At 46.0% G+C, this 281588-nt stretch overlaps 12 protein-coding genes, 2 non-coding genes and 1 pseudogene across 38 annotated transcripts in view; 9 read left to right on the top strand and 6 right to left on the bottom strand.

Moving 5' to 3' along the window:
* Positions 1–2839: 2839 nt before the first annotated feature.
* Positions 2840–5148, bottom strand: LOC122708554 (annotated as a pseudogene).
* Positions 5149–7420: 2272 nt separating this feature from the next.
* On the top strand, positions 7421–7527 carry LOC122709702. Its single transcript, XR_006345676.1, has one exon. It is a non-coding gene; the product is annotated as a U6 spliceosomal RNA (small nuclear RNA).
* A 1229-nt stretch (positions 7528–8756) lies between these two features.
* Positions 8757–11880, top strand: ELOVL3 (ELOVL fatty acid elongase 3). Its single transcript, XM_043926981.1, has 4 exons — positions 8757–9075; positions 9959–10090; positions 10743–10894; positions 11151–11880. The coding sequence occupies exons 1-4, from the start codon at positions 8975–8977 to the stop codon at positions 11576–11578; spliced, it is 813 nt and encodes a 270-aa protein (XP_043782916.1). The 5' UTR covers positions 8757–8974; the 3' UTR covers positions 11579–11880.
* A 720-nt stretch (positions 11881–12600) lies between these two features.
* On the bottom strand, positions 12601–23880 carry PITX3 (paired like homeodomain 3). Of its 2 annotated transcripts, XM_043926980.1 has the most exons (5): positions 23621–23880; positions 21978–22097; positions 14406–14539; positions 14028–14230; positions 12601–13521 (listed from the first exon to the last, which is right to left on the bottom strand). In XM_043926980.1, the coding sequence occupies exons 3-5, from the start codon at positions 14521–14523 to the stop codon at positions 12934–12936; spliced, it is 909 nt and encodes a 302-aa protein (XP_043782915.1). In that variant the 5' UTR covers positions 14524–14539; positions 21978–22097; positions 23621–23880; the 3' UTR covers positions 12601–12933. The 2 variants fall into 2 exon arrangements, with proteins under 2 accessions (XP_043782915.1, XP_043782914.1); XM_043926979.1 differs by lacking the exon at positions 21978–22097.
* Positions 23881–27553: 3673 nt separating this feature from the next.
* GBF1 (golgi brefeldin A resistant guanine nucleotide exchange factor 1) lies at positions 27554–147178 on the top strand. 9 transcript variants are annotated; one of them, XM_043926978.1, is made up of 42 exons: positions 27554–27806; positions 37338–37405; positions 38886–38994; positions 40429–40495; positions 116205–116336; positions 120794–120912; positions 121451–121559; positions 122068–122128; positions 123327–123381; positions 124110–124208; positions 127057–127204; positions 127528–127751; positions 128280–128445; positions 128876–129087; positions 129436–129534; positions 130146–130340; positions 130579–130768; positions 131391–131531; positions 131852–131940; positions 132895–133097; positions 134361–134484; positions 134772–134897; positions 135168–135250; positions 135854–136090; positions 136373–136466; positions 136837–137013; positions 137341–137405; positions 137491–137614; positions 137807–137878; positions 138012–138106; positions 138340–138493; positions 141740–141965; positions 142472–142632; positions 142763–143009; positions 143132–143325; positions 144192–144342; positions 144440–144570; positions 144771–144872; positions 145130–145243; positions 145392–145572; positions 145724–145852; positions 146325–147178. In XM_043926978.1, the coding sequence occupies exons 2-42, from the start codon at positions 37392–37394 to the stop codon at positions 146603–146605; spliced, it is 5700 nt and encodes a 1899-aa protein (XP_043782913.1). In that variant the 5' UTR covers positions 27554–27806; positions 37338–37391; the 3' UTR covers positions 146606–147178. The 9 variants fall into 9 exon arrangements, with proteins under 9 accessions (XP_043782913.1, XP_043782905.1, XP_043782908.1 ...); XM_043926970.1 differs by lacking the exon at positions 124110–124208 and having other exon boundaries at positions 128277–128445; positions 143132–143337; XM_043926973.1 differs by lacking the exon at positions 124110–124208 and having other exon boundaries at positions 128277–128445.
* On the top strand, positions 111401–111839 carry LOC122709777. Its single transcript, XR_006345737.1, has one exon.
* Positions 147179–152202: 5024 nt separating the features above from the next.
* Positions 152203–159981, top strand: NFKB2 (nuclear factor kappa B subunit 2). Of its 4 annotated transcripts, XM_043925777.1 has the most exons (24): positions 152234–152336; positions 153277–153390; positions 153609–153701; positions 153984–154065; positions 154202–154242; positions 154503–154601; positions 154681–154832; positions 155096–155202; positions 155291–155449; positions 155730–155834; positions 155936–156021; positions 156100–156238; positions 156475–156603; positions 156721–156930; positions 157010–157151; positions 157517–157631; positions 157723–157936; positions 158090–158259; positions 158386–158488; positions 158616–158767; positions 158898–158967; positions 159202–159374; positions 159488–159599; positions 159698–159981. In XM_043925777.1, the coding sequence occupies exons 3-24, from the start codon at positions 153681–153683 to the stop codon at positions 159820–159822; spliced, it is 2706 nt and encodes a 901-aa protein (XP_043781712.1). In that variant the 5' UTR covers positions 152234–152336; positions 153277–153390; positions 153609–153680; the 3' UTR covers positions 159823–159981. The 4 variants fall into 4 exon arrangements, with proteins under 4 accessions (XP_043781711.1, XP_043781712.1, XP_043781710.1 ...); XM_043925776.1 differs by lacking the exon at positions 153277–153390 and having other exon boundaries at positions 152203–152336; XM_043925775.1 differs by lacking the exons at positions 152234–152336; positions 153277–153390 and having other exon boundaries at positions 153402–153701.
* An 89-nt stretch (positions 159982–160070) lies between these two features.
* Positions 160071–176755, bottom strand: PSD (pleckstrin and Sec7 domain containing). Of its 2 annotated transcripts, XM_043925780.1 has the most exons (18): positions 175344–176755; positions 174248–174295; positions 173368–174105; positions 172994–173096; positions 172149–172509; positions 170968–171408; positions 169586–169780; positions 169339–169419; positions 169020–169132; positions 168328–168386; positions 168110–168199; positions 164130–164173; positions 162508–162698; positions 162335–162405; positions 162071–162228; positions 161758–161902; positions 161343–161486; positions 160071–160879 (listed from the first exon to the last, which is right to left on the bottom strand). In XM_043925780.1, exons 3-18 carry the CDS (start codon positions 174019–174021, stop codon positions 160649–160651), a joined length of 3081 nt encoding a protein of 1026 aa, XP_043781715.1. In that variant the 5' UTR covers positions 174022–174105; positions 174248–174295; positions 175344–176755; the 3' UTR covers positions 160071–160648. The 2 variants fall into 2 exon arrangements, with proteins under 2 accessions (XP_043781715.1, XP_043781714.1); XM_043925779.1 differs by lacking the exon at positions 174248–174295.
* Positions 176756–177526: 771 nt separating this feature from the next.
* Positions 177527–179797, top strand: FBXL15 (F-box and leucine rich repeat protein 15). The gene is made up of 4 exons (XM_043925782.1): positions 177527–177871; positions 178045–178198; positions 178512–179017; positions 179463–179797. The coding sequence occupies exons 1-4, from the start codon at positions 177819–177821 to the stop codon at positions 179650–179652; spliced, it is 903 nt and encodes a 300-aa protein (XP_043781717.1). The 5' UTR covers positions 177527–177818; the 3' UTR covers positions 179653–179797.
* A 104-nt stretch (positions 179798–179901) lies between these two features.
* CUEDC2 (CUE domain containing 2) lies at positions 179902–187427 on the bottom strand. Of its 3 annotated transcripts, none has more exons than XM_043925784.1 (9): positions 187272–187427; positions 181749–181835; positions 181276–181419; positions 181120–181181; positions 180912–181033; positions 180646–180825; positions 180445–180506; positions 180303–180363; positions 179902–180227 (listed from the first exon to the last, which is right to left on the bottom strand). In XM_043925784.1, the coding sequence occupies exons 2-9, from the start codon at positions 181820–181822 to the stop codon at positions 180081–180083; spliced, it is 852 nt and encodes a 283-aa protein (XP_043781719.1). In that variant the 5' UTR covers positions 181823–181835; positions 187272–187427; the 3' UTR covers positions 179902–180080. The 3 variants fall into 3 exon arrangements, with proteins under 3 accessions (XP_043781719.1, XP_043781718.1, XP_043781720.1); XM_043925783.1 differs by having other exon boundaries at positions 181749–181832; positions 187272–187426; XM_043925785.1 differs by having other exon boundaries at positions 187211–187286.
* A 9576-nt stretch (positions 187428–197003) lies between these two features.
* On the bottom strand, positions 197004–198409 carry C15H10orf95 (chromosome 15 C10orf95 homolog). The gene is made up of 2 exons (XM_043925654.1): positions 198063–198409; positions 197004–197801 (listed from the first exon to the last, which is right to left on the bottom strand). Exon 2 carries the CDS (start codon positions 197741–197743, stop codon positions 197090–197092), a length of 654 nt encoding a protein of 217 aa, XP_043781589.1. The 5' UTR covers positions 197744–197801; positions 198063–198409; the 3' UTR covers positions 197004–197089.
* Positions 197120–221320, top strand: MFSD13A (major facilitator superfamily domain containing 13A). Of its 8 annotated transcripts, none has more exons than XM_043925647.1 (10): positions 197132–197251; positions 209828–209994; positions 215563–215805; positions 216219–216301; positions 216512–216964; positions 217091–217214; positions 218221–218317; positions 218888–219059; positions 219144–219337; positions 220527–221320. In XM_043925647.1, the coding sequence occupies exons 3-10, from the start codon at positions 215638–215640 to the stop codon at positions 220787–220789; spliced, it is 1554 nt and encodes a 517-aa protein (XP_043781582.1). In that variant the 5' UTR covers positions 197132–197251; positions 209828–209994; positions 215563–215637; the 3' UTR covers positions 220790–221320. The 8 variants fall into 8 exon arrangements, with proteins under 8 accessions (XP_043781584.1, XP_043781582.1, XP_043781579.1 ...); XM_043925644.1 differs by lacking the exon at positions 197132–197251 and adding an exon at positions 206633–207029; XM_043925645.1 differs by lacking the exon at positions 197132–197251 and adding an exon at positions 206633–207029 and having other exon boundaries at positions 209828–209974.
* A 1129-nt stretch (positions 221321–222449) lies between these two features.
* Positions 222450–239351, bottom strand: ACTR1A (actin related protein 1A). The gene is made up of 11 exons (XM_043925653.1): positions 239200–239351; positions 231586–231650; positions 230670–230745; positions 229862–229987; positions 228313–228437; positions 226803–227019; positions 226017–226109; positions 225293–225467; positions 225136–225197; positions 224434–224474; positions 222450–224252 (listed from the first exon to the last, which is right to left on the bottom strand). Exons 1-11 carry the CDS (start codon positions 239245–239247, stop codon positions 224150–224152), a joined length of 1131 nt encoding a protein of 376 aa, XP_043781588.1. The 5' UTR covers positions 239248–239351; the 3' UTR covers positions 222450–224149.
* A 1843-nt stretch (positions 239352–241194) lies between these two features.
* The window catches only part of SUFU (SUFU negative regulator of hedgehog signaling), a 106189-nt gene continuing 65795 nt past the window's right edge, over positions 241195–281588 (top strand). For 2 of the 3 annotated variants that reach the window (XR_006345234.1, XM_043924899.1), the window contains exons 1-3: positions 241195–241568; positions 246239–246373; positions 273653–273789. Coding sequence is in view for 2 of the 3 variants with exons in the window: in XM_043924899.1 (XP_043780834.1) it covers positions 241387–241568; positions 246239–246373; positions 273653–273789 (454 nt within the window). In the remaining variant the exon portion in view is untranslated. The remainder of the gene's footprint in view (positions 241569–246238; positions 246374–273652; positions 273790–281588) is intronic. The other variant, XM_043924900.1, reaches the window with a different exon arrangement.
* Positions 268939–269498, top strand: LOC122708620 (cytochrome c). Its single transcript, XM_043924901.1, has one exon. It carries the CDS (start codon positions 269014–269016, stop codon positions 269329–269331), a length of 318 nt encoding a protein of 105 aa, XP_043780836.1. The 5' UTR covers positions 268939–269013; the 3' UTR covers positions 269332–269498.

Consider the following 281588-nt stretch of genomic DNA (forward strand, 5'->3'; position numbering starts at 1 on the left):
GAAGGGAAGAGGGTTCCCTGGGTTACGCAGCCGGCTTTCACGCTCCAGGGAATCAGCCAGAAATAGAGAGATAGAGATAGAGAGACTGAGAGAGAGAGAGAGAGAGAGAGAGAGAAAGCAAGAGAGAGAGAGAGAAAGAAAGAAAGACAGACAGACACGGGGACCAAAGCTCTGATGGAGCAAAGGTGTTTTAATCAACATGGAGTGGGCATATATACTGTCTTACAAGATAGTTATTCTCAGCAAAGATAAAGATTAAAATTCCAGACTTACAAAACACAAGGCGATCCCTGTTAAAGACAGGAGAGGGTACTTATCACCATAATGAGAAACTAACAAGGGAAATGCCTGGATTCCCCAGCCCTGGGAAAGGCATGCCTCTCCTCTTAATTCCTGAATATTCAGGAATTAATAAGGGCCAGAGGTTTCCTGACAGATCAGTAACAGCACACGGGAAGCCTCCTGTTAAATGCTTCCTGACAATAAAGCAAATTTTCCTTTCCACCAATCTTGCCCCCTCATTGGTTTCGAACAGTAAGCAGCTGAACCCCACTTTCACTTACACAAACATACATTTTTATACATAGATGATATATGAAAAGATCCACAAGAAACTAGTAATTGTGGTTGCCTCAGATACAACTGAGTGACTGAGAACGCACTGGGAAAGAGAACTAAGGATAGGAATGGGAGAGAGAGAGTTGATTTTCTCAGTTTACTTTTTATTCCTTTTCACTTTTTTACAACTTACTTTAATTTCGTGTGTGTGTATATTTGTAATGGAAAAAAATGTCATTGTGTCCTCTATTCTGATTGATTTCAGAACACTTTCTGGACATGGAAAGAAGAACTGTAAAACTTGGTGTTAGCTGTGGGAATAGTGGCTCATGTTCCCAGTGTGATTTGCCAGTAGTCAAAATTACAGAGACAGAAAGTAAAACGGTGTTTGTTAGAGTCTGGAGGTGGGGGAGGGAATGAGGAGTTACCGCTTAATGGGTATTGAGTTTCAGTTTTGTGAAATGAATTCTGGAGATGGGTGATGTTGATGGCTGTGCAACAACATAAATGAAATTCTTACCATTGAACTGTGCACTTAAAAATGGTTGAGCTGGTAAATTTTATGTGTATTTTACCACAGTAAAAAAAAATGGAAAAAACCCACAAGACAGTTATTAACATTTTAAAGTACAAATATATAGAACTTTATAATAACAGAAAAAGAACTATTAATGACAGTGAAGGATAAGTTAAGGTTTTCCCAGATTTTAAAAGAGCCTAAAGAACTTATTGCTGTAATAGACACGCCCTACAAGAAATGCTAAACAGTTGTTCCAACTGAAACGAAAGGAGAGTAACTAAAAACTGTACAAAGAAATAAAGAACACCAGTAATTGTACCTACATAGTTAGGTATAAAATCCAGTACTGTTGTATTTTTGGTTTGTAGCTTCTCTTTTTTCCCTATATGATTAAAAGACAAATGCAAAAACAATTATCTATGTTAATGGGCACACAATGCATGCATATGTAATTTGTGACAATAACAACATAAGGAAGGGAGAATGAAGCTATGTAAGAGCAGAGTTTTGTATACTATTGAAGCTAAGTTGGTTTAATTCAAACTAGATTATTATTAACCGAAGCTGTTACCTCTAACACCCGGCCACTAAGAAAATAACTAAAAGCAAAATCAGAAAAAGAAATGAGAAGAGAATCAAAATAGTGCACTAGAAAAAAATTAAACACAAAATAAGGCAGCAGTAGGAACTTCCCTGGTGGTGCAATGGTTAAGACTCTGAGTTTCCAATGCAGGAATTGATGTTCAATCCCTGGTTGGGGAACTAGATCCCACATGCCACAACTAAAGAACCTGCATGCCACAACTAAGACCCAGTGCAGCCAAATAAATAAATAATTTTTTTTAAAAAGATAAAGCACAATAGAGTCACCCCAGAGATGTTCCTGTGTGTTCAGATTGCTGAATTTCAGTGTACCATCCTTGAATAAACAAAATACAGTGTGAATAGAAAGACTCATCACTGCCACCCCCACCTTTTTCTAAAAATAATTCATAAGAAAAAATCGTTAATATTTTACATAATTAGTTTCACCCAAAGTTCACACATGGAAGAAATAGCTAAGACATAACATAAACTCTCACTATGAAATCACAATAGAATCTGATATATTCTGAGTATTTGCAAGTTGGGAGAGAGCCTCAGAGATTATATTACTCATCCCCTCACTGTAGAGATGAGGTAGGTCACTGAGGCCCAAGAAGGTCAAGTGTGGGACCTTGGGGTCTAACCCCAGGGGCAGAGCCTGGGTAGAATGCAGGTCTCCTGAAGCCTAACTCAGGGTGCCCTCTACTCCTTCCTCTTTATCAAAAGTAAAACATAAAATTCACCAAATGATAAAGTGCACATGCTAATGTGGGTAAGTTAGGAGCTTCAGTCGTATCTGACTCTTTGTGACCCCACGGACTATAACCTGTCAGACTCCTCTATCCATGGGATTTTCCAGGCAAGGATACTCAAGTGAGTTGCTTTCCATGCCTTCCTCCAGGGGATCTTCCCCACCCAGGGGTTGAACCTGCATCTCTTACATCTCCTGCATTGGCAGGTGGGTTCTTTACCATTAACTGCCACCTGAGACACCCCACACAAGGTGCTGCAGATTAGCAATTTGGTCCTGCAATGTGATTCCTTTAGCCATCAGGCAGGTATGTAACCCACCTTGGAGTGGGAATTTTTCACACGAGATTGTTCAGCATTCTGAGGGAAGACTCGTACAGGTTAAACACGGCTTCTTCATGGATTCAGGAAGATTCTTCATGGCTCTTAGCCTGTGGTGGGAAGGCGGTCAGCTGCATAGCAGAATTCCAGTTTCCAAGCAGCACTGTCAACTGTGTCCTGGCTTCGAGTAGCACAGCGATATCTGTATGGTGCATGCAGGATAACCTTTCTTCATCCTGTCTTTCCCCAAAGGAGGGCCTGTTGGATTAATCATTCCTTCAACAAAATGGTGAATGGTCCACACCAGTCTGAAGTTCACTCCTAGGTGTCCCTACTATATTGATATAAACCATAACCATTGTGAAGAAAGGCATTAGCAGACTAGGCCTCTGCGGTCTCTGGTGTTGGTCACGGGAAACTCGGCCTGTCAAAAGTTGGTATAATGTTGGCCTTTTGGCTACAGTTTCTTGCCCCAGGGGAAATGTCTATTTTGCAAGCCTCCTCGACAGCAGTATTCCCACTCAGCTTTCATGGGTAACCACTTCCCTCCCCAGGTGTAGTAGGCAACGGTGTTGTTCCAGGAGCCTGGGTGATCTGGCCTGGGTCACACAGAAGAGTCAGGCCCTTCTGGGTGTCTCCAGGTAGTGCCTTTAACAGGTAACCACCAGGGAGCATCTGTTACTGCCTGTTGACTATCAGACTTCCTGTGCTCAGTCAAAGCCAAAGGAGTCAGCAAACTTCTCGTGCTCTGTCAAATAGCTGGTTGAGTTTACAGCTTCTCAAATTTAGCCTTACTGACTTCATAGGCGTCCCTGTAAAAAGCATCAATAGCAACTCTCTTCACAGACGCTTCTCCATCCTACTTTATCTGAGGATCATCAGTGCCCATTGTAAATACTCTGGCAGGGATGGGGCCATCTTGGTGGGTAAAAACAGCGGCTCTCCGGGCCTCTTGTGAGTATAGGTGTGCAACCCCATCTGCTACCGACCCCGGGGCACTGGGGAGTGCCCAAACTGCCTGAGCCTGTGAGAAATACCACGCCCAGGCCTCTTTGCCTCCCACCAGCCAGCCTGGGCCCCTCATCAAAAGCAGAGGCAACAAGAGGATGAGCTAGATACAGTTTTTGGTTTTTTGTTTTGTTTGTTTTTAAAAAACCTTAGATTTTCTTTATTCATTGGCCCATTTCTACAACAAATACATCCGAAACATTACATAATAAAATTATTTACAACATTTCCAAATGAGAAGATTCTTTCTGCCCTCCTACTGCTGTTCACACACAGTACTTCCACAGCACATCATGAGATTACCCTGTACTCTAAACTGCTTAAGAAATGTGAAAACTAATAATGTAATCTCATTAGCTCTGCTCAACATGTGGCAACATTTTAGAAACCTTGAACTTCATCTTGCAACATCAAAAGAGTTCAACAACTGCTTTCCCCATTGTACTTTACAAAATAGGTTGCAGGGACTAGAAGGACCACATTGTCAAAATAACTAACTGTACAGAAATGGATTTAAAAAGTCACAACAAAACCACTTTTTATAAATTTCACACACATTTACAAATATCATGTTGTCATCCAACTTGTTTACTTGGATTTTCTTTGCTTGGATTGCACCACATTGGTTTTGTCTTTAGCAGAGCTAGAGGCTAAAGCAGACAGGATGGCTCAGTATGTCCATTTTTCATATTCTCAGAAGCCACAAGCCAGCTCTTCAGTTTGGGCATTTCTTTGGCTTGAGTTTTGGACTTTTCAATTACCTCTTTGGGCTCACTGTTTTGTCCAGAGACTATGGCAGCATTTGCCTTGAGTTCTAACCTGGGAACAGACCCCTGTAGTGCTGTGGCTGGAGTTTCCTTTGGGACCAAACTCTGTGAAGGGCCTGGTGGTCGACTTGAAAATTCTGGCTGTTTAGGGCCTGAGTTTTCCAAGCAAATTCCTTGTTTTCCAGGTAATGGCTGCTTATCAGCCTCCTCCAGACCAGCTGGGTGAGTATCTGGAGTGTTTGGATTCTGCTAACTATTTTTCTTCTACCAACGGGTTTTCTTCTTCAGTTTATTTGCATTGATATTATTTTGCTTATTGTTTACTCCAAAATTTCCTGCAGAGATATCACTCTGCAATAAGTTGACTAACAATGGGTTTGTTAGTGTGACATCCTTATTGACTGGGAAGCCTAGATTCTGACCACAGAACATCTGATTTCCACTGGGTGCACCAATGAAAGGTGCATTGAAAGGCATCCCATGACCTGAGAAGTGGTTTCTGGAGGCACTGTTTCCCTGCATGGCCTGCACATGGGGGTCAGGGAAGATGATGCTTTGTTGCATGCTAACATCAGGCATCATCTGAGACGAGCTATCATTATTTGCTATAGTAGCAGGATCACCATGCTGCTGGGCCATACAGGTATGCGTGTGTGTGTGTGTGTGTGTGTGTGTGTGTGTGTATAAATTTATTGGCTGTGCTGGGTCTCATTGCTTCACGGGCTTTTCCCTAGTTGTGGTGAGTGACGGCTACTTTCTAGTTGCAGTGCACAGGCTTCTCATTGCGGAGACTTCTCTTATTTTGAAGCATAGGCTCAAGGGTGCACGGGCTTCAGTAGTTGTGGCACATGTGCTCAGCAGTTGCAGCTCCTGGGCTCTAGAGCACAGGCTCAATAGTTGTTGGGCCATATAGTTTTAAATATTGTTTTTCTTTCACATTACTTTGTAAACAAGGTTTTGTGTTTCTCCATGTTCTGGCAGTGGCAAGCTGTTTTATAATATTAGTATTTAATAATTTAAGCTTTCATTAGGGGGTTGTTTGCAGTTTTTTTGAGTCCCAATGATGTAAGTGTTTTAGTATATATAATTTTTTTTTCTTTTATTCTATTTCACTGGGTTTTAAATTCCTAGATGAGAGATTGGGTCAAAGAAAGCCAGTTGGCTCTTGCCAAATGTTACCAAAGTGTGCCTCTAGAAGGATTATTACCTGGCCCCTAGACAGGTGTGAATGTATCTGTTTCCCAAAGCTTGGACCAGCGTTGGGTATCTAATTTTTACTTGGTTTAATGGTTGTTAATTGGAACCATACTATACTTATAGTCTTTAATTTGTATTTCCCTAATTACTAAGGAAGTTGAGTCTTTTAAAAAATAAATATATTGTTTATTACTTGTTTATCCTGTTAGGTGCCTACTCGATTCAAATCAACAGACATTCTGAAGGCCCACTCTGTTCTAGGAGCTGTGTACAACCCTCAAAGGGGCAGTGACCTAATAAAAATGATCCTTTGGAATAGGGTGGGGGAACCAGGGTAGTATAGGAAATATACCACTGGACTATGAGAGAACTCCCCACAGTATCCTTCCACTGATGTTATCTGACTTGTATACTGACCCCAACCTTGTGAGGCAGGCAGGCAAGTATGACTCTCAACATTTTTTTGATGAAGAATGTGAGTCTCAGGTTAGGTAACTTGCCTAAAATCACAGGACTGGTTAATAATGGACAGGCATTTGAATCCAGGTCTTGTAACACCTGCGTGGAATTCTTTTCTTTTTTAAGAAGTGTTTTTTTTTTTTTTTTTTTAATTAGTAAAGATCTCAACAGGTGGTCACACCTATGTTCCTTTTATTTTTTTTAATTTATTTTTTTTTGGCTGCATGTGCGGCATGTGGAATCTTAGTTCCTAACCAGCCTGCTCTCCCTGCATTGGGAGTGCAGAGTCTTAACCACTGGCTTGTCATGGAAGTCTGTAGGTGGAATTATTCTTGCAATGAGCATTCTTCTGTTTGTTCATTAATCCATCAAATATGCACTGATCACCTTCTGAGTATCAGGCTATGTGTGAAGTAATCCAGAACCACAAAAGGTTTTAAGCAGGAAAGTAGCATGATCCAATTTAGGTTTTAGAACCTTCTTTTGGATGAGAGGACAGAAGGAAGTGGTTTTCAAAGTATGGTTTGAGACCACACTGGGTCAGAGGGGTCTTCCAGGTGGTGCTAGTGGTAAATAACTCACCTACCAATGCAGGAGATCTAAGAGATTAGGGTTTGATCCCTGGGTTGTGAAGATCCCCTGGAGGAGGGCATGGCAACTTACCACTATTCTTGCCTGGAGAATCCCATGGACAGAGGAGCCTGGCAGGCTGTAGACCACGGGGCTGCACAGAGTCAGACATGATTGAAGTGACTTAGCATACATGCATGCACTGGGTCAGTGGCTCTGGGGTTGGTGATAAGCCAGGTTTGGGTACTTTTTTTTTTTTTTCTCTAATGCAATAGAAAGTGCTATATTAGAGAAGGAAGTGTCAACTAATTATGAAGAGGTGCTGGCTGTAGTAACCAGGAGAGAGATGACACAAAACAGAGACAAAGGGAAGGACTTGGAAGTCATTGAGCTAGTATGGCAGCCCTTGGCTCAGACAGTAGCTGAGAAGTGAAACTGGAATTCCTACCTAGGTCCTCTGGCTACAGAGCCTGTGGGCTTACGGCACATAACCATTTATAGCCGCTTCGTGATTTTTAATATTTTGTATTTATTTCTCTTAGCATTTGTTTTGCATATCTCCATCATGTCTCAAACTGCCTTCAAGTCCCTTATTTTCATAAATTCTAGGACAGAAATAAGGGACAGATGAGTAAAGTCTTAAAATTTTTAAAATGTTTATTTATTTGGGGCTGGGCATACAGGCGTGCTCACTTCGGCAGCACATATACTAAAATCGGAACAATACAGAGAAGATTGGCACGGCCCCTGCACAAGGATGACACGCAAATTCGTGAAGTGTTCCATATTATTAGGGCATCAGAGGGCAGACACACTGAAACCATAATCACAGAAAACTAGCCAATCTGATCACACGGACCACAGCCTTGTCTAACTCAATGAAACTAAGCCATGCCGTGTGGGGCCACCCAAGATGGACGGGTCATGGTGGAGAGGTCTGACAGAATGTGGTCCACTGGAGAAGGGAATGGCAAACCACTTCAGTATTCTTGCCTTGAGAACCCTATGAACAGTATGAAAAGGCAAAATGATAGGATAGTGAAAGAGGAACTCCCCAGGTTGGTAGATGCCCAATATGAGATGTTTGGATGGCATCACCGACTCGATGGACTTGAGTCTGAGTAAACTTCGGGAGTTAGTGATGGACAGGGAGGCCTGGCGTGCTGCGATTCATGGGGTCACAAAGAGTCGGACACGACTGAGCGACTGAACTGAACTGAACTGGGTACACAGGCAAGGAAAAAGTAGATTTGATTAGATAAGCACAGACTAGGGAAGAATTGCAGGATACTGAGAGATGCGCAGCACCTCCTCTTCTATAAACCCCTGGCAGTCTCCAGGAAGTCTGAAGACAATAATCCCAGAAGCCCAGAGGGTGATCCCACTTCCTTCCCAGGGTTATTACTGAGTATCAGGCTGGAACCGTCAGGAATTCAGGAAACTGTAAAGAAACAACAGCCTCAACAACCAACTCTCCAAACATCAACACCAACTACCTCAACAATAAAACTTGTTACAATTCATCTCCCTCCCACTTACAACTGCAGACCAGAAGGAAGCAGAAGGGACTACGGGAAGGGCTCTTTGTTGCTCCTTCCCCTACCGGACCCATCCTTATCCCCAGCCTGGTTTTCCCAGGGTCTCCGGGAGGCGGGAAACAGACACCCTATCTCTGAATGGGGGCACCAGAGAAACGGAGGACACCTTCATTCTCTCTTCATAGCCAGATAGATCAGAACTGAAACCAACAGAGGCAAAGGTTATAGTTGGCAGTGCCAGAAGCCTGTCACATCCCAGTAACTCCAAAACCACGGCGGCTAAACTAAGCAGGTCAGAGATGAGGTGTTGCGCGAGAAAAAGATGGGAAGGTGGGCGTGGCGAAGGTGTAAGCTAGTGGGAGGCTTCTGGGGCGTTGCCCTAAAGAATGACCAATCAGAGAGCGGATTGCCGCCCAGGGGCGGGACAGGGGCGTATCTTTGTCGCGATTGGATGAAGGCCGGGAGCAGGGAGGGGGCCGCGGCGCGCCTAGAACAGCTGCTTTGCAATTTCGCGTTATAAACTGCAGTGGCCGCGGCTGTGGAAGTCGGCTGCACTGCAGCGCACGTGCCTGCGTCTGAGGCTCTGGCTTGCCGGGGAGTTCCTTGGGTTCTGGGTCTAGTTAGTCCTGTCCCCAAGGTTCTCTCCATCCTCCGTCCCCTAACTCTCGTCCAGCTCCCGACCTCAGCGTCTGCAAAACGAAATGGTCACAACCATGAATACCTCAGATGAAATAGAGCAGATGTTCCAGCCCTACAACTTCGAGCTGTTCCTGGACATGAGGCCCTATTTGGAGGAGTACTGGTGAGACCTGTAGAAGGGAAAGGGCCATGTTAGGGGCCCAACTCTGATGACCGCTATTTGGAGGGCTTGGTGGAATGGGGGAGGGCGAGACAGAAAGCCCACAGAGATTTTGCTAAGGAGCAAAGATATTGGATTCCCCAGTACTGGCTTCACGTTCCTGTTGTCCAAGGTACAGGTAGTGTGGCACCTCAAAGAGGTTAGGTCTGGAAGAAAGGCAGAAATAAGAGGACAGGATGGAGAATTTGGGAGGAGACAGAAACCAAGGGGGAAAAGGTGTAGTGAGAACTGGTCTCTGAAGAATGGGGTTGATCTGAACTCCTACTCCCACCCACCTTAGAGACGACTCTCCATCCTTTGTGGCTGCATGTGTGCGCAGGCATGCATGTGCTGATGCCTGAGGACTGCCCTTCACAGTTATCATCTTGTTCCTCAAGTATTCCATCATCCCTGCTGTGGAGGAGGCAAAATCTGGGTACCCTTCCAAAATTTCCTCAGACTTTGCCCTAGAGCCCCTCAGAGCTCCAGCCAATTTGCCATGACCAACCAGGCAGAAGTTGTTGCCACATTCTTTGTACATCACAGCCTTGGGTTGCTTCTAGAAATGGACCAGCAGCTGTCATCCACTCCCAACCCCAGGAACCTTGGTTATAGTCCTGTGTAAAGTACTTTACATATATTAACACTGTCAGGAGAGGAGTGTTATTCCCGCCTTACAAATAAGGAAACTGATGCTCAGAGAAGGAAGTAGGTTTTCCAATGTCACACAGCTAGTAAGTGGCAGAAGTAGGATTCCAATCCAGAGCACTGACCTGGAGATAAGAGTGGACATTCCTCTAACCAATTCCCACCCATAAGCCCATCTGCTCTGCCTTCTGCCTGCCAGGACAACCTCATTCGCCATAGCTCTGATCTACCTGCTGGTCATCTTCGTGGGGCAAAACTACATGAAGGCACGGAAGGGCTTCAACCTGCAGGGACCTCTCATCCTTTGGTCCTTCTGCCTTGCAGTCTTCAGGTAAGACTCTCCCCACTCCAACCTATCTTATAGACCCCAGACCCTCATTCTATCCCTAAAAGCTTTCTAAAAACCTCAATTGCATCAACTGCCCAATTTGCCCCCTAACTCTCTCCCTGTTCTGTTCTCTCAGCTCTGACTCCTCTCCCCAGGTTCCACCCTCCTGTTTTCCTTCTTCTCCAGTTCCTAGACTAGTAGTCTCTGCTCTCTCTCATGAGACCTTTTGTGCTCATTGAGTTTGGATACTTCCAACAATTTCCCCAGCCTCTAATACTCTCTGCATCTAACACTCTCTCCCAAGACCTTCCAATAACTTCCCCAGCCCCTTCGTCCCATATTCCCCCCAAACTCCTCTGATCACCCCCATCCTGCCACCTGTCTCCTTCCAGGCTCCTACCCATCTTATGAACCCTATCCCCTAGCTCAGTTTTCAATCTCAGCCTCTAGCACTCCCTGGTCCCTCCCCAGCCCTCATGTCTTCTATCTTCTAGATTACTGGTTGGCTCTACCAGGTTGGCCTTGGGGAGCTCAGAAGCTGTAACCCCTTTGGAAGGGTGGGGAGGTGGTGGAACTTGGATCAGTGACTTGACCAGGCCAAGGGTGAAGGTGCCTGGGAATGACCCTTACACCCTTTTCCTTTGTTCCATTTCAGTATCCTCGGGACACTGAGGATGTGGGGCTACATGGGGACCCTGATAATTAGGAGGAGCCCAAAGCAAACTGTATGCTTCTCCTCCTTCACCAGCAGTCCCATAATCCAATTCTGGTCCTTCCTGTTTGTTCTCAGCAAGGTCGTTGAACTTGGTGAGTGGCAAGGCTTTGTCTCTCTGGTGTCCAGTCAATTGCATCCATCTTCAGGCCCTCCCCTTGACCCATCACATGGAGAGTTCCTTCCCCGCCCCTGAGTCCTAAAAACACTTCTCACCCAAGCCCCTCTTCAGATTCTCTGCCATAAAGACCCCTCTCCCTGTCCTGAAAATTCCCCATGTGCCCCCACATCAAGTTCAGAGGGTGGTCCCAACACTAGGTGATGTGTCAGCTATGACTCCTCATCTCCCAGGAGACACGGCCTTCATCATCCTGCGGAAGCGGCCACTCATCTTTGTGCACTGGTACCACCACAGCACGGTGCTGGTGTATTCCAGCTTCGGATACAAGAACAAGGTGGCTGCAGGCGGCTGGTTCATGACCATGAACTTTGGTGTACATGCCGTCATGTACACCTACTACACTCTGAAGGCTGCCAAAGTGAAGTGCCCCAGATGGTTTCCCATGCTCGTCACCAGCCTGCAGATCCTGCAGATGTTTATAGGAGCCATTGTCGGTATCCTGGCTTACATCTGGAGACAGGAAAAGGGATGCCATACCACAAAGGAACACCTCTTCTGGTCCTTCATCTTGTATGCAACCTATTTTGTCCTCTTTGCCAAGTTCTTCCACCAAAACTACATAATGCCCAAGATCAAAGCCAAGACCAAGAGCCAGTGAATGGTTGGAGAGGAAGAAACCCTAAGCCCTCTCTCCTCCCCAGGGGACTGAGGGACTGAGCTTAGGTTTGAGGGAATGATTAGGAAGCCTTTCCTGTATGGTTTCCCCATGGGATGTAAACTCCAAGGTGGCAGGAGGTGATGACAGTCAAGTAGTATCACCCCTGGGGTGGGGATGTGATCTAGTACTTTGATGTTTCTGTTGTTAATGTGAAGACCAAGCAGGCCCTGTAATGGGGTGGGACTAAGGAGGCTCCCCCAAACTGAGTTATTTATGTTTCCAGAAATCTTTCTCCTTCTTGCTCTGTTTGTTTGTTTGTTTGTTTGTTTTTTCCCCAGCACCGCCCGGCTCCGAGAGGACGAGGGCGGGAGGAGGGGCCTGCAGACAGACATTCCTCCCAGCGGCGCGGAGCCCAGCCCAATTCGACCCTCTTGCCGCTCTGTTTTTTAATTAAAGATTCCAACAGGGTTTTTCAGAGTTTGGGGATTTACGGGAAGGAGGGGACTGCTGTGATGGAGGAGGGCTGCTGGCAGTGGGATGATCAGTGGGTGAGAAGCTTACAACAGTGTATGGAAGGCTGAGAGTCACACACAGAGACACTCAAAAGAATCCTAGGCCTGGTAGGCACTTAATAAATGTCTGTTACAGACCAGAATTTTATTGCTGTTAGAGGCAAAAGCCCCTCGTAGGAACAGTGAGAAACAGATGCGCAAAGGTGGAGTAAGTTTCTAAAGTCGTAGGCTTCCTAAGTTGCAGCATTGACACTTGACTTCAAAAGCTGACCTTCCAGTTATCCTCCATGAGACCACGAGGCGGCGCGGCAGTACCAGCTTTGTCCAAGCCATACACATCTACACAGACACACACGCTTCGTGCGCCGCTTGGCTCCGGGAATCCCCAGGCTTCTCCATCCTGGGGTTGAAGCTCTAGAAGCCTGGACCCGCACATCTTTCCTGTAAACCCAGCTCTCCTTTAAAAATGGGGAAGGATGAGGGGAGGGAGCTCAACCGCAATTCTGAATCACCAGGCCTCTGACAGTCCGCGCACGTTTATTTCATTTATCTTTGAAAACCAGGGAGAGGGATTCTGGAGAAGGCGAGGTGGGCCAAAGGTGAATTGGCCCCTGGGGAACTGGTCCCTGTTCCTGGCCTTAGTCCCAGGGTCTCGGACTAAGGGCCCAGTCCACCCCTCAAGCCTGGGAGTGGGGGCAGGCTCTCTCCTGAGCCGGCCGCCTCCCCAACCCCAGCTCTCCTCTCAGACCCCGAGGGTGGGGGCAAGCCAGTCAAAACGACCCCAGTCCGTCAAGGCCGTGCATTACCGCCCCACCCTCAGGGATGATCGACCGGCAGCGCCCTTCAGACGGGCCGTTCCACAGCGTACTGGCACGGACTGAGGTTGGCGGCCGGCGGCGGCCCCGGCACGGTGGGATAGCTGAAAGAGGCGTGCTGTTTGGCCTTGAGCCTCAGGCTGGCCAAACTCGAGTTACACGGGTCCCGATATACGTAGGGGGAGGAGGCGGCGGCGGCGGCTGCGGCTGCGGCCGAGGCGTAAGGGCAGGACACGGCCCCCGAGGACACCGCGGCCGGAGCCAGCCCGGGGGGCCCCCCGCCTAGGCCCTGCAAAGCCCCGGGCCCAGGCACGGTGCCCGGGGCGGTCGCGGCCGAGGGCACCATGGAGGCGGAAATGGAGCTGGGTGGCGAGAAGACGGGCTGCGAAGCCAGAGGCCCCACGTTGACCGAGTTGAAGGCGAACGGGAAGGTCTTGGCGGCGAGCGGCGGGCCGAGGGCCTTGGGTGGCCAGTTGCCGTACGAGTAGCCGGGGTACACCTCCTCGTAGGGCGGCACCAGCCCCCCGAGCGGCGCCGCGAAGCCGCCCTTGCACAACTCCGCCTGCTGGCTGCGCTCGCGCTTTCTCCACTTGGCGCGCCGGTTCTTGAACCATACCTGCGGGCGTGGGAGGAAGGTCGTCAGGGCCCGGACCCCCAAGGCGGCTGGTGGACCGGTCGCCCAGGTGGGGGTCCAAGCGGGGTCCGGGGCCGGGCGGAATATAAAGAAGATGAGGTGGCCGGAGACGAGAATGGGTGGTGGAGCAACGGCACGGGCTGGGGGAGGAGCGCATGCGGGAGTCGGGGGTGACAGCATTGGGGAGGTGGAGAGGGCAGCAGGAGGGGGTCTAGGAGAGGTGAAGAGAAGGACCAGAGATAGTGCCAGGGGAGAAGAAGCGCTCCGTCTAGGGTGAGAGGGTGGAGGAAGAGAAGAGATTGGAGGTTGATGGAAAGAAGGCCGTGGGGGCAGCGGGCCTGGGCGAGGGACGTCGGGTTTTGGGTCGGAGGAAGGGGCAGGCAGGGCACAGGCTGCCGTTTCCGAAGCTGCTTGCTGAGCGGCCCGCGAGAGGGAGGCCCGAAGTGGAGGGGAGGGTGGTGGTGGAGGGCACCTGCGGGGTTGCGTACCCGCACGCGGGCCTCGGTGAGGTTGGTCCACACGGCGATCTCTTCGCGCGTACTCATGTCGGGGTAGCGGTTCCTCTGAAAGGTCGCCTCCAGCTCCTGCAGCTGCTGGCTGGTGAAGTGCGTGCGCTGCCGCCGCTGCTTCTTCTTCAGCGAGCCGTCTTCGGGGGAGCCGCCGGGCAGCGAAACCGAGGCCTTCTCCGAATCTGGGAGTCGGGGTTGGGGCTGTCACAGCACATCCTTGCCTGCGCGGATTCCCTGGCTGCGGGGACTTCCTCCGTGGGGCCCTCCCTCACTCGCACCCGGGCTCCCACTCCCGGGTCCCACCCGGTTAGGGATGGAGCTTTTATTTCCCCCACCCCCAGAAGGGGGCGCGCTCACCGCTGTGCTCTTGGCCCTTGCAGCCGTGTTCGGGGAGTGGGGGGTGGGGGGTGCCAGCATCTGACAGCGAGAGGGCCGGGCTCCGGGCCTCTGCCTCGCTCAGCAGGCCGAACTCCATCAGGGGCTCGAGAACTCTGAAGGTAAGAGAAGACCCAGACCAGGTTAATGGGAATAAAATCTCCAGGTTATCTGGTTCCCAGTACAGAAGTGTTTCCTCATCTTCCCCTTTCTCGGCCACCGACATAAAGCTACCTCTTTAATCTGAGATGCCCTAGGTTAGAATGGGGAAACAGCAGCCTAAGTGGAGAAAGGTGCATACTCAGAGGTTTCATACGCAGTTATACACACTAGACTTTGATTTGTTCCATGCTGGGCACCTAGAACCCTGCCTGGTGCACAGTTGGTGTTCAATAGATAATCATTGAATTAATGAAAACCACACTATTGCACATTGCATACCACATACCACATACTTAAAAAATTAAATTCCCTCTCACACGAATGCCCAATATCCCCATAAACTCAAACGTACTTCTCAACCAGCCTGAACCTGTGTTATTCACTCTCCCGTGGGACGGATTTGATTTTGAACCAGGCCTGATACTTTCCCTGTAAGGAGAATCGCTGCTATCATTTCTGAGTACTGACTATGTGCCTTCACCTCATTATCTCTCCTTACAAGAATGGATCAATGTTAGGTAGGATCACCCTTTTTTAGGCATGGAAACTGAGACATGAAGTAATGATGAAGATCACAAAGTTTGTAAGTAGAGGAGGTATGATTTAAATCAGGTCTGTGAGATTCCTAAGATAAGATTTTGCTTGCTTTTTCAAACTGTGTTCTTTGGGGTCCCCCCTGCCCAGCAAACTCCCTCAGGGACTGGAACTCAGGGCTAACCTCAGGGATAGAAATCTAGCCTGATCTTACTCAGGTCAGCTTCAACTAGGGCAGCCCTGCTTTTCTCTGTTTTATTTATGCTTGCTGGAGAGACTTCATTTGAAGAAAGGGTTCTAGGTTCAAAAACAAGTTTAAGAGTCTTGTCTGCTTCTGAACATTGCATCCTACGAGTCACCACTCTCTCCCATGCCTTCCTGCAGTCCCACCTCAGGCTGTGGGTGTAGGTTTCTTAAAAGCCGCTTCTGACTATTACTCCCCATGCCAAATCTCACCTGACATTGCCCAGGAGCCTGCCTGGGTCCTCCTCCAAGTCTCCCCCTGCAGGGTCCCCTTTCCTGTTAGCTCTCCCAGGCCCCCTCTGGTGGGAGGAAGGGGAAGGGGCACTAGTGGGGCTCAAGACTCCAGATGCCTCTTGGTCAGAGGAGAACCAATGGAAGCTAAGGACCAAGGAGCAGGGGTGAAGAGCTATGTAGGAGGAGCCCATCTGCCTCCCCATTAAGAGGGACTTAATGCAGGGTGTGCAAGGTGGCATTAATGTGGCGGATTAGCCTAGATAGAGACGTGTGTCACTTGGCTGCTCTGAATTGATTAGGAGCCTTTCTCAGAGAGGCGCAGATGGGCAGTGGCCTGTATTTGTACATGGTAATGCCCCCTTCAACCAGCTCAGACATGACAGCTGCCCCCCCCCCCCACGCTAGTTTGAGTGGGACAGAGGTCAAGGCCGGAGGCTGAGAAACAGTCCCTGTTCTTTCCACAGGCAGAGAGGACTAGACCTTGGACCCTTTCCGAGGGTTGGAGAAGCAGGGCTGAAGGGAACCCCAGGAAGGAAGGAGAGAAATCAGGCCAGGGATGGGAGTGCTCAGCTTCCCTCCCCTTCCAGGTCAGAGGACAGAGTCAGAGGCATAGGACTGGGCTGATGATGCTCCGATAGAAGGGAGAGGCCCTTGGGAGGGACCTGGAACAGCCTAGACTAGTAACTCTTCCCAAGTAGCTGTGGAGGCTTAGGTGGAAAAAGGGGTGCTGCGAAATCTCTTCATACCCTAAGATGCCCTCAAAATTGCAAACCACACCCCTGATTTCTCCAGAGGGCCACAGGAGCAATGCAGAGCTGGGAAAAGAAGGACAGTTGGGTTTGCCTGTAGGAAAAGCTGAATTCCACCATTGCCATTCATCCTTCCAGTCTGCTTTGGCTCCAGACTTCCCATTTTCCAAACCCCCCCTTCCCCCAGCATTCCATACCTGTGTCTTGGTTTCACCCTTTATTTCAGCAGAGGGAGGCAGGGTGAGGAAAGATAAGGGCCAGAATAAAAGACGAGACTGAGAAAGCAGAGTTCAGGCTGTGTGTTCCCAAAGACAGACAGACACACATGCAGACAAATACAGGCCCCCACTCAGACAAAATAAGCACTTGGACTTGGAGCTAGAGGCATACACACACACACTCTCTCCCACACATGTGCCCCCACATTCAGGCAGACAGACACACACCGTCACACAGTCTCCTCTCTCTGTGACAGGGACAGCTGCCTCGGCTGTTTTGGAGCTAGCCATTATCCCCCCCTCCCCCTTCCTGGCCCCTTTGAACCTCAGCTCTTAGTCCCAGGAACTAAGGACTCTGTGGGGGAGGAGGAAGCCCGAGGAGCCAGTGAAGTGGTCTCGCTCAGTGGCTGCTGGGGACAGCCTATTTGGCTGAGTGGGGGGAAAGTATGAGAATGCTGGAAAAATAGGATGGGTTAGTGGTGGGGGCAGAAAGTGATGAGCTCCACCATCCCGCCCCGACCCGGGAAAGTAATCTGGTATACCCCAAAGAAACTAAGTTTAGATTCAAAAGATCTGAGTTCATGTCCTGGATCCTCAATTTACTAGCTGTGTGTCCTTGGCAAATTACCTCTCTGGGCATGTTTTTTTCATCTGTAAAAGTAAGATTATAATTCCTTCTCTACCTCTCTTCACTATTGTGAAGAGGTTAAAATAAAACATAACATTTAAAAACGAGTAGGGGTCAAACTCTATCCAAGTTTTTTTCTCACTTATTGAAATGATGTTTGCACATCATTCTATTCATTCACCTTCTATGAGCTGGGCATTGAGTAAGGTGCTCAGGATAGAGTCAGAAATAAGGTATAGTTTTTGTCTTTGCCTTTGCTTGCTTCCCTAGATTGTCTCCCAGTGAAAAATTGCTCCGTGAATAAAGGTGAGTATGCTGCATTTTAGAGAGGGATGCATGTATGTGTTGTGAGCACTCTGTTTGAAACATAAAAGAGGGCCCGGTCAATAAGGAAACAGCCACATGGGTGGAGTAGCCCAAACTAGGAGCTAATTTGGGGACCCGGAATGGGTAGGAGAGGAAAGAATGAAGGCTTCAGACTCTTGACTGCGTTAGTAATAGCAGCAAGAGGAAAGGCGGCTGAGAAGGGCTCTGCCTCTGAAGCTGAGAAAGCAGGAACACTAATGCCAGGCAGGCAACAGAGAAAGAGAGGGTGGGGGCAGAGGCCTCTAGCAGATTGTGTCCGGTGGGCTGGTCAGGCAGAGGCTGGGGGCGCCAAGCTGTTGTCTGAGCTGGAGACAGGCTGGCTGAGGATTAAGCTCCCCCAAACTGCTGGAGGTTGGGAAGCTGGGGAGTTGGGACTGCAGCCAGGGACTTCCCCTCACTCAATGGACAGGGATAAGCAGTAGGTCTAGAAGCCACAGGTTTGGTTGATGCTGGTAGGATATACCAGGAAAGACCAGAGACAGTCAAGAGATAACAGTGGCCCTGAGTCCAGCTTTTGGGGTGGGCCTCCTGGCCCACCCCAGCCTTTCTGACACGCCCTGCAGGGGATACATGGCCCAGCCCCGCTGGTTTCAAGGTGGCAATCCCAGCCCTAGGGAGAATAGAGGGCTTGCAGGTGACCTTTGACTCTGAAATACAGCATGGAATTATAGGAAGCTGACATGGACCGCAGTAAGAACAAAATATCCAAGATAATTAAAGCGGAGAACAGAGACTGCCCCAGAGCAGAGAGGCTACAGTGGGGAGGCCATGGTTTCTAAGGGACACAACTTATGGCAAGAAGGTAACTTCCATGTGCACCCACTTTTGTCCTGAAGACAAACGGCAGACCAGGGCCACAGCCAGAGAGCCCCCAAGTAGTTGTAAGTCCAATGTCCAAGGCACAAGGTACACCCTGGAACTGAAATGGGAGAAAATCTTTTTCTTGCAGAGACTGAATGAAAAGGAAGATAAGAGGGGATGGAGTTGTAAAGCTGTAGCTCAGCTCAGCCAGCAGTAAGTTAGTGAGTAGGTATAAACTAGAGCCCTAAACAGGATGGAACCTGAAACTAAAACTGAGGCCCTTAAGTGGACACAGCCTCATGTACATTAGGGATGCTGAGCATCCACACTGTCTGGTCTCCTGAGTTGCTGTGAGCAAATGAAAGCAAAGGAAGACAGCCGTGGACAAGGTTCACAGCCCCAAGAGGAAACCCTAAGACTCAGGTGGAGGCATCAATGATTTGATGCACTTACTTTATCAAGGGGTAAATCAGGGATCGGGCTTCCCAGGTGGCTCAGTGGTAAAGAATCTGCCTGCCAAGCAGGAGATGCAGGTTTGGTCCCTGGGTCAGGAAGATTCCTTGCAGAAGGAAATGGCAACCCACCCCAGTATTCTGGCCCTGGAAATCCCATGGACAGAGGAGATACCCAAGAACGATAAGGGTACAAGACCCTAACTTCTAAGAGCCTACGGTCTGGGGAGGCAAACAGGGCACAGGATAAAATGATGGACTGCATGGGCCTGATTCTCAGATGGTGGAAGCTCAGAGACATAGAAGCCCATGTAAGGTGGCATCAAGTTTTGGGGCTCAGAGAATGTAGCACCTGGCTGCTCTGGAAATTAGAGAGGCAGAGAAGGTGGCAGAAGCTTCTAAATAAAAGAACAGTAGGTTCAGAGGGTAGCAGGGAGCCTAGCTTGGCCAGGGTCTCAGTGGGGGCAATGCGAGATCATCAGAAGAAAATGGTCAGGCTGAGGAGGCATCCAATGAGGGGCAATGGGTGGGGGTTCAGATTTGATACCATGTAGGCTAGAGAATTCTCAGCTTTTCTATGAAAAAATCCCCTAAGACTAGTAAGAGAGAATATAGTCTGGAAAACTAGGGGCACAACCTGAAACAGCTGCCACCAGTATGAAATTTCTTTGACATCTTCAGCCTTATGTTAAAATTGGAAGCAAATTTTGCATTCTATCCCACATTCATGTTTTTTAATTATTTATTTTAATTGGAGGCTAATTACTTTACAATATTTTAGTGATTTTTGCCACACATTGACATGAATCAGCTACAGGTGTACATGTGTCCCCCATCCTGAACCCCCTTCCCACTTCCCGCCCCATCCCATCCCTCAGGGTCATCCCAGTGCACCAGCCCTGAGCACCCTGTCTCATGCATCGAACCTGGACTGGCGATCTATTTCACACATGATAATATACATGTTTCAATGCTATTCTCTCAAATCATCCCACCCTCGCCTTCTCCCACAGAGCCCAAAAGTCTGTTCTTTACATCTATGTCTCTTTTGCTGTCTTGCATATAGGGTCATTGTTACCATCTTTCTAAATTCCATATATATGCGCTAATATACTGTATTGGTGTTTTTCTTTCTGACTTACTTCACTCTGTATAATTAATACAAAAATAATATTTTCTCTCCAAATCTCCAAGAGACATCTTCAAGTGACATCACCACACCAGGAAGATAGACCCGGGGTAGCCTGCAGCATCATGCTACTCCCACTCCTATACTGCCCCCCCAACCCAATACTGAGAAGCAGTGCTCCAAGCAGTGGGAGTCACTGGAGGCATGTAGGTGAGGGAGTGACATAAAGGCAATATCTTTGGGATCTTTTTTTGGCAATGATGAGCAGAATGGATTGGGCAGGGGAGAAATAGGAAAGGGGAAACTATTAACTGACAGATGAAAAGTAAAGAAGGCCTCAGGGGAGGAAAAGTAGTGGAGAGAGTTCTAAAAGTGGCTTTCTCACCCCACTGTCTTTTCTTCTGTATCCTTGTCACTCAAAATGGGTCCCCGTCAGTGACCAGAGACTAGACACTCTAGATATTCCCAAAGCTCAGGACCTAGTTGCCATCTTCAGGTTAGTTGCCTCCCCTACATGCTAGGAAGCATCACTTAGATTGAATGGAGAAGAAAAGATTTGGGTGGTGTGTTTCTCTTATGCTCATCCCCAACTTAGCTCCAGCTTGCCTCCCCTGCCCTCCATTCCTAGACCTGGGTTCTGGGCCCACATTCACATCCTTGAGCTGGAGGCAGGCAGGGATCAGATAAGGATATTTGGTCTGAGAGAGTAGGCATTTGGGGAGTTCCCTAGAACTCTTCTCAGGGAGGGACGGGGATAGTGGCTGGCATCTGAAGCCTAGTATAGGGTGTCCCATCTGTCACTGAGAATCTTCCTGTGGCTGGACCACAGATGCTAGCAGGCTGATCTAAGGTTTGAGATGCACCCTTCCAAATGAAGATTCTGTACTTACAGTGGACCTACAGTTGGGCATAATAATACCAATAATGTTTCTTATTTCTGTGTTGCCTCTCCATTTGCAAGGGGGCTTCCAAGTACATGATTTCATTGAACTCTTAGGACCACCTTAAATGCCAGGAATGACCATTCCATTTCACCTCTAAGAAGATAAATTTGTCCATGGTTATAGAGATTGAAGAGGTTCTAATCCAGTTCTCCTAAGACCAGGCACTGAGCTCTTGCCACTCCTCGCCCCCTCCACCCCAGCAACCGTTTGTGGCTCCGACATGCATTGATCCTTCCAAGCCCTGAAGGGATTCCATTTCTACTTCCTGCCTTTACCACCTCCCTGGAAATGAGCTCGGGAAGTTTGCTGCCCACTGTGTGCCAAGGAACATTTTCCCATTCATCCTGTGCTTGCATCATTCCAGTTCTAAGAGGCCCCCTCATCTCTGGTTTCAGGATCTGGGAAGCAAACAAATCTGCTTATCTAGGTCTTTCCTTATTTTGTGGATTTCCATCCTATCTCACTTTTCAGACACCTAAACTTTCAAGTTTGCTCTCTCCAGCAGCCCCTGGCTCCTCCTTCTGCCACCATTCTCTGACCCTTCACTAGGTCCATGACATTCTTCCTAAGAGCCAGTGGCCAGGCATGCAATCAGCTAAACAGCTTTATGCAGGGACAAGAGAAGGTTCTGCCTTTTGTTTCCAGTCATCTTTATTATAATGCCATTGCCTTTTTGGCAAAAGCAGAACCTAGGGTTATGGTCTTCAGAGAACCACCTGTAATGCCTTCCCTATTCCGTTCTGACTCAGATCCCTTCATTTCACCCATAATTTCAGTGTTTTCCAAAGACAATAGGAGCACAAGCCCCTTGAAAAGGGTATCAAAATGTGATGGGGGGGGGTAACTGGGATGTGACTCTATATTTATCAAAAAGGGATGAGGGACAAAAGAGTTTGGAAAACAATGTCCTAGCCAGTGATAAGTGAACTTTAAAATTAAGGAGTGGAGGTGGGAGTGTGGGGAAGACGTATGGGGAGGGTGGTGAGGGTGAGAAAGGTTGGAACCCACTTGTTTAGATTACTCATTGCTGAACATATTACCCTGCACTTGTCCCCATGAAACTCGGTCGCCAAATGAGCTGTTTGCTTACTTACATAGATCAGGAGAGTTCCCTCTACTTTGTTCCCTTCAGCTTAACTGGGTTCTGGTTAAAGAGTTGGAGTCAGAGTGGGCGGTCATTGTATGGATCCAAAGAAATCAGGGCCCTCTCCCAGCTGTAGGAAAAGCAAATAGGGTAGTTGGGTAGGGCTGAGACATCCTTCCCAACCAGAGATGGAAGGCAATCTGGGTCCCATGTTGGATCCCAGTGTCTGGATCCCATGTGTCTCCCTCCCATCTCCTCTCAGCCACCAGGGTGGTGGGGAGATTGGTGGGACTGAGGAAGCAAAAAGGGAAACAAGACCCCAGCATTTGCTTTGCTAAAGGGCTGCAGTTTTCTCTTTGGGCCTGGGCTCCTGCCCACTGCGAGAAAGGAGACTCTAGCCTGCTGAAATCCAGGCAGAGTCGGGGGTGGGGTGTCTGGTCAGCTGTACTGGAATTAGGGGTGACTGAGTTTGTGAGGGAACTGAAGCTGTCAGGGGCTTGTGCTAGGCTCCTCCTTGCCCCCCCCCCCCCCCTTGCCCTTTGTGAGTCATTCCTTCCTTTCCTTTCCTACCCTTGGTTCCCACTAGCAGTCCCAACCATTGGCACCCTCTCCACAAATCTGGATTCTGGAAGTCCGGGGTGATGCTCGGAACATATCTAATCTGGGTTGGAGAGGGAATGTCTCCGGGGGCCACTCCAACCCAAGGCCAAGTATCAGCCTTCACTCTCCATCCCTGCTCCCTGCCCCGCAGCCCCCAGCAGAGAGACAAGTTTGCAAAGTGTGAGCTGGGATTCTAGGCAACCCATCACAGCGAACCCCACCGTACACGCAGCAGCTGGGCAGGCTCTGCGGGGTAAGTGAACATGCCACTCGGCCAGGGACATTCTGTACACCGCTGCCCGACACAGCGCCTGCTCTAGAGAGACCAACCTAGCTTCCCCGGACATTCTGTCCGCTCTGAGAACCGCGCGCGGTGGACATTCCGTCCATTTCCCTGGCTTTCCCAGGTCGGAACCCATCGGGGCCCTGACACCCCAAGCGGACCCGCCGGACCCGCCGTCTGGTCACTTGGACTACCCAACCTCGGCCTTGCAGCCCGCACAGCGGCCATCTGACACGGTCGCTGTCGGGTTCTCACAACACGGCTCCTATCCCAACTGCAAAGCAGCTACGAAGAAAAGCGTGTGCGACTAACGCACCCCTGCTCCCAGGCCCGGAGTCTGAGACCCAGCCCGGGGGCGTCTGGCACTGCCAACTGCCCCTTTGCTGGCGGCCGCCGCCAGCTCCCCCCGCTGGCCACAACCCCTTTAGCTCCCGGGCTGTCGGCCCCGTGCCCGGGGATCCCAGGGCGCTTCCTGATAATTGGTTTCCCAACGCTACGCCGCTTCGCAGAGCTCCTGTCCTGACCTCATGTCTCCGACTTCTCTTCGGATCCCTCGAGTCTTCCCATTCTAGGTCCCCCGAGTCCTGGCTCTAAGTTTCCCCTTTTCTAAGTCCTGGCCCCAGGTCTACAGTCCGTTCTCCCAGTCTCGACCTGTTCCCCAGGCACCGTTCCACAGTTCAGCCGCCCTAGGTCCCGTTTTAGGGGTCCCTAAGTCCGGCCATGGCCCCTCTGCCCGGCGAGCCCCTGGCCCCGCATGGTCAAGCACTCACAGTGAGTCCCGCAGCAGGCAGACTCCCGGCAGCGGCGGCGGCGGCCGCAGTCTGGAGGGCAAGCAGGGGCCAGAGGCCGGGCACCCGGCCGGGGTGGGGGCCGCCCCCCTGCGCCCGGGGCCGCCGCTCCGCTCCGGCGCTCCCGGACTCGCTGGGAGAGAGTAAGCCTCGCCGCGGACTGCCACCCCCCGCCGGCGCCCATTCACTTTATGGCAGCCCAGGGCGCCCCCAGCCCGCAGCGGCTAGCCTCGCGCATCGGGCCCCGCCCCCTTCCAGATGCACTGTCGGGGCTCCACCCTTTCCAGCTGTGAATGTTCTGGCCCCGCCTTCAGGGGAGGGGTCCGGCCGGCGCGGCGCCGACAGCCACGCCCCCTGGCCAATCGGAGGCGCTCCTCAGCAACTGGGCCACGCCCCTTCCCACGTGGCTGAAACCGCGCTCGCGAAGAAGTGCGTGAACTGGGTATCCCCACAGAGCTCGGGCGGGTCGGCTGCGAGATGGGGCCAGGCAACCACCCTGAGCGAAGTGGAACGGTGCTGGGGGATAGAGCCAGGTGGGGGTGGGGGGCAGCGCACGGCCCGGGAGAGGCCGCGGGGTTTCAGCACTCAGACTTCGTTGCCGCTCAAGTTTCGGTGATTTTCTCCACTTGTCGCTGTCTGTCTCTCTGACCTTTTGTCTCAGCTCCAATCCTCCCACTTCTCGCCTTTCTTTTTTTTTTTTTTTCTTTCTTCGCCACCACTTTGCTTCTTCTGTTTATCTCACTCCTCCGTCCCCTGCCACTTCGAAAGACTAATTTCTGTCTCTGATGCTCATTTTCTTTTTTCCCTTGCATCTTTCTCTCCTCCTCCTCTCGGCTGCCACTCCTCCCCAAGCCCTTTTTCCCTCTCCTCCAAGAGAGTAGCTCCGTGGAGAGAGAGTTTGGAGTGAGATAAATTAAAACAGGATTCTAACCCTGCCATCAGTTGCAACATTGCCAAGTGACCTTGCACAAGTAACTTAACTATGATTCCCTTATTCTCCACCCACCCTGTAAAATTAAAGGAGATTCTAGCTGAATCTCAGCGTTTGGCCTGGGCACTCTTCAGAGACCTGGGCAAGTTCCCTGTCAGTCTGCTCTCTTATCTCACATAGTCTATGTTCTCCCAGACTTATCAAGGCTACCTTCTTCTTGGTGATACCAAGTTCACTTCTGTGGGCAAGGTGTGGCCTTGGTGCTTGCAGGTTAGGGAGTTTCAAGGGATAGGACAGATTTCCTAAGGAATATGTGGAGTCAGGTTGAGTTGCTAGGGTGTCCCTGAGGACAGATTTCCTAAGGAATACGTGGAGTCAGGTTGAGTTGCTAGGGTGTCCCTGAGGGCCCTATTACATAACATACTCCTAAGGTGAATCTGATGGTCATGCCTTTGCCTAAAACCCTTCAATGGCTCCTGTTTGCTGTCAGGATAAAGGCTAAGCTCCCTTGCATGGCATAGAAGAGTTTCAGGACCTGATTCTGTCTTAATCTTCAATCTCCTTGGGGTTTCCTGTATATCTTCAACAGTAAGATATTTCTAACCATTCTTCATTTTGCCAACTCCTACTCACCCCGCTAAGCTCCACTGAGGCCTCATTCTCTCTGGGAAACCTTTCCTGAATTCCGAGGTTAGCCAGAAGTCTAGCCTCTTGCTCCCACAACCCTCCTTTGTGTAGATCTTTTACCCTACCCATCATATTGAAGAGATCAGTTTATGTATTGTTCCCTATGATGCTAAGATTTAGGGGGGAAAGGACCGTATCTTCCTCATTTTTCTATTCCTAGGCATTATGTAGACACTCAATACTAAAATCTAAGAGGGAGGTGTTTTGCTTGGTAAAATGATGGAGGTTAGAAGGGGCTGGGGCATTGTCATTTCTCTTCTCCTCATCTCTAACACACAATTCCATTCATGCTTTTAGGTTGATTAATTTCTGGAGGTATATAGGAGTGGGGATAGGATAGTAGGGAGTTTTGGCCTACTTAGAGGATTTTTCAGTTGGTTATCTAGGACCTCTCAATCTGAGATAGGGTCAGAAGACCAAATCCAACTTTTCAAATTAAGGTGGAAAATGGCTCAGAGGTAAGCTGGAAGAGATGCTATAGTGGTTGTATCCTCAGCCTCTGACTCTGTTTGGGTGAAAGAGGCAAGATCTTCAGCTGGACCCAGAGATCAGGAGCCCCATATGTAGGTACACAGACCTACTGAGGAGTTCTTCGGGTCTGATGGGTTTCTTCAAATTAGAGGATTCTAGCACAAGGCTTTGGATGTCTGGTTTTGAGACCACATTCCTATGGGGTTAGGAATGTAGCTTCCTTAGACTTGAGTCATCCATAAATGAGAGGAAATGGGGGAGAGAGCTGGATCTTTTTTCATTGTTTTCTAGCAGTCTCTTCAGGTCTGTAGGGACACCTAGGCTTTATTCCAGCAGACAGCCTAGGAACTCCAACATTTAATCTGCAAGGAGAAAACTCATCCTTCTGTCCCCTTTCTACACACACTAACTACTGCTGCTGCTGCTGCTGCTAAGTCACTTCAGTCGTGTCCGACTCTGTGCGACCCCATAGACGGCAGCCCACCAGGCTCCGCCGTCCCTGGGATTCTCTAGGCAAGAACACTAGGTCACTCTAAATATCCTAGCAACTTCTATCATCTCTTGCCAGGGGAGAGGCAACGAGGGGCAGGAGAGTGAAGACTACAGTGGGCATCTTGCTCTCAGATGTTTTATTATTTCTAAGGCTTCAGGAAAGCCTTCAGTTTCCTGTCACTGGTGATATGGACTAACCCGTGTGATTAGCTTTTTTTCCAGATAGGTAAAGAGTATCCAAGGGCTTCCTAGGTGGTGCAATGGAAAGAATCCGCCTGCCAATGCAGGGGATGCAGGAGAGGCAGGCTTGATCCCTGGGTTGGGAAGATCTCCTGGGGAAGGAAATGGGAACCCAGTATTCTTGCCTGTGAAATCCCATGGACAGGGGAGCCTGGCAGGCTGCAGTCCATGGGGTCGCAAAGAGTCGATACGACCTAGAGACTGAGCGAAAGAAATCAAGGCTTAGGATGAGGGTCAGATCTGGGTCACAGTCTGATAAACTAAAGTATAAGAGGTATCGAGGGGCAGTGAAAAAAAGAACTGGATTAGAGGTGAGGACACTTAGGTTTGTCTCTGCTCTGTCATTAACTAGGTATACAAACATGGGGGCCATCTTTCCGTTCTGGGACTCAAGTTTCCTGATCCATAAAATGAAAGGACTTGAATTTGATATCCAAGCCTTCTGTCACTTCCCATTGTCTATTTCAGGATGATAGGCATGAGGCACAAGACACAGAAACAAAGTTGAGATGGGACAGATTCATTTATGAGAAGTCAAGCAAACAGAAGGAACGGTGGGGGACGGGAGGTTGGAATAGATTGCTCCCTTGAGCTGCCTTGAAAGGAAACGATTCCTCAAGTTTACGGTATTGGCCCGGGTGACTTTATTTTATTTTATTTTGGCCCAGGTGACTTTAATAGGGAGAAGCGGCCGGTTTCGGTGTAGGGAGAATCGCGTCGGCAACTCAAGGCTCTCAAAACGGACTCCGCCCCCTTTCCAACAAATCATAGCTTTCTTCCCCATAATGCCCAGCAGCCACTACCAAGCTGTGCACTGCAACCTAACTCTACCTAACTCCACCTCTCCAACTGCCAGCACAATTTCTGCCTTTTTATTGGTTCTAGGAACTGTCATTCAGAGAGTCCTCGTATCCGTTGGTTGTCCCCTGCCTGTCTTTTTCTTTGCCTTGTAATCTCGTCTCTTTAGGCACTACCCGTCTCCCGACGCCAGTTTCCTTCCTTCGATTGGGTAACTGAAATGCCATTTTTCACGATGCGAAGCTATGATTGGCTATGAGCGGCAGGGCTCGTGCAGTTACCAGGCAGCGGGCTAGACTGAGGCTAGTTACCACGTCAGTGAGCTGACAGGGAAGGTAGCCGGCTCCACTGCCCGTTCTGGCCGACTCTTCCTGGCTAACTGTGTGGGCTTTGATTTCGGCCTCAACTTCTAGAAAGGGCTCCTTTCCTGCTCCTATCTGCCGCCAGAGCCGGGAGAGCCGCTCGGAGACGCCTTCGAGGCCCGGGCTGGACATGAGCAGCGGCCGCCGGTCCTGGGACTAGGCCCCGCCATTTTGGATCCGCTGACAGGTCAGCGAAGTCTCTTATTAGAGTTCCAGTGTCGTGAAGGCCGCCCTGACATGACGAGAGGGAATAAGGAGAGGAGGGCCCTCAAACCGAATGATCCTGGTTGGGTTAGGGACTCAGGGGCAAGAAAGAGATAAGGAGAGATTGCTGTAGGAGGGCACTGGGAGAGGTGCAGGGGGCAAAGGTCAGGCCCCTGCCCCCGGAGGGACGACTTCAACTCTGCCTTTTGATCTCTTGAAAGTACCCGAATCCTTCTCCCTGTGTTCCCAGGCTTAGCCTAGTTCCTCTCTCTTAGAGCTTTCTGCATCCTAAAGAGCCCAGTTTTCAGAAGCTGAAAGCAAACCTGAAGAGTATCGTATCTACTTTTCAGGGTTGATTTTTAGACCTTGGATGAGAGCCTCTCTGGATTTTGTGCAGCGCCCACTTCTGTGTGACTGCCTTTTTAACACAGCTGAGCTGCTTCATTAATGATGATGAACTAATCATCACTACTACTAGACCAGGTAGTGAGAAAGCTTGTGGAAGGACTGAGGCCAGCCTCCCGAGGACCTGAGTTAAGAGAAGGCTTTCCTTTTGTGGGGTTGCTCACCTGCCAGTCTGGGTCTGTGTGTAAACACTGGACTTAATCTTCTGAGCCTCTTTCGTCTTTTCCACAATGTTTTACAAATATTTTCTTCAGGTGTATATTTTTGGTTGCCGTCTCTTCCCCAGGTCTTCTCTTCACTTGGCCTGAGGAGATGAAGTTCAATCTCAAGGAAGCCATTCTATTACAACATATTTGGAGGAGAGCAGAGAGGGATTTGAAAACTTGTGAAGTTGGTACTATTGGCTTATTATTTTTAGTGGTAGGAAGAGTCATGAGAGATATTCAGTCAGTTTAAAGTGGTAGGGTCAGGACAGCAGAATGAATGATGGAACATAACCCCAAAGAGTGTAGTTTGTGGTGCTGTGATGACTTTGACAAACTGCTGTATTGTAAAGCTATAAGAGTCCTTCAGTGGTAAAGAATGCCTTTAAAAATGAGAAATAGGTATAGTGTCTTTAAATGCAAGACATAGAACTTGGTATGCTTTTAAATCAGGTACACAAGGCACGCCTCTGGACCTTGTGGAGGATACAAATGGAAAGGTCTGATTGGAGATTGCTTTGCTGTGCTCAGTTTATGTGCTTCTAAAAAGCAGTAGCAATATATGTGCCCTGGCCTATACTGTGCATGTCAACCTAAGTGCCTTTTAGCATGTAATGTACACTCAGTGAGTGTTATCTGTACCTAGGATTAGATTTAGTGTGTGACCCTGTGGCCTGGTTCTAACCCTGGCAGTCAGGCCTTTTGCATGGTGAGGTAGTAACAAGGAGAATCTAAACCTCATTGTGTTAGAAGGGAAAACAATCTAGGTTCTAGAGTGACTAAACTCTGCCCTCCTGAAATTGTGTGTGTATGTATTTGTTGGTTTAAAATAAATGGGGTGGAAACTACAGGAAGCTATTTGCATTTTAACTTGAACTTATCTAACCTGAAGTATCCAGGGTCTGCCTTTCTCATCTGGGTTGATAGGCCCTGTTGATCCCTGTTGAGTTGATAATGCTTTGCATAATAGGCAGTCTAGTCTTTGGATAGATAGTATGACCAGTTCAGCATCTTTTCAGTTGGGCTTGGAGGTAAGTCAGGCATCAAAGATTTTACCTTTTCTTATTTGAAAAGTCATTTTCTGGATAGGAATAGTTCTTTACTTCCAGCCCCCATCCCAAATCAGAAAATTTGTTCTTCCTTCAAGATTTGTATTTGAGCTTCTTTTTATAAGTGCCTGTAGACAGTACGTTCTAATCTTGACAGTGATGCTCACTGGCACAGTGAGAACTCAGGTTGTAGACATATCTCCTCATGAGTAGCTGGGCACTAATCCCAGTTGAACTCAAGTTCTCAGTAGTTACACTACTACTTCCTTCTCCGTGTTCCAGAAGGCAGGATGACTGCCACTTTTAGATAATAACTTCACTGATCGGGTACTTAAACTGGCTAGCAGTTAGAGAGGAAAAAGACACAGCTCCTGTTTTTGAGGAGACCCATTGTCTTTATACAGTGCTCACTGGAAGGATCAGCCTTGTCTTTGTACAGCACTTCTATTGATTGATCAGTCTGTCCTTGTGATTCAAGGTGACTAATTAGAATGATTCTGTTGTGGGGTAATTGTGGAATTGAGTTGAAGGGAGTAAGGGAGGTTAATTTTACCTCTGGCTAGAAGACCTGTGTAAATGTAATTGGCAGCTCTTTAGCTTTTATTCTTCCTCTTTTTCTGTATTTCATTATGTTCAATGGCAGTTACTTATTTAAATGAAAATGTACTGGAACTTTGTGGTGATTTGGAGCCCACTTGTAGTGGATGTGATCACGAAATAATGATTTATTGCCATCATATAAATAAATTAGGGATTGCAAGCTCAAATGCCTGAGTATCAGGCAGGTATTGTAAGTGAGTGAAGTGAGCCAGGAGGGAATGTATTAGGATATAGTAGTGACTGTAGTGTACTGAAATGTGGGCACAGTATAACCATTCTTCCTATTTTTCAGGAGAAACTGGGAATTCAGATCATTGTGTTTTAAACTGTTGGCAACTAGTTAAATTATTTAAAAGCCTTTTACAGGTGGAAAATAAGTCTGCAGACTGGATTCTGTGCCATGACAGTGGAGGATGACTCCTGATATTCCAGATGAGCAGACCTTATGAAACTTAATCACTGCAGTTCTCTATGTATAATCATACAGACTCACTTTTTAATATTTGTCCTACTCTGCTAACTTTTACGCTTAGTTGTCATGTTGGATGCTCTGAGTGGTTAAAAGATAAGAAGCCTTGTTTCATTTTTCATCTCCAAGGTGACAGAAAGGACATCTTTGGACAGCTTTGGGCTTATCTCAGTAACATACTGCATATAGTTATTGGGATAACCTCAGACTCTCCATAGAGGGAGGAGCTGGAATGGCAGAGCTGAGATACACCTGCTTATTGGGTTGGGAGGATTTTCTAGTTGTATCCTGTCAGGGAATCAGCTTATTTCTTGGTTTGATTTTCTCTTACCTCCACACTTTAAGTAAATTTCTTGAGTCCAGTAAGTTGTTTATTAGTTCAGTAATTTTTGTTCACTTTCAACAAAGCACAGAATTATGGCATGTTCTTTGGCTTGCTATAGAAACCTTAAAAGCTCTGCATCTTTGGTGGTCCTCTGGGATGTTAGAGAGATGAGTGAAGATAAACCTTGGAAGGGTCAGTTGATGGTTGTTCAGCTCCCTGGTACCTTCTACCCTCTCAGTATGCCCATCAGAGTTTTCTTGGTTTACATAGCTCTGTATTAGACATCAGAGCACCATGAAAAAGAAAAAACCCTGAGTTTTTGCCTTTGAATAATCTAATTTCTAGTTGGATAAGAACAACTTTTAAGCAATGAGGAAGAAAAATAATGGTCTACTAATAATCTCTGTGTGTGTGTGTGTTCAGTTGCTTAGTTGTGTCCGACTCTTTGGGATCCCATAGACTATAAACCCGCCAGGCTCCTCTGTCCATGGAATTCTGCAGGCAAGAATGCTGGAGTGGGTTGCCATGCCCTTCCCCAGGGGATCTTCTGAACCAAGGGATCGAACCCTGGTCTCCTATATTGCAGGCAGATTCTTTACTGTCTGAGCTACCAAGGAAGCCCCAACTAATCTATTTAGTACCAAAGAAAATAAGACACATATACATGAATATGAAGAATTGACAATTGCATAAAGAATTGTAGTTATTTACAATATTTCATAGAAGAAATGTGAACATGCACATAGCATAGGAGGAGACTTCAGGAAGATAGATGTAAAACAGAAGCATTGTGCTTTGACTGGTGGATAAATGTGGGTTCTTTTTGTCCGTAGAATGGCTAATATGGAAGGTTTGTAACTTCTTTTAATAGTGGAGGAACAAACATGGGTTACAGAAAGTTTTGCCTGCCTAGCTTAGAGTCCTTGTCTTCTGTGAAGCAGTTGTTCTCACAAGAGGTGGATGTGCATCGATATTGAAGAGTCAGTCTTGATATTCTTTCATTTATTCATTCAGTATTTATCACTTTTCTTACTATGTATTTATCATTTTTCTTGCTATGTAAAAGATGATAAATTATGGTCTCTTCCTGAAATGCTCATAGACTCATGGGAGAGACAGACTAAATAAATAATTATAAATTAGCATAAGATATACTTAAATAGAGGTAGGTGCAGTGCTATGGGGTGACAGAAAAAAAAAACACACTCTTGGAAAGTGGGTTAGCTAGGGAAGACTTACACCTTAGGTATTATCATAAAAACAGCCAGCCTTTGGGGGGTTTTAATATTCCTAATAGCATGCTTGGCCTTAAGAACAAGTGGATGAGGATGTACTAGCTCAGTTTTGCAACGAGAACTGTAAACTGGGGCTCAGAGAGCCTAAGAAACTTGTTTAAGATCGTATAGTTACTTCCTTTTCCAGTAAGCGGCCTGAGCTGACCCATAAAAATGGTGTGCTATTCACTCAACCCAGAAAACCCCACAAAATCATGCAAATCAAGAGGTTCAAATCTTCGTGTTCACTTTAAGAACACTTGTGAAACTGCCCAGGCCATAAAGGGTATGCATATCCGAAAAGCCACCAAGTATGTCGCTCTAAAGAAGCAATGTGTGCCATTCCGTCGTTACAATGGTGGAGTTGGTAGGTGTGCACAGGCCAAACAGTGGGGCTGGACGCAGGGTTGGTGGCCCAAAAAGAGTGCTGAATTTTTACTGCACAAGCTCAAAAATGCAGAGAGTAATGCTGAACTTAAGGGCTTAGATGTAGATTCTCTGGTCATTGAGCACATCCAAGTGAACAAAGCCCCCAAGATGCAGTGCAGGACTTAGAGAGCTCACGGTCGGATCAACTCCTACATGAGCTCTCCCTGCCACATTGAGATGATCTTTACTGAAAAAGAACAGATTGTTCCTAAACCAGAGGAGGAGGTTGCACAGAAGAAAAAGATATCCCAGAAGAAACTGAAGAAACAAAAACTTATGGCCTGGGAATAAATGCTGCAGAAAATAAATGCAAATAAAAGTAAAAAAAAAAAAAAAGATCATATAGTTAATAATAGTCAAGAATACCACTGTGGTATTCTAACTCTCTCATTAACTTTTGGATGTAGTGAGTAAGGATTTACCAGGTGGATAAGAGTGGGAAAAAATGTTCAAAACAGAAAAGGAACAGCATGCACAAAGGCAGACAGCAAAGATCATGACTTGAACAAGAAAGAACTTTTGATGTTCTATTTAAAAAATATTTTTGGCCACACTGCAAGGCATGGATCCTAGTTCCCCAATCGGGGATCAAACCCACTCACCCAGCATTGGGAGGGCAGAGTCTTAACCACTGGACCACCAGGGAAGTCCCTTGATGGCCTCTTATACAAAGAGTATATACAGCATACGTGGGGCATCAGTGTCCCCAGCCAAGCTTAAAAAACAGCATTATCAAAGCTATGCCCTTCCCTTTTAGTCACATCTTCCTCCCCTTAGCCCCTGCTGTAAATTTTTTGTGCTTCCCTGGGGTGTAGTCTAGAGGGAGTTGCTAGTTCATATAGTGACTCCTTCTCTTTGGATCCTCTTGGGGTGAGTAACTGGGATGCTGCAAAATACTAGAGGAATCCTATTAGACCCGGGTTCAAACAGATAGTGGTTTCAGATAGAGGACAAATTTTCTTTGGGAGATTCTTGGGTGAGGAGATGTTCTTCAAGGCTTGGAGGGAGATTAGGCAACTCTACATAGTCCTTGAAAGTAATTCCTCTTTATTCCCTAGATGTTTCTTCTTTTTTTTTTTTCTACTAAGTAACTTATGGCAATGATTTTTTTGTTAGACCTTTGCTATCTTAGAAATTTGTTAGCTTTTGATGCCTAGTGAATTTTGATCTAGTGTAGGTTGATTACTTCAGGTGGTATCCCAATTAAAAATTTATTTATTCTAGAAAGCCTTCCAAATAGCATGTAGATCCTATGAAGATCTCAGTTAAGTCTTGACACTTTTGTTTGCAATTTGTAGTATAGTTGTTGTTTCTTGTTGCTGTATTGTTCTCAGTATGGGTGTTTTCTCTCTTGCTCTTAGTTCTTTATGTAAAAAAATTTTTTATTTACTTTTGGTCATACTGGGTCTTCGTAGCTTCACGGGCTTTTCTCTAGTTGTGGTACAAGGGTTTCTCTTTGCTGTGGCTTCTCTTGTTGCCGAGCATGGGTTCTAGGGTGGCTGGGCTTCAGTAGGTGCAGTTCCTGGGCTCTGGAGCACAGGCTCAATAGTTGTGGCCCAGGGGCTTAGTTGTTCTGTGGCATGTTGGATCTTCCTGGATCAGGGATCCAACCCATGTCTCCTACATTGGCAACTGATTCTTACCACTGAACCATCAGGGAAGTCCTCTTAGTTCTTCAAAAGAGAAATTAAAAGTACTTCCCTGGCAGTCCAGTGGTTAAGACCCTGAGCTTCCCCTACAGGGGAATCACGGGCAGGGGACCTGTGTTCAATCCTGGATTGGGGAGCTAAGATCCCACATGCCTTGGAGCACAACCAAAAAAAAGAGAAATTAAATATTCTTACTTTATAGTGGTCCTCTCCAGGCCCCCCCAAATATTTTTTACAACGATTGTAGTCAGCATATATGCTACATATATTGAAAGCCCTCCAGGCCCCCCACTTGCTTTTGTAGCTTTACCTGCTATTATTCTCCTAGGAATAATGTTCCAGCAAGTCTGGAATAATCCTGATCCTCTAGATACATACTGAATTTTCCCACCAGTAAGCTTTTACTCTTGCCATTCTCTTGTATTTTTAGCTGTTTGAATCCTGTTTTTCGTTTGCTTTTCCAGTGTTCTCTGAAGGAATATTTTCTCTACTTCACTGCTGTGACACTGTGTACCACTCATGTATTGGGATATGTATGGGTTGTGTATAGATATATGTGTTTAATCTATTAGATTATAAATTCATTGTGGGTGGATAGGGATAATTCGGTATGACTCTGTCTGGCATTTTGCTTAGCATGTGCCAAGTAATATCTGGTTGACTGAGGTGAATGTTTATTAGTTAATTAACTTTGATTGCTATTCTTAATCATTTACACACAAAATAATACAAGTATTTTTCTAAAGAGCCTTCTCATTTTTAAAAATCCATTAATTAAAATTTAAAAATAGGTAATATATGTATGTGACACAAAATTCAAAAAGTATAAAAGAATATACAAAGAAAAGTAAGTCTTCCTTTTTCCACTGTGAAAGGAAGGAACTGGGAGTTCCGTTCTCAGTGGCAACCTCTGTTGTGTGCTGTTTCAAGTCGCCTCAGTCATGTTTGATTCTCTGCGATCCTTTGAACTGTAGCCCGCCAGGCTCCTCTGTTCATGAGATTCTCCAGGCAAGATTACTAGAGTGGGTTGCCATGCCCTCTTCCAGGGGATTTTCCTTATCCAGGAATTGAACCTGTGTCTCTTATGTCTCCTGCTTTGGCAGAGGGGTTCTTTACTTCTAGTGCCGCCTGGGAAATCCAGTGTTTAACACTCCTCCCCGCTGGGCAATCAAACCCTGGTCTCCCAAATGACAGGTGGGGATACTCACCACTATGCTAAGGGTGTCTTAAAAATCTTTCCAGAGATCTAGAACATATTCATCTTGCCTAAATAATTTAAGGAAGAAGAGATACTAGAGATTTTATCTTTTCTGATACTTTAAATTATTTTTAAATTTATTTTTCTTCTACTTCTTGATTCTCTTCCTCTTCATCATTATGTGTTCTCATCATTGAATCTTCTCCATCCATTGAAGATAATATTATTTTGTGCCTAGAGCATTTAGTCTTCTGAGACTAACCTAGTTGTTTCTTTAAATTGTTATTAAAATAAATGCTGGGACTTCCCTGATGGTCCAGTGGTTAAAATTCTGTGCTCCCAATGCAGGGGGCATCATTTCTATCCCTGGTTGGGGAAGATCCCACATGCTACATGGTGAGGCCAAAAAAAAACAAACTTTAAACAATAGATACTATCTTTTGTTGGAATCCCCTGTGGATTGAGAGAGGCTTTATGGGCCTGAACCAAATATGTACTCTTTTCCTTTGTCATGGTAGTTTTCATGCTTCTCACTTTCTTCATGCAAAGTATGCGAACAGAGCTACTTGCAGCGTGCTTTCCCCCACCCCGTGTCTCTGGCTCAGTTTTCTTTTAGATCCTGCTGAACTCTATAAATGCCTCAAGGGCAGAAATTATATCTCATTTCTTTCATAATTATTAATTTTAAATTATACTGATAGTATAGTAATATGTTCTTGTAAAAAATTAGAACATAGATAAGGCTATAAGTATCCTCTGATCACAACCTAATTTCATAATACCTTCTCTAGAGATAACTGTGGTTATTGAGTTTCGGTGCATCTACTCAAACCTTTTATTCATTGTTTACATATCTCTCTATATACCTGTAAGTATACTTAACAACATTAGATGACTCACAAATAGAGTATTTAAAGGGAAAAAGACAAATTGCAGAAGAATACATACAATCTGATATTATACGAAATATAAAAATAGGCAGAATGATACTGTCTAAAGATGCATATCAATGAAGTAAAGTACAAAGCAACATAAAATTTTAATAAACATCAGATTTAAAATAGTGGGAACTATGGATGAAAGAGAGAAGGACGTAATTAGGAAGGACACACAGAGACATCAGTTGTACTGTTCTTAATCTGGATACTGGCTTGTTATATCACTCTTTATATCTTGAAAGTGAAAGAAAGTGCTAGTCACTCAGTCATGTCCGGCTGTTTGCAACCCCATTAACTGTGGCCCGTCAGACTCCTATGTCCATGGAATTCTCCAGGCAAGATTACTGGAGTGGGTTGCCATTCCCTTCTCCAGGAGGATCTTCCCATCCCAGGGATCTAACCTAGGTCTCCTGAAATGAAGGCAGATTCTTTACCAACTAAGCCACCAGGGAAGCCCCTTTATATCTTTGTTGCTGTTGTTCAGTTGCTCAATCATGCCTGACTCTTTGCGACCCCATGGACTGCAGCATGCCAGACTTTCCAGTCCTTCACCATCTCCCAGAGCTTGCTCAAACTCATATCCATTGAGTTTGTGATACCATCCAACCATCTCATCCTCTGTCATTCCCTTCTCCAGCCTTCAGTCTTTTCCAGCAGGAGTCTTTTCTAAGAGTCCTGAAAAGGAGTCTTTTCAGGGTCTTTTCTAATGAGTAAGCTCGTCACATTAGGTGGCCAAAATGTTGGAGCTTCAGCTTCAGCATCAGTCCTTCCAGTGAATAGTCAGGGTTGATTTCCTTTAGGATTGACTGGTTTGATCTCCTTGCAATCCAACAGCTTTATATCTTACTTTATGTTAAATATTGCATATTTTAAAAAACAAAAATCTAGTATTTTATGTAGGGTTGGTTAGTTTTTACGTAACTGGTAACATATAACCATATACTACAGTTTGTTTGTTTTTTTTTCATTTCACAGTATGTCTGAAGCTCTTTCCATGTCTTTTGCCCTATATCCTTAGCACTCCGAAAGATGCCTTATGCATGGTAGGTGCTCATTAGGTAAATATTTCTGAAATTGCTTCACTTACTCTGTTAACCTCACTGTTTTTTATTTTATTTTTAATTGGAGGATAATTACTTTACAGTATTGTGATGGTTTCTGCCATACATCAACGTGAATCAGCCACAGGCATACACATGTCCCCCATGTCCCCTCCCTCTTAAACCTCCCTCCCCATCCCATGCCTCTAGGTTGTCACAGAGCACCAGCTTTGGGTTTCTTGTGTCATGCAGCAAATTCCCACTATCTATTTTACACATGGTAATGTATATGTTTCAATACTACTCTCTCAAGTCATCCCACCCTCTCCCTCTCCTACAGTGATCATATGTCTGCATCTTCTTTAAATGCACTGTGAGTAGGATCATCAGTACCATCTTTCTAGATTCCATATATATTGTTAATATACAATATTTGTCTTTATTTTTCTGACTTACTTCACTCTGTATAATAGACTCTAGGTTTATCCACCTCATTAGAATTGACTCAAATGCATCCTTTTTTTATTGCTGAGTAAGATTCCATTGTATATATGTACCACTACTTCTTTATCCATTCATCTATTGAGGGACATACTGGTTGCTTCCGTGTCCTAGCTATTGTAAAAAGTGTTGCAATGAATAGTGCTACATTGGGGTACATGTGTAGCCTTAGTGTTTTAATTTTCCTTGAGCCTGATCTAAATGTCTGTATAACTGTTTGTCTCCCCTTCCCTTCTTTTTATCCCTTTTGCTTTTAAAAATTTTATCTATTTTTAGGAGGGTTTCCCTCTAAATAATGGGAAGTGATTAGGTTGATTTTATAAGCTCCTATTAAGGTTTTCTCTATGCCAAGAAGAGTCTACCTTTTAGTTTACTTATTAGAGATTTGCTGCTATAAGCAAGTGAACTTGACTTTTCAGAACTTTTCTAAGCTTATATCACTGCCACTGTCCAATTTTCTGGAGCTGACTTGGCAGAATAAATGCAGTCTAAAAATTGATATTGTAACTGTGGTTCCAAATGAAGGCTATTTTTCTAACAGCCTTCATTCTTTTCTTTTAACTTAAACCTTCATTATTGATTGGGTTGATAAAGTAAAAGAACAATAGGAATATCTGAAATATTTCTTTAACAAGCTAGGCACACCAGTGTATCTTTTTGTCTTCATGCTTTGTAGGTTAGATTTGGGGGACAGTTGACTTTGAAGAATTTGAATGTTTGTTAGAGATTGTTGAGGTGCCTTTGAGAAATTTTCTGGTGTGATGTTTTTTGAGTTGTATCTTGAACTTTCAGAGACCTCTGGAAGAGCCAGGTAATTGCATTCATAACATAAGAAGGACATTATCACATTTTAGTATTATAGGTGGGGAATCTTGGTACTGAAAAGCTAAATCATAGTTCTAACCTTATCAGGTACTGATTCAAGCATGGGGATGCTCTTGGATAACCAAATATTAACTAACTTTTCTCTTAACTGTTTCAGTAGGTTTGCCAGGATGGTGGATAAAAATATTTACATCATTCAAGGGGAAATTAACATTGTGGTTGGGGCCATCAAACGGAATGCCCGATGGAGCACCCATACACCGCTGGTAAGTGGGGGATGGGCAGAACACTTGGTTACTGAGTTGTTGTAGGGGATCTGATACGTGCTGGGTTTCCTGGTAATAATGATAATAGGAGCAATTCAGAGTTTTTCAGAAGGGTATCAAGGACCCTTTTGTTTTATTTCAATAAGAGTCAAATTTATAAACTGTCTTTTTTCCTCTGGAACCCAGATGATGATACCATTTTTCTTCTAGCTGTTTTTATAAGCAGCTTAAGCTAGTACTTGGGACCTCTTTAATATGCCTAAACATGTCAGAAAGATTTCTTATCTTCTTTTTTGTTTGTTTACTTTTTGAACCAGAAATTTTACTTCTAAGAATTTATTCTAATATTCAAATATTGGAAAAAAATTGCAATATAGATTCCTTATTTTCTGATTCCTGAGAACTATAATTAGCTATCAAATTCATTTCAGTTAGTATAGTTATTGGCACATGGAATATGGTGGTACTCGTTGGAAATTCAGTAAGCTTTCAAATATAGAGGAGACCATATCTTGCTAATCAGATGAGTAAGCTTAACTGTTGTAAAGCTGACTTTCTTTGTTGCATATGTATGTTCAGTGATGTTTTTGTTACAGTTGTATAAAACAGTTTTGAGTACAATTGTAAAATTAAAGTTTAGACATTTCTAGCTTGGTGAATATGTATATGTTTGTTTAGAAATTTCTCACTTTCATTAATAAAAATGAACTGTTTTATAAGTATGAATGGAGTCAGGAATGAATGTGTATGACTATGATAAGAGAAGAGACAGAGTAATACATGTCTCAGTCTGTATGTTTCAGTCTGTTTGGGATGCTCTAACACAATACCATGGGCTGGGTAGCCTATAAAGAACAGATTTTTTTTTTTTTTTAAACAATGTATTAATTTCTAGAGGCTGAAAGTTCAAAATCAGAGCATTAGCATGCTTGGGTGAGGTACTTCTGGGTCTCAAACTTCTCATTGTATCCTCACATGGTAGAAGGGGCAAGGAAACACTCTTGGCATGTGGGATCTTAGTTCTCTGATGGGGAATCAAACCTGTGTCCCCTTGCAGTGGAAGCATGGAGTTTTAACCACTGGACCACCAGGAAGTCCCAGCACAGAAGTTTTGAGGCATCATGATCATTCAGACCATAGCACATATAGAAGACCTAGCAGTCTATGGTAACTTGAATGCCATGGTCTTGGTGTAGATTAAGATTAGTACTTCAGGATGTACTATTTTAGGTAAGCACAGAGTACTTCTATGAGATAAGAGATTAGGGAACTGGAAAAATGAACCATGGCTAACTTTCTTTTCCTCAGAAGGAAAACTGACTGAATTTTCTGGTTGGATTCAGAGAAAGAGCTCTTGATCTATCTTTTATTTCCTTTTTACTCTTGGTCTGATAATTCTTTTTTTTTTTTTTTTTTTTAATCTGTGTGTTATAGGATGAAGAACGGGATCCTCTGCTGCATAGTTTCAGTCATCTAAAGGAGATTTTAAACAACGTAACAGGTAAGTATGTTTGATTTATTGCAAGAATGGACAAACTTTTTCTTTATAGTATAAGACTACATGATATTTTAAGCTTTGCAGGCTGTAGCAACTGCAACTACTCAACTCTTGTCATTGTAACCCAAATGCAGACTCAGATAATACTTAAATGAATAATAAATAAAATTTTCTTTTAAAAAAACAGGCTGCAAGCCAGTTTTGGCCCACAGGTGTAGTTTGCTCTGGTTTATTTTACTGCTGATCCTTCCTGGAGCTCTTAGAGTGTCCTACTTTAATGGGGAATCAGCATTCATACAATTATAAGCTTCCTTCTTTGCTTGAGTTATAAGTGTTATTTTTGGCTAATGTTCTGTTTTGTTTTGGCTATTTTTCTTTCTCTAACTCACATATACCATCAGATAGGAAATTGATGGCACAAGTGAAGTGTTTAATACTTGCAGTGTAACCTTTCTCTTACAGAAAGTCCTTACTGGTTTTTAGGACCTGAGCTTTCTGTAATGCAGCTCTTTTAGTCTTCACTTGTTCCCAGAATCTTTTGTGTCACACACTCTGCCTTTGTTTTCCTAATCATAATTATCTTATGTAATAATTATATGTTTAGAATTTTCAAAGCCACTTTCACATTTATTACCTTATTGAATTTTTTTCACTTTTATTTATATTTCAGATCAGGAACTTCATTCTTTCTTCTTTTAGTTTAATTGAGATATAATTGACATATAGCACTGTATAAGTTTAAGATGTACATAGTACTTTGAATTACATACATTATGAAATGATTACCACAGTAAGTTTAGTGAACATCTGTCATCTCACAGATACAAAATTAAAGAAATAGAAAAAAAATTTTTTTCCTGGTGAGAAGTCTTAGGATTTAGTCTCTTAACAACTTCCATGTGTAACATACAGCAGTGTTAATTACATTTATCATGTTGTATATGTGTACATGCATGCTCAGTCTCTCAGTTACGTCTGACTCTGTGACCCCATAGACTGTGGCTTGCCTTGCTCCTCTGTCCATGGGATTTTTCAAGCAAGAATATTGGAATGAAGAATACTGGTTGCCATTTCCTCCTCGAGGGGATCTTCCTGACCCAGGGATTAGACCCATGTCTCCTGCATCTCCTGCATTGGCAGGTGGATTCTTTACCACTGGGTCACCTGGGAAGCCCATTGTGTTGTACATTATAGCCCTAATACTTATTTATCTTATAACTAGAAGATTGTGTCTTTTGGCTGCTTTCATCCAGTTCCTCCTTCCCCCATCCCCTGCCTCTGGTAACCACAAATCTGATCTTTTTTTCTGTGAGTTCATTTGTTTGCTTTTGAAATAGAATGGACCTGTAGTACTATGTTCTTGCTATACAACATTGTGATTTGATGTTTCTGTACATTTCAAAATGTTCACCATGGTAAGCCTAGTTACCATACCTTCTTGAAACTTTTAACACAACCTGTGAGGGAGGCATGGCAGATTTGTCCCCCTTTTATGAATGAAGCTGAAGCCCAGAGATATTTTAAGTGATTTAGCTGAGATCACACTGATCCTAAGAAGTGGAGTCAGAACTCAAAACTAGAATTCAGGCCCCTAACACCAGATTTAGTGCCCTGTTCTGTGTTGCTTCTGTTCATACAGTTAGAGGGGAATGTACACAGGAAATGCTTTATATTATGTTTAAAAACATGTCAAGGGAGGAGGTAAAGGCTCAACACTTCATATTTTTCAAGCCTGGAGGGAAGATATAGACATAAAGGGAAAGCCTCAGAGCTGTGCTCCTCTGTTGACTATAAAGGGCTTTTGCAGTTGTATGTCCCTGGAATGTTTTTAGCTAGTAACATATCTAACACCATGATTGAAATAGCTTTTAGGCTTCTGCAGATTAAATAAATAAATAAGTAAGTGTTCTCCTTTTATGAGAAATGTAGGAGAATATCTGGAGAAAAATTCCTTTTACTTTCCTAACCCTAATCCTAGGGAATCTAAGGATTTTCTACATGTTTCTTTAAAGGAACAAATTTGACTCAATGTGAAAAGTGTTCGCAATGTTAGCCAATGATCAGATATAGGGGAAGAGGTGTCTGATAGCTAGTTAGCAGGGCTAATGCTGCAACTAGGCATGTTCTCATTTTATGGCCTGTACTGAAAGTGATTTGGCTGCTTTAGAAAGTTGGTGGCTTGTGCAGATTTTTTTTTTAATTGAAGTATAGTTGATTTACAGTGTTGTGTTAATTTCTGCTGTACAGCAAAGTGATTTAGTTATACATATATGCATTCTTTTCCATTATGGTTTATCCTGGGATACTGAATATAGTTTCCTGTGCTATATAGTAGGACCTTGTTGTCCGTCCATCCTATACGTAGTAGTTCGCATTTTCCCAGGTGGCGCTAGTGGTAAAGAACCCACCTGCCAATGCAGGAGATGCAAGAGATGAGGATTCAATCCCTGGGTGGGAAAGATCCCTTGGTGGAGGGCGTGGCAACCCACTCTAGTATTCTTACCTGCCTGGAGAATCCCATGGGCAGAGGAGCCTGGTGGACTATAGTCCATAGAGTTGCAAAGAGTCGGACACGACTGAAGTTACTTCGCATGCACGCAGCACGCACTAACCCCAAACTTCCAGTCCATCCTCCCCTCCCCTGTAGCCACAAGTCTGTTCTCTCTGTGAGTGTTTCTGCTTCGTAGGTAGGTTCATTTGTGTCATGTTTTATACTCTACATACAAGTGATATCATATGGTGTTTGTCTTTCTGACTTACTTCACTTAGTATGATAATCTCTAGTTGCATCCATATTGCTGACAGATTTTTTTTTTTTAACTTTTCATGTAAAACTTACATATCCCAATTACAAAGAAAAATAGTCAGTAGATATTTACAATTCTTTTTCATGGGTCAGAGTTTGGAGTGTTATCTTTCTCAGAGAATACATTTGGAAAATGTTTGGCAAGCATTTTATATACAGCTGAGAATTGTTGTCATAAGTGGCTGGGTATACCCTAAAATGGCTGAGGTCAGACTGGAGTTGCCTTGTAGACCTTTTGGGCACTTTGCAGACCCTGAGGAGCTGAGGTGGTGCTGCTCTCCTGATAAAGCCACGTTTCCTACTTGCCATCCAATCTATATCCCACACTTGTTTTCTCCATTCTGACATATCCCAAGACTTCAGTTCAGAGATTGTATCTGTGGTGAGTAGTACAGTCCAGGATTTGGTTTCTAGTTCATCTGAGAGTTACCAAACTTGAGTCTGCTGCCTAATTTTCTTACATCTTTGGGTTAGGAATCCAGATTATCTTCTACTTGAAACTATTAAAACCAGAATGTGCCGAGGAACCAGTTCTGTCAGTGGTACTAGGAACATAGCTGGGTGTTGTCCAAGTTTTCCCTCAAAGTGAGGAAGAAGGTGATGATGTTTTCCAGGGGCCAGTAGCTGTGGCAGGTATTGAAACTGCCTGTCTAAGTTGCCCCACTGTTCTTGGGTTTTAGCGTATTACCTACCTGATAAATGACAGAGTGGATCCAAAATAGAGCATTTCATGGTCTTCTGGTTGGTTCTGACCCCCCACATAGTGCTGGCTTCCAGGAGCAGGTTTATGGGTCAGCTGCTCCTGTGGTCCTGGACTTTGTAATCCATGACCAATTTCTTGTTTCTTTTACTGAAACAAACAGATTTTTTCTGATTGGCAGTGTCAGGAGGATTGCTTTCTTGGAAGCCTGTTAATGGTTGGAGGCTGGGAAAGGGTTTTGAACTTGGAGAGAGAAACTGAAGGGACTGCCATTGCTATGTGACTGGGAATGGTGTACCACTTAGGTTGGAAGAACTATGATAGGAATTCCAAGACTCCATTTAGTTTAACTCATGAAACTGACTTGGGCTTGGTCTCTTTTTGCAAAGGCTCTTTATTTGCACTTTTCTAGACTATCTGCTGGCTGGGTTGGTTAAGAATATTGTTAATGGAAATAGGTGATTCATTGGACATTATCAGTCAACCAAAGCAATTTTTCCTCTTTTCTTTTTTTTTTTTTTTCACTCAGTCCGACTCTGCGATCCTATGGACTGTAGCCTACCAGGCTCCTCAGTCCATGGAATTTTCCAGGCAAGAGTACTGGAGTGGGTTGCCATTTCCTTCTCCATTCCTCTTTTCTTGTAAGCAGTCAGAAGATCTTTTAAGGGCATAAGTGCTCCCTACTCCTTCAGGAACATTGTCTGAGCATTGTAAAGGAAGTAAGTCTACTGTCTCTAGTAAGGGTTGGCTAAGTCCATGTCAGTTATTCTCACAGGTGTGTCTCTGGACCACATTTGCAGTCAGTATTTGCCCAAAATGCATGATAACTGAATGCTCTGTAATATCTAGAGTAATAGAATGTTTTAATACCAAATCTAAAGAGAGGGTTGCACTTGGAATGTATGGAAGTGCCTAAGAGCAAAGTTGGCATATTGGTACTTTGGATAAAGCCATAGCTTACCACCAGTGAGACTTGACTGCTGCCCCTTATTTAGTCTTTCAGTTCTCTTAAGAATCCTTTAAGAGGTTATTCTGAAGGAGTTAAAACGGATGTGTGGTTGCTAGGAGCTGGAAGTGGGCATGGGAAGTAACTGCTAATGGTAATAGGGTTTCTTTTAGGGGTGATGAAAATGTTCTGGAATTAGATCGTGGTGATGGTTGTACATCTTTGTGAATATACTAAAAACTGTAGAAGTGTATACTTTAGAAGGATGAATTTTATGGCATATGAAATCTATCTTAATTTTTCAAAATAGCAAGTGTAGACTAGAAAAGCAATGGGATTCACCAGCTCTTTCTCAGGGCTCAGAGCCATGAAGGGATGCCTCTGACTATAGTTGCTGCTGTGCATTGAACCCATTGCCCAGCAAAGGCAGCGTAAGGCTCTGTTCAGCTCCTGGCCCAGTTTGTCCTTTTATGTCTCTCTCATTAACTCAAGAAGCACATGGCTTTTATATTTAAATTTATTCAAGCTGTAATCTTTGACATTTGAGTTAGCTTTTAGTACAGTTTTGCATTTATAGTAATATATATTATGTATTTTCTCTATCCCCAAAGAATCCATTTTAATCTTTTCCGGATGCAAATTTCAGGCTGTCTTGCCCCATCTCTCCTTTCTTTCTGTCTTTCCCCTCCCCCAACGGAGTGTGTTTGATCAGGTGTGGCAGGAATATCCACTGTCAAGCTGCGCCCTTTATATTAGTCAATATTATCCTTCTCCCCCCCTCCCTGTCTGTCTGCCCCTTTGGGCTTTCCCAGTTGATTTATAATTTTGGAATTCTCATCGGAGTCTGTAATACAGTTTGTTCATTATTTAACCAAAACCTGTTTAATGAGCAGAGAGAGGCAATGTAAATGTTAGGCATGTTGCAGTGATGTACCTTTGTGCTTCTCAAAGCGGGTGGGTAGTTAACTCTGTGCTGCCTGCAGGGCTGGGGCTTCCTGGCCTTAGGGGCAGAAGGACCAGTGTCTCTTCCTTCCATCTGCTCAAGCCATACGGTGGGCTTAGATTCCAAAGGCACATTTCCTTTTATCTTTTTAGAGATCTTGTTGGGGCTCTTGCGTATTGGAGTTATCTACAATCTCACAGATTGGGCGGTAAGATTTGTGGCATGGGACTGGGGGATGAAAGGGAAAGTGAAATATTAGAATACTTGATACTGCTCTTGGTTTTAGGTCTGTAGAGAGTTGTTGTTCAGTCACTCAGTCATGTCCTACTCTTTGTGACCCCATGGACTGCAGCATGCCAGGCTTCCTTGTCCTTCACCATCTCCTGGAGCTTGCTCAAACTCATGTCCGTTGAGTCAGTGATGCCATCCAACCATCTCATCCTCTGTCATCCCCTTCTCCTCCTGCCTTCAATCTTTCCCAGCATCAGGGTTTTTTTCTAATGAGTCACCTCTTCACATCAGGTGGCCAAAGTATTGGAGCTTCAGTATCAGTCCTTCCAATGAATATTCAGGATTGATTTCCTTTAGGATCAACTGGTTTGATCTCCTTGCAGTCCAAGCTGTAGAGAGTAGACAGTTTACTTTTGGTTTTATAGCTGTTCTGTGCCACATGTTGGATCTTACTTCCCTGATCCCTAATCAGGGATCAGACTCGTGCCCACTGCAGTGGAAGCACAAAATCTTTACCACTGGACTGCCAGGGAAGTTCCCCAAGTGTAGACATTTAGAGTAATCCTTCTAGCCAGCATGGTCTCTGGTTTTTGATCTTTTTGTTCCCAGATTAGACAAGTGCTTGCAAGCCTTAGTACCCTTCATTCAATATAGCTTCACAGATAGGGCTCCAGTCAGTCGTGATTTGTGGTTTTTGGCTATGATCATTTACCTCCAGATTTTAGGCTGCCTTTGTCCTTGGTGTTTAAACTTAGATCATTACAAAGAGATTCTTTTCCAGAATCCAAAATTTTTAAACCAGAAATTTTGATTTAAAGCACAGAGGGAAGAACAATCTAAAAGTATCACACCAGAGTCTTCTCTTAAGGAATCACCTCTTAATGACTTTAAGGGCTTGAGGAAGACCTCTTAGTGATATGTGTGTGTGTCAGGGGTGGTGGTGGGGAGGGTAGTAAGTTTGCCTGTGGAGACAAAACTTCTTGCTGGTCTTTTTAATTTTGAGGACCTATGAGGCTCGGGGTATTTAGCATAAGACTAAGGTGGTCTTGAAGCTCAGTATAAGCACTTGTGTTAACTATGGAACTGTTGTAGCTGCTTGGACCTTTTCTTTCTGAGATTCACTAAGATTTGGATTTCTTCTAAGTCTGGCTTATTAAATTGCTTCTGACCAATATTTATTGAATACCTGCTGTGTGCTAGGCATTTTGCTTAGGCACTTAGCCATTGGATCTATAATGGTAAACAAATTTCCTGCCCTCATAGCCACTGGTTTTTAAGACTAGTAACTCTGGCTGACCATTCTGAGACTAACTTACATACTTATATACTATACTCTAGGCCATATGGTTCCCTATCAGATATGGAATAGATGATAGTAAATGAGAGCAGTCTGTTGCCATCTTTTCTTATTCCTCCTTTTCCCCTTGTTCACATAAACCATAGAAATGAGGAGAAATTTAGCTCATGTTTTTGCTTATTTGGCTTTCTCATGTAAAGCTGTTCTGGGCAGAGTTTAGGTATTCCCAAAGATATTGATGGGTTTGCATATTGTAACTCTGAGGGATAAGACATTTGAGGGATAGTATATTTCTTCACTGTGCTTACTTATACAGCAAGATATGATGTGCCTGAGTTTAAGAGGAAGAAGCAGGTGTCTGGAGAGAGTGGATGTATCAGGAGTTTATTTAAATATAATTTATCCTAGACAAACACACCTGTAGGGTACTGTCTCAAGCTTTTTGAATTCAGAGTTTGAGCTAGGAGGTTTGAATCCATGTAACCTCCAGAGCTTTACAGAGAACATTTAAACAGAGTCTGAAAGCCAACTTGGGAGGAACTATAACTTAACACCTGTCTGACTTAGGCCTCTTGGAAATAGCCTTCTAAGTTGAAGCAAAACTGTTCCAGGATGCCTCAGACCTCAAGTTTAATCTGTTTCAATTGGAACATAGGGACATATAGGGAAGACATTCAGTAGTCACTGTCAGGAAGAAGAGTGAGTAAGGGCACACATTCGAAAGAGAAATATCAATAACCTCAGATATGCAGATAACACCACCTTTATAGCAGAAAGTGAAGAGGAACTAAAGAACCTCTTGATGAAGGTGAAAGAGGAGAGTGAAAAAGCTGGCTTCTTTTTTTTTTTTTTAATTTTATATTTATCGGTTGTGCCAGGTCTTAGTTGTGGCATGTAAACTCTTTATTTCCAGCATGTGGGGTCTAGTTCCCTCACCAGGAATTGAACCCATGCCCCCCTGCATTTGGAGCATGGAGTCTTAGCCACTGGACCACCAGGGAAGTCCCAAAAGCTGGCTTCTTAACACTCAACATTCAGAACACCAAGATCATGGCATCTGGTCCCATCGCTTCACAGCAAATAGATGGGGAAACAATGGAAACAGAGACAGACTTTATTTTCTTGGGCTTCAAAATCACTGAAGATAGTGACTGCAGCCATGAAATTAAAAGCCACTTGCTCCTTGAAAGAAAAGCTATGAGAAACCTAGACAGCATATTAAAAAGCAGAGACATTTCTTTGCTGCCAAAGATCCGTCTAGTCAAAGGTATGGTTTTTCCAGTAGTCATGTATGGATGTGAGAGTTGGACCATAAAGAAAGCTGAGCACCAAAGAATTGATGCTTTTGAACTGTGGTGTTGGAGAAGACTCTTGAGAGTCCCTTGGACTGCAAGGAGATCAAACCTGTTATTCCTAAAGGAAATCATTCTTAGATATTCGTTGGAAGGACTAATGCTGAAGCTGAAGCTCCAATACTTTGGCCACTTGATGTGAAGAGCTGACTCATTAGAAAAGACCCTGATGCTGGGAAAGATTGAAGGCGGGAGGAGAAGGGGATGACAGAGGATGAGATGGTTGGATGGCGTCACTGACTCAATGAATATGAGTTTGGTTAAACTTCTTGAGATGGTGAAGGACAGGGAAGCCTGGCTTCTTGTGGTCTCTTTTTGTTTGTTTGTTTGTTTGTTTGTTTTGTGTTCTCTTAATTCCTGACCAGAGTTTGAACCCAGGGCACCCAGCAGTGGAAGCTCAGAGTCCCTGGACTGCCAGGGAATTTCAAGAGTTATTAGCTTTGGTCCACTTGGAAATGAGCTCGTAAATTGTTTAAGACCTAACTGGAGACTGAAAGAAAAAAAAAAGATAAAATGATAAAATTTGGCCAACAAATTTATGTAATGTGCTAAGTGTTGGAACAGACAAGGTTGGGCACACTTATGTAAGTATCTCTTTCCTGTGCCTTTTTTTTTTCTTTTGGTTGTGCCACATGGCATGCAGGGTCTTAGTTCCTTGACTAGGGATCAAACCTGTGTTCCCTGTAGTGGAAATGTGGAGTCTTAACCACTGGACCACCAGGGAACTTCCTCCTGTGCTCTTTTTTTCTTTCTTGTTCTGTAATAAAATATATGAATATATTAGTTTGGAGATTGTTGAGCAACACATTAGAGTGTGACTTGAATTTGAGTCAGGCTGACTTTGGCATCTTGGTAGCTTGAGTGGCCTCAGATTTATGGGCATTTGAGCATAGTTAGGGCAAATAAAGGTACTGTGTTTTTTTTTCCCTTGAGATTATTTATATCAATAAGATGGCTCCCAGAGGCCTATATTTTGATGACTTTACGTTGTCATTTCTTTTTTTTTTTTTTTTAATTAATTGGAGGCTAATTACTTCACAACATTTCAGTGGGTTTTGTCCCACATTGATACGTTGTCATTTCTTTTTACTGGTGTGTTGCTCGCTCAGTTGTGTCCAACTCTTTGCAGCCCCATGGGCTGCAGCCCTCTAGGCTCCTCTGTTCATGGAATTCTCTAGGCAAAAATACTGGAGTAGGTTGCCATTCCCTTCTCCAGGGTATCTTCCTGACCCAGGGATCGAACCTGGGACTCCCAAATTGCAGGCAGATTCTTTACCAGCTGAGCCACCAGGGAAGCCCCATGATCTGAACCTTCATTTGACAATTCTAAACCAACAAGTTCTTCTAAACCTTCATTTGTCCTCAGGATTAGAAAATGAAGACTTTCTTGAGAAGAAGCATTTCTACATAGTCTTTTTATTAATCAGACTCTCCATTTTTCTCATCCTAGTACTCAAACACACCATCAGAACCAGTCTCCTGGTACATTTTCCACTACTCATATCTGAAAGGAAGCTGTGAAGAAAAGGACTTTTTTTGGGGGGTCACACTGCATGCCTTACAGGACCCTTAATTCTCCATCCAGGGATTGAACCTGCACTCTGGGCAGTGAAAGTGTAGAGTCCTAACCATTGGACCATCAGGGAATTCCCATAAAGGACATTCTTAGTATCTTGGCTCTCAACAGCAGAAGCAAAGAAACCTAATTTCTTTCTAGTAGAGTTTAGTGGACAAGGTGACAGTGTGGCCTGTGGTGGGTGTCACTGTTGCTAGTATTGCTGTCATTGACATTGTCCTTTTTAACACAGCCACCTCTTGAGGCCTGAAATTTCTCTCTGGATATGTGTTCCAGTTTGCCATGACAGCAGTCAGATGAGTAAAAAGAGGGAAAGCCAGATACAGCCTTGTTTTTAACAGGGAGTCAGGCAGAGTCCCTTTCTTCTCTTCTACCCATTCAAACCTAGGGTAAGTGCCAAGAGGGTTTCAGAAGGAGCCAGGTGTTTGAAATTCACTGTGCAGTTTTTGTTAGGAGAGATGGTGAAGAGTTTTGTCCTAGCCTTACCTTCTTTAACCACCTCTCTATGCTCACAGATATTCAGTTGGTCACCCCAATTTCTAAAATGATATTGGGTATGTTTATGGAAAGGGTGAGTACATTTGTCTTTTCTCTTCTGCACCCATTAGAAGAGTGGGATATAGAGCAAAATGAAGATCAGGTTATTTTATCTCAGAGATCATGTTAAACAAGAGTTGTAGATGGAGAGCAGTGACTACCTTAAGCTATCAGTTTTGCTTCTGGAAACGAGGAGATAAGATGCTCCTTTCTAGTTTTGAGACCTTTGTTTCTTTGGAAGTCTGAAGGACTTAGATGGACAAGCACTCCTGGCTGCTTGTTGGCTGGCTTCTCTTTTCATGCCTCTTCAGTAACACCAGCCTTCTGTTACCACTGTATGTTGAGTTGTGAAGGGCTGCCACATGTGCACATATCACAACTGACCTTTCCTTGTTCCACGCTTGTTGAGCGATTATTTGCCCGTTTGTAGAACTCACATTATTGCTTTGGGTTTCTGGCCCATTGTGAAGTGGAGCCATCCAGGAAGTGGACTGATACACTGTACATCAGAGGGGAATAAATTGGCATTTGATTTGGTGGAAAGGCAGGGCCAGATGTAGTGTGGGAGCAAGGGTTTTTCTGCAGTCAACCATGTAGCTTGCTTCCAGGTGTCCTGGAAAGCAGCTTGGGAACTGGAGGCTAAGGGTAGTTGGGGACATTAATTGGTGAGCAAGAGGATCAAAAGGACTTCAGTGTTATCTGTGATGGGCCCTTAATTGGAAAAAATCCTCGGAAAGTATAGGGACAAATGAAATTTTTCTGACACTGGTAGGAATTTTTCAACGGATTATTTTTCCTTTTCAAGTAAAGTGAGTTATTAATTGGCAGAAAAATATAAAACTTGAATAAGAAAGCTTCATTTCATGTGAGCTTTTCATGAAGGTTCATTCTTCTCTTTGGGCAACAACAGGTTTAAGAAAACTGCCTTAGTACTGGTGATAAAGGGAGAGCTAAGATAATAATATGACTACCCTACTATGGGCTAGATTGGTATCTTCAGACTGTAGTTGCATTTTGTTAATGGATTGTGATATCATTTTAAAGGGTTACACAGCAATTTTTCCTCAAATTTTTAGTGTGAAAAATTTCAAACATACCAAAATTGAAATATAGTGAGCACCTGCATCTCATACTTGAGTCAAAATTATTAACAATTTAGCCATATTTGCTTTATCGATGTATTTGTGTATTTTTTTTTATACACCATTTGAAAATAAGTTGCAGATGTGTTGATATTTCAGGCTGAATCCTAAATAAGGACATTCTCCTACATAATCATAGTATCATTATTGTACCTAAGAAACTGAGCAGTAATTTACCAATATTAGTGAATATCCAGTCCATTTATTAAAATTTCCTATTTGTTCCCAAACTACCTTTTATATCTATAGCTGGTTTTACCAACCAAAATCCATATAGACTTGTCATTTCATTATGTAGTTATATCTCTTTAGACTTTAAAAATCTAGTATAGTTTTCTCCACCCTATTTATTATTTTTTCTTGACATTGACTTTTTGAAGAGACTAGGCCTTTTATCTTTAGAATGTTTTACATTCTGGGTATGTCTGTGTCCTTGTGGTGTCATTTAACCTGTTGCTGTACTTCAAATATTTCCATTCTAGAAGTTAAGAGTTAAAAGCTTAACTCAATTCAGGTTAAACATTTTGGGCCCAGATGATACTGTGTACTTCATATTATATCACCATAGGAGGCACATACTGTCAAGTTGTCCTGCTGTTGATGGTGTTAAATTTGGTTATTGCTTCTGGTGGTGACTGCCATATCTCTTCATTGTAAAATAAATTTATTTTTCTCTTTGTGATTAGTAGATAATCTATGAAGTAATAGTTTGGCATCTTGCAAATATTCTGTTTCTAATATCCTTTTACCTAAGGATCATCCACTGATGAATTTTTGCCAGAATCACTTATTTTACTAGGGGAGAGGATTTGCAGAATGATGATTTTCTAATTCTGTCTTTCTTTCTACATTATTAGTAGTGTTCTCTAGAATAGTTCTCCTCTGTAAATTGGAGGATGAAACACAGTTAGTTTCTCCTGAAAAGGCAGGGAAAATGCCTAATTCTTTCCCTTAAATTGCCAGCTTTCAGATCAAGGAGTTTGTGTAGTAATGAGCGCTAATGGGGGCAAGTGAGGAGTTTTCCACTTTGGAGGAGCTTATGAATTTTTATTTATTCAGTGTTTACAGTTAATTATATTTATGATCATTTTTGGTGCAAAAGTAATTCCAAGTTTGGTCAGTGAGAGCCCCTTCAAACTAATTCCTTTGTTCCTTTGATATGACCCCTTTGAGCACTTCCTTGTTTTCTGGTACCAGCTGTGGGCCTTAAAAAGAATAGAATAGAAAACATCAGTGCATCACACATAATAAAGAGAATATCTGACTTATTCAATTAGCATAATGTCCCCAAGGTTCATTTATGTTGTTACAAATGGCAGATTTCCTTTTTTTGTTGTTTATGGCTAAAGAAGTTCTATTTATATGGTTGTTTCTCTCTGGGTGAATCAGCTTTTGCAAGGCAGAAATTAATTTGAGACCATTTGAATCATAACAGTCCTGGAGAATGTTAGAATAAGTATTCTTTCCCAAGGAAATAAACATTGTGGGTGTAATCATAATTAACTAGTCACTTTGTACCTTGTATGTTATCTGTTTTACATGATGTTAAACTAATTGTTCCAGAAAGAGTGAATAGCACATCGTGTTAGATACGGCCTGGCCATCGTTTTGAGTTCTTTTGGTAGATCAAGCAGGGAGTAAGTTATGCTAGAAAGATTTGAAACAGCATCTTTTATAGGAACTTTGATCTTGGCAGAAATTCATTTATATGTTAAGTCAACAGGTATTTCTTGAGCACTTCATTGTGTGCCAGACACTGAATTATGTATTAAGGACCTAGTTTTCAAGGAGGCCAACCCAGTTCCTGTCCTCATAAAGTTTATGGTCTAGTGGGTGGGTGATATGAGAGACTCTGGAATTTGAGTGGACAGCTGGGTGGTGGTTTGAAGTCTTCCCAGCTTCCACATATGACCTTAGGAAATTGTGTGCCCTGGTGTACTGAAAGAGGTTCTAGGGTCTTCAGAAGAACAGCCTTGGTGTTTGTCAGCTTTGTCTCTCCCACTCTCTGCCCTCGCCCTGGCTGCCTGGCAATAACTGTGTGCATGGCAGCTTCATTAGCTGCTTTAGGGCTTTGGATGTCTTAGGGCTCAATTACTCCATTTATATTCATCTTTGATTAGTCAGTCTGTGCATCTCAGAGCTGAACTGACTAAAATTGTACTACAGGGATAAGATATCAATGACTGATGTCTTTTCTAATAAAAGTCAACTTCTAATAGAATTTTGCTTTCAGGCTTGGACGTGTAAAGTAGTTGTTAGGATTCTGCAGTCTAGGGGCACAAAACAAAAATTTTAATAGCTACTTAGTTAAGGTGCTAAAAGAATGAGGGGAATTCCATGGTGATCCAGTGGTTAGAACTCTGAGCTTCCACTGCTGAGGGGCCAGGTTTGATCCCTGGTTGGGGAGCTGAGATCCCGCAAGCCATGAGCTGTGACCAAAAAAATAAAATAAAAATTCACAACTTAATCAGGCCAACAGTATAAAAAAATAAAAGAGTGAGGAAAGTCCTTTTCTATAGCTCAAATTTAATAATTCCAGTTTAAAAGTAATATGAGCAGCCCATTGTCTTTAGCCCAGCAGCCTCACCTGAGGAAAAAAGTATCAAAACTCAGTGACTTTGAATAGGATTTGACTTCAGATTAGCAGAACGTCCCATTGTATGTTTATCTTTTGAATCCCAGAGAAAGCTCCCTTAGCTTCCCTCATAGCTCAGTTGGTAAAGAATCTGTCTGCAATGCAGGAGAGCTGGGTTTGGTTTCTGGGTCAGGAAGATCCCCTGGAGAAGGAAATGGCAACCCACTCCAGTCTTCTTGCCTGGAGAGTCCCATGGACAGAGGAGCCTGACAGGCTACAGTCCATGGGGTAGCAAGAGTCCGACACGACTTAGTGACTAAAGAGAGAGAGAGAGAGAGAACCCTTGAGTTCTCAGAAAGAATGCCATTTAGAAATGTCCTTTTTCCTTAGGAAAAAGGACTATTCCTAGGATTTTCAAGGGTGGAGAAAGGTAATAAGGCAGTGAAACAATTAAACAGTGGTTAAGATCTTTCTAAAAGAGGAAGTTGGAGTGAATGTTGGAGTATAAATGTTACTCAAACAAATGTCCACAAAAAGACCTCATCATTTGCTTGATAGCTTATTGTGTTTAAAGTGCAGTTTTATCTTCTTGGCCTTTTTTCTGGGATGAGTGTACATCCAGGGTGCATCCCTAATACCTGTTATAGCCAGATACTTTTGGTGACCAATCCCAGTGACTCTGGCAGAGGGTCCTGTTCCCTCTGGCCCAGGAAGAGGAGTTCTCTTTCAGCTCCCCCACCTGGAAAGAAGCATTGTGGGATAAATAGTCAAGGGAAAGTGGATTTCTGTTGAAATCCAGAATCCAAATATGGCTCATTAATCCTCCCAAGTGAGCCCAAGATTAGCATCTTAATCAGTCTCATTTCAGAGGTTTTAAAGACTTACTCTGTTCTCTAGGTTCTTTATAAGGAAGGAAATGAGCAGTGGCTGCAGTTGATAGAGCTCTTTGGTATTTAGAGAATGGGAGCTGTTGCTAGGGTCCTAAGTGGTCCTAGGTAGGCTGCAGCCTTAAGAATCAGCAAAACTGGGTTGTGTGTATGCAGTAACTGAAGGCAGAGAGCAGGAAATATTTATGTTGCTAATAGTCTTCCTCTAAAAGCTCAGAAGGGAAAGAATTGGCTTGCTTCCCTACCATTTAGTGTTTTAGTGTTATCTAGAATGTAAGTCCATCTCTACTTCCTCTTTAATTTACTGGTGTCAGGATGTTTAATCATCAACTGATAGTGGATTCTTTCAAATTTTCATTTTGAAATAATTTCAAACTTAAAGAAATGTTGTAAGAATAATACAGAGGTCTCCTATATACTTTTGTTTTTATTACTCTCTTTCTATACACACACAAACATATGTATATACATTTTTTTCTAAATCATTTGAGAGTAGATTATATATATATTACAGTCTTATCACTTAATACTTCAAATGTGTATTTGCTAAAACAAGGATAACCTTTTACATAATCTTTAATACAGTATCAAGTTCAAGAAATTTAGAATTGATACAATACTATTCATATTCCAATTCTGTCAGTTGTCCCAATAGTAAATTTTTTAGTTTTTTCCTTTTCAGTCAAGGATCACATATTGCATTTAGCTGTCATATTTCTTTAGTCTCCTTTAATCTGAAACAGTTCTACAGCGTTTTTTGCTCTTTCATGACATTGAATTTTTTAAATGAATACCAGCCATTTTTTTCTTCTTTCTTTCAAGAGTGTTCTTCATTTGGGTTAGTCTGGTATTTCCTCATGATGATTCAGGTAGTATGTATTTGGCATGAATCTACACACCACTGGGCTTTCCTGGTGGCTCAGACCATAAAGAATCCACCTGCAGTGTGGGAGACCTGGGTTCAATCCCTGTTCTGGGAAGATCTAGAGAAGGAAATGACAACCCACTCCAGTATTGTTGCTTGGAGAATTCTATGGATGGAGGAGCATGGTGGGCTATAGTCCATGGGGTCGCAAGGAGTTGGACACAACTGCAGCAACTTAGCACATACCCACTGCTACTGATAATAGTGTCCTTCTTAGGACACCCCTCACCCCTCATTGGTGATATTAATTTTGATCACTTCATCAAAGTTTTAACTTTGTTTCTCCACTGAATAGATACTGTGATTCCCTTGGAACTCACAAGCAGTTTGTGGGGCGACATATTAAGACCTTGTTTTGCTCCTCATTAAACTTTTGGTGGCTCAATGGTAAAGAACCAGCCTGCCAATGCAGGAGACATGGGTTCGATAGCTAGGTTGGAAGATTCCCTTGGAGAAGGATATGGCAACCCACTCCAATATTCTTGCCTGTGAAATTTCAAGGACAGAGGACCCTGGAGGGCTACAGTCCATAGGGTTGCAAAAGAATAGGACATAACTGAGCGACTAAATAACAACGACAAACTTTTCTCCCCATAATTTATCGTATGTTGATGATTCTTGCCTGAACCATTTTCAGGTTGCAGTGATGGAAAATTTGAATGGTTGCTTAAAACATCTGTTCTTAAAGGACTTGTTCTTAAGTATGAGAAGAAAATGTGAATTTTCTTCTTAGCTTGCTTATGTTTGTTTCTTTCTAAGAAATATAATCACATGCTCTGAAGATCTGTATTTCTTTATGGCTTTGGTGGTGCTGCTGCTGTTCTTATTGTGTTTTTTTTTAATTTATTTATGTATTTTATTTTTTGGCTGTGCTAGGTTTTTGTTGCTGTTCTGGCTTTTCTCTAGTTGTGGAGAGCGGGGGCTACACTCTAATTGTGGTTCATGGGCTTCTCCTTGCGGTGATTTCTCTTCTTGTAGAGCACAGGCTCTAGGACACACAGGCTTCAGTTGTTGCGGCCCTCACGATGAGGGCACAGGTTCAGTAGTTAAGACACACAGGCTTAGTTCTCTGCGGCATGTGGAATCTTCCTGGATTGGGGATCCAACCCATGTCTCCTGCATTCTTTACCACTGAGCCACCAGGGAAGCTTGTGATGCTGTTTTTTAAAAATATCCAGTAGCTTGGGGAATTCCTTGGGAGTCCAGTGATTAGGACTTGGAGCTCTCACTACCAAGGGCCAGGGTTTGATCCCTGGTCAGGTAACTAAAATCCCATAAGTCACACGGCATGGCCAAAAAAATTTTAAAAAGCCAGTAACTTAAAAACTCTTCTAGTTGTTGTTTTTAATAATTTTATTTATTTTTGGTTGTGCTTGGTCTTCGTTGCTGCACAATCTTTTCTCTAGTTGTGGCGAGCGAGGCCTGCTCTTCATTGCAATGCACAGGCTTCTCATTTTGGTAGCTTTTCCTGTTGTGCAGCATGGGCTCTAGGGTGAGCGGGTTTCAGTAGTTGCGGCTCATGGGCTCTAGAGCACAGGCTCAATAGTCGTGGTGCACAGGCTTAGTTGCTCCATGACACATAGGATTTTCCTGGATCAGGGATCCAACTCATGTCTCCTGCATTGGCAGGCGGATTCTTACCACTGAACCACCAAGGCAGCCAAAACACTTTTTAGTTTTGAAAATTGGGAAAAGGTTTATCTCAGTGAGGCTTGACCGAGGGTTTAGTGATTTCCTAGAATATGGCACCATCATCAGTAGAATGAATTTGTTTTCTGCTCAACCAGCAGCATAAATGCTTTTCCCCTAAGCCATACTGGTAACAGCCTTGTGAAGCTGACGCCCTTCGGTTTTTTTCTTTTCTCCTTCTAATAAGTGGGATAGCAACATGAATGCATCATATATCGGCATTTCTCAAATATATTTTAGAAGCCTGGTTGAGCTCATTAAGAACTTTTACTTCAGCTTTTTAAAACATACAAAGTTTTGAAATGGCCATCATTCAGGAATTTTAAGAGAAAAAATTGGTTTTAGAAAATCACTCCCCATTCTTATTTACTATCACCCTTTTCTCTCCTTCACTCTTTTTTCTCTACATTTTCCCTTTGCTTCTACTTTCTTTTTATTCCTTTGAAGGATCTGATCAATATGCATGAATGAGCCTCCCTAAGAAAAGAAAAGGTAGAGAAAAAGGTATTACTCTTGAGTCTTATTCTTTGCTGTTACTATGGTGAAGAGTAGGCTGATGATATGATATTACTAATGAAAACCTTACTAGTTATCAGTTATGTATTGTGGAGGAAACCTTGCCCGTGAAAAATTAAGAGAGAGAGAAATAGGGAAAGAAAATAAATGAAACTAGAGAGGCAGAAAATAAGGAGGAGAGAACAGAAAGGAGCAGAAGAAAAGGACTTGGAGGGAAGGACCAAGATTACAGAGTTGCTAAATAGGAAAGTGGGAATCAACTCTAACATTTACCTTTACCCAGTCTACTGTTTCGGCTTTCCCCTTTCAGTAGAGTGTGCTGCAAAGTAGGATGAGGTCGGGATGAATAAAATGGTCCCAGCTTTGATTCCTTGCATCCATCCGTTGAGAACTGAAAGGTTTACCCTGTGATAAGGTGACTTGATAGCCTGATCCTAGTAGGTTATGGTGGAAGAGTCTATTAAGAGATGCCTTTTGGGCAGCTAGCATTAACAGTTATTTTTAACTGTTAATGAAACTCCCATTTCAATCCCTTCATTCTTTAGGCTCCTCCACTGGCTACTATGAGAAGCAGTCAAAATTAGCAGCTATACAAAATGAAGTACCTCTTGTCTCCCCAGTCACTTCCAAAATAAACAGGGAGTAATACTGTCCGTATTTTGTCTCACTTTACTCTGAAGGCTACCGATAGAGGAAGCATGGATTAGTGTGTAGTGATTTCTAGGCTCTGCCCTCTGGACAGATTCCCCTGAGTGTTGTGGCTGAGTGACAGGACCATGTGGCAGGAGTGCAGCTGGAAGTATATCATCGGCAGATTTGGGTTGGGTAAATATAGCAGGAGCAGGATGTCAGTGTGGGAGATGGATTGTTCTGGGAAAGGAAGTGTTGTCTTTCGTCTGAGAAACAATTTCCTGCACTTCTGGGACTCTTGCTTTCTTCTTCTGCTTTTTTTTTTTTCCAGGGCAGAACAGGAGTTGGCAGGAGTTGGGTACACTTGGTGTATTCTATCTCTGGGTGTCTGTCTGTTCCTACATTTGAAGATGGGAGTAGAAATCAGATCTGTTTGGTCAGTTAGCAATAAATAGGCATACCCTTTTGCCTTATAGTTCACTTTTTGCAGTCTTAAAATTATAGCACATACCTGTATAGAGTCTCTTTTTAAAAGTAATTTTTTTTTTTTTTTTTTTTAGTAAAACAGACAAGTTGAAAGACAAATATAATTATACAAAGAAAATCAACTCTATTGACAGTCAGACATGAGGCACCAGCTGGCAGGAAACAGCTGGGATGTTTCTGGGGGCTAGACTCTTCACACCAGAAGTTAACTCTTTAAGGTATCTCTGTTATCTGAACTACTTAAGGTGGCTGCCTACTTATCAACAATCTATATAAAAGACTAAATCTACGAAATTATGTGACCTTTTACAAATGACTAGAACTTTGTCATTTTAAAACTTTTTAAAAAGTGTCTTTATTCTAGAATAGATTTAGATATATGGAGAAATTGTAAAGAAGTTCCCATATACCCTATACCAAGCTTCTCCTATTATTAACATCTCACATTAGTGTGGTACATTTGTCACAGTTAACGAACCCACCTGATACATTATATTAACTGAAGTCCATTCAGATTTCCTTGGTTTTCATCTAATAGATCCAGGATCCCATCCAGGATGCCATATTATGTTTAGTTGTCATGTTTCCTTAGGCTCCTCTTCACTGTGATAGTTTGCATATTTTTTTTTCTTTAATGTTTCATAACAACCCACAAAATAGACTGAGCCTTTATTAGTATCCTCCTTTTACAGATAAAATTCAGGCTCTGGAAAGACTAAGTAACATGTTCAAGGTAATAGAAACTTTAGTAAAAGTTTCTATTAAAATGTGATTATGATTTGGAAAAAGACAATAAAGTAGCTATTTGCTTTTAATGTGGATGAGGGCAGAAATGTAGCCAACTTTCCAGTGGGCCATTTGTAGAAGAGGAATAAGAGACCAATTTGAATAAATATTACTTGTTTTGGATCTTTCTGTCTTACCTGGATATAAATTAACATTATTATTTTAGTAACAGTCCCATGGGAAATGCCCATTCTCTTTTGTAATTCTGCTGTTTATCAAAGGAGCTGATTCCAGAGAATTCTGGACTGCCTGATAAGTTGACCTTGTTTTCTGGCAGCAGGCTTGCTGCTCCCTGGTGCTTGTTGTTAGACATCCAAGTTCAGTAGGAAAGTCCACTGAAAGCCTAGCATACGCACTAACACAACCAAACTGTTTCTGGCATTACGTAGAAGTGACTGGGACTAAAGCACATGAATTTTTTGTAAAGTTCTAGAATCTAATTGAGCATGCTGAAGTTCTGGCTTGAGGTTAGGAGATTCACAGAGTTGTAGTGCTGAGAGGTGGTAGAAAAATGAAAAAATCCACCGGGACATGTCAGTTACAGGCTCTGAATGTTTTATTCAGTGGGGTAAGGTGGAGGAGGGGAGAGGAGGTAAAGTGTAGTATGTTGCTGATGATGCTAGATACTATTAAAAGATAATTTCAGGGTGATGGAAACTATAGGGGTATAAATCATCAGATCTTGAGGGAATAGCATCTCTTGCCTAGAGAAGTATCCATGGGATTGTACCTGTGTCTTAAAGGGCAACTTTTAAAGTTCTCCAAATTAAGCTGATAGGGTAAGAGTTTATTGATGGCATTAACAACCACTTTTATTAACACAGTTTTTATTTTAATTAATGGGAAATGGGATACTTCTCAGTTTATGCTTTTATGATATATAGCTGTGAATCTAGAGGCTGGCTTAGCACCTTTTTGTAGTGACTGTTGCTCTCTCTGGTTATTAGCTCTGATTTTTTTGTCTAAAGGCAGCTATGGAAATAGCAGTGAATAAAAAAATGAGGGAAAACTTGAGGAAGTTTGTGTATATTGTTTGTCTTCATGGCATCATGGAGTAGGGTGGGGATGATGTAGATGTTATAAACTACCAGCTTAGGAGTCTTAACGGGCATGGATGACTAAGGCCTTGTGCCAGGAGAGTGGGAGGTTATCGATGGGAGCAAAGATGACAGCAGATATTAAACATTCCATGGACTACATACATGAACTACAGTCCTTGGAATTCTCCAGGCCTGAATACTGAAGTGGGTAGCCTTTCCCTTCTTCAGGGGATCTTCCCAACCTAGGGATCAAACCCAGGTCTCCTGCATTGTGGGCGGATTCTTTACCAGCTGAGCCACAAGGGAAGCCCAAGAATACTGGAGTGGGTAGCCTATCCCTTCTCCAGAGGATCTTCCTGACCCAGGAATCAAACTGGGGTCTCCTGCATTGCAGGCAGATTCTTTACCAACTGAGCTATCAGGGAAGCCATTAAACATTCCAGGATGGACCTAATACTCTGAAAATGCTTTTGCTTTACCAATTTGAAAGAGAAAATATGAAAGACAAAGTGACAATAGAGATGGCTCACTAACATCTCTGCTTCAGAGCAACCAGTTTCGGTGAGTGGAAAGCTACCAGGTATACTTCACTTTTGCAAGAATCCAAAATAGTTCCTGTGAACTATGGCCTGAGGTGACTGCTTGTCTCTACAAAAGCTACAAAGAAGACACTACAGGAACTTACAGTTTCCCAGAAGGAAAGCTCATATCCTGTTAAAGCACTGTAGAAAAATTAAGTAGAACTAGTGATAAGAGAATCTTTACTTTCATTTTCAAGAGCCTTGTAAAAAAAAAATTGAGGTAAATTTTATCTAACTTAAAATTGACCATTTTGAAGTGAATAGTGAAACAGTCAAACTGTTTTTCATAGCAGCTGAATCAGTTTACAGTCCTAGCAGCACTGTTTGAGGGTTCCAGTTTCTCCACATCCTTACCGGCACCAGATAAAACTCCTTCAGGTCTTTATGGATCTCTTGGCATGCTTCTGGGTCAAATAAAGTATTGAGGTTCTACCTTTTGTGCTAAAGAATTACTTTCTTCTAAAATCTGTAGGACATTAAAAAGAATTCATTTGAATCAGTTCTAATGAGGTGGATGAAACTGGAGCCCATTATACAGAGTGAAGTAAGCCAGAAAGAAAAACACCAATACAGTATACTAATGCATATATATGGAATTTAGAAAGATGGTAACAATAACCCTATATGCAAGACAGAAAAAGAGACACAGATGTATAGAACAGACTTTTGGACTCTATGAGAGAAGGTGAGGGTGGGATGATCTGAGAGAACAGCATTGAAACATGTATATTATCAAGTGTGAAACAGATCGCCAGTCCAGGTTGGATGCATGAGACAAGTGCTCGGGGCTGGTGCACTGGGATGACCCAGAGGGATGGGATGGGGTGGGAGGTTGGAGGGGGGTTCAGGATGGGGAACACATGTAAATCCATGGCTGATTCATGTCAGTGTATGGCAAAAACCACTACAATATTATAAAGTAATTAGCCTCCAACTAATAAAAATAATTGGGGAAAAAAAAAATCTGTAGGACATAGTGGTCACAGCTGATATGGTTTGCTTAGATAGGGTTGAAATCTGACTTGCCAAAAAGAGTGTCAGTTACACTTTGGGTCTTGACATAGATGGTAGTATTTCTGGTGTCATATGCCATCAGAATCCTGCACCAGGCAATAGACTGGGTCTTGCTGACTATTCAGGAAGTTCAGTTTGCTTGCTGAGTTGCCTTCTGGAGAGGGAGTTAATGCTAATCCTGATAAGTGACTGGTTCTTTTTAAGGTGCTACATAAATTGATTTCTGTTGTTATTCTTTTACTACTTGTTAGTTGGTCGCTCAGTCATGTCCAACTCTTTGCAACCCCATGGACTGTAGCCTACCAATCTCCTCTGTCTATGGGATTCTTCAGGCAAGAATACTGGAATGAGTTGCCATTTCTTTTTTCAGGTGATCTTCCTGACCCAGGGATCAAACCCAGGTCTCCTGCACTGGCAGGCAGATTCTGTACTGTCTGAGCCACCAGGGGAGCCCTTACTACTTACATGGACCTTAATACTCTAACAATCCCATTTCTTTGCTATTTGGCAAGATGATTTCTTATCTTGATGTCTTCTACATCAAATTATTGAGTTCCTAAATGCCTTTTTCATACCTTCTCTTTTTTAGGCCATCAATTTCTACTTTTTATGTCTACATATTTTGTGATGTGTATAATAGTAGTCACTGTGGTTAATGTTTTAGTGTGTCTTATCTAAATTTTTCTTTTGTAGAAATTACTTTCTTCTTGTGGAAGGCCGTAATTGTTGCTGGGATCTAGGAAGCTTGACCTTGTAGTTCTCTCTCTCTCCTCTATAAGTCTAGTTTTCATTTTTTTTTGGTAACACTGCTTTTTCCAGTTTATGAGTTGGGTGGTAGATTTTTCTAACTTTCAGAAAAATTATTTTTTGCTAGTGTAATGTGTTTGCTGTGTTTTAAATCAGAATAAATCAGAATACATTTCAGTGTTTATTGCTTCCATTGGTTGCTTAAAAAAATTTTTTTTAATGAGTCTGTTCCAGTTCTCAAAGCAAACAGAAAATTGTAGTCTCTACCCTACCTCTCTCCCCCTCTCCCTCTCCCCTGCTCCAGGTTAGGTTTATAAATGCATCCTAACCATTTGATCAAAGTCAGGCTTTGAATAAGGCTTTATAGTCAGGTGTGGTTGAATGACAGGTATGTCTGGATTTGGTCTTGAGAGATTTGGGGATGGGTTTTTTCCCCTCCCTCTTCTAATAATGTGCTGTGTTCTATAATAGGTTGAGTTGTAACATTCATTAAACCACTCCTCACATTCCCTGTTTTCAAAGCTTATCAGGATGACTTTGATTTAGTTATTTGGAACCAAAAAGGCATTTGTGGAGCCTGGTCTGGAGTTGTGGAACAGTAATATATCAGAGATCAGACTTAGGTCCCAGTGGGATTATTCCTCAGGATTTACTTGCCTGGAAGTACACACAGGAGTCAAATGGTATGTATGGAAAGCTTTGCTGGAATGCAAATTGGACACATTTTGTTGGGACCTGTAGGGGATTTTCACTGCTTCATAATTTTTCAAAGGTTTGTTATACATCAGACAGTCACTGCCTCTTCTTTAAATCTTTAAATCCCCCCTCTTTTTCCTGTTGTAAAGGTCAGATTTTTTTTGACAACTGTGTGCAGGAACAAGATTTGCTAAATCCCTTCATTTTTATTCATACAAATATCGGCATTCAGTGAGCATCAGTTATCCCAGCATTTAGAGGTAAGGAAAACTCAGGGAGAGTCTTATGAATCTCAACTTAGTACCAGGCATGTATCTCTGGGGATAAGTTTGCTGCCTCAACTTTAACCCTGACTGCTCTGATATGGGGTGAGACCCTCACAGTGACTTGTACAGGAAACTTACCCTTCATTCATTCCATGTCTGTTTTTGTAAAATAGATAATATGACTAGTGGGAGGAAACTGTATTGGGCTCTTCTGATGGGGCCTCTTTGTGACAATCCTCAGATTAGTGTTGAAAATAAAGGACAATTCATTCTCTCCAATGGAGCCCCTTTTTTAGCTTTATTCAGCTTTTAGTGGTATCTTGGGCAGCACACCACTTTTAACTTGAATATGATTCTTTTTCTCACTCAGTAGATGGAATCATGGTATTATTACCATATGATACAGTTCCCCATCAAACTTGTTTAGTTTGATGTTATCATGTTATCTATTGCTATGTAGCAAATTACCCTAATATTTAGAAGCTTAAACTTTTTATTATGCAACAGTTTCTAAGGGTCAGGACTCTGAGAGCCACTTAGTGGTTTCAGCTTAGGGTCCCTCAAGATGATCAGTCAGAGCTGCAGTCATTTGAAAGCTTGGCTGGGCTGGAGGACCCATATCTAAGCTTACTCATATGGCTTTTGTTAAGGTACCCCAGTTTCTTGCAGGCTGTCGTCCAGAGGCCTCAGTTTCTCACAGTGCAGACCTTTCCATAGGATAGCTAACAACTTGACAGTTGGCTTACCCCTAAGTGGGTGATCTGAGAGAGAGCAGAAGCTGCACTAATTTTTCTTACCTAGTCTCAGAACTTTTATCGTATAACATTGATCAGCAGACCAGTCCTGACATGACCTGGGAGAGAACTGCACACACATATGTAATCATTGTCATTGGGGGTCATCTTGGAAGCTGGCTACACAAGAAATTAATGGAAAAATTTCAGAAGTTTACTTGGGCTTAAATACTGATTTTTTTTCCCCCTAAAAAATTGTGTTCTCCCTACTAGCCCTCTTTCTGTCTTTTCTCTCTCTTTTTTTTTCTTTCTTTCTGTCTTTTCTCGAACTGTTCTGTCTCTAAATTATCCAGGGTGTATATGGCAAATATATATGTTAAATATATATTCTTCAACATGTGAATCTTTCTCACCCATTGTCATCTCTGCCTTAAGCATTAGTAAAACCCCTCTCTTTCTAAAACGAACCAGTAAGCACGATCAATCCATTTGCTGCTTCCTTCCTGTCTTCCCTGTCTTCTCTCTCTTTCTTCTAAGGGAAACACCTGTGGCAATTGGTCCCAGGCGCCCTCTCCTCATGAGAGCCCTTCAGTTGAATTCTGATAATCCTTTGTGCTTTCTCAATCCATTTACCACCAATCCTATAAAATTTGGTGCAAATAGACTGGAGTGACCAGAGTCATAGGACCACTGTGGATCTTCCAGATTGAGATATGTAATGATGTGAACAATTCTTAGATTCTATCCAGGAGCTCTGAGATGGAGATAAAGTCCTTGCACAGGGGATATATTCAAAAACTAAGTTTAATCTGTTACTTGATGGGTTCATTTGGTCCTTTATATACTAATCAGGAAAGAGTCTAAAGAGTGATTTGCTTTTCTTTACCTTTCTAGGACAAGCAGGTCTATAGTCACAGTAATGAAGAATGTACAGGTTGATCTTGAAACTAACTGGAGACACTGTCCTCCCTGTTTGGTGACCATGCAAGCTATGCTGTTACACTGACATCTTTCGCCACCTTGGTAGTTTCCTCCACCAAACTCTATACCTGATAGCCTATGATGTGAAATTGAACTTGTTCAGCTCTTGTGGGTGTTAAAAAGGAGAATTAGCTTACTTTCTCAAAAATCCTAGAGCATCTTTGGCTTCCTAGGAACAGCCTGAAGCTATGAATGAATCTGCCCTCATATTCCTGTTGCTGTTGACTGGCCTACTAGAAAATTCATACCTGGAAAAAGGTACACGATACTTTTTTTTGACTCAGGATATACAGAACCTGGAAAATTCCACAGACAGAGGAGCCTGACGGACTACAGTCCATGGGGTTGCAAAGAGTCGGACATGACTGAGCATACACGCACAACGTAGCAGAGTATAGAACCAGTGAGTGAAGTCGCTCAGTCGTGTCCAGCTCTTTGCGACCCCATGGACTGTAGCCTACCAGGCTCCTCTATCCATGGGATTTTTCCAGGCAAGAGTGGGTTGCCATTTCCTTCTCCAGAGGATCTTCTTGACCCAGGGATAGAACCCAGGTCTCCCGCATTGTAGGCAGACGCTCTTACCATCTGAGCCACCAGGGAAGTTGTATAGAACCAGAGAGGATCCAAAATTGTGTTTACCTCTATAGAAGTCCATAGATAAAAGTAATAAAGCAGGTAAACAAGAACAAAAAACCTTTCATCATAAAATCACTCTTTACCTAACTCTGACCTTCTCTAATCCTTAGCATTATATACACAGAATTTAAATAGTTTAATCAATTTGCCATATTATTTTTGTTCCTTTTATTCATTTAGCATAACTTAATACAGAATTTTATTTAGCATTTTTATTGTCATTATAAAAATACATTGAATTAGAATGTCATAGGTTAACTATTCTTTTAAAAATTTTAATTTGTTGTATATAGTGCGACTTTAATCATCTTTATGCTGATAAAATTGGGTTTTTTCCTAATTATCTTTGTGAAATAATAGACCCATTAGTAGACCCGACTGAGTTTTATGGTTGTGCTGTCCTTTATTATTTTTTACCTTCTTTTTATTTTGCTAATTTAGTTGACAAGACGATACCTTTATAATTTGTTTTACAGTTCTTTAATTACTAGCATTTTCTCAAGTGTTTTACTGTTAGAAGTTTTTCTCATGTGAATTATTTGTACTTAAGTCTTGGCCACTTATTTGACAGAAATTGGATAGTGTCCATTTCAATTTGTATCAGCACCTTTTATATCTGGATAATGCTTTTTAATCTTTTCATATTTATTCCTCATGTCTTTTTCCCCCTATTAATGTGGGCTGTTTGAAACCTGGTTAGGTTAGTGGTATTTTTGATCCTTACAGTGAGGTTCTTCAGCATCAACTAGTGTATTTGCATTTGAAGTATAGAAATGAGAGTTCCTCTGAGAGCCTTTAACTCAGAGTGTGCATAGGAGCCTCCCTGTTTGGAGAGCAGGCAATCCAAGGTGTAAAGAGGGGAGATGAGGACAAGGCTGACTGATACCAGACCTATAAATAACCTAAGGTTTAGCTTTGTGCTCTTAAATAGGAATTAGGTCACTTTTATTGTCTTCCCCAAGTTATTTACTGGTTGGCCATGAAGAGGAGGCATTAGGATTTTTTTTTAAAGAAAATGTTACTGTTTTCTGCTCTTAGAAAAATGAGAAGTGCTGATATTGGTCAGCTCTGTCTTGTTTTGTTTTTTCTCATAGAGTGAGATGATTGAATGAAAAGTGTGGGTTTGGGGATTTAACTAGACATGATATCCAGCTTCCTAAGAAAGTGGAATTCTAAATAGTGAAAGGCCCTGTATTTCTTTGCCATGGCACCATGCCTAGGACAGATTGACCATGTGAAAGGGAAGCTGGTAACCCAGCATGTGTCAGTCTTCTCCCCATTGAGCAAGGTCCATTTTTACCTCGTAGACTCATGTGCCTTATCATTCTCACTGGTCTATGCAGAGAGTTAAAGGTCCAGACTCTTAGAACTTTTTCTCTGGGCCCTCAATTTTCTTCTCTAACCTGAGAAAAGTGGACCAAATGATCTCTGAAGTCAAAGCCCTTAGCTTCTTTGAGTTCACTCTCCTCTTGCACAAGTTTGGAAATACTTTCAGAGAGATTCTATTCTACATGAGTGTCATCACCCTTTATTTGTAATGAAGCTTTTGATGTTGAAATATTACAGAATGTAATTTTTTTTTTTCAGAATGTAATTTTAAAGAGAAAATGCACATAATCTTTGCTTCTATGTGTTTTGAGGTAGTCTCACTTTACAGTTTCCCTTTGTCTTTCCGTTGTCGACTTAGGTTGCTTTTCAGGTGAACTGAGCTTCAAACTTGTTATATAATTTCACAAGGGCCTTTTAGTTCCAAGTAAGTGATTCTAAGATCTTTGTTATCTCTTAAAATTTTCAATGTTCTTGAAAATGAATTAATATTACATGAGTTCTATTTTTGATTTTGAACTTTTACTCTACATTTATATATTAACATATATGAAGATATATAAGTATGTCTCAGTTAAGACTCAAAACAATCCTGTGAGGTAGGCATGAGGATGTGGAATAGTAATCCCCAATACCTACTCTTCATCATGTGCCACTCCCAGGAGGCAACTCCTTTAATCTTTTTTAGCAGATTCTTTCAGAATTTACTTAAGCATTTCTAAGTAACAAGCTTATATTGCTACTTCTTGGTTTTTTCAGTTTTAAGCATGAAGTTCCCCTCATTTGTTTTATGTCTCTGCTAACGTTTATAAGAATCAAGTTACCTTAGATCGAGAAGAGACTTCAGATCTTCCAGAGACCCATTCTCAAAACTTTTAAGGGCCTAGCAGGTAACTTATAAATTGGGAACTACAGCAAATTGAAAGGCTACCCCAGCTAAGGAAATTCAATTCCGTTTTTAACTGCACATAACAAACAGTTGCAGTATATGGGTCTTATCTGGGTCCCGATTTATTCAAAGAAGTGTTACAAAAATTTATGAGGATTATAGAAATTGAATAATTGCAAACTGAACACTAACGCTTTGATACGAGGGCAGTATTGCTGTTTCAGATGTGATGATGATGTGATTATATCAAGATGAATGAAAATATTTGATGTAAAGGATTTGCTTCAAAATAATAGGGGAATGGTGGTAGTTTTAGTCGCTAAGTTGTGTCTTACTCTTGCGACCCCATGGACTATAGCCTGCTCCTCTGTCCATGGGAGTCTCCAGGAAAAGAATACTGAAGTGGATTGCCATTTTGGGAGGGGATAATAAAAAAAGATTAGCCCTGAGTTGTTAATTATTAAGGGTGGATTTGGAGTACATGGGAGTTCACTACACTAGTCTGTCTACTTTTACATAATTTTGAAATTTTTCGTAATGTTAAAATTTCAGAGTTCAGAATCAGGTCCTCATAGCAGAGGAGTAATAGAATAAGGAGGAAAAGAATCTAGAATAGACTAGAACAAAGGTAGTTCTTTTAGCTATACTGTCACCAGACCCTTAACAGTATATTCAGATAATCATTTGTTATTACAAATGTTCATTTGTCTAGTCTGTTCTTTTAAATTTTTATTTTTTTCCTTAAGTAGTAGATGGTAACATGTCATTTCAAAATGTGGTTTCAGTTATTCTTACTAAATTCATTCATTGCTCTAAACAAAAAATAAAACTTGCAGCTTACACCAAACAAAACATAGCTGTGGACTAGCCCTGATTTTTCAAATGGGTTTAGGTTTGTGATTTCTCAGTTTGTTCCAGAAGAAACTAAAGCACAGAGTGGTTGTCATTTGACCAAGGTCACACAGCTTATTAGTGTAGAAAGCTAGAACTCAGGTCTGATACTATTTTCATTGTTTCTAATGAGAAAATTGCCCCATTAACTTATATAAGAAAAGGGGGTTATGGTTTTGCCTGGCAGTTTTCTTTTTTTAAACCTTAGCTATTTGTTTTTAAAACATTGACTAGAGTTTTGGCTTCTCTTTCTTTGTAAGGTGATAAGAATAAGAGAAGAGATTCAGTCTTAAAGTCTGGTGGAAATCCAGGCCTAAGTTATAAGCATGAAACTTCAACTGAGGAAGGACTGGAAAAATGAGCCCTTTGGTTCTATTTGATCCTTAAGTGAGATTTCACTCACTTTCACTCCTCCTTTCACTCCCACTACTCTGTTTACTTAAAAAAATATTTTTTAACTATCTTAACTATTTTTCCCAAGTCCAAAGCACTAAGCCAACAGAATAGACGTACAGACTTGCCAGCTGTGGGGAATGTGTTGCTAAGTAGCTGTGACAGAGCCTTGGTAAGACACTGTCCTATAGAGCTGATACTAGGTTTTTGCTCCCAGAATAAATTGGGAAATAAGGATTTGGGAAGTCTTCTTTTATATATGTTTTAGTTTCATGCTTAATTTAAAAGCCTAATAAACCTGAGCTGACTTTCAAACAGTTATTGCTATACTAGCAAAGAGTCACATTGTAAATATCGGTTGAGGGAAGATTTATAGAAAGCACCAGAAGAAAGTAGAATGACTCTTGTAGATAGATTCTAATAAGTCTTTCCACCATTATAGTTTATTCACCTCTTTTTGACTATCCTTCCCTATGCCTGTTTGTTTATATATTTTCCCACCAAGACCAAACAGAAGCAAGATGGAAGGAAATGATATTGCAAAATTCCTTTAGGCAGAGAATTTGAATTTTTTTCAGACTTTAGTTAAATAACCTTTTTGAAGTATACCCTGTTCTCCTGAAGAATCCCCAAATTTTATTAAGTAGTCTCTTACCAGTGTCATAGAACTCGTGCTTTTATGTATTTTTCCTCCTCTCAGGTGTCAAAAGTTATTAGGACAAATATTTATCATTTTGAAATTGATGCAGATACCTGGAATGAGAGAGTTGGAACCTGTAGTTTTTAGAATCCATACTATATGTTGACTAGTAAAGACTTTGCCCTTACCAATGCCTAGGGAATGTTCTAGACTGGAAGGCAGATAGATTCCGTACCTGAGTATTGATTCTGTACTTTTTTTTTAGTAGAAAATTAAAGCTATTGGCTAAAATTAAATTGAATTTACCTCAGTATTTTATTTGTAGGTCCAGCCACACAATTTAGCATCATATTACATAATAGCATCTATTCTATATTTAGGAAAATGTTTCTCTCTTTAGCAAAAACATGTGTACCTTGTAGACAGGGGCTGTGCCTTCTACATCTTTCAAAGTTTAATAAATACTACTCTCTATATTTATTTATTTTTATATATATATTTGTTTGTTTGTTCTTTTTTACCCTGTGTATTTAGTAGGTATTTTGTTTGGCAGGGCTTTATTGGCTGTATTCAGTACAAGTGGCAATAATATTAGTGTGTGTCATACATCATTTCATTTAATCTTTCCAAGAATATTTCAACATAATATTATCCTCATTTTATGGAAGAGGAAACTTAGGTTCTAAAAAGTGAAGAACTTGTAGAAGTTCACATACTTAGTAAGTGGCAGAACTTGAATTTTAAACCTAGGCCTATTTCCTTAATGATAGCTCCTGCTCTTTACTCCATATCATGTTCCTTAAGAGCTTTGGAATCATTGCTAGAAGTCTTGACAAACTGTTCTCTGCTTCCGTTTTGGTTCAGTATGAAACTCATTTATTCTTTTGTACCAGAAGAGCCCTTCATGTTTAAATCAGAATTATGGCATGCTCCTCTGAGAGTCTAAGCTAATAGGGGGCAGTATAGCATAGTGGTTAATAGTATGAGTTCTAGAACCACACAGACCTGGGTTTGAATATTGGCCTCACATTGGTGACCTTCAGCAGGTTACTTAAGTTTCTTGAGCCCCAGCTGCCTTACCTATAAAATGAGGCAGCATGGAATGATACTTAGCAATTAGAAGGAATTAACTATTGATACACACAAGAACTTGGATGGATCTCAAAGCCATTATGCTGAATAAATGATTCCAGTCATATGATATTCTGGAAAAGGCAAAACTACAGAGACGGGGAACAGGTTATGATTGTCAAGGTTAGAAGTGGGGAGATGGTGCGACTATTAATATAAGGAAGGATGGTAGAGGGAATATTTGAGGTGGTGAAAGTGTTCTGTGTCCTCATTGTCATGTTGATTACATGACTCTGTGTATATATTAAGACATACAGGACAGTACACGAAAAAAAATGTATTTACTGAGTGTTAATTTTAAAAAATAAATGTAAAAACTGGGGATAGTCAAACTTTTCTCATGCAGTTATTGTGAAAATTAAAAATAAGATAATATAACAAGTGTTTATCACTGTATGTGATATGTAGTAAGCAATGAATAAATGGTGGTTGTTTTATCGTTAAAATATAATATTAAATGTAGTGACATTCATTGAAAGGAAAATGGAATAAACTGTCACCTCATCTGCATGGGTACAGTCAGTCATTAAACAATGAGAAAAATTAGCGAGAGGGATTATGTGAGTCACATGTGAGTCAGATGGATTATGTGTTTTCACGTGATTTGAGATCTTCTGAAGGTAGGGGAAGGTTAGGCATCTCTTCCGGCTGCATGAACAAGATAGCTTTGAAATACTCTTCAACAAGATAGCTTTGGTCTCAGAGGCCACAGCTCCTTTAACTGGCTTCAGATTAGATCTGAAATTTTGATTTGAGAAAACTGGATCAAAGAAGCTGAAAGCGGAAAAAAAAAAAAAAGAAGCTGAAAGCGATTCTCACACTTGGAAGATGGTAACTGGTCTGTATAACATCTGTGGCTTCCAGAACAATTTACTCCTGCCAGCCAGTCTCTGATTAGACAGTGACAGCAGCAGGGCAAACATTATTCAAGAGCTAAAAAAAGTTAAGGTCAAAGTGGCATTGTGGTTGTACTAAGCAGTGAAACAGGGTCTAAAGTGAAACCTTGACCTTTCTGTCATGTAGGTTAATTGTCTTGTACACGAGTTCAAAACCTGAATCAAAACAAGTTGAAGTGATAGTGAAAAGGAATCCAGTCTTAAAAATACCTGCTGTACTATTAATAGTTACTTTACAGTCTTAATAGCACTTCCTGCTCTGTGAATTATATTTCTCTTAGCTAATACTGGAATTTAGGAAGCAGGGGGGAAAAAGGAATGTTTGGGGTTGTTGGTACAGCGCTTTGGGTTCGGAGTGGCTTGTTTTTTCCTAATTTCTTTATAGCAGTGACAAATTTCAAGCAAAGCTCTGTCATTCAGCTTGCTTCTTTCATAGTTTATTTTACTGTATGTTGTTATTGTTGTTCAGTCACTTGTTGTTCGTGTCCAACTCTTTGTGACCCCATGGACTACAGCATGTCAGGCTTCCTTGTCCTTCTCTATCACTCGGAGTTTGTTCAAACTCATGTCCATTGTGTCGATGATGTCATCCAACCTTCTCATCCTGTCAACGCACTTCTGCCGTCAGGATCTTCTCAGTATCAGGATCTTTTCCAGTGAGTCACTTTTTCACATCAGGTTGCCAGAGTATTGGAGCTTCAGCTTCATCAGTCCTTCCAATGAATATTCAGGGTTGATTTCCTTTAAGATTAACTGCTTTGATCTCCTTGCAGTCCAAAGGACTCTCAAGAGTCTTCTCCAACACCACAGTTCGAAAGCATTAATTCTTTGGTGCTTGGCCTTCTTTATGGTCCAACTCTAACATCTGTACATGGCTACTGGAAAAACTGTAGCTTTGACTATATGGATCTTTGTTGGCAAAGTGATGTTTCTGCTTTTTAATATGCTGTCTAGGTTTGTCATAGCTTTCCTTCCAGTGAGCAAGTGTCTTTTAATTTCACAGCTGCAGTCACCATCAGCAGTGATTTTGGAGCTCAAGAAAATCTGTCACTGTTTCCACTTTTTCCCGACTTGTCATGAAGTGATGGGTCTGGATGCCATGGTCTTAGTTTTTGAATATTGAGTTTTAAGCCAGCTTTTTCACTCCCTTCTTTCACTGTCATCAAGAGGCTCTTTAATTCCTCTTTGCTTTGTGCCTTTAGAGTAGTATCATCTGGATATCTGAGGTTGTTGCTATTTCACCTGGCAATCTTGATTCCAGCTTCTGATTCATCCAGCCCGGCATTTCATATGATGTACTCTGCATATAAGTTAAATAAGCAGGGTAGCAATAAACAGCCTTGACGAACTCCTTTCCCAGTTTTGAACCAGTCCATTGTTCCACATCTGGTTTTAATTGTTGCTTCTTATCGCACTTACAGGAGTCTCAAGAGACAGGTAAGGTAGTCTAGTATTTCCATCTCTTTAAGAATTTTCCACAGTTCGTTATGATCCATGCAGACAAAGGTTTTAGCATACTCAATGAAGGAGAAGTAAATGTTTTTCTGAAATTCCCTTGCCTCCTCTATGATTGAGTTCAGTTCAGTCGCTCAGTCGTGTCTGACTCTTTGTGACCCCATGAACTGCAGCACACCAGGCCTCCCTGTCCATTACCAACTCCCAGAGTCCACCCAAACCCATGTCCATTGAGTTGCTGATGCCATCCAACCATCTCATCCTCTGTCGTCCCCTTCTCCTCCTGCCCTCAATCTTTCCCAGCATCAGGGTCTTTTCAAATGAGTCAGCTCTTGGTATCAGGTGGCCAAAGTATTGGAGTTTCAGCTTTAACATCAGTCCTTCCAGTGAACACCCAGGACTGATCTCCTTTAGGATGGACTGGTTGGATCTCCTTGCAGTCCAAGGGACTCTCAAGAGTCTTCTCCAACACCATAGTTCAAGAGCATCAATTCTTCTGCGCTCAGCTTTCTTTATAGTCCCAACTCTCACATCCATACATGACCACTGGAAAAACCATAGCCTTGAAGAGATGGACCTTTGTTGGCAAAATAATGTCTCTGCTTTTTAATATGCTGTCTAGGTTGGTCATAACTTTCCTTCCAAGGAGTAAGCGTCTTTTAATTTCATGGCTGCAGTCACCATCTGCAGTGATTTTGGAGCCCCCAAAAATAAAGTCAGCCACTGTTTCCCCATCTATTTGCCATGAAGTGATGGGACCAGATGCCATGATCTTAGTTTTCTGAATGTTGAGCTTTAAGCCAGCTTTTTCACTCTCCTCTTTCACTTTCATCAAGAGGCTTTTTAGTTCCTCTTCACTTTCTGCCATAAGGGTGGTGTCATCTGCATATCTGAGGTTATTGATATTTCTCCCGGCAATCTTGATTCTAGCTTGTGCTTCCTTCAGCCCAGTGTTTCTCATGATGTACTCTGCATATAAGTTAAATAAGTAGGGTGACGATATACAGCCTTGACGTACTCCTTTTCCTATTTGGAACCAGTCTGTTGTTCCGTGTCCAGTTCTAACTGTTGCTTCCTGAACTGCATACAGATTTCGCAGGAGGTGGTCCAGTAGATGCTGGCAATTTGATCTCTGGCTCCTCTGCCTTTTGGAAATCCAGGTTGTATATCTGGAAGTTCTGTGTGGCTAAGTCATTGATTGGGTTTCCCAGGTGGCTAAGTGGTAAAGAATATGCTTGCCAAGCAGGAGACACAAGTTCTATCCCTGGGCCAGGAACATTACTTGGAGGAGGAAGCAGCAACCCACTCCAATATTCTTGCCTGGGAAATCCCATAGACAGAGGAGACTGGCAAGCTACAGTCCATGAGATTGCACAAGAGTTGTATGTGACTTAGCGACTAAACAACAAGTCATTGATTACTGTGCGAAACATTACTCTCTTCTGTGCTGTGAGGAGACAATGTCAAGGTGAATAGCCTTTTGTTTTGCTTTGGTTTTGGTTTTTAGTTCTCTGGTAGATATGCTGAGTAGGTGGTTGGGACAAAGGTTTATAAAATATAAAAGGATCATTTTTTCAAAAATCATACTTTATTACACAACTCAGAATATATTAAAAAAAACATTGAATTGTACATGTTAAAGGTGTGAATTTATATGGCCTGTGAATTATATCTCAATAAAGCTTTTACCTAAAAAATGCCATTTCCGAAAAAAATCATCATATGATATGTGAATATCCATTTCTTTTAATGGAAAGAGCTTGACTAAGAACTTTTCAAAATGGAGCTCTTGGCACTTAGGGAGGATCCCAAGATCCTTTCAAAATGATGGATTATGGAATATTAAATGGCTTTTCCAGAGAGTTCTTAGAGTTCATCTACTAAGCAAATAACCATTCAGATAGTCATGACATAAACATTGGTAATTTTGGAAAGGAAAAGGTTTTGGAACATCATTTATTCTAAAATAGTGATTCTCAACCAGGCAGTTTTGCCTTCCAGGGGAAATGGGGCAGTATCTTGAGGCATTTTGTGTTGTCAGTGCTAAAGACGGAGGAGTACTACTGATGGATAGATACTACCAAACATCCTACAATGCACAGAATAGCCTTCTACAACAAAGAATCATCTAGCTCAAACTATTATTAGTATTGAGGTTGAGAAATCCTGGTGTAAAGATTACATGCCTATGTTTTCTTAGAGTTTTTTAGTTTTAGCTTTTACATTTAGGTCTTTGATCCATTCTTTGTATGTGGTGTGAGGTATGGGTCCAACTTCATTCTTTTATATATGGATATCTAGTTGTCCCAGCATCATTTATTAAGAAGACTATTCTTTACCCACTGAATAGTCTTGGCATCCTTGTCAAAATCAATTGACCATATAAATCTATGGAGATAGTGAAAAGATCAGGGGTTGCCAAGAGTTAGGGAGGAGGGAACACAGGTGGAACACAGACCATTTTTAGGGCAGTGAAAACTGCTCTGTATGATACTATAATGGTGGATACATGTCATTATACATTTTTCATAACCCGTTGAAGGTACAACACCAAGCGTGAACCCTAATGAGAATATATACATGTATATGTATGACCGAGTTCCTTTGCTGTTCACCTGGAACTAGCACAGCATTGTTAATTGGCTATACCCCAGTACAAAATAGTTTAAAAAAATAAAATTTAAAAAATGCTTTCTAGTACAGAAAAAAAAAAGTGAAGCCTAATGTAAAATATGGACTTTGGGTGATAATGATGTGTCATTGCAGTTTCATTGTAACAAATGTACCACTCTGGTGGGGGATGTTGATTGTTGGGGAGACTGTGAATAAGTGGGGCAGAGGATATATGGAAACTCTCGACTTCTTTCTCAGTTTTGCTGCAAACCTAAAACTGCCTCCCCAAAATAAAGTCTAACTTTAAAAAAGTCAATTGACAATAAATGACCCTGGTAAAAATGAATGATATCTGTACAGATTTCTCCTAAAAAAGGCTTACATAGCTTCCCTGAGATCTTAGATAATTTTGATGACTATATTGCTTCAGAATAACTTAGGGTGTTTCAATATGGACACTACTACACCTGAGTGAGGACAAACACCATTCTTATGGTGTCTCTAAGCCTCCTCCTGTCATATATTAAGGCAGCTCATATTATGCAGCCTCAGGGTTTTCCCCAGGCTAAGCTGTGGCATTAACATTGTAGAGGACCCTAATGATCATTTAGTCCAACACTCTACTAAGATCTCTGAATTCTGTCAGTAATGTATTATTATTGTTTATGATACATCTTAGTATGCGGGGTGAGTACCCTTTCAGGACCTAGCTTTTTCCAAAATTATCTTAGCTGTTCTTATCTGAGTACTTTATATACATTTTTTTTTCATTTTTTGTTTTTGTATTTTTTTCATTTATTTTTATTAGTTGGGGGCTAATTACTTTACCATATTGTAGTGGTTTTTGCCATACATTGACATGAATCAGCTATGGATTTACATGTGTTCCCCATCCCGATCCCCCCTCCCTCTTCCCTCCCCATCCCATCCCTCTGGGTCTTCCCGGTGCACCAGCCCTGACAACTTGTCTCATGCATCCAGCCTGGGCTGGCAATCTGTTTCACACTTGGTAGTATACTTGTCTCAATGCTATTCTTGTATTTATTCAGTCGCTCAGTCGTGTCTGACTCTGCAACCCCATGGACTGCAGCACACCAGGCTTCCCTGTCCTTCACCATCTCCCGGAGCTTACTCAAACTCATGTTCATTGAGTCAGTGATGCCATCCAACCGTCTCATTCTCTGTCATCCCCTTCTCCTGCCTTCAGCCTTTCCCAGCATCAGGGTCTTTTCTGAGTCAGTTCTTCGTATCAGGTGGCCAAAGTATTGGAGCTTCAGCTTCAGCATCAGTCCCTCCAATGAATATCCAGGACTGACTTCCTTTAGGATTGACTGGTTGGATCTCCTTGCAGTCCAAGGGACTCTCAAGAGTCTTCTCCAATACCACAGTTCAAAAGCATCAATTCTTCGGCACTCAGCCTTCTTTATGGTCCAACTCTCACATCCATACATGACCACTGGAAAAACCGTAGCTTTGACTGGATGGACCTTTGTCAGCAAAGTGATGTCTCTGCTTTTTCTCATAGCTTTTCTTCCAAGGAGCACGCGTCTTTTAATTTCATGGCTGCAGTCACCATCTGCAGTGATTTTGGAGCCCAAGAAAATAAAAGTCTGTTACTGTTTCCATTGTTTCCATCTATTTGCCATGAAATGATGGGACTGGATGCCATGATCTTAGTTTTCTGAATGTTGAGTTTAAGCCAGCTTTTTCACTCTCCTCTTTCACCTTCATCAAGAGGCTCTTTAGTTCCTTTTTGCTTTCTGCCATGAGGGTGGTGTCATCAGCATAGCTGAGGTTATTTATATTTATATACATTATTTCATTTAATTCTCAAGCTGAGCCTATGTGGTAAGGTTTTTCAAATCTCCATTTTACAGTTATGGAAACTGAGGCTTAGAGAAGTTTGCTATGGTTACACCAGAATTGAAACTTGATTCTTGGTCCTTTTTATTCCAAAGCTACTATCTTTAGGTGTAATGAGGTCTCCATCTTCACATAAAATTGAGTTCTAATAGGAATAATAACTATAAAAATGTATTCAAACAGAAAAATGGTACATGAGACTTAAGTTTAAGCCAGTATATACTTATGGGGAAATCTAAACTATATTTAAGATTCATTGACCTTTTGTAGTCTATCTTCTGACCCAGAAAGGGAATGTAGACTGCTCTCTGAATACACTGGCTTCTTGTTTGCTCTATAGCCAAAAAGGTCCTTACAATGGTGGGCCTCATCCTGGAGGATTTTAAAGACAAAAATATAGCATGCCAATACCTTAGATACCATTTGTGATTCTGTTTTCATATATATATGAAAAAAATTTAGAGAAAGTAAAATGAAGAAGGGACTTCTAAGTTTTGGAATATTAGAATTCAGGAACATAATCTTCAGATTAGAATGAAGTATAAGAAAAAGTTCTACCGTGTGTGGCTGTTAGTAAATTTATAAGTTTTATATAAGAAATTGATTCAAGAAGGATTGAGATCAGACATTATGATCTGGGGTCTTGGTACGGAATTTAGGAGATTAATAGAACTCCTGAAAATATATGCAGACTTGTATATATGCACGCACGTGCATGCAGACACACACACACTTTTCTGGGGAGAAGGTTCATATCTCATCAGAATCTCAGAGGGAGTTATTACATTCTAAACCTCCATAAACTTGGGCATCGTAACTTTAACTTTTTGTGCTTCATTTTCTTTCACCAGTAAAATGATGGAATGCTCCTCTGATCCCTTAACTCTGACTCTGGTGTTAAGACTCTCTATAAGTTTGCATTCTTGGTTCCACGTGCCTGAGGAAGTGTCACCTTGGTCACCTTGGTGAAATAGTATTAAGAGGTACCACTTTACTTCTAATTCTGGACAATATTTCTCTCTTAGCTGTAGAAGTTGAAATCCTTTCAACTGTGTTTCTCTCCTGAAGAGTCATTTCAGTATATTTTTACTGAAAGTCTTCTGTATACCAGACACTTTAGGGTGCTTTGTGGAATACAAAAATAACCAAGTTTTATGAGTATCACGTAGTGTCCTTGACAGTGAAAGTGTTACTTGTGTCCAATTCTTTGTGACCCCATGGACTGTAGCCCACCAGGCTCCTCTGTCCGTGGAATTCTCCAGTCAAGAATACTAGAGTGAGTAGCTGTTCCCTTCTCCAGAGGATCTTCCCGACCTAGGGATCGAACCCAGGTCTCCTGCATTGCAAGCAGATTCTTTCTATCCTGAGCCATCAGGGAAGCCCAGGTAAAGAGTAATAGAGCTTTCCTGCCAGAAGGATGGAGGTAGGACAGTCCAAGGTTTGGAGAAAAGCAAGGAATCCATTGGGAGAGAAGGATGTTAGGTAGGTTGGATTCATGTTATGGAGGGCTTTAACTGCCAACAGAGGAAGGCCATTAGGTGGTGAAAAGAACTTAACTGGCAATCTGAATACTTGAAATATAGACTGGGCTTTGTCATAATTATGTGTGTGATCTTGGGTGAGTTAATCTCCATTGACTTCACTTTCATTACACATGTATACACACACATAATGGGATAGAATATGGAGTGGATGACTGCTTGTTTCCTTATAGCTCTAAAATCCTATGCTTCTTAGTTCAGTTACAAGTGGGAAATTATCGAAGGTTTCTGAGTACAGGAGTTTTTTCATCAGAATTACTGCTGTTCTGTTGCTTGGATACTCCTATTTATTAATGCTGCCTGTTCACCCTAATGTGATTGCTCTAGTGGGACTGTCACTTTAGATAGTTCTTGATGTAGTCAAGGAGTTGGCCATCATTGTCATTATTAAGTTATGTTATCAAGAACATAGAAACTACCAGGTGTCTGTTTTTGAATCAGATCTAAAGCTAGTCTTATTTCCTCATGTTATCAGTCACTGACTTGAGAGTTGGATCATGTGTCCCGAGGGTGGGCAGCAGGTAAGTGCTGACATTTTGATGGCCACATCATATTTCAGGGATCTATGAGAAGGCCTGTAATGACCATGGAAAGCCAGCCAACAATCTCCTTGCCATGGGCAAATGGGAGAAGTTACTAAGTTTAGCTGACATTAAGCTGTAAATTATTTGAAAGCTGGAAAATGATTCTATTCAGAGGCTATCTAGAATTTCCATTTACTAATCAGGTCTGTGTGCTGTAGGGGCTTCCATCCCAGGAAAAATATTGCTTTCTGGTTCCTCTTTCCCCACACTTTATCCCTGTTATATTGGGAAGATGATTTGCAGCTCTTATTGGGACCGGGCACTTGAGTGCTTCCTGCTATGCTTAGATTCCAGAGGCCTCAGGATGATAAAATCAGAGGTTGGAACTGCTGGCTAAAAATTGGAATATGAGTTTCATTGGAGTTGAGTTTTCTCCAGAGAATGAGAGACCTGTATGAAAAACAGTAAATTGATTTTTGAAAGGAATATTTCTAGCAATATTTACAAATCACCAAACCTGGCAAATAAAAGTCTCTATAAGAACTTGTATAAATCAATAAGAAAAAGGCAGATTTTGCAACAGAAAAATGGGCTAAAGACTTGAACAGACACGTCATAAAAGAGGATATCCAAATAGTCAGTAAACATAATAGATGTTCAACTTCATTATTCATTAGAGAAATTCAGAGGCACTGTGGACAACTACTACTACACATAGAGCAGAACAACTGAAATGAGTTGATATGCCCATACTCTGTTGAGCCAGCAATTTCATTTCTAGAAGTGTATGCTGTGCTGTGATTAAGTCGCTTCTGTCGTGTCAGACTCTTTGCAACCCCATGGATTGTAGTCTACCAGGTTCCTCGGTCCATGGGAATCTCCAGGCAAGAATACTGGAGTGGGTTGCCATTTCCTCCTTCAGGGGATCTTCCCAACCCAGGGATTGAACCCATGTCTCTTATATCTCCTGCATTGGCAGCAGATTCTTTACCACTAGTGCCACCTGGGAATCCCCATTTCTAGAGGTTTCAGTTCAGTCACTTAGTTGTGTCTGACTCTTTGCAACCCCATGGACTGCAGCACACCAGGCTTCCCTGTCCATCACCAACTCCGGGAGCTTGCTCAAACTTGTGTCCATTGAGTCAATGATGCCATTCAGCCATCCCATCCTCTGTTGTCCCCTTCTCCTCCTGCTTTCTAGAGCTATAACCAATAGAAATTCATACATACGTTCACCAAAAGATGTGTACAGGAATACTTATAGCAGCACTATTTATAGAAGGCAAAAAAGAGGGGAAAGCTACCCAGATGTCCATAATAAACAAAATGGATGAGTGGTATATGTGGTATATGTGTGGTATAGTCTTACAATGAAATATTATACAGCAAGGAGAATTAGTGAACTACAACATATGGCAACACAGACGAATTTTTCCAATGTAATATTGAACAAAAGAAGCCAAACACAAAGGAGTTCATACTACACAATACCATTTATGTATTAAAAGCTTTTACTTTGGTTGTACAGAGCAATCAGTGGTATTAGAAGTCAAGATAATGGCTACCTTTGGAGTCATTGTGAATGGAAGAAGTCATGATAGTGGCTTCTGGGTCCTGGTTATGTTCATCTGGGTGCTGGTTACCTAGGTGATTAAATTTGTGAAAATTCATTGAGCTGTATACTTAATGATGTTATGCACTTTAATTGAAAAGTTTTCTTAAACAGGGAGGGAGGGCTTAAGTTTGTAGATGCTGGGATGTCAGCCAGTCTCACTCACTAGCTAAATAATTAACTGTTAGAAATTACTTGAAGCAGAATTCAAACTTTTGTCTCAGAAAAGTTAATTATGATTAATCTTGGATCTTTAGAGCCATTTTAAAATAGTTGAGATAGCAAGTGTTAAATTTATGGATGCTATTTTGGTCATCAATACTAATAAGAACGTCTTTGGGGAAATATGACTAAAATGAAATTGCAAGAAGAGGCCTACTCCTATTATACTGATTTTTGGTCAGTATTGTATGGAACACTCCTTGGAAGAAAAGCTGTGACAAACTGAGACAGTGTATTGAAAAGCAGGGACATTCCTTTGCCAACAAGGATCTGTATAATCAAAGCTATGGTTTTTCCAGTAGTCATATATGGATGTGAGAGTTGGCCCATAAAAAAGACTGAGTGCTGAAAAATTGATGTCCAAACTGCAGTGCTGGAGAAGACACTTGAGAGTCCCTTGGACAGCAAGGAGATCAAACCAGTCAATCATAAAGGAAATCAACCCTAAATATTTGTTGGAAGGACTGATGCTGAAGCTGAAGCGCCAAAACTTTGGCCAGCTGATGTGAAGAACTGACTCATTAGAAAAGACCCTGATGCTGGGAAAGATTGAAGGCAGGAGGAGAAGGGGATGACAGAGCACGAGATGGTTGGATAGCATCACCAACTCAATGGACATGAGTTTGAGCAATCTCCGGCAGATGGTGAAGAACAGGGAAGCCTAGCATGCTGCAGTCCATGGGCTTGCAGAGTCAGACACAACTGAGCAACTGAACAGCAAGAACAATTATATGGAACACAGAGTATCTTGTGAAGTTCTGTTGACCCTTATAATACTAATTTTTTCCCTCTGTCAGAGTCAGGCTCCAGAAGTTGTTTTGTGTGAAGCTTGCTTTTTCTCTCTGGGCAGCTCAGTTTGTGACTTTTCTTACTTTTGCCTCAATATCTTTGTTTGTAAATAAGATACTTGCTTATTCATCTTCCAAGAGTGATAAGATATCTTGTCTGCTATATTTGTTCAGATTAGGCTGCTTTTTTTTTTTCCCCCCACCCCGCCCCCGCCCCGCCTTTTTTTTTTTTTTTTTTTTGAGAATTTTTGGTCTTTCTAGTTATGATTTGTGTGTGTGTGTATCTGGAACTTGATTCATTATTAGTTGTGGAATGAAAGGCAAGGTATATTTTGTTCTCCTGAATTTTCTCCCTATTCTAGATCTGCTGTCATCAGGCTTTAGTCAGAAACTAATTTAGTGATGCTGAATTAGTCCTAGAAATTGCCTTCAATTCTAGTTTCAATTTATTCTGAGTTTCTGTGTTTTAAAAAACCTCATTTTATGATTCTTGGTTTACATTTGTATAATTTAAGAAAATATGGCCACCTGTATTTTAAATATATATAGCTTCATCTTTTCTATTGGGCTTAAAGAACTGTGTTGGATATTGTGAAACTGGATGTTGGTTGTGTGGATAGTTGTGGGATTTAAGTGGATTAGTAGTTGGTAGAAGTGATGAATTGGAAAAGTGGTAGGGTACATGTGTTTCTCACTCAGGTCTAGTCTGTTCTTACTGTTTGTTGTCAGAGTAAAAAGTGTCAATAGCTCAAAAAGGGAGAAGCATCTTGACAGAGTTGAAAAAGTTATACTGATATTCCATTGACCAAGAGGAAGTTATATTTTCAAACTTGCACCCTGAGATGAAATCGTATATCTGCCCTGCTTATTCTTCTTAGCCTTGATTTGGTTTTCAGATCTTTTCTATTAAATATGATATATGTTATATTAGCATTGAATCTGCTATGCCTGTATTGGTTGAGATTTCTATTAATCAGTATTAGATTTCTGGTCTCTGTTAGGTATCTATTTTTACTATTGGCATTCTCTAGAATAGAGGCATGCCTACATGCTTGTGTTCTTATGATTATAAGCACTAGAGTTTTTTTTTGTTTTTTGTTTTTTCTGGGACTGTTAGATAATATTGCAACGATATTATTAACATAGAAGAGATTTGGGGATTTTCAGATTTTCAGGTAAGTATGAGGGTCAGCCTGTGGCTTCTACACCAAGACTATTCTTTATCAGCCCCAAGCCACAGGGGTTTGTGTGGGGTTGAGGAAGGGATTGATTTTCTATTTATTAGAGGTGACAAGAGCAGTGGGGCAGTGGCAAAGAGGCCATGTTGCTCTTGCTAAATATACATCCCTGACAGTTGGATAATAGGTTCCAGGAAGTTCAGTGGAAAATTAAAACAAAGCAACATTTATAGCTGATTGAACTTGAAAAGCCATTTTGGTGTTGAATGGCAAATATGTAGACTTCAGCATTCCTGGAGCCTGATGCATCCCGCTGGATGGCCCTGTTCCTGTGTACATGATGGCCTGGGGACTCAGCATTGTGCAGGGCATTCTCCTTTAGAGAGTGTTTTGAGGAAAGAAAGCTTCCTGGTGCTTACAGAAGTCCCCTTCCCATAGACTTAGGTAACACAGATTACTTATGTCTTGGAACATCTTTCCTCTGATGATTTGAGGACTTATTTATTAGAAGGACAGGAATGTCTGGCAAGAGACAGAGCAGCTCTTAAGTGCTATAAATACTCCTAATCATTCTGTACTGGGGCTGAAGCTCTAAGCAGATTGCTGTGGTATATACACACGATCTTAGCATGGTACTACTTTTGATTAATGTCCCTAGTTGTCCTGAGGCCACTGACTTGAGCCTTAATTTGAGCTGACTTGGCTATGAAGAAAAGGTTTTGGACTCCATGTTCTGGGTGGTTAATTTTTTTAGAACCAGGAGAGGGACTTCAATCAAGGGATTGGAAGGTGAAGAAATGGTACAGGGAATATAGGTGGAGAGAGAATTGAGCCTTTTGCAACTATCAAGAAAAGTTGCTGTACCCATCTTTTTCTCCAAGATTGTCTCATGCTTCCCTTCCTTTGTGTCTGTCTTGTGGAGAACAAAGTTTGAATGTCTGATGAAAGCTTTTGAGCTTTGGTTTAGTGAGAGTGATGAGAAAGTCCCTGTCACTTAACTTGATCAGTCCCTTCAGAACTTCATGCTAATGAAGCTGTCAGGAAAACATGAATTGTGGATATGGGCATAACTTTCTTTGGTTCCCACTCAGGTGAACTGCCCTTGTTAGCTGTAGAACCAGTCATTCCTGCACCCTGTGTATTTCCCCAAAGTTGAACTACTCTAGTGGAATGGAGAATTTATAGGTTCCCTAGCTTATCAGGGCATTTTCCCAACAAATAAAGAGTTTTCTTCCTTTCCACCTTAACTAGAAAACAGAGACCTACCTTAACAGTTCTCTAAGCACCTCTTTTACTGAATGAAGCTTGAGTGGGCCCCATTTTAGACATATCTCCTATAAGAATGGTGAAATGTTAACAAATTTATGTTAAATCTCTCTCTGCCCCCACTCTACTGTGGGTTTGAGGCATAGTGCACTTAGTGGGTCTTTTCCCTTCCCAATTGCAACCATGTCAGCTCTATGCTAATGTTGCTTAGCAAACATTTATAAACTTTAGATAACCTGGCACCAGGCCTTCAGTTCACTTTTATTTTAATGCCTTTGAAGTTTCGCTTTTAGTTCAGTAACCTTTGTTGGTGCCTAACTATCATAGTTAGCAATCTCATCCATTGCAGGGGAATCTTGGCAGCTGATCCCCTGTTGTCTATTCAGTTTCAAGGGTCTTTGGTTGCAATAAACCCATACTTTTGGTGTTCCCAAACTGTGAAACTGTGATGCTACAAGGTGGGAACAGCTGTTTCAGTTTGCTTTCTCCTACAGAAAGAATTCTGCTCATGAAATTTGGCTCCAGGTGTTTTCCTCAAGTGCCTGTAGAGTCACTGAAGAAGAATTGGTTTCCAGTGAATTGAGTTTAATTTTGCCCTGTTGCTTTCTCTGTCTGCGTCTCACATTGGCACCATTAGTTTGCTTTCTAAGCCACTGAAAGCAAGGATTTGCCTGTCCTGTAGACATCTGAGACTTGGCTAGGCTTATCTTTCTGGTCTCCTGGTGGTGAAATTAGGGCCAAGGCACAAGGAAATGCTGGTTCCTATAGTGTCTTGTGGACAGTGAGTGTTCACTTTGACAGGACAAGGAAAAGTAGTTCTGAATATGTGCTGCAGAGTCCCGTGCAAGGGTAGCAATACTGTGAATGCTAATGAAGAAGAATTGCGCTGCTGGGCAAACGAAACATTTCATGACTTGAAAGCAGGCTCCTTGTATTGTGGAGGCCAGGTTATGTTCCCAGCTTCAGGGAGGTGACACTACAACAAGAAGCTTAATGTTCTTCTGAGTACACCCAAGTCCAGACTGCAGTTAGTACTATTCCTTTCCTGAAATAAGAATGTGATTTATGAGGTGTGGGCCGTTACGTGAAAGAAAACAAAACTGGCTGCTGTGTGGGCCTGTAAAATTCTTGTGCCATCTCGATGGTGTAGGTTACAGGAGGAGAAGATGGAGAGGGCTAGCTGGCTCTCCCTTGCTGGGGCTCAGCTGCCCCAAATACTTGTGATATTTGGGTTATTTATGAGCTCGTCTGGGCTGGGATTCACTACCCCACACCCTGGTAGGTGAAGATTTGCAGGCAGAATGTAGAAGCCTTCATTAATCTTCCTGGTCTTGTTGGGAATTTCTTGCCGGCCAGAGCTCCTGTTGGACAACGGACTGGCCTTCCCACTGAATTGCAATGACTCAGATTAATATTAATCCCTTTAATGCTGCAGTTCATGATATAGTCATTAGGTGACTTGGAACTAATCCTGTCCACCTAACTACTGTGATTTATTAAATACACATGGAGATCGAGCCTGAATACAGACAGGCAGAATCAGCAGCAAATAAATACCTCTGTGTATCTGTATTAATGCTGGTTGATTGGGACACAATTGCAGGCTGGGCTGGGGAGGAACGGGAGTAAAAGAAGGCTGAGCTCTCTAATCAACAGCACTTGCCCACCCCTAGCCTTTAATTTAAGTAACAGAAATTCTGAAAACTCTAGATACAGGCCCAAACTAAGGAGGAAAAAGTCCCTTGAACATATCATTTATTTTATTGACTTTCCTCCTGTACTTTTTCTCCTTTAAGTTTTAAGAGTAATTATTCAGATAAAACTTAACTGTGCCTTAACTTCCTTAGATTCTTTGAGTTCTTCATTATTAGAAACCCTGGGCAGGGCATGGGGCACAGTGATCTATCTTCTCTCCTGGCCTCAGGGCTTACATTTTTCTTTTTGAAAGGGGCAAGGACGTGGAGCAGCAATACCTGCCAGATAACAGTTCTTCTTTTATATCCTTGCCCAACTTAGAAGCATAATTTCTTCTGTAAATAATTTTAAGTTTATCATTTTCCTTTCTTAAACCTCCTTTTCTTTCCCCTTTTGCTCTTTTAGCAAAGATGGCATTAATATGAAAAACATCTACCTAGCTGGCTTCGTTTAATCAGGCAAGTCTGACATTTGTGAAACCTCTCATTAACATTTTCCCCAAAGAGCACAAAATGGCCTCTCTCCCATCTCCCTTCCCAATACAGCCACCTCAGAGTTTAACTGCTTTCCATCTCCATTGGCAGGCTGTTCTCAGAAACGTTACTTCTCTGAACTCTCACTCTTGGCCAACAGCCACTGGTCACATATATGGAGGGACCTTCTGTTCAGGTGCTGTCCTATCCCTTATGAACCTTACTTTTCACCAGTTTTTCCTGGAAATGACAAGAAATTCTTGATAGGAAAATTGGGATATGGATTTCGTTAGTATGTCCCTGTGACCTTTTTCAACTGAAAAGCATTGATTGAGCACTACTATCTTCATGAACCTCTCTGCCTTCCAGGTGCTTACAGACTGCAATTAGCTATTCCATAATGGTACTTCACATGGTAAAGAATCTGCCTGCAATTCAGGAGACCTGGATTCGTTCCCTGAGTCCAAGTCCGAGATCCCCTGGAAAAGGGAATGGCTACCCACTCCAGTATTCTTGCCTGGAGAATTCCACGGACAGAGGAGCCTAGCAGGCTATGGTCCATAGTGTCTCAAAGAATCAGACACAACTGAAGCTACTAACACATTTCATTCACCTTTTTTTTTCCCCCACAAGCCAGAATATGCTATACATACTAAAGCAACAGCATTCTAGAAGTACCAAGAAGGAATAGATTAATTCTGGTAGCAAGAAATTAAAGGTAGCTATTTTTGCTGAAATCGAGAAAGTGAGTAAAGAGAGAGCCAGGCCTAAATTCTTGGAAAGATCTTGGTTTTGTTACTGCCATCAAAGTGGAGACCTATGTGTGTGTATCTCTGTGTTAGTCACTCAGTCATGTGAGAAGCCCCAAAGATCTGTGTACCCTGAACCAATGGATGAGAACTGACCCAGAATGGGAATCTTAACACATCATGGTAGTAATGGTGCTTCCTACTTATATTGGAAGGTGAGCAGTGGTAATTCTCTTTATTGCTTGTACTCGGTTTTCTTTGCTGTTCCTTTTATTCACTTGATTTCAGTGTTACATACTAATTCATATCCAAATGAGGACAATAGTCTCTTGTCAGTTACCTCTGTGTTTAGATCATACTGTTGAGAGGCTCTTTGTTCTTTGACTGAGTATAGTTTAAGTTAGGACATGACCTGCTTAGAGAAAGCAAGAGAATCCAGAAAAAGAGAAAGCAAGGGAATTCCAGAAAACATCTAATTATCCTTCATTGATTATGCTAAAGCCTTTGACTGTGTGTATCACAACAAACTGTGGAAAATTCTTAAAGAGATGGGAATACCTGACCACCTTATCTGTCTGAGAAACCTGTATGTGGATCTAGAAATAACAGTTAGAACCTTACATAGAACAACAACTGGTTCAAAATTGGGAAAGGAGTATGACAAGGCTGTATATTGTCACCCTGTTTATTTAAATTATATGCAGAGTACATCATGCGAAATGCTAGGCTGAATGAATCACAAGCTGGAATCAAGATTGCTGGGAGACTTATCAGCAACTTCAGATATGCAGATGATGCCACTCTAATGGCAGAAAGTGAAGCGGAACTAAAGAGCCCCTTGATGAGGGTGAAAGAGAAGAGTGAGAAAACCAGCTTACAGCTCCAAGCCAGCTTTACAACATTCAAAAAACTAAGATCATGGCATCTGGTCCCATTGCTTCATGGCAAATAGAAGGGAAAAAAATGGAAGCAGTAACAGATTTTATTTTCTTGGGCTCCAAAATCACTGTGGATGGTGACTGCAGCTGTAAAATTAAGACACTTGCTCCTTGAAAGGAAAGCTGTTGACAAACCTAGACAACACAAAAGTGAAAGTGAAAGTTGTTCAGTTGTGTCCAACTCTTTGCGACCCTGGAGTGGGTAGCCTATCCCTCCACCAGCAGATCTTCCCGACCCAGGAATTGAACTGGGGTCTTCTGCATTGCAGGCAGATTCTTTACCAACTGAGCTATCCTAGACAACATATTGAAAAGCAGAGGCATTATTTTGCCATCAAAGGTCCATATAGTCAAAGCTGTGGTTTTTCCAGTATTCTTGTATGGATGTGAGAATTGGACCATAAAGAAGGCCGAGCACCAAAGAATTGATGCTTTCAAACTTTAGTGCTAGAGAAGATTCTTGAGAGTCCCTTGGACTGCAAGGAGATCAAACCAGTCAATACTAAATGAAGTCAGCCCTGGATATCCATTGGAGGGTCTGATGCTGAAGCTCCAGTACTCTGGCCACCTGATGCAAAGAGCTGAGTCATTAGAAGGGTCCTGATGCTGAGAAAGATTGAAGGGGAAAGGAAAAGAGGGCAGCAGAGGATAAGATGGTTAGGTAGCATCACCAACTCAATGGACATGAATTTGAGAAAACTCAAAGATAGGGAGATAGTGAAGGACAGGGAAGCCTGGTGTGCTGCAGTCCCTGGGGTCGGAAAGAGTCAGACATGACTGAACAACACAACTTTTTAAAAATCAATTGATTTTAAACATTTGAACACCTATCTGTTGACTTCCTACTCCTAGATGTAGAAATAGCACTTCTCCAGTGCTACTTGATACCTATTTTCCTTCCCTCCATCCTCCCAATATGTAATAGTTCTCTCTCCAGTTGGCTAAATCAACATTCAGTCTTTACCTTATTAAGATCTTAAGTATTATTTACTACAAGTCAGATATTACTCCCTTTTGAAAAATATACTTAATTTTCTATGTTAGTATTACTATTTCTTCTCAAGCTCTGCAATACAGTTTTAAACTCTGAATATTGTTTTCCCACATGATCAAACACTCCATTCTTGTCTCTTCCATTTTTATCTTCTCCATTTTTCTCTCTTCTTGAAGAATCTTTATCAGTGCCTGCTAACCTCTTCTTCCATTCTGCATCGGTTGCTCTCTAGGCATGACGTACAGCTGTCACCCTGAAACTTACCTTCACTTTTCTTGGGACTCCTTTTCCTGGATTCCATGTCCATTTCCTTTTTGTTTTACTCTCTCAATTTGGGTTAAAAATCCTCCAAAGTCTCCTAGAAAAAGTCACTTGGTATATAAATTCTTTTAGACTGTATATATGAAACTATTTGTATTCTGCACTGCTCTTGAGTGAAGATTTGACAGGATATAGAATCCTACTTTGGAAATTATTTTCTTTCAGAATGTGGTGGCTTTGCTTCTTTGTCTCTTCATTTCCAGTGTTGCTCTTGAGTAGTCTGATACCATTGATTCTCAGTTGTTTGTGTTTGAACTGGAAGTTTTTTGGCAATCTCTTTGTTTCAGTATTCTAAAACATTTGATTTAAACACTTGATGTCTCTTTCTAGTCATTGTGCTACGTTCTTAGTGAGGGTCCTTTTGAGCTAGGAAAATCATTATCATTTGATTGGGAGATGATCTTATGTTAGTTCTTCAATGATTTCCACTTCTTCCATTTTATTTTCTTCTTCCTCACCCTCCACCTGATGCTTCCATTTTAGAGCTTGTTTCTCACTGGTGCTTCCCTCTGAAGACCCCTGGTATTCAGCCTTTTCAGCTCTACTTCTGTTTCATTTTCTTCTGCTAAGAATATGTTGATGAATCTTATAACTACTTTTCCTTCATCTCAGGTCACTTCATTTCACCTGTTAATATGTTTCAATTTTTATATTTAACTCTTGAACACTTTTAGCACCTGGTACTTGTCCTTCACTTATGTGAGCCCTAATGTCTTTCTCTTCTACTACATAGGAAAGGATTGCATTGCGTTGTTCACCACTATATTTCTATTATCCAGCCCAGTGACTGCTACACAGTTGGTGCTCATAAATATTTGTTGAGTGAATTAATTATTATCTTCTATTAATCACATAGAATTTATTTTGTCATGTGAAATGAAGCAGGAATGTAACTTTTAAACCCTAATAATTAACCATGTGTTACAGGAATTTATTGAATTTTTATTTATTTTTGTTTATTAAAATTTATTATATTTTCTTTTATCATACATCATATATTGCATATTATTCTACCTGTTCTTCTGCTAGTATTATACGTGCTTATTTGTTATAGTTTTGTAACTCATTTTAAAATGATACTACAAACTTTCATTAGTTATTTTTAAAAATATTCTGGCTATTCTTTCACATGAAGTACAGGGTCACTTACTCAAGTTCTTTTAAAAATTCCAATTGGGATTTTGATTTCAAAATGTCAATTAATATGGAGAGACTTTACATCTTTATAATAGACATTTGCCTCCCTGTCCAGAAACATGTTTTTGCTTCCACATTTATTCAAGACTTCTTTTGTAACTCTAGTAGAATTTATAGGTTCTTCTTCCCCCATTTATGTACCGTAAATTTCTTAAGTTTATTCTTAGATTTTTTTTTTATCTTCAATTGCTAATGGAATGAGATTTCCCCCCAATATAAATTCTTTTTAACTAAAATTGGGTAGATTTTCCTTGTTTATGCAATAAAGTTTATATAATATGCCCAGGACAAAAGAATACTAGCTTCATTTTTAACAAAAGCTAGCTGTTTCAGTTATCTGTTGCTACCTAACAAACTACCCTAAAAGTTTGTGACTTAAAGCACAACCATTTTAATTATATCTCACAATTCCATGGGTTGACTAGGGCTCAGCTGAGCAGTTCTTCTAATGCTCTCACTTAGGGTCTTTCTTGAGTTTGCAGTCAGCTGTGACTGTGGCTTGGATGTCTGGTGCCATGTGGCTTCTTTTGATATGATGCTTCAGTCTCCAGGGCTTTCCCTCATGACCTCTAATAGAGTAGCTTAGACTTTGTACATGGCAGTTCAGATTGACAAAATGAAAGAACTAGAAGTTTCAAAGCCTTTTTAGTGCCTGGGCACCGAAGTCCCAGATTGTCCCTTCCCCTGCATTATATCTGTCAAAGCAGTCACAGACCAGATTCAAGGGGAACCTCTTGATGGGAGGAAGCCATGTGAGGGGTGGCGTTGTATGGGACTGTTTTTGGAGATTATCATAATGGCATTTGTTCACCTGTCCTTACCTTTCTTTTCTTCCTTCTTTTATACCAAGTAGCTACTAGCTACCCTAGGCTCTTAAATTCCCACAAGCTTCTTTCATCCAGTCAGCTTCCAGTACCAAATAACTATACTCATTGTTATTTGGGACTGGAAATTAGAATCTGTTTGAAGAGGGTAGCAGAGAGAAAAAAATTGTTTCCACCTTCCCATTTGCTCTCCTGGGTGAGGCATAAGTCTCATGGACAGAAATTCAGTGTTCACTTGAGCATGAAATTCCAGACAAGGGGACAGGTGTACACTGGCCTTGTTCTTCTGAATTCTGCCTACTCTCCAGGAAGAACAGCCTCCCCTCTCCTCCTCCCCAGCAGAAGTCTAACCACTTTCTTCATTGTAGCTTATCATAAGATCTCCCTCCTATGCTGGTCCAAGTAGAAATGAGAAAGTGTCATTCCTTTTCTCTTTTCACATGTACTTCTTCCTATCCTGGGTGTACTAACCTCTAGCTTAAATATGCACTAAGCAAAGATGTATAGTCTTCCTCCCTTCCTCCCTCTCAGCTTAGTCTGAAGGAAGGCAGCAGGTGATAGAATGAATAAAGAATGGGACTGGGGTGATGGGGAAGGAATCTTTTCTCACACAGTATGGATGTTGCTCAACAGACGGGTGTGAAATTTAGTCAGAGCCACAGCATGTGTTTCAATTTTCCAGGGAATTTCCTCTTCCTAACAGTAGGTTTAACCCTTTCTTCTGTATAGTGCCAAGAGCTACATGACATGTGTGAAATGAGTTATTTACAAGAAGGAAAAACTGCTAGGGCCCCTTGGAGATGTAGGATCTCCAACTTATTTCCTGCCAAATGGTTGTGGAGAAAAGTGTAACTTTTAGAGCTGAATAGACCTGGGTTCAAATCCCATCTCTACCATTGGGTTGTCTTGGAAGTTTGTTGTTGTTGTTCATGTCCAGTCATGTCCAACTCTTTGTGATCCCATGAACTGCAGCACGCCAGGCTTCCCTGTCCTCCACCATCTTCCAGAGCTTGCTCAAACTCATGTCCGTTGAGTCAGTGATGCCATCCAACCATCTCGTCCTCTGTCATTCCCTTCTCCTCCTGCCTTCAGTCTTTGCCAGCATCAGGGTCTTGACAGTTACTTGACCTATTTGAACCTCCATTTTTCATCTGTAAAATGGGGATTAAAAACTTGTTTTACCAGGGTTCTCATGAGGATTAAATGAAATGATACATGCAAGGAGTCTAGTACAATGCATACCTAGCACATAATAGGCACTCAATACATGTTTGTTTTCTTCTCCAGTCTTCCCACTGGATTTTTGAGGATACCTACTCTTCTTTCATGGACTTCCCTGGTGGCTCAGACAGTAAAGAATCCGCCTGAAAGGCGGGAGACCTGGGTTGGGAAGATTCCTGAGGAGGGCATGGCCACCTACTCCAGTATTCTTGCCTGGAGAATCCCCATGGACAGAGGAGCCTGGCGGGCCACAGCCCATGGGGTTGCAAAGAGTTGGACATGACTGAGCGACTCAGCACAACACTCTTCTTTTATGCTGCATCACCTTGGGTTTGCCATGTAAGCAGCTTCTTATATTCCTAAGCTGTAAGCTATTTTCTTTGAATCTAACTCTGTAAGTGTGTTAGAGGGGTGAAATCATTTCACATGAAAATGCAGAATTCCTCTGGTTGGGGAGGGGGGTGGCTCTCATTGAACTAAAGGATGAATCTATAACAATGCTGAGAAGGATTACAAGGCTTGCCTTCCCCATCTGATCCCGGAGGTCATATGAACTTATAAGAGTATTAAAATAATACAGTGGTAGAGCTAAGGTGAAGCATAGATGTTATCCAGGCCCATTTTATTGAGAAGGAACTGTGGCTTAGAGGTCATGTTTTATATAAGGTCTCGTGACAGAGTGGTGATGGCTCTGGAACTAGAGCTCTGACTTGCTTGTCTGTTACTATGATTATAATATGTTTTTTAAGACTGACTATGATTTTTTTTTTTTTTTTTGCCACACCACTCAGCCTGTGGAATGTTAGTTTCTCAACCAGGAATTAAACCTGTGCCCTCTACAGTGGAAGTGCACAGTCTTAACCACTAGACCACCGAAGTCCCTAAATTTTAAGTAGTGAGGGCCTAACTTTTTCTTTGTGAACTTCTAAATTGAACCCTGATTATACTTTTATCAATGGAGAAGTAAACACTGGAAGACATTTCAGTGACACTCCTTTGGGGAACCATAGGGGCTCACTAAGGGTATGCCAGTTACAACTTGAAAATCTCTTCTTTCCCTGAAGGTTGCCCAAGGGGCACTGAGGTGGCAGCTCAGCTCGCTGTTGAGCCTCTGCTCCCAGAATGGTGAGCTGAGAAGCAAATTTGCTTCTTCTCTTCTACATCTTTGTTCTCCTATATAACCCCAAAAGGAGAGGCTGATCCCAAGCATCCCTAGTTCTCTCTTTTTTTTAGTTGAAACACAATTAGCATACAGTGAAGAACACTGACCTTAGGTGTTCAGTTATAATTTTTTGAGAATTGTAGACATTCATTAACCATCTTAAAAAAAAGATATATAACATTTTCATCACCCCAGACAGTTTCCTCATGCCCCCTTTAAGTTAACCCACACACGCATACACAAAACCACTTTTTATATTCTGTTACCATGCCTTAGTTTTGACTTTGGATTTCCTGTAAATGGAATCACATAAGATATTCTCTTTTGTATCTAGCTTCTTTTCACTTAGCATGTTTTTGGAATTCATCTATGTTGTTGCATATATCACTAGTTTTTTGTTTGTTTTGATTCATTCTGTTTTACTGAGTAGTATGCAGTTGTATGGGTAAACCATAAGAGAATTTACTCATTTTCTTATTGAAGGATATTTGGAGTGTTTCTAGTGTTTGTCTTTCATGAATAGGTTGCTATGAACGTTCCTATACAAGTCTATTTATGAACATATATTTTAGTTTCTCTTAGATAAATACTTAAGGATGAAATTGCTGGGTCATAAGGGAGATATGTATTTGAAAGAAACATTTCTTCAAGGTGGCTGTAACCCCCAGTCTATCTTTTCGTCCCCTGGGGGGCTAGGCTCTTTAAATTGAGGATTTGGCAGGAGAAGAGAACCCGTATCATCAGGGTCCTTGCTGCCAGAGCACAGTGGCCTGAATTGGACACTTAAAAAGCTGAAACAGGTGTTTGAAACCCTACTCCAGCCTCCCTATTTTATGCCAGCCCCCTGAGAGGCTGGGGCTTGGCCAGCAGAATTCAGATCTAATCTAATGGATGCTGGATTAGAGATTTTTCAGGACATGGCTAGGTAATAATGTATATGCTGTGACTTTTTGATACATTTGATGCAGGTAAATGAGCATCATCATGTAGGAGAGGGGCCTTTGGTGGCCCAAATGCTTCTTGATCATGGGGTAGTTAGTCTGTGTGGCAGATGAAAGCCCCTTCCCATTCTTGCTTTTTACCCCTGCCTTTTCTCCTTGAAGATGAATACAGTAGAAATAATCACTTCCCTTATTAACGTTAATATTGCCAAGGGCCTTTAGCCAGTTAGGATTTGGTATCCTATGTGTCAAATATTATGGAAAATAAATTATGCCCTGGTAAAATTCTTTCTCTCTATTTTTAATGCCTCTATCTTACCTAGGCCTCTGGGAACAAATTATTGGGAGCCAAAGGTTAAAGCAAGAAACAAAAGGTTAGGGTGTGGGCTCCCAAAGCCAAATGATTTAATGTACCAAAGAGTACTCTCTACTGTTTTCAGTAGGCTTGACATTGATGGAAGTGTGATTCTCTGCAGGGCTGCTTCAACTGAAGGTTTTGAAAGAACAAGTTCCAGCAACAAATTTTTTTCTAATATTGGTTAGAAGAGCCCAGGGAGAGAAGAAATAGGCTTCCCCCATGCCAGTCTAGCCTTTCCACAGAGGAAAGGGCTTTTCTGAATTCAGGTCCACGTTCATAGGTGGCCATTCCCTTAAACCTAATCTCAGTGTCTTCAGCCCTCAGTCTTAGAAGGCAGGGCCTGATATTCGGCTGCATCATGTGGATGCCATTCTTGGTGTGAACTAGGCTGAGATTTGTATATTAAGATTCTTTTGGTACTTAAAAAAATGTTTTTTAATTTTAATTATCATATAGTAAAATTGACTTTTTTAGTATACAGATCTATGAGTTTTTACATACACATAGATCCCTGTAAGCACTGTGTCAGTTGGAATACAGAACAGTCTCATCACCCCAGAAAACTCCCTCTGTTATTCCTGTGTGATCACACCCTCCCCCTACCCCAACTCCCGTGAACCACTGATCTATTCTCTCACCACAGTTTTACCAAAGAGGTCATATAAATGGAATCCTACAGTATGTAACCTTTTCAGGTTGATTTGTCTAAACTGCTGCCTAACTCAATGGTCTGTTCCCTTTTTACTGCCAAGTGGTATTCCATTGCATGTTTCTACCACAATTTGCTTATCCATTCACTAGCTGAACAACATTGGGCTTCTCCATTTTGGGACAATTATGCATAGAGCTGCTATAAACATTTGGGTACAGGTTTTTGTGCAAAGAACATTGGTTTTCATCTGTCTGGGATAAATATCCAGGAGTAGGATTTCTGGGTGAGAGAATAAGTGTATGTTTGGTTTTATTAAGAAACTGCCAAACTGTTTTTCCAGAGTCCCGTACCATTTTGCATTCCCACTAGCAATGAGGATTGTGATTTCTCCACAGCCTCTCTAGTGCTTGGTATTTTCAGTACTTTTATTAAGTCATTCTAGTAAGTAAGCAGTGGTATCTCAATGTGGGTTAAATTTGCCTTGCCCTAATGGCCAGTGACATCAAACACCATTTGGTGATCTGTCTGTCCAAGTCTTTTGCCCTTTTTTGATGGGAGTTGTTTTCTTATTGTTGAGTTTAAAGACTTAAGTCTATTCTGGATTCAGGTCCTTTATTGCAATAATTATAATTTATACAGTTATTTATAAATATTTTCTCCCAATCTGTATGTAGCTTGTTTTCTCATTCTCTTAACAGTATCTCTCATAGAATAGATGTTTTGTTTTTATTGAAGTCCTGTGTATCAATTTTTTTCTTTTGTGCATTTTGCTTTTGGTGTCCTATCGAAGTACTCTTTCTAAAAAGTATGCAGACTTATGCTTTTCATTTACCCCTATGATCTATTTTGAGTTAATTTTTGTGTAACATGAGGTTTAGGTGAAAAAAATTTTTTATTTTTTTTGCATATGGGCATTCAGTGTTTCAACAGTATTTGTTGAAATTCATACCTTTTTTGATACCCAATTCTCCTTAGGACTGTGTATTCTTTAGGAATGAAGAAATTATAGAGCATTCTCTTGAGTTCTTCCTGTCTTTCCAGCAATCATTTTTGTTCCTGTTCCTTGTTTCTTTCTGAATCTTTCTGATTTGAGGTTTGTTTTTAATGCCATGTAATGGAAGACTCATTATTTATAAATTGATTGAGCATAAAGTTTTTCATTATAAAGTGGCCATCCATCACAAAGAGCATGTGGGCTATAAAAAACATTAACTCTGCACTCTGGGCTGGAATGCAACTTTACCAGAATAATACAGCTTTTGTATTGTGTGAGGTTGGAATAAAATGAGAGAGACAGATATTGTTGGGGAAACAGGTGTTGGCTGAACCCGGGTTCTGTCCCATGTTTTCTAAAAGGTTGTTTCCCAGCCCTTTCAGGATTGTTCCTCTAGATTCAGCTGTCTTGAAAGTTTTCTGGGTACCTTTCAGAGCAAGTAACGTGTGACTTCTCAGAGTACTGCTGCTCCCGTAAACTTTATTTGTTCATTCTCCAGCTCACAGTCATATCTTTAGAGGCAGCAATGGCAGGTGGTTAGAGTACTTGTCCTGGCCCTTGTTGATTATATTTTCAATGTCTTTGCTTTCCCATCAGTAAAATGGAAATGTCCCTTGTCATAAAGTTCTTGAGCCCATTAACACAAAAGGTGGCTGAGGCAGAATAAGATTCCTCAGACTTATTGTCACTAAGAATTTGTGATATGCTGCTATTAAAAAAAAAAGAAAAAAACAACCTTTCCAGCTGCTGGGGAAAGGTGAAGAAGTAGGATTCTGTACACTTAGGGAACAGGGAGAGTTGCTTACCAGTCCTGTAATTGATACTCTTTAGGGATTCTCTTACTCTTCTCCAAAAGCTTTGGCTATTGACCCTTCAATCTTTTCTATCATCTACAGACTTTGCTAATGTCAATTCAGAATTTAGTTCTTTAGTATTTTCTTTTACTTCCCTTCAGGGCCCCTGGAGGAGACCTGACAGGGTGGTAGTTGCTGATAAACCTGTAATTGTTTTCTCTTCTTGCCGCCATTGAACAATGAAATATTTTACTAGACTATGAGGGGAATTTGGATTGAAAAATTTGCTCCAAGTGTAACGACTGCATAAAGCTGGGGTGAATGTCCTGTTTTAAAGTATAACAACAGAAATTTTTAATTTCTCCTGGGCTTTCAAATTGCCTGCTTAAGTTTGGTCTTGGTCTTATACAATGAATGCAGAAAATGGCAAGGCAGAATAAAGGGCCACAGCAGCTCTGGTTTGCCTGTATGTTACAACCTAATTGCTTTCCTTTCAATATGTGCCAATTTCCTCTAGAAGGAAGAGAACTAGTGTTTAGAGTTGATACGCATCAAACTTGTGCTCTCAGTAAGACAGATGGATCAGTCTGTCCTCAGGCCTCTGCGATATGTTTGAGGCTGGTCCCAGTGGGCCTCATTTAGCCCTGCCAGCCTTGTTAAAGGGGTCTCGCTCTTCCCTCTTGGATTAGGAATGAATGTGGGCAAACCTGAAGGTTCATTTGTATGGCAGCCATAAAATCAGTAACTGTGTTAGTCATTGGTTAGGAAGAAGAAAGGTACAGAAGAAACTTCAATTCTAGGATAGTTAAGTTTTACATTTTTATTTGCCATCCATGTTATGCAGTTAATATATCTAATAGTAAACCCATAGCAATAGCATAGTATAATATTTAAGAACATAGTCCAGAACAGACCTGGATTTAAATTCTACCTCTTCCACTTATTGTGTGACTTTGGGCAAGTCACTTAACCTCATAGAGCCTTGGTTTTCTTATCTGTAAAATGGGAACAGTAATATTATTCCTCAGGGCTACTCAATTCAGATCAGTTCAGTTGCTCAGTCATGTCCAACTCTTTGCAACCCCATGGACTGGAGCATGCCAGGCTTCCCTGTCCATCACCGATTCCTGGAGCTTGCTCAAACTCATGTCCATTGAGTTGGTGATGCCATCCAACCATCTCATCCTCTGTCATTCTCTTCTCCTGCTTTCAATCTTTCCCATCATCAGGGTCTTTGCTAATGAGTCAATTCTTCACATCAGGTGGCCAAAGTATTGGAGCTTCAGCATCAGTCCTTCCAATGAACATTCAGGAGTGATTTCCTTTAGAATTGACTGGTTTGATCTCCTTGCAGTCCAAGGGACTCTTCAAGAGTCTTCTCCAACACCACAGTTCAAAATGGGAGGATAAAAATCATCTACATATGATAATTAGTTTAGTATGTAGCTGTTGCTGATGTCTGAGGCCAGTTAAAGTTGTTGTCCTGAGCAATGGAATTGGATTCTTCTTGTAGGTGGTAAGCAGCTCCTAGCAGCAAGCTAAACTGGTTATTTAACAGTTTAAATAACTGTTTAACTGTAAATAATATTTAACTGGTTATTAATGTCCAAAGTGGGAAGCTTATGTATCATATTAAAGAAAGTCATGCAGTAAATTAAAAGTGTTTTCCCATGTGTGCGCTGCCTTTTAAGTTGCTATCTTACCTTCTGAAAGTAAAGGCTAAATCTGACATCAGGCAGACCAGGGTGGTCCTACTTAACAAGGAGGAGATTGTAAAGGTGAGGATTTCAGGAGCAGAGATTTTTGGAAAGTAGCCTGCTTTGGCTCTATATACTGTCAAGAGATTTCAATCTGAAAAAAAATACATCTTCTTTTCTATACTCTCCCTAAGGAGAGAGGGACCTGCTGTAGAGACAGAGGTGACCCAGGTCCTGACAAGGTGTTTGAGCCAGAGAACATATGTAAATGCCAAAAACCCTTTTCTTTTTGATCGTCTCGAACATTTGGAGGCCAAATGTCTACGGAAGAAGGAGAGTAGTTTTTATGTCATCTCTGACTTATGTTGGTACTTCATGAACATGACCTACAAATTACTTACCGAAGACAGCTTGGGAAAAATATAAATTTATGATTTCTAATTCTTGGGATCATCAGACTTTTAGTAAAACCTCAAGATGCGTAAGTTCAGGAATTACTTATGTTTAATTAGAGTAAAAGTTAAGATTTGGTTTTTTGATTCATAAAAAGAGGTTGAGTTGGTCTTTGAGGGAGATACTAGCCTGAAAAATGAATGCTTCTCAAAGGGTTTTTCAAGGGCGAAGTGTTAAACATAATTTGCCTTTCTTAGTGTAAGGTGGTTTGTACTGTTATCTTCTACTATAGGCTCTAGGTAGACCCATAGATTCACCTTGTACCTGGATGTAGTAGTGATTACACTATCACTGTACTTTAAAAAAAAAAGAAAAAACTTTTAAAATTTATTTTTGGCTGTGCTGGGTCTTCATTGCTAATTTCGGAGAGCAGGGGCTACTCTCTAGTTGTACTTGGGCTCCTCACCAGGATGGCTTCTCTTGTTGCAGAGCACAGGCTCAGAAGTGGTGCACACGCTTAGTTGCTCCATGGCATGTGGGATCCTTCCAGATCAGGGATGAAACCTGTGTCTCCTGGGTTGGCAGGTGGTTACTTTAGCACTAAGCCACCAGGGAAGCTTCGTACTTTGTTTCTTAAAGGGTCATAATATCAGAGATAATCCACCTCCCCACCCCTGCTGCAGTCTGAAGGCACTTTGAGAAGCTAAGCATTTGTTTGGAAATAGGAAACAGATCTGAGAAACTACTGGATGATATCTAGAAAAAGAGGATCCACTGTTAGGAGCTTAGACAAACAAACCAGGCTTGCTTTTCCCCCAGGCTACCTTTGTAACAGACTGTCTGCATTCATGTTTATTTATTCCCAAACTGTACTTTGTGTTTAAAATAAGCTTGGAGAGTCTAAAGGGAGCCTTAAAGAATTTCATTAAACTGTGTACTCCCACCACCATAATTCCCCAGGAAAACCCTGTGGATGAAGAAACTGTGGCCCAAAGAAGTGAAGTGTTTGCGCAAGGTCACATATAGTGACAGACCAAAATTGGGCATAGCATTTTTTTTTTTTTTTCGTTTCTCTTGTTGTATGGGGCAGGGTTGCAAACGGTTATCAGGGTTTAAGCCTTAAGCCCAGACTAGGTAATTTTCTTAGAGCTGCTCTTTGGCAGTCTTTTCTCAAGTCAGATCGTGAAATCAAGCCTAAATCCCCACCTAACCTTTCAAGGCTGGAAATAAAGGTATGGCAGATATTTCAGAGGCTTCTGGCTCCACCAAAGTTTAGTTTGGCTTATCCTTTGGACCACTACTCCTGATGTCCCCTAGTGACCAAAAAATACAGCTCTTTCCTACTGAACTTACAGTTTCTCAAAAATTCCATTTGTAGCTCATTCTCAATCTTACTTTGACTTTTACAAGAAATATTCCTAGGTATAGCTTAGTCAGGGAAGTAGAATATGAGGACCTGGACTTCCCTGGTGGTCCAGTGATTAAGACTCTGTGGTTCCACTGCAGGGGACACCAGTTTAATCTCTGGTAGGGAAACTAAGATCCTGCACGGCACACCAAAAAAAAAAAAAAAAAAAATAGGAGGATCTAACACTTTCTCCTAAAATGGAATGTGCAGGCATAGACATAAAAGCCCAGAACCAGAGAGCTTTTTATGCTCAAATAATTCTGTCCTGTGTCTCTGGATACAGAAATGTCAAGTGGGGTAAACGAACTAGACTTCTGTTTTTATCATGCTCTGATTCATTAGTCTGTTATACGTGATCTATCTTGTGAATGATGATATTCTGTCTCCAGGAACATGAGCCAATATTTGCAGGATGAAGAGTTAGGATGGGAGCAGGCTGGTGACCCTCTAGAAAGCAAGAAGGGAGAAGTAGGCTCTGAGGGCAAAAGGGGTCGAGACAAGCATTTCTGAAGTCAAATGGTGTTGAAATAATATACTGCAGGAGTTTTTCCTTGTCAGCGTAATCCAATTGAGAATGCCCAACCGTCCCTGATAAGAGTCACTCAGGAGTAAAGAGCTTCGCTACCAGGGAAAGCAGCTTATGTGTGCATTTTGGCTCAGGAATGTGCCAGCCCAATGCTGGCCAAATGAGAAAAGGCTGCTGCAGGCTGGAGAACACATGCCTCCTGGGAGGATGGTGACTGCTCCCCTGTATGCTGAGAAGAGATTGTTCCCTTTTGTCTAAGGGCAGTGCATAGCACCACATGTTGAGGCCTTTGACATAGATTATCAGGAAAGGTACCAGCTCTGATATGGGAAGATAAAACAGTGTCACTATTCATCTCCTTTTGGACAGGCCACTGCATCATCTGAGAAGACAGAAGACTTAGGGGTCATCTACAGATTCTCAACCTGACTTTAGGCCAAACTGAGACTTACCTGTTAATGCTATAATATAGGGAGGTGAGAGCCCTGTTCACTGATGTTGAGAGAGTAAGAGCAGAACACTGTCAAGAAACCTCTGGAGATTCAGTTTGCTTTGTGTTGAAGTGGCCTACAGCTTCTCCAGAAATAGTTTAATAAGTCTTGTTTGATTATTCTTATTGGGCACTGACTGACTAGAAGTTGGACCTGGACTTGATATGAGAAGCAGGTGGCCTAGTCCTTAAAGGATCCCAAGTGTTCTTTCTCCAAGGGGAGTTAAATTCCCCCTCTTCCTTGTTCATTTCAGTTCAGTCGCTCAGTCACGTCCGTCTCTTTGCGACCCCATGGACTGCAGCATGCCAGGCCTCACTGTCCATCGCCAACTCCCACAGTTTACTCAAACTCATGCCTATTGAGTCGATGATGCCATCCAACTATCTCATCCTCTGTCATCCCCTTCTCCTCCCACCTTTGATCTTTCCCAGCATCAGGGTCTTTTCAAAAGAGTCAGTTCTTCGAATCAGGTGGTTAGAGTATTGGAGTTTCAGCTTCAGCATCAGTCCTTCCAGTGAATATTCAGGACTGACTTCCTTTAGGGTTGACTGGCTGATCTCCTTGCAGTCCAAGGGACTCTCAAGAGTCTTCTCCAACACCACAGTTCAAAAGCATCAATTCTTTGGTGCTCAGCTTTCTTTATAGTCCAACTCTCACATCCCTACATGACTACTGGAAAAACCATAGCTTTGACTAGACGGACATTTGTTGGCAAAGTAACATCTCTGCTTTTGAATATGCTGTTTAGGTTGGTCATAGCTTTTCTTCCAAGGAGCAAGCATCTTTTAATTGCATGGCTGCAGTCACCTCTTTCTTGTACCCATTCCTTTTTTATCTTCCCATCTTAGAACGTGAATTAGTCACTTTCAGAGCACCCCTCTACCTGATCTGCACTCTGTTTACTGAACTGTTTGTGCCTTGAGGTTGACAGCCTCCCAGGGTGGGAATTTTAGCTACTTGGCCAGGGGTGTCAGATGTCTCCTTGGTTGTGAAATTACTCAGCCTGCTTACTGTGAGCAGCATCATAGCACTTTTTCCCTGAAGGACTCAGGCAGCTCTTCCTACTCTTCCAAAGAAGATCTAGACAATTGAATCTCAATTCCTGGGCAGAATGAACCAGAAGATAGAACACCAGAAATTTTTCTTTTCTGGATTCATAGGAAGCAGTAGAGCATCCTATGAATCAGCAGTTCAAACTAGAGGTCAAAACTCCAGTTCTGCCTAGACCAGATTTTCTTGGGCAAGTGATTTCAATGTACCATCATTCTCTTTTTTTGGAAGGGTAGGGGAATGAGGGTGATAGTGAAGGTTCCTGGTGGGTGGGTTCTTTTAAAAGTCCAACCCTTTTAGTTTTCCGTCACTAAATTTCCATAAAGCATTGACTCACAGAATGGAAGTGCTGGAATGGATGTATCGTAGCAGTCAGATTGCAACTATCTAATTTGACAGATGAGCTTAGGTATCAAATGCCTGGTTACTAGTAGGAGTGAGACTAATGATTCCTTGTCTGTTGACTGGATTGTATATTTTGTGAGGGTCACATCCAGAGAGTTTTTCGTGGGACATTGTCTAAGCCTCTGTATGGTGTCACCCCTGCCCCCTCAAAGTCTCTCAATGCCACATTGAGCTCTTTCCTCTTAAGAAGCATAAGGTTTGCAAGTCAGATCTAACAGTATATAAAAATAATTATATACTAAGACTGATGAGGTTAATCCTGGGAATACAAGGCTGACTCAGTATCTGAAAATCAATTTATCTACCATATTAACTATCTAGAGAAAAAAAAAATCACTTGATCATATCAATTGTTGAAGAAAAGGCATTTGACAATAAAACATCCATTTTTGATCATGAACATCTACAAAAACTTATGGCTAACATCATACTTCACAATGAAACACTGAATGCATTTACTCTAAAATTGGGAACAAAACAGTATATCTACTTTTGTAGTACTGAAGTCCTAACCAATAGTGAGACAAGAAGAGGAAATAAAAGGCAAGTAAATTGAAAAGAAAGAAACAGGGACCTCCCTGGTGGTCCAGTGGCTAAGACTCCATGCTCTCAGTGCAGGGGGCCTGGGTTTGATTCCTACTCAGAGAGCTAGGTCCCACGTGCCACAACTAACACCCAGCACAGCCAAATAAGTAAATAAATATTTTAAAAAAGAAAGAACCAAAACTGTCACTATTTGCAGAAAACATAATTGTCTATGTAGGAAACCCCAAGGAAGCTACCCCTCCCCACAAGAAAAATCCTAGAATGAATAACTGAATTTAGTAAGGTCACAGGATGCAAGGTCAACAGAGAGAGATCAATCACATTTCTATATTCTAACAATGGACATCTGGAAACTGAAAATTAAAGCACATACCATTTACAAATATGCCAAATAAAATTAAATACTTATGTATAAATCTAACAAAACATGCATAGAACCTGTATGCTGAAAATTACAGTACACCGATGAAAAATACTAAGAAGTAAATACACAGACATACCATGTGCATGGATTAGTAGGCACAACATAATAAAGGGGTCATTTCATCTCCAAGTTGAACTATAGACTCAGTGCAATTCCTGTAAAACTTTCAAGATTCTTTTTGCAAAAATAGACAAGTTTACCATGTTAAAATGAAAAGATAGAAGAACTAGAATACTGGAAATACTGGAAACAGTACTAAAAAAAAAAAAAAAGAAGTAAATTGGAAGAATCATACCACCTGATTTTAAGGTTTAGAATATAGCTGTAGTAATCAAGAGAGTGTGATATTGTCAGAGAGTTTGACATACAGATGAATAGAACAGAACAGAGAACCCAGAATAGACTCACACAAATAAGGCTAACTGATTTTTTTTTAATTGTATTGAAATATAGTCAATTTATAATGTGTTAATTTCTGCTATACAGCTAATGATTCAGTTATACACACACACATATATATATATATATTCTCTTCATATTATTTTCCGTTATGGCTTATCACAGGATATTGAATATAGTTCCCTGTGTTATACAGTAGGAGCTTGTTATTTATCCATCCTGTATATAAGAGTTTGCATCTGCTAATCCCAAACTCTCAGTCCCTACCTCCCCCACCCACTCCCTGTTGGCAACCACAAGTCTGTTCTCTGTGTATCTGTAAGTCCAGTTTTGTTTCTTAGATCTGTTAATTCCATATATAAGTGATATATTATGGTATCTGTCTTTTTCTTTTTGACTTATTTAGTATGATAATTTCTAGATCCATCCATCCATAATGCCTTATATTTTTACACCACAACTTCTTTTTATTTTTAACTATTTATTTTGTATTGGAGTAGCGATGATTAACATGCTAGACAGCATGTTAAAAAGCAGAGACATTACTTTGCCAACAAAGGTCCATCTAGTCAAAGCTGTGGTTTTTCCAGTAGTCATGTAGGGATGTGAGAGTTGGGCTATAAAGAAAGCTGGGCACCGAAGAATTGATGCTTTTGAACTGTGGTGTTGGAGAAGACTCTTGAGAGTCCCTTGGACTGCAAGGAGATCCAGCCAGTCAATCCTAAAGGAAATCAATCCTGAATATTCACTGGAAGGACTGATGCTGAAGTTGAAACTCCAATACTTTGGCCACCTGATGCAAAGAACTGACTCGTTTGAAAAGACCCTGATGCTGGGAAAGATTGAAGGCGGGAGGAGAAAGGGACCACAGGGGATGAGATGGTTGGATGGCATCACCGACTCAATGGACTTGACTTTAAGTAAACTCTGGGAGTTGGTGATGGACAGTGAGGCCTGGCATGCTGCAGTCCATGGGGTTGCAAAGAGTTGGACACAACTCAGTGACTGAATTGAACTGAACTGATAGATGATTAACAATGTTGTGATAGTTTCAGGTGGACAGCAAAGCGACTCAGCCATACATATACATGTATACAGTCTCTCCCAAACTCCCCTCCCATCCAAGCTGCCACATAACATTGAGCAGAGTTTGATGTGCTATACTGTAGGTCCTTGTTAGTTATCCATTTAAAATATAACAGTGTGTCCATGTCTATCCCAGACTCCCTAACTATCTCTGCCCCCCATCCTTCTTCCCTGGCAACCATAAGTTCATTCTCTTAAGTCTCTTTCTGTTTTGTAAGTAAGTTCATTTGTGTCGTGTCATTTTAGAGTCCACATATAAGGGATGTTATACAATATTTTTTCTTCTCTGTCTGACTTACTTCACTTAGTATGACAATCTCTAGGTTCATCTATGTTGCTGCAAATGGCATTATTTCATTCTTTTTAATGGCTGAGTGATATTCCAGTGCATATATGTACCACATCTTCTTTATCCATTCCTCTGTGGATGGACATTTAGGTTGTGTCTTGTCTTGGCTTTTGTAAATAGTGCTTCTGTGAACATAGGGGTGCATGTATCTTTTTAAGTTATAGTTTTATCAGGGTATATGAGGAATGGGATTGCTGGATCATAGTCTACTCTACTCATAGTTTTTTGAGGGACTTCCGTACTGTTCTCCATAATGGCTGCACCAGTTTACATTCCCACAAACAGTGTAGGAGGGTTCCCTTTTCTTCACAACCTCTCTAGTATTTATTATTTGTAGACTTTTAAAAGATGGCCATTCTGACTGGTATGAGGTGGTACCTCGTTGTATTTTTGATTCGCATTTCTGTAAGTAGCAGTGATGACCATCTTTTCATGCCTATTGGCCATCTGTATGTCTTTTTTTAAAGTATCTGTTTAGGTCTCCTGCCCATTTTTCAATGGGATTCTTTGATTTTTTGTTATTTAATTATAGGACTTGTTTGTATATTTTGGAAATTAAGTCCTTGTCAGGTGCATCATTTGTAAATATTTCCTCCCAGTCTGTAGATTGTCTTTTCCTTCCATTTATGGTTTCTTTTGCTGTGTGAAAGCTTGTATGTTTAATTAGGACCCATTTGTTTATTTTTTCTTTTGTTTCTATTGCTTTGGGAGATGGATCTAGGAAAATATTGGTATGATTTTTGTCAGAGAATGTTTTGCCTGTGTTATCTTCTAGGAGGTTTATAGTGTTTTAAGTCTTTTTTGTTGTTGTTTTAAGTCTTTAAGCTATTTTTTAGTTTATTTTTGTGTATGGTATGAGGCTGTGTTCTAGCTTCATTGATTTACATGTGGCTGTCCAACTTCTCCAACTGTTTGCTAAAGAAACTATCTTTTCCCCATTGTATATTCTTTTTCCTTGTCAAAGATTTACTGTCCATAGTGTATGAGTATATTTCTGGGCTTTCTATGCTGTTACATTGATTCATATATCTGTATTTCTGCCAATACCAAGCTATTTTGAGTACTGTTAGCACTGTAGTATTCTGTGAAGTCTTGGAAGGTTATGTCTCCTGCTTTGTGCTTTTCCCCCAGGTCTTCTTTCACAATTCTGGATCTTTTATAATTCCATATAAATTTTAGTTCTGTGAAAAATATCATGGGTATTTTGATAGGTATTGCATTTAATCTATAGATTGCTGAGGCCAGTTGAATTTTGACAAAGGTGCAAAGACAACTCAATGAAGAAAGGATTTTTTTTTTTCAACAAATGCTGTTGGGACAATAGAACATCATATGCACAAAAAAAAGAACCACTTTCATCTGAAGCTCATCAGTCAGTTCAGTTGCTCAGTCATATCTGACTCTTTGCGACCCCATGAACTGCAGCACACCAGGCCTCCCTGTCCATCACCAACTCCTGCAGTTTGCCCAAACCCATGTCCATTGAGTCTGTGATACCATCCAACCATCTCATCCTCTGTCATCCCCTTCTCCTCCCGCCCTCAATCTTTCCCAGCATCAGGATCTTTTCAAATGAGTCAGCTGTTCGCATCAGGTGGCCAAAGTATTGGAGTTTCAGCTTCAGCATCAATCCTTCCAATGCACACCCAGGACTGATCTTCTTTAGGATGGACTGGTTGGATCTCCTTGCAGTCCAAGGGACTCTCAAGAGTCTTCTCTGAAACCACAGGGCAAAGCATCAATTCTTCAGTGCTCAACTTTCTTTGTAGTCCAATTCTCACATCCATACATGACTACTGGAAAAACCATAGCCTTGACTAGATGGACCTTTGTTGACAAAGTAATGTCTCTGCTTTTTAATATGCTGTCTAGGTTGGTCATAACTTTCCTTCCAAGGAGTGAGTTTCTTAATTTCATGGCTGCAATCACCATCTGCAGTAATTTTGGAGCCCAGAAAACTAAAGTCAGCCACTGTTTCCCCATCTATTTGCCATGAAGTGATAGGACTGGATGCCATGATCTTTGTTTTCTGAATGTTGAGCTTTAAGCCAACTTTTTCACTCTCCTCTTTCACGACTAAGCGACTTTACTTTCACTTTTCACTTTCATGCTTTGGAGAAGGAAACGGCAACCCACTCCAGTGTTCTTGCCTGGAGAATCCCAGGGACAGAGGAGCCTGGTGGGCTGCCATCTGTGGAGTCACACAGAGTCGGACACGACTGAAGCGACTTAGCAGCAGCAGCAGCTTTCACTTTCCTCAAGAGGCTCTTTCGTTCTTCTTCACTTTCTGCCATAAGGGTGGTGTCATCTACATATCTGAAGTTATTGATATTTCTCCCGGCAATCTTGATTCCAGCTTGTGCTTCATCCAGCCCAGCGTTTCTCATGATGTACTCTGCATATAAGTTAAAAAAGCAGGGTGACAATATACAGCCTTGACGTATTCCTTTTCGTATTTGGAACCAGTCTGTTGTCCCATGTCCAGTTCTAACTGTTGCTTCCTGACCTGCATACAGATTTCTCAAGAGGCAGGTCAGGTGGTCTGGTATTCCCATCTCTTTCAGAATTTTCCACCATTTATTGTGATCCACACAGTCGAAGGCTTTGACATAGTCAATAAAGCAGAAATAGATGTTTTTCTGGAACTCTCCTGCTTTTTCAGTGATCCAGCGAATGTTGGCAATTTGATCTCTGGTTTCTCTGCCTTTTCTAAAACCAGCTTGAACATCTGGCAGTTCGTGGTTCACGTATTGTTGAAGCCTGGCCTGGAGAATTTTGAGCATTACTTTACTAGCGTGTGAGATGAGTGCAATTGTGGGGTAATTTGAGCATTCTTTGGCATTGCCTTTCTTTGGGATTGGAATGAAAACTGACCTTTACCGGAGGGAGAGCGGGCTGGAAGTTAGGTTACTGTGAATTGTTGTGTGGTGTTGTGTGTGGTGTGTGTGGGGGGTGGGGGGCGGCGCGTGTAGGCCGAGTGTGTGAGTGGACGCGTGAATGTGTGAGTGGATGAGTTAATGTGTGAGTGCGTGTGCCTGCCCCTGCGCCCCCTCCCCCGGCCTACACGTTGATCTTATTTGATCGGGTTGTGACTCCAGCCCCGCCGGGCCGACCCGAAATGAAAAGCTTCCCTCCTGCGAAGCCCTTCCTCGGGGCGCTGTGCAGTGAGGCCCCTTGGGCGGTGGCAACGCCATGGCCCCGGAGGTTCCGGAGCCGGTCCTATGGTGCCCGGCGCTCAGAAGTGATGAATTGATCAGATAGACGAGGCCGGTCTTGTCCTGCGCCATTGATTATCGAGGCGATTCTGATCTGAAGAAAAAAAAAAAAGAAAACTGACCTTTTCCAGTCCCGTGGCCACTGCTGAGTTTTCCAAATTTGCTGGCATATTGAGTACAACACTTTCACAGCATCATCTTTTAGGATTTGAAATAGCTCAACTGGAATTCTGTCACCTCCACTAGCTTTGTTCATAGTGATGCTTCCTAAGGCCCACTTGACTTCACATTCCAGGATATCTGGCTCTAGGTGAGTGATCACACCATCATGATTATCTGGGTCGTGAAGATGTTTTTTGTACAGTTCTTCTGTGTATTCTTGCCACCTCTTCTTAATAGCTTCTGCTTCTGTTAGGTCCATACCATTTTTGTCCTTTATTGAGCCCATCTTTGCATGAAATGTTCCCTTGTTACCTCTAATTTTCTTGAAGAGATCTCTAGTCTTTCCCATTCTATTGTTTTCCTCTATTTCTTAGCACTGATCACTGAGGAGGGCTTTCTTATCTCTCCTTGCTATTCTTTGGAACTCTGCTTTCAAATGGGTATATCTTTCCTTTTCTCCTTTGTTTTTCGCTTCTCTTCTTTTCACAGCTATTTGTAAGGCCTCCTCAGACAGCCATTTTGCTTTTTTGAATTTCTTTTTCTTGAGGATGGTCTTTCTCCCTGTCTCCTGTACAGTGTCACGAACGTCCATCCATAATTCATCAGGCACTCTGTCTATCAGATCTAGTCCCTTAAATATATTTCTCACTTCCACTGTATAATCATTAGGGATTTGATTTAAATCATACCTGAATGGCCTAGTGGTTTTCCCTACTTTCTTCAATTTAAGTCTGAATTTGAATCCAGAGTAGGCACTTGTTTAAGTCTCTAAACTCAACAGTAAGAAAACAACTCCATCAAAAAATGGGCAAAAACTTGGACAGACAGATCACCAAATGGTGTTTGATGTCACTGGCCATTAGGGCAAGGCAAATTTAACCCACATTGAGATACCACTGCTTACTTACTAGAATGACTTAATAAAAGTACTGAAAATACCAAGCACTAGAGAGGCTGTGGAGAAATCACAATCCTCATTGCTAGTGGGAATGCAAAATGGTACAGGACTCTGGAAAAACAGTTTGGCAGTTTCTTTTTTTTTTTTTTGGCAGTTTCTTAATAAAACCAAACATACACTTATTCTCTCACCCAGAAATCCTACTCCTGGATATTTATCCCAGACAGATGAAAACCAATGTTCTTTGCACAAAAACCTGTACCCAAATGTTTATAGCAGCTCTATGCATAATTGTCCCAAAATGGAGAAGCCCAATGTTGTTCAGCTAGTGAATGGATAAGCAAATTGTGGTAGAAACATGCAATGGAATACCACTTGGCAGTAAAAAGGGAACAGACTATTGAGTTAGGCAGCAGTTTAGACAAATCAACCTGAAAAGGTTACATACTGTAGGATTCCATTTATATGACCTCTTTGGTAAAACTGTGGTGAGAGAATAGATCAGTGGTTCACGGGAGTTGGGGTAGGGGGAGGGTGTGATCACACAGGAATAACAGAGGGAGTTTTCTGGGGTGATGAGACTGTTCTGTATTCCAACTGACACAGTGCTTACAGGGATCTATGTGTATGTAAAAACTCATAGATCTGTATACTAAAAAAGTCAATTTTACTATATGATAATTAAAATTAAAAAACATTTTTTTAAGTACCAAAAGAATCTTAATATACAAATCTCAGCCTAGTTCACACCAAGAATGGCATCCACATGATGCAGCCGAATATCAGGCCCTGCCTTCTAAGACTGAGGGCTGAAGACACTGAGATTAGGTTTAAGGGAATGGCCACCTATGAACGTGGACCTGAATTCAGAAAAGCCCTTTCCTCTGTGGAAAGGCTAGACTGGCATGGGGGAAGCCTATTTCTTCTCTCCCTGGGCTCTTCTAACCAATATTAGAAAAAATTTGTTGCTGGAACTTGTTCTTTCAAAACCTTCAGTTGAAGCAGCCCTGCAGAGACAGATCACACTTCCATCAATTTCAAGCCTACTGAGAACAGGAGAGAAACTCCTCTTTGGTACATTAAATCATTTGGCTTTGGGAGCCCACACCCTATGTGTGTGTTAAAATTTATAGGACTCAAAGAGTCAGTTTTAACGAATTAAAAAAATTAAAAAACAAACAAAAAGAAGCAGAATGTACTTAGCCCTGAAAGTGTCAAATGCTGGTTGTAAAATTGCGCACATCTTTGACTACAAAGCAAATATAGGTATAGCAACTGGGTGAATGTTCAGAAAAATCTGTTCCCTATCCTACGTCTCAAAAAATTTTTTTCCGTTTAACAGTTTCATATCTCAGATATTCCCAACCTATATTTTTTTAATGACAAACCAAATTGTATGTAATAGAGTTGTGTTCCTAAAGCAGCAGGACTAGATGACTTTAATTTTCTCAGTCTGCTTTTTAAAGGTATTTTATATATTTCAGTTTTCCCAAATATTTCTATTCCTTACATCTCAACCCTTTACCATCTTACATACACACACACAAAGGTTTTTCTCTAGGCTTTTTCTGCAGATTGTACATCTCTTGGTGGGGGTAGCGGGGGATGAGAAGCAGGTTTTATACAGCTGATGTGATCACTGTACAGACAAGCTTGGAAAATGCTACCCAGTCTGCCAATTAATTAAAGCATTAATCTGAGGAGCAGCCGGGCCAGAGATTGTTTACCCAGAGAGGGGCGTGGTAGGAATTGAGTGGGAAGCTCCCTATATTTGCATGAAAATGGAGGTGCTTAGGAAACCCAGCTTCCTTTTGTCTCTAAAGGTGGGGCAGCCCTTATCCAGTCCTTAAGTCTTTCTAGCCTGTTTAGGAATCCTTTTAGGAAGCTAGTGTCTGACATATGATAGCACCGTAGAAAGACAAAAATTAAACCCCAGGCATAATAGGGGTTTATATACTGAGCAAGTCCAGTATAGAGTAGCTTCTTAGACCTGGAATGAAGCCTAAATTCAGGAGTTTGTGCTGATAATTAAATAGAATAGATGTAATGTTTTTGTAGGTTTTAGAACCATATGTATGGGTTCAAATTCCAGCTCTGCTTCTTACTATCTGTGTGATTTGAGGTCAGTCTTGTCTGGTCTGAGCCTTATTTTTTTCATCTGTGAAATAAAGATCATGAATCACCTCATCATCTCAAGGTAGTTAGCCCTCTGCTTACTGTAGACTGAAAGAAGGCTGGAGAGTGATTAGGACCTTTTGGTCCAGTTCAGTAACTCAGTGGTGTCTGACTCTTTGTGACCCCGTGGACTGCCGCACTCCAGACTTCCTTGTCCATTACCAACTCCCGGAACTTGCTCAAACTCATATCCATCAAATTGGTGATGCCATCCAACCATCTCATCCTCTGTTGTCCCTTCTCCTCCTGCCTTCAGTCTTTTCCAGCATCAGGGTCTTTTCCAATGAGTCAATTCTTAGTATCAGGCGGCCAAAGTATTGACGTTTCAGCCTCAGCATCACTCCTTCCAATGAATATTCAAGACTGATTTCCTTTAAGATTGACTGGTTTGATCTCCTTGCAGTCTAAGGGACTCTCAAGAGTCTTCTCCAACACTACAGTTCAAAAGCATCAATTTTTTGGTGCTCAGCTTTCTTTATGGTCCAACTCTAATATCTGTACATGACTATTGGAAAAACCATAGCTTAGTCTAGACAGACCTTTGTCCGCAAAGTAATGTCCTGCTTTTTAATATGCTGTCTAGGTTGTCCTTAGATATAAACTGCCTCCAACACAGCCTTTTGTTCTTTTTAAAATTATTTTTCAGCAAGGGACTATAAACCACAAGTTTCCCCCTCAACTTCCTGGGATGTGCTGCATTCTTTATCTCTGAGAGAAGTGACCTTGATTATAACTACAAAAGACCTGAAGACAGCAGCTCGTCCTGAGATCTCTTTGGCCATGTTGGCTGTACTCAAAATGAGGTTTACCTATGTATCCCTAGGGAGGGTGGTGAAATGGACATGGAAAATTGACCCAGCTGTATTGATGATATTAAAGAATACTGTTAATTTTTAAGCTGTGGTTTAAAATATGTGTGTGTGTGTATATGTATATTAAAAACATAAAATTTACTGTCTTAACCATTTTATTGTTAATTTTTAAATATGGTGATGATACTGTGGGGGTTTGGGGCTTTTTTTAAGCTTTTTAATCTTTTAGAGCTACAAACTAAAAATTTTACAGATAAAACAACGTAGCATCTGGAGTTTGATTCAAGATAATCCAGAAGGAGGATGATGGTCCCAGCAACTAAGAACTTTGCCTCACAGCACAGACAAAATGGCCTTTTTCTACATTTAGTTTCTTGCAAGATGGCACCTCTTCATGCTCATTTCTTTTCTTACAGAACTCTCAGAAATTGAGCCCAATGTGTTCCTTCGTCCATTTCTGGAAGTAATTCGCTCTGAAGATACCACTGGCCCTATAACTGGACTTGCACTCACCTCTGTCAACAAGTTCCTATCCTATGCGCTCATAGGTAAGCACTCAGGCTTTTTTGAGTGACCACACTCTTTCAGTTCTTTGCCTTTCCCAGGGTGGTCAGGCTTTAGGCAATGAGCTGGTGATGCTGGAAAGTTTTCCCCAGCTATCTGTTTCCTTGTAGGAAAGAAATAGGATTGTTTTTTAGTTACTCATCACACTAATTGATTGAGGTTGTACAGAGTGGGGAGTGAGAGGAGGTTTCCTTGGGACTACTGATTTCTTTGTGCTTTGAAGGCAGTTAAGGATATGATGCCCTTGGAGGTTTGATTTTAGTTTATTTTTCAAATATAATGTATGATTATTTTAAGAAGATAAATAATAAAGAGGTGACTACAAGAAAAGTTAATGGTCTCTGTCAATGTTCCTCATCCTTCTTTAGGTAAATGATGTTAACAGGAAGGTTTGAATCTTTCTATACCTTTCCATACATGTATATAAATATATATAAAGTTCTACTTCTTTTTAAAAAGAAATAAAAAAAGAATTATTTGCTAAATTTTTTTCTCATCTAATAGTATACATAATAACAGTGTACATAATATAATTATCTATCTGATGTATTCTTTTCCCTCTGATTTTATTGATATAATTGACGTATAACATTGTATTAGTTTAAGATGGACAGTATAATGATTTGATATATGCATATGTTGCAAAATGATTACCATACTTTGTTAAGTCCATCACCTCACATAGCAACATTTTTTTGTGTGTGATGAGAACTTTTAAGTTCTGTTGTCTCAGCAGCTTTCAAACATACAATACAGCATTGTTAACTACAGTCATCATGCTGTACACTACATCCCCAGAACTTATTAATCTTAAAACTGGAAGTTTGTACGTTCTTATTTTATTGTAATAAAATATACATAATACAAAATTTGCCTTTTTTTTTTTTTTTAAATTTGCCATTTTAAAGTACATAATTCGGTGGCGTTAACTACATTCACAGTGTTGTACAGCCATCCCCACCATCTGTTTCTCAAACTTTTTCATCATACCAGACAAGAAATTTTAACCATTAAGCAATAATACACCATTTCCCCTGCCTCTTAGTCCCTGGTAAGATTTTTTTCTTTTTGTTAGCTGTATAATTTGTATAGTATAGATATAACACAGTTCACTCAATCATTCTCTTATTGGACGATATTTAATATTTAGGTTGTTTCTGGTTTTTTTTTTTAGAAAAGATTTATTTATTTTTGGCTGTGCTGGGTCTTCCTTGCTGCACATGGGCTTTCTCTAGTTGTGGTGAGCCCAGGCTACTCTCCGTTGTGGTGCACCAGCTTCTCATTGTGATGGCTTCTCTTGTTGGGGAGCAGAAGCTCTAGACACATGGGCATGCTGGCTCAGTAGTTGTGGCACACAGGCTTAGTTGCTTAGGGGCATGTGGAATCTTTCCAGACCAGGGATCAAATTCATTTCCCCTGCATTGACAGGCAATTCTTAACCACTCGCCCACCAGAGAAGCTCAAATTGTTTCTTATTTTGAGCCATTATCAATAATGCTGAAATAAGCTTCCTTGTTTACATAGCTTTATTATAAAATTTCCTTTTGTATGACAGATTCCTGTACTTGAAATTTGAATGTCTTCTCCTTTATTGAATTATCTTTGTTTTTCTTATCAGTTTGTAGGAGTTCTTTGTATAGTGAGGATATTAACCCATTGTCTATCATAATGTTACAAATTTCTTTCAATCTAGTCCAAATATTTTATCCAGTCTATTGTTTATCTCTGAATTTGTTTATGGTGTATTTTTTTAATTTCTTTTTAGTTGACTTTGTCACTCAAAATCCTGAATTCTTTTTCTCATATTGTCTGCCCATGTGTAGTGGTGAGGAACATAGAACACAGGCAGCTGTCCTTGTTTCTAAGTAGGGAGACAGGAAAAGTGGAAGCTCAGGTAGCTAGCAAGAAAGGAAAATGACCTTCAATTCAAGGCAAGAAAACCCTTTATCTTTCCTAGAAAATTGGATTTGTTTAGTTGAAGCATTCAGGATTGGGAGCAAATATGCTGGTGCCAGCTAGGTTCTGAATAGGGGCATCAGCTTCTCCAGGCACCCTGGTCCTAGCTTCATACTTATCCTAAGCAAAAAGCAGGCCTAGCTACCTAGAGCCTTGCCCTGAGCACCACCTGCAGGTCATCTCTCTTCATGGCCTCCAGGAGCTGCCCTCTGCCTTTTTTCTCTGCTCTTTTGTCAGCGTTACTCTCTCGCCTTTCTTGGCTTGGCAGACAAGCTGGTCATTGGAGACCTCAGGCCAGCTGGTCGCTGGAGTTTCCTGTGGTGGGAAAAGAGAATGCTGGAGGTGGTGATTGCAGTGGGCATGAGAAAAGGAACAGGAAGCAGTGTCTGAAAGCCAGAAGGCAAAGGAGATGAGACTGGCAGATTTCCCTGCGGTCTTCTCCAGGGTGGCCAGGAAAGGAGGGGGTTCTAGAGAAGGGGTCCTGGGGAAGATAAGGTCTGTTAAGTGAGCCAGTCTTTTGTTTAGGTTGCTCTTCTTGAAGGAACTGCCCTCCATCTCTCAATCCTGTGATGAAGGCTTCTAGGATTATTTTAGATCCTACTCCAAAGACCAGCCTTTTATTTGGTCCCACACAGCTGCCAGATCAGGATTTGTGCTTCTGATTGCCTGACTTGTGAGGCTCTGCCTGTGGTTCATAGGACCTGTCACTTGTACTTGCCTTTTTATTTATTTTTTTAAAATTTTTAATTTTTTTTTGTTCTAGCCTTTTTAGAAAATTAAGTTTGCTACTTCATTCAAGCTCAGAGGATAAGAGCTACAAAAAGATCAATAGAGCTTAAATCACTTTAACTAGGGAGGTTACCGAAAGAGGGGAAGAAATAAACCCCCAGAAGTTTGTGAGGTGAGAGCAAGGCTGCCATTCACTAGGAGCTCTGAAACACCCACACAGCAACACGAAGGCCCTGGATTTTCTGTGCAAGGAAAGGTCCTTCTGTGGACTCTGCCCAGCAGGGCTGTGCAAGAGGACTCAGGCAACTGCCTTGAAAGTATAGGATTTTCTGTATTGATTGGGAGAAACATGGAGGGTTGGGTAATAGAAGGAGCTGGGTCACTTCCTCTACTATATAGCATCATGAAATTGGCTTCCTTCTGCATGACCTCTAAAGTAGCCATTCATGATGCTGAGTAGAGGCATGAAGTAAATAGGACAATGAGAGTCTTTGACCAGGTATCAAAGACTAACCAGGACAGAAGAGAAAAATGAAAACCACTCACAATTGATGAAAGTGTTCTGGCTCATTGTTGCAAGAGAAATGTTCTTGTTTCTCAGCCATCCCCTGAGCTTCAAATTCAGGAACTCCATTATTTTCAGGTACAAGGAAAGAGAATAGTGAGAATTTCTTCTAATTCCTACACTTAAAAACTAGGAGGTTTTCTTACCTTACACCATGCCACCTCTAGAGCATTTTTATCTGTCACTCACAAAGTTTTTGTCATATTCCCACCTTTTTTTTTTCCTACTTGTGCCCCCCAAGAACAATCCAGGCTGTTCTGGAGGACCCTTGTAAGCCTTGATGGAGGTCACTTCTTTGTCTACTCCTTATGGGTATTTAAATCATGAACGGGAGCAGTTTCCTCCTTGGCAACATTTGTGTTAGCTTCTACCCCAGTGCTGGTTGTCAGAGCTGGCATCTCCCCTCTTATTCACAGTTTAAGGTCTTCCTCCCTCCTATTTCCCAGTTAGCTAGCCTCCAGTCCTCTTCAGTTTGTCCCCTATCACTCCTTAATCTTTAGTTAAGGATTCTTGTCCATGACATACTGTTTTTAATAAGCAGGAAGTGCTCTCTGGTTTGCTCTAATGGGCACCCAGATCTGCATATTGGCAGCAGTGACTGTCCATTTTTTACTTCTACTCCCCTACCTCAGTTGCACCTGAATACTGCATTCCAAAAGCAGTCAGATAGAGAGATATGTTGAAAGAGAACATAAAAAGAGAAAGGCTATAACCTTGGTATTCAAAGCTCTGGCCCTCCCAGGCACTTGCTCTGGGCCAAAACCTCAAATTTCGAGGTCCTTCCTCTGTCAAGTGAGTAGCATTACAGCAGTGATTCCCAAGTGTGGTCCCCTGACCAGCAGCATTAACTTTACCTGGAACCTTGTTAGAAATGCAGATTCTCAGGCCCCATACTAGACCTACTAAATCAAAAATTTGGGGTGTGGGCCAGCAATTTTTATTTTTTACAAGCCCTCCAGATGATTCTATATATGATTGAGAACCACTTTTACACAGTAGCATTTGTGCTGAGATGGGCACAACATATATCAGCCAATTATGGGCAAAAACTCTCAGGTAATTCAAGGAGCCATGGGTTAGAGAATTGAAGAGGAGAAAACTAAAGTCTTTCAAAATAGACCCTACACAGGACGTCTTGACTTTTTGTCTCTCCTCTTCATATCCTTTCTTTTTTTTTCTTTGCTGGAGCAGATCCCACCCATGAGGGCACAGCAGAGGGCATGGAGAACATGGCAGATGCTGTCACCCATGCCCGTTTTGTGGGCACAGATCCTGCCAGCGATGAGGTTGTCCTGATGAAAATCCTTCAGGTAAATGGAGGGGGACAGCAATTAGGCTAATGGCCAGGAGCTGGTGTCTCCGACTCTGCTTACTGGAGCCTGCCAGCAATGTGAAGCTGTGTTTTGACTCCATTGAGGCTTAGAGAGCTACTTTGTTTCCAAACAAGCTGCTCCATACCCAAAGTAAAAGCTTTTTCTAAGGAAAATAATAAAAAGCTTTAAATTTGATATTGATATCAAATAACCGGAACCCTGAATACACTTGGACCTCTGGCAGACTATATCTGTGCCATCCATCCGTTGGGTTTGTGGGCTAGGGCAGAAATGAGTGCTGCACTATGTCGGGGTCAAATAACATAAAGACACAGCTCCTAAGATAAGCTCCTGAGAGACTTGACCACCAGCACCAAGCCGAAGCAAGGTCAGCTTTCTTGCTAACCTCTTTCTCACCCCTGAGTGCTTCCATAGGAGACTAGAGAAACAGGAGGCACTTTCTCCCCCTTCATATACACCCTTCTTCACCCAGCCTGCCTTGTTTATCATAGTGTCTGCTTTTTCTTTCTGGTAGGTACTGCGGACTCTGTTGCTGACCCCAGTAGGTGCCCACCTAACCAATGAATCTGTGTGTGAGATTATGCAGTCTTGCTTCCGGATCTGCTTTGAAATGAGGCTCAGTGGTAGGTGCTTGAATACTGGGCCCTTCATCATTCCTAGGGGCAGTATCTGTGAGTATGAATACAGGATGCTGTCTCTGAACCCCAGAGAGATAGAAAACTCATGACTTCTCCATCACCTACCTTGTGGAGCCATAGGGATCTTGAAGTCTCTGTACTTGACAATTTGTTGTGTGGCTAGAAGAGACCTTAACTCTTTGTGCCAGGGCAGGAATTGGGCTAGATCGCAGACTTACTGAGCCCAGAACCAGATCTCCTTCCCTTGAGGTTTCTGGGATTGACACCAGCCTGCAACCCCTGAGAACATGTCCTTGTGCCTTTTTTTCCTGACTCAGTAGTGCCATCTAGTGGATAGGTGAAGTTATGGCTGCCAAGCTAAGCTGGAGCTGGTTTTAATAAGTTTGGTATAATCCTTAGTAAACAAGGTTTGGAGGGGAGTCTGCTCTGAGAAGCCTCCTGATAATAGCACGGCAAGTAATGACACCTGTGTTATTTGTTTTTGCCTGTGCAGAGTTATTGAGAAAATCCGCAGAGCACACTCTCGTAGACATGGTGCAGCTGCTCTTCACAAGGTAAACCTGCTGCTGTTTGCTTCAGCCTGGCTGCCCAGGCCTCTTGAGCCTGCCTGCTTCCACACAGCCACTTCAGGGACCTGGCCAACCCCACAGCCACATCAGAGGCTACTGAGATTGTGGATGGGAGTAGTTCTCTGGGCCCAGGGTTACCATGCAAGGGAGAAGGAGGAGGGAGCTGGCTTGGTCTCAGAGGGAATCAGAGGGAATCAGAGGGTTATTTGATCTAGGCTGACAGAACTTCTTCCCAAACTTGTCAGCTTCTGTGCAGGTAGCAGCTGGGAAAGGAAACCCAGAGAGGAAGCTAAACTCAAGGGAGCCTGGGGCAGGTTGCTGAGCTCCCAGAACTCAGTCCAGTTTCTGTGAGGAAGGACCAAGGCTAGGGTAACCAACAATCCTGGTTTGCCTGACTGGCCCCATTTGAACACTGGAAGTCCTGCATCCCTGCAATCCAAAACCGTTGGTTACCCTCATCGAGGCCCTCAACTTAGCCCTGAGGCGAGCGCGTTACAGCTTCCCCTAAGGGATATTGATGATGGAGGAGGTTATGCTTCTAGGGGAGTAAGGGTTATATGGGAAATCAGTGTACTGTGAAACTAAGATTGCTTTTTTAAATAGTCTGTTAAAACACACACACACACACACACACTTCCCCCTGGGATTTATTTTTGCTCTCAAATCTATAAATAATAATCCTTATTACCCACAGACTAGATTTGCCTCTGGACCCTGCTGCTAATTGTTTCCTACTTCCCAGGTTCGAATTTACTGGTTTCAAAACTTCATCTGCCTTACACTTCTGACCTTATGCCCAGTCTCCTGGGGTTTTAATAGACTACTCTCTCCCCATATCATGACTTTCAGCAATATCTTCCAGGTGAATACAAGCAGGAAAGTATCAGTTTAAAGATGAAAAGAGCCTCTGCACTCCAGGGGTACTTAGTCACCTTTCCCTCATGACAACTACCTTCTTTTTTAGAATGTGTCTGTGTTCCACTTCCCTCAGTTTCTGTGGCCCTTCGATGAAGCTCTGAAAAGGGTGAAATTAGCCTGTTTCTTTTTCTAGCTTTTCCTAAGAGACTCTGACACTGGGCTGTGTGGGCTGTGGCTGGCATGAAGGGGAGTATTTGTTATTATCCCTAATTACAGTCCAATTACTGTTATCCCCAATTACTGTTGGGATTTTCTTATCTTACAGGTTACCTCAGTTTAAAGAAGAACCCAAGAACTATATGGGGACCAACATGAAAAAGGTATGACCTGCTATCCTTCACCCACACTTCAATCTCCCAGCTTCTGTGCTATCGGGATTTTCCTGGATACCCTTGCTTAGCAAAAGTATGCTTTTGCCTAGACAGGTTTGCTTGGAATCTAGAAATAGTTATCACTCCTCTACCAAGAAATTTTCCAGGTACCTCTTTCCCAAGTACCTCTCCTTCCCCAGCCTTTCCTTTCTAGCCTATCTTTGTTGACCCACCATGTAAGCTAGTGAGCCAGTCCTTCATGGAAACTGGGTGAGGCCCATCAAGCTGGGCAAGAAATGTATGCTGATAAAGGTGAAAGTCCAGCCATCCCCTCAGGGCCCAGTCTTGTCAGCTGGTAGGAAGCCTAGAGAGGCTATACCTAAAATCCCCTGATACTGGATTAGACTGGGCTCATGCTTGGGCTAGCCTCTGACAAGATAAATCAAGTCTGACTCCAGATCAGAAGGTTCTCAAACTGCTAGGAGAAGAATGGTGTTCAGAAGAATGGCCTCTTTCTATCTTAAACTGAAGCCCTGGACTTCACAGGTCTCTGATGAGGATTCTCCTTGCAGTCCTAAGAGGTTCTGCCCTTGAAGATGACCCTTGGCTGTTTGGTGCATGAACCTGACCTTCCCATTTCCCCTGCCATCCATCCCCATTCCTGCCCTGTATCCTGTTGGCTTGTGTCTGAGTTTATTTCACTCTGTTTAAATCGTTCGTTTGCCTGTCTTTCACAGATTTCTCCATGTCTCCTCAACAAACTGGAGCTAAGTAGTGGGGAGCAGACCAAAGCCCTGAACCAGTTAGAGAGGGTACTACTCTTTAAGAACCTCAAGGTCTCTCTCCCTCTCCCTCTCCTTACCCCCTTTTAATTTATTTATTTAAATGTTTATTTTTTATATGTAACATCTGGGTCCCATGTTCTCTGTGTAGAGCACAATATACCCCTCCCTAGTAATACAGCATGGCTTTGGAAGAGCTGCTTGTGTTTGTAACTTTGCAGTGTTGGGAATTTTCATGGGGCATCTGGCTGCCTGGAGGCAGAAGGAAGCCTTGAACTGGTAACACATTGTGTAGTGAGCCTAGATAGAGAGCCTGGGTCCTGCTGACATCTTGTGAGGAGGCTTAATATCTATCATTTCTAGGGGAACTATGAGGGACCGTCAAACAAGACCCTTCACTTTTCTACCCTCTCTCTGTCTCAGAGCTGGCATTAGAAAGCTTAAGCACAGTCCTTGATTCTAGCTGGATAATTGAACTTGGTTTTGAGGGAAAGGGTAGTGTGTCTGGTTGAGGTCTTTTTTTTCTTGGTTACCATTAAAGGAGTCATTCTAAGATTTAGGACTCTAGATGGATGAAAAGGAACCAGGTCCCAGGTTAGCCCAGGACACTGGAAATACTTTGTGATCTGCCAGGGGCCCTCTGTCCTTGAGAAGTAGGGGAACTTAGAAGAGGTGCAAGCTAAAGATTACTCTAATCCCCATATCCCTGCTTTAGGAAGGAGAAGGAGAAAAGGCAGTGTGGGCTATCTAAGCTATCACAAGAGTGTGCATGCTAGAGGTGTAGTTGTGGACATTCAGGTCATTGAAGATGAAAAGAACTGTGTGTGTGTGCACTTGACAGTCCACAGGCCTGTGTTCTCTCTGCATGCCTTGTCTCAAAGTTTCATTTGTGTGCTTGCCTAGTCTCAAGTTGCAGCTCTCTTCAGTGGCTGCCCTTTTTTTTTTTTTTAATAAAGCTTATATTGTCCGTTGGAAGTAGAATTATACGGAAAAGGTGATGAAGAGTTTCACCCCACCTTAGAACAGGGAGCACAGCTATACTTTTAAAGGACTGAGACACTTGTAAGAACTGGCAGCCTTTCAACTCTTACTCCAGCCAAGAGGCAGAGAACACCCATTGAAATAATCAGGTTAAAGCTGCATTTGCAGAGGATGGAGAAGGGATATGATCCTAGTGTGGGAAGGAATCTCAGTGACTGGCTTCTCAGTGAAAGTGGGACTACCTGGAATTCCTGAAATTGGGGAGCCACCTGGAGAGAAAAGATATCTCACACAAGTCAAGCCAGATGTGAGTGTTTTTTGGAGCTCAGTGACAGTTTCCAGTTTAAGCCAGGAGGTTCCTATTTTCCCTCATTGATCTCTCGGACTTCTGGCCTATCTGCATGTTTGACTGACTCTTACCTCCAGAACTTTCTTTTGCCATGAACTTGACGCAGATGAGCTTCAGTGGTTCCCAGAGGGTGCATCCTGGTTCCTGCTTACCACTGGAATCCCAGTACTCAGAGCACTTGAAGCTCTATTCTAGGCATATGACTGCTGGCATTTTGGAGATGCAGGGACAAAAAGTGTAAATCCAATGCTAGACTGTTGCTATGTTACTAAGAGCTGGAGGTGGGGCTCATCTGTTGGGGTTCTCTCCTTTGTCGGTGGAGATATGGGTAGGGAAGAAAAAATTATGTGGTTTCTAAGCAAAGCATCAAAGGTTAGCCAGATTCTGGAGGGCTTGGGGGAAGAAGGGGGGCCTATCCCTCAGATAGCAGAAGGAATTGAATAGGCAAAGGGTAACATGGGTATATTCAGCCTTTAGAAACAGGCAGAGAGAAAAATTGTTTCTACTCTCTTTAGAGTCATGCTAATAGTTCCTAGAAGAGAATTTCTATTGCCCATCCCAGGAATGGTCCATCAGTCTAGGAATAGTTTGATATAACTGAAGGGGGATTGGATTAAACCATAACTGAGAAGGCATCGGGATAAAGAAAATGAAATGGGCCTAAACAAAGTAGCTGTGAACTTAGAGTGGAAAAAAATGCATGAAAATTTATAACCTAAAGTAGTCAACAGATGATAAAGGTTTTCTTTTGTGACTGAAAGGAAGCTATAAGAGGGATAGAAATACAGCAAGAGGGAGGGAAATGGAATAGAGCAAGAGTCTAAGAAATCAGTAGTCTTAGCATCTGAAAGCATAAAGTTGCTTCTAGAAAGACCAGCAGTGAGAACGACAGAAGAGCTCATTTATATACTGAAATTGGGAGTACCAGAGCAGCAGCATGACATGACTTTTCATCCTTAACTCCACAAGTCAGCTGGGATACCACTCCTTCCATAATTCCAAGGAATGAAGCTTTGACCCATTTGATGTGGACAATCAAGAGTGAGGGATGTGGTTAGGATCTAGGCCCAATTCATGAAGTAATAGGAAAGCTAAGCATTTGGCTGGGAAGAAGTAGGCTCTCATACCTGGGTAAAAACTTGGAGTCAAAGGCTTCTATGTAAGTAGTTGAGGAAAGCCCAGGGATCCAGGGCCTGTAGATCTGAAGCTTCTGGCAAAGGACCCCCTGCCCTTACCCTTTCTGCACAAGGGTTGGGTACCATCTACAGGGCTCAAGATGGCCACCTGGGATTCAAGGAAGCAGAGTGATGTGTGAGGATTGACCTTAACAATGACCAACCTAAAAACAGAATGTCACTTTCCACTTGGAGGCTCCCAGGCTGACCTTTAAAGTGGCAAATGTAGAAGGCCAGCTAGAGGACTAGGACTGTGCTCTGATGGTCTCGATTGTTACTTTGATACAGATGTGATGTATAGGCTATTTTCTAGGGACCAGTAGGACTAAAGAAGGGAGATTTCTAGGGATAGAATCTTAATTTGAATATCAGTGCTAATGAGGTATGATATTTCCAGCTGAAAATGAGAGCAGGAGGCATGAGTGATTCATCTAAGTGGAAGAAACAGAAGAGATCTCCCCGGGCCCCACGTCATATGACCAAAGTCTTACCAGGTTCAGAGCAGCCCACCTCCAGTGGAACCACCTTATCCTCTAACCTCAGTGGTGAGTAACTTGAGCTGCTTTTTCTGATTAGAATAGATAGAAGAAAAGCTCCTGCCTTTCTCAGGAATTGTGTCAGTGAAGACCAACTAACTAAGGCACTTTGGTCCTTCAGCAGAGAGCAAAAAGGAAAAACTCCAGGTCAGGTCAAACTGTGACCATTTAGCAATTCTGCAGTGACTTAAGGTTGTTCTCCTTCTAGTGGAACTCTTACTACTTTAGAGACCAGCATATGCAGTCTAGGGAAAAACAAGCAAAGGGTGCCATGGAGGGTAAGTGTTTCCCAGAGTCTCTTTTCTTTAAGCTTTACTTACTTTATTTGGCAGGTGGCATGCCCTTCATTGATGTACCCACTCCCATCTCCTCTGCAAGTTCAGAAACTGCCTCAGCAGTGGTCAGCCCCTCTACTGACAGTGGTCTGGAGTTCTCCTCCCAGACCACTTCCAAAGAGGACCTCACTGACCTGGAGCAGCCTGGCTCTCCAGGGTACAGCACAGTTGCAGAGCCTGGCAGCAGTGAGCTGGGGGTTCCTGAGCAACCTGAGCCACAGGTATGGCTTTGATTTCTAAAGATCCTTGTGCAGTCTTCTGCTGTGGGAATTGGCTTGATTCCTTGGCTCCTTTATCCAGGCCTTGGTTGAAAATAAGGTGGGGCAGTGGGGGTTCTTCCCTGTTTCCTAGAATTAGCTGTGCTGCCTAGGAAAAACACAGCATGATTCAGTGTGGTGGGTAGCTCCCAGGATTTTCAAGTTGTGCATACAGGCAGTACTTGGCAAAGGTGAGGATGCTGGCCATGGCTTTTTCTGGATGTTAAAGATCTAAATCCCAAGCCCCTGGGGTCCTCTGTTGGTATGGGGTTCTAGTTACCATAGGTCAGTGTTTCCTCAGGTGATGTCTTCTGAGTCCTTCATCTTCATCTTCACCTAAACGATCTTGCAGTGATTCATAGCCCACTGAGCTGGCCCTGTACCCACAGTCCATTAGAGACACTTGAAGGACAGAGACTTAAGGGAAATAAGTTCCAAGTTGCTCTTGCCTCATCGTTTTTCCTATATCCTCCCCACGACTGGTCATAGCAGGAAGGGGCCCATGTGGAAAAGGCCCAGTCAACATCTGTGGAATCCATCCCTGAAGTGTTAGAGGAATGCACATCCCCTGCTGACCACTCTGACTCTGCCTCTGTCCACGACATGGATTACGTCAACCCCCGGGGCGTACGTTTTACACAGTCCTCTCAGAAAGAAGGTGAGTACTCCCAGACAGGCTCTTGCCCTATCCGATCCACTAAGTTGTCTGACCCTAAACCATCCTAGATCCAGGGTGTCTTCTGGCAATGTTCTAGGCCATTTTCTAGTGAGGAAATGGAATCAAGCCAGAGGACTGTTGGATGGCGCTCTTCCCTAGCTTACACAGAGAGGGAGTTTGGTTAACAATAGGAAGTGAAAGGGAAGAATAGAAGCTTGAGACTTCTAACAGAAAGGTGGACTCATCAATTCTGATTCCCTTCAGTAAGTGAGACTAGTCTCCCTACTGCCCTAGAAAAAAACTTGTTTGTTTGTTATTTTTTGGAAGAGAATCACTTATCTGAAATTGCCTGTATAATACAGGGCAGGTTAGTCCTGTGATTGAGCCAGTTGTTTCTTAGCAGCCCCACTTCCCTCCTGGCCTTTCCCAGGCACAGCTTTGGTCCCCTATGGTCTTCCCTGCATCCGTGAGCTCTTCCGCTTTCTCATCTCCCTCACCAACCCACATGACCGCCACAACTCAGAGGTTATGATCCACATGGGACTGCATCTGCTCACAGTGGCTCTTGAGTCTGCCCCCATAGCCCAGTGCCAAACCCTTTTGGGCCTCATCAAGGATGAGATGTGCCGCCACTTATTCCAGGTAAGATTGGATTTCTAGAGGGGCACCAAGCCCCTGGGTTTTTTTCAGGGTCTCTTAAGGGCCAGGGACACAGGGAGGTTTGGCTGATTCGTATGAAGAGTATAGGACCCAGGAAAGAACCTACCTCCTCTACTGACCACTAGTCATAGTCAAGAGGCCTCCATTAATTCCCCGGGGATGCTGGCAACCAAGGGGAAACATAGGAATGGCTGGATACAGAGTTCCCTCAGAGCACAGATATAGAGTTCCCTTGGTGGCAACTTCCCACAGTTTGCTCTCCTGCTTTTCCCTTGGTTGAGCCAAAGTCAGGTTCAGAAACCTAATGGCCCATCCTACTGTGATCTCCAGCTACTCAGCGTAGAGCGACTGAACCTTTATGCTGCTTCCCTCCGGGTATGCTTCCTACTCTTTGAGAGCATGAGGGAGCATCTCAAGTTCCAATTAGAGGTGAGTTTCTTGAACTTGGAAAAGGAAGGGGGAAAATAAATAGGAAGATACACGGCATCTTCATTTGGATCAGCTTTGTCATGCTGCAGGGGTGGGATTTAGTGGCATCTGAGGAGAGTGCTTTTAACCTCCATAGTTTGGTTCACTGGCTAACCTCTCTCATGGACAAATTGAAAGGAGCCCAGAGAAATCTGCCTGGCTTTAAAATGGGAGAACCCAAATGTGAGAATTGGCAAGTAACCTCACTGTGAGTGGGTACAACTCTTTTGCCTGTAGTTCTTTCGCAACACAAGCAGACAGGTCAAGCTGAATTCACCAGAAAATTGCAAAAAGGAACCCTGAATAGGACCAGATCAGGCTCACAGAGAGAGCACAAAAAGGGCAATAGGCAACTTGTTTTGGATCAGGCACAAAGTAAGACTAAGTAAGACTAAGTAAGATTTAGAGAACCAGCCCGCCCCTGTCATGAAGGGCAAAGAGGGGAATGTCTTTACGTATGGAATACCATTGTCTCTTAATGCATGCTTCCTGGCTAGCATTTGCTTCCTGTCTAATTTGCCTCTTCTTGAACCCTTTCTCCATCCAAATGGCAATTACTGGATTATTGTCAGATGTACATCAAAAAGCTCATGGAGATCATCACTGTGGAGAACCCCAAGATGCCTTATGAGATGAAGGAGATGGCCCTGGAAGCTATTGTGCAGCTCTGGCACATCCCCAGCTTTGTCACTGAGCTCTATATCAACTATGATTGTGACTACTACTGTTCCAACCTCTTTGAAGATCTCACCAAGCTGCTGTCCAAGGTGCTGAGCATTGTTCCTGGTGTCTAGAAAGAAAACTTAAGGAAATCTCCTTGGTGGTAGTGAGGATACTACATATAGGGAATGAAACACTTGAGAGTTGGGGAACAATAGGAAGGGCATTTTCTCAAAGTTATGTAAAATTTATGGGCATGTAAAATTTTGTAAAAGTTATGGGCAGTTTTAGGATTTTTGGAGAAATATTCTAACCTCAAGTCTACTGGATCTGTTTACTTTCCAGAATGCCTTCCCTGTGTCTGGTCAACTCTATACAACACACCTGCTGTCTCTCGATGCCCTATTGACAGTGATTGACAGCACTGAGGCCCACTGCCAGGCCAAAGTCCTCAACAACCTTCTCCAGCAAGAAAGGAAAGAGGCCGCCAGACCTGGCTATGAGGCAGTAGATGGCACTCGAGAAGCCAACAATAGTGAGAGGAATTTCTTTCTTTGAGGATCCCAGGAGTCTATGTTTATCCCTTCTCTACTCGCTGAATCCTTTCTCCTACACTTTCATTACTTCCTCTGAAGTACTCCTAATTCTGTGTTTCTAAGATTTGGTGATGTGAATCATAGACCAGCCTGGCACATTAACAGTACTCATGGACTTCTCCCTTTCTCCCCTTCCATACTTTGTCTATTTTACTGAATTGTTATTTCTTTATGGGGAGAAAAGAGAATTTAGATTAAAGGATATAGGACTTATGTTCCTTAAAGTTCCAGGCTTTAAGGAAGCTTTTCCTACTTCTCCTCCTTTCCTTTTCCTACTACCAGTAACTGCCTCAACGCTAATTGATCTTCTCTAACTTTTCCTTGAGATTGAGGTGCAGAAGGTCAAGGAAAGTGACTCAGTAATCTCTTTATTAAACTATAGAATCTAATGCTTGACTAATGTGGGATAGTGAATACTTATTTGGGCTTGGGCTTATCCTGTCAGGACTGGTGACCTATGTGGGAACATGTAGATCTCCTTTGCCTGAGACTCGATTCTCCTGAAGCTCTTCTTGGCTTCCTACAGCACCAGTCTTCATTTAGCTTCTTCTCTCTTATCAGCTGAGAGAGCAGCCAGTGATGGGAAGGCTACAGGCATGGCCCCAGACATCGCAGGCCTGAATCTGCCAGGTGGAGGGCGGCTGCCAGCAGAACATGGGAAACCAGGATGCAGTGATCTGGAGGAAGCTGGTGACTCTGGGGGTGTGTACTGGGTGTCCATCTTCCTCAGCCCCCTCAGCTGGAAAGCCTGTTGGAGAACAGAGTGGATGGTAGCAGAAACCCCTGAGGGCAGTACCCAAATGAACTTGGCCACTCACCTTGGCTCCAAACCCAGAGAGAGGAAGGAGAACATTGGGAACCCTAGAAAATAGGACTTCTAGGGATGTAAAAGACTGATGAGCACAAGAAACTTTCTGAGACATCCTTCTTTTCACTAGAGGGTATATCAGCATCCTTCTAAAAGTCATTATCCTGGTAAAAGAGGTCTTACTGGTGTTTCCCTCTTTCCCTCCCATTCCTAGCTGACAAAAAGTTTACCCGGAAGCCACCTCGATTTTCCTGTCTCCTGCCAGATCCACGGGAGTTGACTGAAATTAAAAACAAAAAGAAGGTACATATAGATATCCCCAGAGCTCAACCTCTACCCGCTCTGACTGGGTGGTCTCTGTGGGGTTCTGTCTCAGAGAACAAGGGAGAGTTTCAGATCACTGACCAGTTTCCTGTGGCTAATTTTTGTGCTTGTTGGGACTTCAGCAGCCCCCCGCCCCCCCAGTCTCCTTTGTAGCCCTTTCCTTACTCCTAAGCCATGTAATCAAGACCTCCTATTGTGTGCTCCTGGGCAAATGCTGCCCTCACTGAGAGTCAAATGTTACTTGTGACAGGAGTCCTGGGAACTGGTATCCTGTGGGTCACTGAAGGTTATTGGTCATCTGGGGCTCTGGGGTGATCACTGGCAATAAAAGGGAATTGACATTTATTCTGGTGCTTTTAGTAAAGTTCAAATAACTGTGCTTTGTGGTTTTTTTAACACAAAGAAAACCTTTTTAACCCTTCTTCATCTTAAGGCCAGCCTATATGACTTTGGTTTATGTGTGCCCTTGATTGCAGAACTGTGAATAGACAGTCAAAAAGTTATCATCACAGGTAGTTTGCCTTATCTTTCAAACTCCAGGACTTAAGAGCTAGGAACCCAAAGGAAGGGGAATCTGTAAAGAAAGACTAGAATCAGTTAGTCTGTAAACAGACACTAGAGATGGCTGTAAAACTGAAAAGAAAACCCTCTCTAGTCTCTTTCTTCTACTTTTTTCCCCTGATTCTCAGGTTGGAGGAGAGTGCTCTGCATTTTTAGCACTCAGAAAAGGAGTAAGAAGGAGTTCCTCAGCCAGTTCTACATAAACAATGGAGATTGGGGAAATCTAAGGGCCAATATGATTCAGCCTTAGTTCTGGAGTGAGCCGTGTCCTAAGAATCCATTAGGTGACCAGCTGTGGACCCTGATGGAGGCCTGGTCTTGTCTGGTTTAGGGGCAGAGCAGCTTTTGACACCTCCTGTATTTCTCCTGCAGCTGCTGATCACTGGCACAGAGCAGTTCAACCAGAAACCAAAGAAGGGGATCCAGTTTTTGCAGGAGAAAGGTCTCCTTACCATCCCAATGGATAACACAGAGGTAGCCCAGTGGCTGCGAGAGAACCCTCGACTGGACAAGAAAATGATTGGAGAGTTTGTGAGTGACCGCAAAAACATTGACTTGCTGGAGAGCTTTGTGAGGTGAGGAAACTGTAAGAAACGTGTAGTTGGGGGACAGACAGTTCAAAACAGTACCAGTCAGTTCCTCCTGGTAACCCAGGTCACACACTCTTCCTCTTCCCAAGATTTATATCTGTTGAGTTTAAAAGAGTCTCCAGCAAGAAAGTTGAAGGGGCCAATCCATTCTACACAGAGAACATTGCAAAGGGGTGGAGCAGGGTTCCTGAGCACAGGGAAGGTTCTGGGTTCCAGAATAAAATTTCTAGGCAGGAGCACACTGATATGAAAAGTACTAAGGTTCAGTTCAGTTCAGTTCAGTCACTCAGTCGTGTCCGACGCTTTGTGACCCCATGAACCACAGCACGCCAGGCCTCCCTGTCCATTACCGACTCCTGGAGTCTACCCAAACCCATGTCCATCGAGTTGTTGATGCCATCCAACCATCTCATCTTCTGTCGTCCCCTTTTCCTCCTGCCCTCAATCTTTCCTAGCATCAAGGTCTTTTCAAATGAGTCAGCTCTTCACATCAGGTGGCCAAAGTATTGGAGTTTCAGCTTCAACATCAGTCCCTCCAATGAACACCCAGGACTGATCTCCTTTAGGATGGACTGGTTGGTTCTCCTTGCAGCCCAAGGGACTCTCAAGAGTCTTCTCCAACACCACAGTTCAAAAGCATCAATTCTTCGGTGCTCAGCTTTCTTTATAGTCCAACTCTCACATCCATACATGACCACTGGAAAAACCATAGCCTTGACTAGACGGACCTTTGTTGCAAAGTAATGTCTCTGCTTTTTAATATGCTGTCTAGATTGGCCATAACTTTCCTTCCAAGGAGTAAGTGTCTTTTAAATTTCATGGCTGCAGTCACCATCTGCAATGATTTTGGAGCCCAGAAAAATAAAGTCAGCCATTGTTTCCACTGTTACTCCATCTATTTGCCATGAAGTGACGGGACCAGATGCCATGATCTTAGTTTTCTGAATGTTGAGCTTTAAGCCAACTTTTTCACTCTCCTCTTTCACTTTCATCAAGAGACTCTTTCGTTGTTCTTCACTTTCTGCCATAAGGGTTGGTGTCATCTGCATATCTGAGGTTACTGATATTTCTCCCAGCAGTGGTTGTCAAATTCTGATTCAGTGTTAAAGATGTCCAGGATATACCTCCCCTTTGCCAACAGTCTCTTCTGTTCCAATAGGAGAAGCTTAGGGGGACTATAGCTATAGGTCACCCAACATTTGCAACTTATATATCTTAAGTCTTTCATCCTTCTTTCTTTCCCTGTAGCACCTTCAGCTTTCAGGGTCTGCGACTGGATGAAGCTCTCCGGCTCTACCTGGAAGCCTTCCGCTTGCCTGGGGAAGCACCGGTCATCCAGAGGTTGCTAGAGGCATTCACAGAACATTGGAGGGTGAGTTTGAGTGGCAGGGGCTGAGTCCAGCATCCCAAATTAATTTGACTAAGGGTTTCTGTGGCTTCAACTGAAAGACCCAGTTTCTGTCTCCTAAGAAGGCTGAGAACAGCATCAGTGAACTTTCCCATAGAGGGGATGCCAACTTCCATCAAGGAGTTGGCAAGAGATGGGTCAGTTTCTAGCTGGTACCTTCCATCTGTCTCAGCATTGAGCAGTAGGTTGGCAGTAAGCGTTTGATTGGCCAGAGAAGAGCATTGACATAGGCGGGGTCTTTGCTTTTTCAGAATTGTAATGGCTCCCCATTTGCCAATAGCGATGCCTGCTTTGCCCTGGCCTATGCTGTCATCATGCTTAATACCGACCAGCACAACCACAATGTTCGCAAACAGAATGCGCCCATGACCCTAGAGGTAAGATTGAATCCCAGCCGCGGCAGAGCAGTTCCAGCACAGCTTTGGAGGTAGCAGGGAGGATGTGGGATTTCCAGTGGGCACAGTGGACACGGTTTTGTCCAAGGGAGTCAGGGAGGGCTGGCCAGTACAGAAGAGGAACTGGGGAAAGGGAAGTGGATTCTTTGACTTACTGTTTCTTAAGTCCTATTTACCACAGACCCAGGAGTTCTTTGAGTGGGGCTTCAGTATTGACACGTGGTAGGGTAAATCTTACTGCCCTGTCTCTAGGAGTTTCGCAAAAATCTAAAAGGTGTGAATGGAGGCAAGGACTTTGAGCAAGACATCCTGGAGGACATGTACCATGCCATCAAGTGAGTATGTGTAGAGAATGGTGTCACATCAGTCTGCAGTGACTCACATGCCCTGGATTTAGCTTCGTACTTTAGCTGGGCAGCCCCGTCTCCCCCAGCTCATTTATTTCTTAAAGAAGCTGAACAGTGCTGCAACTGAAGAACCCTGAGCCAGGATTCAAACTGCCCCTGCTGAGTGGAGGGGGCATCATCGCCCTGTTTTCTGAATCCACAGCAGTTAGATTTTCCTGTCTAGCTCACAAGATGCGTTAGGATGGGGGTAGTAGAGAACCCAAAATGAGTGCTAGAGGGTGAGGTTTGGGACACTTAGATTTTTACTGTAAACCAGAAAAAGTAGAATTGTTCATTCTGTCATACCCAGAAAGAATATGAGATCTTACTGTAGAACTAAAGGCCCACTTAGACACAGGGCTTGGAGATTATGGGATGCTTCCTTTCTTTCTCCCTGACAGGGAGGCAGGTGGACAGGGAAGCAGACCACTAAGCTGCAGTTTTGATGATGTCTCATGGGTGGAAGTGCTAGTTATGGGCAAAGCCCCTCGTCCTAGGTATAACCAGTCAGTTCAGAGCAGTGCACTTACTCCTTTTGTTATCTCCTGACAGGAATGAGGAAATTGTGATGCCTGAAGAGCAGACAGGCTTGGTCCGGGAGAATTATGTGTGGAATGTGCTGCTTCATCGAGGTGCCACCCCAGAGGGCATATTCCTGCGTGTGCCTGCTGGCAGCTATGATCTTGACCTCTTCACCATGACCTGGGGCCCCACTATTGCTGCTCTCTCTTATGTTTTTGACAAAAGCCTTGAGGAGACAATCATCCAAAAAGCCATCTCAGGCTTCAGGTAGCCAGGATTTGACTTTGATCTTAACCTTCTTCCACCTTTCTGAGTTAACATGATTGCCTCCATGCCTCTCTGACTCCTACTCTTATTTTCCTTAGAATGGGGTTCCTCCTGAATTTCTGGAGGGAGACTGAAGCTTGGGAGAGCTCAGTCTTAAACAGACTCAAGAGTAAAAGGTTTCTTCCTGAGATTGATTAGGGAAGAATCCCAAGCAAGCCTCCTTGAGGACTTGGAAGGGCTGCCTGGCCTTTCAGTGACTGTATCTGGTATGTGACATTACAGGAAGTGCGCCATGATCTCCGCCCACTATGGCCTCAGTGATGTGTTTGACAATCTCATCATCTCTCTATGCAAATTCACAGCTCTCAGCAGTGAGGTGAGCAGTAACAGGAACTGTGTTCTTGGCATTCCAAAGGAAGACCTCTCCCTTTGCCATAGATCTACCCTTATCTATGGAGCTGATTCCCTTCAGCATATTCTCTCACTCAGCCAGACTACAGAAGAGCTTAGGCCATTTCTGTCTGACATACCCTGCGATGAGAATAGCATTACTTCGTATAATGGGGATGAGAGAGGAGACACAGTAGTGGAGAAGGCCTTAGCCAGGTTAGCCCTTCTCACCAACATTATGGGGGATTGAAGCAGAAATAGCAGAAGGACCCTTAGGAACCATAGGTACAGGCCAAAGAGAATCTCCTTTCAATTCATTTGCCAGGCTCTAAGCCTCTTCTCATCTTCTTTTCCAGTCTATTGAGAACCTGCCCACTGTGTTTGGAAGCAACCCTAAGGCCCACATTGCAGCCAAGACGGTGTTCCATTTGGCCCACCGTCATGGTGACATCCTGCGAGAGGGCTGGAAGAATATCATGGAGGCCATGTTGCAACTCTTCCGAGCCCAACTGCTACCCAAGGCTATGGTAGAGGTAATTCTTGGTAGGAGACGAATCGATAATTACGAGGCAAGAGCTCCAAGATTATGTACTGTTTTTAGAAATGGTTGAGAATAGCACTGGTCCTGATGCATGTTGAAACTTACCAGGAACGCCTCAAATGCAAGACCACAGATCTTCAGCCAAGGGGATAGCTGTGAAGGAAGGCTGGTAGAAGTCATTGCCAGTCACCAATTGGAGGGGACCCTGTCAGTTGTGGAGGGCAGAAGGCAACAGGAAGAAAGCCAGAAAACTTTACTCAGAGGACTAGGAAATGCAAAAGGCATGTGGAAAGAAATTATTCTTGACCTGATTTTCCAGGTAGAAGACTTTGTGGATCCCAATGGCAAGATCTCTTTACAGCGGGAAGAGACACCATCGAACCGGTGAGGGCAAATCAGAGGCTAGAGACTTACGGGAGGGAGGATTAGAACTTTAGAGCTCACTAGAGCTTGTACCCTCTTTCTCCAGAGGAGAGTCAACAGTGCTGAGCTTTGTGAGCTGGCTAACACTAAGTGGTACTGAGCAGTCTAGTGTGCGGGGCCCATCCACTGAGAACCAAGAGGCCAAGAGAATGGCTTTGGACTGTATCAAGGTAACTGACCCTGCTCACCCCTGGTGAACAAGCCTAGACCCTTCTCTACAAGATAAAACACTGCTATATGAACTGAAGACTAGGATCACTAGAGTTTGTGACCAGAGCTGACTCCTTCTGCCTTCTCTTCCTAGCTTCTTGGGAACATTCTCTTCCCTCTAGTCCTTATCATTAACCCTTGTGCCCCTCTAGCAATGTGACCCAGAAAAGATGATCACAGAAAGCAAATTCCTCCAGCTGGAGTCACTGCAGGAGCTCATGAAGGTACAGAGTGAAGAGGAAAGGGCTGGCTGGGTCTGGGAGGGGAGACAGAGTTGTATGCCTCAGTCACTGTCAGGGCTGGGCTAGTGGCTGGCTTCTTCTCCATGCCTACTTTCCTACAATTATTCTCCTCCAGGCTCTGGTCTCAGTGACACCAGATGAAGAGACCTATGATGAAGAGGATGCTGCTTTCTGCCTGGAAATGCTGCTGAGGATTGTGCTAGAGAACAGGTAGCAGGCAGTCTTTAGGCAGGCCTCATACTGGACTTGTCCCAAAGGGATGGAAGCCTGGAGTCATCTTGCAGGGTGGACTCTAGGGACAAGAAGCACAGGAAGCTGCAGGCAGTGGAGGAGAAGCTTGCTCATTAGACCTGCCTTGAAGGGCCTAGCTTCAATCAGAAAAGAAGGCTTATTGCCTACTGGCCTCTTCGGCTGAGACTGTCCTCATCCCTTATGTTTCTCAGGGACCGTGTTGGCTGTGTGTGGCAGACTGTTCGAGACCATCTATACCACCTATGTGTCCAGGCCCAGGACTTCTGCTTCCTTGTGGAGCGGGCAGTGGTGGGGCTGCTGCGCCTAGCTATTCGGTTACTCCGGAGAGAAGAGATCAGTGGCCAGGTAAGCAGAGTGCAGCTGGAAGGGCAGGAAGGTATATAACGGGTAGAACCACAGTATTAGGTATGGATATGGCCTGAAACAGAGAGCTCATTTAATGCCCTATAGCGTGAGCCCATTGATCTACACAGGGCTGGGGGGAGTCTTTAACAGGTGGCATTGGAAGTGAGTCTGGAATGGCCTCAGGCATGAAGCCTGATACTCAGCGTCTGTGCTCAGTAGGGTTGGACGGCTACTGCCTTGTGGCGGTGCCAACCCTGTACCTGATTTCCTAGTTCTCATGCTTAGGACCTTTGCCCAATTTATAAAAAGAGACCAGCATAGAAATAATAAGTGAGTTCTGCAAGATCAGGAGATATAAGATCAATACACAAAAATTAATCACATTTTTTTAATACTAACAATGATCATGTAGAAAGTGAAACTATTTCAAATGTTCCAAATGAAATCAAATACTTAGCTATAGACCTAATAAAACATGTATATTCTCTGTATGCTGAAAATTACAAAATGCTGATGAAAGATATTAAAGAAGACCCATATAAATGAGACATAGCATATTCATGGATTGAAAGAGTCAATGTAGTGAGGACATCATTTCTCCCTTAATTGATCTATTAGTTTAATGAAACTCCTATGAAAATCCCAGCAGGGTTTTTTTTGTAGACATAAACAAGCTTATTCTAAGATTTACATGGAAAAGCACAGGCCCTAGAATAGCCAAAAAACGTTTTGAGAAAAAAGGTGGGAAGGGTCACTCCATCTGATATTAAGGCTTATTATACAGCTACAGTAATCAACACTGTGGTATTTTTGGAGGGACAGACACATGGATCATTGTAACAAGAGAAGCCAGAAATAGACCCACACAAAGAAACCTAACTAATTTTTTGACAAAGGTGCAAAAACAATTCAGTATAGAAAGGATAGCCTTTTTAATTGCTGGAGCAATTGAAATCCATGGTTTGGGGTGAACCTAGACCTAAGCCTCATACCTTATAGAAAAGTTAACTCAAAATGAATCATAGATTTAAATGTAAAATGTAAAACTCTGAAACCTTTAGAAAGAAATACATGAGGATATCTTTGGGAGCTAGGCCAAGAGTTCTTAGACTTGACACCAAAAATACAATCCATAAAAGGAAAAACTGATAAATTAGACTCATCAATATGAAAAATTCTGCTCTATGAGAGCCCAATGTGGAAAGGATATAAAGACAAGGAGTGTTTGTTTTCAAATCAAATACCTGAAAAAAGACTAATACCTAAAATGTAAAAGAACTCAAAACATAATAATAAAAAAAAATTAGAAAATGAGTGAAAGATATGAAAAAGATACACAGATGGAAGATAAGCACATGAAAAAGATTTAAGTGATGTTCAAATCATTAGCCAACAGGGAAACACAAAACCACAGTGAAATGCCACTGCACACCTGTCAGAATGGCTAAAGTGAAAAATAGTGATAATACCAAATGCAGACAAGGATGTGGGTCTCTCATAAATTGCTGGTGGGAAGGTAAAACAATAGAGTCGTTTCTTATCAAACTAAACATGCAGTTACAACACAGTCCAGCAATTGTGCTCTTGGGTGCTTATCCTAGAGAAATGAAAGCTTACTTTTATAAAAACCTGTGCATGAATGTTCACAGAAGCTTTATTTGTAGTAGCCAAAACTAGAATCAGTCCAGATGGTTTTCAACATAAAATGTAGTATATGCATACCATGGAATACTATTCAGCAACTAAAAGCAACAAACTATTGATACATAATTCCTTGGATGATTCTCCAAAGAATTATGCTAAATGAAAAAAGCCAATCCCAAAAGGTTATATACTGTATAATTCCATTTATATGACATTTTTGATTGACAGAGTTTTAAAAGTTGTGGACAGATGACCAGGGGCTAGGGATCGGGGCAAGAAAGAGCTCATGGAATTCTCAAGGCCAGAATACTGGAGTGGGTAGCCTTTCCCTTCTCCAGGGGATCTTCCCAACCCAGGGATCGAACCCAGGTCTCCCGCATTGCAAGTGGATTCTTTATCAGCTGAGCCACAAGGGAAGCCCAACAATAATGGAGTGGGTAACCTATCCCTTCTCCAGGGGATCTTCCCAACCCAGGAATTGAACTGGGGTCTCCTGCATTTGCAGACGGATTCTTTACCAGCTGAGCTATCAGGGAAGCCCAAGAAAGAGGCAAGTGTGGTTATAAAATAACAACACGAGGGATCCTGTGGTGCTGAAGCTATTCAGCATCTTGGCTAGTGGTGGAAACACAAACCTCCACAAGTTAAATTTAATTAAATTGTGTAGAACTTAATATACATATAAGTAAAACTGGGGAAATCTGAATAAGATTAGAGAATTCTATCAATGTCAGTATCCTGGTTAGGATAATACTGTAGTTTTGCATAATGTTACTAATCTTTTCTTTTTTTCAGTTTTTTAAAACTTTTAATATTGAGTTAACAGTTATATATATATATCTATATAACTATATATCAATATAGTTATATTGATAACTATAGATTCATATGTAGTCTTTTATAATAAAGTGTTGGATATCAGGTAATTTATTAGATGCTGTACTGAAAGCAGCAAACAAAATGGTTGTAAGTGCATCAGTTGTTCACCTTTATGATGGCATGTCTGACTGTGAGCTGTGGCACCCTGACACTGCCCAGCATTGCAAGAGAGTATTGTACTACATGCACATCAGTAGCCCTGGAAAAAATTAAAACTCTTAAGTATGGTTTCTACTGAATGTGTATTGCTTTTGTACCACTGTAAAGTCCAAAAAAATCTATGCCAAATCATCATAAGTTGGGGGTGTCTGTACACATTCCCCATTTTACCCCAATGGTAGCATTATGTAAAACGATAGTATAGTATCCTAACAGGATACTGACATTGATATAGTTTACTAATCTTACCAGATTTCCCCAGTTTTGGTTGTACTCATATGTGTATTAAGTTCTACGCAATTTAATCACTTGTGTAGATTTGTGTTTCCACCACTAGCGAGGATGCTAAATAGTTCCACCACCACAGGATCCCTTGTGTTGCCCTTTTATAACTTGCCTCTTTCTTGCCCCCATCCCTAGCCCCTGGGCCATCTGTCTACAGAGTACCCTAAGTTGGGTCTTAGCTGAACCATCCTCACTGGCCTAAGGAGACTGCTGGGGAAAGAGGCTAGACAAGATACTGTGTGCCTACTTTCTACTTCCTGCTCCCTACTCCTGCCCCAGGTACTGCTCTCCCTGCGCATTTTGTTACTAATGAAGCCCAGCGTGTTATCCCGAGTCAGTCACCAGGTAGCCTATGGGCTCCATGAACTCCTTAAGACCAACGCAGCCAATATCCACTCAGGCGATGACTGGGCCACCCTCTTCACACTGCTGGAGTGCATTGGCTCGGGTGTAAAGCCTCCAGCTGCCCTGCAGGCCACAGCCAGTGCCGACGCACCTGATGCTGGTAAGCCCTTTTCCAGGGAGATCCGCAGCGGCAGATAAACAGTCATGGCCCCAGTGGCTGAGACAGGAAAACAAAATGCAGGTTGTTGTGTTCATCAGATTAAATACCCTTGGCTCTGCCATCTGCTTCAGGGCTTCCTGTGCCCACTGGCCTCTCACCAGTACTCACAGACTAACAGCATAAAGGCAGGCAGGCAGTGGAAAAGGCTGTGAGCCAGCTTCCTACTGTCCTGAGGACTGTTTCCTGAGAAACTGTCCTCACGGCCATCTCCTCCCCAACAGCTGCTACTAGATGCCATCCAGAGCCCAAATCAGCCTGCTGCCCCATTTGGTCAAGAGAGCAGCTCTCCAGGCCATCCTTCAGCCCTGTGGTGACAGAGCTGAAACTAATCTAGACCCAGAGAAAAGAGAGACCAGGCTTCAGCACCTTTCTTCTGATAACTGAAATTATCCCTCATCTCAACATCCATCACCACCCTGACTCTGCCCCTTTCCCTGCTGTCTCAGGGGCCCAGTCAGATAGTGAACTCCCATCCTACCATCAAAATGATGTGAGCCTGGACCGGGGGTACACTTCCGACTCAGAGGTCTACACTGACCATGGCAGACCTGGCAAGATTCATCGATCAGCCACAGATGCTGATGTGGTCAACAGCGGTTGGTTAGTGGTGAGTGAGCATATGCGCAGCGGATGAGTCTTCCCTGCTTGGCCTGTGGAAAAGATTCCTGGTCTTTGAGAGGGCATCTAGGGGATGATTGTGGTGAATCCTGCATTCTGAGCTCTTCTGTACTCAACAGGTGGGGAAAGATGACATCGATAACTCCAAGCCAGGGCCTGGGCCCAGCCAGCCAGGTCCTTCACCCCTGGTCAATCAGTACAGCCTAACAGTGGGGCTGGACCTCGGGCCACATGATACCAAGTCCCTGCTCAAGTGTGTGGAGTCACTGTCCTTCATCGTGCGTGACGCTGCCCACATCACACCTGACAACTTTGAGCTCTGTGTCAAGACTCTCCGCATCTTTGTGGAGGCCAGTCTAAATGGCGGTGGGTCACCTGATGAAGGGGCAGTTGGGGAGTAGCCATGTGAATTACAGGGCAAAGGTGGGAAAGGGCAGGCCATCTCTGCCCATAGATGTGAAATGTGACCTGGGTCTGGCCCTGCTCAGGGTGCAAGTCCCAGGAGAAACGTGGCAAGAGTCACAAATATGACAGCAAAGGGAACCGCTTCAAGAAAAAATCCAAGGAAGGCTCAATGCTTCGGCGGCCTCGAACCTCCAGCCAACATGCCACTCGGGGTGGGCACAGTGACGACGATGAGGATGAAGGTGTGCCGGCCAGCTACCATACGGTGTCTTTACAGGTCAGTCAGGACGTAAGTATGGCACCCTTTACTTCCTCTCCTCTCCCTGCACCTGACATCGGGAGTCTTGGTGGGTCCAGCCAGGGCTAAGAGGAAGGGCCTATTTTCCAGCCCAAGTCCTCGGCTAGCACCCCCAGTGTTTCCCTATCCAGGACTACTTGTAAGTCTTCATTTGCTTAATTTTTAAATTATAGTTTATTTTTTAAATAAATAATTCTAATGCACATAGTATAAAGTTCAAAAGGTACAAAAGGGTAAACAGATAAAAGTCGCATTCCATTCCTGTCCCTAGCTGCTAAGCTCTCCTTACCAGAGGGAACCACTGCCACAAGTTTTTGTTTATCTTTCGGGTTATTCTGTTGTCTATTCAAAACGTACAAAGTTTATTTTATGAGCAGACTTTATATCACTAAATAAATGGAAAACTAATTGCTTTAAATAGAATCACCTTAGAAAAACGATGAAAACAAAAGTACTACATCTGTCCAAACACTACTGCCTGTCAAAGCCTCTGAGCCTGAGATTTACCATTTTTAAAATGAGATTAACGAATATGAGGCTTTATCTGTCATCAGAAAGGGTAAAAGAGAAGTGAAAAGAAAGTGCCTTTCTCACTGTGTAATTGTGTTATTAAATTCTTAGTGCACACAACCTGAAGTTGCTGCTACTGGGAATAATACCTATCTTTGGAAAACACTGGTCAGGACACCCAGCTCACAAAGTTGAAGAGTGGTGAGAGGAGTGTGGTGCAATCAGTACTAGGGGCTCCCTTGAGGACCCAAGTCAGGGACAGTGGGAGTGGGCTGTTGGGGAGGGGGTCCAGCAGACCTAACCCCATTTGTGTCCTGCCCCTCCTGTGATCCCAGTTGCTAGATCTGATGCACACCCTGCACACAAGGGCAGCCTCTATCTACAGCTCATGGGCGGAGGAGCAGCGCCACCTGGAGACAGGCAGCCGGAAGATTGAAGCTGATTCACGTACCCTCTGGGCTCACTGCTGGTGCCCTTTACTGCAGGGTAAACCTCAGGGGGAGCAGGGGCAGAGGTGGAGCTAGTGCTTAGGAAGTACCGAGATCTGGATACCTGAAGGATCCGAGCCTGTTCTTGTTCTCAGGCATTGCCTGCCTATGCTGTGATGCCCGGCGGCAGGTGAGGATGCAGGCACTGACCTATCTGCAGCGAGCACTGCTGGTACATGATCTGCAGAAGTTAGATGCTCTGGAATGGGAGTCCTGTTTTAACAAGGTAGGCCTTCCCTCTGGTCTTAAGGTAAAGGGAAAATCCTAAAGACAGGGATCCCCTGGCAGCCTGAAGAGCTGCTAATGTCAATCCTCAGCCGATTATACCTTCTCTCCTGCTCTGTTCCCACCCTCCCCAACCCACGGTCAGGTGGACAAGACTTCCAGCTGACCCCCCTGGAGAGATGTTGACTCTTTACCCTCCAGGTGCTGTTTCCTCTACTGACCAAGCTCTTGGAGAACATCAGCCCTGCAGATGTGGGTGGGATGGAGGAGACCCGGATGAGGGCTTCTACTCTGCTCTCTAAGGTACTGTCACCACCCTACTCCCACCCACTGTCTCCACACCTGCCACTTCAGCAGCCTGGGAGGACCAAGAGATGTAGTGTAGGTGCTTATGACCCCCAGCTGTAGAGACTCAGCAGGACCCAGGAGGATTTTGGAATTCAGAGGAGTCTCTGATCCAGGATTCCCATGAAAGATAGAGAAGTCTTGCCTCCTACCCATGGAGAGTGGTGCAGAAGGCTCCTACCCTCCTCTCAGCTGAAAGGGGCTGGGGGCCATAGGTCTTTTTGCAGCACCTGTCTCCACTGCTGTCGCTGTCCACCTTTGCGGCCCTCTGGCTGACCATCCTGGACTTCATGGACAAGTACATGCATGCAGGCTCCAGTGACTTACTGGTACGTTCTGCCTCAGGCCAGCGCCGCTGCCTATGTCCTCTCCTAACTTCTGGGAAGACTTGCTGTTTCCCCCTTGGTGGCTATCTCCTCTTTACCATATTCCCCCATATCCCTTTTCCCATTCTTATGGTTCCACTGCCATCTGCAGTCAGAAGCCATTCCAGAGTCTCTAAAGAACATGCTCCTGGTGATGGACACAGCAGAGATTTTCCACAGTGCAGATGCCCGAGGAGGCAGCCCCTCAGCCCTCTGGGAGATCACCTGGGAGCGCATAGACTGTTTCCTGCCCCACCTGCGAGATGAGCTCTTCAAGCAGACTGTCATCCAGGGTAGGGGGCTCCAACCAACTTCATCAGAGAGGGCCTGGAGCTAATAACTAGTTCTCTGTGCCCTGGGTTAGGTGGGAAGTCTAGTAGGTAACCAAGATCTACTTGAGAGGAAGCACTGAGAGCTGCCATCTGGACTCTCTACCCTCCCCAGACCCTGTGCCCATGGAGCCTCATGCCCCAAAACCGCTGGCCTCAGCACACCTGACTCCTGCTGCTGGTGACACTAGGACACCTGGCCATCCACCTCCCCCAGAAATGCCCTCTGAGCTGGGGACCTGTGGTGAGTCCCTCTGAGTGAGCTTGCTGGATGTCGAGGCCTAAGAGGAGGCCCAGAGTACCTTATGACTGCTGCTGAGCATGGGCAGTGAGCCAGGGGAAGGAAGGAACCACAGGATCCTGCTCACTTGCTCTTCCCGTGGGAGATTGCAGGGCCAGGTCTGATGAGCTAGCTGCCTGGGATTTCTAGGCTTCAGAGAAGAAGGCTGGATTGGGAACTTGGGATGAAAAGGCAGAGGTGCCCTTCAGGGATGCTAGTAAAAAGCAGACCAAAATTAATCTGACTGGAGGTACAACAGTCGGGGGAGTGGGTAGGTATGAGAGAACTGGACACTGGAATAAGTTTCAAGCAGAGAATCTCAACTATGTAGACTGGGAGGAGTCATTTTCTCACAGGAATGGGGAGGAGCAGAAGTGTGGTAAACCAGCTGCGGACTGTAAGGGAGTTTGACTGCAGCCACCTTGTTTTCCTCTAGACTTTGAGAAGCCTGAGGGCCCCCGACCTCCTAACAGCAGTTCTTCTGGATCACCAGTGGCGTCCAGCCCCAGCAGGCTGAGCCCTACCCCAGATGGGCCTCCACCGCTGGCTCAGTCCCCACTGATCCTGCAGCCCTTGGCCTCCCCACTGCAGGTGGGCGTGCCCCCGATGACTCTGCCCATCATCCTCAATCCCGCTCTCATTGAGGCCACCTCACCTGTGCCCCTCCTGGCCACACCTCGCCCCACAGACCCCATGCCCACCTCCGAGGTCAACTAAGGCAGGCCCCTCAGCTATCAGGACCAGTACTTCCTAGCAGGCTGTCCCTGGCCCCCCTCTCAGCTGTCCCAAGGGCCACAGACTCTTCAGTCCCACGCCAAGTGGCTGTCACTGCTTTTTGGATGGGGACGGGAAATAGAACTTTTATGGCCCCTCCTAGGACCCACAGTTAGTCTGTGGGACCTTCCTCCTCCACTCTCCATTCCTGGGAGTCCAACCTGAGAGCACACTCAGGTATCACCTGCAGCCTGGCAGCTCCGGGGAGGGAGGCATCACTGTACCAGCCCTGCAGTGCCTGCCCTTGTGCCCCTCCTGCCTGTGTCAGGCATCGAGAGCCAAGTCAACCACTCTGCACTTTGTTTCCCTCTCCCAGCCCCAATCCCACTAGCCCTGGACCACCACCTCTAGTTTTTCCTCTTTTATTAATTAGTTGGTCAGTTTGGAGAGTTGATTTGTGCCATAGAGGTGGGCAGGTGGGACTGGAGAGAAGGACTGCCCACAGGAGCATGTACATATGGAAAAACAGGAAAACAATGGACTTTTTATGATGTAATAAATGTCTTAGTACCAACATCATGGCCTTTTCCTCTGATTTCCTTCTTGAGCTTGTGGGTACCATGTTTTGGGATGTGTAGGCCGTCACATGAACAGAAATGAGGCTACCAACCATGGTCATGCTGCTGCCACCCCACCACCACTACCACCACCATCAGAGCAGTGCTCCCTTGTCACCAGGGATGTGCCAGGGTTGACAGTTCTCTTCCGTAACTGCTCCAGTGGAGATAACTGTGATAGCCCAGGCTGGAGTCAAAGGGCAGGTGAGCCAGGGCTGAGCTGTCATCACGCAGAAGGCTTCCCTCAGGTGTGCCTCATAGTCCAGCCACACAAGGAGTCCATGGGTCTTGGGGGTGGGAGGCTGCCTTGCCCACAGCTGTGAGCTTGTGTTTCTGGACACGGCATTCACTCTGGCCCATAACTGAGCAGGGGAATTTTTTTCCCTTTGCATCAGGATAAGACAAGAGGGAGTGTGCATGGGGCAGGCAGCATGGCTTCTGCAGGGCTGAGCTACTGTGGGTGGGATGCAGAATGCTATTAAGCCTTCCCTAGTGAAGCATCTCCCATCATCTTGACTTCCTCCTCCACCATAGTCCCTTCCACCAAAGGGCGGAGAGTAGTACCAGTGGGGCTCCCTCCTGGACACTTAAGGGTGCTCACCTCTTCATTGGGCCCAGCTGTCTCTGTGATCATTCAGCCTCTCAGGCTTCCCTTTGCTCAGCACAACCATGTGGATGGGTCTGGATGTCTGTCAGTGTCTCCCTTGGGTGCACCGCTGTGGAAATAGAAACAACCAGATGTGGAACAATACTAACAGGAGTCCAGCAGCTCCTACACTAGTTTCTCCCACTTCCCTTCCTTCTGCAAATAATCCAGACCATGCCTGCTTTCCACACTAACCTGAAACCTTGCCCCTGGAAAAATTATGAGTAAGACTGAACACCTCACCTGCTTTTTTCCGATGGGTGCAGAAAAGCCTGGATCTACAATCAGGTAGACACTTGGGCCATTGGCTTTGACTCTAACATCTCTGTTCTCCCTTGTGAGCCCCACAGCTCTGCTGTGGAGAAAACATGTGAGGGAAACAACATAGACTAACATATATAAATCTAAATTCTATCCTGTGAACAAAAGAATATGAAAAGTCTGTAGCCCTTGGTCTGAAATATTAGGAAAGAAGCTGGGGTGATTGCAAACTGAACCCCACCCCACTGGCAAGCAAAGGAAAACTTGTCAAAAGTCTCATTCTGGTATAGAAAAACCAGCTGATATATAACCTGACTTGTATTGTTAACAGTGTTGTCAGGTAAAGGAAACTACAAGAAGATCTAATACTTAGGCCTTAATTCTGACCAAGAAAGAATGGCTAATGATATGGAAGTGACAAAACTTGTGGGAAAATAGTATAATCTGGAAGGAAATGCTGGTCTTAACAGTGTTTCCTATAAGAACTCTAGGATAGCAGGTTTCAAAAAGCCCAGAGGCCTGAGATCCTAACAAGGAGAAGTGACATTGTTGCAACACCAGTGTATGTCAATATTAAGTGCACTGCTTACCCAACCTTGTAGAAATATTAACTCCTCTCCTAGATGAAGCAGCAGGTTCAGAGAGGCCACATTCCTGGGAAGTTAGGGAGCTGAGATTCAAACCCAGGTCTGTTTCACTCTAAACTGAATGGTCTTTCCTATGACACTTTCCCAGTTCAAAAGTAGTGATGGTGGTGTAGAAACTCATTTTTCTGTAGTTTCTCATGCGGAAATAAAAGGTCGAGTACCGAAGTAATAATTACATGGTGAGCTAAGACTTCACTAGAAAACTGGGAAAGGGGGGCAAGGATAAATGAGTTTGGATTAATAGATACACACTGTGTATGTGCATGCATGCTCAGTTGTGTCCAACTCTTTGCCACCCTGTGGACTATATAGCCCACCAGGCTCCTCTGTCCATGGGATTTTTCAGGCAAGAATATTGAAGTGGGTTGCCATTTCTTCCTCCAGGGGATTTTCCCAACACTGGGATCGAACTGGTGTCTCATATCTCCCGCATTGGCCAGGCAGATTCTTTACCACTGAGCCACCTGGGAAGCCCATAACAGATACACATTACTACATATAAAATAGATCAACTATATTCAATACCTTGTAATAAACTATAAGGGAAAATAATATGAAAAAAATATATGTGTGTGTGTGTATGTTGTTCAGTCATTCAGTCGTGTCCGACTCTGTAACCCCAGGGACTGCAGCCCACCAGGCTTCTCTGTCCATGGGATTTCCCAAGCAAGGATACTGGAGTGGGTTGCTGTTTACTTCTGTGTGTGTGTGTGTGAATCACTTTGCTGCATACTTGAAACTAACACAACATTGTAAATCAACTATACATCAATAAAAGGGGACTTCCCTGGTGGCCCAGTGGCTGAGACTCTGCACTCCCAATGCAAGGGACCCCAGTTTGATCCCTGGTCAGGGAACTAGATCCCATATGCTGCAATTAGGAATTTGCATGCCATAACTAAAGATCCTGCATGCCACAACTAAGACCCAGCATAACCAAATAATATTTTTTAGAAACTATAATTAATAAAAGAAAAACAGGAAAAAACAAACATAACCAAGAATAAATGTGAATTTTCTGAGCACATAAGAATGATATCAGAACTTCCCTGGAGATCCAGTGGTTAGGACTCCACACTTCTACTGCAGGGGGCATGGGTTCCATCTCTGCTTGGGGAACTAAGATCCCACAAGCCCCATGGAGCAGCCAAAAAAAAAAAAAGAATGACATCAGAGGGGACGAATTACAGAGTTAGTAATAATGGGCACACACTTCCCCATTACCCCGTCCCCCCCCCACACAATAAATGCTAGGAACAATAAAGTATGTGGCTTTTCAAGCCCTTGGGTATTCACCTGTGTTCAGGGCTCACTGGGAAACTGTGGTTGTGAGAAAACAAGAACCCTAGGCTTCAGCTGAGAAGGAGCTTTAATTCAACTAAATAGTTCACCACCCACTCCGTGAAATGCTCTTCACCTCGCTGAGACACAGGTTTTTCTTGGTTCTCCTCTGCCTCACCGACCATGTCTTTTCAATTTCCTCTTTTGGTTCCTCATCTCCACAACTTCTCAACATCAGAATGTCCCAGGGTGTAGTGCTTGTCAACTCCTTTTCTCTACATTCAATCGTGGGGTGATGGTGACCACTGTCAAAACTTCAAATACCATCCATTACACTGACTTAATGTACAATTACCCCTCATCTTCTCCAGTTTCTTATATCAACACCCCTCCCCAACATCCCACACCCAATTCCTCAGCAAGTTTTATTGCCCCTGACTTTCAAATCTATCTAGAATATGACCATTTCTCCCACTCTTACCCACTCCCACCCAAGTCTAACGTCTCACAATGGGGTGGGAAGACCTGCTTTGCTTTAGACAAATTTAGGGTAAAGAGCTTTATGCTAGAGTTAAGAGACTGGGTTTGGTTCTCACTTTGTCCCTTTCAAGCCATGTATTTGGTTGTGTTACTTCACCTCTCTGAGTCTTAACTTTATCAGTTTACCCTATGGCTCAGTGGTAAAGAATACATCTGCCAATGCAGGAGATGCAAGAGACTCGGTTTCAATCCCTGGGTTGAGAAGATCCTCTGAAGAAGGAAATGGCAATCCACTCCAGCATTCTTGCCTGGAAAATTTCATGGGCAGAGGTACAGTCCTGTCAGGCTATAGTCCATGGGGTTGCAAAGAGTCGGAGATGACTGTGCAACTGAGCACACATACATCTTCACATAGTATCTGGCACATTGAATTTGCAGGCAAGATGAAGAGGGGGAAGGGGCAGGAAATTACCCAAATCAAGGGCCACAATGGTCTCCCTTTACGCAGAGCTACTGCAGGCCTGTCATTCCATTATTAAGGTCAGGGGCAAGTTGCAGGCAAGATTTGAAACAACAGCCTGTGTTCTACCATGGTGAGCCTAAGGGAGGACGCCTCCAAAAATGGAGATTACTCATGGCACCTCCTAAAAAGAAATTCTACCAACCAGGAATGTCCAGCCCCAGAGGTCAGTACTTTGTGAAAATCTGTACTGACCTTGCTGTCACCAGAAGTGTCTAAGCAGGGACTTCCCTGTGGTCCAGTGGCTAAGACTTCACACTCCCAATGCAGGGGGCCCAGGTTCCATCCCTGGTCAGGGAACTAGACACAATGAAGACAGCAGATCTCAACAAAGATCTCAACTAAGACCCAGTGCAGCCAAACATACGTACATATATATATATCGTTAAAGTAAGCGGACATTGGAAACTATATAAAAAGGCGATTTCTTACATCAAAGGCATTTGAGCTAATAATTTTGGATTACTTTTCAACTCTAATATTCCAAACTTCCGTGATCGATGAGCAAGGCCTGAGTCTCCCAGATAAATACCTCCTTTCCCTTATCCTCGGAAAACCTCCTGAGCTCAGGTCTGAAAGTCTGGCCAGCTGTTAACCTGCCATTTACGGAACAAGTTTCAGGTCCAGACACTTTCTTCCCGGGAAGACTGAGAGGATTATGGAGTCTCCTTGAGGCTCCAGAGGGGCCACCAGATGGCACCCTAGAACCTACTGCAAGATCAACTTCCTTCCTCTTCCTCCAAGTCTTCCCGGCAACCGGGCCCCGCTCCGGGCGGGGGACCAGAGGGCTGAGACATATCAGCTTCCCCCTGGGGTTCCCCGCCTTCAGAGGTGGCCAAGCATTAGGCGCAGCATAAAACTGAGTAGCAGCAGGGGCTGCGAGCCGTCTTGGAGAAGCCTGGGTGTGAGGAGACCGGAGCCAGGTCCCTCGGCTGGGGAATGGCGCTCGGTCAGCGGATCCCGCAGCGGGTTGGTCCCCAGATCAGAGCTAGTGACAGTCTGAGGGTCATTTCTCACTCTGGCTTCCAGAGCAGCACAAACATTTCTCCTCCAAGGGGCGCCCCTGAGTCACTCCCGATTGGTTGTGTAAGTCCAGGAGTTAAACTTTCAGCCAATGAAAAAGGGCATGGCGAGTGACGCACGGAAACGTCACGGGAATTCCCCCCTCCCGGGGGCGGAAAAGGGGCTTTCCCGGCTGGAGTCCTGGTGGTGGGAGAGGTGTTGCGACCCGTCCGAGGTGGGTCCGGCCGGGAGAGAATCCTGAACCGGAGCCACCGCCGCGGTGAGTGGCCGGGTTCAGACCCCTGGGTGGTGGGACACAGGCAAGGGCGGGAGGAGGGTCCTTAGCTGACCGAGCCCTAGAGCTGAAGAGCGGCATCTGCGCATTCAGAGAGCGCGCATATGAACATGACACGCGGATACACATCGATATCCTTGTACAAAGACACGGGCCGTACGTCCATCGACACGTATGCCCGCAGGTGCACAGGATCGTCCATGCACTCAGACTCGCACACACATGCATACGCAAAACACACTCACCCGTGCACAAGTGCCTGGACACACACCCTTCACGCAGAAACTCAAAGACAGGTTCACCTGTGCTCTCAGATACATGCTGACATGTGTCCACACTAAGTTTAAGGACTCTCACCTGTACACGCATGTTCACGCCATGCACACAACTCGCAAGCATATGGGCTGAAACATACTACTTAGACACCTGTGATGTACATGTGTTACATATGGCCATGGGACAGGGGCCGGGGGGGAGGGGGGGGACGTGGGCACCCAAAGCAGGTGCGGTGTGGGAATCAAAGACTGTTGAGATTTTCAGGAAGAGGGAATGGAGGTGCCCATCCCAACACCCCCTCCGGCCCCTTGGCCTCAGAGACTGCTTCTCGGGACAGAACCCCGGGGCCCTCTACTCGGAAGAGCCCCCACCTACAGGCCTTCGGGGAGGAGGCCTTCCTACAGCAGGAATGTCCCCCCAAAACCCCCCGGGGTGAATCAGCCGTGGCCTCCCTGAGGGTAGAAAATCCCAAGTTTGCTCCAGGACGGGGGAGGGGAAGGGGGCGGGAGGCGGGCCGGGCCCCGAACTAAGAGCTTCCTCCGGCCTTGAAAGACCCTCCAGTCCCCGGCGCCGGCCCTGAAGAGAGGGGGAGGACCCCTCCCCAACCCCGCGGGGCCTTCCCTCGGTCTGACTGCCCCTCTGCTTGCAGAGACGCTGCAGGCGCCCTCGGGCCAGCGAAGAGAAGACCTCGCGCCCCTCCCGCCAGGGGGCGTGGTCAGCTGCGTCATTTCCAGGCCCGCCCCTCTGGCCCCGCCTCCCCCTGGTATTTTCGGGACTTTCCTAAGCTGTTCTAACTTTCCTGCCCCTTCCCCGGCCTGGCCCAGCCCAGCTCCGGATCTCGCCCTCCACCGGATCCTGCCCGCCACACCCGGACGGGTAGTTGGAGGAGATCGGACCCTCCCCTAAATTTGGGCCCCTCTCTCCCCCCAACTCCCGTCCTGATCTGTCTCTCCCTACCCCCGCCACTCCTCCCCACCTAAGGCGGGCGCCTGAAACTCTGGGAAACAGAACCCGGCCGAAGCCACCGGACAGAGCCGGGCCTAGCCCAGAGTCATGGACAGTTGCTACGACCCAGTGAGTCACGCCACCTGGCCCCAAAGCCAGCCGGCCGCCCCCCTGTGCCTGTCTGCTTGTCTGCCTGCCTGTCCTAGTCCCTTCTACTCCCTTACACCTCTAATGTCCTCAGATTATTTCACCCTGCCTGTCAGTCAGTCTCTGCAAACTGCTTTCAGTAGGAGCTATTTTATGGGCCTGCCTAGGAGAGGGAGTGATTGCTAATGGTTTAGAGAGCTGAGAGGTGGAGGGTTCTGGGGGTGGCTCAGAATCAGCTGCCATCCCAGTCTGTCTCCATACCAGGGTCTGGATGGCATCATTGAATATGATGATTTCAAATTCAACCCGTCCATTGTGGAGCCCAAGGAGCCAGCCCCAGAGACAGGTTAATAAGTCCCCTGACCTGCCCTTGTGTTGGAGGGAGGGGGAGGAAGGAGCATGTGGTATGTGCCCTCTGTCTTGGGAATGGGCTCAGAGGTCCCATTGCAGAGCCTGGCTCAGCAAGGCTCCTCTGTCCCCAGCTGATGGTCCCTACCTGGTGATCGTGGAACAGCCTAAGCAGGTGAGCAAGTAGAAGGGATGGTGTGGGATGGCTTCAGCTTTGGGGGCAAGTGGGATAGTTGTAGCTGGGTGGCCACTGGGAGGGTAACTGATCACAGACCCACTTCGGGTTGGGATGGTTAGCAGCTGCTGATCACAGTGGCATGGTGGTGATTCAGGATACACACGTCCAGTCATTATGGTCACTGCTGGCTGGGGATGTGGCTGGTGAGGGGGGATGTTTCTCCTGGTCACAATGTCACTCTGCCCTGGCACCTTCAGCGAGGCTTCCGATTTCGATATGGCTGTGAAGGCCCTTCCCATGGAGGACTGCCAGGTGCCTCTAGCGAGAAGGGCCGGAAGACTTATCCCACAGTCAAGGTGAGCCAGGGTGGTGCTGGAGGGTGGGCTGGTGGACAGTGTGTCCATGGGCATTACTGACAGCCCTCACCCCTCACAGATCTGTAACTACGAGGGACCTGCCAAGATTGAGGTGGACCTGGTAACACACAGTGACCCACCTCGTGCTCACGCCCACAGTCTGGTGGGCAAACAGTGCTCGGAGCTGGGGGTCTGCGCAGTGTCTGTGGGGCCCAAGGACATGACTGCCCAGTAGGTGCCCAGTGTCCCCTATCCCTGGTCCCCACTGGTGTGCCCCCTCATTGCCTGCCAGTTCTCGGTCCCAGCCCACCTTTGTGAGCTTAGCATCTGACCAAGGGAAGACTCTGGTTGGCCCCAGAACCTAGGGCCCCAAGTAAAAACTAGAAAAGCTTCCTAGAGGAAGTAGAGCTGAGCCGAGCCTTGGCTGTGGGGAGGGTTCCTCAGGAGGAAAGAACTTCCCGCAAGGCCTCTGACTTCTCCCTGCCCCCACACAGATTTAACAACCTGGGTGTCCTGCATGTGACCAAAAAGAACATGATGGAGATTATGATACAAAAACTTCAGAGGCAGCGTCTTCGCTCCAGGCCCCAGGGCCTTACGGGTATGGGGGATATGGAGGGAGTCATGGGAGGTGGTCATGGAAGGAACAGAGGAGGAGTCCAGGGGTCGCATGTATGCCCACTGCCCAGAGGCTGAGCGTCGAGAGCTGGAGCAGGAGGCCAAGGAACTGAAGAAGGTGATGGATCTGAGCATTGTGCGACTGCGCTTTTCTGCCTTCCTTCGAGCCAGCGATGGCTCCTTCTCTCTGCCCCTGAAGCCAGTTATCTCCCAGCCCATACATGACAGCAGTGAGTATCCTGACCACCTGGGGTGCTGGGCCTGGGTGCCAGAGGGAGTGTGGAGGGCAGCCCCGAACTGTGGAGTCAGACATGCCCGGGTTTGAACTTGGCCCCACCATGTATGAGCTGAGTGATCTTGAGCAAGTCATGTCCCCTCTCTGAGTAAATGAAGATACTGGCAGTTCCTGTGTCTCTTGGGGTTGTTAAAATACAAAGCACCTGGCTCCCTAGTTGGGACCATGGCTATTGTATCATCTCATCTCAAGTAACTGATATGCCATCTCCATAGAGTCTCCTGGAGCCTCAAACCTGAAGATTTCTCGAATGGACAAGACAGCTGGCTCTGTGCGGGGTGGAGATGAGGTTTATCTGCTCTGTGACAAGGTGCAGAAAGGTGAGGCTGGAGTCCAGGCTGGGAGCTAGCAATGGGTATCAAGCTTGGGGAGCAACACAGCTTCAGGACAAATGGCCCTATGGATTCAATTTTCCCTGTAGATGACATTGAGGTTCGGTTCTACGAGGATGATGAGAATGGATGGCAGGCCTTTGGGGACTTCTCTCCCACAGATGTTCACAAACAGGTACCCTAGGACCAGGGCTGGGTCTGGGCTCAAATTAAGTCAAGACCTTAGTGACACCTATGTCCTCCTTCCCCCTAGTATGCCATTGTGTTCCGAACACCTCCCTATCACAAGATGAAGATTGAGCGTCCTGTTACCGTGTTCCTGCAACTGAAACGCAAGCGTGGGGGGGATGTCTCTGATTCCAAACAGTTCACCTATTATCCTCTGGTAGAAGGTGGAGCTGGGCTGAAGATCCCAGGGGGGCTGGAGGCGGGGGCTTGACTGGAGGGTCCCAAGAACTAGGCCAGGGGACCCATGAGTGAAATCAGGAGTAGGGAATGTCCCAGAAAGAGGTGGCCCTGGGAGCCAGCCTGAGGGCTTTTGGGGGAAAGGCCATTACCAGGTGTGGGACAGGGCTCTTGAGGCCGGTGCGAGTTGGGGTTTTAACATCTCATTTCCCTCTACCCCTAGACAAGGAGGAGGTGCAGCGGAAGCGGAGGAAAGCCTTGCCCACCTTCTCCCAGCCCTTTGGGGGTGGCTCCCACATGGGTGGAGGCTCTGGGGGCTCGGCTGGGGGTTATGGAGGAGCTGGAGGAGGAGGTGAGGTGGTGCTGGTGGCAGGAAGGGCAATGGGATAAAGGGGAGAAAAGCTGTGGGGAAGAAATCTGGGAGAGTCCTCCTGGTGCTCTCTCCCCACAGTCCTGCCTGTATCCACAGGTGGCAGCCTCGGCTTTTTCCCCTCCTCCTTGGCCTACAGCCCCTACCAGTCGGGCGCGGCCCCAATGGGCTGCTACCCGGGAGGCGGGGGCGGGGCGCAGATGGCCGCTGAGACGCCTAGTGTGGATGCTGGGGAGGAAGCCGCAGAGCCGAGCGCGCCCCCCGGGACGCCCCAGCGCGAACAGCAAGCCCCAGAGCTGCTGCATCGAGGTATGACCTCGGGAATCCCAGCGGTCGGGACGCTGCGGGTGGGGACCTAGCCCACACCCACGCCCCCTGTCGCCCCCAGCCCGGGAGTACAACGCGCGCCTGTTCGGCCTGGCGCAGCGCAGCGCTCGAGCCTTGCTGGACTACGGCGTCACGGCGGACGCACGCTCGCTGCTGGCGGGACAGCGCCACCTGCTGACGGCGCAGGATGAGAATGGAGACACGTAGGTGGGCGGGAGAGCGGGCGGGGACCACGGCTCAGCGCGCCGGTGGAAGGTCGTGGGCTGTGGGGCAGGGAAGGGACCTATAGAGCCAGGGTTCCGGAGTTAGGCAGACCCAGTTTCAAGTTCGGCCTCGCTACGCTCTAGTTCTGTTTAAGATACTTAAATCTCTACAGACTTCAGTTTTGTCGACTGTTTAAGAGGCACAGTAATAGTACGCACTTAGCACAAAAGGTGCGCGGAAGGATTTACTCTCGTGGGCTGGAGAGGCCCCAGCGAGGGAGATTATGGAGGTGGTGGCGTTATGAGAGTAAAGCATAACAAGTTGCTGAGCTTCCTAGGCCAGAGTCTCAACCCCCAATCCCTAGGCCGCTGCACTTGGCCATCATCCACGGGCAGACCAGCGTCATTGAGCAGATAGCCCACGTTATCTACCATGCCCCGCACCTCGGCGTGGTTAATATCACCAATCACTTGCACCAGGTGAGGGGCCTCTATTGGTGAGGGGGAGGGGTTGGAAGTCAGGTGGGTGAGGCAAGGTGTAAGCCTGGCTCACCCTGTCTGCCTCCCCCAGACGCCCCTGCACCTGGCAGTGATCACAGGGCAGACGAAGGTGGTGAGCTTCCTGCTGCAGGTGGGCGCAGACCCAGCACTGCTGGATCGGCACGGAGACTCAGCAGTGCACCTGGCACTCCGGGCAGGTGCCAGCGCCCCCGACCTGCTGTGCGCCCTGCTGCGAAGTGGGGTTCCTGCCATGCCCCAACTGCTGCATGTGCCTGACTTCCAAGGTGAGTTCATCACCTCATCTGAACCAGCGGGTTAGGGTGGGCACCAGGGAGAGTATCTGGGGAGTGCCTACAGTGGACGTGAGGCATGGAGGTCAGCTGGTCAAGGGCTCACATTAGGGGCACAGCTGCAGGCTGAATACCCTGTGTCACTAGGGCTATACCCAGTCCACCTGGCAGTCCGTGCCCGAAGCCCCGAGTGCCTCGATCTGCTGGTGGAGAGTGGGGCTGAAGTGGAGGCTGCAGAGCGGCAGGGGGGCCGGACAGCCCTGCATCTAGCCACAGAGATGGAGGAGCTGGGGTTGGTCACCCATCTCGTCACCAAGGTGGGACTGAGGACTGTGGGAAAAGTGGAGCCAAGGGCTGTGGAGGGCCTGGGGACGGAGAAAGTGTGGGGGGAGGCCCAGCGGGTCAGTCAGTGCTGTGATCAGCCACTCCCTCACACCCCACAGCTCCGGGCCAACGTGAATGCCCGCACCTTTGCGGGAAACACACCCCTGCACCTGGCAGCTGGGCTGGGATCCCCAACGCTCACCCGCCTCCTTCTGAAGGCTGGTCAGTCTCACCTCTGGGGCTCGTGAACAGGGGTGCGGGAGGGAAGGGGGTGCCGCCCAATCCCCCACTCTGCAGTCCTTAATGTGGGCTCCGAGGGAGCCTCCCCGTGACTATCTCCCTGCCCCAGGTGCTGACATCCATGCAGAGAACGAGGAGCCCCTGTGCCCACTGCCTTCGCCTCCCACCTCTGGTAGTGACTCAGATTCTGAGAGCCCTGAGAGGGACACCCGAGGCAGCTTCCGGGGCCACACACCTCTTGACCTCACTCGAAGCAGCAAGGTGAGGCCAGCCCGGGACTAGCAGTACCAGGAGATGGGGCATCTGGGCTTATAGATGGGGTCCTGAGTAGCTGCTACCTGGGGTCAGGGACTGTGATGGGAGGTAGTCAAGGCTGAGGCTGTCTCCCCAGGTGAAGACCTTGCTGCTAAATGCTGCTCAGGACACCATGGCGCCACCGCTGACCCCGCCCAGCCCTGCAGGTGAGGAGCTCCCCCCACCCACTGCCAGATCCCTGACCCCTGCTCACAGCGGTCTCTTGTCCTTCGGGTCCACTGAAGGCGGTCTCCCTTTCTCCATCCCCGTCCTCCATCCATTGCCCCAGTGGCCCTGCCTGCCCTATCTATCAGGTTGCCTTGAGAGAAAGGTGGCATTTGGGTGTCTGTCTTTGCCATCTCTGGGGGTAACTAACATGTTTATGTGTGTGTCCCCTTCAGGGCCAGAGATACCCCTTGAAGATACAGTCCTACAGAACCTGGAGCATCTGCTTGACGGGCCAGGAGCCCAGGGCAGCTGGGCGGAGCTGGCAGAACGGCTAGGGCTGCGCAGTCTGGTGGACACGTATCGAAGGACAGCTTCGCCCAGTGGCAGCCTCCTGCGCAGCTACCAGGTCAGTCAGGCCCCGACCCATGCTCCATGTCCCAGTCTCAGAGCTCTGGTGCTTCCTCGGGGATCCCATACCCTAACCACAACTCCTGGTTCATGCCTCTTCCTCCTCCTCAGCTGGCTGGTGGCGACTTGGCGGGCCTGCTGAATGCCCTGTCTGACATGGGCCTGGAGGAGGGGGTGAGGCTGCTGAAGGGTCCAGAGACCCAGGAAAAGCTGCCCAGCACAGGTAAAGGGGCCGTAACTGAGAGGTGGCTCTGGGCTTGGAGGGTGGGAGGCCTGAGGCCTGACTCTTCCCTGCGCCCTTTCCCGTGTCCGCGCCCCCAGCAGAGGTGAAGGAGGACAGTGCCTATGGGAGCCAGTCGGTGGAACAGGAAACAGAGAAGCTGGGCCCACCTCCTGAGCCACCAGGAGGGCTCTGCCATGGGCACCCCCAGCCTCAGGTGCACTGAACTGCTCCCCACCCACCAGCCCCTTCCGGGCCCCCTCTGTACAGTGACCCTGCCTGTTCCAGTTCTTATTTAACACCCCGTGCCCACCCTTCAGTTGGGGCAAATAAAAGATTCTCATGAGAAAGGGAGGGGGCCTGGCCTCCTCTCCAACTTACAGCAGCCCCTGATATGTGTGATGCTTGTCCCCGGGAAGCAAATGCCTACCCTGGCCTCAGGCCAGGCACTGGAGAGAGGAGGAGGCCCAGCCAGCAAGTCGAGAGCAGTTTTAATGGAGGTGGAGGCGATACAAAGGGCAGGGCCCACTGGAGGAGGGAAGCAAGGCTGCACTGCCCGGCCTGCGCTTGGGGCCTCAGCTTGGACATCCATCCTCCACCTCTGGCAAGGGAGAGGGTGAGCCCTCAGGGCAGAGGGAGGGAAACCAGCTCAACCCCAACTCCTGGCTTGTGTCTGAGCCAGGCCCCAGGTTGGAGGGGGACTGCTGGTGTCAGGGGTGGGGGTGGTCTCAGCAGAAAGCAGAAACGTCAGGTCTCCCCCACAAAAAAAAAAAGGAGCATCAAGAGTCCAGGGGCCCTGGCCCCTCCCACCCCCATCCCCTGTACGAAAAAGTGCAAAACATTATCACAAAAAGGGGGTCTCGGAGGGGCCCTTAGCCTAAGGCTCCTGAGGCCCATGCCCTAGCCCTGCCCTGCCCCGGACACCGCGTCCGGCGCGGTCAGGCCCTGGACCGAGAGGCCCTCACAGGTGGCCCGAGGCCGGCCCGGGCTTAGGCAGGGCCGTGTCATGCAGGTGCCCGGTGGGCACCGCCCCCCCAACTCCCACCCCCAGCTCAGGGCTTCCACCGCCCACTGCCTGCCCCTGCCCGAGCCTCTGAGTCAGGACACTGAGCCCGGGGCTGGCTGGAGGTGTTGGGCGGCAGGGAGGGACTGGAGTGAGGAGGAGGGAGTCCATCCTCCGTGCCGCCAGCCTGGGCCACTGCTGCCTCCACTGCATCCAGCTCCTCGCTGCCGGCCTTCAGCTTGACCCGAAGCAGCGCTGCATATGTTCCGTAGCGGGATTTCTGAGGCAGAAGGGCAGCGGTGAACCCGCTGATCCCCCTCTGCCCAGCCCACCCCATCTGGAGCAGGGAGCCAAAGAAGGCTAGGAGACGCCAGGTTCTTGCCAACCTCTAAGGCCCCTGAAGCCCCCAAGGACTGACTGACCACTCACACCCCTGGGTGTTCTGGTGCCATTTCTGGACTCTGTAGCCTGCCAGCTGTAGCACCTCATGTCCCTGGAGCCTTTACCAGAGTCAGTGAAATGGAGCCCTTGGCAGAAGTTGGCTCCCTTCATCACCCTAGTGGGGACAGACTACTGTCCTCCCTGTCCCACTCGAGAGGAAACTGAGGCTCATGGCGAGAAAGCTGCCTGCCCAGGGTCACCCAGATAGTCCCACTCTGAGCCATGCCCTTAACCAGATGTCTGAGCCTGTGCATGGGACACAGGCCCTGATGGAGCAAGAGGTGCCTGGGCTGGGAGCTTACCTCAAACTCCAGATACGCCTCCTTCTGCCGCTGCTCTTCAGCCTCCTTGCCGCGGGCCTTCTTGGCCAGTTGCGTGGCCCGATGCTCCCGCAACTCACTTGCCATGGCCTTCAGCTTGGCCTCGTGGGTCCGCACCTGCTCCTCCTAGGGGCCAAGGGAGCACGATTAGGGTTACTCTGGCAGAGACAGTGCCTTTGTGCAAGGTTTCTGAAAAGGTGCCCCTTCCTCTGGATGAACAAAGCACCCTGTGTCTGGGTTAACTGACTGGATTTCAGCCTCCATGGCCCCCTGTCCCCTGTGCGGTGGACAGCCACATCATAGGCAGCAGCCTCAAGTATGGTCAGCCTAGGCCGGCCCCACTCCAGCGCCCCACTTGCCCCGAGGCACCAGGTGGACAGGAGGTACGGGAGGGTACCTGGGAGAGGCGGGTGGCAGCGCTGGGTAACAGAGGGCGGCTGAACTTCTTCTGGGAGCTGACGGCAGCTGGGAAGGGGGGTGCGGAGAACATGGCAGCCACCACATTGATGCGAGTGATCCAGGACTGCATCTGCTCCAGGCTCCTGGGGAAACAGCACGGCCACCTGGGACTGGGGCCAGGGATCCGTCCCGCGATGGCAGTGCCGGCTCAGGGTGTGGCCCGAGAAGGAACGAGGCAGTCTGGGGACAGGGGAGGGGAGTCTGCTGGGGATGGGGGAGGGGTCTGGGATGGGCCAGAGGAGGGCACTCACGGGGCCTGAAAGAGGAAGACCCGCCAGTCAGCAGTGCGCAGGTAGAAGACGTGCGGCCTCTTGCTATAGTCACTGGCCCGCGTGGCCAGCGCGTGGTGGATGCTGATGGCGTTCTTAAGCTCAGCTTCCGACAGGGCTTTCCCAGGCTGGTACTCCTCCTGTGGGGCGCCCATCTTGTCCTGGCCACAGTCCCGGCCAAGCCCAGCCCAACCCCCCGCATCCCCTGAGCCACCCCAGCCCCACCCCTTTGGGCTGGCCTCACACCTTCTGCAGATAGAGGATCATGCCCTTGAGGATCCCATGGAAGTTCTTCCAGCCACGCTTGCCCCGAGGTGCTGGTGGGTGGGCAGAGGTGGGGGGTGAGGAAGATGAGTCGGGGGGGCCTGAAACAGGCCCACTCCCATCCCCCTCCCAGGCCTCCCCACCTGGCCACGTACTCTTCCTGCAGTCAGGGTCTGCATGCACCTTTCGCACCAGGGCGCCGTGCTTGTAGACTGCAGCCCCGGGCTCGGGAGTCAGGTCCAGGAAAGGGCTGGAGCCGCTGCCACTGCCCCCGCTGACCCTCTTGATGACCTTGGGGTTGGGGTCGGCCAACTCAGACAGAGAGCGTCTCAGCTCCTCCTCGTCTCTGCAGGTGTGATCACCTCAGAGGGGGCTGGTCGTGGAGCCACAACCCTGCCCCCACATCCAGTCCTGACCTCTGGCACCCAGGAAAGCTCTCCAGTGTCTGTGGAGAAGGGGGTGGGAGGGCTGCCCCTCTTCTCCACAGAAGCAGCCACAGAGGGTGTGGTTCTCCTCAGCCTGAGGCTCCTGGAGCCACATCTCTGGCCTCAGACCCAGTGGCCCAAGGTGCCGCTTACCTCCCCACTCAGATCAGGGCTCCTCGAGCCAGCATGTCTCTGCCCCCATATTAGAGCTCCCACGGGTAGGGCCGTGTCTGTCCCTTCCTCTCTTCACAGGGACCCAGCCCCGTCCTCTCCATTTCTGCACACACACCCCTCACTCCCTTCTGCACTAGGGCAGAAACGTCTGACTCAGCTTCTCAACCACACCCAGCACCAAGCTTTACTCACAGCTTGTTGGCTAAATGGTGGCAAGAGGAGCTTCCTAGTGGTTCCCTTGTACATCCTGGTCTGCAGGCTCTGTCAGATATCATCTAAAGGATCTGATTCTATCTTGTTACTCCCTCCTCAAAAACCTGCAGTAGCTCCCTGCTGCCTCCCACATGAAGCCTACACCACATCCCCACCAGCACTGTCTTTCCTTCCACTCCCCATTCCAGTTAGGCCTACCTCCTCTTGGTCACCCCACCCCACACTCCTTTCAGCCACCATGCATTTGCCTCCCAAATATCAACTTCCCTCTTTCTCTCCCCAAACAATTCTTCCTCTCCTTCAAGGCTTGCCGCAAGACCAGTCCTCACAGTTTTCCCTGATCCCCACCCTGTACCCAAGTCCTGAGCTTTGCCTCCTCTGATGAGCAGAGGGAGCTCCCAACTAAACTGAGCAGTGACTGGACTCTGAGGAGATACCAGCAAGTATGAGTGACCAGCAAGTATGACTGTTTACATGAGGGCTGTACTCTCAGACTGGGGGATTCAACACTAGACCTCCTCCCTCAGACTAGACTTTTCCAAGACAACTCTTAAGGCTTTCTGTTTCACTGGGGCTGCCAAGAGTAGACAACTCTGGACTCCCTAGGACCCAAGAAGGGGCTCTCCCTCTATTGGTGAGAGACTTCTACTTTCCCACCTGGGTTGCCAAAAGACCTCCCCATTTTGTTTCAGCACCCCTCCTCCCAGGCCAGTTGATACTGGCCACCTACCCAACCCAGCTTGTCAAAACAACCAGCTAGAGACAAGACACAGGCCCCACATCCAGGCGGGATCTCCAAAAAAGGAAGTGAGGCAGCCTCATAGCCTCTCACAGTCTCACCCACCTCCCCTGTCTCACAGCCCCAGGGTTCACTCAGCCCACCTCAGTGCTCTCAACCCCTCCAGGCAGCCCCTTCCTGACATCTCATCCCCCCCACCCCGCCTCCAGACATCCCCAGGACTCACATGGCCCATTGCAACTTTTCATTCTTGATGGAGCTGTACAAGGCCTGGGGAGGAAGGAACAAATCAGGGGGGTGGGGGTCGGTCCTGGGGGAGGTGCACCAATACCAGCGCTCAGAGCCCTCCCTCCCAGTCAGGGGGAGGAGATAGAACTGGGGGTAAGGATGGGCATGGGTGTAATGACCAATGACCCAGGCTGTAGAGCGAAGGGCAGAACCCAGGCCCAGATCTCCCACTTGAGCTGCAGGACAAGTGTCTATGGGAAGAACAAAGGATTACTATGTGTTATTTTTTGGTGGGGCTGAGCTGTGGGGCATGCAGGATCTTAGTTCGTTGACAAAGGATCAAACCCACAGCCACCGTATCATATCAGGAACTTGGAGTCTTAACCACTGGACCGCCAGGGAAGTCCCAGTACCACGTGTTTAACATAGGGCAAGCAATTAACACAGACATCCTGGCACATGGTTGATGTACAATATATAGTAACTGCTATTATTATCTTTGGGCTTCCCGGGTGGCACTAGTGGTAAAGAACCCATCTGCCAATGCAGGAGATAAATGTGGGTTCAACCCATGGGTCAGGAAGCTCCCCTAGAGGAGGGCATGGCAACCCACTCCAGTATTGTTGCCGGGAGAATCCCCTGGACAGAGGAGCCTGGCCTATAGTCCACGGACTTGAAGAGTTGGACACGACTGAAGCAACTTAGCATGCATCTTTACTGTCGTTATTGTTAAGGGTCATCCTATTCAGATCCCGGGTGGGGGAAGCACGGCTCTAGAGGGAATAGAAAGAGCAGCCTAAGAAGCTCTCCTTTCCCCAACCACATGTTTTGGCCTATTTCCACAGAATAAACCCACACAGAGCATATGGAGAAACTGAGGCCCAGGAACAGGACTTTCCCTGTCACCTCCCTCCTTGGCTAACAGAGAACATGCTCTCATGGCTCCCAACCCCAGGGCAAGCTGAGCACTTCCCCCAACCCAGACAGCCCCACCAAGCCAAATGCCAGGGTGCTCCAACCCCCTGCCCATGCCCATACTTCATGTTACTGGGGAATGGACATTAGTCTAAAGGGCAATAGTTTTAGCTTCCAAACCCTGTCCACTACAAACTCCCTGTGAACTCCTGAACTAGTCCCTTCTCTCTGTGGAGTTGGCCTGGGGGGCCTGCAGGGGCCTTAGGGTGGTTGGAGGAGAGGATGAGTTCCAGGAGTGGCACAGGGGACCCCTCTTCTTGGGAGCAGCCTGCGACATGGGCTCACACCAGTGCCTCCCACTGTGGGGGTGCTTCCACCAGCCTGTCTGTGAGTGGGTGTGTCCCCAGCATGTGCGGCTAAGTGTGTGGCGTGTGGTGGCGTGTGCTGCTGCCTGCCTGCGAGAAACTGGGTGCAGTGGTGACGTCGGCACCTTCTCCAAGATGGGACACAGCCCCCCCGCCCTGGGCTCCGCTCCCCACGCAACATGGTCTCTGATTCTTTGACTGTCCACCCGCTATGCCCAGCCCCAAGTGCCAAGCATCTCACCTGTGCACACCCTGTCTGGGGTAGGTACACCCCACCACCTCCACCCCACAGCACTACCCAGACAGGTGCACACACAGCCCAAGCACAAGCCCAGCCCACACTCAGCATAGCTCAGAGCCCAAGCCCTCACTCTCCAACTCTCTGACCACTTCAGGACGCTGAAGTGGTCACTGAGATCCGGCCTGCAATCCTGTCTCCAGCCTCCCAGTTCATCCCCTGCCCCCTCTCGGCACTTCCGTTAGTCCACAACCACGTCTTCCTTCCAAAAGTCCTAAACCCCATGGGTGAGGTCCATATCGTGCTCTCACCTAGAAGGACCCTTTGGTCTGAGATCCCCAACTTGATCTCAGGGCCTCTGCCCTGCCCTCTCCATCCATGCCCACCCCTGGCTACCCATGGGCTCTGTCCCTGTCGGGCTCCCCCCTCGGCCCCAGCGAGGCCCCCCTCGGCTCGTGCCGCCTTCGGCGCCTCCCTCAAGCCGCCCCCTCAGTGGCGCGCCGCCCTCAGCAACCCCCTCGGTCGCCCCCCAGCCTGGCGTGAGCTGCGGCCCCACAGCCCTCACCGCCTTTTTCTTCTTGCGGCTCTGCAGGCGGCTGACCACCAGGTCGGTGTAGAGCACGGGCTTGAGACTGCGCGAGCGCTGCGGCCAGCCGTAGCACAGGGTCTCCGCGCCGCGGTGGGTGCGCCCGTAGCGCACGGAGCACAGCGAGCGCGAGCGCAGCCGCCCGGCGCTGCTGTGGATGCTGTTGACACCGATCATGCTGGCCTGGCCGGCGCGCCGCGGCCCCCGGCCATGCCCCCGTCCGTCCTCGGCCCCGGACAGCCCGGACGGCCCGCGGACGGCTCCCCCGACAGCCGGCGCGAGCGGCCCGGCCCGGCCCGAGCCCGGCCCGGCTCGGCTCCCACCGACGCACAGAGCGCGCGGCGGCGGCGGCGGCGGCGGCGCGGTCGGCTCTGCAGCTTGGCGAGAGCGGGAGGGGGGCGCCGACGGGGAGGGGAGGGCAAGGGCTGGGGGCGGGGACGGCGCAACCTGGAGGCGTCCGACCGAGAGGAGGGCCCGCGGCGCGCCGTCACCGTCACCGGGGAGGCGCCTGGGAGAGCCAGTGGGGGGTTCCGGGGGGGCGGGTGGCCTGCTCCAGAGGCGCTGGGAGGTTGGGGCTGTGAAGGAGGGCTGCTCCTGTAGGGTCTGGAGCGCCCCCCGGGCTCGGCAGGGTGGGGTGGTGGGGAGACAGGTCGGAACGCCTCCTGGTGGCCCTTTTTTATGGAGCCAGGAGGGGCCAAGAAGCTGTAATCACCCACCTCGCCAAGCCGCAGATACTTCAAATGCCTGTGTATATACCCCAGATCACGCTCAAACACCCCACCTTACATACATCCCAACTAGCCAGATGCACTAGTTCACACTCACCTCAACTCACAGACAGTAGAAATTCAGAGGTACACCTCAAATTTTACAGTCTTTAACTCACATACACCCCCCCTACTCATGGACACATGTCATAAACCGGATAGCCAATTCGCAGATATACATCCCAACACACACAAACACACAATCTACACCCCCAACTCAGATACACTTTACATCATAAAACCTAAGGACAAAAACACTCCAAGTCAGACAAACCCCTTTGGTTCACCGACACCCTAAATCACACGTATACAAGTATACAACTAAACTCAGTATATATCCCAACCATTAACCACCCACAACTCACAAAGGACAGCCCCACTCAGATGCATCCCCAAACTCAGAAGCTCAACACACCCCAAGTTCACAGACACGCCTGTTACTGTCACATGTAGGTGGTGCCCGGGGACCCCCTTGACAACTCTGGGAGTGCAGGCCTCCTCGGATAAAGCACCACCGGATCTGGGAGAGGAGTGAAGCCAGGAACCAGGACACCCACCACCTCCTCCCATTCTACCAGCTCCAGTGTAGCTAACCCTCAGGTTCTAGCGCCCGGGCGCAGGGCCTGCCCATTAAGGACCCAGGAGCTCGGTATGTAGTCCCAGTTTCGTGCTGACTTCGAGATCTTCTAAAGCCTTTGTCCCTCTCACGCCCCTCTACCTCCGGCTCCCTCCGGTGCAGCGGTACCAGGGAGGCCTCTGTGGCCGTACACCCTGGCGCGGGGCCCATACACCACAACTCAGTGAACGCTGTAGGAAGGGCACTAATGAAGGCAAAATACAGAGGCCAGGGCCCGCTGATCACGTGTTCTCCAGACCAGCTCCGCCCTCCCCCACGGCCAGCGGGGATGATGAGAGCGCATGCTCCGGGAGAGCCAGTCCCTTGGGGGCTGGGGGAGGGGGCGGTCCCCAGGCTGAGTCACTAGAGCCCAGGCTTCCACAGCAGGAGCTGGGTGCTCACAGGCCCCTCGCCTCACCCGCCTTGGAGGCCTGCTGTCAGGTCCCCTGTCCCTCCCCTCCGGCCACCTCTGCCCTGCCCCAACCCCCCACCTTGAGCAGCTCTCTGGGGAAGTCGCCGCCTTCGTTGAGGCCTTCCAGGTTACCAATGAAGTCTCCGCAGGTCATGCGCTTCCCGATGTTCTAATGGAGGGCACAGAGGCCTGTCAACTTTGGGGGGGTCAGGGATGGGCGGTCCTTCGCCTCCCAGGCCTTGAAGTCTCCGGACGGACGGGGTTTTCCCGTCTCCGTCCCCCCAACCCCCCACTCACGTGGCCGTGGAGATCCGTATTGAGTAGCATGAGGGCGCAGGTCAGCGTGTGCGCACCGTCTAGGGGAGAGTTAACATTTAGCCTCGGCTGCCTCCCAAGGGGTCTTCCCACAGCTCCCTTCCTCTTTCTTCCAGTTCATGCCCTGCCCCCTCTCGGACCCTCTTTCGCCCACAGCCACACTTTCGTAAGTCCTGGACCCCACTGGCAAACCCCTCTGGAGCAAAGACCTCTCTCCTCCAGCAAATCCCTCAGACAGGACCTCTCCCTCTTCTTAGGACACCCTACCTAACTCCCTAAGGTTCTGGGGACAGCCCACTGCTCACCCCCAACACCAAGGTTCCTCTGTGTCTATGCATTAAACACAAGCAGCTGGGCCCCACACAGTTATGCAGGCCAAACAGAATCCCTACTCAGGTCAAGCACTGTCTTGTACATATATGTGAACAACAGCATGCAAACACATCTGCCACGTGCCTCTTCACAGCACACACTAGCCTGTAGCGCTGTACCTGCCCACATGCACAGTTCCACATCTGTGCAGTCATGCCAGTATTGTCTGCATACATGCGTGCTTGCATGCCTGCAAGCTTGTGCACTCATGTACTTCACACACACTCATGCCACTTTGCACAGATGCAGTGCCTATCTGCCTCCATGACCAGACAGGAAAACCCTGACCCCGGCCTCCTCACCCTCTGAGGACAGGGCTCCAGGATTACACTGGAAGTATCTCTGGGAGAAGTGGGCCAGCACACGCTCCCGTTCCTGGGTCTCACCCATTAAGGCCAGCTCCTTGAGAAACACCCTGGGGAGAGGGGAAGAGGGAGCATGTCACATCTACTCAAGGTCCCCTTACCAGGCAACTCAGGCTCTCCTGGCCATGCCCAGTCAGCTTGGGAAGAGTGACTTCAGGGCGTTTAGGGGAAGCACAGGGCTCAGGGCAGGCATAACTGATGCCCTGCACACTAGGCCTAGAGAGTAGGGCCTGCTCTCAAAGGGCTGGACACCCACCTGAGAGCTTGGTCCAGAGTCATACCCGTGAAGACAAAAAACTTCAGGTACTCGCCAGCCACAAGTTTGCTGAAGTCATTGCTGTGGGCAGGGCAGAGAGACAGGTGGAGTCTCAAGGGCAAGAGTGAAGGGGCCAGGTGGGGGTAACCTAAAGACCTGGGGGTATCAGATATAGGGGATGTGGAGGTGCTGCCCACAGAATGCATTCCCTCTCCCCCCATCCTCAATCCCAGCCCAGTGTCTTTACTTCTTGCCCAGATGCCGGGCCACATCCGCCTTCCTGAAGCCATCTAGTCGGTACAGCCTCTTAGCGAGGCGCTGAGCAGCCTCCAGGTCTGCTTTCTGCCCATTGGACAAGGTGTCAGTGCTTCCCAGGGCCAGCCGCTCTGTGCTGTCCAGCTCTGAGTCCGAATCAGACACCAGCTGGTTCAGGGGTGGTTCGCTGCCAGGGTAGAACACCAGCTCAGAGATGGGACAAGCCCTCAGGGGCCATCCAGATGCTTCCTCTGCCTCCAGACCCAGTAGACAGAGATGGAAAGATTGGGACATGGGGAAGGCATTTTTCTTTTCTCCAGAGGAGATTCTTTCCATCAGCCTAGTCCATCATTACCACCTCTCTGTGGAAGTCCTGCCTTAAATCTAACACACATCCATCTTGCTGCTGTGGGAGTTCGGGCTGCTTTCCCCCAAACTCCCTAAGTTTGCTATTAGACATAGATTCCCCATCCCCACACTGGCCCTACTCAGGACAGAGTCCTCTCTCTCTGAGAATATGGGCAGAGATAGGATAGATGGACTACTAGGGAGGAACAGTGGAGGGTCAAAGATGTGAGGCAGCAGGGACACTCTCCTGCTCCTACGTCTTTCCTCTTCCCGCCTTTTAGCAAGAGGAGTCTCCTCCGTGGTCCTTCTCTTCCACCCACAAAGAAGTAAGCTCTGGGGTAGAGGGGATAGGGGGTCAGAGCACACCCCCTCAGCCACTGTCTCCTCCTCCCTTCCCTTCCCACCCCAGCTGCTCTACTCACAAAGCCACCTGTCACCCCAGAGACAGAGGCCGGAAACTCCTGGTTGCTAGGCAACCCTGTCTCCCTGGCCACCCCCTCCTGTTGCCATGGCTTCAGTGACTGAGAGGGTAGCTGGCAGAGGGGAAAGCAGAAAGGTTAGCCTGGTGAAAGGACTTCCTGGGGAAGGGTGAGAGACTCCAGATCGGAGAGGGTGGGCGACATGGGAGAGAGGCAACAGGAGAGGCTGGTGGCTGATTCTTTGGGAGGAACCTCCAGGCTGGGGGGTGGGGTAAGGGCAGAAGAATTCTAAGCAGGTTAGAGGCTCTATGTAAGGAGGGAAGCGGCCTTCTAGAGAAAAAGGGTGGTGTTCTCTAGGGATCCTTCCATCCTGAACCATGGTTTTACAAGTCGCCGGGTCTGAGACCAAGGTGGCAGGCTGTAAGAGACTCCCACTCACAGCCACTGAAAGTAGTCCTCCAAATGGCAAAACACATCTGTATCCCCTAACCACCCCAGTCAGGAGTCAGGAATATAAACCACATTTTCACATTCAGGATCCATCTCTTGGAGCAACTGTTCCTGGGACCTTAGGGCCTGAGGTCTGAGGAACCAAAGAATCACTCACCTGCCCAGGGGTGCTGCCCCTAGTCCAAAGCTGTCTTCTGAGTGGCAGGGACTAGGGGGATCCCTCCCTGGGGCCTGCTTGGCTCCAGCCTCTGCCTCCTCTTCCTCCCCTCTCTGTGTCCAAGGCCCATCAGCAGCAGAGCTGGTACCAGAATCCGGTTCAAGAGGAGCAAGTGGGGCAGGAGCAGGTGGATCAGGCCTGGGGGCAGGGGGTTGGGGAGGCAGCTCGAAGGTGAAAAAGGGGCTCTGGGTCGGGCCAGGTGAGGCCAGGGCCTCCAGTGAGGCGAGGCTGGTGTAGGAGGTGCCCTTGGCCCGGTGTGACTCCAAGATGGCTTCAAACACACAACTGAAAGAGTCAGGCCCATCAGCTGAGGGGCTGGTCCCAGGTAGAAAGGGCAGAGGTGACTTGAGAGGCCCGGAGTGAGGCATTCGGGTACCTGGCCTGCAGGGGCAGGGAGAATCTCTGATCAGGGGCCTAGAGGACAGCTCTCAGGTAGCATTTCACTGCACTTTCACACCAACTCTGTGAAGGGGATTATCTCTTTTCACAGGCTCCCAGCCCCTCCCAAAAGTTACCTAGCTCAGGGCTCCCCACCACAGGTTCACCAAGCTATACAGTGCCCCCAGAACACCCCAGCCCTACCCATCCCCAGTACCCAATCCCTTTCCTCTCTCACTCCCTGCTAATCTCCCTTTCTCCTCCTTCTCCCTGATCCTCTCCCCTCCTGCCATTCCATTTCTATTTCTGGCAACATCTTAGGAGAAGAAGATGAGGCTCCAAGCTGCAATGGGGTGTGAGACAGAGAGGAAAGCCCCCACACTCCACATTCTCCTGCCAGGATCCAGGATCTAAACTGATGCTCCCAAGCCCCCAGGCTTGATTCTGGCCTCTCACCCTGCCCCTCTGTCCTTCCTTAGAACCCCTTTCTTCCTCTATCCTTGTGTTCCTACCCTCCTAGGTTCTTGATGATGACCCCCCACAACCCCAACCCCGGTACTCTGCCGGGCCGCAGGCTTCGGTCCAGAATCCCGTGCTCCACCGCCCTGTCGGCACTCCAGCTTTGGTCCTGACACTCCCAGCCCCACCCTGGTCTCTATCCCAGTCCCTTGGAGCCCAACCCTGGCTCTGGGTCAGTGGGAAGGAACAAGTCACTTTCCTCTCCCGCTCCCCTACTCACTCACCGGGCCCCTTCTGAGGCCTCAAACACTTCGTCGTCCACATCCTCTTCCCCACCTGCCTCATCCTCGTCCTCATTGCCACTGCCCAGGCTGGGATGAGGGCCAAGGCATGGGCCAGGACGTGGGGCAGGTGGGCGGGCAGTGCCAGGCAGGCCCTCAGAGCTGGGCTGACTCTCGATGGCCGAGTCAGCCTCTTCCCGCTCAGTCAGCACCTCATCGATGTCGGTCTCGCGGTAGCACCTCAGGGGCACTGTGTCCAGGTCCGTCTCGGAGTACTTGGCCGCTCGCCCCACAGCCACCCCAGAGCCCTGCCCTGAGCCCACCCCAGGTGGAGATGGGGGGGCCTGCTCTGGGGGCTTAGCACCTGCAGTGTGCATAGGCATCCAGGTCAGCAGGTTACTCAGGTCAGCTCCCTGTCCTGATTCTGTTCTTGGAAGGAGATCTCCCCCACTGCCTCATATTGGCCCGAACTTCTTCTGCTGTCTAGCCACCATTCCTCCTGCTACAAACTCAGCTTGTTCCTGGTGAAGCTCCTTTCAAATCAAGTTCTTGTCAAACAGTTTTGAGGGGCCTGAGGGAGACCAGCCTCTTTGCTCCTCCAAGGAATGGCCCTTGATATCTTGCCATTCCCCTCCCTCCACCATCCAGCTGCCTCCAGGTGCCCAAACCAGCTGCCATCCCCAACTGCTATCATAACACGAATGGAAAGACTGAGGCTTAGAGAGGCATTAGCCAACTCAGAAGCCCAGGAAAGGACTGGGGGAGTTTAAAGGAAGGCTCCCTAGCATACCATGGCTCCTGTGGAAAAGGCCCTGTCCTGTTCCCCTGGCCTCAGTCCCAGGCCTTACCTGAGCTGGGGGGGTCCAAAGAGCCATAGAAGAATTCCCATTTGGCTCGAGCGATTCTCTGGGCATGAGAGGAGACTTCTCGGGGTGAGGACCAGATGTCCCCCTAAGCCAAGGAGGGAGTCACAGACACAGGCACCCAGAGAGAAAACCAGACATACAAACACACAAGAACATGGGACAAAAGCATAGAAGGAAAAACATACAGGGACAGAGGTACAGAGACATAAGGACAAACACAGAGAGCAAGAAAGAGGCAGATTTAGCCCAGATTGAAGAACTCAGAGTGATAGGCCTAAGACCACCATGGAGACAAGACGAGCCTTGGCCTTTGCTGGGTCTGTGGGGTTGCAGGGAGCCCAAGAGAGATCACATACCTGGTTCGGGAGTCCAGTGTCAGCAGGTCCTCGGAATAATGTGGCCAGATGCTCAGAGGGTCCCCCCAGCCCATTGGGGAGAGAGGAGTAAAGACCATCTGCTCCAACCTGGGGTTGAGTTGGTGGCCCCTGTAAAAGGCCCTGGCTGCCAGGCCGAGCTGAGCCTCCTCCAGCTGGAAGTGGGTCTGATGTGGATGCTTCTAGCCTCAACTTTTGATGGGAGCCAGGCCCGAGGGCTGGGGTGGGCCTGGGAGGAGAGACCCCACCCAGGTCCCAGCTCCGACTCAAGCCTCCAGGAGCAGGCAGCCCATTCAGTGGCCTCACGCTGGCCTTCTCCACAAAGCGGAATATGACCACAGAGCTCCGGGCCCCTGGTGGGGGCTGCCCAGTGGGTGAAGAGGGTGCCCAGGGTGAGGGAGCAATGCGGGGTGAAGGGGGGCCACGCAGAGGTGTACAGGGCGCTGTCACACGTCCAAGCTCCCGGCTTCGGGGACCTGGACCTGCCACTCGCCGGAGTAAGGAGCCTGTGCTGCCATACATGCTGGCTGGGGGACTCTGGGGCACTGGGCCTTCGGGGAGCCAGCGCCGTGGGCATCGTGGTGGGGAGATGGCACAGTCACCTTCCGAGCAGAAGCGCATGGCACCCTGGGCCATGCTGGGGCCGGGGGGTCAGGCTGGGGGGGCAGGGATGGCCAGGCCAGGTGGGGAGTGAGCGGGCAGCATGCTCTTCAGACAGGCCTGCAAGAGAGGAAGGGGAGCAGGGGGTGAACTGCTGGGGAGTCAGGAGGATGGGAGGGCAGAGACAGGGAGGGAAAGCAGATGGGGCCACTGGGCACCAGGGGTCTAGCCCACCCTGGGAATGTGGCAGCACTGATCCCACCCCTGGGGGTGGCGATCAGTCCTCCTGCTGGGCTATTTCCATGGAGGCCTGAGGAGAAAAGAATTATGCCCCAGTGGGCCCCTGGCTCCTGTCCTTTCTGCCTGGGGGCCCTAAGCATCACCCTGGGAGAACCGAGGAAGCTATTTCAGAAGCTGAGTGAACCCAGAGTCACTGTGGCATTTTGGAACTACTTCTGGTGGGGGAGGGGGAAGACTGCTACCCCACCCTCAGGATCATAAGTATCAGCCAGCCATCATCATCATACGGCCAGGGGCTTCCCACAGTCTCTCTGTGGGAGCCCCTCATTCAAGGGGAGGGGACTCAGGCCTCCTGGAAGGAGAGGGAGGAAGAATGGGGTGGTATATAGGGACATGACAGGCTGAGAGGCACAGGTGACACTCTAACACAAACACGCTGAATGGGAAAAGGACATTCTTGTTCTCCATACAGGTACACACACTCATGCACACACACACGTAAGGACAAATAATGTCAGTACACAGCTAACACACTCATAGGCAACACCCTCCAGCACACACAGACACAGGCACACACACACATTGCTCAAAGACACACCCTCATACACTCTCACAGTCATAACAAATATGTGTGTAATGGAAAGGCACATGCTTGTTTTACACACACACACGGCAATCAAACAGAAACACACAAAGAGATACCCAAATATACACACAAGGCCCTCATTCCCCAAGACACACAGAGACACAGGTATACCAGACACTCACAGAGACCTACTGGTCACAATCAGACACAAATACAGATGCCTATTCACACACATACTTAAACAGGGACATACACCCTCTCCCCTAACCCCCACCAGTCACTGGTCTCTGAGGGGAAGCCGTGGGGCTGAGCTACACCAAACCCTTCTCCCCATCTCTCTCTCCACCCCCAGGGGTAGGACAGATCTTGTCCAGCCCAGGAACGACCATAAAGGGGTAAAGGGGCCCCTGGTGGCAATGCAGGGTAGAGGCAAGGGTCCGGGGCAACAACCTTGCCAGGCAGGTTTCTGAAGCTCAGTCGGGGCCCCTGGTGCCCTCAGTGCAGCCCCGGACTCAGCCGCGTCAGTACTCACCGCTGCTCGCCTGGAGCTGGGGCCGAGGAGAGGCAGGGGAGAGGCTGGGCCCAGCTCAGCTGTGAAGGCAGCGCGGCTCCCGCTTGCTCCCGCTTGCTCCAGGCCCGCCCGCCTCTCAGTCCCTCCTTCTCCCCCCTACGCGCGGCTCAGAGCTAATCCCCCCACCCACCCACCCCCCGCCCTCTCCCGGGGCCCTGAGCCCCAGAGGCTGCCCCCCACTTCTCGATACTAGGTCCCCGCTGGGCTCTCCCGCCAACCTGAGACCCGCCCCTGACGAGGGGGAGGACGTATGGAACCTCTGGTCTGTTCTTCAGACCCTCACATGCCCCACCCCAATCGTGTCCACGTCCCTCTCGTCCACCACCCCCTGAGCCTCACGCGGGACCCAGCTGCACACGCGTGTCCCGCTCCAGACCCCACGCGTGTCCCTAGGAGGTTGCCACATGACCTGTTATATGCCACACGCGCTCCCGCCCCCACGAGCACGCGGCCGCGCCAGCACACGGTACGGGTGTAGACTGGACCTGCCCCCTAAATCCAAGAGACCATCAATTTGTGGAAGAAATATCCAGAGAACCCGGCCTCAAACCCTCCGGGGGTTCTGAGACTAGGACTCAGGAGACAGAGCCCTGACCACTCGCCCAGGATGCAGCAGGAGGGATGTTAGTCAGACTTCAAAAAGAACTTCCTTGCTGCCTGAGTTAGGCATCTTGCCGTCTGGGAGTAAGAGGATAGACGGAATAACGCATGGACTAGAGGAAGTGGGAGACAGGCAACCCGTGTGCCCTTGGCCAAGGTAGAAGCGGGCCCAGCTATTTTAAGAAAGCGCCGCTAGAGTTACTATGGCAACTGCTCTCCTTGGGAACTCCAAGGCAGGCAAGTAGTGACCGCGGAAGGAAGAAGGGGTCTGTTCGAGCGGTCAGGGGGCGCGAGAACGTGCGAGGCGGGGGTGCGCGGGGCTCACCGCGGGGAGGGGCGGCGCGGGCTCGGCGTGGTGCTGAAGGGGACAGCGCCAGATTTGTCGCACTGCGCAGGCGCAAAAGCGTGAACAAAGCTGGAAGGGGGAGGAGGCGCGCGGCCCGAGGTGGTGCGCGCCCACTTGACTCTATCTTAGCAGAGATCTATCCTCCCAGCTACCGTTCCCCCAGCAGGCGGAGGAAAAGGGAGCAAGTCCCCCACCCAAACTGATCTTCTTTGGTCCTTCCCCGCTGCTGTTTACTCTCTTCTCTGCAGCATGGGAGTGGGGGTGGGGGAGGTTGGAGGAGTGTGAAAGGAATTCGGGGAAAAACAGGATGCCTGAGTTCTCTATGCCGATTCGCTTGACCCCGGACAAGGTGCTTCCTCTCCAGGGCCTCGGTTTCATCTTTAAAGTGGATTGACGGAACAGACCTGTCCACCTTGCAGAGGTGCCTGAAACCCTGGTAATGGATGGGAAGCAGTTTTCGTTATGAAGAGGCAGGTGAAACGGTTGCACGAAGGGAGAATGCAACCTTGCTAGGGCGGGGGTGGGGGTGGGGGAGCTCCTAGGGACAGCAGTAGCCCTCTGCGTCCTTCACACCCTCCTTGACAATGGATGATGGGGAAAGCACTGCTCCAGATGTTCCCTGGAGCGGACTCTGAACTAGAATCTGGGGACGCGGTGAGAGGACGACCCAGAGTCTGAACTCAGAGGTCTGAGGGCCGCTGCCCTAGGGCGGGCCCAATGCTACACCCCACAACTAACTCCCCAGACCAACGCCAGGCCAACCGAGAAGCAATCTTCTTGGTGGGCTGACCTAAACATTTACTCTTCTTAGGATTCCAGACCTCCTGGGTAAAAGAAGGGGACCCAGCTGGAGATATAATTCTTCTCGCCCCCAACATTTCTCCCCAAAGGGTGTAAACCCGTTCCAAATCTGGGAGTGGAAGGGGTTGAATAGCTCCGTACCTCACAATCAACCAGGGATGGGAGGTTTGGGCAAATTTGCTTCACTAAGGAAGATAAATTCTAACTTTGCCCCTTCAATTCATTCACCAGTTCTAGGGCATCCACTCCGTGTCAGACAATGAGAGCCTGGACAGTTTCTCCCCATTTTTCAAACTCGCTAAACGCGACCAGAGGGCAGAGAAAGCAGGCCCAGAACCTTAGAGCCTTGGCCCCGCCCCTTATACGTTTGGCTTTGCCTGCTCCTCCCATCACTTCACTTAGACGCGGCCACTGGCCCAAAACGAAAAAAGTCAGTCTCTGCTGCACCATCGCGTTCTTCAGCCTCGAGTCGCAAGCCCTATAGCGGAGAAGGCGAGGTCTCAGTTTACACCACCGGTCTGTTCCGCCTTCGGTTTCGGGATCCATCCGGAACGCTTTCAGATAGGATCCTCAGTGAGCCGGCACTCGATTGAATCGGCCTGTCTCTATAGCTTAAGAAGGAGGGTTTGCTGCGCCTGCTCCAAGGCCATTGCGAGAAGACCTTACTGCGCACGCGCAGTAGGCAGCCGATGGAGCCACCGATGGACCCGTCCGGAGGGGAGCAAGAGCCCGGAGCCGTCAGGTACCGAGCACCGGAGGGGCCGAGAGAGGAAAGAAGGGCCTGGGGGAGGGGAGCTGAGCAAGGGCCGGGTCTGGGGGCCGCTTTTAGGAGCCTAGGCTCAGAAGCATAACGGAGGCGGACTCTCAGGTAACAGTGACCCGGGGACGCCGCCGTCAACGCCCTTTTACCCACAGGCTCCTGGATTTGCCCTGGGAAGACGTGCTGCTCCCACACGTCCTGAGCCGGGTGCCGCTGCGCCAGCTGCTCTGGCTGCAGCGCGTCAGTCGGGCTTTCCGGGCGCTAGTGCAGCTGCACCTCGCCCGGCTGCGCCGCTTCGACGCCGCTCAGGTGAGCCTGGGGCTGGAGCCCCGCCCCCTTCTGGATACTGCCCCCCCCCGCCCCGCCTCCAGCCCCCAGCCCCGCTGTCTACCCTTCCGGATCTCCCGTGGGCCTCTAGGAATGCCTGGGAAGCGATCCACCCAGCGGGAAGTACTCTCAAAGGGCGAGTACCAGGGATCAACATGAGGGCGCGTAGGGTCTCTCCTGGGAGGGCAGGTGCCAAGCCCCGAGGGCAACCTGCCGCCAGGAAAGAACTCTGGGGCGAGTAGGCAGCGTCCTCCCCCGGGAACAGCTGAGAGTCGAGGTGCCTCCCCGCCCATAGGTGGGTCCGCAGATTCCGCGGGCCGCATTGGCCTGGCTGCTGCGGGACGCCGAGGGGCTGCAGGAGCTGGCGCTGGCGCCGTGTCACGAATGGCTGTCGGACGAAGATCTGGTGCCGGTGTTGGCGCGGAATCCGCAGCTGCGGAGTGTGGCGCTGGCTGGCTGCGGGCAACTGAGCCGCCGCGCGCTGGGGGCGCTGGCCGAGGGCTGCCCCCGCCTGCAGCGCCTTTCGCTCGCGCACTGTGACTGGGTAGATGGGCTGGCGCTGCGCGGCCTCGCTGACCGCTGTCCGGCCCTGGAGGAGCTGGACCTCACCGCCTGCCGACAGCTCAAGGATGAGGCCATCGTATACCTGGCACAGAGGCGCGGCGCAGGCCTTCGCAGCCTTTCACTAGCGGTCAACGCCAACATAGGGGATACCGCCGTCCAGGAGTTGGCTCGGAACTGCCCGGAACTCCAGCACCTCGACCTAACAGGGTGCCTCCGCGTCGGAAGCGACGGTATCAGGTGCCTGGGCCTGGGGTCGGTGGGATGGGAGAAGAGCGATCGCTTAAGTCTCGGGGGGTAGGGGCGGGCTGTAGTTGGCAGAACTGAATCTTCTGGATCTTTCTCCCAGCACGGAACCGCATTCTGAACAGGACGTGCCTCCAGGAATACCTAGGCCAGAGAGCCAGTAATTGAAAAACTTTTCTGAATTCGTATTTATACCTTGGGAGATTTCAGATACAAAGTCAGATTTCTGGCTATTCTTCAGCAAGGGGAAAACCTTGCAATCCTGGGGCATGAAGTCTCTGGTTCACTGGAGGCATTGAGCGTATGACCTCAAATTAGGCCCCTTCCCTCCTGTAAGGAGGGAAGTATGCCACAACTGGAGGGAGACTGGGCTCTGCTGGCTCCCCCACCGTGTGTGTAGTGGCTTCACGCCCTTTGCCTCCCCCTGCTCCTCCCCCAGGACTTTGGCAGAGTACTGCCCGGCGCTGCGCTCACTGCGGGTGCGGCACTGCCACCACGTGGCCGAGCCCAGCCTAAGCCGCCTGCGGAAGCGCGGTGTGGACATCGACGTGGAGCCGCCGCTGCATCAGGCCCTGGTACTGCTGCAGGACATGGTGGGCTTTGCACCCTTTGTCAACCTGCAGGTCTGACCCGCCTGCCGATGGGCACAGCTGGACTGTGTGGCGAGGGCCTCACTGCGAACTGTAAGGAAATTGAACTGTGGGGGCCTCCGGTGAGAGGCCAATGCCCTGCCCCACCCTAGAGCTTCAAATAAAGAGCTTTTTACCCCCTCTTGCCTGGCGCCGCTGCCCTGTTGGAGATAGGGGATGTGAGGTTGGGAGAGACAGACACAGTACTCCAGCACCCCAGCTGTGAAATGACCAGAATGCACTCACACCTTCCTGGGGCTACCTTTTACTGTGCCTGTGGCAGCTCCAAGAGGAGGTTAACACTGTGGAGCAAAGAAGTTGGGAAGGAAGGGGGACAGGAGTTAGGGCGGGCCCTGTGTGGTGTGTAGGGCTTCTGCATCCCTCTGGGATCTAAGCCTAAACTGCTCGGGCAGAGTCTGGCAAGTGCCTCAGTGGAAGCGGTACTTTCTGGCTGGCTTGAGGTTGATGTATGTGGCCTTCATCTCCTCGGCCTCAGGGTTCCGCACGTCTTTGAATCGCTCCCCTTTGGTGCTCACTATCTGGTTGTCGATGTATCGGATCAGCTTCTTGGGAGCCTGTCAGGCAATCAGGCAGTGAGCAGCGGAAGCCTGGAGACAGATGCACCCGCTCCATGACCCCGACCGTCTCACCTCCTTAGGAGCCATAGGACGGTGAATCTTCTGATCCTCTGCGCTATCCACCATCATGTACCTGCCAAAAACTGGCTCAGTGAAGCTCCTGCCACCCTGGGAAGACCCTCAAAGGTCCCAGCCCTGCCCAGCCCAGACTCACTTCTGCAGGATGAAGGACTTCAGCTCATCCTTTTGGGGGCCTCTGAGACGCCTGGGCAAGTCCTGCAGAGAGAAGCCAGGTGTAGGTCCTAGGGTACCAGCAGGGGAAGCAAATGGGGCTAGGCTAGGGGCAGGGGCTTAATGCTAAGCTGGAGCGTGGCTGAGGTTACATGGGGTTGGGGGGGGTCCTGGCAGAGGATACCTGGTTGGGGCCATCCCAGGCTGGAGGCCCCTCCTTCCCCTCTACCAGCATCTGCACAGCTTCTTCCAGGTCCCCTCGAGCTTTGGCCAATACCCACTGGGCCTGCTCCACTGAACAGGTGGGGAAAACCTCCAGGAGTACGTCCACTCCTGGCAGCAGCTCTTCCTCAGGGCCAGCTGCCTGTGGGCATAAATATTGACAAGAGGCACTATTTCCTCCTTTCCAGCCCCCTAAGCTCCTTCACTGGTACTCTCCTCTACCAGTACCTCATCTTGGGTGTCCCCAGCAGAAGACATCGTCTCTTCTTTGAGCTTTTCACCCCGCTGCAGGGGCTCTGGGGAGATAGATACCTGACCTTGGACCTCAGAGCTCTGTGGCTGCACATTCTCTTAAAGGGGCAGAAAGAGCAACAGGTTTGTCAGGGCTTTGGAGGAGGCCGTTTGAGTCACCCAGGGGCCTGATTCCCAGGCTCACCTTTGTTCCTGGCACCACTCAACTGCCCTGAGAGCTTCTGGATCATGTCTGCTATTGTACCCCTGAAAAGACCAGGAGGGTGGTTAAAGGACAACTCAACCCACCCTCCACCATCAGCCAGTCCCTCTCATCCTCTTGGCCCCAAACAGGCCCTACCTGGGGATGTGGGCAAAGCCGGGTACATAGGCCTCCATCATCTCAGTGAAGGCTTCCATGTCGAAATTCTCCTCTGATGGGCCTGAGGGGCCCAGGTCCCCAAGAACCCCGAGCACATAGGAAAAGATGACGTCATCCAAGCCACTGCAGGAAGGGGACAAGACAAGCCCTGTTAGCCTGGGACTCCAGCCCCTGGCTTCCTGGGGACCATGAGGCAGACCTCAAGCCTTAAGCCTGGAGAGTATCCCACCCTCCCCCTTCCTCAGAGATTTGGTCTCCCCTCTGTTCAACAAGGGTGACGGGAACAGGATGAGAGGCAAGGCCACTCCAGCAGATCACACTCAGCCCTTCCGCATCTCAGGAACAGGGCTGAGTGCTCCCCACCCCAGTCTCTCCACTGGCCAGGGTCAGAGTCCTGCCCAGCTGCTCCAGCACTGGCCCAAGCATGACCCTTCTAGAAGAGTAGCTTCTACCTGAGGTCGGCCTCTGGGAGGTGCGTCTGGACAAAGGCAAGGAGGGCCGCACTGACAATCCTCTCCAGCTCCATGCTCTCTCCTCTGCTGAAGGGATACAAGATGGAGGCTTGTCAGGCCCTCTTCTGCCTGCCCCTGCCCACCAGGTCCAGGGGCAGCCAGCTCCTCCCTCCTGCCCTGCTGTGGAAACCATTTGTTGAAGTTGCCCATAGCTTCCAACTCTGGTCCTCCCCCGTTCCCTCAAGCAGAGCCACAGCCCCCCGCCTCCCTATCTCTCCACCTCCTCCAGCCTGAGTCAGGACAGGACACTGTCTCAGGAGAAAGTTTCCAGAGTGGAGGTTTCCCTCCTCCCTCCCCGTGACCTCTCCCCATCTCTCCACCCCACACCCCAGAAGTAGGCCCAGATCTTCTGGGAAGATGCCAAGGTCTTGAGGTCACATGCCTCCTGGCTGAGGAATCCCATCACTGAGAGGGCCACTGGGCCCCCAAGTCCAGCCACAAGGGGCCCATTGTCCAGCCCCCCAAGGAGCAGGCCTCAGGACTGAGCACAGCCATTCCCCTACCCAGAATGGGCCACCCACCCTCCACACAAAGGGGCTTTTCTGGCTTTGGGGCCCAGATAGAAGGGGAAGTCTTTCATGAATTCTGTCTCCCTGCCTGGTCCTTGCCCTCCCAGCAGCTTGGGGCTATCTACAGAGGCTGTCCATTCTCATTCCCAAGGCCTACGATATTCTAGAAGATCTGGCCTTTGCCTACCTTCCAACCTCACCAGTCCCTCCTCGCTCACTCCACCAGCATCCTTGGGGTCCTTCAAACTTATCCAGCTTCTTCCTGCCTATCTCTTCCAGATATCCACATGACTCACCCCCTCACCTCTGCCAGGGCTCTGCTCAAATGCTGCCTTCAGAGAGACTGTCTCTGACTAACCTACCAAAAATAAGCATTCTCCATACTCCCCAATCTTTTTCTCTGCTTTATTTTCTACATGGCATATACTACAGCTTAATGTTATTTTTATGTTTATTTGCTTATTGTTTCTCCTCCCCCATAGAATGTAAGCTGCAAGAAGAGGGAGTTGGGAGGGACTTTGTCTTATCCTTAGGTATAGCTCTAGCACTTAGAAAAATGCCTGCACTTAGTAGGTGCTTGATAAATACTTATTGACTTGTTTCAATCCTACTTACATGCTTTTGACTACATAAAGTCTGTATTTGGTAGTCAAGAACACACAAGTGGCAACAAACTGCTCCAGATCCACAGGTCCAAATGTCAGCCTATTATCCCAGTTAGAAGACTCAGGAGCACCTATCCCCAATTCATCATATCCTTTCCGCCTGTGTACACCCACTCCAAACAGGCACCTCCTCCTGTTTCACTAGCTGACACAACTTGCTCAGCTGCCAAACCTGAACTTGGGAGTTACCCTGAGTCTCACCCTCTCTCAACCCCACCTGCTGCAATCAATCAGTCACCAGGTCCCGGTCAAGGCTACTGCCTTATTATTCTCCATTCTAGCCACTTTCCCCCAACTTCAGTCTGGCTTCTGCTCCAACATCTCTACCAAATCTTCTCAGGCTAAGGTCAGGAGTTAACTGTTTTCAGGTTTTGGTCTAATTGTTTTTGTTGTTTAGTTGCTAAGTTGTGTTCAACTCTTACGCAACCCCATGGACTGTAGCCCTCCAGGATCCTCTGTCCATGGGATTTCCCAGGCAAGAATACTGGAGTGGGTTGCCATCTCCTTCTCCAGGGGATCTTCCAACTCAGGAACTGAACCCACATCTCCTGTGTTATAGGCAGATTCTTTACCACTGAGCTACTGGGAAGCTCTAATTGGTCTAATTAGGTTGTACCATATGAATTTGCCAATATTATCCATTTTTTATCAAGAAAGAGAGAAAGAAAGAGAAAGGCCATTTCTTATACTGTCACCTAATATTTGCCCTTTCAAGCAGCATCAGTATTGGCCTAGGAGGCATCACGTCCTCCTGTTTCTCTTCCACCTCCCTGGCCATTTCTTCCCCAGCCATCTCTGCCCCCCTCTCCTCTTTTCCCCTCTAACTGGCAGCAAAGCTCAGGCTCAAAGCTGCTTCTCCTCTCTCTTCAGTCTGCACCCTCTGTCTCTGGAAGATCTCATCTGGGCCCACATCTTCTTGTTCCAACTCCATGTCACCAATTCCCAAATATCTAATCCTCTAGTCCAGCCTCCTCCTCTGAGCTACACACTTGTACATCTATGTCTCTGACACCTCCATGGGGATGACTTAATGTGTTCCAAACTGACATTCTCCCAAGTCGTCTACTCCTCCAAGGCTGTCCCCAGCGTACACATGTCCATGTACCCAGCTGTTCCTGCCACAAGTCTGAGACCAGATGCTGTCAGGATCCCTGACACCATCCTACCCTCTGCCTTCCCACATCTAATCAGTCACCAAGCCCTGACCATTATCTCTCAACACATCTACTTTTCTCCATCTCTCCTCCCACGCAGCTCCATCTCTTGCCTTAACTGCAAGCATCCCAATCCTTCTCCTCACCACCATCGTTCTGCCAACAACTTATTCTCCACAAAGATCATGGCTGTACAATCTTTACCAAAAAATCATGTTCTTCCTGCATAACATCTAGCCATGATTTCCTGTTCCCAGATTAGTCCAGATTCTTTTTGTGGCCCTCAATTCAGGGCCTTACTCTGTGCCTCTGTCTTTCCAGCCTCGTCATGTACCACTCCCCCACCCTCCCCACCCAGATCACTCCCCTCCACCCTGGCTTGCTTTCAGCTTGTCAGCACTCCAGCTTTTTCATGGCAAGGGTCTCTGCATGAACTGTTTCCTCTGCCTGGGTAACCTGCCGCCTCCACCCCTTCACTTGCTAACTCCTCTCACCTTTCAGGTTTCATTTTACAGTTTCCTTCAAGGGATGCTGTCCCTGACCCTCTAGAACTGGTTTGGTCTCCTCTATCTTACACCCTTACTGCAGACTACACTTTTCCTTACTTAACAACACCTTTTATAGCTATAATTTAAAAAATTACTGGGGCAATGCTTAATGATTCTTCCATTTGCTTCATGAGCACAGGGACTACACACCTGGTTTATTGATCAATGTACACTAATAAAGTTACTTCCCACTTCACAAATGAAGAGACTGAAGCTCAGTGGGTTTAATGACTTTCCCAGAGTCACCTGGCTTGACTGTGGTAGTCAAGAGATAAATCCAGGACTTTCTAATTGAGTGTATATTCGAGGGGCTACTTTGGGAATGGGGGGATGTCAAGACCTCCAATTGGGTTGAGACAGGGCTGCCATCTACAATTGCAGTTCCCTGGTCCCCTGACTGGTAACACAGAGTTGCTGTGACAGTACAGGGTCACTTGGTACAGCAGAACTGAGAAGCCCTATCTTACCAGGGGAGGTCAGCCTCTTGCTCCAGACCCTAGTATGGGCCCTGGTGAGGCGTGTAACTGCTCAGACCAGGCATACCAGATCTCATCATGCTGCTCCCCCAAGAAGTCAGCCCCCTGTGGAGACCAACATCCACCCCAGGTTATACCACTCCTGGCTGCTACCAGTTGTCTGCCAACCTCTGCGAGGACCAAGGTCCATGGATGCTGCATGAAAGCTTCTAGGGAAGAAGCTCTCAGGGATGTAGCTGATGCCTAGCTTCTAACCAAGGTCCAAGAAGTTATTCATGAGAAACACCTCACTGTGCTCAAATAAAAGTCCTCCTGCCCTGAGCTTTTGCTCTGGCTTGTTTCCTAACAGAATGTCCCCCTTCCTCCTGTTCTTGGGCTGCCCAAACTCTCCCCAGCCTTCAAAGCTTGCCACTTCTTTCTTTCACCCTTCTCCACCCCTTAGGCTTCGTTGGCATTCCTTTCCTACCCAGAACCTTCTCCTAATATTTCTCCTCATAGTCCCTGAGTTGGGGAAGCTACAGTCCAAACAGCCAACCTTCTCCAGGGTCAGAACACGATTTCCCCAAGACTTTTCAAATTCTGAATATAGGCCACAAAACCCCATTACATCCTGGGAGCTCTAAATCAGGGTTCACTGGTTAGTTGCACCCGTGAAATGTGACTGTCATCCTGTCGTGAGTCTTGTTTGAATGTCTCTGATGAAGGTAATAATATTTAGCGTTTACTGACTGCTTACAGGGCTTCCCAGGTGGCACTAGCGACCCTCGTGGCACTAGACAAACAGAGGTGGGTTTGATCTCTGGGTCCGGAAGATCCCCTGGAGGAGGGCATGGCACCCACTCCAGTATTCTTGCCTGGAGAATCCCCTGAACAGAGAATTCTGGTGGGCTGCAGTCCACAGGGTCTTACAGAGTCGGACATAACTGAAACAACTTAGTACTCATGGATGACTGCTTAAGATCTGCTAGGGATTGTTCTGTGCTCTTTACATGTATTAACTTACCTAATCCTCACAATTACCCTAACATATAGATACTAATATATCATATTATCCCATTTACCCAAAAGGAAATGGACGCATTGTGAGGTTAAGTAACTTGCCCAGGGTCACAAAGGAAGTTAATAGCAGTTTTATACTCAGGCAGTCTGGCTCCAAAACCTTCACGGTTAACCACCATACTACACAACCTTTCATGATGCAAAGGGTCTGTCCCCAACCTGTGTTCTGATCCTCCTCTCCTCCTTGGCTGGACCTCTTGCCTACCTCGGAATCTTTGCTCACACCATTCTCCCCACTCAGAATGTCTTTGCCCCTTTGCCCCTCACTTTGCAGGACTCACTTCCTCTCCGGCGCCAAACCTGACTGCCCCATTCTCACTGGCCAGGTGGCCTGGGAATATCTCTGGGACGGCACAGCTCTGGACTCCCCAGATGCTCAATAATGCCTCCTCCCTTCCCCAAACAAATTTAAGTGAAACTGGGGAAAGAAGTACTATGTTGTTCCCTTCGGGTGAGGGAGACCAGCAGGCCACGTGGGAGGAGTCCTGGGAAGCAGAGTGGAAGAAGCCCTGGGCACTCAAGAGTCTAGAAACTCAAGAGTTTAGAAAAAAGAGGTCTTCACTGCTTCTCCCAGACCCTATGAAGCCCGGCTCCTGGGCCCTGGTACATAACGCAGGTTCCACAGGACATCATTGTCCCCTGACCCCCAAGGCAGCTATTAGAAGCACCAAGGGGACCGAGGAGTATACGGGATTCCGGCATCCAAAATCAGGCGGGAGTATAAATGAGGGGTGATGGGAGTACAGGAAGTGGGGCCACGATGATGGCCGACCCCTGAAGCAGCAGCTCCCTAAACGAGCTAGCGGGATACCCTTAAGCATCCAGAATAGTGGGCCCGAGGGCAGATGGATGCGCTTGCGGCCCTGGGGAACACATGATGAGGGAGGCCTGAGCAAGCCAAAAAGTGCCTTGATACAGGCCACGGTGCGAATCAGAGATGGGGGTCCGGCGGGCCCCGGGGGTACCGTGGGGAGACACACAGGAGGGGTACCCTGGGTCAGTGCTCTCCGCGACTCTTCCAGCCCTGAGTCGCGGCCTGGAGGGGGAATCACCTGCTCCGTCGGGCGCCGCCGGCGACTTGTCCCGCGCGGTGCAGCTCGCATTCCCCCAGCCCCACCAACGAGATCAAAGGCGGGACCCAGAGCGGTTCACTTCCAGAAGCGCTGTGGTGGCCATTTTTAAGAAGGGCAATTGCCCATAAGTAGGCGGGGCTTCTGTTTCCATTCTCATTTGTCTCAGGGTTTTGGACGGGCTCCCGCGGCGGCCAGTTTTTTGAGAGTAGGGAGGAGTTAGGCATGAAGATGACGCCATGGGTGGAGTCTCAGGGACTGACTGTATCCCCTCCTAGCTCCTTGTCTGCCCAGACCAAGGACATTTGGCCCCACCCAGTGTATTCCCATCCACCTTATTTCCTAGCCCCCCAAATCTCCCTTAAATCCTGTATCTTTCCCTCGACTTCTCCTTGTTTTTCCCTTCTTCCCACAGACCCGTGGCTCACTGGTTGATTCTGGTGGCCCCTACTCCTAGACCTGGTGTTCCCCAAATCCCACTGTCTCTCCTCCTACGTGTCCAGTCCAGATTCAAGCCCTGTCACCCATCAACTCTTAGGTACTGACTTACCCGCCATGCGTGTGTGCGCGTGTGTGTTGGGCTCTTTGTGACCCCATGGACTGTAGCCCCCAGGCTCCTCTGTCCATGGAATTTTCCAGGCAAAAATAGTGGAGTGGGTTGTCATTTCCTCCTCCAGGGGATTTTCCCAACCCAAGGATTGAACCTGCGTCTCCTGTATTGGTAGGCGAATTCATTACCACAAAGCCACCAGAGAAGACTATCTGCCCCTATGAATTCTCTTAACAGCAATGTCTCCCCAAGATGAGGGTGGCTACAGGGCATAAGTTTTGGGCCCTGGAACCTGGTTTGGATGGGGGGAGGGACAGCAGGTGTTCTGAGGACCCACCTGAGCTCAGATCCAGGATCCCTGCAGGCCAGTACCTTAATGTCCCTATTGGCAGGGCTCCTCATTTAGGACAGGATGGCTGAACCCCGGTACCCAGTAAAGTCTCAGCTTCCTCTTTCTGTTCCTGCTACCTCAGCTTCCCAGTGCTATCCAGGGGGGAAGCCCAGAGCCTTCCCTTCCCAGAAGTCCTTCAGTGGGTCATGATGGAAAGAGTTCCATTCAAGGATGAGCTGTCCCATTCCCAGTCATGAGGCTGAGCCTCTTCTCAGGTCTAGTCCCCCTGTAGGGTGCTGGGCGCCCAGAGATTGTCCCTACGCTGAGGAGCTCATGGTCCAAGGTAGAAAGTCCCATTCTCTCTTCCTTAAGGACAGAGGCAGTGCCAGAATATGGAGAAAAACGGGATCACCACTCCCTATTCCAGTCCTGTCCCTCACTTCAACTTCCTACCTCCCCACTGGGATTCTCTGGCCTCAAAGAGAGCAAGATGTGGGCTGGTGGGGAAAGGGAGCAGGAAAGGGGAGGAAAGAAGGAGGGAGCACCTTTGGCGTCGCGTCTCCCATAAAAGCCCTGCTGCTGCCAGCCCGGTGCTACTGGGGTTAATGAAGGGTGGGGTGACAGCCACTTTGAACTCTGGCCAAGCAGGCCCCTGGGAAGGAGGTGATGGGTAGCTGCCAGGCCTCTAAAGACTAAGCTATCGCTCCCCTCCCCCAGTCCCCGATCCGTCCTCCCTCTCCTCTCCATTGCACAATACTGATGCCTCTTCTCTCCCTACCACCCCCATTACAGGAATTTCCATGTTTCCTCAGTAGAGCCGTCCCTAGTTCCAAGCCCAGACCCTGGCGACCATCCCTGAGACTGTACCTTTCCCCCTCTCCCACAGCCTGTTTCTTGAATGGCAGTGGATGTAGCTACTTATCATGGGAAAGAACTTCCTGAGGTTTTGGGGAAGGACCATTTAGGAGGAGCCCCTCAATTCCCAGCTCAGGTTCTGGAGGGTCTCAACTCTGTGCAGTAAGTGTTGGGTTCTGGAATCAGACGACAGAGGGTGGGCTGGGGAGAGGGCCCACCACAGACACAGGGACACACACAAACCGTAATCAGGAACTCCAGGGAAACACGAGTCCCATGTGACATCCATATTGCCTGGGCCTTAAGCCCCTGATTTTTCTGTCCTCTCAGGTCTCAGTATCTCTCCATGGAATGGGAATAAACTCCACTTACGTTTTGGATGCAGCTTGAAGCCACATGAGGTAGAAGGAGGTAGACTGATTACCTCCTCCCTCCCCATTCCGTGAATGAATTCTGTAGCTGACGCTGGGTCTCCTAAGCTGATGGGGAAAACTAGAAGCTTGTGCTGAATCCTCCACTAGCACATCAGCTCCCCAACATTCAACCTCAGAGTGAGGGACTGGGCTTGAATTAGGCAGAAAGGACAGATTTCCCAGACATTAAGGACAGAGAAAGAACCCAGGGGGCTGGTTTCAAGGGGTGGGAGGGACTCAGAGACGGAGGTGAGGAAGGGGATGCTTTGAAAGATGGCGGGGGGGGGGCGGGGAGTGGAGAAGGGGGTCCCCATTCTTGCTTGAGGTCAAAAAGGGCTCTCTGGGCAGGGTGCCCGGCCCTCCCACACCTTCCTCCTTTCTCAGAAGAGCCAGGATGGGGCGGGGGCGGGAGTTGGCTGGGGCGGGGCCTATTTAAGGAGCAGTCTCTGGGAGCATCACTGTAGATCCAGCTCCAGGAGAGAGAGCGGAGAGGCTTCAAGGGTAAGTGCGGACCTGTTTCTCTCAACTCAAGTTGGGGGTGGGGGTGGAGGGTGGCTCTTGAGCCTGACGGCTTGCCTTTCCATCTCCAGAGACAGGCTGCAGCTCTGCCCTGAGTGGAAATAGCGCACCCCAGTCCTCAGTTTAACTCTCTAGAAAGTCCTGTGTTTCAGGGAAGTCTTTCTCTTCCATTCCCTTATCTATACCAGGTACTTCAGATCTTCATTTCAGGTGTGTTTGTGTGTGTGTGGAGGGGCGGGGGTGGTGGTTTCAGGGAGCTTGGACTCCTGGGCCTCTATCTTCGGGATCCACATTTTGTGGGTCTTGTTTGGCTCAGGAAGCCTGTCTCTAGAGAAATACCCTCTCAGTGTACATGCTCTAGCTCTTCCCCCAGTCCCTTGTCTATCCAGTTCCACACCTAGGCCCATTGGAGCACATTTGGGCAGGGGATGATGGGACTCATTCTGCATGAAATCTCTACCATGACCCTGAGCCCCCACCCCTCATATCTAACATCAGTATCCTGTTGGAATTGAGAGAACCTTTGCCTCTTCTAGCAATGGACCCCTATTTTCTGCTCCAAGCTCAGACCCTTCCTGGAATAGGAGGAATCTTGAGATCTCAGGTTTCTCACTTGACCCATCCTGGGGATGAGGAAAGATTCACAGAAGAGAGCGCAGGAGGGTAGCATCATGGTTAAGAGAACTTTGGCCACCTGGCTCTGAGAACTGAATTCCATAGGCTGTGAGCTCTAGCAAATGCCCTAGGGACTCAGTTCTGGTGCCCGGCTGTGCTACACCATCAATACTGAGGTCACGGGGCATCAGCCAGGTGCTGCCACTGGCTCGATCTTTTAATAACTTCAATTCAAGCCACTCTTCTTGTCAAAGACTTCAGTGGCTCCCCAAAACTCCTCACTTTGCCATTAAAGTTTTTCAAAGTATGGCCTCCATTTAGCTTTCAAGCCTGATCTTCCACTGCTTCCTGGTTATAACCTGCCCTCCAATGAAACCCTGCTCCTTCCTGCTCCTGCTGCCACGCTTTTACTCGTGCTGACCCCTCCTCAGTTCTTCTCCGGACACCTCCTTTCCATCGCTGTCAGCTTCCTACAGGTCCTTCAAAGTCTTTCTCAGGTGCCTCTTACAAGAAGCTTCTCCAGCGCCTCAATGATGCATACGATGTCCTACAAATCCTCCATGCTCTGCTTCCAGTGGGTCTTGATTCATGAGCCCCGTGATGACTAGTCTAGTATTCTTCACAGAGTGGCTGTTCAATAAATATTCCTTGTATTTTGCTGAGCATGTCTCATGTATGAAGAGGCCTATATGTTAAGGCTACTGTCAGATTTCCCAGGTGTACTCTGTGTATACCGTTGGGTAAGTTGTTAATTTCTGTAGGCCTCAGTTTCCTTGTCTGTAAATGGGGATAATAATTATATCCACCTCAAGGTTTTGTGAAAATTAAATGATAGTTTCTGTACAGGGCTTAGCACAGTGCCTGCACATAGTAAGTGCTCAGTTAAGTGTGTAAGATCGTTGTGATTATTACCCTCCTTTCAGTAGAATGTGAGTTACCCAGTTGGCAGGTGGGATAGGGTTTAAAATTGGTCAGTCATGGTTTATTGGCAAAGGGCCTAAACCAGATGCCAGGGTTGGGTAAGGCTGGGGGAAGCCAGGAGGAGAAGGCCATCAGGATGAGAGTTTGGTGGCTCGAGCCCCACTGGGATGGGGACAGTAGATGGATTCCCACCTACTGTGTGACCTTGGGTGAGTCACTCCTCTCTGGCCTTGGTTTCTCAGCAGAAGGTAACTTGAGGAGGTTGAGCCAGATAAACAGTAAAGTCTCTGGGAGCCCTGATGCTTTATGAGTTCTAAGCTTCTAAGGGTTAAGTTCAAAGAAAAGATCAAAGAAAGAAGCATCTAGGACTCCCTGCAGGGCTTCCTTACAGCCACAGGGCTGGAGCACTGGGGTTTCGAAGCAACGGCAGGCTGGACTGAACTGAGTGGCAGCACTTCCTTCAAAAAGTCTATAATTGGGGACCTCCTCCCTCACTGGGGCTGAGGGGTAGGGGTAAATTATGTGCAGCTGCTGGACATTTCCAGGGCATAAGTGGAGGCCTTGGGGGAAGAATGTGTGTGAGTAATGTGGATTCTCAGAGATGAGGAGAGTTGAGAGACTTTAAGAGTCTGGGCCTGAGAGGGTAGAGAGGAAGGGGATTCAGAACACATCTTATATGGTGGGAGATTCATGATTTACTTAACCTGCTTTGTTTCAAAAAAAAGAAAAGAAAAAGGATTTGAGGAGGCTTACCAGCATGTAGAAAATTCTCTAAGATTAAAATATAAAATCCATGACAAATTACGTTTTAAATGTGTATCCTTTTTGATCCAGAGATTCAATATCCTTATTATCACTATTTTTAGTTAGAAATTATTTCAGACTTACAGAAAAGTTGCCAGAATAGTACAAAGAACTCTGACTTAGCCTTATACCAGAGTCACCAACTGTTAACCTTTTTTTTGCCATATTGCTTTCTTTAATCTATAGTCCTCATTCAAATCTTGCTACTTGTCCCAACATTGTCCTTTATAACAATGTTCATTCTGGTCCAGGATCCAAAAGAGGATCATGCATTGCATTTAGTTTTCATGTCTCTTTCATCTCCTTTGACTTGAAACCTTTGTCTGTTATGATACTGACATTTTTGAACAATTTTCTCTCAATTTAGGTTTATGTTTCCTCATGATTATGCCTTACCACTGAATTTTTTATGTTGTATTTTTTCAGTTTAACATATCCAAAGCACATGATGTCAATTTGTCTCCATTAAAGAAAAAAATTTAAAGACATTCATTAAAGATGATAAGAAAAAAAAAGACGGTAAGAAAGATTTTGTTTAAGAGAGACTACAGCAATGGGGTTATTAAAGTGTTACCCACCACTTTTCCCTATTATACTATTAGGTTACTATTTTTTTCAGGTTACTATTTTAAAATTTGTAATTAATAAATGTCTTATTGGAACATATCTGAAACTATATAAATATCAGGTTTTTCATCAAACTTTCACCCAGGTTTTGGTATCGAGGAATGACTCTCACTTGAATCAATCATTACTGTGATGATTGGGAATGGTAATTTTCTAATTTCATTTTTCCTTCTTCTGTAAGGAGAGCTTTCCAGTCACATGTATTTATTTAGTTAATATTAGCATGGACTTAGGGATCCTTATTTTATTCAGTAGGTTATAATCTGTTACTGTGATTGTTTTGATGCTTAAAGTGTCCTTGATTTGGTCAGTGGAAGTCCCTTCAAGTTGGCTCCTTTGTTCTTTTGATATTTTTGAGGAGTCCTTTAATTTCTGGCACAAGTTGTTCAGGCTCATCTTGTACCTTTCCTGCCACAGCCTTGAAATCAGCCATTTTCCCAAGGGGAGTGGTTCCTTTTTTTGGAGAATGGAATTTAGAATCAAAGATCTGGGCACTGGCTGTGCTTGTTGCTACTAGGGTGTCATTGTTCAATGATTCAATCTCTAATTCTAAGGTTTCAGATTCCACAATTTAACACTTGTATCTGAACAAAGATGCATATTCAAGGGCATTTATTTTCTCATCACTCTCTCAGCTTATTTCTCAAATGCCTCCTAACTGTTCTCCCTATTTCTACAGTGGCCCCTCTATAGTCTCTTTTCCACACATCATCCAGAATAATTTTTTAAAAAATCTCATCACATTTCCCTGTGCTCATAATCCTCATCTAGGAAAAAAAAAAAAATCCAAAATTTTCTACATGGCTTCAAGATGCCACAGGATCCAGCTTCATCTGTACAGTTAACTTCATTAACTATTCAGTTCAGTCACTCAGTCGTGTCTGGCTCTTTGCGACCCCATGAACCACAGCACGCCAGGCCTCCCTGTCCATCACCAACTCCCAGAGTCCACTCAAACCCATGTCTACTGAGTTGGTGATGCCATCCATTAACTATTACATTCCCCCTAACCCAAAGGACAAGGACACCCCAGCCAAGGGTGTTTGTACTTGATTTTCTCCCCCAGCTATTCAAATGGCTTGTAAAGGTCTTTATTAGGTCTCCACTGAAGAGTCACCTCTTCTGAGAAGCCTTCCCTAAGTATCCTGCTGAAAACAGCACCCCATCACTTATTGCTGTATGACATTGCATTGTATATTCCCCTTTGCTTATTGTCAGTCTTCATTTCCCTACATTACATCTCTAAAGTAAGCTCTATCAAGGGCAGAGAGTTGTTTATTTTTCTCCTAGAGCCCCAGTGCCTAGAATACTGCCCAGCATATGTGGGCTCTCAATTGCCTGTCAAGTCAATGAAGATGACTTTCATTCCTTGGGACTTTTGCATTCACCATATTTTCTGCCTGGCTTCCCCTCACCCTTCTCTTTGCACAACTAGCTTTTTCATATTCTTTAGGTCTCAGCTTAAATGTTTTCCATAAGGACAGAAACTGCCATGGCTATCTCATTCATGACTATATCCTCAGGGCCTGCAAATAGTTCCTGGCAAATAAAAGGCATTCAAGAAATTTGTTGGATGGACTTTTAATAGCTAAAAACTGGAAAGAATCCAAATGCTACAGACTGTTAAAGAATGAGGTAACACCATGTGCGTTGGCATAAAACAATGTCCAAGATATACTTAATGTAAAATTCAACAAGTAAAACTGCAATTCCTTTTATGTAGTTAATATGAGGTGCACAGAAAAGAATAGTAAAAAAATACTAGATTGGACCTCAGTGATCATTTGCAGGTGATGGGCTTTCCAGGTGGCCCTAGTGGTAAAGAACCCTCCTGCCAATGCAGGAGACATAAGAGACACAGGTTCAATCTCTGGGTCAGGAAGATCCCCTGGAGGAGGATATGGCAACCCATTCCAGTATCCTTGCCTGGAGAATCTCATGGACAGAGGAGCCTGGGGGGCTACAGTCCATAGGGTTGCACACAGTTGGACACAACTGAAGGGACTTAGCATGCCCACACAAAATATTAGAACAGATGTTAACTCTCTATTTTATAAATTTCTGTATTGCAAACTACTTTTTAAAAACAAATACTAACCTTTGAGCACTTAGTATATGACAGTTACTGTGGTAAACGTTTTGTGTGCAGGATTTCATGATATCTTCTCAATAATCTTATGAGATAGGTCCTGATACCATCATCCCCATTTGTGATGAGGAAACTGGTTCAGGGACATTAAATAGTTCACTCAAGGTCACACAAACAACAGCTCCCTGTGTTTCCATAACTTAAAAAAATAAGGAAAGGAAAATAAGATGAAATTAGGGGTAACAGTTTAGGATCCAGGTTTTACACAAAAGATGCTAAGCAAATTTGGCTCCCTAGAAACCAGGGCAAAGAGAAAAATATGATCAATTATGAGATCCTTGGTGCTTCAAAGATAAAAAAGCAAACCACTCATCAGGAGAAACATCTTTACCAAGTGCTGAGGTTTAACAGAACTTCTGCATGAAGCTCATAATTATAGCAGTGTCCAATCAAGTGATCTACAGTTTCAGTAACATATCTGTATACCCAGGTATCTGCTGGCCAACTACAAATGGAAGTTCACTGAAAGCAATTCCATGAGGAGCCAAATTTATACAGCCTGGGTATCAGATATGGTGGTATGGCTAGACCCGTAGTTAAAATTGGATGTGTGGCTTAATCCTCCAGCAAACTCCTAGAATAGTGCACATTCAACCTATTAAAGACTGTTAGCAAGGAGGAGGAGACAAGATACAAATATATGCATGACTGAGTCCCTTCAATGTTCACCTGAAACCATCACAACATTGTTTATCGGCTATCCCACAATACAAAAGTTTAAAAAGAAAAAAAAAGTTTAAAAAGAATTGGGACACAAGATGTGACATTCATCTTAGATTTCAACCCTGGTAAAATTTCCAGGTAGGCTGTGTTAGTTTTATTCTTCTCTAACAGATGAAGAAACTTAGGCTCAGAGAGTCTAGAAAATGTCAGTCAGTTCAGTTCAGTAGGTCCGACCCTTTGCAACCCTATGGACTGCAGCATGCCAGGCCTCCCTGTCCATCACCAACTCCTGGAGTTTACCCAAACTCATGTCAGAGCCAACCCTAAATCTAAATCCTAAATCTAAACCCTTTCTCAGCCATGCTTGCCAGCCACACCTCAACAAAATACCTGATGCCCTCAGAATCTCTCTATGGGTGGTGGGCCTCAGGACCTAGGAGAGAGTCCTCTTGCACTGGAAGGGAGCTGGTTAAGGGAAAGTGCGGCCCAGCAAGTGAGGAAGGACACGTTTCCCACTCTTATCCCTGACACCTTGTACCTCAAAAAGGGAAGTAAAGCTCACATTACACAGATGAAGAAACCCCACCCCCACCCCCAAACATAAAAACAATCTTAAAGCCTACACCTGACTTCAGTCATTTACTTTTCTTTACAAGCTGGGAATAAGTGGGCCCTCAGCTTGGGGAGTTCGGAGAAGGCAATAGCAACCCACTCCAGTACTCTTGCCTGGAAAATCCCATGGATGGGGGAGCCTGGTAGGCTGCTGTCTATGGGGTCGCACAGAGTCAGACACGACTGAGCGACTTCACTTTCACTTTTCACTTTCATGCATTGGAGAAGGAAATGGCAACCCACTCCAGTGTTCTTGCCTGGAGAATCCCAGGAACGGTGGAGCCTGGTGGGCTGTCAATGGGGTCGCACAGAGTCGGACACGACTGAAGTGACTTAGCAGCAGCTTGGGGAGTTAGGGGAGATTTGCTGGAGAGAAGAAACGAAAAAGGGCACGTGGGGGCTCATTGCAGGGCAGGGTTCACGGGGAGGAGGTTGGGCAGGGAGGAAACAAAGGGTCCAGGCCCTTCCTCCACCACACGCTCAGGCTTTCCAAGTCCAAGGAGAAGGAAGGAGTAACAGGACACCCACTCAGAGATCTCTATGATCCCTTTTCGCCCTAGCCCGGCCATCCTGCCAAAACCTGAAATCAAGGAAGAGCAGCAAGCTGGAGGCGGTTTAAAAAAAAAAAAAAGGCAAAAATACAGGTAACAGGTGCACCCAGCCCCAGCGCATAGCTGCGGCGGCAGGAGAGCGGCGCGCGTGCTCACCGTCGCCTGCCGCCGGACCTCGCGCGCCCTCAGCTCAAGCCTTCCTCTTGTTCCGGCGGCCGCGCTCCAAAGCTTCCCCTGCGGGACTGTCGTCCCCGCTGTCGCTGCTGGCCGGCGGCCGCAAAACTCCCCTCTTGACGCGGTACTCGGGCTCTCGCAGGCGCGGCGCGCCCTGGAGCAGGAACTCGCCGCCGCGGTAGGTGACGCGCACGTTGGTGCGCGGGTATGTGCCGTACATGCGGCGTAGCTCCCGGCGAACCGAGTCGGGCAGCTCGAGGCGCGGCCCGAGTGCGCGCTCTATGCAGCCCCACCGCAGCTCGGCCCGCAGGGTGCCGCCTTCGGGCCACTGCGCCCCGCTCTCGACCGCCGCCCGCCCGGTGGCCGCGGGCGCCTGCAGCGATGGCCCCAGGTAGCCGGGCGCGGGGAACGGCGGGCGCAGGGCCGCGGCGTAGGCTGGCGGGAAGGCCCAAAAGGGCGGCGCGACCTCCAGGGGCGCGCCGGTGGCGTGGAAGCAGTGGTATTCCCGCGGAGCAGCCCACTCGCCGGCGCACAGGTCCCAGGGCCGGCTGCAGAAGTTATGGGCTTGAATAGGGGGCAGCAGCAGAGGGGCGGGCTGGTAGGTGTAGGTGAGGTGCTGCAGTAGAGGCCAGACGTCCTCCCCAGGCTCTCGGCAGTAGTATGCGTACATGGTCTGAAGTTCAGGCGGCCGGCGTGGTTCCTGGGGCCTTGTCCTGCCTGGTCCAGACCTGGAGTAAGGGAGGTGGATGCGCTTTGTTCTCACGTCCACCGCCGACCCTGGTGCCTAGTAACGCAGGTCATGGTTCACAGCAGGAGCCCCTGCGATTGTGCCCCTGGCTTAGGGGAACTCTTACTGAGAAGTTTGGCTACCAGGTCACCTCTTGTCCTAGGGCTGGCCCCAAAGCCCAGGGTCCCAGCAGGCAGGAAGGACTCAAGGCCGTTTGAAGCCCCCAGCCCTGAAATGCTCTTCCAGGTAGCCCCCCACTCACTTGTCTCCTTTAGCCTCGGGGAGCTGGCCCCCAGCATTTGGAGGAACCAGAGAGATCCAGGAGCAGGGCTCCTCTCCACCACTTTTCAGTTGATCTGCTGTTCTTCATGCCCTGACTCGGCCACACCTCCTGGTTTCCAGGCAAAGGGAAACACCTTGACCTTGCCAGCCTGTGTTTACACTGAGTGAACCTGCTGGAATCATGCTGGCCCCAACTTAGACACAACATCCGTGAGGGCATCCCAGTGCCCTTTGCAATTAGGTTAGCTCTCTGTTATCCACATCCCGTTTTCCCAGTCAGATGGATTGAGTTATCCTAACATTTGAGTTAAGCTCCTCCTCACGAGGCACTGAATCAAGTTGCTTCGTGGTTCAGTCGTGTTCAACTCTCTGAGACCCCGTGGACTGCAGCACCCCTGTCTTTCACCATCCCCGGGAATTTGCTCAGACTCATGTCCGTTGAGTCGGCAATGCCATCCAACCATCTCATCCTCGTTCAAGTTGCTTATGAGCATCTAACTTCAAGTTTACAGCAACCCTAGAAATTAGGTATTAATAGTTTCCCCACCTTACATAGCAAGAAGCTGCTTGCCTCAGATTTGGTATACAATGAATGTTTTCTATGACTGGGGCTTGTGTAAATATCTTGTCCAGACTCACACAGCTAGTTATGTTAAGGGCAAAATTCTCAAGACTTGTGCTGTCAGTAATAGCATAATCACCAATCTATGCTGGGTCTGCTTTCCCACTATCTGACTATCCTCCCCTCTAGAATGTTACATAAGAGCTTATAACTTTTTTTCAGAGAACTTCTAATTCTCATTAGCCACATGAAGAACATGGTGATATCATTCTCATGGAATAGATTAAGGAACCAGAGACTCAGGAATTTAGGCCACTTTCCCATCTTCTCACAGTCTGTAATTGGCACTGTGGGATTTGAACTCAGTCTAACTGATGCCAAAGCCCAGAAGCAACCTGGGTGAAGCCAGAAAGGTTGCTTCATTCACATGGGGTGAGGACTATCTGAGCTCCAGTCCCCACTGGCTGCAGGTCATGCCCTCCCACCTCTCTTCCCCAGTGGAGTGGGTCATAGTTGCTGGATGGTTAAAATGGATACCCTCTCCTAGTTGCTGGGCTGCCAGGCCATCATACTTTCCTTCCTCCTCTGTTGATCTAAGCAGTATTACCACCAACCCCCACAGTTTCTCATAGATTTTCAGCATCCCTCAGAGTCCAGCTACCCTCTGGGAAGTTCTCCCACACTCAGCCTGGTGATGTCATGTTTATTCCTGACTGCGCCACTCTTTCAAGTCTAATTCAGGCCATTGGCCTAGTGACAGCAGCAGCTCGGACTGGTTTAGTTTATCTACCTAACACTCCCTATCCAACAGCTCCAAGAAGGGAGCCTCCCCCTCTGTCCTCTTTAAGAACTGGTCCCAGGGACTTCCTGGTGGTCCAGTGGTTAAGATTCCCTGTGCTTCCAATGCAGGGGGCACAGGTTTGATCCCTGGTTGGAGAACTAAGATCTCTCATGCTGTGTGGCCAAAAAAAGAACTGGTCCCAGGACATAGTGGTCTTTGTTGGGGGAGGCCTCCCACCCCCATGATGTCCATGGCTTAATCCCTGGGGACTCATTAATATGTTATATTACATGGCAAGGGGGAATTAAGGTTGCAGATGGTATTAACATTGTTAGTTAGAAGTCCTTAAAATAGAGAGGTTATCCTGGATTATCTCAGTTGGCCCAGTGTAATTACAGGAGTCAAATGTGGAAGATGGAGACTCAAGAGTCAGAATATGTGATACTAACTAGAGAGAGTCAATCAGCTATTGCTGGCTTTGAAGATGAAAGAGGGTCATGAGCCTCGTGAGCCAAGGAATGAAGGCAGCCCCAAAGCAGGAAAAGACAAGGAAATGGATTCTTCCCTAGACCCTCCAGAAAGGAATGCAATTCTGCCAATACCTTGATTTTAGTTAGGATTAGTTTTAGTGAAGTCACTCAGTCATGTCCAACTCTTTGCGACCCCATGGACAGTAGCCTGCACCAGGCACCTCCGTCCATGGATTTTCTAGGCAAGAGTACTTGAGTGGGTTGCCATTTCCTTCTCCAAGCAATCTTCCCAACCCAGGGATCGAACCCAGGTCTCCCACATTGTAGACATACGCTTTACCATCTGAGCCACCAGGGAAGTCCTTGATTTTAGTTAATGAGACAGATTTCCAGTCTCCAGAACTGTAAGATAATACATTTGTATTGTTTAAAGCCTCTAAGTCTGTGGTAATTTGTTAGACCATTAGTGGAAAATAATATACCTCCCCACTCTATTTATAACTTTGCCCCTTTCTCCCTCATGGGGATCTGGTCACCCTGAGTGGGAGATGAGAGTGTGAGACCAAGTTCAAGTTGAAGCCTGGGACAATGAGAAGCCTGTGTTTTAATGTTCTGACAGGCTTGCTGAAGACCTCTGCTGCTCTGGGGCAGTGGGTGGTTTTAAGGAAAAATTAGAAAAAAAGAACCAGGCCAAGTTTCTTAGCATTCATTCACCCTGATTCCAGTAACAGCCTCCAGATTTTTAGGGCTCCACACCTTATCTACTCTTGGGAAAGTGGTTCTGGGGGAGTTGGTTCTAGCCCATCCTTAAATTACCTAGGTGATTTAGGGCTAGACCAATCATCACTGTCATCCCTTTGGCCATAGTAACTAGTTTAGGCTAGCCATGTGACTCAATTTGGGCCAATGGGAGCCAAGCCCAGGGCTCTGTTCTCTTACTGTGTGGAGGGAAGGGCTCTCTCCCCTGGACTGAAATCTGGAAGAATGCAGTTCTGGGTCCAAAGGCGATGCTGTCTCAGCATGGAATCGCAGAAGAAGCGGAACCAAAGGTCAGAGGGAGAAATTGAGTCCTGATGACATCATTTGAATCCTGGACTTTGAAGTTATGTGAGCCATTAAATTCCTCCCCCCACCCCCACCAGTTTTTTAGGATATAGTTGGTATACAGCACTGTATAAGTTTAAAAGTTTAAGGTATAGAGCATAATGATTTGACTTACATTTATTGTGAAATGATTACCACATAGGGTTGGTCAACATCCATCATCTCATATAGATAGAAAAAAATTTTATTTTCCTTCTGATGAGAACTCTTAGGGTCTACTCTCTTAACAACTTTCAGATATACCATAGAGCAGTGTTAACTTTGGTCACCGTGTTGTACTTTACCTCCCTAGTATATATTATCTTATAATTGGAAGTCTGTATATTTGATCAGCTTTATCCGACTTCCCTCTCCTCACCCCGCAATAAATTCCTTTCCTGCTTAATCTAGTTTGAATGGAGTCTTTTTTTGTATATGTAACCAGTTTTGTTTACTTCATATAAACTTAACTGCAAAAGACACAATGAAATGGGCATTTAAAAGATTATACCAAAGCACCATCATGTTAGCCTTTGGAAGATTAAATGTTTATTATACTGTGGAGTGGGGTCTTCTGTTGTTTGCATCAACAATACACCCTGAGTGTTTTTCCCCCAGAATTTATGAAAAAATTAAAAATACAACAACCTGAGTAGTGTTTGATCAGTGATCCCCATGATCAAAGGCTCTTTTTCAGGCAAAGTAGAGGATGGACTGGGGAGAGGAAGATTGGAAGCCAGTCTTGGAGGAGGTTCACATCCTAGTTTAGGAAAACTGACAACCAGAACAAGAGCAGGGAATGAAAAAGACACGGGAGCAGATTCACCTGGACTTGACTCCAGGTGAATCAACTGCCTGGATGGGTAAAGGTGGATGCACATGTTTTTAGCTTGGTCACCTGGATGGGTAGTCAAGGTGATCCTGGAGATAAGAAACATGAGGGGGTGACAGAAGTTGAGACAGTGCTGAGTTCTGGTGGGACATTTGGAGAAGACTATCTAGCAGCAGTTTTATATTCAGGCTGGAGATAGGAGGTGGGTTGGTCATGAAGGAAAGGTAGTAAGTGAAGTTACCAAAGCCGCTGCTGCTACCCTGGCCCATATTACATATACACTGTGTCATCATGGATGCCAATTTGTTGGGTTCCACTTATGCCTTTTGAGGGCAATTGAGGTATAGTTTATGTATAATATTGTAAATTTCAGGTGTACAAATAGCAATTCACAATTTTTAAAGGTTATATTCCACTTATAGTTATTGTATTTGACTCTATGTCCTGTGTTGTACTATATATTCTTGTAGCTTATTCATTTTATATATAGTAGTTTGTACCTCTTATCTCTTACCCCTATCTTGCCCTTCCCCTTTTCCTTCTCCCCACTGGTAATTTGTTCTGTATATCTGAGTCTTTCTTTTTTTGTATATGCACGTTTGTTTTATTTTTAGATTCCACATATAAATTAAATCATACAGTATTTGTCTTTGACTTATTTCACTTAGTATGATACGTTCAAAGTCCATCCTTGTTGTTGCAGATGGCAATATTTCATTCTTTTTTTATGTCTGAGTAGTATTCCATTGTGTGTGTATGTGTGTGTACCGGGACTTTCCCAACAGCTCAATGGATAAAGAATCTGCCTGTAATGCAGGAGACACAGGAGACCGGAATTCAATCCCTGGGTCAGGAAGATCCCCTAGAGAAGGAAATGACAACCCACTCCAGTATTCTTGCCTGCAAAATCCCATGGACAGAGGAGCCCACAGGCTACAGTGCAAAGGGTCACAAAGAGTCAAACACGACTGAGTGACCGAGCACACAGCATATATATATATATATATATATATATATATATATATACATATATATGTATATATATATATATATGGGCTTCCCTGGTAGCTTAGAGGTTAAAGCATCTGCCTGCAATGCGGGAGACCTGGGTTTGATCCCTGGGTCGGGAAGATCCCCTGGAAAAGGAAATGGCAACCCACTCCAGTATTCTTGCCTGAAGAATCCCATGGATGGAGGAACCTGGTGGGCTACATTAGTCCATGGGTCGCAAAGAGTCGGACACGACTGAGCAACTTCACTTTCACTTTAGGTTGCTTCCACATCTTGGCAATTGTAAATAATGCTGCTATGAACATTGGGGTACATGTATCTTTGCAAGTTAGTGTTTTCATTTTTTTCAAATAAATATCCAGAAAGGAATTGCTGGATCATATGGTAGTTCTATTCTTAGTTTTTTGAGAAACCTCTATACAGTTTTCCATAGTGCCTGAATGAGTTTATATTCCCATCAACAGGCAGTCTTGGTTTTGAAGTCCCTCTTACCCCATATAGTGTATGGCCTGATGAGTTTAAGTGAATACATGAAAAGAGTATTGAAAGTGGAAATATGGTGTACCCTCTCTCTAAGAAAGCCGTGGAAAAATGTGCCCCAAGGAAGGGGCCTGAGGAGTTGTTAGGTGGGAGGAGACTATGGTGGAACCCAGAAGAAAGAGGTTGGAAGCCAAGGGAGGAAAGAATTTCAGGGAAAGTGTGTGTCTCTTTCCCACAATCCAAGGACTTTGATAGAACTTGAGAGAAGGCTACGTGATCTTCAGTTGTACCACATGTCCCCTCCCAGTTATCTCTGTGCTTGACAACTGGGAAGGAAATCAGATATAATCACAAGCCTGGTGCTTGTAAAGGGTAACTGGTTACACTGTCTATAAAATAAGAGGCTGAGGGAACACCAAGTGTAACTATGGGGCATTAAGTGCAATACAGAGACCAAAGCCTTCTCTGTAAGACCACATGTAGTTCTCACCCCTTGGCAGCTCAGCCCATTTTTCTGTTCCCCCACTGGATACCCAGGGAGGGCTAAGCCAAGATTCAGGGTTGCTCTGAAATAAAGGTGCATGCATTCCAGAGATGGAATGCCAGAAAGACTCCTTTAGTCAATTTACGGAGGACCTAATGTATCAGACTCCATACCGAATGCCGGGTTGCCTGCCTTCTATTCTCACAGCCAGGAGAGCATAGACAGGGATAACGGGTAGCAATGGGAGAGAAATGGAAGTCTTCCTTCTAGTAATGAGGGCTTTCTAGAACACAAGGGGTTTCAGCAATTGCTTGAAGTCTTTAGAAGAGAGATGATGCCTGTGTGGCCAAGGGGGGAGGATATAGGCGGTAAGAAGAGGGTCTGAAGGGCAGGATTGGGGAGGAGGAAAATGAGACAGACTGGTGGGAGATGGACACTGGGGGCAAGGTTCATGGGGCCTCTGGGGCTCTCCAGGAACTGGGTGAAGAGACTTTACCACTGGACACTTAGGCTCTTGTGCTGGACTGTTTGCAACAGGTGTGCCCTTTGCAATGGGTGCCACCCAGGTTGTCAGGATGGAGGATAAGGATAATATTCCTGTTGACAACAGAACTCTTACACCCCTATTTCTCATTTAATGCCCACAAAATCTAAGGAGTAAAACAGACTCACAAAATGACAGTTCCTGTAAAAGAGGTGGTGGAGCCAGGGAACTGAGTCCCAAGTCCCCCAGAAGTCAAAAGTCATGATCATTGCCCCTTATCCCAGGGTAGGGAAACAGCAGGACTGGAGTCTGTGCTGTCTGACTGCCTAGAAACCTAACTAGGATTACAGGCCTATTGAGAGAAGACATGGGACATCTTCACTGGATTAGACTGGGCAAAACAAAACTTGACTTTCAGGGCCTGGGAAGGGGTAGGAAGAGGAAAGACTCGTAAGAGTCAGGAGACCTGTGTTTCAGCTTGTCTGGGTCGCTTGCTTACTGTGTGAAAGTCATTGAATCTCTCCCCACCTCAGTTTCCTCATCTGTAAAATGGGATAATAGGACCTACCTCCCAGGGATGACAATGTGATGACTTGCCGGGGTCCAGCCTCGGCAGGATCCATGGGATACCCTCAGGATGAACGGCGTCGGCGAGAGAGAGAGAGAGAGAGAGAGAGAGAAGACACGTGAGACCAGCCTTGATAGGGCCAAGTCTGTGTTTTACTTTTTGACAACCGGTTTTATACCTTTTCACAGAACGTTTTCAAGGTACAAGATGCTTACTCATGATTACACAGGATTAGTATTACATCATTTTGTTTTTTAGGAAAAGCAGGATGTTTTTTGCTTTCTAATTCTATAGTAATTCTTAGCACATGATCTTCTGGCCTTGGGGCCATTAACATTTTATGCAGGTCAGGTGAATGTAAACCTGTTTTCCGTTTTTATGGTGACCTTAACTGAATGGTAGCAGTCTCAGGGAAATAGTACAGAGTAGAATTATATCCTTGTTAACACAAAAATTAATCCTTCTGCAAAAGTTGTCAGTTGCATTTATCTAAGAAGTTTACCCCATACAGACTCTGCGGCTTCAGTGAGGCAGCCTCTGCCTAGCACTCCTGGCTGACAATTAACAACCATCTCATTGTTACCACACTAGGGCTAAGTTCTTATTTCTCTAGATCTTAAACTGTATTAACAATGGTTTCTATAACACTACCTTAGCACATTAAAAGCAAAACACAGCAAGCAAATCTCAACCCAATAACCACCTATAGAATAATTTTTCTTATGTTTTCTAATAGGACTCCTTTACCCCTTAAAAAGGCTCTATGTCTATTAGGGCTTTTATATAATCAGGTTCTTTATGCTATTTTATGATTAGGATATTATAAGCAATCATGCATATTAGGACCAAGGGCATAAATGCATTTGGCTAACAAACTACCAGCAAAGGAGTTTAAATTAAAACACTCCTTTCACCCTGGATAATCTCATAAAATACCACCACCTGGGAAACTTATTGATTAAAGTTCTAAATTGATTCTTATTTGGGAAGAGATCGGGGAAGGCCTTCTGCCTGTGTCACAGAAATTAGGGAGTAGTCCATTGAGGCAGGCATCAGAAAGACAGAAATCATCTTTAAGGTGAGCGCCGGGGGCAGCTTTTCGAAATCCCTGAAAACCTGATCTGCCTTGCCTGTCAGGCTTTCTCCTCGTGACCTTGTCATGGGTGGGATCTTGTGAGCTGGCCTTTTCGAAGCCCCTGAAAACCTGATCCGCCTTGCCCGTCAGGTTTTCTCCCTCATGGCCTTGTTAGGGGTAGGGTCTCGTGTGTTGGCTCCCAGCAAGGACTCAACAAGATAATGCATATAGAGTGTTTAACACAGCACAGGGCACATTCTAAGAGCTCAATAGCCTTATAGTTTACTATTGTGTGCATGCGTGCTAAGTCACTTCACTTGTGTCCAACTCTGTGAGACCCCATGAACTGTAGCCCACCAGGTTCATGGGGTTCTCCAGACAAGAAGACTGGAGTGGGTTGTCATGCCCTCCTTCAGGGAACCTTCCCCACCCAGGGATCGAACCCGCGTGTCTTCAGTCTTCCGCATTGGCAGACGGGTCCTTTACCGCTAGCGCCACCGGGGGAAGCCCATATTTTACTATTAACAGTATAAGGAGGCAGGGCCGCTTGGTTGCTCTCTCAGGGTCTGGTGCGTGTGACCTGAATCCTGGTGTCCACAGCAACTCGAGGTGGGCGTGTCCACTCTTGGCTCACAGTCCAGCTGCAGGGAGTCCCAGGTCGTGCCCCCGTCCTCTCCTCATCTGTCTCAGCTGTGCATCCAGTCACATCACAAGGCTTGAAGGAAGGCACTGAGCTCTCTTGATTCTCCGAATTAATAGTAAGGAAGGAGGGTGGAGAGGACGGGAAGCTCTCAGAAAAACAGTTTACTTGAACTGAAGTGACATTAAGGCTTCGTGGAGGTGAGAGTCAGGAATTCAGGCAACCTGCACCGTTTTTTGCTAGCGTGCACATCCTCTGCTTGATCCCTAAGGGCAAAGGCCCATAACAAATATGGCGGCGGCAGCCTCGGGCTCCAGCACCTGCCTAAACTGCGGTCCCAGGAGCCGCGCGGAGCCAATCGCTGGGTAGGGGCGGAAGAAGAGGCTGGAGAAGCTACCCGCGGCCCGCGCGCAGGCGCACTGACTGTCACCTGGCTCCCGGCAGCCTTGGGATTAGGCTTCGCGTGCCACAATTGCGGTGAGCGGCTGTCCGGCGGCCGGGGCTGGCGGGCGGCGGGCCGGACTGGGGGCCAGTCAGACACGAAGGACGCACCGAGGGGGACGGGGGTGCTGTCTGCTCTGGGAGTGCTCGGGGCTGCCTTTCGGGGTTCCTGAGGTGATCTGGTTGTGGGCTGAGAAAGTGCTTGGGTAGGAAAAGCTTGGGCTCAAGAGGTAAGGATGGAATTCTTGCAGAGGGGACTCCCTAGAGTCGCCAGCTGCTTCGGGCCAGGATCCATTTCATTAACATAATGGCCTTTAACCCTGGTGATGCAGTAGAACCTATAGCGGAGCTTTAAAAGAACACCGATGCTGGGTCCCATCTCTAGAGATTCCAATTTATTTAATTGGTCGGGAGTGAGGCTTGGGCCTTGGTATGATTGAGCAGCTCCTCAGGTGATTTTAACGTGCAGACAGACTGGGGAACCGCCACAGGATTCAGCACCATGGTTGATCCCAGACTCCTCTGTTGTTTGGAAGGGGTGGGTGGTCTTGGGGTGAACTTACTGACCCTCCAAGGAAATGGTCCCAACTCCCAATAAGGTGAAATTGACTTCTAGCCTAAGAAAGAGGATGGGCCCATTAGTCACTGCATGGAAAGTGGGCACCCTTCCAGGGTGAGCCTCCCCAACAGCCCTGCCAGAGGTTGTGGGAAGACTCAACAGGGGGACAAAGGGGATGTGAAAGAGGAAACTCAGCAGACAATTCAAAGGTCACCTTGTTGAAAAAAGGACACCCTTAATATTTGCATAGGGTTTTATATCTTTAAAATTCATTTAATACCCCCTGGGGACAGACAGGGAATGGAATTTTTCTCCTGCTTTGCAGATGTAGGAATAAGCTAGTTAGTGATAAGGTTCAGACTTGACCCAGGGCTCCCAACTCCAAATAATGCTTTCTAGTAGATTTTTTTCCCTCCATACTAATTGCTTCTCATACAGTCTCTAGTCCTTCTGAAGCCCCTCACCCCAGGGGGCCCTGTCTGGCACTCTCTGTTTCCTCTACCAAGTTTATCAGCCCCCTACCCACCATAGGCTGGTTCAAAGATCAGGGAGCTACTCTTGTTTCTATGTTTTTCTAGTTATTTCCCAGGAGCCCGATGGGGTGAAGAGGGGAGCAGTTTTGAAAGATTCGGGGGGATCCTTCTAAAAATCTTTTTCTGTCACCTGGCCACCCCCAGTGGCCCCCACCCCCCTTTCTGTTGTCCTCAGGAGAGTATCTTGTGTGTGGTTTCCAAGCCCTTCCTAATCTGATGTCTCTCTGTCCTGAGCCTGCTTTCCATATTGTATCAGTTTTCCTTAGCACATGGTGAAAGCTTAATAAATGTTACATTTTGTTATTAACATGTTCCTCTTTGTTCACCTGTGGCCTTGCTGTCCATGTTTCATATCAGGCTTTCCCAGGTTGCCTCTGCTTCTACATCAAGCAGAGTTGAGAGGGACAGTGGGATCTGGGGGTCTCACCCCTCCTATGGCTCTTTTTTCCCTCTTGGGCTGGGGATGTCCATATGAGCCTTTTAGGGGCAAATTGACCCACTGGGTATTAATTAAAAAGCCAATATGTGGTGAAGGAGCCTGGTGGAGGCTAGAGGTAGAAATCAGGGGTAGGTCTGACCTGGCCCCGCCCATAAGGAGCTTGGGGGCTGGAGGAGGGTTTGGGAGACCTTTGGATCCTGATACAGAGGATTCAGCCAAGGGATCTGAAAAAAGGAGAGAACATCTAACATGGTGTTCTTGAGAAGGTTTGTGCCACTGAACTGGCCCTTTCTCAGATAAGCAGGATATGATAATGATTGTGGTGGGTGATGGGCAAAGTGATGTGAGAAATGATGAGGGTTTTTCCTTTTTTCTTTGCTCAAAAGCATCTGTTTTGAATCTTGGCTCTAGCACTTAATAGCTCTGTGGTTTGGGGCCAGTTACTTATCCTTCAGAGCCTTGGTTTCCTTACTTACAAGATAAGGATAGGAATAGTAACAAGTTATAAGGATACATGATGATAGCTGTCAAAACCAGGCATATCTTATATGCCTGAGAACTGGTATGTAGTTACATCTAGAGTGTTTTAGGTGAAAGGAACAGCATGAACTAAGGTTGGAGGTGGCATTCAAAACAGAATTTGAAAGATGGTAGGATATTCCAGGCAATGAGAAGCATCAATGTTTCATATTGAAAAGACAACTTCAATCCTGGATTTGCCAGAAGACAGGGACTGAAATCCTTTAAAGCTCCTAAAGCCAAACTTCAGAGAAGTGGAAAAGAAAAAGAATAGTTACATCTTACTGAGGGTCTTCTAAATGCCAGGCACTAGGCTTGGTGCTTTATATACCTTTATGCATTTCAGCCCCACAGCAATCTCAGAGGTTGGCTTAGATCCCCACTTTATAGATGAGGAAACTGAGGCCCCGAGGGAGGGAGTGGCTGGCTCAAGGCCGCACAACTGGGGCCATACCTGCCCTCGTTGTGGGGGATGGGCTGTGGGGCCTCCAGCAGGCTCTCCTGGTGTCAAGGTGAGGGTGGAGTTGGTTGCAGGTTACAGGATATCTCAGTCACCTTATACAGCTAGGCTGGTGTGGGCCCCAAGCTATTCCTTCCCAAGAGAGGCAGGGCTGTTGCTCTCTGTGGGGGTGGATTGGGGGTGGTGTTTTGTGGAAATTTTTCATTTTCATCTCAGGTTCAAAGGATTTGTTAACAAAATAAGCCTCTTGTTATATATGAATAAATAATACCAGTATTTATTAGAGAGTTATCTAACTTACTTTTGATATACTAACATTAAAAGAAATGAGAAAAAAACCAGCAGAGGATACATCACCAAGTTGAATTTTGACCAACATCCAGACTGAGACAGCGTTGGGAAGTCCCATGACACAGCGCATCTGGAGTCCAGGTTGGGAAAAGGTCCCAGGCATGGCGTCCACTTCCGTGGGTGAGACTTCAAAAGTTGAGGTTCGGAGTTCCCGCTCATAATCCCTGGGTGCAGACTGATATCATCATCAGTCTATAGCAAAAGCAGCTCTGGTTTTATGTTAATGCTGTTTGTTTTGTGGTGTAAAACTTGGAATGTTGTTAAGCCTGGGACATGGTTGGTCAGGGCCTCTCCATGGGCTCAACAATTTCAAGATTTGTCCCCTATCTTATCTATGGTGCCACAAGACTTCCACTCACAGCAGATAGTCAGGGCAGTATCCAGGCAGGTTAGAAGCAAGGTCAGAGATCTGGTCTGCCTTGTTTCTGAAGCCTAAACAGGACTGTTTATCTAATTTCCCTAACAGGTGGGACTTCCCTGGTGGCTCAATTGGTAAAGAATCTGCCTGCAATGCAGGAGACCCATGTTTGATCCCTGGGTCTGGAAGATCTCATGGAGAAGGAAGTGGCAACCCGTTCCAGTACTCTTGCCTGGGAAATCCCATGAACAGAGGAGCTTGGTGGACTCTAGTCTATGGGGCTGCAAGAGTCAGAAACAACTTAGCAACTAAACCACCAACAGGTGGGGAGGGCTAGCAGAGGAAGAAGTTACTGATGGAGCATTACAATCTGGAATAGAAACCACTGAGTGACCCCGCATGCTCCTCCCGCAGCTCTCTTTCCTGGGCAAAGGCTTACCTGGGCAGGGTGCTTTGCCTCTAGATCTAGTCCATGGTTTATGGGTTTGTCTCTGGTACCCCTGAACATTGAATATGCTCCTGCTTCTTGCAGGCCCTCCTCCTCTAACTTTGCCTCTTGTGCTTTTTTTCCCCCCTCAAACTCCCTTGCCACACGAAGGACCTGATTACCTGCATATTCCCCTGCTCTTACTCTGATCTAAGTGAGCCTAAGAAAAAGCCAGTTTCTCGGCATATTTCTGTCAGTGCTCTGGGACTTACTAATACTCCCTTTGTTTGTTGGTGATCAGTCACTAAGTCATGTCCAACTCTTTTCGACCCCATGGACTGAGCACGCCAGGCTTCCCTGTCCTTCACTATCTCCCGGAGTTTGCTCAAACTCATGTCCATTGAGCCTGTGATGTTATCCAACCATCTCATCCTCTCTTGCCTCCTTCTCCTGTCCTTAGTCTTGCCCAGCATCAGGGTCTTTATCAATGAGTCAGCTCTTGGCATCAGGTTGCCAAAGTATTGAAGCTTTAGAATCAGTCCTTCCAATAGATATTCAGGGTTTATTTCCTTTAGGATTGACTAGAATTGATACTTTCAAATTGTATTACTGGAGAAGACTCCAGAGAGTTCTTTGGACTGCAAGGAGATCAAACCAGTCAATCCTCCCTGCATTCCTGTAAAGATAAGCACTGTTACTTTCATTTTGTAGGTGAGGAAACCAAGGTTCAGACAGGCTCAGACCTTACCTGTGGGTGCAGTTAGTAGGAAGTGCAGTTGAGATTTAAAACCAGGCTCTTCTGATGGCAAAAGTCATACTTTTTCCATCTCACCACACTTCGAGGTTTTCCTCTACTGTTGTCCCAGTGTGGGTGCAGGGAGCTGGCGGCTGGGGACCTATAGAGTCCACCTTCTCCAGTAACCAGGGCAGGTCACTGGACATCTGGGTAGGGGTGCCAGGAGGCTTCACTCTCTTTGGACAAAGGCTTTCAAGGTGAGGGAGGGGAGTTCTGAAAGGCCCTGGGGAGTCAGAGGAGGTGATCTGAGTTAAGGGTAAAAGCAGAAGCATACATTGCGCTTTATAGGCGCAAAGCACCTTTAGATTAATCCCCACCTCATCCTGGTGTGGTGGATATGGATGGTCTGGGAGGCTTGATAGTGATAGTCTGTGAAGTTCCGGTGCTCACTGCACTTACTATGCTCACTGTGTCGAGGTATCTTCTCACTGACTGCTGACCCTAGCCTTAGGAAGGTTGGCTTCATTGTGCAATTCAGGAAACAGGCATGGAGGGGTTAACCAAATTGCTACAGGTCACATGGGTAGGAAATAGTAGAGTTGGGCCTTTGGAGACCTCCACTTGTGCCTTCTTTCCACTACATTGCTTGGGAAAGTGCCAAGGAAACTTTCAGGGTGATGGATATATTCCTGATCTCAACTGTGACAGTTTCACAGGCATACACATGCCAAAACTGATCAGACTATACACTTTGAATATGTGCAGATTATTATTATCTAGGGAAGGGTTCTTTTTTCCATTCTCTCTTTTTTTTTTTTTTTTTTTGGCTGTACCACGTGGCTTGCAGGATCTCAGTTCTCCAGTCAGGGATTGAAACCAGGCCATGACAGTGAAAGCCTGGAGTCCTAACCCCTAGGCCACCAGAGATCTCTCCATTGTGCAGATTACTGTATGTCAGTTATACCTCATTAAGGCTGTGGGGAAAAAAATGTTTCCCACCAAATACTTCCTCAGGGGCTTAAAGGCCCCATGGATATCGTCCTGCTTTCAGACAAGGCAGGATCCTTTTGGCCAGGGAGAAATTCTCACAGACTTAGCTGCTTTCAGGAAGTTCGGGCTTCCCAGATGGTGCTAGTGGTAAAGAACCCGCCTGCCAATGCAGGAGTTGTAAGAGATGCAGGTTCAATCCCTGGGTTGGGAAGATTCCCCTGGAGGAGGGCATGGCAACCCTCTCCAGTATTCTTGCCTGGAGAATCCCCATGGACAGAGGAACCTGGCAGGCTACAGTCCAAAGGATCTCATGAGTCAGGCACAACTGAGGTGACTTAGCACGCATGCATTCAGGTAGTTTTGGCCACTCCTCCTCCTCCCTCCATCACTAACATGTGGACTGGCACAAAGCTGGCATGGGGGTGGGAGGCTGCATACTGACCTCTTGAGTGACCACCTCAGCTTCCAGGGAGCCCAAGAGAGACCCCGTGAGAGTCCCTCCTTGTTCTCCCCGCAGAGCCTCTATCTCCCCAGCCAGTCACTACCACAGCAAGGGGGGCTGAGTCCAGAGATGGAGGTAGAGGGTGAGGACACAGGCCCCATGCTGGCTAACTCCACTGTCAGGTTGGAGTGCAGGCAGGCAAGAGAGTGTGTGCAGAGCTGGAGGCACAGTGAGGGACGAGGAGTTGGAGGTCTAATGGCCATGGCACCTGAGGGACGGGTGAGATGGAGACGAAGAGATGGGGAGGACGCTTCTGCTATCAGGTGGCCTTGAGAACAAAGGCCTAGCCAGAGAAGATGGAGGCTTGAAGGTCCATGGGAAGCTGGGCTGGACTGGCCGGAAGAGGCTGGACTATAGAGGCCCTTGAAGGCTGGGCATGGAAGCAGAGCCCTGGGGACTCATGGGGCAAGAATGGGGCCTGTGGGGGGCAAGTCACCACTTAGGGACTGGGCCTGTGTTGGTTCTCCAGGGCCTGACTCTAATGGGGAAACAGGAGTTTCTGTTCTGCATATGTGTGTGCAAGCATGCGGACATGTAAATGAGGCCTGTGGGTAGGCTTGGGTCATGAGGGCTTCAAGAGGAGATAGCCTCTGAGGAGGTGCATAAGTTTTAGGGCTGCCAAAACAAATTGCCACAAACTAGGTAGCTTAAAACAACCTCACATCGACAGAAGATGAGATGGTTGGTTGGCATCACCAACTCAAACTCTGGTGATGGACAGGGAGGCCTGGCATGCTGCAGTCCATGGGGTCGCAAAGAGCCAGACATGACTGAGCGACTGAACTGAGCTGAACTAAACTGATGGTAAACAGAATATTAACAAAGAGACCATACTTTGATTTTCACATGTGATATTTCTATGTATGTTTCACTTTGGCTTAGGTGAAAACAAATAAAAAAATTATTTCCTCTAAAAAAACAAAAAACAAAAAACAACCTCACGGTTCCTGGAGGGTGGAAATCCAGCATCGGGGCACCAGCAGGGTCATGTGCCCTCTGGAGGGAGCCTCTAGGAAAGCATCCTTCCTTGCCTCTGACTGGCCGTCTTGTGCTACCTGCAATTCTTTGTGTTCTCTGGCTCATGGCTGCATCACTCAGATTTCTGCCTTCATCTTCACATGGCTGTTTTCCCTTTCTCTGTGTCTGTGTCCAGATTGCACTCTCCTTATGAGGACAGCAGTCCTTAGGTTAGGGCTCACCTCAATTCAGACCTCACCTTAACGTGGTTACATCTGTAAAGCTCTTTCCAAATAAGATCACCCTCACAGGTGCTGGGAGTTAGGACTTGAACCTATCTCTTTGGGGCTAATTCAACTAGCTACAGGGTGTTCAAGAGAAGAAAGCCCCCATAGCTTCCCTCTGGCGGGGTTGGGGGCGGGGATCAGACAAGCACACATGGGATTATTTTTCTGAAAAGAGAACAACTTGGAGTCTAAAAAAAGAGACAGATAGACTTAATGCCTGGCTGCTTAAAGTGTGGTCATGGCCCAGAAGCATCGGTGCCCCCTGGGAGCCTGTTAGAAATGCAGAATCTCGGATTCCACTCCACACCTGCGGAGTTAAAAATCTACATTTGAACCAAGTCCCCAGGTGACGTGGAAGCACATTACAGTATGAGAAGCACTGCTGTAATAATTGGATTTTTATTTCCTCTTAAACCCATGGTCAGCCTAGCCTGCTGGTCTCTGCATGAGCTGGCCTGGTCCAAAGCAGGCACGTGTGTTGTCCTTTGTTCTCTCTTTCATGTAACATGTCCTTGAGTTTCTCTCCCCGTGTGCTGACACCGCCCACGTATTTGACCTTTGTGGAGAGCATCAGGTTTGTTGAGCCAGTCCCTTTGTTGTGTTCCTGGGCTGTGTCCAACTTTTGGCTGTTTTTAGATGTTGCTGCCATGAACAACTCTGTACATGTTTACTTGGGGTTAGTTCCTTGAGGTGGGGTTTCTGGAATCAAAGTGCATGGGCAGTTGTGGACTCTTATCATATCTTATCACTCTTATATCCCTGTGAAACCTGACATCACAGCAGGTCTCTCCATTCTACCCAGCAGCCCACAGTAATCCTATTTGGGAGGTCAAGTGGCAAAAAAAGGCTTTGGAGCCAGATAGGCCAGGGTTCAAATATGCTACTTTTATGCTGTGTGACCTTGGGCAAATGACTTAACCATCTCTGAGCTTGGGGTTGCTCTCCTATTATATTGTAACAGTGCTGTAAACTTTTGATGGGTTTTATAAAGATGATAATGATACCACCACCATTTATTGAGCACTTTCTGTGAGTTACCTCATTTAATCCTTTTATTCCTCTGAGTAGCCATGATCATCCACTTTTCCCTTTTACAGAACAGAAAACTGAGGCTGGGGTTAACTAGCTTGCCCGAGATTCTACTGTAGGCACAGTATGTGCCCAGGCCCAGGGCTGTCAGGTTAGAGTATGGATGAAAGAAGATGTCCTAGCATGCGACCTGACTCTGCACTTGCTGGCTGGCTGCCTTCTCTTCCCACGCCTTTATCAGTTTCCTTTTACTCCCTAGCAGTGGTATGTAGTCCAGCATTGTTTTAGCTGGTGATTCCCATTGGTGATTCCCTAGTTTTGTTTCATGTGCAAACTTTCTCCCAGTGAGATGACTCAGAGATCTGGGGTTAGGAGCCGGGCTGGCTCTGATCCCTGCAGCTAACTGGCTCCTTCTTCTCCAGGAACAAGTATGGCCAGACTGCCCATGGCCATGAGCGTGCCTTGGTGCTCCTGGGGCTGAGGCTGGGCCGGCCGCCATGAGGCTGGGTGGGCCTTGGGCCTGGCTGCTGGGCCTGCCCACGGCTGTGGTCTATGGCTCCCTGGCCCTCTTTGTCTCTGTCCTGCACAACGTGTTCCTGCTTTACTACGTGGACACCTTTGTCTCCGTGTACAAGATCGACAAAGCTGCATTCTGGGTTGGAGAGGTAGGCCAGCACTGGGGCAGTCAGCCGGGGTGGGAGCCAGGCAGATGGCAGGGCAGCGTCCCACCCATCCAGGAGCAGAGGGTAAGCTGGCTTGTCCACCAAGATTCAGCAAGAATAGGTAGAGCTGGAGGCTCTCAGTGGGGATTATGCCAACTCTCCCGTCCTCTGTCCTGCGAGCCAGGCACTGTATGCATTTATAATACATTCACGTGTATTTATCAGTGGTGCCCTGGATGGTGGGAGTTTGATGGGGGCAGTGGCTATGGGTTATGGCAGAGGGACTGACCTGAGCACAGGTTTGCAGGCAGGAGAGCTGGCATCATCTCTGAGGGGTGGCGAGCAGGCTGGGGTGGGGAAAGCCCTGGAGAGGAGGCCGCCTGGAGCCCACCTGCCCATCTCCCCTCTGCCCACAGACGGTGTTTCTGCTCTGGAACAGTCTCAACGACCCCCTCTTCGGCTGGCTGAGTGACCGTCGGTTCCTCAGCTCCCAACCCCGGTTTGTTTCCCGGGGATGGCTCAGGACTGGTCCTCGCCCACCTCCCCCTCCCCAGAGCTGGAGGATCACTGCCTGTATGTGGGGTGGGGAAAGAAAGGGAGACCACTGCCAGCCGTTGGCTGGGCCTTCTCATTTCCCGAGTTCAGGCGGGGAGTGGGGCCTGCCAGGGCTGCCAGGGCATCTCCCAACGGCCCCCTCTCTCCCCGGCAGGTCAGGCACTGGGCTCTCCTCAAGGGCTGTGGTGCTGGCACGTGTGCGGGCACTGGGCTGGCACGGGCCGCTGCTGGCTCTGTCGTTCCTGGCATTCTGGGTGCCCTGGGCGCCTGCTGGGCTTCAGTTCTTGCTGTGCCTGTGCCTCTACGACGGCTTCCTGACGCTCGTAGACCTGCACCATCATGCCTTGCTGGCCGACCTGGCCCTCTCAGCCCACGACCGCACCCACCTCAACTTCTACTGCTCCCTCTTCAGTGCAGCCGGCTCCCTGTCTGTCTTTGCCTCCTACGCCTTCTGGAACAAAGAGGACTTTTCTTCCTTCCGCGCCTTCTGCCTGGCGCTGGCCACTGGCTCCGGGCTGGGTTTTGTGGGGGCCGCACGGCTGCTGAGGCGGCGGGTTGAGGCGGCCGGCAGGGAGCCGGGGTGCCCAGCCATGGCTGTGAATGGCGGGTGAGTGGCCAGCACTCTGCTGGGCTTGACTGCCATGCTGGGGCTCCTGGCTGATGGATGGCTGCCTGGGGTGGGGGATGGCTCTGGCCCAGCCTAAGCTGTTCTTGATTCCCCTCTGCCCCATAGCCTGTGTGAAGAAGAGCTGCTTGTGGGCGGCGAGGATGTGGGTAGCATCACCTTGGGCCAGTACCTCCAGCAGCTGGCACGCCACCGGAACTTCCTGTGGTTTGTGGGCATGGATCTGGTGCAGGTATGGGAACAATGCCCATTCGTAGGATGGCTGCAAATGCCTCACTCAAGGGAACCGCCTTCCTAGAAGCTGGGAAATCAGTTCTGGTCTTGCCTGAGGACGGCTGAGCGGCTGAATGGCAGGAATATAAGTTGGGTAGTTAGAGACCTGGATTCTCCCTGCATCTGAGCTCCTAACCCCTTGTGTGATCTTAGGCCCGTCTTGCTCTTTTGGGGCAGCCATGTTCTCACCTGCAACGTGAGAATAGGAGAGAGGTGCTCCCTTGGGGACTTTTTTTTGGCCACTCTGTGGGGCATATGTGGGCTTCCCTGATGGCTCAGTGGGTAAAGGATGTGCCTGCAATGCAGGAGACACAGGAGACGTGGGTTCAATCCCTGGGTCAGGAAGATCCCCTGGAGTAGGAAATGGCAACCCACTCCAGTATTTTTGCCTGGAAAATTCCATGGACAGAGGAGCCTGATGGGTTATAGTTCATGGGGTCCCAAAGAGTCAGACACGACTGAGCGACTAAGCACACATGATGCTTAGAACACTTTAGTATAATTGTATTTTTGCAGGGTATGTGAGATCTTAGTTCCCCAACCAGGGATCAAAACCACACCCCCTGCATTGGACATAGATTCTTAATCACTGGAACACCAGGGAAGTCCCTGAGGACTCTCTTTAAAACACCACAGGCCAGACCTAGAACACATGTAGTATATAAGCCAGCGAAATTTAGAAACAAATTGTTTTTAAGCTTGTTTTAGCATTGATAAGTTCTACAAGAGAAAGCTTTTAGTTGTTTTAATGGTGATGTTATCATTCCTTCTAGCTTTTATAGATAAGCATAGGAATTTGGTTTTAGGTTTTGTCCTGGTATGTTCCATGTTGAAGGACATGGGACTAGAGGCTGCTCTGGCTTCTGCTGCTGCCTCCCCCCCGCCACCCCTGTTGGTTTTCCCTCTGTTCCTGGCTCACCTTCACCCCGCCTCCCCAGCCTCCTTAGTGTCCCTATTGGTTGCAGGTCTTTCACTGCCACTTCAACAGCAACTTCTTTCCCCTCTTCCTGGAGCATCTGTTGTCAGACCACATCTCCCTCTCCACGGGCTCCTTCCTATTGGGTGAGTGGGTACCTTGTGCTGGCCGGAAGGACAGAGGCTTGCACCCCAGAACCCCTAGACTGACTGCAGATACAGCCACCTCCCAGCTGGGGCCCAGGTGGCAGAGGGCAGAGTCTGCACTGGGGCTGCACCTCCAGCCCCCACCCCCAGCCGCACTCTGTTTTCCAGAGGGAGGGAGGGCGCTTCTGTGAGTTTGAGTGGGTAGGGTTGCCCTCATGGTGGTCCTCTTGGTAGTTACGCCACCTAGCGGTAATGCGGCGCAGTAGCTCGTTCACAAGGGCCGACAACTCTCCTGACTGGCCTGGGAACGTGCTTGACTGTGCTGCTTCCCTGTGTGGTCTTGGGTGTGTTTTATTTAATCTCTTTGGGTCTCCATTTATCTGTAAAGTAGAGATAGTACTCACCTTAAAGGGCTTCGAGGGCTAAATAAAAGGATGTGGAAACTCTTAGCACAGCGCCTGGACCTCGTTAGTGTTGAATCAATGCAAACTTTGATTTCTGATGGTTAGAATGTGGGCACTTGTGGAGGTTGTGGCAGCGCCCCTTGACAGGCTGCGTTCCCTTCCCCAGGCATCTCCTACGTCGCTCCCCACCTCAACAACCTCTACTTCCTGCCCCTGTGCCGGCGCTGGGGTGTCTACGCCGTGGTGCGGGGGCTCTTCCTGCTCAAGCTGGGCCTGAGCCTGCTTATGCTGTTGGCCGGCCCCGACCACCCCGGCCTGCTCTGCCTCTTCATTGCCAGGTAGGGCCTGCCCCTCCCTCGCCCCCTCACCTGTGTCCCGTCCCCCCTCCTCCTTCATTCTCATCCATTCTCTCTCGCCGGCAGCAACCGTGTCTTCACTGAGGGCACCTGTAAGCTGTTGACCTTGGTGGTCACGGACCTGGTGGACGAGGACCTGGTGCTCAATCACCGCAAGCAGGCAGCCTCGGCGCTTCTCTTTGGCATGGTGGCCCTGGTGACCAAGCCAGGCCAGACCTTTGCTCCGCTGCTGGGCACCTGGCTGCTCTGCTTCTACACAGGTGAGGGCCCAGGGGCTGGCATGGTGCTCGAGGCTCCAGGGGGCACAGCATACCTGGTGTAGCAGCTGATGAGCCTGGGACCTGGGTCCCAGTGAAGCAGAGAGAATGACAACTAGCCACGGCAGAGTCTGGGCCTGGGCTGCCCCTGGCTGCCACCCCTCGTCTGCCTGTCCCTATGTGGGCAGAGGAGCTGGGTTCCATTCTTTCAGTAGTTCATTCATTCATTCAGCAAATATATATGAGATACCTTCTCTGCCAGGTGCTATTCTAGGTGCCTCTAGGGAGAGAGAGAACAAAATAAGACAGATAAGGTCTTTGCCGTCATGGAGCTTATATTCTGTGTTGGTGTGGGGTGGGGTCGGCACTATACACCTAAACAAGAGAAGAGCAGGCAGAGATAAGTGCACTGGTAAAAGTATCATTGTGGCTAAGAAGCTACTCTGTGTGGTCTGGAAGGACTCTGAGGAGATGGCACCCAGGATGTGAACTGAAGGGTGAGGATTTAGTCTGGACAGATCTCAGCAAATCACAGACAGGCAGAAAAGAAAGTACATGAGCCCAGGTTATCAGGAATGGTTTGGGTTGACATTTCCTCCTCTGGGGGATCTTCCCAACCCAGGGATCAAACCCCAGTCTCTTGCATCTCCTGCACTGGCAGATGGGTTCTTTACCACTGTACCACCGGGGAAGCTCAGGAGTGGTTTAGAGGTGAGGCTGAAAAAGTGAAGAGGGGCTCTGTAAATCAGGGCAGGGTTTGGATTTTATTCTCAGTGCAGCTCTTGGGAAGGTTTTAAGTAGGGCAATGGCCTAGTCTGATTTACATTTTTTTAAAGTTTGCTGTGCTCTTTGGAGAGTGGACTGTAGGGAGGCTGTGGCAAAAGTGATGGAGGCTTGGAGCAGGTGGTGCTGGGGGCTGAAAAGAAGTGTTTGGTTTGGGCTGTGTTTTGGAGTTGGGGGAGGTAAAGGATTGGCTCTTGGGGAGTGGTGAAGCTAATTGAGGACTCTAGGAAGAATTTGGTAATTGGGGGGATAGTGGTGTCATTCTGCAAGGAAGAACAGGGGAGAAGCAAGTTCGGGTGTGGAATTGAGAGTTGGGGTTTGGACGTGTCCATGTGACATCTGAGATGAGGCACTGTGGACTTTGGAGGCCAGGACTGACCTGTTCTTTCTGTGGGCTGTCTTGTCCTAGGTCATGATCTCTTCCAGCAGCCCCCCCTGGCCCCTGTGGGGAGTGCTCAGCCCTGGCCAGAGCCCCCGGCTCCACCCCCGGCACAGGCCCCCACACTCCGCCAGGGCTGCTTCTACCTGCTGGTGCTGGTGCCCATCACCTGTGCTCTGCTGCAGCTCTTCACCTGGTCCCAGTTCACGCTGCATGGGAGACGCCTGCACATGGTCAAAGCCCAGCGCCAGAACCTGTCACGGGCCCAAACCCTGGACGTTAAGGTGGTGTGAGGGGAGTGCAAAGCCACCCTGTTGAGGACACTACCTGTAGCCCTGGGGGGGCCAGCCCTGTGTCCTGCTCTTCCGCCTCCCTGGGGTCCTGCCTGGAGGACAGATGGCAGAGTGGGAGCACTTGGGGCTGAGCTGGAGTGTCACTGGGGTCTAAGTTTCTGCATGGCTGTCTGGCCCAGCTTGGGCAAAGGCTGGGCCATGTGTGCGCTCAGGGACCTGCTTCCTCCTCTAGGGCAGAAGGAAGAAGAGGACTGAGAAGGGTGGGGCCTGCCCTGTGGTCACATGGGATTGCTATGGGTATGGAGGCCATTCCTCCTACCTGGCCAGGGCTAGCGCCCTGTGTGGGCTCCGGAACCACTTTTGCCTGGTCAGGACTGGGAGTCCTACAGTGGTTTCTCTCAGAATTCTCTGCTTCAGCCACACCTGGAGTAGCACACTCCAGCTGCTGCAGGGCACCCCGGAACCCCAAATGACCTCTCAATGAGGCTCATCTCATCACAGACTGATTAAAGCCAGTCATTTCTATTTCCATTACTGAAGTCTATGCTGTGTATGGGAGTGGTGGGTTGGAGAACAGGATTCCTTAATAAGAGCAGCCTGAGAACATTTTCAGAAATGAGTGGGGTAGGGTGGAGGGGGACGCTGCATCAGGTTCACTGAGGTAGTGGGGAGAGCCTGCAGACCAGTGGCCTCATGGGCCCCTGGGAGCCAAACAGCTTTCAGGCCTGTGGTCGTAGCCCCAGTGCGTTTCCCATGTACCACTGCTGGAGGTAGTGGGCAAGGAGTGGCCACTTCTAGGCTAGAGATCCTTAACCTTGGAGTCGCTGGGATCTTCCAAAGATGACTTTTTTTTTTTCTTTACCGTGTGACTGGGACTAGAAACCTTGGCTTTAGGCCAGCGTTTCTCAGTCTGGGCTCTACAGACATTTGGGGCTGGGGAGTTCTTTATTGTGGATGGTCTCTGCCTACTAGATGTCAGTAGCGTCTCTCCCCAGTCATGACAACCAAGCACCTCCAGACATTGCCAAATGTGTCCTGAGAGGCAAACTGGCCTTAATTGGGAACCACTGCCCTAGACCAATGGTTATTTGAAGGTCTGCATCACAGTTAAGAATGTAGTCTAGTGCTATATTGCCTAGGTTCAAATTCTAGCTAACAAAGGGCAGATTTGGGAGAAATTACATAATCTCTCTGTGGCTCTATTTCATCATCTGTAAAGTAAGTAACAAACATACTTGCATTTTACAGCTGTTGCGAGAATCAAATGGTTAACACTTGTAAAGTGCCTAGCAATTCCCACCCCTAACTGCTCAAGTATACAGGTTTAAAATGGAGAAGTGATTAATCAGAATATCTGCGCATAGACCCTGGGAACTGCGTTTTAATAAACTTCTGACTTTAAAGATGTGAAGAGCTGGCCTCTTATTGCAGGTGGAGTCTCATCCATGGGCTTGGGCATGTGTACAGGGCATGGACTCTCAGTTCCTGACTGGTCTTTGGGCTTTGTCAACAGCATCTTTGCATCCACCTGACAGGCTGGGACTTGGGTGAAGGTCTGGCTGGTGCAACAGTGACCTCTAGAGGACGGACTAGGCCCAGTCTCAGTGCCCACAGCTCCTCCCTCCTCCCACCTGCACTGAGTAGACAGAGGCCCAGCTGATGTGTCTATTAGAACGAGTTTATTTAAGTACACTGGGCCCCACCAGGCAACATGGTTTGTGCGAGGCTGTGCAGGGGACAGGCTTGGGCTAAGAGGAGGGAGGTGAGCTGGTTAAGCACACTGCAGTCCGCGGGTCGCCACATCGCTTTCACACACACCTGCTGCTGCGGCCCACACCTGGCAGGGCCTTTGGTCGTTGGACGGCATGGGGTCGAGAATACTGCCTTGCCTGGAATCTGGGATCGGGCAAGTGTTGGTGTCATGGGTGAGGGTGCCAGTGAACATCTGCTAGCCCCAGCTTTGCACCTTCTGGGCTGAAGAGTCTTTGGACCCCTGCCAGGCCAGCCCAGTCCAGGGTAGGCACCAGGCCCCACTGGACCAGAGGAGGTGAGCCTGAGCCCATCAGTTCCTGGCAGCCTGGTCTGGCCCCTCCCTCCCTGACCAAACAAGTCCAAAGACAAGAATGGCACAAGTCAGCCAGAGGGGGCTGTCTGGCCTCTACAAGGTAGTCCCCCGGGGTCAGCTAGCATGGGAAAAGGCAGCTTGGTTAACTGCGGCTCTTTCTCCAGTCCTAAGGAGGCGGCATCCCCAACACCCCTCCTTTGCCAGGAGCCTCTGCCAAATGGGGTTTCTACCTCCTATTTCAGAAAAATCCAACTAGCAACCAGCCTGTTGATTCCAGGGCAGTGAGCAAGTGGAAGAGGGAGAAAGAAAGAGGCCGGAGTGACTTTGAATGTAGCGTCTGAGCTCAAATGGTCCTGAGGCCTATGGATACTGTCAGTTCATGTTGGCAGGGAGTGGTGGGGCCCTGAACGCTATGCTAAGCTTAGGCGCTGTAAACATTAGTGTGAACAGGGTGACTGGTGGGCGGGGCAATGAGCTCCCTCTCTCCAGTCCCCTAACTGAACAAACACTTCAATAAATAAAACTGAAGATGGCACTGCCCATGGATGGATGGAAAGCAAGTTAACAGGACCTGAGGCCAACAGGCTCCTGAAACTCCCGAGATCCCCAGATGGGGTTGGGGGTTGGAGCAGTAAGCCCGCCACTGATCAGAAGTAGCGCTCCTTGCCCTCCTCAAATGCCCAGTGTGGTCCTGGTCCCCAGGTGAAGTTGAGGGCATCCTGCCCGCTCCTGACAGGGAAGTCTCAGTAAAGCTCCTGGAGTACTTCTCCAGCTTTCTAAACCCAAACTGCAACATGACCAGACAAGAACTCAACCCTGGACTCAGGCCTCAGTCCACGATCAAGAGGCATCGAGAGCAGAATGATGAACAAGGGGAGGCCGCAGGGCACCCTGGGTAGAGGGGGTAGGGCCGGCCCAGCCTAAGATGGGCAGCAGCAAGTGTCCCCGGGGTTGGTTTACCTCCCTCTCTGTCTCCCTGTGGTATTAAACAGTCCCACACAGCCAAAGGCCCGGCTGACAGAGCAGGGCCCTCTGCCAGCACTCTTCCCTGTCAGGGGCCAGTTAGTGGTCAACCCCAGGTCTCAGGCCGTCGCCATCATGGGTAGTTCATCGTCCTTTCCGGGCCCTGAAATCCTGGGATCCCTGGGCCACACGGCACTCGCATATGTGCACACATTCATACCCACACACACACATTCATACACACAGGCAGTTCCTCGCAAACACTCCGACTCAAGAAAGCGAGTTTTAAAGTGGAGTTAACTTCAGAGAGAGGTGAAGACGATGTCCCAATATTAGAAGGTTTTCCTGTGGATGGACCGGGCACCGTCTTCCTCGTATTCCTTCTTAGAGACCCACATCTTCTTAAAGGTATCCAGGGAGGCGAGGATGGAGCCCCTGGCATGGAGGGAATCCAAAGGAATCATGTCAGAGATGGGGAGTGGGTATCTGTGGAGCCAGGCAGTGCCCCTAGGGTCAAACCAGACCAGGCTTTTCTTCAAAGGCCTGGGGTGGTGAGGCGTAATCAATACCTCTGCAATAAGAGTGTTCCACTCTTATTCCCAGAAGAGCTACTCACCCAATCCATGTGGAATACAGTCTCTCTTGCGGTGCAGATATCTGCCAGGGTGGGTGGAAAGAGGAATCTGAGATGGCCGTCCTCCCCTCTCCCTTCCCTGTCTAACACTCGTCTCACCACCAGTGAGAGTCAGTGGACATATTTCACACAACAGCCTTTTTAAGTTCTGTCCCTGCTGGACCCTGTGGCCTCTCTGGGGGGTACCATGGTCAGCCTGACACTCATCTGGAGAAACAGGCTTCTGGCAACCCGAAGTACCTATGGCTCCCAGGGAAGCAGGGGCTATCTGAAGGCAAGATCCAGCTCTGCTGGGGGCTGGTGGGGAGCTGATTGCATGGCAGGCACCACGCTCCTCCACTTAGGATCCCTCCTTCCTCAGGCAGGCCAGCTCCTCTCAGCAGTCACTGAGGTGCTGGACCGTGTCACAGGGGACAGCTGAAGCCAAGCTCTTGTCAGCGTTAGCTTCCCTGACAGACTGCATGTCTAGCATCCTGCCACATCTGGGGATCAGAACTGCCCCGTTTGGTGAAGACCCAACATGAGGATGGGTCCCCCGCTCTAGTAGGCCTCAGGGGCACAGCAGAAGCTGGGAGCCACCTGATGGTGCCTGGAAACCTTGGGCAGAGCAGGAAGGGAGGCCGCGCCACGCAGTGTTCCAGACCCTTGGTGGCCCAGTTCGCCCACCCCCTGGCATGCTCCTACCCTGATCTTCACGTCTTTTGGAGCCAATTTCTTCACTTCACTCAATAGCCTGTCACCAAAACCTGAATAGGCAAGAAGGGAGAATCTCACGTCAATCCCCTGGGCCCAGCAGGACGTGGCAGCTTCCTGGGGTAGGGCCCTGAGACCAAAGCCCAACCTTTGAAGAGGGTGGAGCCGCCTGAGAGGACGATGTTGGAGAACAGTGTGCGCCGCAGGTCCATGTCAGACTTCTGGATGGCAAACACCAGCACCTCGTGGATGCCCTCACTCTCCTCGCCAATCAGGTCCGGCCTGAACAGCAGCTCAGGTGCCCGAAATCGGGAAGGACCAATCTGCGGGGTGGGGGAGCAAGCATCACAGGCTCAGGTCCCTCTGCCCAGGGCTTAGTAACCAGGTGGCTCTGAAGGCCACACTCAGGGAAGACTTTCTATGTCACGGGCCGCAAGAAACAAAGATAGCGCTCCTAGGAACATAAAGGAACAACCAGCATGCCTGGGAAACTAGAGAGAGGAAGCTCCTGTGTTTAATCCTAGCTCTGATATTTTCCAGCCAAGAGACTTGATAGATTCATTCATTTGTGGAAATTTCCTCCTATCAGTGGAGGTCCAGGGGGCTGGAATTCACTCTATACTGTGCCTGAGTGGTTAAGGACAGCACTACACATCAGCCTTCTAATCCCACAGGAGAACACCTCCTCCCCTCCACACAGGAGAAGCAAAGTCCCTAGCACCTCACCCTGCAGGAGACGCTGCAGCTCAACAGCTACACTGCTCCAGGCAGAGGGTGTAAAATAACTGGTGCGCCTGACTCCAGCCTCCCCATGGGGAGTTCTCTTTGGGCTCAGTACCTTTGGGACCTGAGGGGAAAGATCTGCTGCCTACCTCAATGGTGCTGCCGTCAGGCAGGTAGTATTGCGCCTTCTCCGTCTCTAGTGTCTCATCCTTCTGGGGGTTTATGGACAGGTAGCAGGCTCTCTGGAGAACCAAACACAAGTCAGGTTGGCTGGAAAGCTGGTGCCTACCCGATCCAAGTCCCCATCCATTGCAGTGACTGTCCTAAAGATTATTAGAGCTGCATATCCTAAGTGCCACCCAGTGAAGCTGACCCAACCCCCCCCGCCCCTTCTTAGGATATGTGCCCCCACCTGTCCACCTTCCTGGGGGCCAAGTGTGGCAACTCAGCTTTCTGGATTTGAGTCTGAGACCACACCCTAATCTTAGTTCAGACTCAGGTGTCTTTTTCCTACTACTTGTATGGTTCTGGGCCCTGCCTACCCAGCTCAGAGGTCTCCCTGGAGCCGTAGATGATGCGGAGGATTCATTTTACTTAAAGAAAAAAAAAGCAGTCTGACTTCTTCAAGGGGGTAAAAGAACATGTGTAATCTGTATATGATGTATAAAAACAATGAGCACGGGCATGCTTATCACTCAGCTTAGGAAATACAGGCAGCTCCCTTTGGCCCACAAGATGGCAGCACTTTGGAGGGTCAATCCCTCAGGGTGAGGGGACTGGCTGGAGATCACGGGGCCGCCAGGAGGCCTGGTCGGGAAGGACAGAAACCCATCTCCAGGGCAGGAGTTTAGCCACTCTTCACTCTAGGTCACGGAGGTCCTGGCTGCTGTTCCCGTCCCCTCTCCCAGCCCTGGGCCCATGGGGGCAGCACTCACTTCTTTTATGGCCTTGACAATCTCAAACTCGGAGGATGAGTGGAAATCATAGCCCTCCTTGCGCAGGTAGAGGCGAAGAAAGCGAGAGACGTCTCGGCCAGCGATGTCGATGCGCATGATGGAGTGGGGCATGGCAAAGCCCTCGTAAATGGGCACGGCATGGGTGACACCATCCCCCGAGTCCAGCACCACACCCGTGGTCCTGCCGGTGGCATAACTGAAGCACAGGGGGCACAGCATCACTCACCCCTGCCTCCTCACTCTGGGAAGACTCTCACTTCTTGCTAGAGTTCAAGGTCAGCTGAACTAAAGCTGGGGCCTGCCTTCCCCAGAAGCCTCCGACTGGACTGAGTATGAAGGCAGCCTGAGCAATGAAGCAAGCCTGGAATATCTGCAGGAAAGGAGCCGAGCCTCTCCAGAAGAATAGGCCCTCCAACCGCAGGAGATGGCCTGGCCTTCCACTGCTTCAGGGACCCAGCCTGAGGGACAGTTTTTACTCTCTAGACAAGAGGGAAAAACTCAGGGGTCAGGAAAGAGAAGTGAATGAATGAAAGAAAATAAGAATATTTTCACTTGCATAAAAAACTAGCTTTGGGGGACTTCCCTGGTGGAGTGGCTAAGACTCTTTGCTCCCAATGCAGGGGGCCCAGGTTCAATCCCTAGTCAGAGAACTAAGATCCCACATGCTGTGCAATGCGGCCAAAATGTTAAAGAAGGAAAACCAATCAACCAACCAACTAGCTTTTGGCCCTCTAGGTCTGTCCTTAAGTTTTTCTCTTGGTAAGGACAAGGGTACAGACATATATGGTGATATGAGGGGGAAAACCCCATAATGTTTCATAAACAGCACCTGACATTCAGCCTTCGTGTTAGATGACAGGCAATGGAGAAGGCTGTGGTGAAGTCAGGTTTCCAAACCCTGTTTAAAATGGCAGCTGCGATTTTCTTTCAGCTTCTGCTGATTTTTGCTCTAGAGGAATGCAGGCCCAGCATTATCAGATCTTCCCATTTTTTTTCAGAGAAGTCAGAAATTTTGATTTTGATAGGAAATGTCCCAATTTTTAAAGGTTGGCTCACAATTTTTCAGCGGGGTCAAACATGCCATCTGCAGGCTACCAATATATGATCTTGGCAATAGACCTAACCCTGGTGGGAGGCAGGCTGCGAGCCAGACAGGATGACAGGGGTGTTTTCATCACGAGCCTATCACCAGCCTTGCACAGCGCCTGGCTCAAGTAGGCCCTGAAAAAAACACCTGAACTCACTGCAGGGGCCAGCAGGGAGAGCTGTTGCAGCACGTGGCCTTCCCAGCAGGCTCAGCGGAGAGCCTTTGGCACCAGACCAGGAGGGAGGGCCGAGACTGGAAGATGCTCCCTTTCCCACCATCCATTACCGTCCCTGGCAGGGGTGCTTAGGGAGCTCTGCACCAACCCACAGCAGGGCCAGCCTTGATTCTGCCAAAGGACTGCTTCCCCCCAGGGGCCAGGCTCGCCAGCCAGCTGTTACTCACAGGCTGAGCACAGCTTGCATGGAGATGAAAAGGGCTGGCACATTGAAGGTCTCGAAGAAAACTTCAGCAGCTCGTTCCCGGTTTTTCCGTGGATTTAAAGGCGCCTCTGTCAGGAGCACAGGATGCTGGTGAAAGATGCCCGGACAGCAATTAGGGTGAGGACAGATTCCCAGCCCTCATTAGGACTGCATGGCTGGCTGGAGAGCCCACACGGACTTTGTCAGCCTCTCTCTAAAAGAGGGCTGGTGGGCTGGTCACTTACCACCACCCAAGCCAGTTTCTCAACTTTCCAAATTCATACCCCCTTTAAAGTGTCATTCTATCCTCACCTTCTACTACCCTCTTATCCTCCAAGATTCTTATATAGGCCCTTGTACCTTCTGGATAGCTCCAGGTATCAAAGTTTTGCTAAACTCTAAATTTGAAATTACTGTGATAAAAGTAATCCTTAAATTTTTTTTTCAAAATAGAAAATTAAATATCATTATTGATTATACTATTAAAAAACAGAATATATCCCTCTCTTGCAAATTCTGATAAGCCTAGTCAGCACCTTCCTTTGTGTTTCTGAGTTGAGAGTTCCTTCCTTAGAAACTAAAGTCCCCCCCCATGTTCATCGCAGCACTGTTTATAATAGCCAGGACATGGAAGCAACCTAGATGCCCATCAGCAGACGAATGGATAAGGAAGCTGTGGTATATATACACTATGGAATATTACTCAGCCATTAAAAAGAATTCATTTGAATCAGTTCTAATGAGATGGATGAAAGTGGAGCCCATTATACAGAGTGAAGTAAGCCAGAAAGATAAAGACCAATACAGTATACTAACGCATATATATGGAATTTAAAAAGATGGTAACAATAACCCTATATGCAAAACAGAAAAAGAGACAAAGATGTACAGAACAGACTTTTAGACTCTATGGGAGAAGGTGAGGGTGGGATGTTCTGAGAGAATAGCATTGAAACAAGTATACTATCAAGGATGAAAGAGATCACCAGCCCAGATTGGATGCATGAGACAAGTGCTGAGGGCTGGTGTACTGGGAAGACCCAGAGGGATGGGATGGAGAGGGAAGCGGGAGGGGGGATCAGGAAGGGGAACACCTGTAAATCCATGGCTGATTCATGTCAATGTATGGCAAAAACCACTACAATATTGTAAAGTAATTAGCCTCCAACTAGTAAAAATAAATGGGGAAAAAAAAAAAAACTAAAGAGTATATATAGCTCTGAAGTCTGAAAGGCGTGGGTTGGAACCCCACCCAGCTCTACCACTCTTCACTGGGTGGTTGCGGAAATACCACCTGGCCTCTCTGAACTTCTGTTCCCTTGTTTGTAAAAGGGAGATAATAATACTACCTGTGCCTCATAGGGATGCTGTGAAGATTAAATGCAAACATGTCTGAAAAGCATATGCCTGATGCCTAGAACATAAGACACAAACACTCAAGGCAGTTATCGTTGTCATCTGCCTCATCTCTAGGGTAGGGCTTCTGTCTGCTCTGCATAGCCCCCATGGCACCCCACACACAGGACCCTCACCTCCTCTGAGAAAGTCTGCAGCTGGTCCTTAGAGTAGACATACTGCCAGATGCGCTCCATGTCATTCCAGTCCTTGACAATGCCGTGCTCCATTGGGTAGCGGATGGAGAGGAGCCCTCGGTGCTCCTGGGGGCAGACAGCAGTGCTTGCAGCCGCAGCCAGCCTCTCAGCAGGACTGCTGGGTGGACCCCACAATCCGCACCCCTGGCTAAGAATGGACCCACCCATCCTCCAAGTCACTAAACTGTATGCTGTGAACTGTGCTCAATGCCCAAGCAGCTGGCAAAGCAGAGGGCTTCTGCCTTTCCGTGGGCCCCTGGGTGGCATCATCCTCATTGTCTGGTCCCAGGACACAATCTCCTGGCATCTGCAACCAAGGTTGGCAACAAAGATTCTGTTGTTCTGCTTCTAGAAGCTGCCCGAGGGCTCTGCCAAACTGTGCTAATTAACTTATCCCCAGGGTACCCCAGCCAGGATCTCCCCTCAATCACTTTTGCCAAAAAATAACCAAGCCAGTCAATTTGATCATTGGCAACATAGTGATAGAAGGAAGGCAAAAGCCCTTTTTTCTGGACTGGTCTCTGTTTCCCAAAGTGGGGTTCCAGATATTTCCTCTCCAAAACCAGAGGCTGTTCCTGGGAGAAATAAACCAGTTAGGTTTATTCTCTTTAGAATGAGAGAGTGAAAGGGGAGAGTTCAAGAGGAAATTGTTTCTTTTACTCATGTCCCTCTGTCGGATACTGCCTGCATGGGGAACAGTGAAGGTCCCCTGCTGGCTTGAGGATTCTTCAGTAGGACATGGGATTACCTCGGCTTTGGGGCCAATGAAGATGTCACCTTCGAGGGCGCCTGCCATGACACGAACATGCTTGGGTCTGCCCACACTACAAAAGAGAGTGGGGAAGACTATCACTTCTCATTTCGTGACATAACACACGACAGAACACAGGAAAGATGTACTAACGCATATACCTGGATGGGAAGAAATACACTCAATTCTACTGTGACTGTCACTGAGGAATGCACTTCCCAAAATTTCTATAATGAACATTTTTTTTGTATTTATGCATTAGTATACTATTTCATATGTTTATTATATTTATAAGTTATCAAATTCGGGAGGATTCAATATCCCTAGTTCTTCTCTTCTGTATGTACAGATCAAGAGAGACAAGGAAACAAGAGTTCATTTAGAGTGATTAACTCAAAAAGTTTTTGTCTCCTTAGCCTCCTGCCCAGGCCTTCTACGAAGGACAACTGTGATGCTGTAACTGAGAGATGGCCTTCCTCCTTTCTCCGCTGCTTTGACCCCTCTCCCAGGTGCCCGTGCCCTTTTCCTGCCCGCAGCATCTCTGCCTTGGTAAGAAAGTGCTGAGAAAAAGACTCATTCTCCCGAGAATGGTAGGTATGGTTTAATGTCAAATTCCATTCTGAGTGACAGGAGAATTTTAAGAAGAGGACTCCATTATGAGAATGTCATCCAAAGCAGTAAGTCACCAATGATAACATTTTTGGCAAATAAAAAAACAACTGCCCCTCAATTGTACCATGCAGGCAACAGTTTGCTTACTCCAAAAGCCAGCTCTTGTCCCTTGCTTGTTGTTGTTTTGAGTACCAAGGCTGACCTAAATGAGAGATCCTGTCCCCCTAAAAGATGGAGGGCTGACATCATAACAAAACTGACTAGCCTTACAAGCTTCTGACTAAGCTACAGAATGACTTACTAGTTTGGGAAGCAGTATTTGGGGATCTGATCACCAGCAAAACCAGCTTTAATCACACCGGATCCCTGAGGAGAGAAAGAGAAGTCAGACTATCACACAAACAAGAAGAGATTCATATCACACAGTATGTATAATATGGTTCCACCTTTATTTTAGAAAGAGAAAGGACCTTATATTTATGTATAATATATCCACTCATATAAGGATTTGTACCGTGAATGCATGCCAAAGGGAGGGCACTGGGGCTGGGAATGGTGAGGGGAATTTCTACTGCACACTCTATTTGATTTTTATGTATTCTTTGTCTTTTCTACATTGAACATGTTTACTTTTGGAATTAAAAATAGTATTAATAAAGGGAAGAAAAGGAAAAGGCTTGAGGACAGAAGAGGAAAGTACCTAGAAGCACAAAGCGGCCGAGTTTAGGAACACAACCAAGGTGGGAAGGGCGCACAATTCTGCTAAACCATCAAGGAGTGCTCATCTAAGCTACCTTCCCAGCTCAGACCTGAACTGTCCCTGCTCTCCAGGGCCTCTATGACAGACACACCTTGAGAGCACTGCCATACTTGAAGCTAACTCCCATATGACATATGCCGTCTGGTTCTGACTGCAGGGGCAGACTGCAATGATTTGTGGGGTGGTTGTAGTAGTTGTTTTGCCTTTTTTGTTGTTGTTGTTGTTTTTGTTTTGCTTTTTCACTGTACTCATTTGCTTTGCTGTACTCATTGGTCTCTTGAGGGTAAAGAGCAGAAGAGCCCTTAAGCACTCTGAAAAGAATCTGCCGTCTCCCACCATCATCTGGTACCACTTGGGCCCAGCCAAAGTAAACATTGATTCTGGACATCAACTCCATGCAAGACAGATGTTGAGGCTTGATGCTGCCTGCAGATCACCCTGTTCTCTTCCTTCTTAATTCTTCTACCACTACACCGGGTACCCTTGTCCTTCTATCCCCAACACAGTTGCGGCTCCAAGTGCAGCAAGCCGTCTCCTGCTGCCTGTCGACAACTTCTCCTGCGGTGCAGTGTAATGTTTCCAGAACACACAAGCATTAAACACATCAGGAGATGCTAAATAGCCAAGGTTACCTTGGTACCAAAGGCTTCCCAGCAATACCCCTGGATCCATCTGTTTTTTTTATTTCTGCATTTTTATAAGAGCAATGTGAGGGGGTAGGTGACTGATCCTAGCGAGGGAGGAGGGAGGAGGTTAGAAGTGGTTGAAGGACAGGGAAAGAGGTGTTGGGGGAGAGCAGGGCAAGCCAGTTCTCTAAGACAGCAGGAACTTCTGCCAACAGAAAAAACAGGAGACAATGTGCAAACTCATCGGTCTGGGCAGAACAGCAAGGAGCCTGGAAAAGGTACAGCTGTAAACTGAGCTGAAAGACTGGGAAGGAGGGAGGACTATCCTACTGCAAACCCAAGGGCTTGGGGACAGTGGCGCAGCTAGTGAGAAGAACATCGTACAAGAGAATTTGGGGAACTCGTTAGCTCAGGCTTCCGATAATTGCCCATTGCCTTCATCTGGGTGTGGTGACGCTAACAGACTAATTGGATCTCCTGGCAGGAGTTGAAAACGAGAAAAGTAAAGATGAAATCTGTGCTTTAGACTCTAGATTTTTTTTTTGGACGAGACTGATACTTTTTTTTTCCCTTTAATATTTATTTGGCTGCACCAGGTCTTAGCTGCAGCATGTGAAATCTTTCAGTTGTGGCATGTGGGATCTAGTTCCCCAACCAGGAATTGAACCCAATCCCCTTGCCTTGGGAGTATGGAGTCTTAGCCAATGGACCACCAGCGATTCTCCAAGATATTTCTAAGAGATGATTTTCCTGGAGATTTGATTTTGAGTTTACTGACAAGAGGGCTAGAGTTTGAGTGACAAGGCAGATTAAGACATTAGATTATTTTCTTTCTCCCTGTCCTTCCCAGCAAGAATATAACAGGTCCAGTTCAAATATCACTGCCTTCCTCCTGAAGGATAATCTCCAGTTGGAATTTGTTATCCTCTTCCCATTACCTATCACCACTACCTCGTTCACTAGGTAGCATGAATTTCATTCTGCTTTCTATTCTAATTTACGGTTTACACTTTTGGTCTCTTTTCAGTGCAAATTCCTTGAGGTCAGAGACTTTGTATATCAGCAGTATGACATTTGCAGGCTACTTGTCTAGATGCTGGCTAACTAAAATGAAAACCAAGCTCAAATGATTGGCAGATGAAGCCGAAAGTATGGAACCTGAATGAGCAGCTGGAATGCCAGAAGCCCCAGGCAGAGGTGGTACAGGGAAGATGAAGACAGTCTTGGGAATGATACACAAGGTAGAACCAGACCCAGCTTGTCCCTGCAGCCCCATGAGCTGGCCTGGCAGGCCAAGTGTCAGGTGAAAAATGGGTGGGGACAGGGGAAGTGGCTGAGTTGCCTTTATTTTGCTCAAGCCATACCAAGAGAGCATACAAAGGGGTCATGTCAATTTAACAGTATTTGTAACTAGGAACTATATACTTGGCAAATGAGCTGCCACTCTTTGTTATTCACTCTGTCAAAACCAAGTAAACAAATGCTTTGTTTGAAACAAATGCCTACATTTGAAAAAGTAATCGCATTAAATATTTGATTTTTGGAACTCAAGTCTGCTGCCAGCCAACTCTGACCATTCTCCTTCTGATGCAGGCAAACAAACAGCAAATTCCTCAGCATGGTTCTTGTAGTACCTGCTGGCTATTGACCCAGTGGCTTGGGCAACTTTACCCTAAGCACTGATTATTCTTAACATGCTGGGAAGAAGGCTAGTTGCCTGCCGTTTAACACTGCGAGGTGGAGCCTCAGATTCTAGGACACTGGTAGCCCATTCTGGCCCAAAGACATATTTTGTTTGGTCCACAAAGTAGTTTTTAAAAAACAACTTTATTGAGATAAAATTCACATACCACACAATTTACCCTTAAACGGGTAATGAGCTTTTTTAAATGGTGCATAATCTAATGGTTCTTAGCACATTTACAGAGCTGAACAATCATCACTACAACCTAATTTTAGAACTTTTCAGCATCCCCCCAAGAAACCCTGTACCCATTAGCAGCCATTCTCCATCCTTACTAACCCCCACCCTAGACAACCACTAACGTACTTTCTATCTCCACAGATCACAAACTACTTTTACATTGACTTCCAACAGTTAAAAATTAGAGATTGCAGGACTTCCCTGGTGGCCCAGTGGTTAAGACTCCATGGTTCCAACATAGGGGGCGAGGGGTCGATCCCTGGTCAGGGACCTAAGATCCCACATGCCACCTGGTGTGGCCAAAAAAAAAAAATTAAAAATTAAAAAACACTAGAGATTGCATATGAAATTAACACTTCTTCTTCTTCTTTTTTTAATTAACACTTCTGATTTCCCTTGAAAAATGAGAAAATCTGGTAACACTGAGCCTGCATGGGGACAACCTGCTGGAAATAAGAAGCAGCTGACCCTTTGGTCAAGCATGCTCAATGCACCTTTCAGATTTCTCACTTATTAAGACTACCTTCTCCTCATCCCCCTGCCCCTCCTCCGCCTTTTTAATGTATCTGCTTGGCCTCCCCAGGCATTGAGTTTGAGACCCCTATTCTAGACATTCTTTCCACCTTGTGAAGCACAGCCACGGCTCTCAAAATACACGTAATTGAGTGTAATCTATAAGCTACCTTCTCTTCCCTCTCTCCACCAAACTAGGGAGGATTCTCACTGCAGTTGTGCAACCAACAGGCTGAAAGTCATACCACAAGTGATGGTGTTAAATAAATACACTGACTTCATTTTCTCAGCTAAATTCTAGTGTCCATTAAACTTAAGTGAATCAACAGATCTTAAGAGCTGATGACAAACTGTTAGAAAGAGAAAATCAGCGAAATTTGACACTGACTAGATATTTGATGATATTAAGGAATTACTGTTAATTTTATTAGCTTTGATAATAGTATATTGGTTATGTTTTTAAAAGTTTGTGCAAGAGGGAAGTGGGTGGGTATGTTGCTAAAAAGATTAGTCAAGAGTTGATAACTGTTACAGTTAGATGATGGATATATGGATATTTGTTATAACATTTCCCCTCCTTTTGTTTATATTTGAAATTTTTTACATTAAGGAAGGGCTTCCCTGGTGGCTCAGCAGTTAAGAATCAGGATACCAGTGCAGGAGCTGTGGGTTCAGTCCCTGAATCTGGAAGATCGCCTGGAGAAGGGCATGGCAACCCCTCCAGTATTCTTGCCTGGAAAAGAACATGGACAGAGGAGCCTGGCAGGCTACAGTCCATGGGGGTCACAAAGAGTCAGACATGATTTAGCAACTAAACCACCACCACCACCAGAATAAGGAGAGCTAGCAAATAAGATGATAGCAGCTAAGTAAAAATTCAAAACATAAATACTATACACACACACATTATAAAATACATGTGTCCATAAAATCAGAAAGAAAGGAGCACATTAATTTTACAATGAGGTTTGCTTCCGGGGTTATGTATGGACCAGAAAGAAAGGATGGGATTATGGATGGGTACAAAGAGGCTTCGTTATATCTGTAATGTTTTATGTCCTAAAAAAATCTGAAGCAAATTTGGCAAATGACAACATTTATTAAATCAAGATGGAGGACACATGCTACATAGGTGCTTGTTATATACGTCTCTGAACTTTTCCGTGTGTTTAAAGAATCTCACTTTTCAAAAAGGGGGCCAAAGAAGCATAATGACCCCCCCAAGACAGTAAAACTCTTAGCTTGAAAAACTTGTAGAGATCTCATATTACTCCTGCATTTAGGCCCACATAGTCTAGCCAGAAAAGACAATTTTAAGATTGACTATAATGTTGATTCATTTTATGGAAGTATTTAATCTTCGAGATCCTCCCAAAGATCTGAGCTTCAGAATAAATATAGTATTCCAATAAAAGTGTTGTAGTCCTGAGAGTGGCCCTTCTCATTCTTGTACTACTATCTGTAATATGACTTTGGGAAAAACAACATGCTTAGTTTTTTAAAATACTCATCACTTTTTGTTGTTGTTGTTGTCATTAAATCGCATATGCACATATGCATACACACACCCTTCCATCTTCTTCATTAAATTCTGATGAATTGGTTTGGTCCCAGAATTCTATGAAAGGGGTGGTCAATTGTCTTAAGACTAGGAAAGAAAAAAAAAAGACTAGGAAAGGCTGTGAACTGATAACGGGGCTGTTCTCTCTTTTCCTTGCTTTCTTTGTTTTTCTGTCTTTTAATTACACTCTCCTTAGCCCAGAAATAAAATTGTGGCAGCATGATAAGCTATGGAGCTGTTAAATCTGCTAGAGACACGTTATTCTCATAATATAAAGCTGGCTCAAAAAAAAAAAAAAAAAGCTGGCTCAACTATTTTAAATGATTTACAGGCAGATAGTAAATTCTAGTGGAAAAATTATTTGCGTTTCTCCTACTTAACCTTTTGGTGGGATTGCTGGCATAATAAAGGAAATGTTTTCCCAGAGAAAAAACAAGTCTATTCCTTAAGTATTCAAACTGCAAAGGTACTGCTGCTTTGAAGCATTTCAAATACACTATCAAGAATGAGAAAGAAGGAACTAAGAAGCATTTGCGTAAGTGACATAAAGAAAATTGTTGGAGACAGCACTGCTGCCCAACAATTCTAGAAGCAAAAGGTCTGGTGGGATGGACAGACTGCTCCTTTTGCACTGCTGATGAAAACAGGAAATTGCTAATTTCTATTTTTCTTTCTTCTTAAAACCAAGAAAAAGGCACATGAAGCATACACAAACTGGCTGAAGATAGAAATAGTAGTGTTCTCTGAAATTTAACATCAAGAACAAAGAATCCTGCTCAACCTCATTCAGTAACTAGTCCTTCCTCCCATCCTTTTTTTATTTAGGGACATCTTTATTACTGTCATAGAGATTTTTCAGCCATTTATCCCCCCCACCCATAAAAATTAAAAATTCAATGTGCACCTAGTGGTGCCAGGCCCTAGATACTGTATGTGTGGAGTGAACTGGGGAACGAGAGACTAAGGAAAAGTGAAGGACTACCAAGCATCTTTTCCCACCCGGATTCAATAGCCTAAAGGAGATCCGCGACCCTCCCCACCCTGCCCGCCGACCAAATCCTCCCCAATATAAGGTGTCTCACTGAGCTCAACCTTATTCCAGGAGAGAAGGGAAGTTAGCCAAAGAAGCACCTTTCCTTGGAAAAAGTGAGGAATTAAGAACTCAATCTCAAATTGAGTCTTGGCTCTTCAATTCATAAGCCAGGTGGTTTGAATACTGTTATTTAACCTCTCCACGTCTCATTTTTTCTGTATATTTCGAGTCCTATCTACCTATCAGTGTTGAAGCTTGAATAAGATGGTGCAGACGAAAGGACCTTGCAAGTGCCAACGGTCCCAAGGACTGAATCAAGAGACCGAATCTGAGTCAGCTTAAGACAAGAGGGAATTCGCAATTCTGACTTAGTAGAGGGACTCAGAGGGGACTAGAAAGGTAGCAACCAATCTCCGTTGGACCAAACCTTTGAATGGAAGTCAGACATCCACTTTTTTAATAACTGCCTCCTTCCGCCAAAAATAAGAGCTATATTTAGATTCTTTCCATTTGTGACTATGGATGCATTTGCGTGGGTACTATCAGGATGAATAACGGATAAAGCACTGGATTAATGTGCGACCTTGGGCTCACTTTACCTTTTTGCGCTTCAGTTTTCTCATTTGTAAAACGAGGATCAAAATTCCTGCCTTAATTATTCACCCGGTTTTTGTGAAGATCCAATTGGAATGTATGCAAACCCCCCGTGTAAGCGCTGGAGCGCCTGGCAAGTATTATGTTTAGTAATTTTTACCCCCAGCAACTAGGCGTTCCAAAGAGGAAGGTACCTCCCTGCTTGCTTTGTCATTCTCCTTTCTTCTCGGCCTTTACTAACGCTGTAATTTATAATCACAGAAATAACTGAAATCCTGAGGCCATTTCTGGCATCACACTCTCGGACCCCACCCAGATACACCGCCAAGCCGCCCTGCCGGCAGGGACCGAAGGAAACTTAGCCCTTCTCCACCCGGTGGCTGGCCCTAGCCCGTCTGCCCCCTCCACTGGGAGTCCCCGAAACCAATCACAACAGCCCTCGTGCACCGCACCGCCCTTAGAGAGGGGAAACACTATGGCGGCCCGGAAGAACGGCAGGGGCGCGAGCCAATCACTGCAGAAGGCTGCCCTCATCCGGCAAGGCCCAGAGGCGGGGTCAGCGGTCAAGATGGACAGCCAGAGCAGCCAATAGGGTTACCGAAAACTGGGGAGGGGCGGGCGCCGGGGGCTCAGAGCGGTTAAGGCCCCTCGAGTCAAGGGCCCAAGGACCCTGCTAGGACTATAACCCTTCCCTTTATCCATCCCAAGGTTCTCCATCCCATGGTTGCTGGCCAGCTGGTCGCCCTATCTGCGGACTTCAGGTCGAGGAAGGAGAGAGGCGGCGGCGGCTGAACCCGCCTGACAGGCCGGGCCAGTGACAAAGAACCGGCAGCCCAGACTGAAACACGGGAAGCGATCCCTTCGGAGAGGAGAGCATAAGCCCTGCTAGGGGGATGCAACTCACGTTGTCGATCACGACAGGCTGGTTGGCGATTACATCGTAGGACTCCATGGCAGAAGAACCTCTCCTTCCGAGGAAGGAACTGCCAGCCCGGTCCGCCGCTAACGCCACTGACACGCATGCGCAGTCTAGCCGCCGGCACTGGGCAGCCGGGGAGCGGCCCGACCTCACTTTCGAAGAACTACAATACCCAACATGCCTTGCACCTGAGTTAGCCAGTCAGGCAGCTTCGGAACCCCGCCTAGTTTAAGGAACGGAGCGGCGCGTTTCGACGCACAGTACCCTGGGCTTTGTAGTTTCTGTAGGTAAATAGAAGGGTACGCCTATTGATGGTTGCAATTTCATGTCTGGATCTGTAGTCCCTTTGAAGGGATTCTAAGTGCATGCTGAAGTATGTAGTCTTCAGTATTGTCTGTAGTTCGGTTTGGATTGATTAGTAACTCGCGAATGTTTTGATTTTACAGGCTAGTCCTTCCACTCCCCACCACTTCCCCTGGAAGATATGAGGTTGTGATGTTTTTATATGGGTCTATAAGGCATTAATAAACATCTACCACCTTCTTAGTCTAATAAAAGGAAATTTTAGTATATATACAGTTGAGGAACATATTCCTAGAACAAAGGAAAGTATATTGCATAAAGCTTACTTTTTTGGGGGAAAAAAAAGTATATTTTTGTTCAGTTCAGCTCAGTCATGTCCGACTCTTGGCGACCCCATGGACTGCAGCACGCCAGGTTTCCCTGTCCATCACCAACTCCTGGAGTTTACTCAAACTCATGTCCATTGATTCAGTGATGCCATCCAACCATCTCATCCTCTGTCATCCCCTTCTCCTCCTGCCTTCAATCTTTCCCAGCATCAGGGTCTTTCCCAGTCAGTCAGTTCTTCACATCAGGTGGCCAAAGTACTGGAAATAAGCAACAAAATATTTTTTGTTGATTTTCTCATTGTTTTCCTGGAAAGGTGTAAACTTGGCAACATACTAGTATTGGTCTGAAGACTGACATTTGGAACTACTTGTATAGATGATCTTTTGGTCATTAAAACATCGTTCATCTAATAGCTTCAGTAACTGTTCTCTCTCTCTCTCTTTAGTCGCTAAGTCGTATCCGACTCTTGTGACCCCATGGATTTGTAGCCTGCCAGGATCCTCTGTCCATGGGATTCTCCAGGCAAGAATACTGGAGTAGGTTGCCATTTCCTTCTCCAGGGGATCTTCCCTACCCAGGGATCTAACCCACATCTCCTGCACTGCAGGCAGATTCTTTACCGACTGAGCTGTGAGGGAAGCCCAGGAACTGCTCTAGTATATCTTTAATTTTCATGGGGAGCTAGAAATGACACTGATGAATGAGAAAATGGAACTGAAGAGAGATTATGTGTTACTGCATTCTAAGGAGCCCAGTGCATTTTTCTCTAATAAATTATTTTCTCTTTCCCTTCATGTTGTGGGGACCTGTAGTTAATAGCCAGTAGTCAGGACTCTCTTCTATCACTTTCTCTTGAAATTTCTTCAAGATTATTGAGTGGAAGACATTATTATAAATAAAGTTATTGCAGGCAGGAAAATAATTTCCAACTCGGTGCCTTAGAAACTAAAAATTCCGTTTTTAATGCTACAAGGACGAAGCTAATGCTACACGGACGAAGGAAGTAATCCATTGTCACATTTATGTTTAAATCCTTCTGAAATAAATTAATCCTTCTGAGCACCGTGTTAGCATAACAGTGACATGCTTTTTGTCGGCGCACTTCCCGGAGCTTTCTTGGGTCCCTAGCACCTCGGAGGATGTCCCAATATCTCTATTTAATCCTGGGCTCCTCCTAACACTAGGGGGAAGCGAAGAGCCTTGGAACACCCTCACAACTCTGGGAGAGGGAGGAGGGACCTATTGTCAAGTCACGCCTTCCCTACCTGTGACTGGCACAGACATTAGCCAATGGAACCGGAATAGGGCGCGCCGGCACCCCGCCCCCTGAGCGCCCCGCGGCCCCCGAGGCACCCTCTGGCCGTCTCCACCGCGGCGACGGCCTGGGCGGACAGTGCGCCTTGCGCAGGCGCGGAGCCTAGACCTCGCTGCAGCCCCCATCGCCTCCGGGAGTCGCACCCAAGGAGTTCGCCTGCTGGCGCGTCAGTGCTCTCCCCCTCGTCTGCCCTCCCCGGTCCCCCCAGCACCCTACGCACCCCGATGGCGGAGTTGCGGCCTAGTGGCGCCCCCGGCCCCACCGCGCCCCCGGCCCCTGGCCCTACTGCCCCTCCGGCCTTCGCCTCGCTCTTCCCCCCAGGACTGCACGCCATCTACGGAGAGTGCCGCCGCCTGTACCCAGACCAGCCGAACCCGCTCCAGGTTACCGCTATCGTCAAGTACTGGTACGTCTTGGGCCGCGCGGAGACCGACAGGGACGGGCTGAGAAGGGTTAAAGAGCCGGGGGCGAAGTAATTTGCCAGGGAATTGGAGGGGAAAGGAGAATGGTTAAAGCACTTGGAAGAGGGCTTCCTGCTGCGAGGGAAGAAGTTAAGGCTCAAGTTAGGAATGGGGACAAAGGGGTTAAAGAAGCCTGTGGGTAGCGAAGGGTTAGCAAGGGAGGGGAGGATGAAGGGTTAACTGGCATTAGAAGAATGGAGTGAATTGGGGGTGTCAGTAGAAGTTGAGGGGGCGACGGTCGGAGAGAGGGAACTGTAAACGTGGTGAAAGGAGGGGGCGCCTGGAGAGGGTCATAAGTGGGCGCGGGGAAGCCGAGGGGGGGGGCGGCTGAAGTGAGATGGGGGGAGGCGAGGCGGGGCCTGAGGAGCATCTGAGAAGGCTTTGGAGCCGCGCGGCCGGAGGAGCTCGGAGGGCACGGGACTGCACAGGGTAGGGGCGGGTGTGGGTCTGTGGGTTAGGATGTGAGCGTTGAGCTTGTGAAGGGATGAGGGGGAGTTCTCTTTTTGATACCTTCCGGATGAGCTCAGACATTCGTATCAGTGCAGTGCTTTTGCGTTTGAAGTTTGATGGAGCCGCTTCTCCCCATCAACTTTCTGCTTACTCTGCACAGTTCTCTTACTCTATGCAGAGTTTCCTCTGGCTCCGCGGCTGCTTTGCTCTAGGTCACTGGCTAGAACAGGGGCAGGCTGGGTCAGGGAGATCCATGGTTTGGCTCAGGGTTGAAGGAGGCTGCAGTAAACGATGAAGATCCGGAACTTGGACACGGGAGGATCCTTCAGTGAGATATTAAGAGAAACTTTGTGGTCTGGAGCGCCCAGATGTAGGCAACGGTTTCTCGGGGAAGCTGAGAGTAACCCCCAAGTAACTCTGTTAAGATCAGACCTGTGTACACATGGACTGCCCCTGGGGAAGGAATGGTCTTTTCTAGTTTCCCATTCTTTTTGCAACCTGTTTCTTCCTGCCACCTCTATTATGGGGACTCTTCTTCATGGTCTTTCTGAACTAAAAGTTAACTGAGAAACTAGTTGAATCTGTACAAAACCACTTTCATGCAGGCACTGTATTAGATGAACCCCTTCATTAGCTCCTGAAAGACTGTTCAAGGCAGCCACTTGGGGTGTGGCCAAAGGGGAGGTACCCCCGAAGGGGGAATGAGTCGAGTGGATGTCTTTACTGGTTACCTTCCTTTAGGACTGAGTCTTTTCCCGCCATGGCAACCACTTACTTCTCCTGGAGATGGCAGGAGCTGGGCTGTCTAGGGCTGAGGCCAGCTCCCTTTGTCTGTGGGAGGATGTGAAGAGGCTGACAGTGTGAAGGGCCTGGGGAGCAGCCACCTGCTCCGTGGGGAGAGCGGCAGGAGCAGCCTGCCTCTATCTGGTAGCCAGGAGGAGGTGTGGCCAGCAGTACAGTTCTCTCTGGCAGGCACGGTGTTCTTTGGTTGAGAGGAGTTTTTGAAGAGGTCTTTTGAGTAAAAAGCAGCTCTTGATAACTTAATCACCCATTTTAAACTTTTTATTTATTTTCATCTACAAATTATGGCAATTTTATTTCATTTTTATCATTCTTTTACCATTTACTTCTTTTTCTTGACTTATTACCTTCTGGTATAATTCCTTTCAGTACGTAAACTTTTTATTTTGTATTGGGGTATAGCCAATTAACAATGTTTGTGATAGTGTCAGATGAACAGCGAAGGGACTCAGCCTTACATACACATATAGCCATTCTCCCCCAAATTCACCTCCCCTCCAGACTGCCATGTAACATTGAGCAGAATTCCATGTGCTATACAGTAGGTCTTTGTTGGTTTGTACCACTATATTTAAATATGTTCAGTGAAGGACTCTATTGGCATACTTCGTGAGAAAAAGGGGACCTGCCTCTGCCATGCTGTTTGTCCGGCCTTGTTTGAGTATAAGGAGAAATCCCCTCTCAGACTTGGGCCACTGTTATTATGTCACCCAAGTGGACATGAAGGATAGAGTTGTAAAAAATACTGAACACCGGCTTCCCTGGTGGTCCAGTGGTTAAGATTCTGTTCTTCCACTGCAGGGGGCATGGGTTCGATTCCTGGTTGGGGAAGTTCCACAAACCATGAGGTGTGGCAAAAAAGAAGAAGGTAGTGAACACATGCAAAAGGACTAAGACTGGTTTGGGAATCTGCTTTTTCCTCCATCTCCCTGTGAACCTTTTTTCCCATCTTGTTGCAAGTTTGTTAGCCAGGTCAGGACTTATCTTAAAAGATGGGCCAACATCTAATGATGAACGAAAATGATTGTATAGCACTTTGTGAAATTAGAAATGCTGCCTGGATGCAGAAATAAATGAGAAGGAACAGCTCAGGGATTGGTTCTTTCGAAGATTCTGAAGGGGTTGCATAATTAAGATCCAACCTTCACATTTGGGATCCTATAAGCCCTCTTCAATTTTCATAGCAGGATGACTGACTGAGGCTGCCTCTGTTTGGCTGTGGCCCAGGGTATCCTTGAGATTCTTTTTTCTTGTGACAGAAGGATGATTCTCTTGACTAGTAGTCCCTAGCCAACTGGGATATTGTGGCTGAAAGCTGAGGCTTTACTGGTCAGGGAGCTGAAGTAGAGCCAGTGCCCTGGGTCACTCTGGCAACTTCCCTGTGAAGTCAGGTGTTCAGGGACTTACACTGAGGGATGATCTGGGTCCTGGGATAACATCTTTTGCTAAGTGCAAAATATGATGATTTTCCACGTACTCATCTGCTTCCTATCAGGTCTCCAAGTGAGTAGAACAGAACACCACGTACTTAAGGCTAATTTTGTTTGACTCTCGGTCCTTTTCTGCAGATGGAGTTTTAAAGTAAAGCCCCTCTCTTTGATGAAATGCCCTTTGGGAGACTTGGCTAGGGCTGTCAGGGGTGTGGTAGATGGGGAGCATGGAAGAGTGGACACAGTTTTGCCCCTTGTTGCTGGATGGACCTAGGCTGAAGGACAGGCAGGACTGGGACTCGGCAGCAGGGAGACTAGAGCAGATATGGAGCCTGTAATCATTTCCACCTGTTCCAGGGCTCTGCCGTTATCATGAGGTTCTTGCAGGGGTAGCCACCCTTTCTTTCTTCTTTTCTCCAACAGACTTTTCTAAATCCAAATGATTGTGGAATTAGTCGAATGATTTACCCACTCACTCCAGTATTTGTGCCTGGAGAACTCCATGGACAGAGGAGCCTGGTAGGCTACATTCCATGGGGTCGCATAGAGTCAGACACGACTGAGTGACTAACTTGGCAAAAGCAGAGTTAAGGAAAGCCATGGAGATTTATCCCTTTTCCTAATCCACTCCGTTGAGATTCTAAGCTATTTGTAGCGACTTTCTTGCAAGTCCTATAAATAACTTAGCATTTCCCAGCAGAGAATAAGGACTTCTGCAAAGGCAAATAATGTCCTCGCAAAAGAGGGTGAAACCAAACCTACTGGTTTTAAATAGTGTTTGCATTATGTGGTACTGGCATATTTGCTGGGATCACATATGTGTAACATCTTTTATTTGGTTGGTTGTGTTCTTTCATCATATAATCCCCAATGCCAAGTGTACCCCATCCTTGTCCCAGAGGCAAGCAAAGTTTTTGCAGTCTGTGGAACAGTCCAATGTCCGAGGCAGCTCAAGTACAGGGTTTGGGGGCTAAATGCAGACTTCTTTGTGCTAATGGTTTCCATTTAGTCTGTCTCTCGAGTCTACCACGTTTCCCTCTCCATTCTGAAGAAGAGCAGGATTCTTTTAAAAAGATAACTAATTACTCTGCTAAAGGGACACCTTCTTGAATTAAATCCTCAGAGTGAGCTAATGACTGAATCTCTTCCTCAGCTGCCTCTCTGTTGGAATTATGGGGAAGTCTAATGTGGTCCTCAGAGGCCCTGAATCATTTAATGTTCCAGCTCTACCTTTCAGGCAGCCGTCTCCCAGGATCATCTTGCAGTTGCAAGACCTCACAGGGCTCAGCCGGGCTCCTGCTGCAGTTCTCTGTTCAGAGCTAAGCTAGCCTAAGTTTGGCCTTTGTCACTTGCATGATAAAAGACCAGCTTTGGTCTGGGGTGTTCAGGCTGGGGTCTGGAGGCATTGGGTCTGTTTAGAACAAACTATAATTAACATAGGGCACAATATAGTCTTTCAGGAATTAGCTGTCTAAGAAGCAGGAGTTGAGCCGAGCCTCTGCTTCCAGTAACAATGCCCATTGGGGATGCTCAGGATGGTCTTTCAACAGAGGCCCATTGATTGACTGATGCACTTCTTGCCTTGAAGCTTGGCGTGTTTACAGGCACCGTGGAAGAGAGATAATCCCTGCCAATCCCACTTGGGGTTGGTAACTTGAAACAGAAGGAAGTCAAAGAGAGCAAATCTGTCTGTTTTATTTCTAAAAGAGGCTCTACCTGAGATAGGAGAAGGGAGCCTCTTGTGCTTGTAGAGCTGGGCTACCTCTAGCTGTTCACCCTTTGTTCTTATCCTAGAGAGATGTGGCCCTCCCTTTAATTCTTTTACCCCAGATTCGTCCAGGATGGGGCCTGTAGGTTTGTAAGGCAGAGCCCTTTAGCTTCACATTGTCTGCTTTCAGGTTTACACTGACATCCCTGTGTTTTGTCTTTTGCAGGTTGGGTGGCCCAGACCCCTTGGACTATGTTAGCATGTACAGGAATGTGGGGAGCCCCTCTGCTAACATCCCTGAGCACTGGCACTACATCAGCTTTGGCCTGAGCGATCTCTATGGCGACAACAGAGTCCATGAGTGAGTGTGTGCTCTTGCCTTCTATCTCCTTCTTCCTTAGCCTTGAGCCTTATTTCTGAGTTTTGTTTTGCCGAAAGTTTTACTTTCATTTTAGTTTTGAAGGATTCGTTAACAAAAGAAACCACTCATTACATACATAATTTCGACTTTTAATAGATTAACTTAATTTCAATATATAGTCATTAGAGGGAAAAGAAATAGAAACAATAGAAGTAACAGCGTGTACATCACCAAATTGAGCCGACACCTACATCCAGACTTGAATAGTGCTGGAAAGTCCCAAATGATGGCAATCTGGAGTCCCAGTTGGGAAAGGGTACTGAGCAGTGCATCCATCCCACGGGTGAGACTTCATATTGCAGTTTTGGGGGCTCCTGCTTACAGTCACAGGCCGAAAACTGATAATCATCATCAGTTTTCGTGCAAAAAAGGCAGCTCTGATTTAACTTTTACGGTGGTGTTTGTTTCACCTTGTGAGTCACAAGACTTCTTAGACCCCAGGGGGCTGCTAGGCTTTTAGGGGCTTACAAGATCCGAGACCCACTCCCTTTCTTACCTAAAGTGCCGCCTGACTGACTGTGCCTGTCGCTTGGAACCTGGGCAGTATCCAGGCAGGTCAGAGCAGGTCAGAGGTCCGCCCTCCTGCTTCTGAAGCCTGCACAAGACTTCCTCTATTTTAATTTCCTTAGCAAGATTTTCATGAGCAGAGAGGATCATGTCACAGTCCCTTGAATTTGGCATTTCTCACGTGGAACATCTGGGTTTCTACCCTCTGCCTGTAGCTACTTGTGCCGAGGTGGTCCAGATCAGGACCTGAGCTCTACTCATCTGGTACAGGAAAGTGTTGATGATAAGAGAGAATTCCAAAAACTATTCGGTTTCTCCAAGTTTGTTGTGATGTTTGAGCTCAGAGGACAAGCATCACAGCTGTGACCCAGAAGTTGAGTTGATTCCTCTAGGTCTACTTCCTTTTCCCCCTTTTAGATTATTATAAAAATTTTAAAAGAAGCAAAGTTGAAAGAGTTTTACAGTGAACACTTCTATACCACTACCTGGATTCTACCATTAAGATTTTATTCTACTTGCTTTATCATGAATATGTACATCTCTGTTCCTCTGTGGATCTTACCTACTTCCTTTTTACCTCCAGTTATCTGTGCTCAGATCAGTTGCAGTACATTTTTTATCCTAGTCTATCTTCCGTTTGCTGCCCTGTGACACTTCTGAATCCTACCTGCCTCCCCTACTTCCCTGTCTAATCACTGAATTTAAATACATTTTAATATTAAGTTAAACATTGTCAGCTGAAAAAAATAGCAACAAAATAATAAAACCTAACAGTTGTTAAGCATTAATTATTAATATGAGCCAAGTACTCTTCTAATCACTTTATATGTATATGTATTAACTAATTTTCACCACAACCTTAAAATACTGGTAGGTACTAATATTTGCCCCACTTTACTGTTGAGGAAACTAAGACACAAAGAAATTCTATAATTTGCTTAAGGTCACACAGATTGGAAGTGCTGTAACCAGGATTCTAACACAGGCAGTCTGGCTCCAGAGTCCCTGCTCTTAATGCCTCTTAAACAATTGTATCATGTTCTCTAATAATTTTAAAATAATGTATAATGAAAAATTTTTTCATCTATATTCTTTTGAGGGAAGGGTTCTTCAATTTTAATGTAGTTTTCCCTCCCCCTTGTTAGTATGGTTAAGCAAGAGCTGATTTCTATTATATCTTTTCCTATTTTTTGCTTTGCATATTATCTTTTTATTGCCATCTTTTTGGTATCTTGGTGGTGGCTGCTTAGTGTGTGCAAATTGAAAGAGTAGCCAGGCTCTTCCTGCCCTGCCTCAGCATAAGAGGCTGATTCGAAGAAGATGATAATTTTTTTTTTTTTTTTTTTGCTTTGTTTTAGTTCTTACTGTGTTTCATATCATTGTGTCAAATGCTTTACAATCTTATCAGGTCTTTTTGTTACCTCTGTTTGGTACATGAGGAAACTGAGTCCCTGGAAGGGTTAAATGGATCGTCAGAAGTCACACATCTAGGCTATAAAATTGAGCTAGGATTGCCTTAAGAGTTAAGAGTTTGAGCTCTTAACCACTGGGCTAAACCACCTCTCTGATCACAGGTCCAACTCAACTTCCTCTTCACTCTTGTTAAGCTCGGAGGCCCAGGCTCTGTCTGCTCATTGATCACGTGTTGGGAGCAATGCCTGGGCCTGCCCTTTATAGCTTTCCAGACATATCCATTGCAGTGTCAGCAGAAGGCTTTGGGAACAGGGAATTAATCTTGCTTGAATCAAGACCCTGCATTACATTATTAATAATGGAGATAGAATAGCAAACAGATGCGGGAGTAAACGGACTGTGCTGGACTTTAATTTATATTTTTAATAAGAACCTGCAGAGGATATTTAGTGCCGCTAGCCTGTACCTTTTTGTTGACAGATTTATTCCAGTTAAAAAAATACTCTTTTCTATGTGACCTAAAGATTCTTATAGTCTACCCGCCACTGAGATATGAGTCCAAGGCCCAGTTGGCATGAGGAACATTGAGAAGGTTCTATGTTTCAAGAAAGGCAACCTCTGAATTTGAAAACCTTTTTGTTGACAGATTTATTCCAGTTAAAAAAATACTCTTTTCTAACAACAAAAAAAAAATACTCTTTTCTATGTGATGTAAAGATTCTTACAGTCTACCCACCACTGAGACATGAGTCCAAGGCCCAGTTGGCATGAAGAACATTGAGAAGGTTCTATGTTTGAAGAAAGGCAACCTCTAAATTTGAAAAAGGGCCTTTCTGTGTTTAGCAGTATCCCTGTATATGTGTGTCATTTCTATGTTCATTCATGACAATGGTGAGACCTCCCTTTGGACTTTTATCTCACCATTCAAGCCTAGGATTTTCTGGTATTAAAACCTGTCACTGGAAGGACATGGGAGGAACGTTCTTGGATGTTTACTGAGTTCTGGTCTGTGTTGCAGAAGTCAAAAGTACCTTTGTAATTGGTCTTATGTTGGTGTGACTGGTCTCTTTTTGATCCTGATAAGTTTCTTGAAGAAAAGTTAGCTTTTCCAAACATTTCATGTGGCGAGCCCTCTTTAAAACTGGTTCATGAATTCTCATTTAATTTAGTGCTTGAAACTGAGGTCAGAAAGGTGAGTGTTCTCTCACCCAGCTTAAGTGCTAAGAGGTGTTGAATTGGAATTATAACAAGTGAATTTCTGGCAACAGTCTTCTTACACTGTCTTTTGACTGCTCATTCAGTGAAAAAAAGGGCAGAAGCCTCGGTTCATTTATTCAGCATTCATCAAGTGATGAAGTTCTGTTTTGTACTGAACACAGATGTCTTAGGGATAAGATGTCTTGAGGATAATATGCCAAGGCAAAATTCCTGTCTCAAGGAGTACATGCTATAGAGGGAAGATAAATGTAAAGATACTGAGTAAATAAATGCTGTGATCCGTGATGTGAAACATGATCTGGGAGCACAGTGGAGCAAGCGACTTGTAGTTGGGCTGCTGGATTGGAAGAAGCTCCAGGGAGGAAGTGAAGTTGGAGAGGAACCTTGTAGGAAGGGACTGGGGGAGATCTGCAGTCTGACACTCTTGGGCATAAACATTCACTTTGGGAACTAAGAGGAGGTTTCAAAATCTTCTAGCCCAGTATTTCCAAAATTTTTACTGCTGCCTTCATAATTTTTGTCGCCTATAGTATATTACCTACTTTATGTTCTCTTTAAATTAATCTCCTTTTAAAAAACTGATATCTTTTTACAAGTTAAATCACCTTGGTGGTCCAGTGATTAGAACAGCAGGGGACATGGGTTCAGTCCCTGGTTGGGGAAAGTTCTCACATGCTGTGGCCAAAAAAAAACAAACAAACAAGTTAAATCACTACCATATATGGGAAACCATTATCACTTGCTGTAATTTAAAGGTACTTATTAAAGTAAACATAGTGATAACAAAGCAATGTTATTAAACTCTAGCTCAATTCTGGCCTGTCAGAGAAGATTCTAAGCCTGAGGTCAGCTTTCTCTGTCCAAGAGATTAGTAAGTATGAGTGAAGTATTTAAAAGACACACCAACACCAAATAGAACCTGGCCATAGGTATGATTAGAAAAGTTGAAAGACAATTGAGAAGAGAATTTTTTTTTAAAAGTATGAGTCAGTGTTATTTAGTCACATACAAATGGGAAACACTGATTTAGTCCATATCTCTTAATTGTGCAATTGAGAAAGTACAGTAGCATACCAAAGGCCATACAGCAAGTTAATGTCTCCTGACCTGTCAGCAGCAGGGTCTCCCGACATCCAAAATGTTCTGTGTAACAAGGTCCTGCTATATAGCTCAGGGAGCTATATTCAATATCCTGTAATAAACCATAATGAAAAAGAACGTATGTGTATGACTGAATCACTTTGCTGTCCACCAGAAACTAACACAACAATATAAATCAACTATACTTCAATTTTTTTAAAAAGTGTAAAAAGTAAAAAATAAAATGTTCTGTGTGTTCTCTCCTAACTGGGGAGAAAGGAATATGGACAGGGCATTGTTTGTCTTTAAGGTAATAATATAAGCAAACTTTTTTTTTCTTTTTAGTTTTGACTATATTCCAGAGTAGCGCTAAGCTCTTTGTATTATCCTTATAGTAATATGACATAAGGAATTTTTATCACTTCTTGCTCATAGATACAGTAATTTACACTTAGAGAACTTATTGCACAGGTGGTAAATTAGCAGTCAGTTCTAGCAACCCCAAAGCCTGTGTTCTTAGCTATTGCCCTGTATTACTTTTCCATTTTAATCAGTCAACAGCATTTATTAAATGCCTACTATGTACCTCTTCCCATTAAGGTCTTACTTTATCCTTATAGCTTATGGAGGACAGGAACAGGACATGAAGAAGCCCAGGTGTCCCCTGGGTTTCTTCTTGCTCCTGGCAGGCTTTCTTTGGCGAGCAGGAGGGGAGCCCCACCCTGGTAGCCCTGAGAGGGGTGAACAGCAAGCTGATTGGATGAGCCCTGGGTTGACCAGTTCCATCCAAGTTCTTTCCCTGTTCACATTCACTAATGAAACAGGACAAGAGGGCACTTGTTTGAATTAAAAGGTTCTTAAGAGGCTATTTCTAAAGTTGGAGAGATGGAACAAGTTCCACCTCAGGGCAGCCGCATGGGAGATGGGCGTGTTTCTCTAGAAACCCTAAGGCCACCCCCAGCTGATTTCAGTGGCCAAGACTGTCCTGGTCACCCCACCCCCCCACCCCCCTGCTTGAGAGGCATGAGACAGCTGAGCTTCAGCTGCCAAATGCCTGTCGGAAGCCTGCAGCTCTGGCTCTTCTCTTTGTGGCCGGGCAGCTGCTGGCTGGAATGTGGGGCTTTGCAGGGCTGTGGAAGAAGTGGCTTCAGCACCCCTCTCCGTGGGGATTTCTGGCTGACCCTGGTCCTGCCAGCAGTCCCAACAGGACCCAGGCTACAGGGGGTCTGACTGAGGCGCAGGATGCTGGCTAGTTTCAGAGTGTTTGTGATCTCAGGCAGACTTCCCTGGTGGGATTCCATTGGGCAGGTCATCTGCTGTTCATGCCGGGCTGGTTCCAAAGCCAGCCTTTGTGTGGTGTTGGCTTGCAGGCTGGCAACTCCAGAGGGCAGAGCCCACACCGCGACTCTACCTCCACGGTTGATCTGGGCTCTGCCCCACAGACCCTGGCTTCTTGGCAGATGTGTCATGGAGTGGAGAGGTGTTCTCTCACCCCAGGGGCCTGGAGCTGCTGCTAACTGGCTCCCCGTGGCTGCCTCTGCCGGGCTGGTGGAGAACCTTCTCTTCCCTTTGGGTTTCTCCCATCTGGGCTCTGCACCGAATGAATTATTTATTAAAACACTGGATACAGATTAACTTTTCCACTTGTTGTTTTGCGTGGCCTTGGTCCCCTGCAGTTGGGAAATGCTCATTTTCCTCTCTCAGAGCTTGGTTGGCAGGAACTTTTTAACATGCCATTTCATCCCCTGGGGTTTCCAGTGGAGATCCTGCCTGTTGCCATAACATACCTGTTCTGGGAGTGTGGGCCCTCTACTAGTTGGCCTTTGCTTTCTTCCCAGGGCTCTCCAGAGGCTGACAACTGGATTGCCTCTCTAGACATCCACAGATGGCAGGCCCTCTCCCTGGCTGGGCACAGCAGGCTGAGGAAATCCTTTGCAGGTTCACTGGAAGGCAGGCCCTGCTGACGCTTTGGTTCCTCTCTCTGTCTTTCATCTCAGAGGTGGTTAGTTTCAGTATGACCTTGTAAATTGTGATGTTCTCTGCTAAGGGCAGGGGACCTGGGCTACCTGGAGAGAATGGGGTGTTCTTGGTCTTGGCCCAGGAATGGGCAGAAGGGCCAGCAGTAGGAATAGAGCTCTCCCTGAGGCAGAAACCACTGCTCTGGGCTGGATTTCAGGCCCCAGATCTTGAATTTTGAAACTTTGAGAATTCGTTTTGTAATTTTCTTTTGTAACCACAGAAGACCTGAGGCATTGTGGGGTTCCTAGCAGATCTGTGTGGGTGTGTGGCTTTATCCTCTGTAAAGCATTTCATTTGTAACATGGATTCTTTCTTCCTTCATGGTGTAAGTTTCTAAATTTTCCAGTTCAAGGAGTCCTTCAATAAGGGGGCAGTTGGGAAAAGATTCCTTGAGCTGGCCCAGTCAAACTGACTGAACAGTCGAGAGGCCTGATTAATCTGGGGTGACTGCCAGGCTGGTGTGGCACCAAGTTGGTCAGCATTGGGAAGTTTCCTCTTCCTGCAGGGAGAGGGGAAGAAACCCGGAAGCCCTTATGGGTTTGGCATGATCAGATCTCAAAGTCCCAGCATTCTTCTCTGCTAGCACATGCTTTTCGACTCCCATCTTTCATGCCGCAGTTTTTCCCAAGTATGCTGGTCCTCGCACCTGCCGTGTTCTGGGTCTGGATTTGCCAGCATCTCCCTTGCCCAGTATTCTGACTCAGAGATCCTGACTCAGGACTCTGGTCTTTGGCTCCTAAATTCATTCCTCTGTCCTGCCTCTGGGGTCTCCCAGTCAGCTACATTTCCTGTTTTCAGTAGCTCTGTGTGCTGTCTGGTCCTAAGGTGTGTGTGGAGAGGTCTTGTCCTCACTGACCTGCGCCCCCGGAAGTGGGCTCCGCACCCCTGCACTTCTCTTTGTGGCTTGCTGACCTGCCTGCTGAGCTCCCCACAGAGCACCAGCACCAGCACACTCCCAGTGGCAGAGCTGCACTGAGTCCCAACAATGGCAGAATGGACTTCCCCAGGTGGCTCAAGTGGTAAAGAATCCACCTGCCAATGCAGGAGATGTGGGTTCCATTCCTGGGTCGGGAAGATCCCCTGGAGAAGGAAATGGCAACCCACTCCAGTATTCTTGCCTGGGAAATCCCATGGACAGAGGAGCCTGGTGGGCTACAGTCCATAGGATCACAAAAGAGTTGGACTCAACTGAGCAACTAGACAACAAGAACAACAAGGCAGAACCCTGGAGAAGGTGATGTGTTTGGGTCGTGGTGGTGATCAATGAGAAGTCATACTTAGCTCCTGTCCTTGAAACACCCAATGTATATACTTGGTAAGAGTTGCAGAGTCCCTGGGAAAGAGGCAACAGTGAGAATTAGGGCTAGGAGGAGCTTTTGGCTTTGCCTGACTCTAAGGCTTTGCGGCTGTCTCCCCTCATCCTGTAGCCTTCAGTGCTTCAAGAATCTTAAACCATGTAATGATAATTGTAGCTCCTACTGTGTGCAAGGCACTCTTCTAAGTGTTTTATATAAACTCATTGATCCTCACAATGGCTCTGTGCGGTAGGTATTATTAAGCTTATTTTGCAAGGAAACTGAAGCACAGAGATGTTAAAGAACTTATCCACCCAGCAAGGGAATGCTGGAGCCGGGCCATCAACCCAGGCAGTTTGGCTCCAGCAGTCCTCACCCTTTCCTTCCTCCACCTGCACAGGGAGTGTGGTGGGAGGTACCCCCTCAGACCACTGTTACTACCATGCATCTCAGTTCAAAGGTATCTTGGATTAATGGAGTGTGACTAGGTAAGCAGGAAGTGCTTTGCAGGAGAAATGTTGACTGGGTATTGAAGCAACTTTGTAACAAAAGAGTCCTGCCAGGGAATGGCAAGGGGGTAGGTGACAGGATCCTGTGTCAAACTTAGGTCAAGGCTTCTGCAGCCTTACTGTGACCATTTTTAGTAGGTTTCCAGCAAAGTTTGGGACTCTTAACACAAAGTTGATGCTTCTGACTTGGATGTCAGGTTCATGTGGTCACGCTTCCTATGTGGTCAGGGATGTGCCTAGCATTCCAATAGCCCAGAGGATATCTTGCATAGAATGTGTGGACTATCTGATCATTCTTTCTGGGGAGCGGGTATAGAAATGAGGAACACTTCAAAATCAGGACTCATACCTTGTAGCTGAGGTGTCTGTAGTGTCAACATGGGAAGGATTTTTGGTCTGAAATGAAGTTGTCTTATCACTCTGCAGAGGATATATTTTTCCTCTGTCATTATATTCAATGCAAACTGTCATATCATTTTTTAAAACATCTTAATCCTTGTAATGTTTATTTTTAATTAATAGGCTTTATATTTTAAAGCAGTTTTAGGTTTGAAGAAAATGGAACAGTCTAAAGAGTTTTCATATACCCCCTTCTTGCCTCTGCATATAATTTTCCTGTTACTAAATTGCTTTTGTTAGTGTGGCATATTTGTTACAATGGATGATCCAGTATGGATACATTATTACTAGCTAATGACCTCTAGTTTCCATTAGGGTTCATTCGTTTTGTTATATAGCTCTGTGTGTTTTGACAAATATGTATCCTGTATCCACCCTTAGAGTATCCTACACAGAATAATTTCACTGCCCCCAAATGCCCTGTGCTTTGCCTTTCTATCCCTTCTTCCCTCCTCCCAGACCCCTGACAACCAGTGATTGTTTTCCTCTTTAGTTTTACCTTTTCTGAAAAAGCAAGAGAGTTCCAGAAAAACATCTATTTCTGCCTTATTGACTATGCCAAAGCCTTTGACTGTGTGGATCACAATAAACTGTGGAAAATTCTGAAAGAAATGGGAATACCAGACCACCTGATCTGCCTCTTGAGAAATCTGTATGCAGGTCCGGAAGCAACAGTTAGAACTGGACATGGAACAACAGACTGGTTCGAAATAGGAAAAGGAGTACGTCAAGGCTGTATATTGTCACCCTGCTTATTTAACTTATATGCAGAGTACATCATGATAAACGCTGGGCTGGAAGAAGCACAAGCTGGAATCAAGATTGCCAGGAGAAATATCAATAACCTCAGATACGCAGATGACACCACCCTTATGGAAGAAAGTAAAGAAGAACAAAAGAGCCTCTTAATGAAAGTGAAAGAGGAGAGTGAAAAAGTTGGCTTAAAGCTCAACATTCAGAAAACTAAGATCATGGCATCTGGTCCCATCAGTTCATGGCAAATAGATGGGGAAAGAGTGGCTGACTTTATTTTTGGGGGCTCCAAAAATCACTGCAGATGGTGATTACAGCCATGAAATTAAAAGATGCTTACTCCTTGGAAGGAAAGTTATGACCAACATAGACAGCATATTAAAAAGCAGAGACATTGCTTTGCCAACAAAGGTCCATCTAGTCAAGGCTATGGTTTTTCCAGTAGTCACGTATGGTGTGAGAGTTGGACTATAAAGAAAGCTGAGCGCAGAAGAATTGATGCTTTTGAACTGTGGTGTTGGAGAAGGCTCTTGAGAGTCCCTTGGACTGCGAGGAGATCCAACCAGTCCATCCTAAAGAAGATCAGTCCTGGGTGTTCATTTGGAAGGACTGATGCTGAAGCTGAAACTCCAATACTTTGGCCACCTGATGCAAGGGGCTGACTCACTTGAAGTGTCCCTGATGCTGAGAAAGATTGAGGGCGGGAGAAGAAGGGGATGACAGAGGATGAGATGGTTGGATGGCATCACTGACTCAATGGACATGAGTTCGTGTAAACTCCAGGAGTTGGTGATGGACAGGGAGGCCTGGTGTGCTGCGGTTCATGGGGTTGCAAAGAGTCAGACACGACTGAGCGACTGAACTGAACTGAACTGAAATGTCATGTAGTTGGATTCATACAGCATATAGCCTTTTCAGATTGACTTCTTTCACCAAGCAGTATGCATTTAAGGGTCCTTCATGTCTTTTTGTGGTTTGATAGCTTATTTCTTTTTATTGCTGAACAATATTCCATTGTATGTATATACCATAATTTATCCACTCACTTATTGAAGGACATCTTAATTGCTTCCAGTTTTTGGCAATTTTGAATAAAACTGCCATAAACATTCATATGTGAATTTTCTGTGGACATAAGTTTTCAACTCATTTGGGTAAAATTGCTGGATCACATGGTAAGACTATGTTTAGTTTTACAAGGAACTACCAAACTGTCTTCCAAAGTGGCTGTACCATTTTGCATTCCTGTCGGCAATGAATAAGAATTTTTCTTATTCTGTGTCCTCTCCAGCATTTGGTGTTGTCAGTTTTTGGGATCTTAGCCATTCTAACAGGGATGGTAGTGGTATCTCATTGTTATCTTAGTTTGTAATTCCCCAATGACACATGATGTTGAGCATCTTTTTATATGCTTATCTGCCACCTGTATCTCTCTCTATGTATGTGTTAGTCACTAAGTTGTGCCTGACTCTTTGCGATCCCATGGACTGTAGCCCACCAGGCTCCTCTGTCCATGGAATTCTCCAGGCAAGAATGCTGAGCGGGTAGCCATTCCTTTCTCCAGGGGATCTTCCCCACCCAGGGATCAAACCTGGGTCTCCTGCATTTCAGGCAGATTCTTTACCGTCTGAGCCACCAGGAAAGCCTGTATCTCTTCTCTGGTCATATATATTTGGTTTTGTTCTTCACCTTCCATCCTTCCCCATTTTACCCCTGACCGCAAACCCCTTTTTCTCACATCATGGGTGCAGACAGTGCTTTCTGGCATATTTTCCTTTTGGTCACTTCTCAAGCCATTAAGTGACTTAATTCCCTTGAATAGGGGCTGGCTCCACATCTGAGGGCTTCCCAGGTGTGCTAATGAGTGGTAAAGAACCCGCCTGCCAATACAGGGACCACAGGAGACGGGGGTTTGATCCCTGGGTCAGGAAGATCCCCTGGAGGAAGGTGTGGCAACCCCCTCCAGTATCCTTGCCTGGAGAATCCCATGGACAGAGGAGCCTGGTGGGCTACAGTCCATAGGGTTGCAAAGAGTTGGACATGATTGAGCAACTGAACACATCACACACCACATCTGACTTCTCCGTCTCTCTGGTTTTTAACTGGGGCTGGCCCATGTGTTTTGTACCCTCTTTTCTCTAGTGACACCTTCTTTTCCCTGGTGTCTTTTTACAAAGTCTGTAGCTGGTATTGGGTAGGCTGATAGCCTGCAACTTCAGTCCCAAGGTTCAAGATTGATTTGCCCTCCAGTACAGATACTACAAAGACTGGAGTACAGACTTGTCCACAGCAGACCCTGGCAAACTTAATCTCACCTTAGATGAGAAATGAGTATACCACGTTCCTTGAGGCCCCAGCCAGACCTCAAACTCTCTGTCTTAGTTGAACCAGCATCAAGAAGACTCTTTTAAAGTCCGAAACTTTCCTGTTCCATTCATTATTGTTGTCACTTTTTAGTTACAAATTCACTTTTTTTTTTTTCAATTAAACCATTTTACCAAAAAATGTTGGAATTAGAGAAGGAAGAAAAGAAACCGTTCATAATCCTATCACTTTTTGTGTCTATGTCTGTCCTCATTATGACTTCTGTAAACAGTTCATTGTGAATGATGCTGTGCCCAGATAATGCAAGGATTCTGTTTTGTGTGAGTCTCTCAGTTTGAGGTTAACATCTTCCAAGGCTTCCCTAGTAGCTGGCTTATGCTGTTTTCTAAATTCAGCTGGGCCACGGCTGCTTAAATTTCCAATTTCTAAAAACAGCACTTTTGCCTGGGATGATGGCTCCTACCCATTGTCGGGTTGCATTAACTCCATCCATTAATTTTGCTGCTTGACTTCTCAAAGAAGTGAAGAGTAGAGCTGAGGTATGTATATGTCAACTGTGCTGGTGACCTTTTTAATGCAAATCACCCTGCAGGGTGGTGGTAGTCTTGAGAGTGTGTGTTGTTCTTTTTGTTGTGTGCCCCTTAGGAAGTTGATCAGCAATTAGATTCTGTGATCATTGTCACGTGGAAATTAGCACCACGAGCCTCCTTGTCTCTCCCTTACTTGGGTGTGTGGATACAGAAGACTGAGACTGACCTTACAGAGTACCCTAGGGTGTCAGCACCCAAGGTACTGAAGACAAATTCTCAGACATAGGTAAGATCCTTTTCAGGTAATTACCTGAAATAAATGGGCTACCGTTTAGGACTTTTGAGGCTTTCTGCCATACATAGGAATCAAATCCATAACATAATAATACTCTTGTGTTGCAGCGAGATCTGATCAGTGGATCTAGGAGAAAAGGATGTTCTGTTGTCCTTTCCTGGCACTGGGTCTACCAGGTGATGTGTGGACACACTTGGTTCTCATCCAACATTAATTACTGGCCACTCTTATTTGCTTGGAGGGTCAGCCATTCACTCATTACAGAGATAGTCATTGCCGGGATAGTTGTGGGCACGAGGTATGTAGTAATGAAAAGGATACTCCTGATCTGGTCTTGTCTTCATGGAAACTCCAGTCTTTTGGCTGAAGCATCCTTGAGCAGGAAAAGTGTGGGGACTTGTTATAGCCTCAGAACCTTAGGTATCAAACACAGCCTCCCTGCCTCCTTTTCTGCAGTCTGTCCCTTGAGGCCTAACGGGGGAGCTCTTTGTGAGCTGGAGTCCTGAAGCTCAGAAATGAGGCCAGGGCTTTGTTCTTGGCTGGGCCAGTTGCTCATCTGTAAGTGAGAATGTGGATTCATAGCAGTTACTCAGAGAGATGTGGTTCACTTGACTTCAGGCCCTTAACTAGCAGGTTAGTATAAACTGGTAGCCTCTAAAGGTCCTTTACCTTCCAACTCCCTCCCATGTTACTCAGGCTTCTTGAGTCCCCATCATAGAACCAGCTTTGCTGCAATAAGGCCAATCAAGGAGATATTTTGTTATTCCAGTGCTGACCTCAGTGTGATGCCTGGAGGTACTTGGAGGCTTGTCTCTGCTACCAGTTTCCCTGCCTCTGATCTCAGGCTTTTCAGCATGAGGTGAGGAGCTTAGGAGCCATGCCTGTGGAGGGGGCTAATGGAGGTTAACTAGCAGAGAATGGAGCCTGGCCCAGGCTCCCAGTCCCAGGGGGTCAAGCTAGCTGGCTGCACTCTCTGACTGTGATGGATTTGACTCCTAAATGCTTCTGAAAAGCTTGTTTGGTTTGAGGAAAAAACTTAGTGAAATCCGACAGACAACACCATGGCTTGTCCTAACCCCTTCTCCTTCCTGACCTAGCTTTTTCAATATATCAGGTTGCAGACATGCTGGATTCCTGCCCTCCTGGAGCCAGTCTGGCAATTTTTCATTCCTATAGCCACAGGTTTTGCACAGAGAAAAGGCCCCGAAGGAAAGCAGTGACTGAGCAGGGAGCCTTTGAGGTTGGAGCTTTACAGGAGCTTTGCTACTATAGAGCCCTTAGTCCTATGCCAGCTCTGTGGTTGATGGCGATGTTCATACCATATCCCTCCCTGCCATCCAGTGACCTCCTGTCTCAGTAATAGCCAAAGGCTATTGCCACCAAGATTCTTTAATCCACCTCATCCCCTGTTGTTCTTCTCCTTCCTCACTGTTCCTGCAAAACCAGGCACTCTGCTGCCTCAGGGCCTTTGCAACTGCTCTCCCCATGTTTAGAAAGCTCTATTCTCAGATAGCTTCATGCCTTACTCCCTCATCTTCTTAGGTCTTTCCTTAAATATCACCTTTTAGTGAGGCCTTGCCTGACTTCCTTACTTAGGATGGAAACCCTGAGCCCCCTCCCTGAAACACTATCACCCTTTCCTGCTTAATTTTTTTAAAGCACTTATCACCATTTACCTTGTTTTACTTAATTGGCTTGTTTGTTGTCTGTCTGCCCTTCTTCCCACTAGAATGTAAGCTCCCCTAGGGTAAGGATGTATATTTGCTTTATGCATTGATGTTGCCCAGTACATCAACAAATATTTGTTGAGTGAATGAGTAACTGAAAAATTTAAAAACCTTGCTTTGGGGTTTCTCTTGCTATTGGGAAAGCATTTTCACAGCAGAGGCAAAGAATTCTTCTGGCCCAGCACCAAGTCTGAGCATTTAGCTCATGCAGGGAGATATCTTCAGTTTGGACCTATGTACTCATCATGGGGTTGATGCTCCATGGGAATTTTCATAAGAGTCAAGAGCTTTTCTCTGGGAGGAGGTGTGTGATTTCAGTAGAAATGCTGGAACCTTGCTTTATCGGGGTGGGGGAGAACCCCTAGCACCTGGTGTGGTACTTGGTGTATAATAAGCCCATAATTGGTTTCCTGAAGTGTTTAGTGCACTTTATGTTTTAAATGCTGGGGATAATACAGGAGCAAGACAGGTAGGGTTTCTGTTCTCATGGATTTTACATTTTAATAGGAAAAAAATGTTAAAAAAGTTTTAGGTAATACAAGTGCTGTGTTGAAAATAAAGCAGAGATGATGTGCTGGAGATATCCAGGTAGAAATTGGGGTTGAGGTAGGTGGAGAGGTTAAATTTAGCAGGTAATCAGTGATGGCTTCCTTGAAGACACAGCATTTGAACTGAAAGCTCAGTGACAAAGTACCAACCAGGTTGCCACCCCCTGCAACTCTAGGGGCACCATTCATATTATTCTGTGCAATTTGTGCTCCCTGGAGTTGTACAATGCTCTGGTGACTCAATTATGTGAAGATTGTAGGCAGTGAAAATTGCTATTCCAGAGGCCCTGTGGTAGTAAGGACCTTGACATGTTCAAGGACCAAAAAGAAGGCCAGTATACTTGGGGCTTGGTAAGAAGAGCACAGTGGACCCTGATGAGGTTGGAGTTTGAAGGCAATACAAAGAATGTGACATTCAACAGATTATCTATTATCTGTTGATGAGCGGCGCAAAGGGATGATGTGATGGGGCAGAGGATTTAGGAAGCTTTTCCAGTAACGTAGGAAGTCAGCACTGGTGTGAAGTCAAGAGAACAGAACTGAGTGATGGTTTTATTTCCCTAAAAAGGAAACATCTGCACAGTGACTCCAAGGAAATGCCATTAAGATATTTGAGTCTGACTTTGGTAGTGACTGAGAGGAAAGCTCATTGCTTTTTAATACTGTCTTATCTTGTTTGTCATTGAATATCCCAGCCTGACTGTTTCTTTGGACAGCAATGGGAATATTACTACAGTTTAGCATTTGCTCAGCTGTGACACTTTGTGCCCACGTACAGAACACACAATAAGTACAGTCCTTGCTCTTGGGGAATGGAGATGCTGAAAAGATTTGTTCCTTCCCATTACCCTCTTTCAGGTGTCTCGATCTGGGCCAGCTGACTTCCCAGAATCCTGGGGGCGAGTGGGTGAATAGAAAGTCCTTAGGCAGAATGCCCTGGCTCTTGGGTTTGCAAGAAGCCCCAGGCTGTACACCTGTGTGCAGACAGAGTCTTGCTTCCTAAATCTGACTGTGATCTTGCCGCTATTGGCCTAGCCTTTTTTTTTCCTTATAAAAAAAAAAACGATCTTAGTATAGATGCTGCCTTAGCCCAAAGCCTCGAGTGGGGGCTCTCCTAGTGATGCCAAGTAACTCGAGCACCAAGCTCCTCTTTGGCCTAGAATTCCTCTAGAACACTGGGTGGGCTTGGAATCCCTCTGGGGACTGACCTTTGGGTTCTTTGGTGGTGATTGGGAGTAGAGGGGAGAAGGTATAGTTGACCTCCACTAGGGGAGGATGAACTCTCAGCTTTTGCCATCTTGCAGAGAAAGGGTCTGCTGCTCTTGGTTTATTGCTTTTCTTAGATTCAGTTCTCAGGCTGGGAGGCTGTTTGCTCACTGAAAGCCTGGGATAGAGTTAAACCACCCTGAGCGTTGGGAGCCAGGTAGATTGTTTAGCTGGGTTCTCAGCTGAATCAGCCTGGGAGCTACTGTTTTTAAACCTGAGGAATGCTGTGGGAACATGCTAGTTGACTCCCAGCAAGGGATCCGGGGAAACATCTACTTGAGTGAGGCAGATGCATTCCATGAGTCTGGTTGGATGACACGAAGCAGAAAGAGCATCTGCTACTCAGAGTTCAAGCTCAGAGGTGGCTGCCCTGCACCGTAGCCTCATAAGAATCCCAGCTCAGCATAAGGTGCAGTCTCGACTGATACAGTTTTTTCTTTCTTATTTTAACTTTCTTTAAGATTGTGCAAAATTAACATGATATAGCTGGAAGTGTTTTAAAAAAACATAGCTATGTCAGAATATTACCATATAGACATTGGAAAAGAATTTTACAAAGTTTTACTACTTCATTTAGTCCTTGTGTAGTCACCAAACAAGACTTCAAGATAGGTCATGATGTATCAGTACTTGTGAACTGTTCAAAATGAAAACATAATCTTTGCAAACGTTTACTTTGTAATTGTTTACTGAATTCTGTTGTAATGGCTGTCACTCAAAGCATGGAAGCAGCCAGGAAGACTCCTGGGCATGGTTTGAGGAATCCAAGGTCAGGAACTTGGGCAAAGTTGGAAGATCCAGCACCTCTTGAAGGTTGAGGCTGGTTAAGCTTCAGAGTCTAGAGGGTAGGGAAGCTGGAGGCGTCTGCTGCTATTCTTAGGGAGAAGTGATGAACAGGACTGCTTCTGCTGAGCACTAAGTAAGGGAAGGTTGACTACTAGCTTCTCTGTATGGGTACTTGCTAGTGCTGGACACAGTGCCACCCACTAAAAGCCTCCCAGCTGCCCTATGAAGTAAATATTCTCATTCCAGTTTAACAGGTGAGGAAACTCCAGGGCACGTGGAAATTAACTTGCCCGAGGGCCAGCTGGAAAATGGTGGAGCTGGGCTTTGTGTCTTGTCTACGTCACTGGATTCGTCTCTAGCATCTTATTAGGACCATAAAGTAGGATAATTTTTTGCAGTTTCTGCCCCGAATCCACCTTGGGACCTCCAGAGGGTTCAAGGAGCCCAAGACTAATAGGACTGTCCTGTGTTTCTATCCTCACTTCCCAGCCTCCCTGCCCTGCTGGCAGGCTCACTCTGCCTAAGCCCTTCAGCTCATAACCTTGGGCTGGCATTTGCCCCCTTATCCCCTGCCCAGTGTTCTAAATTCTGTAAAACTTTGCCTTTTTTCTCAAATTTAGTCTCATTAGTAAATATTTTAGTCTCACTCTGTTCCATTGTTCAGCAAGCCTTCACTGAGCACTTCTTTGTAAGTTACTGGTGGTGCAAAAAGGGGCAACTCCAGTCCTAATGGGAGAACTAGGAAGGCAGTTACCGTATAGCAAGGAGGGTCCTGTGGTGGAGGCTTGCACGGGAGTAAGGAAGAGTGGTAGGTGCCCTATATTGGTCTCAACAAGAAAGAGTTTGGCACCTTCAGAGTAGGATGACTGGGGAAGGGTGTGTTTCTAAAGAAGAGAGTGCAGTCATGCAAGGCTAGTCATTGGCTCAGCTGCTACTCTCCTAGCACTGAAGGGACCAGAGGGAGTGAGATTTGAGAACCCAGAACAGTTGTGTAAAGTGTTGTTCTTCAGAGTGACCTTCAGCGATAGCCTTCAATTGAAGAGTCTCTCTCCTCACTCTGATCACCTGTTAGGGTTTCCACTGGCTGAACCCAATTGAATGCCAGAAGGTTCAGGAGCCCCACAGAGGTCAGCCTTAAAGGGCAGAGAGCAAGGTGGGTGTGTTGGTTTTCTACTGCTGCATAACAAATGACCACAAATTGAGTAGCTCAAAGCAGCACACATAATCTCACATCTCCTCTGGGTCAGGAGTCCAGGTGTAGCTTATCTGAGTGTTCTCTTTAGGGCCTCACAAAGCTGCAATCAATGTCAGCTGGGCTGCATTCTCATCTGAGGCTCCATTGGGGAAGTATCTAGGATCTAGTACTCACTAGCTGGGGCTTCCTGGGTGGCTCTGATGGTAAAGAATCCGCCTGCAATGTAGGAGACCCAGGTTCGATCCCTGGGTCAGGAAGATCCCCTGGAGAAGGGAATGGCTACCCACTTCAGTATTCTTACCTGGAGACTCTCATGGACAAAGGAGTCTGGGGGCTGCCTTCCAAGGGGTTGCAAAGAGTTGTACACGACTGAGCGACTAACACATACTTACTCAGCAGTTAGAGGCAGAAAACCCTTTGCCTCTCAAAACTCAGAGATTAGTCTTCCTGCTTTGAAGAAATCTCGTTTTTAATGACTGTGTAATGTCCCACCACACAGTGCACCAGAACTGGTAATATCCCTACTTGTAGAACATTTAGATTGTTTCTAAATATTTTACTCTTATAAATACCACTGAATATATTTATAGAAAAGGCTTTTTCCAAATACAAGAGTGAAAAGCTGCTGCTCCTCATGTATGTATGTATGTATATATATATATATATATATATATAAAATAAGGCATTGACTCATGTAATTATGGAGGCTGGTAAGTCCAAAATCTATAGAGCCAGTGTCACTAGGTCCATTACAATCAGTGTGGCATCAATAGAGTTTTAATTAATAGGTTATAATTTGCTAATACCATTTGTTTTGATGCTCAAATTGTCCTCAATTTGGCCAGTGGGAGCTCTTAAGTTTGGGTTCTCTTTACTGTTGGCTTAAATGTTCACATCGTTCTTTAAGTACTTACTTACCTTCTGGTACAACAAAAAGTTCCAAGGTCATTTTGTGCTTTCCCAACTCTGGAATCAGCCATTTCTCCAGTGAGCTCTGGTCTTTTTTAATGGTAGATGGTATTTAGAAACCAAGATCTAAGTGCTGTGTGTTATCATTGCTTTTGAGGTGTTACTCAGTGGAGAGAGCTAGGCAATACACATGTATCACACCCACACCCACACCCACACCTTTTATCCCACTGTTAAATACCATACCAATACCTCCAATTCCAAAATCATACCTATGAGGCTCATTCTATCCTTCCTTTTTTACAAATTTTTTTTTCTTTTTTACATATTTTTAACTTTGATATATGTTTACCAGTTTTTTTTTTTTTTTTAACATTTCTGACAGAGTAACCTGGCTCTCATTATCCACAATACATTTACACAGAAAGTAGTTTCAGAATTACCAGCCCATAACACTGCATGCTAACCAGAGTTCAGTATTTGTTTACTGTTCTTTCTGTCTTTAGTCTGAGGACATATGATCAACAAACTGTGTACATTAGGTACTTGGGTGACTTTTCCCCCCCTCTTCAGTGTGGTAATATTATTTCAAATACAGTTAAGTTTGTTAATTTATATTTGTATTACATTTAAAATTTTCCTCCATCCTTGTTTATTTTGAGTATGTGAAAGTATTATCATTGATCCAGAAGTGATAACCATACAGAAATGTGTATTCAGAGAAATGTCACACTCATACTTCCTCCACCCCACAGTCCTTTCCACTTGATTCCCACCTACTGCCTGTAGGTAACCAATCTTATTAGTTTCTGATTTGTCCTTCCTGTGTTGCTTTTTGCAGAAATGAGCAAATACAGGTACATTTTCCTGTATTCCCTTTTCTCTTTCTCAAAAGGTGGCATGGTATAGTCCTCTTTTGCTGTTTTTACTTAACAATATCCATTCAGTTTTTAGAGCTGTTCCTCATTCCTTCTTACAGCTGCATAGTACTCTTTGGACCACTCTCCTATGAATGGGCATTTAGTATTTTGGGATCATAAACTCTTAGAGTTTGATTGCTGAGTCAAAAAGTAAACAATATGTGGGAGTTCCCTGGTGATCTAGTGGTTAGGATTCTGGGCATTCCCTGGTCAGGGAACTGAGATTGGGCAAACTGCTGTGGTGCATCAAAAAAAAAAAAGGTAAATGATACGTGATTTTGTTGGGTGTTACTCACTTCCCCCAAAAAAACTTGTGCTAATTTGTATCCCCACCAGCATTATATGAAAATACCTCTTTCCTCACAGGCTCATCAATGGAATATAATGTCATACTTTAAAATTTTTGCCAGTCTAAGTTATAATGGTATCATTGTTTTTTTAATTTGTATTTGAGTTGCATTTCTCTTACCATGAGTGAGATGGACTATCTTGTTTTATGCTTAAGAGGAATATATCTATAGCTTGGTTTGTGAATTTTTTAACCATTAGGTCTTTGGGGTTTCCGCCCCCCACCTCAGTTTTTAAAAACAGCTTTATTGCAATAAAATTCATTTACCATACAGTTCGCTCACTTGAAGTATACAGTTTAGTGGTTTTGAATATATTTTCAAGAGTTATGTAACCATCACCATAAACTAATTTTAGAACTTTTTTTTTATCACCCTCAAAAGAAAGCCCACACCCATTAGCAGTGACTCTGCCTGTGTCTTTAGTGTCTCAGCTCGAAGTAATCACTGATTTGCCTACTGTTCCTGTAGATTCACCTATTCTTGATATTTTATGTAATATAAATATATATTATAAATTATATTATTTATTGTATATGTAAATGGATTCATATAACATACAGTCTTTTGTAACTTCCTCTTTCTCTTAGTGTGATATAATGTTACAGTGTTTCAGGCAGTTTTGAAATATTTTATCCTCCTAACAACTCTGAAATAGTTACCGTTATTATCCTCATTTTATAGATGGGGAAGCTGAGGCATGGAGAGATTAAATATCTTGCCTGAAGTCACACTGCAGTGAAAAAATGGGCTTTGGAATCAGACCTCAAGTCTAAAGTCCATCACTTGCTTACTGTGTGACTTATAGAATATTACTTAAATTCTCTCAAGTGTCTTTCTCTCGTATATTAGTTAAACGAGGATAACAATGGCTGAATCACAGGGTTGTTGGGGAATTAAATAATACAGCATCAGGAAAGTGCTTAGTGCAAGGCCTCCAACTTAATAGGTATTCAGTTAATTGTAGTGGTTATTTGTAGATGGAGCCAGGCAAAGGCCTGGCTTATTTGGCATGGTTGGCTCTGCCTCCCCTAGTGTAGAGGTGTGTCTGAGATGCCAACTTTCTTTTTTTAAAGATGTAATCCACGTAGCATGAGATTCACCCTTTTGGTATACAATTCAGTGCTTTTTAGTATATTCACAAGGTTGCACAATTGTCACCATTAAATTCCAGAACCTTCCCAGCACTTCAGAAAGAAACTCTATACCCATTAGCAGTCACTCCCCATTCTCTCCTTCCCCAGCCCCTGGCAACCACTAATCGTTCTGTCTCTGTGAATTTGTCTATTCTGGACATTTCATATAAACGGAATCATGTGATATGTGGTCTTTTGTATCTGGCTCCATTCGCTCGGCGTAGTTTCCAGGGTTCACTCATGTTGTAGCAAATAATCAGTACAGCATTCCTTTTTACTGACAAGTAATATTGCATTGTATGGATATTCTATGTTTTGTTTATCCATTTATATGTTGATGACATTTGGGTTGCTTCCACTTTTTGGTTGTTATGACTAATGCTACTGTGAACATTGGGCTTCCCTGGTGGCTCAGCTGGTAAAGAATCTGCCTGTGATGTGGGAGACCTGGGTTCGATCCCTGGGTTGGGAAGATGCCCTGGAGAAGGGAAAGGCTACCCACTCTGGAATTCTGGCCTAGAGAATTCCATGGACTGTATAGTCCATGGGGTTGCGAAGAGTCTAACACGACTGAGCGACTTTCATTTCACTATGAACATTAGCGTACAAGTTTTTGTGTAAAAACTGTTTTCAGTTCTTTTGGGTATATACCTTGGAGAGGAACAATTGTATCATATGGTATATTTAAATTATTGAAGAACTGCCACACTGTTTTTTCCAAAGCAACTCTGCTGCTTTACGAGTGTTCCAATTTCTCCACATCCTCGTCAACACTTGTTACTGTCCGTCTTTTATTTTGGCCATCCTAGAGAGTGTGAAGTGAATGGTATCTCCTTGTAGTTTTGATTTGAATTTTCCTAGTAACTAATGGTGTTGAACACAAGATGCCAGCTTTTAGGTCAGCTTTTTCTGCCTGCCCACATCTTGTATTTATTCTCGGAAGTCTCTCCCAAGTTCCTGTTTGTCTTCTGCCTGGAGTTCGCAGTCATTTTGGTCTCTCTGAGACTGATTGGCACCTTCTTAATCAGATGCTTTGGGGGAGACCTTTGGGCAGGTTCCGGTGGTTGGGATTTGAGGCACATGTTTTTCCTATTGGCAGCTTTGATGTGACTCTTGAGGCTGGCACAGCCATTGCCTGGGTCCCCAAACTGCTGGGACAAAGCCAGCCTCTCCCTAGGGTGCCTTAGTAGGCAGGATCAGATGTTCTCTAGCTGGAAGCAATCTTGGGAGGCCATCTCATCCAGCCTTCTACAACAAGACAGAATCCTTCACCACTCCCTACCAGATTGGGGAGGGGAGGATGTGTAATGTCTTCCTTTAAGAATCTCTGTAGGTAGAAAGCGGGGCGTTCGGCTTGCGAGCGGGAACTTCTCGGTCGCGCCCAGAGAAAGAACGATTTAAAAATGGGTGATGTTGAGAAGGGCAAGAAGATTTTTGTTCAGAAGTGTGCCCAGTGCCATACTGTGGAAAAGGGAGGCAAGCACAAGACTGGGCCAAACCTCCATGGTCTGTTTGGACGAAAGACGGGTCAGGCTGCTGGATTCTCTTACACAGATGCCAACAAGAACAAAGGTATCACCTGGGGAGAGGAGACGCTGATGGAGTACTTGGAGAATCCCAAGAAGTACATCCCTGGAACAAAGATGATCTTTGCTGGCATTAAGAAGAAGGGAGAGAGGGAGGACTTGATAGCTTATCTCAAAAAAGCTACCAATGAGTAATAGTTGGCCACTGCCTTATTTATTATGAAACAGAAGTGTCTCATGACTTTTTATGTGTACCATATTTAAATTGATCTCACACACTAGAATTCAGATCATGAACGGCTGATGGAATAATTCTGTTGGACAGTCCTGATTTAAATAAGATTGGTTTGTGGCTAAACAAATATGGTCAGCTTTTTTAATTTTGATAGTAATTCCGGTTCAACAAGTACTATCACTTTTCCCATTCTAAAGAGATGATTGAACTTGAATAAGGAATATTAAACTTCTTAGGGAGATGGTGCATTCCTTCTCAAACCCTATAAGAGATTGGTTTTATATTTAGATTTCTATAACTGGTTATATTAATATATTTAAATACTGAAAAGGTCCCTTCACTGTCTCATAGAACAGAGGAGGATTCAGATGTGTTTGAAGTTGTGTTCATTAGCCTGTTAAGGCAAGAATTGAAAATACACTGACAAATTCCACTTTATCTTTTTGGTTTTATAAACTATGCCAATTTAATTAAAATTCTCTATCTAAAAAAAAAAAAAAAAAAAGAATCTCTGTAGGAAGAAATTCCACTGGGCGCCTTTACCACCAGCCAGTGTTTTAGGAGCCTTCTGTGTTAGTAAGATTCTTTGCTCTGACCCAGATCCCACCTTCTACAGCACGTGCCAGTTTCCTCTCATGGGTTCCTTTCTCAAGAGGATGCATGAGACAGCCGCTCCCCAAGAGGGGCTCCTTACTCTGGTCAGATCAGTCTGCTTTGGCTGGAGAAGCCCTCACGTGAGGAAATGCAGACCAAGCCAGGCCCCTCCAGGGGATGTTAAAGACTGAATGACCTTGTCATTCGGCTATTGCCTGGGCAATCTGCTTTGAAGAAGAGGCCTTCTGACAGGCCCCAGGTTGTGTGTTTATCCCGAGGCTAGGCCATTCCAAACTCATGTTTCAGAGTTTAGAGGTTGCGTCCAGCTAGCCTGGTGGGTGGTAATCAAATGCAGGTGGAGACCATCTGGCCTGGACCATCCCTCCCAGCCAGCCAAGTGAGGGCCGGCCTGCCCACCACAGAGCTGGCCCAGAAAGCAGCCTGTGTGGAGGCAGACGGTGTACACGTGCGTTTATGCGCATACACACCCATGTGTGCGTGTGTATGTCCCTCCTTAGAGAGGCGGTACTGCTTGGGAGGATGTGGCTCCTCTCTCTGCATCTGAGGGTTCTCCCCTTTGCACAGTCTGAGGAGCGTGTTTCTCTTAGTCTGTTTCTCAAGTTTTTGCGGTTAGAAATCATGTATTTTTCTTGGCCCACGATGAAAGCCTGGGAGTAATGGTCTAATACATTTTACAAAGCAGCCTCTAATTGGTGGCTGCTTAAAATCTTCCCTTTGCCCTAGTGACCCATCTCTCTTTGCAGGGTTTTGACTCCAAGTCAGTCTTGCTTTACCCCGGGTTTTCACACCCCCTCGCAAGGCTACAGCCTCGGCTTGCTTAACTCTTCCCTCAGCCTCTGCATAGAATTGCTCCCAGCCAGGACAGTTCAGCAAGGAAAGAAAATAGCTTACACTGCATCCTGCCAAGCATCTTCTAGCCTGGCCTCCAAAATTCTAGATGTATACCCCCAAATGGAGTCTGCCTCCCCATTGGTACTCAGAGAAAATGGTATCTAATTAAAGATCTAAATGTAAGACCAGAAACTATAAAACTCCTAGAGGGGAACATAGGCAAAACACTCTCCGACACAAATCACAGCAGGATCCTCTATGACCCACCTCCAAGAATAATGGAAATAAAAGCAAAAATAAACAAATGGGACCTAATTAAACTTAAAAGCTTTTGTACAACGAAGGAAACTATAAGCAAGGTGAAAAGACAGCCTTCAGAATGGGAGAAAATAATAACAAACAAAGCAACTGACAAAGAATCTCAAAAATACACAAGCAGCTCATGCAGCTCAAATCCATAAAGATAAAGGACCCAATCAAAAAAATGGGCGAAAGAACTAAACAGACATTTCTCCAAAGAAGACATACAGATGGCTAACAAACACATGAAAAGATGTTCAACATCACTCATCAGAGAAACGCAAATCAAAACCACAATGAAGTACCATCTCACGCTGGTCAGAATGGCTGCTATCAAAAAGTCTACAAACAATAAATGCTGGAGATGGTTTGGAGAAAAGGGAGCCCTCTTACACTGTTGGTGGGAATGCAAACTAGTACAGCCACTATGGAGAACAGTGTGGAGATTCCTTAAAAAACTGGAAATAGAACTGCCATATGACCCAGCAATCCCACTGCTGGGCATACACACTGAGGAAACTAGAATTGAAAGACATGTGTACCCCAATGTTCATCACAACACTGTTTACAATAGCCAGGACATGGAAGCAACCTAGATGTCCATCAGCAGATGAATGGATAAGAAAACTGTGGTACATATACACAATAGAATATTACTCAGCCATTAAAAAGAATGCATTTGAATCAGTTCTATTGAGGTGGATGAAACTGGAGCCTATTATACAGAGTGAAGTAAGCCAGAAAGAAAAACACCAGTACAGTATATTAACGCATATATATGGAATTTAGAAAGACGGTATCGATGACCCTATATCCAAGACTGCAGAAGTGACACAGATGTATAGAACAGTCTTTTGGGCTCTGTGGGAGAAGGCGAGGGTGGGATGATTTGAGAGAATAGCACTGAAACATGTATATTATCATATGTGAAACAGATTGCCAGTCCAGGTTTGATGCATGAGACAGGGTGCTCAGGGCTGGTGCACTGGGATGACCCAGAGGGATGGGATGGGGAGAGTGGTGGGAGTGGGGTTCAGGATGGAGAACACATGTTCACCCATGGCTGATTCATGTCACTGTATGTCAAAAAACTGCTACAATATTATAGAGTAATTAGCCTCCAATTAAAATAAATAAATAAATATTTTAAAAAAGAAAAAGAGAAAATGGTATCTAAGTATTCTATGGTATTATAAGGCTTCCTTTCAGTCCTTCAGATTCTTAAATTTAGAGAAACTTTAAGTTTAGAGAACTTAACAGAGGTGATCTCCTCACTGCAGCAGGTGTAGGTAGGCTGGACCCACCCATGTACACAAGCAGGGCTGGCCTTGGTGTCAGAGCTTCTGAGTCGTTGGAACCTCTTTATGTCCAGTCTCCTGGCCTGGCCCCTTGGAGACGATGATGATGATGATGGTGGAGGAATGATGTCACGTGGAATCCCAGGATTGGGCACTGATCACCTCATTCTGACCTTCAGCATTCTCCGCTCTGACCGCCTGTTCCAGTAGCTTGGCTCCAAGAAGGTGTTGGCCGTCATCTTATTTTATAGCTTGAATTTGTATGCTCAGGAGTTTACATGTGTATAATCATTGTGGCTCATGTTTGTACAAGATATAATTACTGAAAATTATATCACGAACATATTTTAACTTTTAACCCTTTCTGGGCTGGCAGGCCTCCTATAGCTCTCAGCCGCCCCTCCCTGGATGTTTCCCTCCCCCCAGGAGGTGCCACCACCAACCAGCCTTCCTCTCAATCTACATCATTTCCCTCTCTGGCAGAAGTCCGTTGCATGGACTCCCCTGAAGATTTGGGCTCCTGAGCGTTTCCAAGAAGGCACTGCTCCCCGGCCTCATCTCCCTCTGATGTGTATGACCGTCATCACTCTGGGCCACTTGGGGCCAGGAAGGGGGGGCAAACTCTGCTCCCTCCAGATGCCAGTGATTGGAGAGTGCACACGGGGTGCCAGGGTTCAGAAAGATCACAGGCCCTCCCAGTATTTGGAGTCTGCTTTGAGACCCGTCCTCAAATGCTGAGTTTGGAGGCCAGCCAGCTCAGCCCAAGGATTGTCCCGTCGTGGGGCAAGGTGGAGGTGGGAGTGGAGAAGGGTCTCATCCTCCTAGGGTATACAGTAGGACATATATTCTTAACAAACTAAGTAGGTGCTTATTAATATCTAGTAGGAATAGAGAATGTGAATAAGGACAATTTTCAGTATTGGAGCCTCAGTCATACAGAAAGGAGTATTCCAGAGCCACAAAATCTGGAACTCGTAATTCAGAGTACCAGCAGGCGAATTTGATTGGTCAGGCTGAGGTCATACACATGTTTGGTAGCTGGAGGGCAAGGCTAGTGTTCTGGTTCCTTACCCCCTTTCAGGGTCCTCCCTCCCCTCAAGGCTTATTCCCTGAGATGCTTCCAACTAGGGGGTTTGGATGCTGAAGCCACCAAGAAAGGAGAACTTTAATTAGGCAACAAAACAGTGTTTTCCCTAAGGTAGTTAAACTAAAAACATTTGCTTTTTATTCCTTCCAGATTCACAGGAACAGATGGACCTAGTGGTTTTGGCTTTGAGTTGACATTTCGTCTGAAGAGAGAAACAGGGGAGTCTGCGCCCCCGACGTGGCCAGCAGAGCTAATGCAGGGCTTGGCCAGATATGTGTTCCAGTCAGGTAAGAGCCCCAGAAGCTGGCTGGTGTGGGTGTCCTTTCACCATGAGCCTGCTAGGGTTGGGACCTTCAGGTATATTTTGATGTCTGTGGAGGGAGCTTTCCTGGGAGTGCTATGTACCCCATTTGTACCACGAAGGTGGTTTGTTTCCTGGCGTTTCCCAGGTGGAAAGCTGTCTGGGCCATGGGAGGGAAGGATATGTCATATGACCTCCAGCAGTGGGAGTCACTAATACCCGGAACTTTGGTCGCAGTCTGCTAGCCTTGCTTCTCATTCCCAGAGAGCCAAAGGCCAGCCCTGAATGGAGCTGACCAGTGCTTTTCCTGTTTGCCCCCTTTCCCACAATTAGCACGGTCCTTCCTCCCTGATGCTGGAGGCCTAGCCATCTCCATTTCTGGGGCCACACACACACACATGTTAATCTTGGCTAAGTGTTAGCAATAGAGCATAGGGCAGAGAGAAAGAAGGAATTGCCATGAGCTAGCTCCCTCACAATATGAATGAGAAGCTGGAATCAGGCAGGACCTTGACGGTCAGATATATTATTTGATTCAGATGATTGAAGTGCCCTCCAGGGGATGGTCCAATGCCCTCAGTGCCCCTCTGGAGACTGCTAATATAGAACCTGAAGAGTGGGCTTTGTGCTGGGAGCCTTGGTCACATGCTCTTGTCTTAGCTTGCCAGTAGTCCTCCAGTGGGATGATATGTTGGAGTGGAAGTCACTATTTTTTACAGATGGTTTCAATTCATCTGAGTGTTTCTGAGTGGTTAATTAATTGCTCAGAAACCTTTCCCATATGACTTCACATTTTGCTTCTTTGGTTTGGTAAGTAGCCTTGAAGTGAAAGCCAGCACAGTTTTATCCAACTCCTGCACTTTGACCAGCAGAGCAGACCAACATCCAAGCCTGGATGTCTCAAAGTATAGTCTTGCACCCATGCATCAGAATCATCTAGAGAGCTTGTTTCAAGTACACATCCCTGAGCCCCAGAGGAGATCTCTGACTCAGAATCTTAGAGTGGGGTGATGTTCCCAAATGTTCTGATAGAAGTTAAATTTGGAAAACCATAGACTTGGCAGCTTCTCTAAGTATAGTCACTTTTTTCCCCCTAGCCTTGAGTAGGCTATAAATTGGGGATGCAGTTGACCATCTATGTTGAAGCCCTCCGCCCTCGTTCCAGACCCCAGGCTGTCAGTTGTTGGCTGGATGGCCCTCATGTAATGGGACTGATCCTTAATTACCATCTACCATTGTGTGGCCTATGGGATAGTTCCCCTTTGGAGGCTATAGTGGGTCTTCTCTTAGCAAGAGTTCCCAAACCTGGCTGCTCATGAGATTCTCTGGGATCTCAACATACTTGAGTCCCAAATGCCCCACAGGGCTCTGATTCATTTGGCCAGCGGTGGGACTGGAGCATCTGTTTCTTACCCAGCTTCCCGGGGATTCTAATGCAGTAGTCTGGGATGTCATTTGGATTCTAGACTGTTGACAGGAAGAAATATCATTCACTGGGGCAGGGGAACCAGGCTGTTGGAAGCTGACCCATATGATTTGGTACTGTCCTAGTGTCTTTTAACATTGTGCCAGGAGTCTACTGCCTGAACCCATTGTGTCCCCTTCTCTCCCTTCTTGGGATGCCTGAAACTGATGCTGATATAGAACTGTCTTTGAGAAAATAGACATTTCTTCAGTCTCTCCCAACTGAGATATTTCAGCTCCTAGAAAATAGACATTTCCTGACATGGAATTTGATCCATTATGGGAAGGAGGACTCTAAAGACTAGGCAATCTCTTGCTTGTATAGACAGGTAGCTTCCTGCCCACTGCTTAAGCCAGTGCATTTATATGTTTGTTTGCACTTAATGTACCTGCTCAGGTGGATCAAGATCAGAGAAATGTAAAACAGGTGTTATGAATCACTGTCAGGTGGAGTCAAGCAGATAAACTTCTGAAATAGTTCTGATGTTATAGTTCTGAAATAATAATGCAAGTGAGGGAGAAAATAGGATTTGATTTGCAAAGGTTCATTTCAACTACAGAGTAACCATCACAGTGACTGTTTTGCAACACTAATGTGGTCATTGATTCAAGCTCACTGTCAACAGATGTCAAAACCATTGGATTAAAAAAGATTGTTGGGGTACAAGATGTTCACAGGGACTCAAAGAATCCCTCCACAGATTACTTACTTGAATCCTGAGTGTATAGTCAGGCAAGTCCAGATTGTAAGATATTTTATAAGACAACTGCCTGGACCCTTCAAAAATGTCAATGCTCTGAAAGGTAAAAGGGCTGGGACTCACCTAGATCAAAGAAAACATGACCAAAAAAAAAAAAAGAAAACATGACCATTTAAATGTACTTACATGATCATTTAAATGTCCAGTCCTCAACTGGAACCTGGATTGAAAAAAAAGGTTATTTTTAAAGCAATTAGAAAAAATATAGACTGTATATTAGATAATAGTACTGTGCAACTGTGAAATTCTAATTCCTTGGGTGTGATATGGTATTATGTTCTGGTATTATATTATGATAGTGTCCCTGTTCCTAGGAGATAGGAGCTGAATTATTTATGAACAAAATAACATGATGTCTGCAGCTTAACTTTTGAATGATTTGGCAAAACAAAGTGGGCTGGAGGAGAGAGAGAAAAGAAAGCAGATGTGGCAAAATGTTAATAACCGGTGAATCTCGGTGAAGAAAGTATGGAGGTGAAGGATATATTGTACTTTCCTTCTAACTTTCCTAGGGGATTGGAAACTTTGAAAATAAAATGTCGTGGCTGTTTCTTGAGTGTGCATTGACTGGGGTTGCTCCACAGCATTGTCTGCCCCGACAGGCCCTTTTGTGGAGTCTCCAGTGTGACAGCTGTGGGTGTTGTCTGCAAGTCACTTCGGGCATTTCACAGCAGCGACAGGATGACTTCACTCTCCAAAGTATAATACCTGATTTTCTGATTTCCAGATTTTCGTAATATGATGGTATTCTTGAATAATAGCTAAAACAAATCTACCTTAGCTTTTTCTTGAAACATGGCAGGAAGTAGTAATTATTTAAATAATGGGGAAATGATGAAGAAAAGTATATGGCAACTGATGTAAGAGAGAAGACCGTGGCCAAGAGCGGAAATAGTAAGGACAGAGCTAAAATTCAATAGTGTGTTCTGTGTGCCAGGCACTATTGTAAGTGCTCAGTCAATGTGCAGTAAAGCCCTGTGAGTTAGGCACTGTGTGATACCAGCTTTTCAGCTGCGGAAAGCAAGACAACACGGAGAGGGGAAGTAGATTGTTCAATATCACATACCTGGTAAGTCCAAGGGAAAATCTGAACCCAGGCTTTGTAGTTCTTACCGCCACTCTCTTAACCATGACAGCTTAGTTGATGTTTGGGCTGCACATGTCTCAGGCTGGACAATGAGATTTGAGTCGTCCACATAGATGACTGCACTTGTACATGTAGTCTCTGAACTCCAACATGCCTTGCTCAGGCATTCTAGAACATTTGGAAAATAGAGGAGGGCCAAAGCCATTTGTAATGTTATCCAAGTCCTCTTAAACACATACTTTCATCTTTTAATTTTTTATTCATGAAAATATGTATATAAAAAGTGCAGCTTGCTGACAGTTCATACCCCACGTAACCAGCACCCAAACCAAGAAACTTCCCTTGTGCCTCCTCTTAGTCATCTTTTCTTTTCCTTTTTCTTTCCTTCTTTCTTCCTCTCTTCCCTTCCCTCCATCCCTAGCTCCCTCCTTTCCATCCTTCCTGTTTTATTGCATAGTATAGGCTCTCAGCTCCACGTGCCTGAGCTTGTTGGTAAGTTAGGTAGGTAGCTATAGACAAGGTAGCCCCCATTTCTGCTTCTTTCCCTGGCACGCTTCGCCATCTGGCACATTTCACCATCTGGCATATTACTACTAGATCAAGGGGGACAGCATAGTATGATGGTACAAGCATGGGCCTTGGGCCCAGACTGCCTGCATTTTATTTCAGCTCTGCCAATTATTGCCTCCTGACGTTGTGCAATATAACCCATTTGCTCATCTATAAAGCAGAAATAATAGTAACTATGCATGAAGTTATTGAGATGATGAAATGAGTTAATACTCTCAAAGCACTTAGAATAGTGCCTCTCTCTCTCTCTCTCTCTCTCTCTCTATATATATATATATATATATAAAACCTCCAATTATTATTATTCAGTCTTCAAAAACTTTATATGAATAAAGAAGGTGGGTACCTTGATCTTTTTTTTTTTTTTCAATGTTAATAAAGACCCCATTTTACAGGAAAACCCTGGTTGTCCCATTGCCTGTTTCTGCATCAGATGCCTGCCTCAGCTGATATGATAACATTTTTGGTGCCATTATCCTTCTCCCACACAGAAAATCAATAATAGTGATACATATAAAATCACCTCATTTTATATGTATCACACTGTAAAACAAAAAAGCAAATTCAGTTCAACTGTGGCTCCTTGATTTATATAGTTGGCAGTGCCTGCAAAGTCTTAAGCAAATCAAATCCTATTCTAAATGCACTAGAGCCCATGTACTTTAGTAGACCCTTGTAAGTAAATCCTTCTTTATAAGGTGAAAAATCTTTTTATAGTTTTCTCGGAGCAGGGCACACTTTCCTGATGCTGCAGAGAACCTCCCTTGTGACATGTAGGCATTGCTCTGCCCTGACTGGTTCCACTGTGCAAGGATCACACATATGCTGTTACACAGAACATGTATTTTATGTCTGATGTGTACATAGACAGACCCACACGTGTACCTAGCAGCATAGTTCTGTGTGATGGTCTTGCCTCACTTGGCTGCCCACCTTAAACTCAGTGACTTACACGAAGCACCCTGTCCATTTGCATGTGAGAACATGTTGAGCAGTATCTAGTAAGTGGAGTGCTTAGACCTGCTTTTCCAGGTCTGAACAGCATCCACAGCATTGCCCTCCAGACTTAGAAACAGCATTAGGGCAGTGGGGGAGGGCAAAGGAAAGAGACAAGACTCTAGCGGGTGTGATGGGGAGTGGTGGTGCTCTCACCCTGCTGTGGGGCTGCGTGGGGCTGTCTCTGAAGCTTGCTCTGAAGAATGACTTAGATGGGTTCCATAACTTAGCCCTGACCTGCTAGAGGGCAGTCATCTTCTGGTTGGTTTGCTCAGAGATGGGAAGCTGAGCTGTAGAGAAAAGGAAGTAGAAATGTGAGCAGCCTGGGAAAGAAGAGTATCCAGAGAAGGTGAAGAAGTCAAGGTATAGGGGTGGGGCAGGTCAGTGTTTATTTTAGTCTGGATGGTTCTAATCATAAGCAGGTGACAGAAGCCCAACACAAACTACCTGAAATAAGAACAGACTTTATCGGCTTAGGTTACTGGGGTGTCCAGGGCTTCGGGCATGGATTGACCTATATGTTCAAAAAGTGTCCTCAGGGCTGCTACTTGTGTGTTGGTTTTGTGCTGTAGACTGACTCTGCCCACGTGCCAGGAAAGATGAGCACCACCAGCCAGAGTATCCAGTTCTCCCAGTTTGTACCCGGCAGGCAGAAGGCTTTTTTCTTCCAACATCTCTCCATCAGTCCTGGGGAAGGACTCAGATTAGTTCTGTCTAGGTAAATGGGTTCCCCCAGTTGAGGGTGGTCCAGATGGGAGCATCAGGATTTATGTTTAAAGGCTTCCCCGCTCCTCACTTCCAACTACATGGAGTGGGAGAGAAGTCCTCTAGAGCACGGGGTCGAAAGCACCAGAGAAAATAGGCAGGTCTCGCCCTAGGCTGGCAAAGTCAGCTGCTCTCACAGGGCTTTAGGGGCATCTACGACCTCAGACCTGTGTGCAGTTAGTTAATGGAAGTTAGGTCATTAGAGGATGCAGATGGAGCGGGCACCTTTTGTTCTTGTTATCTGTCGGGATGGTTTTGACTACAAGTAATAGAACGCCATGACTAAAATGGCTTAACAATAGTACTGTTATCTTACATAGTAAGTCATCTGGAGGTGGGGAGTTCCAGGGTTGGTTATCATCTGTTCAACAACACTGTTAAAGACTTGAGTTCTTTCTAACTTCCTGCTCTGTCTTCTTCAGTGCTTTGGATTGTCTTTTTCAACTGGGATTCCCTGACGTTCTAGAGAGAGCTGCTGGAATCCCTACCATCCTGGATTCACACTTGACAGAATCTACTAGCAGCAAAAAAGACACTTCTGTCCTGTGTCTCTTTTCAGGACCAATCAAAACCTTCACAGAACTGCACTCATTGCATCTCATTGGCTAGAGTGAGTGAAGGTCACTCAGTCATGTCCGACTCTTTGCAACCGCATGGACTATACAGTCCATGGAGTTCTCTAGGCCACAATGCTGGAATGGGTAGCCTTTCCCTTCTCCAGGGGATTTTCCCAACCCAGGGATCAAATCCAGGTCTCCTGCATTGCAGGTGGATTCTTTACCAGCTGAGCCATGAGGGAAGCCCAAGAATAGTGGAGTGGGTAGCCTATCCCTTCTCCAGCAGATCTTCACGACCCAGGAATTGAACCTTGGTCTCCCGCATTGCAGGCAGATTTTTTACCAACTGAGCTATCAGGCAAGCCCCTCATTGGCCAGAATTGTCAGGAAAGTGAGACAGCCCTGTTGACTTACTGATCAATATCCACCTTCTGGGGCTGAAAGTCATCTCCAAGGAAAGGCAGAGGAGGAAAATTGGGGTTCTCTTAGTAAGAAGACGAGTGGCTAGCAGATGGGCAAATGAGTTTTCTGTCCCCGTACCCAAGTGGTACCTGGGGTCAGAGGATCCTTGCATATTGATCAGGATGTCGGGCCAATATAAAAGTGTCATGTGGAAAGAGAATGTGACAGGGTGGCTGCTGTTGTTTCACCGCTGCACAGATTTAGAACAAAATCCAGTCACCATCAGGAACCATAAAGTTCTGCAGCAACTTCACCAGTAGACACTTCAACTTCTTTCCCTCTTACTTTACAGCCAGTTTCTCTTACTTCCCTATCCCCTTTTATTTTTGTGATCAGCTCATTCTTTCTTCTCAGATTGCCAGTGACTGCTCCCCTGCCCCCCCCCCCAACTCTGGGTTTCATTAGAAAGAAACCACTCCCCAACTCAGCGGGGCTTGATTTCTGAGCTGCGCTTTAGAATTCTGCTGGAGAGGCTGTCTGCTCTCAGTTCTGCAATTGGTAGACCTTAACCACAAATTCCAAGGCAATTTCACTTGAGTTTTAGGAGAAACATGGCCCTCCAACCTTGTAAGGGACACTGGAAATTCAAGTGGCTTTGCTTGCTGCTGTTTAATGGCAACCTCATGACATGGGCTAAGTCGGCGCACTTTGTGATTCAGGCCCAAGCAGGGAGATGGGTGTGGGGGTGGGTGGCATCGACTGAGTATCCTGAGTTCTGTGGTATGGACAGACTAATACCAACAAGAGATTTTTTTTTTAATTTTACATTTTTTTCCTTTTCCCATTTATTAAAGAAATACTTGCTCATTGTAAACCTGAAACATAGAAATATGTGACAGAGTGAAGTCCTTCATAATTCATTCCCCCACTGAGAAAACATTGGTGTTCTATTTTTTAATTTTCTTTTTTTCTGTGATAATTTCTTTTTTTAAAAAAATTTTTGAATTGGAGGAAAATTGCTTTACAATGTTGTGTTGGTTTCTGTCATACAACAATGCAAATCAGCCATAATTATATTAATACATATATCACCTCTGATTTTCTTTTCAATGCATGTATCTAGAAAGAATTGTCGTTACTTTATAAAAATAGACCATGTTTTTCATACTGTTTTTCAACTTGC

Source organism: Cervus elaphus, chromosome 15, assembly GCF_910594005.1.
Source record: "Cervus elaphus chromosome 15, mCerEla1.1, whole genome shotgun sequence".
Taxonomy (NCBI): domain Eukaryota; kingdom Metazoa; phylum Chordata; class Mammalia; order Artiodactyla; family Cervidae; genus Cervus; species Cervus elaphus.

Bases quoted from the DNA above. Each gene is read 5' to 3' on its own strand.
- ELOVL3 (XM_043926981.1), top strand. From the start codon at position 8,975: ATGGTCACAACCATGAATACCTCAGATGAAATAGAGCAGATGTTCCAG. The intron at 9,076-9,958 runs GTGAGACCTGTA...TCTGCCTGCCAG, and splicing joins CCCTATTTGGAGGAGTACTG to GACAACCTCATTCGCCATAG. The intron at 10,091-10,742 runs GTAAGACTCTCC...GTTCCATTTCAG, and splicing joins TTCTGCCTTGCAGTCTTCAG to TATCCTCGGGACACTGAGGA.
- PITX3 (XM_043926979.1), bottom strand. From the start codon at position 14,523: ATGGAGTTCGGCCTGCTGAGCGAGGCAGAGGCCCGGAGCCCGGCCCTC. The intron at 14,231-14,405 runs GTGAGCGCGCCC...CCCGACTCCCAG, and splicing joins CAAGGGCCAAGAGCACAGCG to ATTCGGAGAAGGCCTCGGTT. The intron at 13,522-14,027 runs GTACGCAACCCC...CCACGCCCGCAG, and splicing joins TCACCGAGGCCCGCGTGCGG to GTATGGTTCAAGAACCGGCG.
- GBF1 (XM_043926978.1), top strand. The intron at 121,560-122,067 runs GTAGGTGCTTGA...TTGCCTGTGCAG, and splicing joins CTTTGAAATGAGGCTCAGTG to AGTTATTGAGAAAATCCGCA. The intron at 144,873-145,129 runs GTACTGTCACCA...TGGGGGCCATAG, and splicing joins CTTCTACTCTGCTCTCTAAG to GTCTTTTTGCAGCACCTGTC.
- NFKB2 (XM_043925776.1), top strand. From the start codon at position 153,681: ATGGACAGTTGCTACGACCCA. The intron at 154,602-154,680 runs GTGAGCCAGGGT...CACCCCTCACAG, and splicing joins AGACTTATCCCACAGTCAAG to ATCTGTAACTACGAGGGACC. The intron at 156,604-156,720 runs GTGAGGTGGTGC...CTGTATCCACAG, and splicing joins TGGAGGAGCTGGAGGAGGAG to GTGGCAGCCTCGGCTTTTTC.
- PSD (XM_043925779.1), bottom strand. From the start codon at position 174,021: ATGGCCCAGGGTGCCATGCGCTTCTGCTCGGAAGGTGACTGTGCCATC. The intron at 161,487-161,757 runs GTACCCTCCCGT...CTTGGCCCCTAG, and splicing joins CTGCCACCCGCCTCTCCCAG to GAGGAGCAGGTGCGGACCCA. The intron at 160,880-161,342 runs GTAAGCTCCCAG...CTTCTGCCTCAG, and splicing joins AGGCGTATCTGGAGTTTGAG to AAATCCCGCTACGGAACATA.
- FBXL15 (XM_043925782.1), top strand. From the start codon at position 177,819: ATGGAGCCACCGATGGACCCGTCCGGAGGGGAGCAAGAGCCCGGAGCC. The intron at 177,872-178,044 runs GTACCGAGCACC...TTTTACCCACAG, and splicing joins CAAGAGCCCGGAGCCGTCAG to GCTCCTGGATTTGCCCTGGG. The intron at 179,018-179,462 runs GTGCCTGGGCCT...CTCCTCCCCCAG, and splicing joins GTCGGAAGCGACGGTATCAG to GACTTTGGCAGAGTACTGCC.
- CUEDC2 (XM_043925784.1), bottom strand. From the start codon at position 181,822: ATGGAGCTGGAGAGGATTGTCAGTGCGGCCCTCCTTGCCTTTGTCCAG. The intron at 181,182-181,275 runs GTAGGGCCTGTT...TGGTCTTTTCAG, and splicing joins GGCTTTGCCCACATCCCCAG to GGGTACAATAGCAGACATGA. The intron at 180,364-180,444 runs GTGAGTCTGGGC...AGTTTTTGGCAG, and splicing joins AAGTCCTTCATCCTGCAGAA to GTACATGATGGTGGATAGCG.
- C15H10orf95 (XM_043925654.1), bottom strand. From the start codon at position 197,743: ATGTACGCATACTACTGCCGAGAGCCTGGGGAGGACGTCTGGCCTCTA.
- MFSD13A (XM_043925649.1), top strand. From the start codon at position 215,638: ATGAGGCTGGGTGGGCCTTGGGCCTGGCTGCTGGGCCTGCCCACGGCT. The intron at 219,060-219,143 runs GTAGGGCCTGCC...TCTCGCCGGCAG, and splicing joins CTCTGCCTCTTCATTGCCAG to CAACCGTGTCTTCACTGAGG. The intron at 219,338-220,526 runs GTGAGGGCCCAG...GTCTTGTCCTAG, and splicing joins GCTGCTCTGCTTCTACACAG to GTCATGATCTCTTCCAGCAG.
- ACTR1A (XM_043925653.1), bottom strand. From the start codon at position 239,247: ATGGAGTCCTACGATGTAATCGCCAACCAGCCTGTCGTGATCGACAAC. The intron at 230,746-231,585 runs GTAAGTCATTCT...TCTCTTTTGTAG, and splicing joins AAATACTGCTTCCCAAACTA to TGTGGGCAGACCCAAGCATG. The intron at 225,468-226,016 runs GTAGGCAGCAGA...CCCACCCCGCAG, and splicing joins CTGACGGCAGCACCATTGAG to ATTGGTCCTTCCCGATTTCG.
- LOC122708620 (XM_043924901.1), top strand. From the start codon at position 269,014: ATGGGTGATGTTGAGAAGGGCAAGAAGATTTTTGTTCAGAAGTGTGCC.